Here is a 288,358-nt window from a genome sequence, read left to right as displayed (position 1 = left end):
TAGTATGGCTTAATTCCAGGAGAGGCTATCTGAAGGGGGAGGAAGAAAACTGCTACTAAATTCTGGAGGACCCATTAAATTCTGTTTCTTCTCTGCAAAGCTGTTTCCTGTACTCCTTGACCCACAGCTATATCCCTAATGTCTCTTTCACCAGAAAAGAAAGCAAGATTTGAGCCATTGACAAAATGCATTCTCTTCATTTCTTGAAGAATTAACTTATGGTACATCTTCCTAGTCTCTATTCAATACTAGATGTCTGACTCTCCTCCATAACCTCCATCCTCTTACCCTACACATACCCGTTTGGCAGTGGGACTTTCCCCAAGCTAGACTGATTCAACTGTATACCCCTGGAATTGGAAATATAATCTAAGAAACAGTCTAAGAAGATATTATATAGAAATTGAGGTGGTCCCCGTCTACTAGCCTAAGAAATAGAAGAGTGATACAGAGAGATAGAGCAACTTAGGAGACATAGAGAAAGTTACGGGAACTACTGTTCATGCTTCTAATTGCATCCTAAGGCCTGTAAGCACTCCTGCCTTTGGGCTCCTTTAGACACCCCTGTATAATAAATACTCCTCTTTTTTTAAAGCCAGTTCAAATCTGTTATTAGAAACTAATGAGTTTGGCTCAGTCTGTTAAGAGTTAAGAACATTGTCCTGAAATAACAAGGTTGAGGGCTCAATCCTTCCTCAGGGCACACACAGGAAGGATCCAAGAAATGCATGACTGAGTGGGTCAACAAATGCTTCCCTTCCCCATCCCCTCTCTCTTCCTTCCTCTCTCAAAAATCAATAAAAGTTTAGCGATGGCCAGCTGGATAGCTCTGGAGTGTCATTCCAAAGCACAAAGGTTGCCGGTTCAATTCCCATGCACATACAAGAGCAGCTCAATGTTCCTGTCTCTCTCTCTCTCTCCCTGTCTCTCTCTCTTTCTCTCAAAAAAAAAAAAAATCAACAGTAGTTCTCCTTTGCAAACCTTACCAATTTTAATCCAGGATGTTATACAATTTAAAAAGCCTCCTTTTCATTTCAAAGATGGCTGATTGGAAAACCAAATTTAAGGTGTATCTTGAGAGACTTCATCCCAAATTTAGTTAAATTTTTAAGGAGAAAGTGAGAAAAAAATACAAAATGCTAAATATCTAATTGAAAAATGGACCACCTTATTACAAGCCCTTGTGTTTAGAGCACTGTACAAATAAATGTAGAGCTACCAAATCTCCTGTTTTTTCTTGAGAAGTAAGAAACTGCAGCAAGAGAACAAAATGTTTGAGCCCACCTTCCAACTGGTTCAGCTGAAATATGCAACAAGGGAGTCAGACAAGATTCATTAAATTTAAGGGCATCATCGCAATGGAACCAAAATTTGAGCCGTACCAAAACCTCAATTTGGTTTATTCCATAAAAGCGAGTCCCTGCCTTGGCCATTTTCTGTTGGTCCTCAACCACAAGCCCCACCCCACCATAACTTCAGATTTTTATTTTTAATATCAGTCAACTCTGCTCTTAGTTTTATAATGACTTTAACTGTTCAATATTTAATAAACCAATTAATTAAATAACATTTATTATGCTGTAGAAAAATAGTTCTCATATTTTAATATGAGTCAGAATTACCAGGGGAGCTTGTTAAAAAAACTCCAGGCACCCACCCACCCAGAGACTCTGATTCAGTAAGTCTGATGCATCTGACCTTGGTGATTGCTTAAATACAATTTTGGGACATACATAATCTAGGGCCATAGGATATGAGACTATCTGCTCTGTAGGAAATAAAGAGCACTGGAAATAGAGTACAAAGCCCTGGTCTAGAACTGACTAGCCATGTGATTTGGGACAAGTTAAATGCTCTATGACTCAGTTTTCTTATCTGTAATATAAAAATAATAATATTTGAGTTATAGTGCTGTTGTGGACATTGAGGATGTAGGTAATGTCTATATCTCAATCTAGCCTACCTGGGACTCTTGCTGATTCTAGATACTTGAAGGCCAGGCTCTGTTAAAAGAATCATGGGAAATTCTGGAAAAGCAAATATATATATCCCTGTTCATCTATGTGCTGGGAAAGGACAGTAGTTCGAAGTAAAATAGGTATAACGTGAGATGTGATCCCCCCTCCCAACTCTTCACAGAGAGTTTAAGACAATACTATGTGAAGATAAACAAGGATGATCAAGTCACTACTACTGAAGTGACAGAAACAAATTCCATTAGGACAAATGACACTTTCCCACCTAAAGGGTTCTGCACATGGGTCCCTTTACTATGTGTATACAGATTTTACTATTCCATTTTTAGAAAAAAGTGGGTAGCTGCTGGTCACTGACCTTCGCTGACCCGGGGTGACCACCTTAAATCAAGAGCTTGCTGCAACACAGCTGAGCTTAGCAATTTTAATGAGAAATCTGGTCCTGCTGGATTACTGTGCCTGGGCCACATCTTGTCAGCAATTCCTCAGGAAATTATTCAACCATCCCCAACTGCAAAGAAACAGATGGCGTACGGGGAAAAAAAAATACTCTGAGAAGTGTATGTGTTGGTAAAAAGCAAATTTAAGGACACAAAGGCCAAAGATGACACAAATACTAAAAGTACTTTTTCCCCCAAAAAATGGACCTACAGATATTTTTATTTTCCCTGCCTGTTTAAACTGTGAACTACACCAGTCATCATTACACTCAATGGAGAGATTTGTTTGACTTTTCTGAATCATTTAACAGAGGCAGCTTGTTTTAATAATACAGAATAATACCGATCAAATGCTCTCATGGAAGATCAAGTTTTAAAATTTATATTAATGCCCCGCCACTCTATTATGCCAACTGCCCATGAAGAAATGCTGAATTATTATTAAAAATTATCATGGCACCTGAGAAAATAGCAGTGTAAGCCTCATGAATATTAAATATTTTCATAATGATCAGTGCTATTACCATGAATACTAAATGTTATAAATTAATTGCAAATTCATAATGCTTAGTGTGAGAACTTGGCCTTTAACCAGAAAGTCTGAATTATACTTGGCAAATACTTGAATCAATTTTAGTTATAACAGCAGGAAAGGAAAATGGATAAATTTTTTTACTTTAAGTCTCAGAGGCCAAAGGTTGTTAGGAATCTTGCAAAAGGCAGGCCAGTTCCAATTTTCAAGTAGTCCACGTACATGATTGAATCTTTTTCAGGGTTCCCATTCATGTTTGATTATATCCCGATGAATAAGAGTCAGGGAAGTGTTAGGAATGAGAAACTACCACATCCAGTTATTGACTAAACTGGCTGAATTTGCATGGCATTATTTTTCAGAGATCAGTACTATAGCATATCTTGGGAATGATTCTGACCTAGAATAAATTTATGAAAAATAATCATTACACAACAGAACCCATAGTTATTAGACACTAAGCCAATTTATATTCTTCACATCTCTCACTGACATGGACACCTGCAAGTTTTGCTTTAATAACTGAAAGCCACATCTACACAAAATCAAATATCTGGTGTGCTTGTTATGGTTAACTGATAACAAATCTTTGGTCATCTGTTTTTGTATTTGCCTGACATTCAGGCAAATAAAATGAAATGATTGATTCTCAAGACATTCTAAGAGCAGAGGAACAGACAGAGGTTCAGGGAAATAAATCTTACTGAAAATCTGATGGGAAAGTGGATCTCTCTCAGGCGGGGAGGGGGGTTCTAACTGAAAACCTAGCATATTTTCTGACCATAAGGCTTTAAAATTAGAATTCAACTGAGAAAAGGAAGTAAAGAAACCCACAAAAATGTGGAAATTAAGCAGTGTACTTCTAAAAAAATGACTGGGTCAAAGAAGAAATAAAAGCAGAAATCAAAAGATATATACAAATGAAAATGACAATATGACATATCAAAATTTCTGGAATTCAGTGAAAGCTGTAATAAGAGGGAACTAATAATAAACTGAAAGCCTTCATTTCACAAGCATTCTTTGATAGGGTCATTATAGGAATATTTAACTGAGTGGATCTCCACATTCATGCTGTGTGATCAAAAACCATAGGAACCAGGCTTTAGAGTCGGCATCAAAGCAAAGAAGCTCAAATCATCATTTTCTCCCTGGAAAAATGTGTCTAAATCCACAGATACTTAGCATCCTTCAGAGAGTAAGAGCATGTTCAACACTGAATTTAAGTACTGTAATTTTTCTCTAGTTTTAAGCTCCATCTAAAATTTCCTTAAAAATATCCAAAAATATCCTCACAAATCAGAGGAAGTTCTGATTGATAGACAGATTTAAGCATCTCATAATTTCCTAAAACATTATCTTACAGTCCTCCACAATAATTCTTTAAGGTGATAGAAAATGGGAGACAGATGTTAATTTTGCCTCTGAGAATTTCTATGAAGTTATAGGATGGCACGGAAACTGCAAAACAGCAGGATTTAACTAAACACAACATCAATCAATAAATAACAGCATGGTGTGCCTGGAATCTATTCAGAATGTCCTCAAGGCACATTCCAAAATAATTTTTTCTTCTAAATTTTAAGTCTCATAAGTAATGTCTTACATTTTTTTCAGTAATTTCTTAAGTTACATAATCATGGCCAGTCAAGTGACTCCCAAGAGTTACTCAGCTAATAATCCACCAAAAAGAATTATTGGGCTCTTCATAATAATTACTCTGCATTCTTTCTGAATTCACCCAGATTACTTTAGTGTCCTCTGAATCTCCTTGATTTTAACAGTACAGGATTGCTTCAGAGTTTGAGGATCCCAGATTAGAAATGCAGATAAAAATTATTCATAAGTTCCTAGGGAATCATGCATAACATTTCTAAGTTCAAAAATAGCCCCTATTTATTTATCAAAACTAGCAAACTGTGTAAAATTTTAAAGCAATGCCATGGGGAGGAAAAATTTTCAATATTCTTGTTTAAATGAAGTCAGACAAGAGAATGTGGAAGAATTTTAAAAATGTTAATGATATTGAATCCTGAGTCTTTCATGTAAAGTGAAAGATTACTTAATTTTTCTGAGTCTCTCAGTCTTCATCTGTAAAATGAGGTTAATACCTACATATCTTACAAGATATTTGTAAGAATAAATGAAAGAGATTTTTAAAGCATCTGGCACAGTGACTGGCATCAAAATTTGGCTCAATAAACATTTGTTTTCCCTAGGATTAGCATGTCTCCTCACAAGTATGATTTCTCTGTGTATTTGCAGTCCTTGGGCAGAACCAGCCATATTTGGTAAGTCTCCTATTTATAAAACCCATTTGTTAAATGATAGCTTTTCTTTTTCACCAAAGATTGCAAGCAACAGATGCCCACTAATGGAGGACAACTGGAATGATACCAAGAAAGCTCAAGAACAGGTCTTCTGATGACCCAGGAACTCAGAAGTCATTAGTGTCCAAGGCAGCTACTCTGCTTTTCTCATTCTCTCTCTCTGAAGCCAATAGGCCTTTCTTCCCTGATTCTCTCTGCTTGTCCCTTTCCCTCACCAGCTACCCTTTGAAGGTCAGCTTTCTCCACTTTATTAAAGCACGTGGCTGAAAACATACGCTGCCTCCGTCCTATGGCTTGCTCTGTGATTTCTGCATTCAAGCACGTACCATCGTATGACTACATACCCTATGTCTTTGACTCCAGACTTTCAGAGGTTGAGGCAGGGATGGGAAACAAGAGAGGCAGCTGTATCATGAAGTCCATAGTCCATCCCTTCAGCAAAAGCTATAACTGGGGTCCAAAAGAAGAAATAGTGCACTAGGCAGGCACCCCAAAGCAAACCAACTACTCTGTAAGATGTTACCTTTGTCTTCCTGCTTCTTATTCATCAAGAGCCCAGAAGCATTAGTGAAGCTGCAGCACAGTGCTGTTGGCCAATGACCAAGCATAACTATCACGTTACTTATAGCAACTAGGATCATGAACAACCCAGAAATTCTGGCCCTGGACACCTATAGGAATTCTCTATCACTTCCAGAATTAGAAAATGGTGCCAAGCTTTTTCCCTTTCCAATTTCTTATCCTGCCCATTGTAAAGACCCCTAGTCACTACGATACACAGACTACATACAACCATCCCATTACACAGGACCACTCACAGATCACAGTCCGTCAGCAAGCCTGCTTGTCCTCCCTTACCTGTCACCCTGAAATGCACTTGTTTCTCCTTCCCTTTTTGTTTTCCACCTGCTTTCTTTTATAATACCCTTTCTTCTTTTCCCAGATGTTCAGCTTTCAGTTCCAGAACTAAGTTTGAAAATGTAAAGAATAATCAAATCAAATGGTAATGGTTGAGCTTTATTGATAGGTGTCTAATAGGTATCAATATGCTTGACACTCGGAAGGAAGAAATGTCACCTTATTTTATTTGTTCCAAAACAACTTTACTCTAAGCCCCTCACTAATCAGTGTTTATAAACAGAATCTCAGAAATATTAAAGGAGGCCCTCCCTCTCTCTAGGGGGTCATTCAGTGGTCCCGGGGGTGTACCCAATCCTTAACATTGGGGAAAGAGGCCACTTTTCTTCACCTTTATGACTGACTTTGAGATGCTCAATATCTAAGAGAAAGAGTGAGAAGGAGAGAGAGAGAGATCATCTGAAGACAAGTGCTTCCCCTGACTCTTGCCAAGCTCAGGCACAAGATCTTTTGGCTGGGACCTAGGATATAGATTTTCAGGCATTAAGGCCATTATTCCCTTCTGGAGTACCGCCATCTTGGGATGGTAGTGAGGAAATCCATCTCTCTCCTTTCAGGGTCAGGCCACATCTATTCTTCCAGTCCTTGAAGGCCTCCTCCCTCTCAGATGACTCATCCCTTCAGTGAATCTAGATTTTTAATAACAAAGAACTGTGATTTCCCCCTGAGGGCAAGAAGGGTCCAACATCTGTGTCTCTAAATTCGTTTGCTTTCTGGAAGATAAAAAAGAGAAAAACGCCTCTCATTTATTTTCCAACTCTCCTATAACTGTGAAAACAGGAAAGATATTAATATCGCTTGCTTTAGCAATTCCCTAGAAGTGAAAGTTTTTAAATGACTGCTCAGTGCCTCTTCCCAAGCTGCTGATTCCAGGGTCACTATCTCAGAAGGTGTAAAGGAACATTTTGATCCCCTAGTTGGTTTATAAAGGATCATGGAAAAGAGGTATTTCAGACATTGGTAAAAAGGCCCTGACTAGTGTCCTCAGCCACCTAAAAATACAGCGGTGACTACACAGGCTTCTCAGTCTGACCCTCCATTGCTTTACCCAGTAAGTAGTGAGAACACGTCCCAGAGCTGTTGTGAAGGCTGTAGCAGCAATTGGAAGTGTAGCTCATGCCCTTTGCACTTGAGGTGACCTGAGAGTCACTGCAGGGACTCCTGAAAGCTGTTACACAGGAACTTTTTCATGCTGGATAGTGAGAGAGCCACCTCCAGCTTGGACTCCAAGCAGTCAGTAAGTCTTGCTGCAAAAGAGAGTTTAAGATATCCCTCCTTGAAGAGCAACAGCTTGTGAAGAATGCTAGTCAGAGCAGGAAAACACAAGATTAAGGCAAAAAAAAAAAATGAAGACTTCTTGAGTGAGAGAGATGGATCCCCACAGTTCAACAAGAAAGCCAGCAGCCAGCATTTAGCAAAATATATTATCCATCTGCCCCTCCCACCTGCTTTCTCATCTCTCACCAGAGGCAACAAGGGCTCCAGAGATTGCCCCAGGCCAGATTCTGGAAACCGATGTCATGCATGGAAATATATGATGCTGGAAATAACTAAAGCAAAATGAAACTTTTGTGTGTGTATGTGTGACAGAGACAGAGAGAGGGACAGATAGAGACAGACAGACAAGAAGGGAGAGAGATGAGAAGCATCAATTCTTCATTGTGGCACCTTAGTTGTTCACTGATTGCTTTCTCATATATGCCTTGACCGGAGGCTACAGCAAACCTAGTGACCCCTTGCTTAAGCAGCGATCTTCGGTTCAAGCTGGAGAGCTGTGCTCAAACCAGATGAGCCAGCACTCAAGCTGGCAACCTCGGGGTTTCGAATCTGGGTCTTCTGCTCCCGTTCTGATGCTCTATCCACTGCGCTACTGCCTGGTCAGGCGAAACTTTTCTGTGTAAATATAGGTCTAGAAAGCAAGAAAAAGTCAAAGTTAAGTAAAGTCCCTGGAGTTGTCAGACAAGAACTGAAGGCAAAGAGAGGGTCTACAACACAAAGTATGCCCAGCAAGGCCAGGCAAAGAACATGCACCTAGGAAATGTTTCCTGAGTCAACCTGAGCAACATAAGGGTACCTTTCATAAAAGAGTCCAGAGGTAAGGAGGGCATGGAGAAATCAGGGAGAGTAATGTTACTTAGATTCCAGAGATAAATGCAAACCTTTCGATAACAATAGTAACTCTAAAACTACTGATAAAATATATCTAACATATTGTGTTTTTTATGTACAGGGTGACATTTTAAACATTTTACATACTTCAGTACATTTACTCTTTTAATACCCTATGAAGTAATTTTATTCTGTCTCCATTTCACAGATGCAGAAACTGAGGTGTCAGAACCTGCCGAGATGGCACAGCCAGGAAGTGGCAAAGCTGAAATCCAAATGCAAGAAATCAGACGTCAGAGTACAAACACTCACCTGGTTCTTACAAGATGCCAGTATTCCTTCAGGTATTCTACATATTATAACTCAATACTCACAGCCATCTTATTTCTCAGGTGCCATTATAAATCAATTAGAAATCTATACATATATTAATACAAATACTACACTATTCAAAGACTATACTTAGGTCACATATGTAAGAAAAATCTAACGACATTCATCCCTTAGTTTTAAGAGCCTCAAAGCATGAAACAAAATTCCAGGTCAGAGCATGTGCATGATCTAGGAGATGCAGTGCACCTCTAGAGAGAACGTGGACTCTGGGCCGGCACATGCCCAGGTTGCACCCACTTAGATTAGGCTTTTTAAGGATTATTGCCAAAAACTGGGTGAGGAGGAACATGAGACTCAAATCAGCCCCACAGAAGAGCATTTATTCAGTAGCTTATTATATGTCAGATAAATTGTTAATATATACATGTTATATTTCTGTTATACATGTGTGTTATATGCATACACATACATATATATTTAAGGTAAGTACCTCATCCTTATAGAATTTGTCTGAATTCTGAACATGTTTAAAAAACAACATCAATAATATGGAAGGGCATCCATCATCCCAGCACAAGAAATGTGTTGCAAAGTTATGCTTTGCCCAAAGGGACTGACGACCAGGAGGGCTATATGGTGGTAGATCATGAGAGCCATCAAGTGTCAGTAGGAGACCCGCATGTGGTTCAGACATAACTGGGGTATTCTGGCTGGGCAGGCATGTACAAATTTTCACATTGTCAAGGATGTGCAGAAAGAAAGAAAACCTGAAACCAAAGAAATACAGTGATGCTCAAAAGAATGAAATGGAAGATTAACTCTGCAGCAGAGCAATGATGTACCCTGACAGCTCAAACTTTTGGTTTTCAAACTCAAATTTCAAAAAGATATGGCCAACCTTTCTGTTAGGCTAATGGCAACCACTTACATTCTGTCTATGCTTCTGCTCAGATTAGATGACTTATAAAATATTATGCTGACAGGCAGGTTTCATAGCAATTGTAATTCTATATTTTGATAAAGGATTTCTTTATCACTAGCACTTCAGTGGCTTATCTTTTTTGATGGTATGAATTCTAAGGGGAGGGAAGCTAAGGTTGATATTTATTATTTAACCCACCAGGTAAGCATATAAAGAATACCTTTGGTGGGTCAGTCATAGAAAATTTTTCCTTATCTTTCTTTTGTTAAATAAAGTGAGAGACCTCTTAAGGAGGCAAACGGCTTCCAACAGCTTCTTGTCTGGTGGATTCAGGCAGGATAGTAAAAGAAACTAGGCTCTGTAACCCAAGACATGGAGTTAAATCCATTGTTGAACTAGCATTCATATGAATCCTGACTCCATTACTGACTTAGCATTTATGTCCCTGACAAAGTGCCTAACTTCTCTGGGCCTCTATTTCCTCCTCTGCAAAACAGGTAACATTACATCTTTTTGTAGAGGTTTGGGGAGATTCTAAATCCAAACACATCTAAGTATGGTTTTACTGTTTTTAGCATAGTTGACTGGGGATCACATGACCAAACCTGCTAATAAACATACTTCACATGAAGCCGTGCTTATCAATTCTAATGTGGGCACCAAAAGATGAAAAAAAGAGGCTGCTTTAAGAATAATATTTTTTTTGGAATTTGTTTATTACTTTTTAAAATTTGATCTTATAATCTTTTTTATGTGAGAGGAGAGGAAATAGAGAGTTTGACTCTCACATGCACCCCAACTAAGATCCACCCAGCAACCCCATCTGGGGCTGATGCTCAAATCAACCAAGCTATTGTCAGCACCTGGGGTGACACTCAAACCAATCAAGCTACTGGCTGCAAGACGAGAAGAGAGTCTCTCTTCTTGTGTGCCTTGACCGGGGATCCAACCAGGGACATCTGCATACCAGGCCAGTGCAATGCTCTATCTACTGAAACAACTGGCCAGGGCCTGTTCTAATATTTCTTACAACTTGGAAAGTTATCCTTATTTTGTAAATGATAGACTGCAAAATTTCTATGTAAAAAATCTACACATATGTAAGGCCTCATAGAAAAAGACATTTGACATTTATTGTACCTTATAAACCTTTGTTTCATGCAGATAGCTAGATATTGCTCTGTCAAGAGTTTATTCATTGGATTTAAGTGGTGCATCAGAAAGAATGAGATTGTTAAGTGGATTTACAATAAATTCTATGACTAATAAATATAGAGCATAAATATATTATTAATAAATATTAAAATATATTGAAAAGGAATATGTTATATTAGATACTTAATAACACCTGGAAAGTGTCTTGTACAAGCTGGAGTAAAGTATATGCTCAGAAAATGATGGCTGGCCTTAGTAAATGTAAATGTCTTGTGAAAAATAAGAGTAATCACAATAAACCAAAGAAGTGCCAGTCTGTTCTTTTGGAACATGTCTTGTTTAAATTAAGCAAAAATTGCCTGCCTTTTGTAAACTGTAGCTCTTTGTATTGTAGAAGAAGCCATTTTATTTCTTTATGGGGGTATTTAGTTTTAAAGAGTTATTAGAAGATCCACTACATCAATTGTGCACATTTTGAGTCCATAATTCTCTTGGTTAGAAAACACTGATGTGTTTTAGCAGTTTTAAGTCTCAGTCAGAATATACTAGTGTATTTGCTTGGTAAAAAACAGCTGATTCTCTTATTGAAAGCATCGTTCCACCAATAACTGTCTATTTTTTTCTATAACATACATCACAATTGTCAACTATTGCTTTTCCTAATGTATCAACTGGATAGAATTCATGACTGTGAATTTCTAAATCACAATTCTTCACTTTTCACCTTCAACATATCTCTTGTCTCACTCAATCAAAAATTATATATGTTCTTCTTTCCTTCTAGGGCAATACTTGGAAACCTTATACCATACAAAACCTATGTATCCATTAACTCTTGTTTTGTACTCATCTTACTAGGATATTGATAGCTTTCAGCTTTCTTAACTTAGAGCCCTGAACATGCCTTAATTAAAAGTACAGTGGTGGCTTACATCTCACTATGGAACTTGCATTTCTCTCCTCTCCCTTTTGAGACACCATTATACTGATACTGAAAGAAGAGTTGGATATAAACTCACCATAACAAAGGGAGTACAAGAATACTCATCAATGAGCAAGAGATTTTATAAACTTCCCACATGACCAGAAATGGGCAAACAAATCAGAAGCCTCATAGAAAAAGATGAGGAAAACCACAACTAAGAATACTAAGGAAATGGACTGCAATCAACAAGAGAACATATTCTGAGTCCTCTGGAGGACTCAGAAACAACAGATATGATGGAGGGCATTCAAAGACTAGTCTTGAAAAGAAGATTAATTTAATGTCTACTGATGGAGCAGAAAACATTCTTTTTCTCACTTATTTGCATGCAGAGCACTCTCAAGTGAGATATTTATCCCCTAGAGGAAAAAAGAAAAAGAATATACTCTGGATATGTTGACTAAACTACCTGTGGAGAAGCTTGGCCATCAGCATAGAAATTAGCACCTTCTGAGAAAATCCCTCATCATTCTGGGACTTACGAGTTCTAGTGCACAACCTTTGATTCCTACCCTCTCTCCATATTGATTCCTTTTCCTTCATCAAGTCCCATTCACATACATAAGGCTCATGTCAATTTTTCAATGACACCAATGATGACATTTAAGAAAATCTGAAACATGCAAAATTAAGACAATAGACAAAAAATTTTAAATGAATCTTAGGTAATTCAGGGAGAGAGAATGAGAGAGAGAGAGAAATAAAAATACATCTAATTAATCTACATAGAGAAGATTGGAAAGATATTGTAACCATAACTAAAACAGGATGCTATAAATAAAGTGCAAAGAAAAAAAAACTCAACTCTCAGAAATTCAAAATTTATCAAATCTTGAAAAAAATCAAGATACATCTGATGTGGTGGGGTATAGTGAAAAAAGCATCGAGTTGGAATGCTGAGGTCTCTGGTTCGAAACCCCAGGCTTTCTCACTCAAAGCACATGTGAGAAGCTAATACTAGAAGTTGATGCTTCCCTCTCATGTCCCTCCCCACCTTCTCTCTCTCTCTCAAATAATAAATAAAACTTAAAAATAAAAAGTCAAGATACATTGTAATATTAAATCCAGCAAGTTTCCCAGACAGTAGGGGAAAGACACTGAAATAGAAAATACTGTTATGCCTTGTCTAAATAATATAAATTATCTTTAGGTCCAATTATTAGAATCAATTTGTGGATGCTGTGAAATACTGTACTATAATTAATGAACAGAATGTATATATTCTTATCTTTAGCAGTATAAAAGCAAAGTTGTAACTGACTAAGGATAGAATGGGATTTGAAGTGAGGATAGAGATAGAGGAAAATACAGGAACACTGATGTCACTATGTCCACAGCAGAAAGTCAGTAAATACTATCAATTATGATGCAACAAGCAATGGTGGATTAATATTGTCAGGAGCTGCAGAAAAGATAGTCCCCTTGAAAGAAGTGAGAATGATTTGAGTAGATGTGAAAATGAAAATGTACAGGCCAGTATTATTAAGCTAAATCTTTACATATTATAATAGACAATATCGATAAATTAAGAAAGATAAATTAATAAACAGCAATATGAGTGGCCTGACCTGTGGTGGCGCAGTGGATAAAGCGTCAACCTGGAAATGCTGAGGTCGTCGGTTCGAAACCCTGGGCTTGCCTGGTCAAGGCACATATGGGAGTTGATGCTTCCAGCTCCTCCCCCCTTCTCTCTCTCTGTCTCTCCCTCTCCTCTCTAAAAAAAAAAAAAAAAAAAAAAAAAAAAAAAAAAAAGAATAAATAAACAGCAATATGAGCATTTTATCTGAAAAAAATGTGAATAGATAAAAGCAAAACATAGGTAGTTACTACTTCTGAGGAGAGTAACTGGAGTAAGGAAATAAGCAGAAGCCAAAAAGTATTGATTTTCCTTCTAAATGTTTCTGTACTATTTGACTTTTTAAACCATGAGCATTACACAAAATATACTCATTAGTTTTAATGGAATGTTAAAAAAAAATAGCTCCCATGTACCTTAACCTCAAACCATCTGAGAGGCTGCCTCTGCTTTTGTATTTTTTTTTTTTTTTTGGTAGATGCTCAACATTCTCAGTGTTGTAGTATCTTGGGGGTCATATCCTAGTCATTCCAAAACCTTTAAAAGCCATATTTACCTATTTAATAACAATCTACTTCTAAATTAAAGACAAAGTAGTAGAGATGAATAAAGAAAATAATCTCATCTGACCTCCAGAATAAAATATGCTCAGAATGAATTTCAATGCTTAGACACTGAGAGTATGCTGAGTTTGTTACAAATGAAGTAAACTATCAGTTCTTTAGAATCCAGTATTATGGAACTGTCAACCAGAATTCCTGCTGCTACTACTGCTACTCTTGTTTTGCTGCATCTTACCCCAAAGGAGAAAGGAAACACGCACGCAAACATTCTTCATCTAGTGGAAAGACTAAGTTGCCAAGCATGCCCAGTGTAGACTCTTATCAATACCCCTGCACTCACTGAGGTTCAGAAACGTAACCCTGTAGAACCAGGAGGCATTTCCCCCTCTGTTTTGTACCTTTTAATATATTCTGTTTTTAGCATAATTATAGACATATTATTTTCAGTATAGAAAAAAAAAACTCTCAGCGGTAAAAATCCAAGAATGAGAACTTGAAAGACCTCAATTATCAAAGAAAGGAAGAAACATTTAAATTACATATGATACACTTATGAGGTAAGGAAGAAGATACATACATTTCAGCTTTTATTTGCATAATGGGACAGCTTCCTAAAGGAAGTTTTGATGTAGGAGCTCTATGTCAACCTTCCACTTCATGAACTTAGACACTGCTATAAAATCTCTCTTGCCATAATTTTCATTTTCATTCTCACACAGTTCTATGCCACCAAATTTATTTTCTTATTCATTGTGTGTATTGGGTTTATTTGTTTACACATTATATACATGCTCAACACGGAAATATTGGAAAGTATTGAAAACCAAAAGTGAAAAGGATTCATTATCCTACTGCCTCAAGGCAATCTTTATTATTAACATTTTTGTGAATTTCTTCCAACTTCTTTTAATATGCACATAATCTTATACAAAATATGCTTATTCTGCATATATAATTTTATAAACTGCTTAGCAATTTATTGTGAACATTTTTACTTCAGTAAATATATTTCTTTAATTGTTTATTGGTTCAAAATATTCTATCTGGTGCCTGTTTTATAATTTTAATTATCTTTTATGGTTGAATATTTCAGGTATTTCCCATTTCAGACTATGATTAATAATGCATTGGTGAATATCTTCGTACATATATCTTTGTACATATCTCTGAGAATTTCTTCAGGGTAAATTCTTAAATAAAAAATTACTAGATGGAAGGCCATGCATATTGTTAAGTCTTTTTTAAAATGTATTATTTTAAAAATGTTTTAAGTTTATTAAAATTAGTTTTAATCCACAAAAAAATAGAGAATGAATCTGTATATGCCCATCCTTTCAGGATATTTTTTCTTAAATATAGTATTTTGAGATCTATGCATAGGAAAAAAAGACTGAATACCAAAATGTTTGTATTTGATTGAGTAATAAGATTGCAGATGTGGATGATTTTGTTATGTCTACCCTTTGAAGAATTTCTCAAATTTTCTTCAATGATCACACATTACTTAATTTAAATTTTTCAACATTTAAAATCTAAATTGTCAACACAAATAATGTAGTTTTTAAGATGTCAGTCAGCCTGTCAGGCAGTAGCACAGTGGATAGAGCACTGAACTGGGATGCGGAGGACTGAGGTTCAAAACCCTGAGGTCTCTGGCTTGAGAAAGGGGTCACTCAGTCACTGTAGCAACCATCCATCAAGGCACTATGAGAAAGCAATCAATGAACAACTAAGGTGCCACAATAAAGAATTGATGCTTCTCATCTCTCTCCCTTCCTGTCTGTCTGTCCCTATCTCTTCCTCTGTCTGTCTCTGTCACACACACACACACACACACACACACACACACACACACACACACACACACAAGATGTCAGTCAATCTACTTCCACACCTAAATTCCCCTTTGTCTTAATTTAATCAGCCCACAGACCTTTCAGAGGATTACATCTGGTTCTGCCTCAGCCCACCCAATCCTTCTTTAGCCATTGCTGATTGGACCAGCAGAAGGTTCCTCATCCAAAGGGAACCAACCCATAGGATTGGCTCAACCAGTGAGATTTCTAGACTAAAACATAGAGACTGTCCTTTACTAATCGGTAGAATCTGGAGCTAAAAAGCCATGTAGTATAAGGGCCAAAGTCAGCCCCTCAGCTGACCAAAGCCACGTACATGCCTCAGATGTGTGGCAGCAACAACCAGAAAGGAAATAGACTGTCTGCAGTGAGAAGTGAGGGATGAATCTGGAGAGGCAGGAACACAAGACCATGTATCATCAGAAAAGCACAGAGAGAGATGCTACAATTCCTGGTTTCTGGATCTCAGTCCTGTCTCCAGGAATGCTGGGGCAATTTCTTTTCATGCATCATGTTCATGAGATGGCTAGTTGTATCCTTATGTTAAAAAAAAAGAAAAGAAAAGAAAAATATATATATGCATAGGTTTTGTTCTTTGGAACTGCAGCATGCTTACTTGACTAGCATGTGACAACTGACTTTACACTGAGTTTAACGTGAAAACATTAACATTCTAAACATGAAAGTAGAAAAGGGCAGCCCATGGACTTCATTCCACCACAATCATGCTCAACTTGGCAACATAACGTTATTATCAGTCTGGACAAGCATTTACATATGGGGAAATTCTACATAATTTAAATATTTATCTTCTGCAAATATTTCATGGATCGAGTATCACTGCACCCTATCTTACTGTAAAGCTTAAGTGGGGGCGAGTTGGGCAGCTGCTGACTCCTAGACGTATGTCACCTGCAGTTCACAATCTGCACTGCTCAAAAGGTACCTGCGTAGGCACCTTTCCTGGCCAGCTATGTTCCTTTCCTCTACCATTTAGACCCCCCTAAGAGTTAAAGTTCCTGACCTGTCTTCTAAAAACTCTACTGTGAATTTACTCCCTCTCCATTACTTGCTTCTGTAGTCTGAGTCCTGAGTTCTTCATGTGAGATTACAGATTATCCTCAGTCCATCTCCCGCATTCTCACCGGAGCATCTCTTTTTTACTCAAGTTAATGGCTTGTCATAAAAACGTGATCGTGGTGCCAGATGAACAAGGCATTTCATTTACTTTAGCAGTCCATTTGTGGCAAAAGATAAAAGCTAGAAAAATCAAACACTTCCTCATTTCTCCAGGAAAAACAACAACAAGAAAACCTTCCCTTTTTAAAATTAGAAACATCCATTTTGGAATATCTATTTTTTTTCTGTAGAGTGAATCTTTGAAACCCCACCATTATCCTAAATCCCAAATACAAGCCACAAGAATTGAGATCTGATGAAGGAACTAAGATGAACATTAAAATTATTAAGCTTCAATTAGGAAAAAGCCTGGTCCACAGAACAGTTTACAAAACTGTTCATTTGGGGGTCTTGAAAAACTGTTTTGTTTTGTTTTTGGTTTTTTTTTGCATTTTTCTGAAGCTGGAAACAGGGAGAGACAGTCAGACAGACTCCCGCATGCGCCCGACCGGGATCCACCCGGCACGCCCACCATGGGGCGACGCTCTGCCCACCAGGGGGCGATGCTCTGCCCATCCTGGGCGTCGCCATGTTGCGACCAGAGCCACTCTAGCGCCTGAGGCAGAGGCCACAGAGCCATCCCCAGCGCCCGGGCCATCTTTGCTCCAATGGAGCCTTGGCTGCGGGAGGGGAAGAGAGAGACAGAGAAGAAGGCGCGGCGGAGGGGTGGAGAAGCAAATGGGCGCTTCTCCTGTGTGCCCTGGCCGGGAATCGAACCCGGGTCCTCCGCGCGCTAGGCCGACGCTCTACCGCTGAGCCAACCGACCAGGGCTGAAAAACTGTTTTGAAGAAGCAAACAAGGCATCATGATATATCCCACTTTAGATGGGAACGAATGTGCATTGGCGTTGAGCACTTCCTGGTGCTAGAGCCCTCATTGTCCTTTAATGGAACTTGGAAAAATTAAGAAGACGAATTATTGGGTGTGTCTGCAAAGAAGATAATCTCCAAAATCTTGAAATTCTGAGGTCCTTGGCATCTTCTAGCCAAACCACAAAGGAAATATTTTTGATTAAGAGAGAACGCTTTTGCCCTGGCCAGTTGGCTCAGTGGTAGAGCATCGGCCTGGCATGCAGGAGTCCCAAGTTCGATTCCCAGACAGGGCACACAGGAGAGGTGCCCATCTGCTTCTCCACCCCTACCCCTCTCCTTCCTCTCTGTCTCTCTCTTCCCCTCCCGCAGCCGAGGCTCTATTAGAGGAAAGTTGGCCCGGGCACTGAGGATGGCTCTATGGCCTCTGCCTCAGGCGCTAGAATGGCTCTGGTTGCAACAGAGCGACGCCCCAGATGGGCAGAGCATCGCCCCCTGGTGGGCATGCCGGATGGATCCAGGTCAGGCGCATACGGGAGTCTGTCTGACTACCTCCCTGTTTCCAACTTCAGGAAAAAAAAAAAAAAAGAATGCTTTTGAAGACTCTTTGTAAAGTAGCAAACAGTTTTTTTTTACCCTTAGTTTTGGGGAAGCTATTGACTTTAACCATTAATATCTTTCCAAAGGAGCCCAATCTCTGGTGAACTACTGTATTTCCCCATGTACAAGACGCTCTCATGTATAAGACGCACCTTAATTTGGGGGCCCAAAATTTGAAAAAAAAAGTATTACATAAAGTTATTGGACTCAAGTTTTATTCATCATAAAATTCATACCACTCCTCATCACTGTCAAAACTCCCATCCATTAGTTTGTCCTCATCTGTGTCTGATGACAAATCACTGTCTTCATATATTGCCTCGTCTTCAGTTCTATCTACAGCATTTGAAATGCTACACTTCTTAAATTACTTGACAACCACTGTATAAGACACACCCAGTTTTTAGATCCCAAATTCTTCGAAAAAGGGTGCATCTTATACATGAGGAAGTACAAGGTAACACATTTGGGAGGCTAAAGTCATTGCTCTTAAGATCAGAATGAACTTTTCCAATTTAACACTTTAAGGGTAGGAGATCAAACCTGGAATTAAACTAATTTCAGGCTAACAAAGAATATCCCACCTCTCTACAAGGCCAGGCTTGTAGGAGGCAAGAGGAAAGGTATCAGCTATGCCACTGCCTACCATTAATAAAGATAACTTATTTCTCTGCAGAAATATTAGAAATTATCAATTTCAAACACATTCAAATTAGAGGTCAGCCAAGTTTTCACAGTAGTCAATATTACCTATCCTTTAACAAAATTATTTTAATAGTTTTACAATAACAATAAAATAGAATATATGTATTTATCCAATTTACTACTCTTCCAGCAATGAATAATCACCCTTCAACAAGAATGTTACCATACCTGACTTGAGACTATAATTAAATGCACACTTAAAAGACACCACACAAAAATCTGGATGGATTTAACCCTTTCATTTACAGTAATGTCAGACAGTCTACAGCTGCCTGGACATTACACATTGAATACAAAATGTCTGCTTGTACTCATCACTATAGAGATTTTCAAAGATCTTTAAATTATAACCCCATTTGAGTAACCACAAACTTGTTGCTAAATATTTGTTTCATTTATAGCAAACTTGAAGAAATGAGGGACTTCAGTAGACAAGGATGAAATAATCAGAGCCTGCTGGGATATGACGCTGTGATCTCTGCCAGGTTATGACTTTAGATATCCAAGCAACCTTTTGGCCTCAGCTCATGTCTCCACTGTGATCCAAACCCCAGCACCCTCAGCTTCACATCACAAAGAAACACATTTCTAACCTCAAAAATAAACATTTGTGACAAAATAGTAAGCATGGTGATGAGAAAGTGTCATGAGAAAGTGATTAAACCAGTTCCTGACTTGCTGGTTTACTAGAAAACAATCATAACTGACAAAACAAAAAAATATTTTTTAAATATATGTACCACTGTTTCTTCCTTAGCCATACTCCTTTATATATAAAATATTAGCTCTCAGGAGATTAAGTCACAAAATGCCATACTATCTCATTTAACAGACATAGAGAATAGTAAGTTACCAGTGAATAAATTTTCCAAATAACTAAAATTAACTCCATTAAGCATCAACTTCTTTAAAATACACACACACACACACATATTATATTATATTATATTATATATGGTAAAAGTATATAAATTATAATTTTATAGCATAATATATATATATAAATTAGAAAATTATATGTATTGTAAGTATCTATTTTTTTTTTTTTTTTGCCTTTTGAAACAGAAAATATTGACCTTGGCTGGTTGGCTAAGTGGTAGAGCACTGGCCCAGCATGTGGATGTCCTGGGTTTGATTCCCAGTCGGGGCACACAGGAGAAGCACCCATCTGCTTCTCCACCCCACCCTCTTACTTCTCTCTAACTCTCTCTCTTTTCCTCTCCCGCAGCCATGGCTCAGTTAGAGCGAGACATCCTGGGTATTGAGGATGGCTCTGCAGCCTCTGCCTCAGGCACTGGAATAGCTCAGTTGTTGAGCAACAGAGCACACCCCCAGATAGGCAGAGCATCTCTCACCTTAGGGGGAACTTGCCAGGTGGATCCCGGTAGGGGCATAGGTTGGAGTCTGTCTCTGCCCTCCCATCCTCTCACTAAAAAAAAAGAAGGAGGAGGAGGAGGAGGAGGAGAAGAAAAGGAGGAGAAAGAGGAGGAAAAATAGGAGGAGGAGAAGGCAAAGGTGAAGAAAGAAACAGAAGGTATTGAACATGAGTGCTTCTTGATAACACAGGGTCCTAATCAGGAACATGTATGTATATGGTAATCTCAGTATATTAATATTGCTATGCATTTTGATTTAGTTTCTTATAGAGTTTTAGTCTCCTTTTAATTTTCAACTACTTGGCATCATCTCAGGCTGGTGGTTCTATATTAATCTTTCATAGCTACCCAAATCTTTCTTGTTCTGTTTCCTTAGTGCAAATTTGCTCTGGACAAATAGAGTAGATTTTTAGAAGAGTGAATTGAGTAAGTATGTGTGTGTGTGTATGCCTGTAATATGACTCTAAACCAGCCTATAACGACTCTCCCAAGAGTAAAATGCAGGAGTTTTAGTTACTAAAATCTATAGCCACTCTTTTAACTTCTCAGAGCTTACTTTTCATGTTTCTGAACTAAACTCTCTAATAGTTGATGCACCTGGTTCAGTGACATCCTAATAAATGAGGTATTAATGGACCATGATATTATATAAATTCTTTTCAATTGTAGGTTTAAGGAAGCAATTCAAATTTCAAGACTGACTTATTTCCATCCCCAAATTATGCAACCTTGGTGTTCAATATAAATAAAATATTATTGAATGTAAAGTATAATTTAACACATAGAGCACAGTATTAACTTGGCATCTCATATGTTTGGGGAAAGAAATAAAAAATCAGCATATTAGCAAACACTCTTCTATGACTCTTCAAGGAATTACACCAGTTACACACTTCAACATTTCAGGCGGAGCATGTCCGCAGGTTCAAGCATGCCTGAGGCCCCTGCTGGAGAGTCCGCTTCTGAAGGTTAAGGGAGGGGCACCACCCTATGCTTTAAATTTTTGTTAATTCTAAATCAGGGTTGAAAACTACAAAGAATAAGCCTTCCACATTATTACTCATATCCAGGTACTGCTTTCCCCTTTTCATATTAATATTCTTCTCATTTTTATGCTCTTATCTACACCTCTATTGTTCTCTTCCTCTTTTCTCCTGTCTCTAGCAGGTGTCCTCAAACTGCGGCCCCCTGAGGCCATTTATCCGGCCCCTGCTGCACTTCCGGAAGGGGCACCTCTTTCATTGGTGGTCAGTGAGAGGAGCACTGTATGTGGCGGTCCTCCAATGGTCTGAGGGACAGTGAACTGGCCCCCTGTGTAAAAAGTTTCGGGACCCCTGCAAGCTTAGCAGTGCTATATTCAAGAAGTGTGAGATCATCTGCTTTTGCTAAGGCATTAATTTGTGTTACGAACTTTCTTTGCTCAAAATTAAAATATCCCAACATTCTGTGTTTTCCCATACATGTTGCTGTTTATCAATTATTTCTTCCTGATAGAGGCTTCTGCATGTTCAGGGACCCAAAGATCCAGGACCCACTCACTGTTGCTTCCTAGCTTTGAGCAGGAAATCATTCAAACACAAACCAACATAGAGTTTAAAGTGAAAGTAAGTTTATCAGTGAAGCAGTGAGACAAAGAATGGGCTGTATCGCAGACTGCGCAGCCCCTTCTTTAGCAGGATTTTCTTATTTTACTGAGGTTTATTTAATCATGGGGTAGGATATTCAATGACGGGGGAATATTCAGTACCTTTCCAGGAAAGGAGTGGAGATTTCTTAGAAGTGCTCTATTGGCCATTTTTTTGTCCATTTGGGGGCTTCCATTTCTGATCATGGTGGTACAGGCGATGTCATTTAGCATGCTAATGTCTTACAATGAGCCCATAATGAGGCTAGAGGTTACTGTAAGGTGAAATTAGTCACCATGTTCAATTGAGCTGGTCCCTGCTGGTATTAAGCCATAAATCTAATGGGGGTTGTTCTTACTATCTTCTTGACAGTTCCTGTAGCTTTTATCAGTTGCAGCTGTTCATCACATACCCTATCTTACTCTTGCCTCATGTTATGGTGACTTATTTTTTACTTTCCAATATACCCACTAAATTCTACATTTCTTGAAGACAAGGATTACTTTTTATTCACTTTGACATCTTCCATAATGCCTAGTGAAGACGTAAGCATTAGCTCTATCTACATAGACACATAAATATGTGCGTATCTAACAAATGTGTTATTTATACACAATAATAATAATCTATTACATTTATAGATGTTGTTTCCAAAGAACTTCTATATCTATGATCTTAATTGAAACATACAAAAATTTAATGGTTTAAATGAATGAAAATTAATTGCTTTTTATTTTGCCTACTCAGGATTCATTCATTTCTAATAAAAGCACTCTGATTTTCCCTAATGAAAGATCCCAATACTAGTTTTATTTCAAATAATCCAGGTGGCACTACCTCTAGCCCTAGCTCCATGAGTAGTCATGTGATAGATAACCACCCTGTCATAGCACTGCATTCCCTAGACTTTGGGAATTGAGTCACAGATGAGAATATGACCCAAAAAGGAACAAAAAAGATTAAATTCTGGGAATTCTATAAAATTTATAAAGACACAATAACTCAACTCTGATGTAGTTTATGTCAGTGGTTTTCAACCTTTTTCTACTTGTGGACTGGTGAAAATAGGAGAATTATTTTGGAAACTACTAAGGCACAAATCACCCTGAGCATAAGCAAATTTGACTATGATTATTGCATCTATAATCTTCATACATCATGGTGGTTACCTCTTTCACAAATCAGAACAAAATTCCTGGCACGCCAATCCTCAGGATCCTCAGACCAGTGGTTGAAAAACACTAGTTTCTGTGGCATTAGCATGTAAACTAATTTGGCATTTCAAGAGGAGGACCATTAGAGTGAACAGCAGAACTGAGAAAAAGAAAAAATAAAATTGACCCTTAATCACATCATTTGAAGCCCTGAGCCCTTCAACAGAAGACCTGATAAAGAAGATGTGGCACATATACACTATGGAATACTACTCAGTCATAAGTAATGATGACATCGGATCATTTACAACAAAATGGTGGGATCTTGATAACATTATACGGAGTGAAATAAGTAAATCAGAAAAAACCAAGACTACATGATTCCATACATTGGTGGGACATAAATAAAATCAAGACTAAGACATGGACAAGAGTGTGCTGGTTACAGGGGGGAGGGCATGGGAGGGAAGGAGGAAGAGGGGAAGGAGAGGGGGAGGGGCATAAAGAAAACTAGATAGAGGGTGACGGAGGACAATCTGACTTTGGGTGATGGGTATGCAACATAATTGAATGACAAGATAACCTGGACATGTTTTCTTTGAATATATGTACCCTGATTTATTGATGTCACCCCATTAACATTAATAAAAATTTATTTATATAAAAAAGAAGCCCTAGATTCAACCATATCTAAGACTTACATAGAATATTTTTTGTTATGCAAACCAATAAAAAAATATTTTATACAGCAAAGAAAACAATTGAAAAGATGAAAGGGCAATCACAGATTGGGAGAAAATATTTGCAAGCTATACATATGAAAGATTAATATCCAAAATATATGTATATAAAGAACTCATGTGGACAAGTCCTGCAGGGGGTGAGGACAACAAAGATGTGGAGACCCAAATCTGGGGACCAGGTTCAGTGATGCAGATTCACTTTATTCAGGAAGTAAGCAAGCTTATATAGATAGATTCAGCCAATAGGGTGGCCAAAAGAGGTCAGAGGGCTGCCCGGCTGGCACTGAGTCATTTCCACGCAGCGAGCGAGCTTCCTACCTGGGTGTACCCAGGAGGGTTCCGGGAGCTGGAGTATTCTAACAGCATTGCGTCAGCCACAGCCTCTAGGTAAATGCTCTGTGCTCTACCTACAAACTCATACAAATCAATTGCAAAGAAACGACAACAAATAACCTAATTCAAAAAATTGGCAAACGACCTGAATAAACATTTTTTCAAAGAAGACATGCAAATGGCCAACAGATACATAAAAAGATGTTTAACATCACTAATCAACAGGGAATTGCAAACCAAAACCATAATAAAATATCACCTTGAACTTGTTAGAATGGCTATTATAAAAAGTACAAGAGACAATAAATATTGACAAGGGTGTAGAGAAAAGGGAATTCTTGTACACTATTGGTAGAAGAAATGTGGAGTGATATAATCATTATGGAAAACAGTATGGAGAGTCCCCCAAATATTAAATATAGAACTATCATATATGATCCAGCAGTCCATTTCTAATGGATATCTTCAAAGAAAATAAAATAGAAAATACCAAAGAGATAGCTGCACTCCTATGTTCATTGCATCATTATTCACAATAGTCAAGAGTGTCCTTCTATGGATGAATGAATCAAGAAGACATGCATATATGTATTATTCGGACATAACAAAAGAGTTTCTGCCATTTGTGAGAATATGGATGAAGCTGAGGGACATTATGTTAAGTGAAATAAGCCAGATACAAAAAGACAAATACTGTGTGATCTCACTTACATTTACTATCTAAAAAAGTTGAACTCATAGAGCCAGAAAGTAAAATGGTAGTTGACAGCAACTGTGAGTTTGGAGGATAGATAAGTTAGTTTGAAGATCCAATGTATAGCATGGTAATTATTGTTAATAATACAGTCCTTTAAATTTGCTAAGAGAGTAGATCTTAAGTGTTCTCACCACACACACACAAATGGTAAGTAACTATGTGAGGTGATGGATGTGTTAACTTGACTGTGACAACTATTTCACAATGTGTATGTATAGTAAATCATACATTGCATATGTAAAAATATCATTATAAAACCTAAATATATATAATTTTTATTTATTAGTAATACTTCAATAAACTTAAACCTGGAGATAAAATATATATATATAATTTGAATAAGTTTTTTCTATTTGATAAACAAAAAGTTCTGACTAATCCAAGAACTAATATCACTAAAGATTAAAGTTGTTCTAAGCCCCATCTAAGATTATGTAAGAAGTCTTCCTAGGCCCAAGATCAGCTCTCACCAGGACTTTCTCCAACACTTCTCTCTCATTCATGGAAGTTAAGCTGAAGAAGGTTTGGAGACCATACTAGTTTCCCCTCAACTCCCATTCTCCCCATACTTTATTCTTCCTCAGCACAGCATCATAAAATACCCATATCTCCGTGACAACTCTCAGGTGGAATCAGAAAACAATTTTCAATACAAATTAGTCAGTGGGATTTTAAAAATTACATTGTTCCCACAAATTTATTTTACACAGTTCAAAAAATTTACCAAATATTGATCACTTTTACAATTTTACTTATCTACAATGTGGGTGGATATAAACACCCATGTTCCTCTATACTAGTTTTGCCCTCATGAAAACATACGGTCAGCTCTTTCCTTCCAGAGCCAGGTGAGTCATGTGACAAAAATAAAAATTATTCAAAGATTAGATTTTTTAAATGTCATGAACTACGACAAAGAAATGAAACAGATCAAAACCTGCCTACGTGGCCTGACTAAATATTCAATAGCAGATGGTTCTGCCAATTCAGGCAGCTCTAGTAGTTAGAGTATAAGACTCAGCCCTGGGCAGGAGGGAGGCTTGCTTTAGCTGTTTCAACAATGCCTACCTATTATCAGTCCAGAATATTGGTCACTGTATAGTAATCTGGTTTTGATTATGAAATAGAACCTATGGAAACAAACAAACAAACAAACAAAATATAGCCTGGATGTTCATAAGAAATGATGTCTAATAGCTACCATAACTGATAGTAATAGGACCGGTCCATCCATTTAATAAAAAGTTAAGGTCAAACTTGTCAAATCTCATGCACATGTGAAGTTGAAGAGGTCACTAAGTTATAGGAATTAATTTTATTTTGTTTTTAATTTGTCCATAACACACACACACAAACAAACACATATACACACAATCAATTCTCATTATTTGTAGATCTTGCATTTACAAATTTGCCTACTTGATAACATTTATTGGGTACCCCAAAGTCAGTATCCATGGTGCTGCATGAACAAGCACATACATGCACAGAGCAGGCTAAAACCCCAGCTGCCCACACATGAACAAGGCAATGCTCTGCCTTCCTGTTTCATTTCTCACACTGTAAACAGTACCCTTTTCAGTGTATTTAGTGCCACATTTTCCACACTTTTGTGCTTTTCTTTCATAGTGATTTTACTGCTTAAAATGGCCCCCAAGCACAGTGCTGAAGTGCTGTCTAGTGTTCATAAGTGCAAAAAGGCTATGATGTGCCTTGCAGAGAAAATGTGTGTGATAAGTAAGCTCCCTTCAGATATGAGTTACACTATTGCTGGTTGTGAATTCATCCTCACCTAAAGCCCTAGCATTAGACAAAGATTGACAGTTATGAATCTGTTTATTGGATTGTATTCCATAAAGACTTCTTTCAAATTGTTCCAGGTGCTAAAGAAGAACAGATTTATTGGGCAAATGTCCCCTGAAAATTACAAGGATATAACAGAAAAGATGCACATAGATAGAGAAAGAAGGAGAGCAGGACAGGGTGTTGGGAAGGGGCAGGTAGTTGGGAAACGAGTACAAAAGCTTTATTAGATCCCAGCAATGTTTCATTCAGTGTAAGAGGACATCAAGTGAAACATCTGGTAAAATATTGTGGATTTAACATATGAATTTACTTTAATTCCCTCCCCAAACCTGTTAATACAATAAAGAATTATAAACACACAAGCCTGGAAGTTCACAAGTTTCATTCATGCTCACAGACTTTAAAGCCATTTTAGTTCCTCAGTCCTCACTAAAAAAGAGAAGATCAAACCAGTGTTACCAGAAACATAAGGAAATTTTATAAGATGAACAAGAGCAACTGAAAAAATACATTAAAAATTAAAATGTTGTAAATTATAAAATATTATTGGAAGATAACTTACAAAATTATTGTTATATCAATAGCATCAGAGGTAAGAACAAATGTTGCATCTGTCAAAGAACAGTGTAGCACAAAAGGGAACTCCTGGACATTAAAATTATAATAGCAGGAATTTTTTAAATGCAAATGAGAGGTTGGTAGAAAAAATTGAGACTTCCAAGGAAATAAATAAAAAGACAAGAAGAAAGAAATAAAAAAAGAAAGGATAAGAAAATTAAATAATCAGTCTAGAAGATACAGAAAGAGCACGAAAAAATCAAAAGGGAAAATTATCAAGGTAGTAATATATGCCAAATTCATAAAACTGAAAGATAAAAGTTTCTGGATTTAATGGGCTTAGCTAGTAGTACCCTGTACAATGAATAGGACCCATCAATCAGATGTCTCAACACTAAACTAGAAGCTAAAATCCCCAAAAAGCAATGCTTTCAAGATTCTGGGAGAGTAGTTGCTTCCAAAATTCTATATCTAACCAAATGATCAATTAAATGTGAGAATAAAGACTTTTTAAAAGCATGCAAAACCTTGAGTAATTTACCTGCTATGCCCTCCTACTCTAGGAGGTACGAGATAATGTTCTTCACCAAAATAAAATAAGAAAAAGAAAGTCATGGAAATAAGGTAACTCAGAAGCTCACACACACAATAGAAGGCAAAATGTATCCTCTGATGATGGCAAAGAAGGGAAGTCCAGGAGGATGTGGGCGGGTTCAGAACATACTAATCCAGACTAGAGAAGGAGTAGAAAGAGCTCCCCAGAAGTTTCTTCTCCAAGTAAATTAACTAAAACTGACATATTACCTAATATGTTTCAATGTATTAAGAGTTATTTAAATAAAATCAGACACATACCCACATATACACTCAATGGAATATCATTTAACTGTAATAGAATAAAAAACCTTGACATCTGTGGCAACATGGATGGACCTGGAAGAAATGATACTAGAGTCAAACAAAGAAAGATAAATACTATATAATCTCACATATATGTGGAATCTTAAAAAAAAAACCATATAGATACACAGAACAGACTGATAGTTGCTAGAGGCAGGGGTTGAAAGGTGGACAAAATGGTTAAAGGGGTAAAAAGTTATAAACTTCTGGTTTTACTTTACTTCTGGGATATAATATTCAACATAGTGAGTATAGTTACTAATACTGTTATATATTTGAAAGTTGCTAAGAAAGTAAATTTAGGAAGTTCTCAGCAGGCCCTGGCTGGTTGGCTCAGCAGTAGAGCGTCAGCCAGGCATGTGGAAGTCATGAGTTCAATTTTCAGTCAGGTCACACAGGAGAAGCAACCGTCTTCTTCTCCACCCCTCCCCCTTCTCTCTCTCTTTCTCTCACTCACACTCTCTCTCTCTTCCTCTCCCACAGCAATGGCTTGAATGATTCAAACACATTGGCCCTGGGCACTGAGGATGGCTCCATGGCCTCACCTCAGGCACTAAAGTAGCTCAGTTCCTGAGCAATGAAGCAGCAGCCTCAGATGGGAAGAGCATAGCCTGGGGGCTTTCTTCAGGATCCAGGTCAGAGAGCATGCGGGAGTCTGTCTCTTTGTCTCACTGCCTCTCATTTAATAAAAAATTTAAAAAGTTGTCATCACAGGAAAAAAAATTTGTAAATATGTAGGGTGACAGACATTAACTAGATTTATTGTGGTGATTGTTTCACAATATAAACAAATATCCGATCATTATGTTGTACACCCAAAGTTAAATATGTCAATTGTTCCTCATTTAGAATTTGTGAAGACATATTTAAATTATTATAGTTAATAATACTGTATAATATATTTAAAAGTTACTAAGAGATTTGATTTTAAATGCCCTTACCATGGATGACATCAGAGTAACCGTGGTTTTAGAGATTCTCTTGATCTCTCCCCTTGAAATTTCAACAAATTGAACAACTACAAAGCAGCAAAGTAACCCCAGCTGGGCTCACAGACATGCCTGAAATATCTGCCCACCAAATGGACTAAAGGTGGGACTAGTTTGAAAGAGTAGAGGAAGATAAAAAGCACTCAGGGTCAGCTCCAGACAGGAGACAAAGATGGAGTGACTGTTTGTTTTTTGGGGGGTTTTTTTGTTTGTTTCTTTGTTGTTTTTGTCTCTAGCCAGACTATGGGGAGGAGGAAAGCTTGGGCTGTCTGGGCTTTGTCTGCCAGGTTACAAAGAGGGAAGCCCAGGGTGTCTGGGCCTCCTTCTGCTAGGACAAGTAGAGAGATTGAGGGGCAGAGGGAAAATACTAAACCAAAGTGACCTTAGAATGTCAGGTCACAGCCAGTGTTCCCACTGTCTACCTGCAGCCTGCACTTGGCACAGAGACAGAAAAAAACCAAACTGTGGCCCACAGACTCCCAGATCCCATCTCCTTCACCTCGCAGGTATGGAGAGTGGCAGACAGAACCCACAGCTAACTCTCCAGAGGACTCTGTCCACTAAAGTATGGAGGTGCTCCACATTCAGTTCCCTAGTATGCTGAGACATGGGGAAGAATGTCTGGAGGCCTGAGATCACCACTGCTAAAGCCATAAAGCTATAAAACCCTCACAACATGCCTCACCCACCAATGTAACTGTGGCCCTACCTGCATGATTGCAACAGCAACATCCTAGTGAAGGACAGCCCAGGAAATTCACAGAGCTAAAATTTGTAATACAGAACACCTACCTACTGGAAGAAAACAGTAACTTATCAAAACTAAAGTCTATTACTCTTTTTTTTCTTTTTCTTTTCTTTTTTCACCTTTTCTCTTTCTTAAATTTTATTTTCTTTTCTTTAATTTGTAGATGTTTTATTCTTATTTTGTAGGTATTTTGTTTGTTTTTTTATTATTTTTTGGATTTTGATCTATGTTTTCAGTGGTTTTTCTTTTTTACCTGTCATTTTTTTAAATTTTTATTTTTATTGTTTTTTTTATTTTTAAGTTGTTTAGTTTTTTCTATTTGAGTTCTTAACAATACCATTTTCAAATGCTATCAGAGAAGAAATCAAATATCATGACTACACAAGACACAGACATAGTTCAGAAAGAAAATAAAAAATCTCCAGAAAGAAAAACTCAATCACATGGAAACCTTGGAGATAAACAATAAAAATTTCAAAAATGAAGTTTTAAAAATATTCAACAAGATGCAAGAAAACACCAATAGGCAACTTAATGAGCTCAGAAAACAAAATGAACATCTCAACAAGGAGATTGAAACTTTACAAACATAGATAAAGGACTCAATACATGAATTGAAAGCTGAGGTAGCAAGTTTAGCTAACAGAACAAGCCATATAGAGGAAAGAATCAGTGACATCGAAGACAAGCAACTAAAGATGCTACAGAGAGAAAATTCATAAATTTAAATTTATGAATTTTAAAAAAATGAGAGTTCCACAAGAATTGTTTGACTCCATCAGAATGAGTAATGTAAGAATAATGGGTATATCAGAAGAATAAGAGAGGGAGAAGGGAATGGAGAGCCTATTCAAGTAAATAATTAATGAGAATTCCCCAAGCCTATGGAAATAGTTAGATCCTTGAATCCAAGAAGCAAACAGAATGCCAAATTACCTCAACGCAAACAGACCTACTCCAATGTATACTGTAATAAAATTATCATATACCAATGACAAAGAAAGAATCCTTAAGGCAACTAGGGAAAAGAAGAACATAACATGTAAAGAAAGGCCCATTAGGTTATCATCAGACCTCTCAGCAGAGACTCTACAAGTAGGAAGAGAGTGGACCCAAATATTCAAAGTACTGAAAGAGAGGAATTACCAGCCAAGAAAACTATATCCATCAAATATATGTAGAAAAAATAAAAACTTTTTCAGATATACATAGGCTGAGGGAATTTATCACCAAAAAACCCCCACTATAGGAAATACTCAAAGGAGGTATTTAACCAGAAACAATAAACAAATCAAAACTACAGGTAAAAGGTCCAACAAAGTTACAATAGAAGCAAGGATAATCTGTGACAACTATAACATAAAAATGTAAAGGATAAAGATCTGCAGTAGCAAAGGAGGATGGAGTGCAGAAGTACTCATAAAACAAAGGGGTCTTGTACATATGAACATTTTTCACTTAATAACCTAATGGTAACCACCCACAAAAAAAGCCACTTCTGAAATACACAGCTTAAAAAAAGAGGAAACAGGGGAAAGAAGTATGGAATTCCACCTAACAAAAACAACTAACAGAAACAAAAAAGAGAAGAATAAACTGAGACTGAAAATTATCAAAAAACAAACTATAAAATGGCGATAGTAAATCCTCAAGTGTCAATAATTAGCCTAAACGTAAAGGACTGAACTCACCAATAAAGAGGCAGAAAGTAGCAGATTGGATCAAAAAGCAAAACCCAACAGTATGCTGCCTTCAAGAGACACTTCTAAACTACAAGGACAAAAGTAGACTCAAAGTGAAAGGTTGGAAAAAGATTTTCTAAACAAATAATATCCAAAGAAAAGCAAGTGTAGCCATACTAATCTGACAACACTGACTTTAAGACAACAAAAGTAATCAGAGACAAAGATGGACATTTCATAATGATAAAGGGGACATTAAAACAAGAAGATATAACACTTCTTAATATATATGCACCAAAAAAAGAAAGCACCAAATTATGTAGAACATCTACAAACTGATATAAAAATTGAAAAAGACAAAAACACAATCATACTTTGACATGTCAACACACTGTGGACAGCTTTAGATAGGTCATCCAAAAAGAAAATAGAAAAAGAAACATCAGCCTTAAAGGACACACTAGACCAAATGGACATAATAGACATTTTCAGAACATTTCATCCCAAAACATCAGATTATACATTCTTCTCCAATGAGCATGAATTATTCTCAAGGATAGACCATATGTTGGGCCTCAAAACCAACAGATTGAAATTCGGGAAGATTGAAATATATTTTCTGACTGTAATGCTTTAAAATTAGAGTTCAATTAAAAAGAAGTAAATAAATCCACAAATATGTGAAAATTAAACAATATACTTCTAAAAACTAACAGGCTCAAAGAAGAAATAAAAGCAAAGATCAAAAAATATAGACAGAAAAACAAAAATGACATGATATATCAAAATTTCTGGGTTTCAGCGAAAGCAGTAATAAGAGGGAAGTTTTTATTATTACAGTCTTATAATAAGAAACAAGGGATGCTTGACTAAGCAGGGGTTAGAGCATCAGCCTGGAATGCTGAAGACCCAGGTTCAAAACCCCAAAGTCACCAGTTTGAACGCAGTCTCACAAAGTGGAGTGCAGGGTCACTATCTTGAGCATGGGATCATAAACACAACCCCAAAAGTCACTGTCTTGAGCCCCAAGGTAACTGGTTTGAAGCCCAAGGTTTCTGGCCTGAGCTCAAAATGACTGGCTTGAGCAAGGGGTCATTGGTTCTGCTGGAGCCCCCTGGTCAAGCACATGTGAGAAGCAATCAATAAACAACTAAAGTACCACAATTAAGATTTTATGCTTCTCATCTCTCTTCCTTCCTATCAGTCCTTGTCTGTCTGTCTCAAAAAAGAAGAAGAAGGAGAAGGAGAAGGAGAAGGAGGAGGAGGAGGAGGAGGAGGAGGAGGAGGAGGAGGAGAAGGAGAAGAAGAAGAAGAAGAAGAAGAAGAAGAAGAAGAAGAAGAAGAAGAAGAAGAAGAAGAAGAAGAAGAAGAAGAAGAAGAAGAAGAAGAAGAAGAAGAAGAAGAAGAAGAAGAAGAATTATTCTGTAACACATTTTATGGGGCCAACATAACCCTGAAACAAAATTAAGATAAAAAATCATATGATCCTATCAATAGATGCAGAAAAGGCATTTGATAAGATACAACATCCCTTTATGTTTAAAACACTCAGTAAAATGGGAATAGAAGAAAAGTACATAATAAAGGCCATATATGACAAATCATCAGCTAACATCATACTAAATGGTGAAATAAATGAAGGTTTTTCCTCTAAAATCAGGAACAAGACAAGGCTGCCCACTCTCTCCACTTTTATTCAACATAGTTCTGGAAGTTTTAGCCAGAGCAATCAGGCAAGAGAAAAAAAAATAAAAGGCATCCATATTGGGAAAGAAGTAAATATATCACTCTTTGCATATGTCATAACCTGTATATAGAAAATGCCAAGGACTCCACCAACAAAAACAATTAGAAACAATAACCCAATACAGCAAAGTTGCAAGATACAATTCAATATACAAACGTCTATTGTTTTCCTATATGCCAGCGATGAAACTTGGGAAAATGAACTAAAAAAAATTCCTTTTACAATTGCAACAAAAATAAATTAAAGTACCTAGGGATAAACTTAGCAAAAGATGTGAAAGACCTATATACTGAAAACTACAAAGCATGATTTAAAGAAATTGGAAGAGATACAATAAAATGGAAAAATATTCCATGTTCATGGATTGGAAGAATCAACATAGTCAAAATGGCCATATTACCCAAAGCAATACACAAATTTAATGCAATCCCCATCAAAATCCCAATTTTATTATTTTTAAATGGAACAAAAAAATCACCATGTTTGTATAGAACCATAAAAACCCCAAATAGCAAAAGCAATCATGAGGAAAAAGAATGAAGCCAGAGGTTTCAACTACCTGACTTCAAATTATACTTTAAAGCCATGATAATCAAAATAGCGTGGTATTGGCAGACCAATGGAACAGAATTGAGAGCCCAGAAATAAAGCCACATATTTATGGACAAATCATCTTAGACAAAGGAGCCAAAAATCACTATAGAGAAAAGAAAGCTTCTTCAATAAATGGTTCTGGGAAAATTGAAAAGCTATATGCAAAATAAATGAAACTTGATTACAGTTCGTCCCCCTGCACAAAAAATTAATTCAGAATGGATTAAAGACCTAAATATGATATCTGAAACAATTAATTACATAAGAGAAAACATAGGTATTAAACTCATGGACCTTGGCCATAGAGTATAATTTATGAATTTAACCCCAAAGGCAAGGGAAGTAAAGGCAAAAACAAATAAATGGGACTATATCAAACGAAAAAGCTTCTGCACATCAAAAGAAACTGACAACAAACAAATAGGCAGCCAACTAAATTGGAGATGATATTTGCAAATAAGAGCTCTGATAAGGGGTTAATATCCAAAATATACAAAGAAGTACAAAGATCAGCAACAAACAAGCAAACAATCCAATTAAAAATTGGGTAGAGGACCTGAACAGACACTTTTCCCAAGAAACATACAAAAGGTCAATGGATTATGAAAAGATACTCATTTGCACTAGCTATTTGAGAAATGCAAATCGAAACTACAATGTGATACCACCTCACACCTGTTAGATTGGCTATTTTCAACAAGACAGGGAATAACCAGTGTTGGAGAGTTTGTGGAGAAAAAGGAACCCTCATTTACTGCTGGTAGGAATGCAAATTAGTACAACCATTATAGAAGAAAGTATGGTGCTTCCTCAAAAAATTAAGAATAGAACTACCCTATGACCCAGCAATCCCTCTTCTATAGGGTATCTACCCAAAAATGAAAAAGTATGTAAAGATACATGCACCCTCATGTTCATCACAGCATTATTCACAGTGACCAACATATCAAAACAACCAAAGTGTCCTTCAGTAGAGGATTAGATAAAGAAGATGTGGTATATGTATACAATGGAATACCACTCAGCCAAAAGAAATGATGATGTATTGCCATTTATGACAACATGGATAGACCTTGAGAACATTATACTGAGTGAAATAAGTAAATCAGAAAAAGCCAAGTACTATATGATTTTACACATAGGTGGGATATAAAACTGAGACTCATGGACAAAGATAAAAATGAAGTGTTTACTAGGAGGAGAGAAGTGTGAGGGAGGGGGTGGAGGAAAGGGAGTAAAACGGGACAAATATACAGTGATAGAAAATGATATAACTTTAGATAATGGGTATATAACCTAATTAATGTCCAAATGCTATAGAAATGTTTACCTGCAACTTATGTACTCTTTTGATCAATGTCACATTGTTAAATTTAATTTTCTAAATAAAAATTTTTTAAAATGCCCTTACTACAAAAAAATGATAATGCCCTGGCCGGTTGGCTCAGCGGTAGAGCGTCGACCTGGTGTGCCGGGGACCCGGGTTCGATTCCCAGCCAGGGCACATAGGAGAAGCGCCCATTTGCTTCTCCAACCCCCCCCCCACCTCCTTCCTCTCTGTCTCTCTCTTCCCCTCCCGCAGCCAAGGCTCCATTGGAGCAAAGATGGCCCGGGCACTGGGGATGGCTCCTTGGCCTCTGCCCCAGGCACTAGAGCTGCTCTGGTCGCGGCAGAGCGTCGCCCCTGGTGGGCGTGCCGGGTGGATACCGGTCTGGCGCATGCGGGAGTCTGTCTGACTGTCTCTCCCCGTTTCCAGCTTCAGAAAAATACAAAAAACAAACAAACAAACAAAAAAACCCAAAAAAATGATAATTATATGATATAAAAAGTGTTAGCTAACCATATGGTGGTAATCATTTTGATATATAAATAGATATATAATTAATAAACTGTATACCTTAAATTTATGCAATGTTACAAATTAACTATATCTCAATAACACTAAAAAATTTTAATTTTTTTAAAGAAAATAAAATGTTTAGTTTTGACAAAGTTTGAGAATAATTTTTTCATTCATAAAATACAAAATGGACTAGCAGACCTCTAATTCTTTCTAGCTTAACACACCTATAATCTATAACCTATGACCCCAAATTCTTTAAAGATGAAAATCCATATTTTAGAGCCAAAGTCAAAGATTTATGGTTCATGCACTTAACCAGGAAAAGACTCAAGCAATAATATATAGAGTAACAGTTTTTATATCAGAATTTTAACATTGGCTATTTAGCCAAATATACTGTGCTTCCTCCAGTTAAACCACAAAGCATTTCCCTACCCCCTTTTATGTACAGATTTCTTTGTCATCACATACACTTGCCAGGTTCCTCAGAGAGGGAGCCATAAACTGGTGACAAGAAACATCCTTGTGAATCTGGACAATTAACTCAGTCAGTTAGAACATAGTTCCAAAACACCAGAGTTGCGGGTTTGATTTCCAGTCAGAGCACATACAAGAAGCAACCAATGAATGCACAACTAAGTGGAACAACAAATGAATGCTTCTCTCTCTGTCTGTCCTCTATCTTCCTCTCTCTGTGTTTCTAACTTCAATCAATAAAAAAATTAAAAACAAAGGAAAAAATGCCCTTGCTAACATTGGCATCTCCCTTGGACAGGCGCACTGTCTGTAAACGGAGAGAATTTAGGGATTAAGAAGCCATTTAAGCGTAAGTCTTTCATTAGCCAACTTATCCTTACATTTGCTAATGACTGAAAAGAAGACTTTAATATGTGTGAAGTGTTCTACGTAACTGGGAATTAACCTATATTTCCACAGCAATCATTTTTTCTCTTCAGCCTCCACATGACAATAAGGAACATGGTGGTCATACACTTTTTGTTCAGTAGAAGTAAATTTCCAAACTAAACAGTGATTTATTTTCATTTTTTACTAGTTTCTAGCATCACTTCCAGTCTAATTGTTCCTCTCAGCTGTTATCTTTCCTGTAGAACCTGAAGCCTGATTCTACCTGCCACACTCATTCCAACCTCCCTGTCATGAACAACACCATCTCTGATATGTCTTTTTCCTCAGATATCCCCTACTTCCAGGTTGATTTCCAACCCTACTGCTCCTTACACTAAACCATTGTGAATGTACCAACAATAAATCTTGGGGACAAGGATGCTGGCCAAGGACAGCCTGCTCAGATGTTTCAGGAGATCAGGACAAAAACTGAGAGGTGATTCTGAGTTTTCCCTTGTAATTCATTCAGTATCCTCTCTAAGAAATCCCATGAAACCTGAAGAATCAGGAAGCCTAGGAGCAAAGCAGTCAAAACGTAAATAATGATGACATGTTATTTGGCCTTGGGAGACAGTCATCTGAAGGTGTGTTTGCAAGATGTTGCATTCACATTAGAGCTGTAAATTGTAAAATCTGGCTAAATTGGGATTCTTTTTTTAATATTTTAAGTGTTTTTTTATTGAATTTATTGAGGTGACATTGGTTTACAAAACCATACTGGTTTCAAATTTACAACTCACCAAAACACCATCTGCACTCCATTCTCCAAGCAAAGTGTCTTCGGAAGCACCTACTTCTATGGTGAGCATTTGCTGTGGATTAAGGGACAGCCTAAAAGTGTTCATGCAGACAGGAGAGAACAATTTATTACACTAGAAGAACCTATCCTTCCAGATCAATATATCTCTATACTCAAAGCTTACATCAAGAAATACTTAAAGTCCAGCCCTGGCCGGTTGGCTCAGCGGTAGAGCATTGGCCTGGCGTGCAGGGGACCAGGGTTCGATTCCCGGCCAGGGCACGTGGGAGAAGCACCCATTTGCTTCTCCATCCCCACCCCCTTCCTCTCTGTCTCTCGCTTCCCCTCCCGCAGCCAAGGCTCCATTGGAGCAAAGATGGCCCGGGCGCTGGGGATGGCTCCTTGGCCTCTGCCCCAGGCGCTGGAGTGGCTCTGGTCGCGGCAGGGCGACCCCCCGGAGGGGCAGAGCATTGCCCCCTGGTGGGCAGAGCGTCGCCCCTGATGGGCGTGCTGGGTGGATCCTGGTCGGGCACATGTGGGAGTCTGTCTGACTGTCTCTCCCTGTTTCCAGCTTCAGAAAAAGTACAAAAAAAAAAGAAATACTTAAAGTCCATGGAAAGGATTGCAAATCCACTTGCCTGTAAGAGTCAGGAGGTAGTGTTCATGACTGGCCACATGTTCACAGGTAGTGAGGGGAACTATAAGGACTAGAGTGAGCAGACCCTGTCTGAGGGATAACTGGTACTCAGCTACAGCCAGTGTCACGCAACAATATACACCTATGTCACCTCGTATTTTACTCATGAACTGTAAAATTTCCCAGCTTTTAAAATCCTGGAATGTAAAAAGAAAATCTCTAAATTTATATCACACTTATCTATCACAGTATAGGTAGTCATGCAAAATTTTATCTTTCCCAGTCAAATGGCTCCACAATTTTATCTTTCCCAGTCAAATGGCTCCACAGGAAAAGGGTGGCATGAGGAAGATTTAGATTGGATAACCCTCTGCTAGACATTTCCAAATTTCAAATAGTTCAAGTGTGATGTCTGGCTCTTTGAATGCACTTAGCTCTCATCAACGTCAGTAGGAGTTAAGAATTTATTGGATCAATTATATCAAGATTTTCAAATAAACACCTTCTTTTTCTCTCTCTCCCATACCAAACACATTTATTTCAAAATCTTTTGAAATATGGATTTCCTAAACAAAGAATATTGACTTGTTTCTATTTAAGAAAATATTTGTACTATCTCTATTGGCAAAAAGAGACTTACATGAAATAACAAAAGATCATTTCTCTGTGACATGAATGAAAACGTTCAACATCAAATTAGGTAAAAGTATCAGGAGGTATTCTAAAAAGCCTGACTGCTCAGGAGGTATTTAGGGATATGAATGTGCAGCCAGTACTAAGCCATTACTGGTGTTTTTCTTCAGCAAGTTTGACAGACACTGTTTCCACAGGGTATGATTGTCTAGTCCCTTCTTTTATCTCAAATTTTACATCAAACTAGCATTTTTATTGGGGCATGTGGATTAGAGGAGATCATGAAAACAGAAATGGGTTGGCAAAGATAAAATTCAAACACTAAGCAACATCATAAATTGAATTGCCTTCTAATAACCTAACAAGAAGGTTCTAAAAATTTAAAACGTTTCAGGGCAGAGGCCGATTAAGGTTGGTTGAGGCCCCAGACGCAGAAGAAAATATTGGGCTCCTTAAAAAGAAGAGAGAGACAGGAAAAATAAAAATACATGTTAACCATATGTTAAGTAAATAAAAAATATTACATACCATTAATGTCAAAGTTGCATGTATGAAATCAAACTTGGTGTCATTAGAAGAAAGTGTCAAGTTGGGGGTTTGCAGGGTCCTTCAGAAGTCGGGCCCAACGCATGCGCATGGTGCTCCTGCTGTTAAATCCGCCTCTGTTTCAGGGCTCAAAAGCTCAGAATCACACCGCATATCTAATTAGCAAATTTTAATTTGTAGAAGCTAAACTAAGCTCTCAAGATTAAATCCAGCTGATGTTTTTGACCATTCCACTTAACCAGTCCACCTGACCGAGCCATGGACTCCCTTCCTCCGTAAGGCATCTGGCATTACAGTGGATAATTACCACTAGTAGGTTACTTTCTAGAATGTTAACACATATGTTTTATGTTTACTCTGAGTCCCCTGTGTTTTCCTCAAGTCACTTTATGCTAGCTTTCTTGCTATTGTAATAACAGCAGTTAATTAAATATTACACAAACTGATGAGATATAAATGTGAAACATTTTTGGTTTCTACAAAAAAATTAGTTGAATACTTTAGAAAGAGTTGAGAAAGGCAATCTAAAAAAAAATCATTGTGGATAAGATATCTGTAAAGGAATGGAAAATATTCTTAAAACCCTGGGCAGATTCTGATTTCAGACTGTTTCACAACGTTTTTAACTTCTAGCTCTGCTTCTATCAAATTGAAACTAGTAGAAATAGTAGACAATACATTGTGGGTATGGTGTATGCAAAAAGGGTAGATGTCTGAGCACTCTAATCCATGCAGTTACACTGAAACAATAAAGGCCTTGACTTCCTGTCAAAATACTGGTGAACAGCATGAATACTGAAAATGTGTATATATTGTTTTTATGAATCCCTTTTCAACTTACTGACATTTATTAGCCAATACCAATCACATCAGATAATGGGCCTCCTATTATTGTCATTTCAAATAAACCTTATGTTCAGTATGAACAAGGTAACACTTTGTAATGCCTGTGGCCAAGACCAGACAGGTCCACATTGGATTAGGGCAGACAGTAGAAAAACTGCAGAGCCAGAAAGCATTGGGCCATTCCCATTTAATAAAGGCTCTCAATGGCAGACAAGTAAACAGGCAGGGGAAACCGCTTCTCAGGCAAACAAACAGCAAAATGGCCCCTCACAGTGGCAGGCAGGCAACCCGCCATCCGTAATCCCCAAGGGCAAGCACCTGTAGCCTTACATAGACTATACACACGTGGTGCTGCTATTTACTCACACACTAATCAGGCAAAGTACAGGTGAGCAAGCCTAACACAGCTGTTTTTCCATCACACTTCTACCAAAACTTCTGATGTTTGTAATCTTTGGGTTTGAAACCATTGTCAAGGTAGCAATAATCTCTTCAGACTAATATCCTATCATGGCAATCAATTGCAAAGTTTACATTTCAGTGGGTCAAAATCAGGGTAATACCTATGGTTTTACCTCTACTATGAGGTTGCATTTTTCTCCCTGATCTCATGAATACTTATACTGTAGTTTTGTTTCATAATTATGATTAATAAACTTATCAAATTATTTTATATTATCTAAAAATAAACTAGGCTGTATAAATCTCTGAAACATTTATAATAGCAATATATAAGGTCAAAATTTTGAGAATTAATAATCATTAGTAATTTTATGTGCCAGATACTACTAATAAATATAGACACACCACCTATGTTTATACAGTTATATCACACAGCATTCATTTTGTACATGAGAAAATTAAGTGCCAGTGATAAACAGGTTTCCCACAGTCACTGTCTGTAATATGAGGGGCAGAGCCAGGGATAGGCCTATGGTCTTTTGAGCTCCAAAGCTGGTGCTTGTCATCACGATGCTATCAGGAATCCCATGAAATATGTCACTTTAATGCTACTCAAATAAATGTTCCAAGATTCTTTAGACTATCCAGATTTTATTTTTTAAAGTTGGTTCATATAGATTTTTAAATTATTGGTTATAATATGCAATGATATAATTTAAAAATACTAAATGCTCCTTCACAAAATTCCTCAGAACAGAAAGGTATACATGTATATGACTAACACAAAGTATTTCCAAGGAAGGATATAAAAGAAATATTTCTAGGATTTTTAAGTCATTCATACAAGTATCTATTGTGGGCTTGTACTCAGCACTGAAAATACAAAGGTGACATTATTTCTGTCCTCAAGGATCCCATGGTATGGGTGTAGAAAAGATAATTAAGCAGTTATCACATGATATAATAATAAAACAGCTCCAATAGAGATCTATATCAAATACTGTAGACCTATATAGCAATCTACCCAGAGAATTCACCTGACTAGCTGAATGGAACTCCTATAACTAAGGATGCAAAGAAAAAGTCAGTAGGAGAGGCAGAGGTGTGAAATGGGCTGGTCCCACAGCCACTGTGGTGGTTGAGAATCTTTAAGGATATCTCAGCTGCAGAAGTCCCCACTGAGGAGAGAGGAGTCCCAGCCCCACACCAGGCTCCAGGGCCCAGGGTTCCAGTACTGGGAAGAGAGATCCTGTAATGCTGGCAGCCTAGGCCAGGCAGGTCCATGTTGGATCTGGGCAGACGGTAGAAAAACTGCAGAGTCAGAAAACATTGGGTCATTACCATTTAGTAGAGTCTTGCAATGGTAGGGGAGCATACAAGCAGTGGATGAACCTCTTCTCGCTACAGCAGGTGATTGAACAGCAAAAATTATTGCAATGGTGGGTAGGCAGGCAATTCTCAAACCACCATTCACACTGAGGGCAAGCACTCTTAGCCTTACATAAACTATATACATGCAGCACTGCCACGTTCTCACCCACTAATCATGCAAAATACAAGTGAGGCAAACCTAACACAACTGTTTTTCCAACAGACTCCATGGAAAATGGCAATAAAAATTGGTGGGGATTTTGTCCTGGTGAGACAGAGGGTTGCTGGAAACCCAAGCGTCCATTTAAAGGGCCTGCGTACAAACTCACTTGCTCAAAGGCACTCACCTTAAGCTCCAGCAAAGGGAGAGACATTCAAAAACCCAAGAGACAAACAGAGTAATTACATGGCTTCAGAGCTAGGGCTGACCTCCCTCCATGCAGCCTACAGGGCAGGAGATGTGAAATCTGAATCTGCATTAACTGGGTAAATACTGCTTACCTCATCCTGGTGACTCCCTGAAACCATGCTCCACTCAACTTGAATATTGCTCCTGACTCTTTCAGAAGCTGTGTCTCACAGATAGCCTTAGCTGTGCTGCAGTATTTCTTAGAAACTTCCAGAGGTCTGTAGCCCCAGGAAGGCAGTGGCTGAATTCAGTATGTCCTAAACCTTTTGCTGAGTGGCCCCAGGCCCAGAGTGGATTGCAGTTGGCCTCTGGTTGTAGCATGGCCTCTCTCTCACATGCCTCCATGCCCAGCACAGGCAGCTAGCAACCACAGATTGCACTGTAGCTCTGACAGGTGGCCCTGGGCTGGGCACAGGCAGCAGCTGACCTATCCTGCAACAGAATCCCTCCCAAGAGGCCCCAGAAGTAACACACACAGTGGTCAGCCATAGATCTCAATAAACTACTACCTGAATAACACCACAAATGATACACCCAAAGGGTGGTCTTGGCAGGTACCAGAGCTCTGCTGGGGTGTACACTGCTCTACAAGGTCAACCTCTGATGTGATTATGAATAATCCCCATAGCCAGTCAACCTGAGAGAGTCAACCACAACCACTGATAAAAAAAATAAAAATCAAGGCTCAAGTACAAAAGAAGGGCACACACACTCCAAACAAAATTACTGTTGGAGCACCCAGCTCATGTAACCAGGGAGACTGTGCCACTGTGCCCTATAAGACACCTATTATGTAAGACCACCCTGCCAAGAGTGGGAGACTTAACAGATCTGCCTAATACATAAAAACTAATGAATAAAGGCAGCCAAAAAAAGGGAGACTAAGAAACATGTCCCATGTAAACCAACAAAAGAAAACTTAAAAACAAAACAAAACAAAAACTACATGAAATGGAGGCAAGCAATCTACCAGATACAAAGTTCAAAACATTAGTTATAAGTATGCTCAATTAACTTGGAAAAAGAATAGATGAACTCAGTAAAAACTTCAATAATGAGTTAGTTAGTAAACATAAAGAAAAATTATAGAAAACGTATAAAGGGACCAGACAGAAATGAAAATACACTAAATGATGAGGAATACACTAGAAGGGATCAATAGCAAATTAAATGAAGCAGAAGACTGGATCTTATGCCAAAGGATACAGAGAATCTTAAAAGCAACAAGAGAAAACCAGTTACTTTTCTCTCCCAAAAGGAAGCTTCCATAAGACTATCAGCTGATTCCTCAACAGCAACTCTATAGGCCAGAAGTGACTAGCACAAAATATTGAAAGTGATGAAAAACTAGGATCTACAACCAAGATTATCTACCAATCAAGGTTATTATTTAGATTAAAGGACAGATAAAGAGCTTTCCAGACAACAAAACACTAAAGAAATTCATCACCATCATACCATTATTATAGGAAATGTTAAAAAAAAAGCTCCTTGAACAAGAAAAATAAATAAATACAAATAACAATAACTATGTACCTATCATTAATCATTTTAAATATAAATGTATTAAATGCTCCAATCAAAAAACATAGTATGGCTGGATGAATTAGAAAACAAGACCCATACATGTGCTGTCAATAAGAGACCCATTTCAGATTGAAAGGCACACACAGACTGAAAGTAAAGAGATGAAAAACGATATTTTGTGGAAATTAAATTTTTTAAAAAGCTGTGTTAGTAATATTTACATTAGACAAAATAGACTTTAAAACAAAAACTATAAGAGACAAAGAAAGAAACTGTATAATGGTAAAGTGATTGATTGATCCAATCAGAGGATATAACTCTCATAAACATTTACACATCCAATGTAGAAACAGCTAAATTCATAAAGCCAATATTGATGGATATAAAGGGAGATATCAACAGTAATACAACCTTAGTACAGGACTTTAATATCCAATTGACATCAATGGATAGATCGTCCAGACAGAAAATCAATGTATAAACAGTGATCTTAAATGACATATTAAACCAGATAAATTTAATTAATATTTTTAGAGTATTTCACCCCAAACCAATAGAGTATACATTCTTTTCAAGTGCTCACAGAATATTTTTGAGGGTAGACCACATGCTAGGTCATAAAACAAGTCTACATAAATTTAAAAAGATTAAAGTCATATTAAGCATCTTTTCTGACCACAATATTATGAAACTAGAAATAAATTACAAGAAAAAAACTGAAAAACACATAAAGACTATACAACATGTTTCTAAACAATGAATGGGTTAACAATAAGATGAAGAAAAAACCAAAAGATACTTTGAGACAAATGAAAATAAAAATATGATCAAAGAACTAAATATAAGATCTAAAACAATAAATTACATAGAAGAAAACATAAGTACTAAACTCATGAACCTTGGCCATAAAGACCATTTTATGAATTTGACTCCAAAGGCAAGAAAAGTAAAGGCAAAGATAAATGAATGGGACTACATCAGACTAAGAAGCTTCTGCACAGCAAAAGAAACTGTCAAAAAACAAATAGGCAACCAACTAAATGGGAGATGATATTTTCAAAAAAACAGCTCAGATAAGGGACTAATCCAAAATATATAAAGAACTCACAAAACTCAGCAACAAACAATCCAATAAAAATGTGGGAAGAGGACATGAACAGACATGTTCTCCCAAGAAGAAATACAGATGGCCAACAGATATATTAAAAAATGCTAATCATCCTTAACTATTCGAAAAATGCAAATCAAAACTACAATGAGATACCACGTCACACCTGTTAGATTAGCTACTATCAACAAAACAGGTAATAACAAGTGCTGGAGAGGTTGTGGAGAAAAAGGAACCCTCATTCACTGTTGGTGGGAATGTAAATTAGTGCAACCATTATGGAAGAAAGTATGGTGGTTCCTCAAAAAATTAAGAATAGAATTACCATATGACCCAACAATCCCTCTACTGGGTATATACCCACAAAATTTTGAAAACATGAGTACACAAAGACACATGCACCCCCATGTTTATTGCAGCATTGTTCACAGTGGCCAAGAAATGGAAAGAGCCAAAATGTCCTTCAACAGAAGATTGGATAAAGAAGATGTGGTACATATATACAATGGAATACTACTCAGCCAGAAGAAATGTTGACATAGTATCATTTATGACAACATGGATGGACCTTGAACATTATACTGAGTGAAATAAGTAAATCAGAAAAAGCTAAGAACTGTATGATTCCATACATAGGTGGGACACAAAATTGAAATTCATGGATATAAACAGGGGTGCAGTAGTTACTAGGGGGAAGCAAAGGGTGGAGAGGGAAGGAGATAAGGAAGAGGAGGGGCTTAAAGGAAACAAAATATAGGGTGACAGTAGATGATTTGACTTTGGGTGATGGGTATACAACATAATCAACTGTCCAAAGGATGTGGAGATGTTTTTTCTAAATCTATGTACTCTGATTGACCAATATCACCCTATTAAATTTAATTGTCTAAATAAAAAATAAAATTTTTAAATAAAAATAAATTTTTTTAAAAAAATTTAAGAGTAGCCACTAAAAGAATAGAAATAGACCATATAAGTTTGATGGGGGAAAGGCTGAAAAAATTCATTAATACTATATAAGGGAAGGAAGGGGAAAGGATGATGCCAAGAGAAATCATAATAAATAGGATGTAAAAATAAATCCTAATAGATCAGTAATGACTACAAATGTGATCAGTTTAAATTTATTACTTAATGGACAAACTTATCAGCGGTTTTTTAAATGAGCTCTGTACTTTTTCACGTAGCCACACAAAACATAAGGACAAGAACTTTGAAAGTTTTAAAAAGGATAGAAAATGAGCAAATATCATACTAATAAAAAGTTTTTCTACTAAAAAAAATAAAGAAAATGAAAATATAACAACTCAAAATTTTGGGGACACAACAAAAACAGTCGTAACAGGGAAATTCATAGCAAACAGGCCTACCTCAAGAAAGAAGAAAAATCCCAAGTAAACAATCTCACCTTACTCCTAAACTAGAAAAATAACAACAAAGCCCAGAGTAGAAAGAAGGAAATAATAAAGATCAGAGTGAAAATAAAATAGTATAAAATATACCAAAAAAATTAATAAAACTAAAAGCTGTTTTTTGAAAAGATAAACAAGATTGATAAACATTTTACCAGACTTTTCAAATGAAAAAGAGATAGGATTCAAATAAATAAAATCAGAAATGAAAGAGGAGAAGTAACACTGACACTGCAGTAATACAAAAAATTATAAGAAAATATTAGGAACAACTATATTCCAACAAACTGAATAATATAAAAGAAATGAATAAGTTTCTAGAATCATACAAGCTTCCAACACTGACTGAAGAAGAAATAAGATCTAAACAGACTAATTACAACTAATGAAATTGAAGCAGTAATCAAAATAATTCCAACAAACAAAATTTTGGGACCTAATGACTTCAAGATGAATTTATTAAACATTCAAAAACTTAACATCTATCTTTCTCAAACTATTCCAAAAAATTTAAGAGGATGAAAGACTCCCAAGCTTATAAAATGAGGTCAACATTTTCTTAATTCCAAAAACAAATAAAGAAAGACACTCCAAAGATATTATAGGTCAATACTCTTGATGAACATAGATGCAAAAATTCTCAACAAAATATTGGCAAACTAAAATCAGTCAACACATTAAAAACATCATATGCTATGATCAAGTGGAATTTAATCCTAGAATGCAAAGTTGATTCAGTATCTACAAATCAATTAAGGGATTATACTACATAAACAAAATGAAGGATGTAAATCATGTGATCATGTCAATAAATGCACAAAAGCATTTAGCAAAATCCAGCTCCCATTTATAATAAAAACTTTCAGTGAAGCAGAAATAGAAAGAACATTACTCAACATTGTAAAGGCCATATATGACAAACCCACAGGTAATATCTTACTCAAGGAAAAAAACTAAAAGTATTTCCCTTAAGATCAGGAACATTCTTATTCAACATAATACTGGAAATTCTAGTCATAATAATTAGCTAACAAGAAGAAATAAAAGGCACACAAATTGGAAAGGAAGTAAAACTTTTATTATTTGCAAATGATATGATATTATATAGAAAGAACCTTAAAGACTCCACAAAAGACTATTAAATCTATAAATTCAGTAAAGTAGCAGAATAAAAAGAAATTCAGAAATTAGTTGCACTTTTATACACCAATAATGAATTATCTAAAAGGGAAAACTAAGAAAATGATCCCATTTATTAATTTCATCAAAAAATAAATAAAACACCTAGGAATAAATTTAATCAAGGAAGTAAAAAACTTGTATTCAGAAAATTATAAGACACTGAAGAAAGAAATTAAAAGATACAAACAAAGGGAAGTATACACCATGCTCACAGATAGGAAGAATTACCATCATTAAAATGTCTATACTACCAAAAGTAATCTATAGATTCAATGCACTCCCTATCAAAATACTAATGACATTTTTTACAGAACTAGAACAAATAATCCTAAAATTTATATGAGACTACAAAAGACCTCTATAATGTTTCCCATAGAGGTGAGAATACACTCAATGAATTTGTTATAGAAAAAACATAATCCTCTGGCCAGTTGGCTCAGTAGGCAGAGCATCAGCCCAGCATATGGCTATCTCAGGTTCAATTTCCAGTCAGGACACATAAGAGAAACAACCATCTATTTCTCTCCCCTCCCTCTCCTCTTTCTTTCCTTTTTCCCTCCTGCAGCCAATGGCTGGATTAGTGTGTGTTACCTCAGGTGCTGATGATAACTTGGCTGGTCCCAGTACATCAGCCTCAGGCACTAAAAGTAGCTCAGTTGATTCTAGCATTGGAACAAGATGGAGGTTGCCAGGTGGATCCTGGCCTGGGTACATGCAGAAGTCTGTCTCACTATCTTCCCTCAAAGAAAGAAAGAGAGAAAGAGAGAGAGAGAGAGAGAGAGAGAGAGAGAGAGAGAAAGAAAGAAAGAAAGAAAGAAAGAAAGAAAGAAAGAAAGAAAGAAAGAAAGAAAGAAAGAAAGAAAGAAATATATATATAACCTCAACACAATAAAGGCCATAAGTGACAAGCCTACAGCTAATATCACACTCAACTACAAAAGGTTGAAAGCTTTTTCTCTAGATAATGGACAAGACAGAGATTTCCACTCTTATTCAATAGAGTACTGGAAGTTCTTGTTAGATCAGGCAAATGAAGAAATAAAAGGCATCCAAATCAGAAAAGAAGTAAAATTATCTTTATTTACAGATGATATGATTTTACATATGGAAAATTCTAAGTCTCCACCAAAAAACTGATATAGCTAATTAATGAATTTAGTAAAGTTGCAGGATATAAAATTAACAGACAGAAATCGATTGTGTTTTTAGACACTAACAATAAAATACCTTTTAGAAAAGAAAAGAAAATCCAATTACAAATAGCATCAAAAACAATACAATATTTTGGAATAAATTGAACTAAGGGGGTAAAATATCTGCAAGCTGAAAACGACAAGCTTTGATGAAAAAAAACTGAAGAAAATACAAAAGAAATAAATTCTTTGCTCATGGATCTGAAAAATGAATATTGTTAAGATTTTCATGCTATCCAAAGCCTCTATAGATTCGATGCAATTCCTATCAAGATCCCAATGGCATTTTTCTCATAAGTAGAAAAAAAAAATCTTAATATTTGCATGAAACCACAAAAGACCCCAACTAGCCAAAACAATCCTAAAAAAGAAGAACAAAGTTGAAGGAATTACACTTCCTGATTATAAACTATAATACAATGCTATAGTAGTCAAAACAGTTTGATACCAGCATAAAAAGAGAAACATAGCCCAATGGAACAGCATTGAGAGGCCAGAAATAAACTGCCATATATATGGTCAACTGATTTTTAACAAGAAAGCCAAGATCACTCAATGGAGAAAGGACAGTCTCTTCAATAAAAGGTGGTGGGAAAAATGGATGACCACAGGTAGGAAAATTAATTTGAATCCCCATTTTACACCACTCACAAAAATGAACTCAAAATGCATTAAAGACTTAAACATAAGACCTGTAATTGTAAAACTCCTAAAAGAAAACATAGGAAAAAGGTCCTTGACATAGGTCTCGACAATGACCTTTACAAATATGAAGACAAAAACACAAACAAAGGCAAAAATAAATACATGGTACTACATAAATTAAAAAGGTTTTGTACAGCAAAATAAACAAACAACAAAATAAAAATAAAACCGCCTGACCAGGAGGTGGCGCAGTGGATAGAGCATCAGACTGGGACTCAGAGGACCCAGGTTTGAGACCCTGAGGTTGCCAGCTTAAGTGCGGGCTCATTGGGTTTGAGCAAGGCTCACCAACTTGAGCCCAAAGTCATTGGCTCAAGCAAAGGATCACTCGGTTAGCTGTAGCCCCCCACTTCCCGGTCAAGGCATATATGAGAAATCAATCAATGAACAACTAAAGAACTGCAACGAAGGATTGATGTTTCTCATCTCCCTCCCTTCCTGTGTGTCTGTCTCTATTTGACTCTCTCGGTCTCTGCCACGAAAGAGGAAAGGAAAGGGAAGGGAAAGGGAAAGGGAAAGGGAAAGGGAAAGGGAAAGGGAAAGGGAAAGGGAAAGGGAAAGGAAAGGAAAGGAAAGGAAAGGAAAGGAAAGGAAAGGAAAGGAAAGGAGGAGAGAGAGAAAGAGAGAGAGAGAAAGAAAGAGAGAAAGAGAGAGAGAAAGAGAGAGAGAGAAAGAGAAAGAGAGAGAGAGAAAGAAAGAAAGAAAGAAAGAAAGAAAGAAAGAAAGAAAGAAAGAAAGAAAGAAAGAAAGAAAAAGAAAGAGAAAGAAAGAAAGAAAGAGAGAAAGAGAGAGAGAAAGAAAGAAAGAAAGAAAGAAAGAAAGAAAGAAAGAAAGAAAGAAAGAAAGAAAGAAAGAAAGAAAGAAAGAAAGAAAGAAAATGCAACCTACGGAATGAGAGAAAATATTTGCAAACTTTAAGGGGTTAATATCCAAAATCTGAGAAGGGGTTAATATTATATTATGAAGTAATAAAAACAATAATTCCATTTAAAAATGGGCAGAGGAACTGATATTTTTCCAAAGAAGACATAAAAATGGCCAATAGGTAGATGAAATAATGCTCAACATTACTAATCCTTAGGGAAATATATATCAAAACCACAATGAGATAGCACCTCACACCTGTTAGAATGGCTTTCATCAAAAGACAAAAGATAATAAGTGTTGGTGAGGATGCAGAGAAAAGGAAACCATTTAATACTGTGGATGGGACTGTAAATTCCCACCACTATGGAAAATAGCATAGAGTCTTCTCAAAAAAATTGAAAATGGAATCACCATATGGTCCAGCAATCCTGCTTCTTTGTATATATCCAGAGGAAATGGAAATAGAATATCAAAGAGATATCTGCATTCCTTGTTTATTGCAGCATTAGTCACAAAATATAGAAACAACCTAAGTGTCCAGTTAAAGGAGGTGAGAGATATACATACATACCTACAATGAAGCATTATTCAGCCATGAGAAAAAATGAAATCCTGCCATTTGCAACAAATTAAGTGGAACTTGAGGACACTATGCCAAGTGAAATAAGTCAGATAGAGAAAAACAAATACCATATGATATTACAAATCTGTAGAATCTAAAAAAGCAACCTTGTAGAAACAGAGTTAGAAAGGTGGTTACCAGGAACTGGGAGGTGGGGAAAATGGGGGGCACAAAGAGAGTAGATCTTAAATGTTCTCACCACAAAAAAGAAACAGAAATTGTGTGATGATGATATATGTTTAGAAATATATTCTCTGAATCAACACAATTGTACACCCTAAACTTATTTAATGTTGAATGAGATATGCAATGTTTATTGAGATACTATCTCAATAAAGCTGGGAAGAAAAAAAAAGAAGTGATGAATTTGCAAGGCAGTAAGTGCCCCACAGAAAGTATTATTTTGCCATTGATACTCTTTATAATTGCTGACACATGGTACTAATAACAAACAGATGACTTTTAACCAGTTTCATTTTGTGTTAAACTCTCTACAGACAATGCACTGACTTCTGTCTGCACCCAAGAGGACTATTCTCATTACCTACTCACAGGATTTTGAAGAGTGAAGAATATTATTACATGTGGTGGGCATACAATGCAATATACAGATCGTGTGTCATAGAAATGTACAATTGAAACTTATATGATCCTATTAACCAATGTTACCCTACCAAAAAAACAAAAGAATGTTACTACTAATAATATTGCAAATTTTATGATAGGTATGATATTAATAAGAATGCAATTGTCTATGGTGATAGACAATATTATATAGAAAAGGGTAACGAAACTCTCTATGCTATTTTGTAACTTCTCTTTCAAATCTGAATTTATTTCAAAATAAAAAGTTGAAACAGTTATAAGGGTGTGGATGCACCTGTCATCCAAGTGTGAATATAAATGGCTGTTATCAGCAATGCAATTTGCGAAGAAATGGGACTAATTCAGACTGAGTTTCGATGTTCCCCCGGTGGATTGGAAGACAGCCCAGTGACACACTGACCCCTGGAAGCTCCCTTTTGGCAGCATTCTGAAGTCTGTTCTTGCCAAACATTTCTTTCTTTTCATGTAAGAATGAGAGTAAATAGCCAAATCAAACAGGAACTGTTAGGCTTGTTTTAAAGAAACCTTTAGAAAACTGCTTTTAGTTTCCATTTGTCATTGCCACCAAATCCTGGAGATGTAGGGAGAGAAAACTGCAGTGTCATTCCCCAGCCCAGCTCCAGAAGCATTACTTAAGTGCTTTTCATATGAGATTATGTCCTTGTGGAATTCTTCTTGGAACTCAAATATCCAGCACAAAAAGGGTTGATGAGCATTTTTAACGGAAAATTATATGCCAGACACTGTTCAGCAGCTTCCATTTCCCTTTAAACAGGAGATATTTTGGAAAGAAAAATAAGATTTATGTGTTTGTTCTACATGTTGTGACGATCAGTATAAGCACAGGAAAAATAAAAATATTAACTGGATTGCCTCATTTTTATCTAACCAGAAAAACCACTTTAGTAATGAGGAAACGGAAGTTTAGGAAAATGAGGTAACTTGCTAAGAGTCTCCCTCCTTAGACTCAGCATAGTATATTTAACTACGGAACACTCATTCCTGCCTATCATAATATATAACAAACAGCTATAGGTAGATCTGGGTAGAACTTAAAACAAGAAATAAAAATGCATGAACAGCCATCATGAAAGCATGCTTTCATCCCCATGAAACTACTCTGGGGGAACCTACCCTAAAATTGCCCACCCTCTCCTACCATAGGAAAAATACTGGAAACCTCCGCCAGTGAAGCAGAGCCCCTCCGAGCTCACATAATCACTGCATTGCAATTCTCCTCACATACACACATGTTCAAAGAAAGGGCTTTTGAATGAAGCAAATACTCCATTAAATACTCAATTAAAGCCATTTCCAGAATGTATAAGAATGTGACTTAGGTCATACACATGATGTCAGAACTATGGGTTGAATCTTATTAATGCAATGAAGCAGAAGATTATAAGATTGAAACCAGTTGTTTAGTTTCGTGTAGCTAAAACAACTGCCTAACTAAAATGTTCTCTTTCTAACTGGTTGTCATGGTATTGTGCAGATAGAATCTCAGACTGAGCCTACAGACAACATCAAATTTGTGACATTCTGCCTTGACCTTTATATTGCAATTATATTAGGGGTGTCATTCTGGGGTGACACGGAATCACAATACAGTCTCTTAAAAACCTCAGAAATTTGGGGATGGAAAAGCCAAAGAATCAGTGGAAGACCACATTTTAAATTACTTTTAAGTATGGCTTATTATTTTCAAATATTGTGCACATTACAGACTCAATATATATATGAGTAGTGAAAATAAATTAAGGATGTGAAAAAATGCCAAAAGGCTTGTGTTGCACAGTAATATATCAAAAATATAGAGTTATTTCAGTGCTCAAACATCAGTTGCTTTGCTCTGGGATCAAGGCATTTTTACTAAATGGGAACTGCAACAATGATGATAGTTATTGATGTTTATTGAACATTTAGAACATACCAGAGTTTTACATGTATTTTCTCATTAAACTTTCCTACAACCATTGGAGATAGGATCCCAATCTTACGAATGAAGAAATTGAACTTGGCCAAGATCACACAGTTAGCAAGGAGTGAGGGTGGTCCCTGTCCACAGAATTCCATAGTCTGGAGCCTAATGGCACCCCGAACAGCCTCTGAATGAGCGCTCCCTAAATTGCCTGCTGTACAAAGCTGATTTCTCTTCAGTTATGTTTCTCATCTATCTTCAACCCGTATTTCCAATCTCACTGACACCAGAGGGCTCCTTTCAAATAAAGAATCAATGAACTATGAGGAGTTAATAATTTTCAAATGTTAAAGCAAACCTTGGAATCTAAAGCAATTCATTAAATGTCCAACTCAAAATAAAGACATTTTTAGTTTAGCAATAACATTCAGGATTTTAATCCCTTCCACAATTTAGAGATTTTTTTTCTTGGTTTGATGAAGTTATTTAAATGAAGGCTCCAACAGGTGAGTACTGGAAATATCTGGGAAAGCTGGTGTGGGAGGGGGTGGCGGTTTGTGATTTTCTGACTGCTGTGCCATAAACCTGAAACAAATACAAAATAATATTGAATATAAACTGCAATTGAAAAATAAAATTAAAAATAAATAAATGAAGACTTTAAAACAATAAATAATGACTTTTCTCTAAGCCAAGGAAAATCTCATTCTTAGGAACTATATTCAGTCTGATCCTCTTATTGTGACATGTTTTGGTGAGAACCCTAGAGATGTGCGCAGTGGCTGTGACGGGCTCTGTTCGGTCTCATTCCCCAGTCACTGCACAGGGAAGACGGCAGTGGTGCTCTAGAGATACAACTAGATACCAAAAGAGAATTAATTCAGCAAACACAACGCAGCACAGGGACTCGGCATTATCTGCCCCTAGAGGTTCAAAAGTGGAAGACTGACAGAGTATGCACCATGTCGCAGTCGGTAGAAGTGACAACTCATTATCTTAGAACACAATTCCTAATGTTCATGACTTAAAAATAAAAGGGAAGAAGCAATCAGTTTACATCTGTAATGGGTTAGATAGATCACAGCTCTGATTTTTCCCTCCCCATCGGATTATTAAGTAGAAAGTCAACATGAATATGCAACAGAGTTGTGTCCTACTTCCTTTTTCTGACAAACTGGTCTCTGCTCCTAAGTCCCAGCAGTAGCAATTAACAATGCATACTTTTAATAGAATGCTTGAAAGTACAGGACTGGTGCTGTAAAAATTAATTGTCTTGAGCTGATTTCCTGTAGACGCTGTTAATCAATATTATGCCGTTGCACAAGCAGCTGCTCACCTTCTTGCCAGTGCTTCAGAATAGAGAGGAATATGAATCAGGCCCATGTGCTGTGCAGGTGTGTGACTGACATTTGAATTTTTAACATCTTGGAATGTAAAATCCGGGGAAGAAAATGAATAGTTTTGTTTTTTAAGCTAAAGCTGAAGTTCTTAAGTTTTCAGAGTGAGTTAAATGGTTTAATTAAACAAAGTATGAATACAGATGCCTCATAACAATGGTAGCTAAAATATTTAATGTAGTATATATCACAGAAAGTGGGGATTTTTTTAATCTCTAAATTAGTATTTATTTTGATTAAAATAAAATGAGTTTCAGGCCTGGCTCTGCCACTTTCTTATAAGATGGTGTCTTACCCTGATTAAGACTATGTGGGAACTAACATTTCCCATCTAAAGGTCAAAGTGTCCCCATCTATGATGTGAGGGAGTGCATAAATGATCTCTAATATTCTAGTTCTAAAGTTCCTTAATTTAAAAACAAAGGGCTTGAAGCAAGTCACACAAAAGTGAAAAACCACACATATTCTTCAGCAAATGTTGACAAACTGAGCATGCTAATTCTCCAGGCCGGTAATGTCCAACATTACGTGCAGCCCATAGTGTCCAATAAGATACACATGACTATTGAGGGCTTCAGATGTGCTGTGTCAGGTACATGGCAGCTTATGAAGGTTTAGAATAAAAAAAGAAGGCAAATATCTCAATAATTTTATATTGATATGTGTGAATATGATAGTATTTGAGAATATATTGAGCTAAATAAAATTTATTGTCAAAATTGTTTTTACTTATCATTTTTTAATGTGGCTACAGGAACACTTTTACGTTATGAATGTGGCTTGCACTCTGTTGCTATTAGACAACACTAGTCTAGATCCTGGTTGCTTAGCAGTAAGCAAAACAGACAGTCCGCACTTTTCTTTTTTTTTTTTTTTTTGTATTTTTCTGAAGCTGGAAACGGGGAGAGACAGTCAGACAGACTCCTGCATGTGCCCAACCGGGATCCACCCAGCACGCCCACCAGGGGCGATGCTCTGCCCACCAGGGGGCGATGCTCTGCCCCTCCGGGGCGTCGCTCTGCGACGACCAGAGCCACTCTAGCGCCTGGGGCAGAGGCCAAGGAGCCATCCCCAGCGCCCGGGCCATCTTTGCTCCAATGGAGCCTTGGCTGCGGGAGGGGAAGAGAGAGACAGAGAGGAAGGAGGGGGGGGGGGGTGGAGAAGCAAATGGGCACCTCTCCTATGTGCCCTGGCTGGGAATCGAACCCGGGTCCCCCGTACGCCAGGCCAACGCTCTACCGCTGAGCCAACCGGCCAGGGCCCTTTTTTTTTTTTTTTTTTTTTTTTTTTTGACAGAGATAGAGACAGAGTGAGAGACAGGAACAGGCAGACAGGAAGGGAGAGAGATGAGAAGCATCACCTCTTTGTTGTAGCACCTTATTTGTTCATTGACTCCTTTCTCATATGTGCCTTGAGTGGGGGGTCTACAGCAGAGCGAGTGACCCTTTGCTCAAGCCAATGACCTTGGGCTTCAAGCCAGTGACCATGGGGTCATATCTATGATCCCACGTGTAAGCCAGCAATCCAGCACTCAAGCTGGTGAGCCCATGCTCAAGCCAGATGAGCCCGCGCTCAAGCCGGTGACCTTGGGGTTCTGAACCTGGGTCCTCTGCGTCCCAGTCCAATGCATTATCCAGTGCACCTGGTCAAGTTCATGCTCTTAAGGAAGTCTAATGGAGGCAAGAAAGAGTAAGCAAACAAGTGAAAAATTAATTTTAGACACAGTACTATGAAGATAATAAAATAGAAAACTGTGCCAGAATATTTTTCTTTAAATAGGGTGGGAAGGAAAGATCTTTAAATCAAGGTGCCATTTAAGCTAAGACCTGAATGATGAGACATGCCAACGTGACACAGATCTGAGAGAATAGCCCAGGTCCAGGAGAAGGGAAAAGCAAGCCCCAAAATTCTGAAATGGGAGCAGACTTGGGATGTTTGTGTTTACTGGACACTGAAATACTTGCACTTATAACAGAACATTTACTAGAAGTATTACTTAGGTTCCTTAATGGATTTGCCGGACACCAAGCTTTATTTCACCAACTGTCAAATGCATTACTTCATTTAATCTCAATGACTCCCTCTAAATATATATAAAATTGTGACATAATGTCCATGTACAGAATGAGTAAACTAAAGCTCAGAGGTTTTGAGGGCCCACCCAGGGATGCCTAATGTGTAAGAGAGAGTGAGGACTGAAGCTCCTTTCTTCACATTTCACAACCAGAGTTTGTCCACTATGGCGTCCTCTGTCATCATCACCCAAAGTACAGAGGGTAAGCAAAAAGGATTCCCAGCAGAGATGTGATGTCTTTGCCACCATTTTCTGGGCCGCTCAGGAGCTCACAGAAGGAGTAAGTTCAGAGAAATGCAATCCTTACCATCAAGTATTTGATAAATTGAGGGTACACATTAGCCATTGCAGTAGTTACTGGACAACACTGTTCATTTGTAGAAAGGAAAGAAGAAACTCTTAATCCCTTTCTCCTTCCTCTCTTCCTCTTAATTATGGAACTTACATTTTATTCATTACATTCACTAGATACTTAGCAAGCATTTTTGTTTGTGGCTTAAATGACCTGAGAGAGACAACTGAATGCTATAGATCTGGGAGGCAAAGAGATCTGGGTTTAAATTATCTCAGCCTCACCACATAAAGGCTGCATGACCTTTAACTTTCAACGTTGACACTCTAAGTCTCAGTTTCTTCTTATATGAAAAGGGCATAAAAGTATCCACTGCTAGATTTGCTGTGAGGGTTAGACGACCGAGAGGAAGTGCCCACCACAGAAGCTCATGGCAGCCCCTCAATCAGTGAATGCCGTACAGTTCTAGGTGTGACCACACTTTACAAAGAAGCTGTGTTGCACTCTTGTGTAGATACTGAGGCAAGGGAAGTTTGAAACCTCTAAGCTTTGGGGGCATCCATAGATTAAATGAAGATGATAATTTATTTTTTATTCTGCAACCCACAAGATACGTTTCTATAAACTAAGCATCTCCTTGCCCTGGGTTGCAACAAACTCTATGCTCCATCAGACATCAGTGGGGCGGTGGCAAAATGGGGAACCATTCTTCAGTCACTAAACCCTTTCTTTGTGACTGGAGAATAACTCCTTTTATGAATTGAAGCACAACCATAAAATAAAGCAGATTCTGGAAGTAGAATTCCTGGTTTAGTTAAGATTCCAAAGGGAATGTCTTTCCACCTTCAGATAGTAGTAGCTTCAGGTTTCGGACCACAGCTCTTTTTCCAAAAACAGAGAACACAGCTTGGAAGTCTGCAGTGATGTCCTCTTCAAGGCTGGGATGCCACTGTTCAGTCTGGCTCCTTGGAAACGGCTCACTGCTTAGCAAGAACCTCAACCTAAGCCATTAGAGGAGAGGTGTGTGAACTGTGCAATTCTGAAGGGAAGGTGGGCATGGAAGGGTGTGGAGAGAGAACGTCAAACATGTCTTTATCTGTGTATTAATGAAACACACACAGTATTCCCCAGTCAGCACTGGTTCTGTTTCTGAGGATTTAGACTAGCTATAACAATGAACAACAAAATCCAAATGGGTTCAGAGTAAAAGATGAGAGGTTTCCTCTCTTGTCTAATTGTGAGTTTTTCCAATAAGCAGAGTATACTTGGTTAGTGAAGTGTGTGAACCTCAGGCCCCAAGACACCCATGCCATCCAATATGCCTGATACAACCCTCTATCCACCTACCAAACCACTTTTCTTATTTCTTTTCGAATCTTAGTCATGATCTATCTTATCACCCACAGCTGGCTTTCCGTAACTATTCTAAACTTTCCTGGAAGCACTGAATTGGAATTAGGATTTGGGAGTGAGTAACAGGTATTTTGTTTAATTGCAGTGGATTGGGGGAGGAGGAGTTCAGAAATCCCTTAAAATAAACATCATGAGCAATCAAAGAAGACACTGTGAAAGGAGCCCCACCTTCTCACCACTACAATGCCTTTGTCTTGCAGTATGGGTGCTGAGTTGGGTAGACTGGATGTATGCTTCAAGAAAGCCTTGGTGTCTCCTTCCCCAAGTTGTTGCCCTGCCTCCTTTTATAAATGCCTCAGAATGAGGTTAGAGGGCAATTATCCCTATTCCCCCTTTCTGAAGCTCTGCAAATTCTCCTTTAGAAAACCCTTAAGGATTATCTTAGCTCCTATGCACACATGTAGAAACCCATACATACAAAATATGCTAAAGATTTAGTACTATATCCTGTTATATACCAATATCTCCTTAGTATAAACTCTTCTCATGGAGTGGCAGAGATTACTAGGAGTGTGTTGAAAGAACCATTTGGTTCTCAGTAGAGATCTATTTAGCTTTAAGACGATACAACCCAAGTTCACACAGAATTTAGACTTTATATTGTAAGTGGAATAGTCAGCTTAAAATTGCAGTTTCCAATTCTTGATATCAAAGAGCATTGACCTTCCGTTTGTTCGGAAGGCAAGAGCTCTTTGTTTTTATGGTTACCTTCTTTGTTTTCCTTTTCTTCAAAACCTTAACATAATGGCCCCATGTTGACTGAGAGGTCATTTAGCTACAACCTCCTCTCAGAGTTATCCCCCCAAAAGTGGAAATCTGGGATACATAGGATGTGCTCAATAGATTAATAATTAACTCTGCCAGTATGGCCGCAAGCCATCTGTGAGTTTCTCATCATCTCCCAAATTTATATCCAAGTAAAATAGTTCAAATGATTTTCAAGGAGATCCAGAAGGAAGGGGGCAACAGGCAGTCAATAAGAAATATGATATAATTTTGAACCAGAAAGACTCTGAGAATTCCGGTAGTCCGAGCTCATCACTATCCACTGAAGGAAATGTGGCACTGATTTAGGAGGACCTGTCCAATGACACAGTGCTAAGGCCAAAGCCTGGAAAAATACACCAAGTCTCATGACTTCCAGGCTAATGTTCTTTTCCACTATCCAATTTACCAAACCCAAAAATAGCTCTGACTCTTATCCTAAGACTATCTTCCAGCTGTCCATGACAACAAAATTCTGGAAGACTCAGCATTGTGAACTGAAATGACAACTGCCTTTAATATCAGGCCTAGGGGTCAAGACCAGTTGTGTGTAACTTTCCAGGAAGTTACCAGCAACTTTATCAGTTCTTGTTTTCTTATTGATCAGGTGGGGATAATACGTGTTTTTGATGCTTAGCTGCACTGTTGTGATTTCAAAGGATTTGGGAAATGTGAAATTGCTGTGAGAAGTGTTACTTGTAATGATTCTCAAATACTATTGACCTTAGAGACAGGGCACTGGATGGCTAAAGGGAAGAGACACAACACCTGCTAAAAGTTCCCACATCCTAAAACATAGGGAACTAAAGCAAAACCACTTGCCAGAAGCTCTGAGATCAGAGAACGACCTGGAAGGAAAAGAAAGATGAGAAAAAAATCCTATGATTATAAGATGTTATTAGGGGGACCAACTTCCTAGAGGTTGTCCCTACTTCAGCACTGAAAGTCCCATGTGCTGGGAAACTCCTTATCTCAGCCACACCAGGATAGTTGGTCACCTTCAAATACAATGCTTTTTAAAAATCTAAAATGTGAATCACTAGTACATAGTACGTATTCACTTATAAGAAAATAAAAATATTTCAGTTCAGAAGCCAGCTGTGAACTTTACATTACCCTGTCCTCTGAGGCCAGGAATGTGAGGGAAACCTAGGGAAATGCTTTAAAAAACATTTCCCTACCTCTGAAGGCTGTTGGTTTATTTCCCACCTCATAGAACACTGAATGCAGCAGAAAAACAAGAGTGAGACAAAATGGGCAAGTAAGGAGGCAGGATAAGATCAGAAAACATCAAAAATTCCAATTGTTATAGCCCTTCTGCTCTACCTAGCCAACTAGTGCCTTGCATCCTGGCTGTCTATGTGCAAAGCCTAAGAAGCTTGTCAGAGCTCAGGATTTAATGTATCATTTAATCTTACATTTTGCCCCCATTTTTCTAGAAACTACTTAGAAAAGCAGGCACTGATTCCTGACAAATGCGGACTAGCTCTAACATCTATTGTTTTAAATATGCGCCTTCAAAATGCAAGACACTGAAAGGTATTGTTTCAACTCTATTTATTCCAATTGGCTTTTCCGGTCAAGGCCCTTACAGTGAGTTCTCTTGGCCAAGACTGGAAAGAGTGTCATATTCAATATTCTAAACTATTCATTCTAAATTCTGAATTAGGATCAGGCAGTTTGCCTGAACATACACAAATCCTGAAATCTATTCCAAAGAGAGAATTTTGCAGTGATAAGAATAACTTCTTTAAGATATCAAGAAAAATAAAAGGCTTTGGAAAACTTTTGAGGTACAACCACATTTAGACTTTTCACCAAAACATTCATTCTGGTTCCTCCATCTCTCTAAAACAGATTTCTGAACATATGACTTGAGTACAATTTCTTCCATCTTTCTGTCTCCCTCACCATCTTGTTTTCCAGTTTTGTAAGTCTGAGACATATATGAAAATGACATCTGGTTTATTTTCTTCAAAATATAGGGGAAATTAAAAAATAAAATATACTAGTAAGTTGTACTCACAAAGAACTTATAAAGCCTGGCTGGTGGTGGCACAATGGATAGAGCTTTGACCTGGAGTGCCAAAGTCACCGGTTTAATCCCCAGTCAAGGCACATATGAGAAACAATCAATGAGTGCACAAGTGGAGCAATGAGTTGATGCTTCTCTCTTTCGCTTTCTCTTTCTCTCAAAACAACAAACAAAACAAAAAAGAAAATACTTTATATAAAATTTGCAGTGAGGCCCTGGCCGGTTGGCTCAGTGGTAGAGCGTCGGCCTGGCGTGCAGAAGTCCCGGGTTCGATTCCCAGCCAGGGCACACAGGAGAAGCACCCATCTGCTTCTCCACCCCCCCCTCCTCTCTGTCTCTCTCTTCCCCTCCCGCAGCCAGCCGAGGCTCCATTGGAACAAAGATAGCCCGGGCACTGGGGATGGCTCCTTGGCCTCTGCCCCAGGCGCTAGAGTGGCTCTGGTCTCAACAGAGCGACGCCCGGGAGGGGCAGAGCATCACCCCCTGGTGGGCAGAGTGTCGCCCCTGGTGGGCCTGCCGGGTGATCCCGGTCCGGCGAATGCAGAGGAGTCTGTCTGACTGTCTCTCCCCGTTTCCAGCTTCAGAAAAATACAAAAAAAAAAAACAAAAAAAAACCTTGCAGTGCACTCTATGGCATACAAGCTACAATGTGTCCAAGATTTTTTGCAGCATTGTTCTTTCCACGACCCTTGAAGATCATATAATTATGCCCATGTGGAGCTAAAAATAGTTTTAAATTCTGATGAGGCATAAAAGCAGGATAAAATGACAGGCATGGTACACTTGCTAAAATAATCAATAGTACCTCATATTTCTGTTCTTTCAAATCTCCTTGAGAAAAATGATCTATGTACACCAGCGTGGATTATTGGCTGGGGGAGGATAGAAGAGGGCCCTATTTGCCCATGATGAATTCAAAAGACCATAGAAGACATCACTTGTCTTCAAAAATAAATCGTTAACTTGTTCACTACACATTTCATCATCAGGCATAATTTCATAATGTGCCTTGAAAAAAAGGTGTTCAATCATATTTTATTATTTTTCTTATATCTAAACCGTGGCTTATTTTTAGGTATGAAATTCTATGCATGTTCTTGAACTGTTTGCCTCTCTCTGTGCCACTTCATATTAACAGCACTAATGAGAGTACTTACTATATGCAAAATCCTAAGTACTTTACAAATATATACTTAAAAATCTTATTTTATATTAAGAATAGTAGATACTGTTTTTATCCCCATTATACAGAAGAGGAAACTGAGCACAGAGAGGTTCAGGGACTTTGCCAAGGTCAGAGATTTAGTTCTAAAACCAGGATTCAATCCCAGACAGTTTAGTTATAATGTTCAGCACTGCCTTTCCAAGCCATACCATTTACTGCCTATACTCCAGACAACTATTGTTTTCCAGTCCCTCAGTCCCTCAAAGGTTCTTGCCAGCCTCAGTGCCTTTGCACATATTCTCTTTGCTGGCAGAACTCTTCCCTGTGGTCATCTTCTCATCATTTCCTTCTGAGCCTAACTGCTATATACTTAGAAGGGCTTCCCTGACCCCATCTAAAGTTAAGTGTCTCTTCTATGTCATCCTTTTTTACCTTGCTTCTATCTTTTATAACATTCATCATAATTGGTAATTATTTTATTTCTTGCTTGTTTCTGTCAGACTCCCTGTAAGAACATTCTCCTCACAAAAGCATTGCATATCTGATCACTGCATTGTCCCTTGCTGTAGCACAGTACTTGTCTCATAGAAGTCAATAGACATTTGCTGAATGAATGAATAAATAAATATTAAAGAACTCTTTACATAATCTGGACAAACGCTCTAACTGAAACAACTTTTGGACTAACTTGAAGCTATATCCAGGTATAGATGCAGGAAAAGAGAGTCTACATCAGGATTATTTAAAGAACACACCTGTAGCATATTTTATAAATGTGAGTCCAATCTCAAGGCCTTCTAAACATCTGTCTTCCTGAAAATGGTAAGAGTCATGTCACAGCACTCTACATCAACTGTCAAATGCTGCCTGTACAGGCACCAACCAACTAGGACATCCAAATCTAGAAGTAAAAGACAGGACTAGAAGAAAGCCAATCTTACATCCTCTACACTCTTGTGCAACCTATAGATGTATGTTTCTGCCTTAGATTGTAACTTTTACATAAAACCTATCTAAAAGTTTGATACTTTAGAAGCAATTAAGTCTTAATTATTTCTGTCAATGTCAGCATGATGATGGGGCTAGAAACTCCCACTTTTCAAAGCATTATCACATAATTATCTTATCCAGGCTTTCGAATTGTATAGTCACTAGTCCCGAGTTAAGGTGGCCAAAAATTACTGCTCCCAATTACCAGTGTTACTGGCCTTGTCTGAAATCAGAGGGCCCTTCATTTGGTTTCCATTCCATCTGTCTGATGGGGAGAAGTGTTTAACTTTAAGACCTGTTTGTTCTCAGCATCCTGTAAAGCCATGTCATCACTTTGCCTAGACAAAAGCCAATCTAATTCCAAAATGGTGTTGATCAACTAATGACTATACTAGTCAGGGTCATGGCAAGAAACAGGTGACACACTCAGGCTGAATAATTTAACAAGAATTTAATAAAGGAATTATTTATAAAATATGGGCAGGGTCTAAGGAAACAAAAAAAGGAGGGATAATGCAGCATTCTAGGACTAGCAATAGTGGGGTGTTACCATCCTTAGAACAAGAGAGCCCAGTGGTTTCTAGAGCCATATTTCAAAACAATTTGCAGTGGGGAGTAGGTCATCTGACAAGTAGCATAGCCTTCAGGAGATAATTGCGGACAGCCTGTGACAACCATGGCAAGGAGGAAGACAAGGAATAAATACTCCATCCAATTCCTACTAATATCATCCATGATCCAACCCAACTGAGATCCAAAGTTTCTGAGAAGTTGTGTGATCCAATAATGTTAACAAAATCTCTGACCCAAGTTGCATCTTATAGCATCACACAGAAGTGGTGCTCCACAGAACAGGCTTTGGAAAATGCAGGAGAAGATGATTTCTGTTGTCTCTCTAACATTCTGTGCCTCTGATCAGTAATGAGTAGAAATGCATAGGACATACATAAGTAATAGTATCGTCACCTTGTGTTAACTAACATTATTTACAGAACTACAGCAAGATCCACAATTCAGGATGAGTCCTTGGCCATGAGTTTAACAACTGTGGAGAAAAGAGGAGGAAAAACACCTTTTTTGGGTGAAATAGCATAAATTCATCCCAATTTCTTTTTTTAAATGAGGCTGTAGATTACTGAGAATTCACAAGAACCTATTAATTGCCTTCCCAGAATCATGATTGTGACAAGGGGTTCATACCAGATGCTCCTAAGTATAATGAGACTAATTTATAAATGTTCCCATAATGCACTAATTCAGAAGGCGCTCACTGTCAGGGGAAAGCTTTTCCTGACCTGAGTTAATGACCTCCTTACATCGTAAAGCATAAAGATTGATAGATCTTGTAATTTTATCCCTGTTAATTTAGCTGCATATGCTATTCTTAGGCAACTTGGTGATCACAAGATTTGAAATATTGATAAGTCTATAGAATGGCAGTAAAGAAATAGCAATTCTTAACAGACTGTAAAAGAACTTACAGCTTGTTAAAGAAAACTGGCTGTAGCTCAAAAATGCATGGGAAACTTACAGAGTGGGAAGCATTTAAGATAGAGTCAAGGAAGTAAACCATAAAATTATATTTACGAAGCCAGCAATATCAAAAGAGCAACAGGAATCAATGTTCAATGTGGAAGGGAAGACATATACAGAAACAGAGAAGCAAAAAATATTAGAAAAATAAATGCACATATATACTGTAACATTTCACCAGCTCAACCTTTGTAGCTAAAATCTTCTAAGAATATTCCCAACTAAGAGGCAGCTCTACCTGGGATGATGACAGACAGCCCAGTACCAAAGCTATTCCAGCACATGGGAAAGGTATTGACTGGTGATCTCTACAAGTCCCCTGGACCCTGCTCCCCTTTTCTTCCACCATGCCTGGCTCTTGGCACATCTGTATATCAGAACACCTAGTTGACATGTTAGAAAATTCAACCACACAACCAGCAGGGCTGTGAAAAATAACAGCCTTTATGAGAAATTCTCAGAGTGTAAGAAAATGCATTTTGTGAGGAATATATTTCTTTCAGGCATTGTCAGTTGATGATGTTTAGTTTAAGCTATAACTCACCCCTAATATACAGGAGAATTATGATACCCAGCCATGAGAAAAAGTTGTTGACAATCATCATTTAATTCTTTGCCATTCTACTGAAATATACAGTATTATCTGTATCAGTGATGAAGAAACCAAAACAAAGAGAATTTTAGCAATGAGACCAGCCAGCTAAGCTGTGGGGAGTCCCCTCTATAGCCAAGAGGGAAAGAACCTGAATATTTCCATTACTTCTAAAATATTCACCTTTAGAACTTGAAAAGAACAAAAGTATTATATTAAGCTCTTTTTCACTTCACTTTACTCATTTCTTTTTCTTATTTTTTTTATTTATTTTTGAGTGAGCAAGCAAGAGAGAGAGACAGACAGAAAGGGAGAGAGATGAGAAGCATCAGCTCGCAGTTGCAGCACTTTGGTTGTTCATCGATTGCTTTCTCATATGTGCCTTGACCAGGGGCTACAGCAGAGCCAGTTACCCCTTGCTCAAGCCAGCAACCTTTGGGCTCAAGCCAGCAACCATGAGGTCATGTTTATGATCCTGCACTCAAGCAGGAGACCTTTGGGGTTTCAAACCTGGGCCTTCAGTGTCCCAGGTCCACATTCTATCCATTGCGCTACCACCTGGTCAGGCTCACTTTACTCATTTCTGCCAACTATCCTGGGAAGGAAAGAAGAGAAAAGTAAAGTGAAGAGGACTTAGAAAATAAATGTGGAGGTGAGGGGGAAGAGAAGGTTGGCTTTAAAGTCAAATGGTCAAACTGACTACAGAACCCCAAATATGTTCTGTAAAAAATCCTGTGACCAGAGATCTTTGAAGATATGGTTGACATCTGCTCAGAGTGAAAAAACAGATGGACATCTCCTGAAGTTAGGCACCTGATATACTGTGGTTTAAAAGAAATATATATTTGGTCATTCATCCCAAATTCTTGGTAAGTAATTAAGATATTTTTTGTTATGTGAATGAAGTAACTAACTTTGGAAACACTTACGAAGGTTTTGCCAGGAGACCCAACTTTGTGATTAGGGAGCTGGAACCTCCCATCCTATCCTATCTGTCTCCAGGGAGAAGTGAGGGACTAGAGGTTGAATCAATGGTCAATGGCAAAAAAATGAATCAAATGTGACTATGTAATGAAACCTCCATAAAAACCAGAAAGGACAGTTTGGAGAGCTTCAGGGTTGAACACGTGGCAGTGCTGGGAGAGTGGCCTGTCTAAAAAGGGCATGGGAGCTCCATGCCCCTTCCCACATAACTTACCCTATTATTCATCTGTTTCTTCTGACTGTTCCTGAGTTGTATCCTTTTACAATAAACCAGTGATCAAGTGAGTCACATGTTTCTCTGGGTTCTGCGAACTGCTCTAGCAAATTAATAGAAGGCAAGGTTGTCAGAACCTCTGATTTAGAGTCAGTCAGTCAAAAGTACCAGTGGCCCTGGCTCAATCATTAGAGTGTCTTCCTGAAACTCCAAGGTTGGGCGTTAAATCCCCAATCAGGGCACATACAGGAAGCAACCAATGAGTACACAACTCAATAAAACAACAAATAAAAGTCTTTCTCTCTTTCTCTCCCTTCCTTTCTCTGTCTCTCTAAAAATCAATAAATAAATAATTAAAGGGGGAAAAAAAGAAGTACAGGTAACAACCTAGACTTGTGCTTGACATCCTGAGTTGGAGGGGTCATCAGAATCTCAGTCCTGAAGTACAGTTCATCAGAAGAACAGAAAGCTTGCGCTTGTGACTGGCATCTGAATTGTGGAGTGGAGTTGGGGTGGGGGCACTCTTGTAGAACTAAACCCGTAACCTGTGGAATCTGATGCTATCTCCCAGTAAATAGTATCAAATTGAATTGAATTCTCAGACACCGTGCTGGTGTCTGAGAATTGTTTGTTGGTGTGGATGTACCACCACCACCATCACTATATTGGAATTGGGTCTAGGAACCTAATTTAGCACCATAACACGAAGGCAACAATATTGGACTTCAAGTTTAAGTCCTGTGAGCCTGGATTCTAATCCCAATTCTGCTATACTCAAGGTTCGTGTGTGACCGTGAGCAAACTGCTAAAGTGTCTGTCTGCCTTTTGGATCTGAGTCTGTTTGCCAAAGAATAAAAGTTCCCTCCCACTTCTCTCTCCACCCACTTAAACTATGTTCATAACTGAAATATACTTAAACCAAATGGCCAAGCAGAATTGAGCTTTAGAGAGACTCTCCCTTAAGACAGCTGACAAATCAGTTTTCTATCATTTCTGCATAATAAGGCCACTGGATCTCAACAAATATTTTTTTATTTTTCTAAGCTGTCTGAATACTTGAACTCCTTTGGGGTCACCAGTAGCCTTTAAAGGGCCAAGGGTCAAAGTGCTCACACTTCCTGAAAAATCAAGACCACGATACTACAACACTGACAAATTCTCTGAAATTCAAAACCGTCCACTGCTAGCTACAATGGAGTCCAAGTGCCTACTCCATGGACCAGAACTCACAATAAATGCAGTTGATAGACTATTTTTGTCCATCTGTTTTCTTTAAGTTCTGAATGTCTTCAATTCAATATTAGAGGTTTTCTTTTTTCCCTTGTAAAGACGTTGCTTGACAAGCACAAAGGAAAGTATAGTGACATGTTTTCATAGAACATATCACCAAAGCCTTACTATGAAGCTTGAAGCATTAGGTTTATGAACATATATTTTAAATAAATAGAAAAGTAATGATGGGCTCCCAACAATTGTAAAATTAGAGGTTTTAACATTATTCTAACAGGTGGCATCCAGCTTTGTGTTACCGTGTTCGAGTTAGCAGCAGTCTTCATTATACAGAGATATTCTTCATTGTGTGATCTTCATAATAGGGATTAAGGAAAGGATATAAAAGCAGTAATTTAGCAGATCTTATTGTTAGAAAGTGCTGATTTACTTCTAACTTGCAGCATGACTCTGTTGCTTAAAAAATGTTTTCCCGCTGTAATTTTTTTTTTAAAAGCAGGGAGACTACAACACATTATTTAATGTTAAGGTTGTTGATTCTAACTAGTTTTCATTAGGTATAACAACCCATAAAGAATCAATAAATACTTTGTGTTTTTCTAATGAGCATTCAAGGATGGGTACTGTTAATGTGTTCATTGTGTCCAAACAGTATTAGCCCAAGAGAAATAATGAGGAAAAACATGAATTGAAAATGGAAAATACTCTCTGGTAGTAATTTTTTTCATGCAATAAAGCATTTCAAGTCAATAGCTTGTTTACTACTTACAGGCCAGCACAATATTAAAAAAAAAAAAAAGAATTCTCTCACATAACTGGCCATCCATGTTTAATAGGATTGTTCTTCACAAATAGTATATCATTCCTGATGGAGCTATTAACTGTTCATGGAAACTGTCCATCCTGATCCTACTCTTCTAAGCTAGCCTCACAAAACCCCACACCACAAGGCAAGTAGCCAATTTTTTTTTTAAAAAAAGCTCGTTTTCTTCAACTCTATCTCAACATTGCCTATTGACCCTACAAGGCTTATTACAATGCAATGAACACGTTAGGTGCTCAATAAATGCTTCATGTTTAGAAAGCGATCTCCTCTAATAACTGCCGTTTATTTTCTCAAAATTGCTTGCCTGTATTAAAGCTAGATTCAAAAGGATATTATCTGTGGAAACTAAACTGAGATAATAAATTTATTGCTTCTTATTATTTTTTTATTAATTGAATTTATTGGTATAGCACTGGTTGGCAAACCATACAGGTTTTAAGTTGTACAATTTAACAAAACACCATCTGCACACTGTATCATATGCCCTCTGCCCTAAGCAAAATCTCTCTCTGTCCCCATTTGACCCCTTTGCCCACCTCCACCTAGCTGCCACCCACCCCCCTTCTTTCTGGCTATGGCCACTGTTGTCTGCATATACATGTATGTTTTTAGTTAATCTCTTCATTTTTAAAATATCAGATCCTTTTGAGAAATTGATGAGAGTAATGAACTCTCTCCCCAGAAAAATCCACATGTCCATGTATACATTTGATTTTACATAAAATTTTCTGTGGTTCCATAAACCTTTTAAAGCACATAAACATTTTTTAAATCTTTCAAAAATTCTAGGTTAAGAATCCCTGATATTCAAATAAAATAAAAAGGTCATTGAAATGTTGTTTTAATGTATGACATCAATTTTATTTGAGTAAACAGTGACCAAATTTCTTGTAGTGTTATACAACTCAATTTTTAAGAACATCCATTAAATGCATGCATGCTATGAGGCATTGCCTTTGGGGGTTGATCATTCATTTCTCAAAAGAGTTTTTTTTTTCTTTTTAAGTAGCTTCATTAATCCATAATTTACATATCATAAAATTCACTCATTTTAGAATTACAGTGAGACAAGTTTGAGTAATCTATACAGTTGTACAACCATCCCCAGAATCCAGTTTTAGAATATTCCCATAATTCCAAGGACTTCCTTTGTAGGCAGAGGTGGATTTAATGGCAGACACACCAGGTGCAGGCCCTGGGCCCCGACTTCTTTTTTTTTTTTTTTTTGACAGAGCCAAATCAGGGCTCCGACTTCTGAAGTGGTCCAGAAACCCCCCAACTTTTCTAATGATACCAAGTTTGGTTTCATATATGCAATTTTAACATTAATAGTACAAAAAATTTATATTTATTTTAAAATATGGTTAGCATGTATTTTTATTTTCCCTGTACCTCTCTTTTTTTTTCAGGGGCCCAATATTTTCTTCTGTACCTGGGATCCCAATCAACCTTAATCAGTCTCTGTTTGTAGGCAGTCAATTCTTGTTCCCACCCCCACCCCCCAGCCCCAGACAATCACTGATCTGCTTTCTGTCTCTAGTTCAAAAGAATTTTTCAATCGCCCTGGTTGGGTAGCTCAGTTGGTTTGAGCATTTTCTTGATATGCAATGTTATGGGTTCCATTCTAGGTAAGAGCACATACAAGAATCAACCAATGATGCCTGATCAGGCGGTGGCACAGTAGATAGAGCATCGAACTGGGATGCGGAAGGACCCAGGTTCGAGACCCCGAGGTCACCAGCTTGAGAGCTGGCTCATCTGGTTTGAGCAAAGCTCACCAGCTTGGACCCAAGGTCGCTGGCTCGAGCAAGGGGTTACTCAGTCTGCTGAAGGCCCGTAGTCAAGGCACATATGAGAAAGCAGTCAATGAACAACTAAGGTGTTGCAACAAAAAACTAATGATGATGCTTCTCATCTCTCTTTGTTTCTGTCTGTCAGTCCCTATCTATCCCTTGCTCTGACTCTCTCTCTGTCTCTGTAAAAAAAAAAAAAAAAAAAGAATCAACCAATGAATGCATGCAATGGCAAATTGATGTTTCTCTCTTAAATCAATAAATAAAAAATAAAAAGTAAAATAATTTTTCCATCTACCAAAACATCTTGAATTAAGTGGTCCATGGTCTTTGAATCCATAGTCCCTGCCAAATAGTTGGTAAATGCTCTGTGTGTTAGTCAAATACATGGTTCTCTTGCAATTTCTGTAAATAGCTATGCTTCATTTAAGTGTTAGCATTTAAGTCATTAAATGCTTGCATGGGAGTGCAGAAAGCCTCTGTCAATTGAAGATTACTCAGAAAAGAAGATAAAGTGTATCTCAAATTGTAATGTGAGTCAATGGGAAAAGTGATTTACTTTCCAAAAATGAAATTTACACAAAACTAGTGCATAAATCGAGATCTCCTCTCTCTCATGAATAATTTTAGTCACCTAGTATAATTTATAGCCTTTGTCATGAAACCAATTTAAAACCCTATTCCAGTTTTAGTATATCTTCTGTTGAAGCTAGCACAAATCCTGATGCAAGCAACTTGTCTGAATTGCATAAATTTTTTTCTGGAGTAAGGAATGTGAGTTCTTCAAATGTGGGACAGTTTTTTCCTTTTGTTTGGTTGTTTAGGTCTTTGCTGAGACAAATTTTAAAATTTTCTGTATCACTGTCACAAAGAAGTCTCTTCATGTGAAGGTTATACATAAGTAGTGGCTCAAATTTAAGAAGCAAATAGCATATAGAGGAGAATTACTTCTCTCCTATTCTGAAAATAGAAAATTCCAACCTCCTGTTTGGGGGGAAATATTCATGAGAAAGGATTTTTCTTGCTCCAAGCAAGAATACTTTATAATACAACTCTGTTTACCAATAAGCTTCTCAGCTTTCAGGCATCAAATTGATTATCCAGGAATTTAACTTCCTGCATGTATTAGTCTGCTGGGTCTGCTGAAACAAAATACCACAGATTAAGTGATTTAACAAACAGAAATTTATTTTCTCACCATTCTGGAGACTGGAAACCCAACATCAGGTATCAGTAAATTTAGTTTCTCCTGAGGCCTCTCTTTGGCTTGCTGATGACCATCCTCTTGCTGCCTCTTCAAATAGTTACCATATTTCCCATGTATAAGACGCACCCTTTGTTGAAAAATTTGGGGCCTAAAAACTGGATGCGTCTTATAAGTGTTCATTGATTTTTTTTGCTTGCGTTTCCTGCCTTTTTTTTTTTTTTTTTCTGAAGCTGGAAACGGGGAGAGACAGTCAGACAGACTCCCGCATGAGCCCGACCAGGATCCACCCGGCATGCCCACCAGGGGCGACACTCTGCCCACCAGGGGGCGATGCTCTGCCCCTCCGGGGCGTCGCTCTGCTGTGACCAGAGCCACTCTACCGCCTGGGGCAGAGGCCAAGGAGCCATCCCCAGCGCCCGGGCCATCTTTGCTCCAATGGAGCCTTGGCTGTGGGAGGGGAAGAGAGAGACAGAGAGGAAGGAGGGGGTGGGGGTGGAGAAGCAAATGGGCGCTTCTCCTATGTGCCCTGGCCGGGAATCGAACCCGGGTCCCCCACACGCCAGGCCGACGCTCTACCGCTGAGCCAACTGGCCAGGGCCACGTTTCCTGCTTTTTTAATCTTGTTGTCTTTGTGCTCATGTTTCACACTTGTTACCAATAGGCTACGTTTTGCCATGTTCTACCCAGAAATAGCACAGAAAAAATTTCTGTACAGTGCTGAATTCAAGTTAAAAGTGATCCAGTTTGCAAAAGTGAATGGAAATTGTGCTGCTGATTGTAAGTTTGGTCCTCCTCAACTGAGAAATCAATCTGAGACTGGCTACAGGAAAAAGAAACTCTACTGAAAACGCCATGGCAGAAGAAGTCCATGAGAGGCAAGTCAACAAAATGGCCTGGTTTAGAGAGGGAATTGAAAATATGGATTGAAGAGCAAAGGGCAAATGGAATTCCTGTGTCCACAAAGATGGTTCAGCATGAGGCAAGAAGAATTGCTGATGAAAAAGAAGTTACTGATTTCAAAGGAAGACACAATTGATGCTTCAGGTTTATGAAACAGAATGGATTAAGCATGCGTACATGCACCAGACTTGCCCAAAAGATGCCTGAAAACTATCAGCAAAGGTCCTTGAATTTTATCATTTTGTCATTCAATGTCAAAAGACACATTAGTTTGTGTTGGGACAGATTGCAAATATGGACGAAGTCCCCCTTCAATTTTATGTCCCAAGTAACAGTACTTTGTTGATAAGAAAGGAGTGAAAACTGCAACTGTGAAGACAAATGGATGTGAAAACAGCCATTATACAGTTGTTCTAGCTTGTTGTGCCGACAGAACCAAGCTGTCTCCTATGCTGATTTTCAAATGCAGAATAATGCCAAAAAAAGTCATTCTTCGAGGAATGATTGTCCACATTCATGACAAGAGTTGGATGGATCAGGATGAAATGAAGATCTTTTTTGAGAAAGTTTGGAGACAGAGACCAGGTGAGCTCTTACACAAACCTGCCTTATTGATGCTTGATGAGTTCAGGGCACACATAACAAAAGAACACAAAGAAGACTACCGCAGAGCAAAAAACAAAACTTGCCATCATACCTGGAGGCTTGACATCCCAGCTCCAATCATTTTATTTCAGCATTAACAAACCCTTCAAAGCTGCCATTAGAGACAAATGTAACCAATGGATGAAGTCTTCTGGGGACAATTTGACACCAGCAGGAAGACTGAAGAATCCAACTACAGAAGTTTTGTACCTGGGTGAAAAGATCCTGGAATAATATCAAGATTGAGATCGTTGTCAAGTCATTTAAGAAGTGTAGCATTTCAAATGCCATAGATGGAACTGAGGACCAGGCAATATATAAAGACAGTAATTCATCATCAGACACAGATGAGGACAAGCTAATGGATGGGAGTTTTGACAGTGATGAGGAGTTGTTTGAATTTTATGATGAATAAAGCTTGAGTTCAATAACTTTATGTAATACACTTTTTTTCAAATTTTAGGCCCCCAAATTAAGATGTATCTTATACATGGGAGCATTTTATACATGGGGAAATACACTATCTCTATTCACACACCCCTACTGTCTTTTATATATATATATGAACAGCAACTTTATTGGGTTAAGGCCCCACCCTAATAGCCTCATTTTAACTCAGTCATTTCTTTAAAGACTATATTTCCAAATATTGTTACATTCTGAAGAATGGGGAAATGGGACTTCAACATTAGAATTTGGGACAGGGAACATAAGTCAGCCCTGTGGAATCCAAAAAGTTGACAGCTTGCCTTTTCATTACCTTGTCTTTCCTGATTCCAGGACCCATTGGGTTTCTAAAGCTATTACATAGTAACTATTGCTTACTTCTCTAGTGCTGCTGAAGTAACCAGGGGCCAGAAAGAAAATTCTATGTAGAATTCTGAGTGAGTTGTTTATTTTACTTGACTGTGTGTGTGCGTGCATGCATGCGTGTGTGTGTGTTTACCCTTCTTGAGATAGACACCAAATTTCCTGTCTCTTATTTAAATTTAAGCATTAATAAATCAAGGTCAATAATTCCACTTACATTTGTGTAAAACTCTACACTAAGAGGAGAACTATGGAAGAAAATCTAACAAAAAGAAAACTGGAAAAAGGACAGCCATGCAGAAAGCAAAAGAACTTGAGAGAAGGATCTTAAAAAAAGAAAGGAAATTTGAATCTTGCATAGATGCTTTCAAGGGTATTAACCAATAAAAGTTCACAGAGTGTGGGCCCTGGCCAGTTAGCTCAGTAGCAGAGGATAGGCCAGGCATGTGAAAGTTCCTGAGGTCTCAGGTTTGAAACCCAGAGGTCACCTATTTGAGTTCAGGCTCAGCAGCTTGAGTGCAGGGTCACCAGCTTGAGCATGGGATCATAGACATGACCCCGTGTTCACTGATTTGAACTCAAAGTTCACTGGCTTGAAGCCCAAATTCACTGGCTTGAGTAAGAGGTTACTGGCTCAGCTGGAGCTCCCTGGTCAAGGCATATGTGAGAAACTAAACAATGAACAACTTAGGTGCCACAAAAGTATGAATTGACACTTCTCATATCCCTTCTTGTCTGTCTGTCCCTTTCTATTCCTCTATCCTTCTTTCCTTCTCTCTCTCTTTCTTTTTAATATAAAAAAGAAACAGTTAATCAAAATAGTGAATATTAGGAAGTGTTTTCAAGATACAGAGAGAAGCAAGATAGCAAGTAGCTTGAAGTGTGATCAGGAGAACATAGAGTGCCAAGAAATAAGTTTTTAAGGATAGCAAATGTGCATAAACTTAGGACAAGGAGGAAGTATAAAGAAATTCATTGAGACCTGTATGAATAGCTCGGTTGGTTAAAGCATCATCTCAAAGTGCAAAGTGCAGAGGTTGCTGGTTTGGTCTGTCAGGATCCGTACAGAAACAGACCAAAATTCCTGTCTCTCTCTCCCTTTCACTCTCTAAAATAAAAAAAAAATAAACATTAAAAAAACAATTTGAGAATTAAATTAAGAGAGAATATAACAAATGCAGCAAAGTTTGGAGAGAAGGAAGGTCATCTAAGGGATAAAGCACAGATAAAGACATATCGGGATGTTACACGAAGACTTCCTTCATAGGCACATCAGGAGAGAATAATTGTCAGCATGGCTAAAACCAAAGACACCTAAACTTCTGGTTTGGTAATACCAGACAGTTTTAGTATATTCCATGCAATGCTCATTTGAGATGACATGTTCAGATGGAAGCTGGTAAAAGAAGGCCTTTGGGAACTAGGCTCATCTTCAAAGTTCATTTTTCTGAAAAATCAATTAAGCAAAGTCAATTCACCAAATTTATCATTTATTTGAAATTTTTTCTTTTAACTATTTGTAGATTTACAGTAATTATTACTGAATAAGATTTAACAGATTTTTGAAGATTTGGGGAAAGTTTTGGTTGACTGATTTTCATTTTGTTCTTTATACAACCATTTAAGAAATATTTAATCTGTCAAAAGCAAAGTATTGTGGAATATTTTAATCTAATTATGAACATATATAATATTCAAAAAGTAGTTAAATGCCAGTGATCAAAAAATTTAGTGTTTTCTATAGGGTTTCAAGTTTTACTGATTCTAATATATTTTACTCATTTTTTTTTGCCTTGCCCACTTTTCTGCCCTACTTAAGACACTTTTGTCTATATATCAAGTACAACATTCCATTTATGTTACTATTATAGCAATTAGTAGAAAAAATTTAATGTGGTAGAGTTGCTCTTCTTATTACTTCAGTTACTTTCCACCAAAAAAGCACAGTATATCCAAGATTCAAGGAGTCAATGAAACTGTCCACTATTGAGTAAAACTCTTCACAGAGAATTTTCCAATTTCATGTTTAAAAGCTCTGTTGTTGGCTGCAAAAAGCTATAATATATATATATGGTCTCTTACTTTAGCCTTTCTTTTTAAGTTTATTTTGATTGATATAAGTATTGCCCCAGCTTTCTTTACATTTCCATCTTCATGGAATATCTTTTTCCATTCCTTTATTTTTAATCTATGTGTATCTTTTGTTCTGAGGTAGGTCTCTTGTAGACAGCATATATATGAGTATTGCTTTCTGGTTCATTCAGCTACCTTATGTCTTTTGATTGGAGCATTTAAGCCACTTACATTTAAAGTCATTATTGATAGGTATGTATTTATTGTTATTTTATTCTTTTAACTATATTTCTCTGTTTGTTTTTCTCTTTTCTTCTTCTTAAAACAGGCTCTTAACATTTCTTCTAACACTCTTTTGGTGGTAACAAATTTCTTCAGTTTTTCCTTGTCTGGGAAGCTCTCTCTATGTCTCCTTGAATTTTAAATGATCAACTGCTGGGTAAAGTAGTCTTAGTTGTACATCCTTGCTTGTCATCACTTTGAATATTTCATGTCAATCTTTTCTGGCCAGAAATGTTTCTGTGAGAAAGTTGACAGTCTTACAGAAGCTCTCCTGTAATTAACTAACTACATTTCTCTTGCTTCTTTTAAGATTATCTCTTTGTCTTAAACCTTTGCTATTTTCATTCTGATGTGTATTGTTGTGGACCTCTTTGGGTCTATCTTGTTTGAAACTCTTTTTACTTCCTGTACTTGTGTGTATTTTTGCTTCATCAGATTAAGAAAATTTTCAGTCATTATTTCTTCAAATAGGTTCTCAATTCCTTGCTCTCTATTCTCCTCCTGGTACTTCTATGATACAGATGTTGTTATGCTTCATGTTGTCCCAAAGATCCTTTAAACTATCCTCATTCTATTAACTTTGTTTTATTTTTGCTGCCCTGATTGGGTGTTTTTATTATACCTAGGAATAAATTTAACCAAGGATGTAAAAGACCTGTTATCAGAAAATTATAAGACACTGAGGAAAGAAACTGAAGAAGATACAAACAAGTAGAAGCATACATATATCATGTTCATGGATAAGAAGAATTAACATCATTAACATGTCCATATTACCCAAAGCAATTCATCACAGTTTTTATCAAGATACCAACAGTGTATTTTACAGACCTAGAACAAATACTCTAAAAAATTTATATTGAATCACAAAAACCCCAAATAACCACAACAATCTTGGAAAGAAATACAAAGTTGGAGGAATCACGCTACCTGATATCAAACTATACTATAAGTCCGTAGTAATAAAAACAGCTTGGTACTTATATAAAAACAGACATATAGATCAAAGGAACAGAATAGAGAGCCCAGAAATCAACCCACACCTAGATGCTCAATTAATACTTGACAAAGAAAAGAAAAACATACAGTGGGGTAAAGACAGTCTAGTCAACAAATGGTGTTGGGAAAATTAGACAGATAGATGCAAAAAAATGAAACTAAACCACCTTCTTACACCATACACAAGAATAAACTCAGAATGGATTAAAGACATATATATATGTCTAGACACAAAACCAAAAAATGAAGCCTCATTTATTGCTGGTGGAAATAAAATCTGGTACAGCCATTATGGAAGAAAGTATGGTGGTTCCTCAAAAAATTAAGAATAGAGCTACCATATGGCCCAGCAATCTCTCCACTGGGTATATACCCAAAAAACTCAGAAGCATTGGTACATAAAGATATATGCCACCCCCATGTTCATTGCAGCATTATTCACAGTGGCCAAGACATGGAAACAACCAATGTGTCCTTTGATAGAGGATTGGATAAAGAACATGTGATACATATATACAATGGAATACTCATCAGCCATAAGAAATGATGTCAGAGTGCCATTTATGACAACATGGATGGACCTTAAGAATGTTATACTAAGTGAAATAGGTAAATAAAAAAAAATCTAAGAACCACTGGTGGGATTCAGCCAGTTTGCACTGGTTCGGCAAAACCGATGCTTAATTTTTTGTTGAGTTTGGTGAACTGGTTGTTAAAATTGCACTTGTGATCAGGGTGTAAAAGGTAGGTGCCTAGGCAGCCACCCAATGTGGAAATCACAAATTTATATTCCTTACTTTTTTTTAACATCCATTTATGCAACAGTGTATTCTAAGTGCCCTATAGTAATGTTCATTCCTTACATAGGTGAAAAAAATTGTAAGTGAGGACACCAATCAAGAAGCAATATGGAAATACTGTATCTTAAATAACAGTTTTATTGTTTTCTATCAGGTAATATTTAATTTTTTCATTAATATTTTAAAAATATTTCTTATAACATAATCTAGTTTTGTGTACCTCTTTTATTATTCTTATTTAAATATTAAATGCATAAAATAATAAACTACTTTTCAATATATCATTTTTTATACTTAAAATGGTCATTAGGGCAGAGAAACAGTTGTTAAATTATTTGAATCCCATCACTGCTAAAAGCTATATAATTTCACACATAAATTAGATATAAAAATGAGACTCATGAACATAGATAAAAGTGAAGTAGTTGCCAATGAAAGGGGGTGTTGTGGGGAAGGGGTATGGGGAGGAGGGAAGTAAAGAGGGACAAATATACAGTAATGGAGAATGACTTGACCTTGAGTGATGGACATGCAATACAATCAGCAGCTTAAATATCATAAAGACGTTTACCTGGAAACTATGTACTCTTATTGATCAGTGACACCCCATTAAATTTAATTTTCTAAATAAAATTTTTAAAAATAACCATGAAATCCTGGAAGAAAACACAGGCAGTAAAATCTCAGACATTTTTTGTAGTAATATATATATGATATATATAACTTCTCTTGCAAGGGAAACAAAACAAAAAAATAAACAAATGGGACTACATCAAACTAAAATGTTTTTACACAGCAAAGGAAACCATCAACAAAATGAAGAGACAACCCACTGCAGGGGAGAACATATTCACTGATACTTCTAATAAGGGATTAATATTTAAAACTTATAAAGAACTTTTAAAACTCAACACCAACCCCTCAAAAAAATCTAATTTAAAAAATGGGTAAATGACTTTAATAGACACTTCTCCAAAGAGGACCGATACATATGGCCAATAAACATAAAAATATGCTCAATGTCAATAATCACTAGATAAATGCAAATTAAAACCACAGTGAGATATCACCACATACCTGTCAGAATGGCTATCATCAATAAATAAATAAATAAAAGTGTTGACAAGGGTGTGGAGAAAAGGGAACCTTCATGCACTGTTGGTGGAAATGCAGATTGGTGCAACCAACTATGAAAAGCAGTGTGAAGTTACCTCAAAAAATTAAAAATGGAACTGCCTTAGGGCCCAGCAATTTTACTTCTGAGAATTTATATGAAGAAACTCAAAACATTAATTTTAAAGAATATATGCACACCTATGTTCATTGCTGTGTTATTTACAGTAGCCAAGATTTAGAAGCAGCCCAAATGTCCATCAGCAGATGATTGGATAAAAAGGTTGTGGTACATTTACATAATGGATACTATGTGACCATAAAAAAAGGAGTAAGTCTTGACTGGCCTGTGGTGGTGCAATGGAGAAAGCATTTGATCTGGAATGCTGAGGTCGCTGGTTAGAAACACCAGGCTTGCTTAGTCAAAGCACATATGAGGAGCAAGTACTATGAGTTGATGCTTCCTATTCCTCAAACTGCCTTCTCTCTCTCTCTCTAAAACCAAACAATAAAAAAACTTTTTTTTTTCCTGAAGTTGGAATCGGGGAGGCAGTCAGACTCCCACATGCGCCCCACCGGGATCAACCCGGCACGCCCACCAGGGGTTGATGCTCTGCCCATCTGGGGCGTCACTCTGTTGCAACCAGAGCCATTCCAGCGCCTGAGGCAGAGGCCACAGAGCCATCCTCAGCACCCGGGCAAACTTTGCTCCAATGGAGCCTTGGCTGCGGGAGGGGAAGAGAGAGACAGAGAGGAAGGAGAGGGGGAGGGGTGGAGGAGCAGATGGGCGCTTCTCCTCTGTGCCCTGACCGGGAATCGAACCCGGGACTCCTGCAAGCCAGGCCAACGCTCTACCACTGAGCCAACCGGCCAGGGAAAAAAACTTTTTTTAAAAAGAAGGAAATCTTAACTTTCATGACTTCATGGATGGACCTGGACAGCATTATGCTAAGTGAAATAAGCCAGCCAGAGGAACACAAGTACCATATGATTTCACTCATGTGGATACTCATGAACAAAATGAACTAACAAACAAACCAGAGACAGACTCATAGATAGAATGCAGGTTGATAGTTGTCAGGGGTAAAGGGTAGGAGCTGGATAAGGGAGTGAAGGAATTGAGCAAAAGGAGAATAAAAAAGAGAGAGAATATTCATGAATATGAACAACAGTGTGATGATTTCCAGTGAGGGGGGCAGGGGGAAGAGTTGGAGCAGAATATAAGGGGATAACTGATGATAGACAAAGACTCAACAAGCCCTGGTCAGTAGGCTCAGTGGTAGCATGTTGGCCCCACATGGGGATGTCCTGGGTACAATTCTCAGTCAGGAGAAGCAACCATCTGCTTCTCCATTGCCCCTCCCCCTTCTTGCTCTCTCTCTCTCTTCCCTTCCCCCAGCCATGGCTTGATTCATTTGAGCACATTGGCTGGATGCTGAGAATGGTTCCATGGAAGCTCTGCCTCAGGAGATAAAAATAACTCAGTTGCAAGCGTAGCCCCAGATGGGCAGAGCATCAGCCCCAGAGGGGTATTGCTGGGTGAATCCCAGTCCAGGCACATGCAGGAGTCTATCTCTCTTCCTCTCATTTGGAAAAAAAGAAAAAAAAAACTTAACTTGGGGAGTGAATACATAATACATTGTATAGGATGTACTGTAAAAACCTATATAATTTTGTTAACCAATGTCACCCTAAAAAAATGAATTAAAATTATATATGTATGTATATTCATCACTTAGTACATAGTTATATTATCTGAGCTCTTTATGCCTGCTAGAAGAGGCAAGTTCATGATATATTGCCAAGGGTATTGGGGACCTAGAGCAGCATCAGCCACAAGGTCACAGGGGACCTATAATTTCAAGACCAGGATCTGTAATCAGATCTACAGAAAATGGGAATGCTAGCATTTATAAGCTCAAAGAAGAACTGAATAGGAGTGACCACCTGGGGGAGGGGAGTTTAACTAATATATTATTTGATACTTTCATCACAATTTTGTATTTAGATTTAATGTAGTTCAAATTGAAGTCCTAATTACAGGGCTTTTCTAACAATCCCATATAAGCAGTTCATTTTCTTTACCTTCTTTGAATGGCTCCAACCTTTCTTTTTTCTGCAACTTTCAACAAGTCTACGACTCTGGATGCTTTACATAGCAGCATACACACTCAGTTCTTAAAAGACAGTATGGAATGTATGAGTGCCAAGATACATTTATTTGGGCCAAAAATCTATTTCTTGTTAATGAGAGAATAACAAATTGGATTATATGAGCATATAGAGTGTGTTGGAGATGGAAGAGGGTATCTCCTGATCCATCCATTTTGGCCTGGTATTTGTTGCTGGTACTTGGTCTCATAAGGAATCTGGGGCACAGCCCAGAGTCAGATAGCTGGGCCATACTCATGAGGTCAGCTGCAAAGAATGTAGATAAGACAGCTCTCCACAGCAGTTAAAAAGTAGAACCAGGTTTCTCAGTTTAAATTCTGATCAGTAATAAGTTCGGATCACTTATTACATAATATTTGGAAAGTTATCCAAGTTCTTTGTGCCTTTGTTTGTAAATATCTATATACACACATAACACATATGTGTAAACTCATCCAATTTTCACCTAGTTTCATATATACACATACACATGTTTGGCATATAACATGCAATAAATGTGAGCTGTTTTGTACACAATGGGAAAGACCATAAATCACAACTTTGGGTTACATACTTCACTTTGTAAGTTCTTCCTTTCTTCCTTTTTCACAGGGCAAGCCTAAAAAGATTAACTTAAATAAATACTATAGGCTCTGCCCAGTTTGCTCAGTGGTGGAGCGTCAGCCCAGTGTGTGAAAGTCCCAAGTTTGATTCCTAGTAAGGGTGCATAAGAAAAGCTACCATCTGCTTCATCACCTTTCCTCCCATCTCTCTTTCTCTCTTCTCCTTCCACAGTCATAGCTCAAATGGAGCAAAGTTGGCCCCAGGTGCTGAGGATGTCTCTATGGCCTTGCCTCAGGTGCTAAAGTAACTCAGTTGCTAATCAACAGAGCAGCAGCCCCAGGCAGGCAGAGCATCACCTGGTAGGGGCCTTGCGGTATAGATCCCAGTCAGGGCCCATGCACGAGTCATTCTCTGCCATCTCCCTTCTCACTTAATAAAAAAATATTGAATGCTTATAATGGTTTCAATTGGAATTGCTGTTAAGCAATAATAGAGGTATTTTATACCTTTCTTCACTAAAGGACATCCTCATAGAAATTAATCATGTCCAGAGTTAGACTCCTTTAATATACTTTTGTTTCCTGTAAATGTTGAGGTTAACTGTAGCAAGATTCACCTTATCTCACCAGAGACAGTCACCTACTAAGCAATAAAATCTTTCCCTATAAGAAATATCCAAAAGGAAAAAGAAGTAGATACTATGTCGTGAAAGAGAGAAAAATGAGAGGGTAGAAAATACTCCACCTGACTCCTCTCCATGTTTAATCTTTTCAGTGCTGGAGTGACATTTCTCTGCTATGTTTGCATTGTCATAGGAGCTAGGGAAGCTGAAAAGTGCACTCCACAGAGTCTTGGGTGGCTCCACGTCATTAAACCCTTTCACCATGACTTTGCAGAACTAACGTATCAGGGGAAGCATCAAGCCCTTGGACATAGTTTTAACAAGCTTGTTCATGCTTAACTAATACAGATGTGCATTAATAGTACTGGTGACCAACTGTCTTGGATTGTCTGGACTAAGAGTTCACGGGATATGAGACTTTCGATGCTAAAATTGAGATATTGCCAAAGCAACCAGGACAGCTGGCCATCCTAATAGCAGGGAAGTCTCACAAAGGCAGATATCTACTTTAAATTCTGGAGTATAATAAGTGTAGGGCTCCTTAGTGTAGTTATGGGGTATGATGGTTAAAGACAATGTGTCTTCAAATCCATCTTCCACTTACAAACTGTGCAACCTCACACATTTTACCCTTCTTCTTGGAGTCTTAACTTTGTCATTTTCAAAATAGTGATATGTTTCACAGGTTGTTTTCAGAATTAAATAAAATAATGGACTCAAAACTTTCTGCACACCTCTTGACATACTGTCAGAACACTGTTTGTGTTATTAAATTTAGTAAGCCCTCAACAAATATTTGCTGAATGAACAAATAATTGTAAATATTTTTGACAGTTATATCATGTTTCTGACAGTTACAAATGGTTTTCCTCTGGACAATTGAAGACAGAACAATAGACAGACCTGAAGATGGCAGCGGAGTAGGCAGACGCACAGACTCCCAGCTCACACCACCGAACTGGATTATAAAATAATTTATGAACAATCAGCATGAAAAACCAAATCTGGACTACAAGAACAGCTTTCAAAAATCAAGGAGCAAAGAAGAAGCCACAACAAACCTGGTAGAGAGCGCCTGAATTGCCCTTGCTTACAGGAATGGGGGGGGGCGGTGAGGCTGGGCTCTCAATTCCAAGGATAAAGAGCAGTAAATATTGCTCACAGCCACTTATCTGGCGACCAGGGAACAAGGAGTGTTGAAAGGGCCCACTTGTCTTCCAAAAAGAAAGGAGAAAGAGAGAGACGGATGGTGAGGGAGAGAAGACTATAGATGATGACATAAAAAGCTGACTCATTCAGTGCTGGAGGTGGCCATAACTGGGGGAGGGGCTGATCCTTCCACAAAGCAAAATACAAAAGTACTTTCAGGTCACAGAGATACAGACATCTCTCCAGCTCCAATCAGCGCAACAAGACACAGCTGAAAACAAGAAGTGGGGAGGAGGGGCAGTAAATCAGGTCTCCTTGGAGATCTGAGATACACCTCCCCTACTGAAGCTAAGAAAGCAACCCACCCCCAGAGAGATTAACTGGCAGAAGAGGATTTCAAAGCCTCAGGTCACACCCACTGCATTCCTGGATACAGTTTCAAATAAGCCCCCTGCTGAGATCAGCAAACAAGACAATCACATATTAAGAAAACAAACAAATCAAGACTTCAAAGCGGCCCAAATCCTAAAGTGGATTACAAATAATAGCTGAAGCCAACCCAAGAAGACTTAGAAACAACACAAGTAAAAACTAGAAACAGACAACACCAAGTCTCAACCAGCTCTACAAAGAAAACACCCAGATACCCAAGCACAATGAGAAGACAAAGAAGTGCAATCCAAATGAAGCCACAAGAGAGACCTTCAGGAGATGAACTGAGTGATATGGAAATAATCAAACTTCCGGATGCGGAGTTTAAAATAATGATTGTAAGGATGCTTAGGGATCTTAGAACAACAATGGATGGTCATCACGAACACCTAAATAAAGAAATAGCAAGTATAAAAAAGGATATTGAAATATTAAAAAAGAATCAGTCGGAGATGACAAATACAATATCAGAAATGAAGACCACAATGGAAGGAATTAAAAACAGGATGGATACAGCTGAGGATCGAATCAGCAAGTTGGAAGACAACTGGAATGAAGGCATGAAAGCAGAGAAAAAAAGAGAAAAGAGAATCAAAAAGTCAGAGGAAACTCTTAGAGAGCTCTGTGACAACATGAAGAGAAATAACATCTGCATCATAGGGGTTACTGAAGAAGAAGAAAAAGAACAAGGGATAGAGACTTTGTTCCATCATATCATAGCTGAAAACTTCCCTAAATTAATGCAAGAGAAACTCTCACAAGTCCAAGAAGCACAGAGGACTCCATTAAAGAGAAACCCAAAGAAACCTACACTAAGACACATCATAATTAAAATACCAAAGCTAAGCGATAAAGAGAAAATATTAAAAGCTGCAAGAGAAAAAAAAGTTATCACCTACAAAGGAGCCCCCATAAGGATGATATCCGACTTCTCAACAGAAACACTTGAGGCCAGAAGGGAATGGCAAGAAATATTCAAAGTAATGCAGAACAAGAACCTACAACCAAGACTACTTTATCCAGCAAGGCTATCATTTAAAATTTAAGGAGAAATAAAAAGTTTCCCAGACAAAAAACAACTCAAGGAATTCATTACAATCAAACCAATGCTGCAGTAAATGTTAAGGGGCATGGTGTAAACATACCAAAGTGGGAAAAGAATATAGCAAAAAGAAATACAGCTTTAAAGAATAAAATAGCAATAAACAATTACGTGTCAATAATAACCCTAAATGTAAATGGATTAAATGATCCAATCAAAAGACATAGGGTAGCTGCATGGATAAGAAAACAGGACCCGTACATATGCTGTCTACAAGAGACACACTTTAAAACAAAAGATGCACATAGGTTGAAGGTAAAAGGATGGAAAAAAACATTTCATGCAAATGGAAATGAAAAAAAAAGCTGGGGTAACAATACTTATATCAGACAAAATGGACTTTAAAACAAAGAACATAGTAAGAGATAAAGAAGGCCACTACATAATGATAAAGGGAGCAATCCAACAGGAAGATATAACTATTATAAATATCTACGTACCTAATATAGGAGCACCTAAATATATAAAGCAGACTTTGATGGATATAAATAGCGAGATCAACAGCAACACTATAATAGTAGGGGAATTTAATACCCCACTAACATCACTAGATAGATCCTCAAGAAAGAAAATTAACAAAGAAACAGCAGACTTAAAGGACACACTAGATCAACTCAATTTAATAGATATCTACAGAACCTTTCAACCTAAAGCAGCAGAATATACATTTTTTTCAAGTGCTCATGGTACATTTTCTAAGATAGACCACATGTTAGGGCACAAAAGTGGTCTCAACAAATTTAAGAAGATGGAAATCATATCAAACACTTTCTCTGATCACAATGGCATGAAACTAGTAATCAACCACAACAGAAAAGCTCAAAAATTCTCAAACACATGGAAACTAAATAGCAGGTTGTTAAATAATGAATGGATTAAGAATGAGATCAAAGAAGAAATAAAAAAATTTCTAGAAACGAATGATAACGAGCATACAACAACTCAAAATTTATGGGACACAGCAAAAGCAGTACTGAGAGGGAAGTCCATAGCACTACAGGCACACTTTAAGAAGCTAGAAAAAGCTCAAATAAACAACTTAACCCTGCATCAAAAGAACTAGAAAAAGAACAGCAAGTAAAGCCTAAATGTAGTAGAAGGAAGGAAATAATAAAGATCAGAGCAGAAATAAATGACATAGAGACAAAAGAAACAATACAGAGGATCAATGAAACTAGGAGCTGGTTTTTTGAGAACGTAAACAAGATTGATGAACCTTTAACTAGACTCACCAAGAAAAAGAGAGAGAGGACTCAAATAAATATAATTAGAAATGAGAGGGGAGAAATAACAACTGACACAACAGAAATCCAAAGATTGTAAGAAAATACTAGGAAGAACTGTATGCCAAAAAACTAGACAACCTAGATGAAATGGACAAATTCCTTGAAACATACAATCTTCCAAAGATTAGTCTGGAAGAATCAGAAAACCTAAACAGACTGATTACACCAAATGAGATCAAAACAGTTATCAAAAAACTCCCAACAAAGAAAAGTCCTGGGCCAGATGGCTTCACAAGTGAATTCTACCAACTATTCAAAGAAGAACTAACTCCTATCCTTCTCAAGCTATTTCAAAAAATTCAAGAGGAAGGAAGACTTCCAAGCTCCTTTTATGAGGCGAGCATAATTCTGATTCCAAAACCAGGCAAAGACAACACAAAGAAAGAAAATTATAGGTCAATATCCCTGATGAATATAGATGCTAAAATCCTCAACAAAATATTAGCAAACTGGATCCAACAATATATGGAAAATATCATACACCATGATCAAGTGGGATTTATTCTGGGGAGGCAAGGCTGGTACAATATTCGCAAATCTATTAATGTTATTCATCACATAAATGAAAGGAAGGAGAAAAGCCACATGATAATTTCAATAGATGCAGAAAAAGCATTTGATAAAATCCAGCACCCATTCATGATCAAAACTCTCAGCAAAGTGGGAATACAGGGAACATACCTCAACATGATAAAAGCCATCTATGAGAAACCCACAGCCAACATCATACTCAATGGGAAAAAATTAAAAGCAATCCCCTTAAGATCAGCAACAAGGCAGGGGTGCCCCCTTTCACCTCTCTTATTCAACATAGTCATGGAAGTCCTAGCCACAGCAATCAGACAAGAAGAAGAAATACAAGGCATTCAAGTTGGAAAAGAAGAAGTAAAGCTATCATTATTTGCAGATGATATGATATTGTATATAGAAAATCCTAAAGACTCAGTCAAAAAACTACTGGACATGATAAATGAATTCATCAAGGTGGCAGGATATAAAATTAATACTCAGAAATCAGAGGCATTTTTATATACCAACAATGAATAATCAGAAAGAGAAATTAAGGAAACAATCCCCTTCACTATTGCAACCAAAAAAATAAAGTACCTAGGAGTACATTTAACCAAGGAGACTAAAGACTTGTACTCGGAAAATTATAAAACATTGATAAAAGAAATCAAGGAAGATACAAACAAGTGGAAGCATATACCATGCTCATGGTTAGGAAAAATAAACATCATTAAAATGTCTATATTACCCAAAGTAATTTATAAATTCAATGCAATATCAATTAAAATACCAGTGACATACTTTAAAGATATAGATCACATATTCCAAAAATTTATATGGAACCAAAAGAGAACATGAATAACCTCAGCAATCTTAAAAAAGAAGAATAAATGGGGAGGTATTATACTTCCTGATATCAAGCTATACTACAGGGCCATTGTACTCAAAATAGCCTGGTACTGGCATAAGAACAGGCACATAGATCAATGGAACAGAACAGAGAACCCAGAAATAAACCCACAGCTCTATGGACAACTGATATTTGACAAAGGAGGTAAGGAAGTACAATGGAGTAAAGACAGCCTCTTCAACAAATGGTGTTGGGAAAATTGGACAACAACCTGCAAAAAAATGAAACTAGACCACCAACTTATACCATTCACAAAAATAAACTCAAAATGGATAAAAGACTTAAATGTAAGGCGTGAAACCATAAGCATCCTAGAAGAAAACATAGGCAGTAAGCTCTCTGACATCTCTCGCAGCGATATATTTGCTGATTTATCTCCATGGGCAAGTGAAATAAAAGTCAGGATAAACAAATGGGACTATATCAAATTAAAAAGCTTTTGCATGGCCAAAGACATTAAGAACAGAATAAAAAGACAAACTACACAATGGGAGAACATATTGGACAGTATGTCTGATAAGGGGTTAATAACCAAAATTTATAAAGAACTTGTAAATCTCAACACCAGAAAGACAAACAATCCAATCAAAAAATGGGCAAAAAAATGAATAGACACTTCTCCAAAGAGGATATACAGATGGCCAATAGGCATATGAAAAAATGCTCAACATCATTAATCATTAGAGAAATGCAAATTAAAACCACAATGAGATATCACCTCACACTGGTTAGAATGGCGCTCATCAACAAAACAACACAGAATAAGTGCTGGTGAGGATGTGGAGAAAAGGGAACCCTCCTGCATTGCTGGTGGGAATGCAGACTGGTGCAGCCTCTGTGGAAAACAGTATGGAGATTCCTCAAAAAATTGAAAATCGAACTGCCTTTTGACCCAGCCATCCCACTTTTAGGAATATACCCCAAGGACACCATAGAATGGTTCCAGAAGGAGAAATGCACCCCCATGTTTATAGCAGCATTGTTCATAATAGCGAAGATCTGGAAACAGCCCAAGTGTCCGTCAGAGGACGAGTGGATTAAAAAGCTTTGGTACATATATACTATGGAATACTACTCAGCCATAAGAAATGATGACATCGGATCATTTACAATAACATGGATGGACCTTGATAACATTATACGGAGTGAAATAAGTAAATTAGAAAAAAACTAAGAACTATATGAACCAATGCATAGATGGGACATAAAAATGAGACTTAGAGACATGGACAAGAATGTGATGGTAACAGGGCATGGGGTGGAGGGGTGCGGAAGGGGCAAGGAAGGAGAGGGAGGGAGTAGGGGAGGGGAGGGGCACAAAGAAAACCAGATAGAAAGTGACGGAGGACGATTTGACTTTGAGTGAGGGGTATGCAGCATAATCAAAGGTCAAAATAATCTGGAGATGTGTTCTCGGAACATATGTACCCTGATTTATCAATGTCACTGCATTAAAATTAATAAAAATAAGATTTTAAAAAAAAGACAGAACAATAAATATGACGCCCTATTGCTCACAATCCTTATTCCTGACCAACCCACACCACAGCTCTGCTTACATCTTTATACACTTCTTTAGATCAAGTCATATTTCTTTAGAGTCTCTATATCCCACCAACATATGTCTTGAACAAAAGGACATTTCACTGTCCTAGCAATGGGTAGAGTCACATTCTCTCCATCTTCCCTACCCTCAGCTAACCTCCTCAGGAAGATCTGGCACCTTTTCATCATTACTACATGGGAAATACTTGTTTGATTGAGCTTACATCCAAGGAGTAAGCAGTAAGAGAAGACGGGATAGAACCATGTTGTGTTTATTCAAGGGTGTGGGGAGATAAACAGCAGAAAACATGTCAAATCTAATCTACCAAGAGAGAGAGGTTATGTTTCATCCAGCAGCAGATTGGCTTTGAACTAAACCAAAAATGATCAATATGCCAAAGGGTTGGCTGTATAAATGAAGCAACCAACATGTATTATAGAAAGATAAATCTAATGAGGAAGCATTCTAGCTTCCAAAGTAAAAGATTCTTAGATTCCCAGGGAAAGATATAAGACATATAAATGGAAAGATTTAGAAAAAGTTCAGGAAATACATTAATACTAACCATGACTCTCAAAAAATTGGAGACTTCTTTTTGGCACATTGTAAAACTATACTCAGTAATTACACCAAAACTCTGATATACAGCCTTTGAAATCTCATGCGCGCACACACACACACACACACACACACACACACCCAAACACCATGGAAGTCACTGGTGTTGCGATCCATGAGTATACATAGAAATATGTTTCATATATCAGGAGTGATGTTAGTGGGAAAGCAAGACTAAGAACCCATGGTTGGTGGATAGAGCACTGGGCTAGAAAACCAGAAATCTTCATTTCCATTCAATCCTTTCGTGAATGTGGAAAGTCATCTACTTCTTTATTCTTTAGCTGTTCCAAATGCAAAAGGATCACAGACATTTTTGTTCATTTCTCCTGCATAAGGTACTTGTGAAGAGGAATAAGATCACATGCATGGAGACCTCTTTAGAAAAGGAGAATATATGCATACTTTATATTATTAATAGGAAAAATTGGATTCAAACATTCTGCCAAGAAACATTTGTCACAAGGCCAGGAAAGTGTACTTCCTCTGTAATAATAACAGGCCTTTGTATTACCTAGGCTTTGGATATATGAAGATATTTTTAAGCAACAGGAGGTTACTATATAATCACATACTACTAAATATTTTCAAGGGTCTTATTCAAGCTAGTTTTAACTTTATTTAAATAACAAGTCAAAGCTTTAAAATAGATATTAATTAAAGAAATTCTTTTCAATAGTAGATACAAATGTAAGCTTATTCTTCCTTTATAAAGCATTCGGTTCATATTGAGAGAAACAAGTGCTTTCTGATTATAAAGCATACCAAAAAATACAACCATCATCAGATAGTGTGTGTCAGATAAATAACACTCAATCATATGAGTCAGCCAACTACTGTGGATACAAATATATTTTTTCAGTCATGCTGGTTATTAATCAGTGGTAACACAAATGAACAGAATAAAAAATTTCATTCCAAGCTGACTATTGAAGTGCTGCATATAATATTGCCCATTCATTCTCCATATAATTAGTCACATTGCTAGCTTTAATAAGAGGGCTTGTTTTCTTTTTTTGTTTCTTGCTTCTTGGGTACTTAACAGTGTTCTATAAAGAAACTTGAAACTTTCTGTGATTTGAAGCCTTGCTCACATGAAAGTCATACCTAAAATTAATAGGTGGAGCCTTACTCTGAGTCTTTTATAAGCATTTCAATCGAGCTATATCAAGTAAACATTGTCATCAATTAAAAGAAAACATTGTTTTCTGAATCACTGTGCCTAATGGCATTCTTTCTGAAAATGTCAACATCATGGGGTCAATATCTGGATCTTACAGAACAAGAGCCAAATTTACCACCTGATTATGCTACTTAGACTTACTACCTATTCATGTCCAAGTTCCTGAATGGTTTCCTTTCTTGAATGTTAAAGACCAGACAGAATCAACAATCAATCAGCAATTATTGACAGAGCATCCTTTTCATAAGCTGAGTACCAAGTTAGTCTACATGGAATTTGATTTGGCTCCTCTCCAAGACAAGATACGTTTTCTACTCTTGTGAAGATTATGGTCTAGTGGAGAAGTCAAAACATATATTTGGAAAACTAAATAACCATACAAAATGTAATAAGGTGGCTTAAGTATAAGCAACTTAAACACACACACACACAAACACACACACACACACACACACACCAGTAACTGATTCAATGCTAAATGAATGATACTGAGACCAGTGGGTTGCAAACTGCACTCCAGGTAACCCCAGGTGTTCATCTGGAGGAAGCTCACAGGGGTGCAGCAGAAGAGAAGCCTCGTAAGAGTGGAGCTTCAGCCAAGTCTACATCCTGGCTTCCACCTCCACTCTTGGATTTTAGTTTTGGTTTTCGAAGCTTTTTACTTTCTAAATAAATGACCTTCACATACAATTTCACACCAAGAAAGGGCCTCAGATGTATTTTTTAGAAACCACTGATATATTTTTAAATACTATAAATTTCAAAATCACAAAGTGTAATCACTATGACCTGATGTGGTATGAGAAGATTTCTTGTGGAGGAAGACTAAAGACTTACCAAATATAAACAACTTGGATAGTTAGAAATTTTCCAGATTAATAGTTTATATAAAAACACTAAGAAGCCTGAATAAGTGGCAGTCCAGTTGCCATGCCATGGTTAGGGTGTGGTATCCTGCCATCTATAATAGATTAGGTAAAGGAGACAATGCCACTTGCAATAAGCTGTCGAGCAAAGGTGACCTAAGATGCGTCATCTTGGAGGGAAACCATATCAATATCCATACAATCATCATTTCATAGAAAGAACCTAGGTACATAGGTGCAAGACAGACATCAGAAAAACACAGCATAGAACAAGAAGTTTCCCAGTAAATATGCAGAGCTTAACTTGCCTAACAGCAAGTCCATGTGGGTGCAGTTCCTGGACCAGCTAAGGCAAATATCCAAGCTAGATCACTTTTGGAAACAGAGAGTGGGAGTCCTGGTTTGCTAAAAAAACAAAAAACAAAACAAGACAAAAACAAAACAAAACACTGGACTGGCAAAACATGAGAACTGGGACCTCTTCTCCCAAAGATCCATTACTCTGAATTGAGTAGGCAGCCTCTATACAGACAGATAAGCAGAGAGCTCTAGAAGATGTCTTGATACCATTTCACTCTTCAGCTGACCTTTGGACCTAGAAACCAGGATATCAATTCTGCTGTTATTGTCTGAGAGCTAAAGTTATAAGAAATCAAATGCATTCTTCATAGCTTCTGCAGTTAATAACAACAACAAAATTGATGTGTAATTTATGAGCATAGGTATTGTACTTTTCTAGATTATACAAATAGATAAATATACAAACACATTCTTGGGCTACAAGCACAAAAAATAGATAATTTAAGCATTAGAAAAGTTACTAGAATACATGAGTTTGTTATAAAACTAAAGATAATGAACAAACAAATCTCAGAAGAGAGAAAAACAGGGCTGAGTTTTAAGGAATCTCAGCAGCAGAAGCATGAGGATGCCCTCTCAGGAAGTTGTCTTTAAAAATTCCAATTGCATGTATCCAAGCACATCTTTTCAAATTCTCAGGAAATAAGAGTATGCTTGGCTGTTTTCAAGGGGTTTCAGTCCTCAATATAATGAAGTATGGCAAGGAGAAAGGGTAAGTAGAACTAGGAGAACTTTGTGAACTAGGAAACCTTGACAGTCTGTGACTATTGCACATACCTATTCACTGGTCTAGGAGTCACGGAAGAAGACATCTAAGATAACCTGGAATATGGTGAACTAGGTAGGTCAGCTAAATATACGTAGTGCTCTTTTTTTTTTTTTTTTTTTTTTCATTTTTCTGAAGCTGGAAACAGGGAGAGACAGTCAGACAGACTCCCGCATGCGCCCGACTGGGATCCACCCGGCATGCCCACCAGGAGCGACGCTCTGCCCACCAGGGGGCGATGCTCTGCCCATCCTGGGCGTCGCCATGTTGTGACCAGAGCCACTCTAGCGCCTGGGGCAGAGGCCACAGAGCCATCCCCAGCGCCCGGGCCATCTTTGCTCCAATGGAGCCTTGGCTGCGGGAGGGGAAGAGAGAGACAGAGAGGGAAAGCGCGGCGGAGGGGTGGAGAAGCAAATGGGCGCTTCTCCTGTGTGCCCTGGCCGGAATCGAACCCGGGTCCTCCGCACGCTAGGCCGACACTCTACCGCTGAGCCAACCGGCCAGGGCGACGTAGTGCTCTTGATGACAGACAGATTTTGAAAAATGGAAACAAAGCAAGATTCTCTGCTTTCAGTTTGGTAGAGCCTAATAATGAGATGAGGGCTTCTTCAACATGCTCTTATAACACGATCATGCTTACCTCAGTATTGTATATACTATTTTAATTACCTAGTTACCCTTTTTTAGTCCCTAGACTGACTGGAAGCATCTCAAGGATTGGGACTGTTTCTTGTTCACTTTCGTATCTCTAATTACTACAGTTAGATGATTAATAAATATTTCTTGCATATTGAATGAAAAACATACTTGTCAGGTTCAGGATGGACTTAGCCATTGGTCAGACTATGGAAAGGGGTGTGTTCTCCAGTCAAAGGGTTTGAGCAGAATAACAGGAGAATAGGGGGAGATGGGACCCTTAATCCAGGATTCAGGCCACTAAAGTGGTTTGGAGAATAATTCCGTATTCCCCTATGTATAAGAAGCACCTTAATTTGGGGGCCCAAAATATGAAAAAATATATAAAAAACATAAAGTTATTGAATTCAAGTTTTATTCATCATAAAATTCATACAGCTCCTCATCACTGTCAAAACTCCCATCCATTAGCTCAGTGGTTCTCAAACTTTTTGAAGTCGGGGAGCATTTAAAACCCTACAAATAATTGTAGGCACACTATAAAATTTCTGAGAAATATGTTATAATAATTAAGTCAAATATTAAATATATATATATAAAGTCTAAGCATGCTTTTATGGTAATTAAATAAAATAAATATGACAATATTAAATTTATTCTGACATTAAAAAACATTTTTATGTTATATTTTTTGTTATGCTTTTTAGAATTCATAAAAAGAGGGGTTAAAAATTTTTTAAATGACAAAAAAGTTATCTTTTTATATATATAGATACATTCTTAGTAAGATTTAGTAAATTCAGCAGGTCCCAGAATGAATATGTTAAGTTTTTTTATTTTTGTGTTTATGAGAAACATGAGCCTGATGTGTCCTAGTGATTTCTTCAATGTTTGGGCATATATTTGAAAGGCACATTCTCATTTCCTCATCAATACATTGAAGAATTCCTCTCTTTTTACTCTTAATTGTGTTGAGGGTAGAAAATCCTAATTCACATAAATAGGATGTTGAAAATCGTAGTAAAATGTTCAAAGCTTTTTTACATATTGCCACATATTCTTCTTTCATAGAAATCCAAAAGGCTTCAAGAGACAATTCCTCATGTTTAATCATCAATGCAATATCCCCACTATACATATCATCTTAACTTTATATCAAACAAAGGATAGAAGAAACTTGCCTCCAGTCTTTCTGGGGAACATGGGGGTAGTGTAAACAATCCAGCACCACAGTTTAACAGCTTTTTGCAACCTAATCAGGCAAGTGAGGTGGGGGGTTGGGCAGACTGTCAGCTTACAGCCAATTCCCCACACTTCTGTCCCCCAAAAATCTAAACTCCAAAACCCCTATTGGTTTTTTGGTCCCCAACAGGCACATATTTCTCTGGAATACCATAGGGTGCACCTGAAAATCTTTTAATCTAGGGCACACCACTGTGCCCTGGCGCACACTTTGAGAACCACTGCATTAGTTTGTCCTCATCTGTGTCTGATGATGAATCACTGTCCTTAACAATAAACACAAAACAAGCACAAAAAAGCAGGAAATGCAAGTAAAAAAAAAATCTACAACTACTGTATAAGACACACCCAGTTTTTAGACCTCCAAATTGTTTTTAAAAGGTGCGTCTTATACATGGAAGAATACGGTAGAAATAAATCACTCAGTAAGCTCATGGAAAGCAGATCTCCACAGCACAGGCTAAAGCAAATGCATTCTGTGAGGTGGTCCTGATCTATAACTATCTTGGCCCCTAAGGCAAAGCCCAGCTGATTTTTTTAAAGGTTGAGGTTATTATCTCCAAACAGATTCTAAAAATTGAGATGCTGGGTCCTCTTCTAAACACTTGTGCTAAAATGGGAGGAGTAAATAAAAAGATATGGGTGTGTGGCTTCCCTTGAACCTTATCCCCTGCACAAAGAGAAATGGCTAATATTTCACTTTATGAATAACCCATTCATAAACTCTTTATATAACACCTGATTTCCAGACAATTTTCTGTATCTTCTAACCCCCAGGGGGAGATTTCTTTAACTATAAAGGTAAGGAGCTTTTCTATGTGGGTCATACACCCCACCTAAAGAATTCAAAATTACCTCCAATTTAGTTACCCCTGAGGCCTACTGGAAAACTTGTTTTATTTTTTCGTTGCGACACCTTAGTTGTTCATTGATTGCTTTCTCATATGTGCCTTCACTGTGGGGCTACAGCAGACTGAGTAACCTCTTGCTCAAGCCAGCGACCCTGGGTCCAAGCTGGTGAGCTTCATTCAAACCAGATGAGCCCACGCTCAAACTGGCGACCTCGGGATCTCGAACCTGGGTCCTCCACATCCCAGTCTGACACTCTATCCACTGTGCCACTACCTGGTCAGGCACATTGTTTATTTTTTGTTCATTTGTTTATTTATTTTAGAGAGAGAGTAAGGGAGAGAGTAAGAAAGAGAAAGGAACATTGATTTGTTGTTCCACTTATTTATGCATTCACTGGTTGATTCTTGTATGTACATGACCTGGCATGAAACCCACAACCTTGACATCAAAACAATGCTTTAACCAACTGAACTACTCGGTCACAGCCAAAACATTGTTTCTTTGAATAATGTTGCCAATATAGCTGACGACGCAAATACTGCAAAAAATTCAGGTCATCTATGATTATACTTAGAGTTAACCGATTATGTTTTCTTGTGTATCACACTCATCTACTCAGAATTTTTAAGGTATAATTTCTATAACATAAACATTAATAGAACTGACGATGAGCTCTTCCTTTGTGACTTCTTAGCCATATTGTTCATGGTAATTAATTGCCCGATCTTTGGGATATGATCAAAGCCAAAGCCCCCTTGTGGCCAGGGTGAAGACACACATCTGATAGAGCAAACAGACTAGCACTCAGAAGAAGAAATTTCGTCTGTTCTGCCAGGGAAACACAAAGGGGGAATCTGAGTCAGGAGGCAGATAGCTTCTACAGTAACTTTAGTATAAAATAAAAGGATGAGAATATCAGCAAATATAGAATAAATATATAAAATGTAACAATATTTGAAACCAAATAGCAGCCCTGTCCTTTAATAAAACATTATATTGCCTTCTTGTGAAGAATATATCTAAAATTATAATAATAATTCAGATTGCTTTAGGTTCCACTCAGAAACATTTTTAAAAGGTTGCCTTACATCATATTTGAAAAACATAAGCAGACTTTTACCAAATTTAGACACAAGAATCATAAACTGAAAATAGAAACCAGAAGACAGGCTCAGTGGAAACTGAGGGAATAGTGATGTTGTATTACACTTGGCAGTGAAGAAATAGAAATCTATAGTGATTTACTACCTTTACATAAGAATAAAGAATTATACAAAAAAATATTTAAACTATCAGAAATAGTAAGACACTTTTTGGCAATAAGTAAGGAAGATGATTTATTTAACTCTGGAGAAGGTTAATAGAACAGGACTAAAATGAGAAACAATAATATCGCATATTAACTTTGTTCTTAAACATCGACATTTAATGTATCAACTTTGGCTGTTGTTATATGCCTTGGCAACTCAATAAAATTACTGAAATGGAAAATTGAAAATTTTTATTGTGATATTTCCAATTTCCCCACTAGTGGAATAGTTTAATAATAAGCCATTACATATGCTTTCAGCATTCTCATTAAAATGAGTAAGCTATCATTTTTCCTTCTATTCCTAATTATCAGCAACTTTATTTACCAGTGCGTATTAAGTGGAACACAAAGCTCAGCTAACCATTGTGGTTGCACTTTCTGAATAAGCAAGTATTATCTATTGTAAAGATGTAGAATTTTAAAGCTGAAAGGAATCCTAAGTGGTTTCATTTCCATATCTCATTGAATCAATGAGGAAAGTGAGGCTCAGAAAGGTTAAGTAACTTGTCTTACCTAAATCAAAAACTAGTCAATGGTAGAAATGTCATGCTTCTAGAATGTTCTAATATAGCAGACTACCCTAAAGTACAAATATTATTTTAGTAGTGGTTGTTGAACCTTGGATTACACATTCTGTCTGGCAAAAAAAAAAGTAATAATAATAATAATCATAATAATGGCCAGAGAGGAACCTTAATTTATTGAAAGCCTACTTCAGCTTTATCAGAAGAAATACCCCATTGCAAAGGATTCAGATCCCTTTTATATTCACCATACTTGAGAATAAGCATTTTCCTCTTGGCTTTTATGAATCTGTCCCTATCTTTTACATGGTTTAAGTGTCTATAAAATGTCTCTCTGCATTCACATAAGAGTCACGTGGAATATCAAAGACTCCCTAATTTGTAAAGTGATATCTTCATGAAGCTGCCTTAATGCTTTTGTTGGTCTTTGCAGAGTAAATGTACTTCTAATCTGGTACCTGCCATTAAGCTGCTCATATCATTAATTTATTTCCTTTTTAAACAGCAATTTGTGCATGTTTTCTTTGGCTTAGGGTCTGCATAAAATATTTATATTAACTATTAACCTCCTGAGGCAGTGGGCTTGATGGGAAGAGCAGCAGATTGGAGCTCAAAGAACCAGGAGTGGATCCAACTCTCAGGTTCAGTTGCCAGGAAGCCATGTGACAGTGAGCAAATCATATATAGCCTCTGAACCTTTCTTCACGTGCAAAAGATAGGACATCAATTTTATGACCCCAAAGATCTAAAACTCTGCATTTCTAAATTGCTCATTTTTAAGCCAACCTTATTAATAACTATTATGCTTTTATTTTAAACTTCCATCCCAATTACACCTATATACCTGGCATGTGTTTCAATACTAGCACTGAGACAAGTAAATAAACTGCAATAAAATGTGATGTCTCCCTCACCACACTATGAACTCCAGAAAAGACTAATTCATTTTTATAGACTCAGTGCCTGGCAGAGTTGACATTCTATAAATGTTTGATATATGTATGGATGGATGGATGATTACCACAGCAAAATAGGAAGAAGAGCTGAAGTGTACAAGTTTACTTATATCTGTAAATAGCCCAGAGATCATTATCCTAAACTTTATCAGAAGAGCTTGCATTTACATATAATTTTACCTGTTTATAGCCTAATGGACTACACAGTACATCTCTTACAGCTTAATCTGTTGCCTCATCTTTTATATTCGTGTGTGTGTGTGTGTGTGTGTGTGTGTGTGTGTGTGTGATGCTAGGGAGCAAACCTGGGGCCTCATACATGTGAATAATTTATACTCTTAACCTTCATTCTTTAACATAAGCTTTCTGAGAGCAAGATGTGTGCCTGATTCATCCTGTCATTCTGTAACTATTCACTGCACTTGCGGGATCTTCCATCAATTTTAATATAAATTAAATGAATGTAAAAGAGAGTAGTTTCAACATAATAGTGGCCATATAAAGTAAATGATACATTTTATAACGAAGTAATTTCTCAGCAAAAAAGGTTTAGAACAGGTTATCTTTAATGGTAAAATTCTGACTTTTTTTTCTTTTACCTGTTATAAATTTCAAAATCTCACTACTATTTAAAAAAAATTACTTGTTCTTAGTCACTTTATTTTCCTTCCTATATTGTTAGTTTTTAATTAATGCAACATAGTTAGGTCTAATGGAATCTAAAAAATCTCATGAGGAAAAGAAGCATGAACTTCAGTTGCAGTTCCGAAAACAAAAGTAACAGTAGAGTTGTAGTATTTGCCTGGTTTCAGTTTATATAAAATCCAGTGGCATGACAAAAGCATCCCCCTTGTCTTGTATGCAGATCCTCTGTATATTGCTTCAGTAGACTATTTGTCAAATGTTAATAGTCCACTGCTCTAAGTAATATAGGATAGCATTAAAATATTGAGCTATGGTGGAATGTCCTGCCCTCTTGATTTATTATCATGTGATTTCAATGTATTTACTTTAGAAAGTTGTCCTTTTGTCCTCAGGTATATACATTTCTCTGGTTGATGGATGCTTTCCCTATATGCAGTTTTGTTTTTCAGGTAACAAATATCTCAATTGCTATCTCATAAATTTCACACATCCACAATTCCATATTGGCATAAACAATCTATAGTAACACATACATAATGGTACTATTTCCCAACTCAATTTTTAAATAGTCATCATAATTCTAAATAAGCTATTTATCCATTGTAATTATACTTATTATTATTACAAATATGATTTGGTCATCATTATAATAAGCAGTGTTTTATATAACTGTTATAAATGTTACGAATAAACCACAATTGTTAGAATGCTATTATTGTATTTACTATTCATTTTCTCAGGTCTCACATTATCAACATGGACATATTTATGTCTGTATGAACTTCAAGAGAATCAAATTATCCCTTATTTCTAAAAAATTGCTGTCATATTAATACAAATAGTAGTTGAGATTTATTGAGCACTTGCCATGCACCACTTACTGGGTTAGTACAAAATGTATTAACATAGATCATGTCATTAATGTTCCAAAGGATCAGCTTTAATTAACCCCATTTTATAAATAAGAAAACTAAGGTTTAGACAGGTTAAATAATTACCCAAATGTTTATAGCTAATAAATGATGCAGCTGCAACTGGAATTCAGACAATTTCACTACAGATTCTTGTATTTTAGGGAAGAGGATGAACCTGTTCATTTTGGAAGATACCATAATTCTTGTGTTTATATAATTATTTCTCTCAACTCAATTTTGCATATCATTTTAAAATTCTATCTTAAAATCAAAAGCGCATAAAGAGTACAAATTTAAATATTGGCAATAAGAATTATAGACTATCAAAAAGATAATGAATCATTACTACAAAATAGAGTACAGCAAAGTAAGAACATAATGAAAGTATATCATTTCAGCAGTTTTCTAACTGTGAATTTGTTAGTGTTGACTGATTAATTTTATACTTAAATTTATTAACTGTATGCCTTAGCTGTTTTTTTTTTCTTTTTAGTGTGTAAAGGTTTAAAGTGTAATTGCTTTTCACAAAGATTAAACAAAGATTCTCTAGCCGCCAAAGATAATAAAGCAAAAATGATTAAAAGTAAATTTAACCACGAAGATTTTGATAGTACCACCTTACAATAGATCCATATGTAAATTGATTTTTATAAAAAAGAAAATATGTAAAATCTGATGTTCATTGTTTTCTTTATTATTTCCATTTACTGTAGTACAATTAAACTCACATTCATAAGGATTATGTTCATAAGATATGAAACCACATTCACTCTGAAAGTTTAAAGAATCTATGAGTCTTTTAGAAAATATGCCTAACATATTATCTTAATAAAGATAGCTTAATCAGAAATATTTCCTGGCTTTATGATCTGAACCCAAAATTATATGAAACTTAAGAGTCAAATATGCCTTGCTTTTAAAACCATGAAACCTAAAAAGTTTAAATATTTATACTGGAAGCAAATAAATACTTTGAGAATATAAGAATTCACCAATGTAGCCTTTAGAACAAAGCAATGCACTGTGATTCATTTCAAAGCCGCTGCTGTATTTACACATCAAAAACTTATTGAGGGTTTGTCATAGTCAAAACCCTATGAGTCAGGACTCTGGGGACAGGCTGCCGAAGTTAGTGTCTTCTGAAGGTCTGTGAGTCTTTCTGTTTGTTAGTTACTCTCGCATCTTCCGAGTCCCATTCCCTCTAGCTACAGGTGGGCAGCAGCCTCTAGTTGGCTCTCAACTTTGGGAGTTTTAAGCAGAAGCCGATAAAGAACAGACCTAAGGTCCTAGAGGTGCCATGTGAGAAAACAGGGAAACGTTGATAACTGCTTCCCACACGTAAGAAGAAAGAGGACAAAAGTGTAAACAGTCCACCTAAAGCCACCCAGCTCTGTGTGCCAGACCTGTTGCCAACGGAACAAAATAAAATTCATTTGGATCACGAAGATGGCAGCAGAGTAGGCAAATGCACAGATTGCCACCTCCCAGGATCAAACTGGATTACAAGTTAATTTAAGAGCAATCATCTTGAAAAACAACTTTGGACTAAAAGAACAGGACTCAAAACCCAAGGAGCACAGAAAAAACCACACCAAGCCTGGTAGGAAAATTAAAACTTTTAAGGCTGCAACTTCTTTGCCAGCCATTTCCCAAAGACAGAACTCCTGCTCTTCTCCCCACTCAATGCTGTCAGGCTTTCCCCTCCAGTCCCTGGGTTTCTAGGCTGGGGCTCTGATGCTGGGACTGAGGACCCTCTGCCCCTCAGGGTCTTTCTCCATGCTATGAGAAACCCTCTGGACCCTCAGATAAAGACCTGGGGGAGAAGCCACATTACATAAACCAACCTCAGACCCACAACACTAACAAGTTTGCAAACTGCACACAGAAAAAAGTAGGAAGACAGAGGAATGTAATCCATATGAATCAACAAGAGAAACCCCCAGAAAAAGAACTGAATGAGATGGAAGTAACCAATTTACCGAATGCAAAGTTTAAAATGATGATTTTTAGGGTGCTTAAGGATCTCAGAGCTACAATGAATGGACTTAATGAGCGCCTAAACAAAGAAATTGCAAGCATCAAAAAGGACACTGAAATCATAAAAAAGAATTAGCCTGACCAGGGGGTGGCGCAGTGGACAAAGCATCGGACTGGAATGTCAAGGACCTAGGTTCAAGACTCCGAGGTCGCCAGCTTAGGTATGGGTTCATTTGGTTTGAGCAAGGCTCACCAGCTTGAGCCCAAAGTTGCTGGCTCGAGCAAGGGGTCATTTCGTCTACTATAGCCCCCCTGGTCAAGGCACATATGAGAAATCAATCAATGAACAACTAAGGAAATGCAATGAAGAATTGATGTTTCTCATTTTTCTCCCTTCCTCTCTGTCTGTCCCTATCTGTTCCTCTCTCTGACTCTCTCTGTCTCTGCCACACACAAAAAAAAGAATCAGTCAGAAATGGCAATTACAATATTAGAAATGAAGACTACACTAGAAGGAATTAAAAGCAAGCTTGATGAAGCAGATGACCGAATCAGCAAATTAGAATACAAGATAAATAAAAGCACAGAAACAGAGCAGCAAAAAGAAAAGAGGCTCAAAAAGTCTGAGGAAACTATAACAGAGCTCTGTGACAATATAAAGAGAAAAACCATCTGCATCATAGGGGTTTCTGAAGGAAAAGAGAGACAACGAGGGATAGAGAACCTGTTTGAAGAAATTATAGAGTGACGTCACGGAAATGGCACCGTGAGCAGCGCGTCCGACAGATCTCCCCAAAATCACAACAAATTTATCAACTAGAAACAGAAAAATTTATCCTCGGAGCATTCCGGAGTTCCACACAAACTGAAAGCGAAAGGACTGTTATCACTTGAATCTGAGAGACGAGGGTGTGGAGGAAGCTAACTACCGCAAGAACGTTCATTCAAGCCGCGGAGGGAGTGCGCCTGTGGTGAGTCGGCCCACACTCGGGAGTGGCAAGCAGCCGCCGGCGCGCGCCCGGTCCGGTTGCAGAGCGAGCACCACTAACGTTCCCAGCGGCCCGCGCACTGCGAGTGAGAGTCCCCAGCCACCGGTGCCTGGAGCACCCCATTCGCGCACGTGCCCTACTGGCCCGCACACCCAGGGTGCCCCATTATCCTGCTCCCGGTGCGCCCTACTGGCCCGCACACCCAGGGTGCCCCATTATCCTGCGCACAGTGCGCCCCAGCCGCCAGCGGCAGGGCGAGCGGGAGAGGCGCTAGGGCGGTCTTCCCTACTTGGGAGATTCTCTCTGCGGGCGGGGCACCTCACCCAGCCATTCAAGCTAACAATCAAGCGTTGGGGGTGGGGCGCGCAGGCAGCCTGAAATACCTTCGGGAGCACAGCTGCAGACCCAATCACTGAAATTAGCTTAACCCATGAAATCTGCGCACCCACGGGCTCTAATTGATAAGATCTCTCTCAGTTCAGCGATACAAGACAAGAGGCATGATATTTCTTAGTACCTCTCGCTAAAGGGGCGGGGGCAACTTCTGATTGATAGAGCCTCCATATTCAGGGATAAACGCTAACAAGAGGGACTTGGCAGATAATAATATCTTTACTACACTAGTCGCAAGCAGAGACTAGTGCCTCTTCTTCCCAGCCAAAACAGGCTACAAAGTGTGGAAAGCCTGGGTTGAGTGGTCCAACTGAATGCTAGGCGCTGAACAGTCACCTTGACAACAATTGACTCCCACCCCCGCCTGATTACACTGGAGGCTCTGACTGCCAGAGCCTTTCCCAAAGCCTTGCGCTGAGTGGGGATAGAGTGGGGATTTCCTAGCTCTTTGAGCCTCTTACTCCCCAGGCAGAAGCAGTAGCAGCCTTATAGCTGGATCACCAGGCTGCTAATTCAGGAAGGGGGGACTAGGAGAGAGACTCCAGGAAAGCAAACTCTCTCATCGTTGGACCCTGCAAACGCCAACAAGCCTTGACTACCAGCAAGACTAAAGCCAATTATATGACATTGCCATAGAATCCCATCAACTGCAAATCCCTACCTAAGTGTGACACAGGGGCAGAGCCTGGGGTAAGAGTCACCGACCAGGAAGAGGGAGAGAAAAGAAAAAGGAAGAAGTTAACCTCTCAAAATCAAGAAAAATCCACAGACTTTACAACTTGTTCCACTAATTTTTTTTTTTTTTGCTGTTGTTTGTTTCTTCTATCTTATTGCCTTTATTATTATTATTTCTATTTCCTCCACCTCGGTCCTTCTATTCTCTGCCCATCTTATGCTTCCGTTTTCTTGAACTACACTACCCATGAGTGTTACATTTTATTTCTTATCTTCATCCTCACCTTCCTTTAAGGTTATACTCCAAAACACTTAACTCTCACTCTCTCCTCTTTTGTTTTTTTTTTGTTTTGTTTTGCTTTATTTTGTTTTTTTCTCTTCCTTTTTTTTTTTCTTCCTTCGTTTTTCTCTTTTTCTTATTTTTTCCTTTCTATTCGTTTTTTCTTTTCTTGTTTTACTTTTCCTCCCATTTAATCCTCAATCACGAACAAATTAGTTAATTTGGGACTCAAGGGGTTTTTTTGGTTTTATTTTTCTTTTTCATTTTTGTTTTTGTTTGTTTTTTTGTTTGTTTATTTTTGTGGCATTTTGGATACTTTTTACGTTGCTTTTTAACTCACTAGAATTCCTCCCAACCCAAGGTCTCCATTGTATTTAGTCTTCGCTCCACTTAATACTACAGATTTTTACTTATTATTTTTATTTTTTTCTTTATTATTCTTTTATTTTTCTCTCCTTTTTTCTGGTTCCCTCTTATCCCTCTCATTATATCTCTTAGTCGACCATCACTTACAAGCAAATCATCTTATGCTTGTCTAAGATTTTCTTCCTTTTTTTTTTTTTTTTTTTTTTTTGCATTTAGTAGGTCCCTACTCCCTTTTTTTGCCCCTTGAACACTTCACCCCAAATCAGGACCTCCATTATAGGCAGTTTTTGTTCCATTTAGCATAATATAATTCACAGGTCATCACGATATTTCCCTGAGGAGGGGAGAGGAGGGAAAGAGAAGAAAGAAAAAAGGGGGAAATAATAAATTATTACTGTTATTTTTTGTGGGGTGTTTTACCTTTTTTTTTCTTTTTATTCTTTATTAATTCTAATTAGTGCTATCAACAAGACCACCCTCACATGCCAATAAGAAAGAGGAAATCGAATATTATGGATACAAAAGAAAGAGAGGTAACACAAATAGATGTGGAAAAATCTATGGAGAAAAGACTTAACATATTGGAAGCCTTGGAGCTAAATGACAGAATTTAAAATAGTAATCTTAAAAATACTCAGAGATATACAAGAAAACACAGAAAGGCAATTTAGGGAGATCAGAAAACAACTCAATGAACACAAAGAATATATTACCAAGGAAATTGAAACTATAAAAACAAATCAAACAGAAATGAAAAACTAAATTCACGAGCTGAAAAACGAGGTAACAAGCTTAGCTAACAGAACAGCCCAGATAGAAGATAGGATTAGTGAAATAGAAGACAAACAACTTGAGGCACAACAGAGAGAAGAAGAAAGAGACTCAAAAATAATAAAAAGCAAGAAAGCCCTACAGGAATTGTCTGACTCCATCAGAAAGAATAACATAAGAATAATAGGTATATCAGAGGGAGAAGAGAAAGAAAATGGAATGCAGAATATACTCAAACAAATAATAGATGAGAACTTCCCAAGCCTGTGGAAAGAACTAAAGCCTCAAATTCAAGAAGCAAACAGAACACCAAGTTTTCTTAACCCCAACAAACCCACTCCAAGGCACATCATAATAAAGATGACACAAACCAATGACAAAGAAAAAATTCTCAAGGCAGCCAGGGAAAAGAAGAGTACAACATATAAAGGAAGGCCTATTAGATTATCATCAGATTTCTCAGCAGAAACTCTACAAGCTAGAAGAGAGTGGACCCCAATATTTAAAGCCCTGAAAGAGAGGAACTTTCAGCCAAATATACTATACCCATCAAAGCTATCCTTCAAGTACGAAGGAGATATAAAAACATTCACAAATACAGAAAAGATGAGAGAATTTATCAGCAGAAAGCCCCCACTCCAGGAAATACTAAAGGAGGTTAGCCAACCAGATTCAAAGAACAAAAGAAAACAACACCACAAGTAACAGCTCCACCAAGAACACAATAAAACCAAACATAAACTGTGACAACAAAGGAAAAAAGGGGGGGAGAGGATGGAGATTAACAGTAGCAAAGGACGATGAAGTGCAGAAATTCTCATAAGATAGGGTACTACAATGAATATGGTAGGTACCCTTTTCATTACTTAATGATAACCACCCTTGAAAAAACCACCACAAAAACACTTGACTTAAAAAAGGTAACAACTGAGGAAAGAAGTATGGAACACAAACAAACAAAAACAAATGATAGAAAAACAAAAGAGAAGAATCAAACAAGATACAAAACTAACAGAAAGGAATTTATAAAATGGCAGTAGGGAACCCACAAGTGTCAATAATTACACTAAATGTAAATGGATTAAACTTACCAATAAAAAGACACAGAGTAGCAGAATGGATTAAAAAAGAAAATCCAACTATATGCTGCCTACAAGAAACACATTTAAGCAACAAGGATAAAAACAAATTCAAAGTGAAAGGCTGGAAAACAATACTCCAAGCAAACAACACCCAAAAAAAAGCAGGTGTAGCAATACTCATATCTAATAATGCTGACTACAAGACAGAAAAAGTACTGAGACAAAAATGGTCATTTCATAATGATTAAGGGGAAGTTGAATCAAGAAGACATAACAATCCTTAATATATATGCACCAAACCAAGGAGCACCAAAATATATAAGACAGCTACTTATTGACCTTAAAACAAAAATTAACAAAAATACAATCATACTTGGAGACCTCAATACACCGCTGACGGCTCTAGATCGGTCATCCAAACAGAGAATCAATAAAGATATAGTGGCCTTAAACGAAATACTAGAACACCTGGATATGATAGACATCTACAGGACACTTCATCCCAAAGCGACAGAGTATACATTTTTCTCTAGTGTACATGGAACATTCTCAAGAATTGACCATATGTTGGGCCACAAAGACAATATCAGCAAATTTAGAAAAATTGAAATTGTACCAAGCATATTTTCTGATCATAAAGCCTTGAAAGTAGAATTCAACTGCAAAAAAGAGGGGGAAAAGCCCACAGAAATGTGGAAACTAAACAACATACTTCTAAAAAATGAATGGGTCAAAGAAGAAATAAGCGCAGAGATCAAAAGATATATACAGACAAATGAAAATGAAAATATGACATATCAGAATCTCTGGGATGCAGCAAAAGCAGTAATAAGAGGAAAGTTCATATCACTTCAGGCCTATATGAACAAACAAGAGAGAGCCCAAGTAAACCACTTAACTTCACACCTTAAGGAACTAGAAAAAGAAGAACAAAGACAACCCAAAACCAGCTGAAGAAAGGAGATAATAAAAATCAGAGCAGAAATAAATGAAATAGAGAACAGAAAAACTATAGAAAAAATCAATAAAACAAGGAGCTGGTTCTTTGAAAAGATCAACAAAATTGACAAACCCTTGGCAAGACTCACCAAGGAAAAAAGGCACAGGACTCAAATAAATAAAATCCAAAATGAAAGAGGAGAGATCACCACAGACATCATAGATATACAAAGAATTATTGTAGAATACTATGAAAAATTATATGCCACCAAATACAACAATCTAGAAGAAATGGATCAATTCCTAGAACAATACAACCTTCCTAGACTGAGTCATGAAGAAGCAGAAAGCCTAAACAGACCAATCAGCAGGGAGGAAATAGAAAAAACTATTAAAAACTTCCCCAAAAATAAAAGTCCAGGCCCAGACGGTTATACTAGTGAATTCTATCAAACATTCAAAGAAGACTTGGTTCCTATTCTACTCAAAGTCTTCCAAAAAATTGAAGAAGAAGCAATACTTCCAAACACATTTCATGAGGCCAACATAACCCTCATACCAAAACCTGGCAAGGATGGCACAAAGAAAGAAAACTACAGACCAATATCTCTAATGAATACAGATGCTAAAATACTAAACAAAATACTGGCAAACCAAATACAACAACATATTAAAAAAATAATACATCATGATCAAGTGGGATTCATCCCAGAATCTCAAGGATGGTTCAACATATGCAAAACGGTTAACGTAATACACCATATCAACAAAACAAAGAACAAAAACCACATGATCTTATCAATAGATGCAGAAAAGGCTTTTGATAAAATACAACACAATTTTATGTTTAAGACTCTCATCAAAATGGGTATAGAAGGAAAATATCTCAACATGATAAAGGCCATATATGATAAACCATCAGCCAACATCATATTAAACGGCATAAAACTGAGGACTTTCTACCTTAAATCAGGAACAAGACAGGGTTGTCCACTCTCTCCACTCTTATTTAACATGGTGCTAGAAGTTCTGGCCAGAGCAATCAGACAAGACAAAGAAATAAAAGGCATCCATATCGGAAAAGAAGAAGTAAAGGTATCACTTTTTGCTGATGATATGATCCTATACATCGAAAACCCGAAGGACTCCACAAAAAGATTATTAGAAACAATAAACCAATACAGTAAGGTCGCAGGATACAAAATTAACATACAAAAGTCCATAGCCTTTCTATATGCCAACAATGAAATATTAGAAAACAAACTCAAAAAAATAATCCCCTTCACGATTGCAACAAAAAAAATAAAATACCTAGGAATAAACATAACAAAGAATGTAAAGGACCTATATAACGAAAACTACAAGGCATTATTAAGAGAAATAGAAAAAGACACAATGAGATGGAAAAATATTCCTTGTTTTTGGATAGGAAGAATAAATATAATTAAAATGGCCATATTACCCAAAGCAATATATAAATTTAATGCAATTCCCATCAAAATTCCTATGAAATTTTTTAAAGAAATGGAACAAAAAATCATCAGATTTATATGGAACTATAAAAAACCCCGAATAGCCAAAACAATCCTAAGGAAAAAGAATGAAGCTGGGGGCATTACAATACCTGACTTTAAACTATATTATAGGGCCACGATAATCAAAACAGCATGGTATTGGCAGAAAAATAGACACTCGGACCAATGGAACAGAATAGAAAGCCCAGAAATAAAACCACATATATATGGTCAAATAATCTTTGATAAGGGGCCAACAACACACAATGGAGAAAAGAAAGCCTCTTCAACAAATGGTGTTGGGAAAACTGGAAAGCCACATGCAAAAGAATGAAACTCGACTACAGCCTGTCCCCGTGTACTAAAATTAATTCAAAATGGATCAAAGACCTAAATATAAGACCTGAAACAATAAAGTACATAGAAGAAGACATAGGTACTAAAATCATGGACCTGGGTTTTAAAGATTATTTTATGAACTTGACTCCAATGGCAAGAGAAGTGAAGGCAAAGACAAATGAATGGGACTACATCAGAATAAAAAGTTTTTGCTCAGCAAGAGAAACTGATATCAAAATAAACAGACAGCCAACTAAATGGGAAATTATATTTTCAAACAACAGCTCAGATAAGGGCCTAATTTCCAAAATTTACAAAGAACTCATAAAACTCAACAACAAACAAACAAACAATCCAATAAAAAAATGGGAAGAGGACATGAACAGACACTTCTCCCAGGAAGAAATACAAATGGCCAACAGATATATGAAAAGATGCTCAGCTTCATTAGTTATTAGAGAAATGCAAATCAAAACTACAATGAGATACCACCTCACCCCTGTTAGATTAGCTATTATCAACAAGATGGGTAATAGCAAATGTTGGAGAGGCTGCGGAGAAAAGGGAACTCTCATCCACTGTTGGTGGGACTGTAAAGTAGTACAACCATTATGGAGGAAAGTATGGTGGTTCCTCAAAAAACTGCAAATAGAACTACCTTCTGACCCAGCAATCCCTCTACTGGGTATATACCCCAAAACCTCAGAAACATTGATACGTGAAGACACATGTAGCCCCATGTTCATTGCAGCACTGTTCACAGTGGCCAAGACATGGAAACAACCAAAAAGCCCTTAAATAGACGACTGGATAAAGAAGATGTGGCACATATACACTATGGAATACTACTCAGCCATAAGAAATGATGACATCAGATCATTTACAGCAAAATGGTGGGATCTTGATAACATTATACGGAGTGAAATAAGTAAATCAGAAAAAAACAAGAACTACATGATTCCGTACATTGGTGGAACATAAAAACAAGACTAAGAGACATGGACAAGAGTGTGGTGGTTACCAGGGGTGGGGGGAGGGAGGACATGGGAGGGAGGGAGGGAGAGAGTTAGGGGGATGGGGAGGGGCACTGAGAACTAGATAGAGGGAGGCGGAGGACAATCTGACTTTGGGCGAGGGGTATGCAACATAATTTATTGACAAAATAACCTAGACATGTTTTCTTTGAATATATGTACCCTGATTTATTAATGTCATCCCATTATCGTTAATAAAAATTTATTAAAAAAAAAAAAAAAGAACACATAGGAGCCCTCTTAACGAAAAAAAAAAAAAAAAAAATTATAGCTGAAAACTTTCTTAAATTGATGAAGGAAAAAGTTATAGGAGTTCAAGAAGCACAGAGAGTACCAGTAAAGAGAAACCCAAAGAGGCCTACATCAAGACACATCATAATTAAAATGCCAAAGTTAAGAGATTAAAAAAAACTAAAAGCAACAAGAAAAAGAAGTCAATTACCTAAAGAGGAGTCCCCCAAAGGATGCCATCTGACTTTTCAACAGAAACACTTAAGGCCAGAAAAGAATGGCAAATAATACTCAAAGTAATGCAAAACAAGAGCCTAAAATGAAGACTTCTTTATCCAGAAAGATTATCATTTAAAATTGAAGGAGAAATAAAAAGCTTCACAGACAAAAAAAAAAAAAAACTCAAGGAATTCATTACAAACAAACCAGTACGGCAGAAAATGTTAAAGGGCTTGCTGTAAAAAGTGCAAAAGAAAAAAGAAATCAAGAAAAAGAGAATTATAGATTTAAAGAATAAAATGGCAATAAATATCTACATATCAATAATAACTTTAAATATAAATGGATTGAATGCTCCAATCAAAAGACATAAGGTAGCTACATGAATAAGAAAGCAGGACCCATACATATGCTGTCTATGAAAGACTCACCTCAGAACAAAAGATACACATAGACTGATAGTAAAAGGATAGAAAAAATATTTCACACAAACAGAAAGGAAAAAAAAGCTGGGGTAGCAATACTAATATCTGACAAAATAAACTTTAAAACAAGGCTATAGTAACAGATAAAGAAGGTCACTACATAATGATAAAAGGAGCATTACAACAGGAACATATAAATATTATAAATATATATGTGCATAATATAGGAGCACCTAAATATCTAAAACAGATTTTGATGGACAAAAAGGGCAAGATCAACAGCAATACCATAATAGAAGGGGATTTTAATACCCCATTAACATCAATGCATACAACCACCAGACAGAAAATTAACAAAGAAACAGTGGCCTTAAATGACACACTAGATCCTTGGTCGGCAAACTACGGCTTGCGAGCCACATGCACCTCTTTGGCCCCTTGAGTGTGGCTCTTCCACAAAATACCATGTGCGGACACTACCTAGATAAGAAATGTACCTATCTATATAGTTTAAGTATAAAAAATTTGGCTCTCAAAAGAATTTTCAATAGTTGTACTGTTGATATTTGGCTCTGTTGACTAATAAGTTTGCCAACAACTGCACTAGATCAATGGGATTTAATAGAATTCTTCAGAACCCTTCACCCCAAAGGAGCAGAATACACATTCTTTTTAAGTGTTCATGGTACATTCTCAAAGATAGACCACATCTTAGGATACAAAACAAGTCTTAGTAAATTTAAGAAGATTGAAATCACATCAAGCACCTTCTCTGATCACAACAGAATGAAACTAGAAATCAACTACTATAGAAAAACTGAAAAACATTCAAACACTTGGAGACTAAATAGCATGCTATTAAATAATGAATGGGTTAACAATGAGGTTAAGGAAGAAATCAAAAACTTCCTCAAAACAAATGAAAATGAACATACAACAACTCAAAATTTATGGAACACAGCAAAAGCAGTCCTGGGAGAGAAGTTAATAGCATTACAGCCACAACTTAAGAAACAAGAAAAAGTTCAAATTAACAACTTAAACCCTGCACCTAGAAGAACTAGAAAAAGAACATCAAGTAAAGCCCAGAGGAAGTAGAAGGAAGAAAATAATAAAGATTAGAGCTGAAATAAATGACATAGAGGCAAAAGAAACAGTGCAGAAGATCAATGAAGCCAAGAGCTGGTTCTTTGAAAAGCTAACAAAATTGATGAACCTTTAGCCAGACTCACCAAGAAAAAAAGAGAAAGGGCTCAAATAAGTAAAATTAGAAATAAGAGTGGAGTACTAACAACTGACACTGCAGAAATACAAAAGATTGTAAGAAAATACTCTGAAGAACTGTATGCCTAAAAATTGGACAACCTAAATGAATGGACAAATTCCTTGAAAAATATAATCTTTCAAAAATAATCTGGAAGAATCAGAAAACCTAAACAGACTAATTACAACAAAAGAGATTGAAACAGTTATCAAAAAAACTCCCAACAAACAAAAGTCCTGGGCCTGATGGCTTCACAGGTGAATTTGACTAAATATTCAAAGAAGAACTAACTCCTATCCTTCTCAAGCTATTTTTAAAAATTCAAGAGGAAGGAAAACTTCCAAACTCCTTTTATGAGGTGAACATAATCCTCATTCCAAAACCAGGCAAAGACAATACAAAGAAAGAAAACTATAGGCCAATATCCCTGATGAACTTAGATGCTAAAATTCTCAACAAAATATTAGCAAATTGGATCCAACAATACATGAAAAAACCATACATCATGATCAAGTGGGATTTATCCCGGGAGGCAAGGATGGTACAATATTCGCAAATCAATCAATGTGATTCATCACATAAACAAAAAGAAGGATAAAAATCCACATGATAATATTAATAGATGCAGGAAAAAGCATTTGATAAAATCCAGCACCCATTTATGATTAAAACTCTCAGCAAAGTGGAAATACAGGGAACATACTTCAACATGATAAAGGCCATCTATGACAAACCACAGCCAACGTCATACTCAATTGGCAAAAGTTAAAAGCAATCCCCTTAAGAACAGGAACAAAGCAGGGGTGCTCCCTTTTACCACTCTTATTCAACACCATTCTGGAAGTCCTAGCTATAGCAATCAGACAAGAAGAAGAAATAAAAGGCATCCAAATTTGAAAAGAAGAAATAAAACTTTCATTATTTGCTGATGACTTGATACTGTACATAAAATACCCTAAAGTCTCAGTCAAAAAATTACTGGAACTGATAAATAAATTCAACAAGGTGGCAGGATATAAGAAATGAATTCAGTAAGGTGGCAGGATATAAAATCAATATTCAGAAATCAGTGGCATTTATATAACCAAAAATGAACTAACAGAAAGAGAAATTAGGAGACAACCAAAAAAAAAAATTAAGTACTTAGAAGTAAATTTATCCAAGGAGGTTAAAGACTTATACTCAGAAAATTATAAAACATTAATAAAAGAAATCAAGGAAGATACAAACAAGTGAAAGCACATACCAAGTTCATGTATAGGTAGAATAAATAAAATGTCTATACACCCCAAAACAATATATAAATTCAGTGCAATTCCTATTAAAATACCAATGTCATACTTCAAAGATATTGAACAAATATTCCAAAAATTTATGTGGGACCAAAAAAGAACACTAATAGTCTCAGAAATCTTGAAAAAGAAGAATAAAGTGGGAGGTATCACACTTCCTGATATCAAGTTATACTACAAGTCCTCTATACTCAAAACAGCTTGGTACTGCCATAAGAACATGCATACAGATAAATGAAACAGAACAGAGAACCCGGAAAGAAACCCACATCTGTATGGTCAAGTGATATTTGACAAAGGAGGTAAGAACATACAATGGAGTAAAGACAGTCTGTTTAACAAATAGTGCTTGCAAAATTGGACAAATACATGCAAAAAAAATGAAACTAGACCACCAACTTACACCATTCACAAAAATAAACTCAAAATGGATAAAAGACTTGAATGTAAGTGGTGAAACCATGATCATCTTAGAAGAAAACATAGGCAGTAAGCTCTCCAACATCTCTTGCAGTAATATATTCGCTGATTTATCTCCACAGGCAAGTGAAATAAAGGACAGAATGGAACAAATGAAACTATATCAAACTAAAATGTTTTGCACAGCAAAAGACAACATGAACAAAATAAAAAGACAACCCACACAATGAGAGAACATATTTGCCCACATGTCTGATAAGGGGTTAATAACCAAAATCTACAAAGAACTTGTTAAACGCAACACCAGCAAAGTAAACAATCCAATCAAAAATTGGGCAAAAAACTGAATAGACACTTCTCCAAAGAGGACATACAGATGGCCAATGGGTATATGAAAAATTGTTCAACATCACTAATCATTAGAGAAATGCAAATTAAAACCACAATGAGATATCACCTCACACCAGTCAGAATGGCGCTCATTAACAAAACAACACAGAATAAGTGCTGGAGAGGACGTGGAGAAATGGAAAGCTTCCTGCACTACTGGTAGCAATGTATACTGGTGAAGCCACTGTGGAAAACAGTATGCTGATTCCTCAATAACTTAAAAATCAAACTGCCTTTTGACCCAGCTATCCCACTTTTAGGAATATATCCTAAGAATACCAAATAACTGATTCAAAACAAGAAATGCACCCCCATGTTTATTGCAGCATTGTTTACAATAGCCAAGATCTGGAAACAGCCCAAGTGTCCATCAGTAGAAAAGTGGATTAAAAAGCTGTGGTACATATACACAATGGAATACTATGCAAACATGAAAAAGAAAGAAATCTTACCTTTTGCGACAACATGGATGGACCTGTAGTCTATTATGCTAAGCGAAATAAGCCAGGCAGAGAAAGAAAAATATCATATGACCTCACTCATATGAGAAATCCAATGAACAATGTGAACTAAGGAATGGAAGAGAGGCAGAGAAGGGGTCTAAGAGTCCAGAGGGAAAGTGGGCAGAGGGAAAGGGGATGAGAGGAGGGGATTAAAGAAAGGAAAGACATTAGTGAAAGTATATACACATAACACAGAGAGATAGAGGGCAGGTTAGTAAATCATGGAGGGAATGGGGGAAGGCGGTGGGGGGAGGGGGCAAAGGGGGTATCAAGGAGAGCACGGTGGGGAGAGAGCAAAATATTTATATATTCAGGGGTACACTTGTAACTATGTAAACACAACAAATTAAAATCAATAAAAAATTAAATTTAATTTTAAAAAATACAATACTCTATGAATCATAGTCAATGGAATATGCCCTCAAAGAGTTTATCTTCTGAACTGTTTTGTTTATTTTGCCTATTCTTAATTATGAAAATAATAAAAACAGACACCTGTTTCACACCTAGATTTTTAAAAAGGTTAAGTATTTTATGTATTTCTTAGCCTATTTTTATTACATAAAAATCCAGGTAGATATATCAAAACCAATAACTCAGTTTTTCACAGAATTCCTCATACTCAGATCTCCTGAATTTTATGGTAGTTTTAGTTTGCAAAACCAGTCTACTAAAATTTCCCTTCAGTTGAAATAGAATGATACTTAGGTACCAAGGATATTTTACATGAGTATATTTTATGAGTATATTGCCATATTGTTTTTAAAAAGAAACTGAAGAAGACAGAGAGCACAAGTAACATGGTAAGTAGCTATGAACTTGGTGTCTCTAAGAGGCAGAATCAGATTCCAATACTGATTTTGCCACCTACAAGATACACACCTTTGAGTAAGAGATTTAATTTTATTAATCCTAAATTTTCCTCATCCATAAAATACACATAATTATGGTATGTCCCTAAAAGAGTTGTTGTGAGGATTAAGTGATATAAGGACTTACCATAATTTTGGCAACAAGTTATCTATTCAGTAAATGGTAGTCATAAGCATAATTAGAAGAAGTAAACTGGGGAGAAAAGGTAATACAGTTTGTCATTTTTTTTTTCAGGAATGTTGCAACAGCAAAAATAACAAAAAGAATTTAGATGACAATTTGTACTTACCTGGTATATTATTTCAAAGCAATTAAATTTTGGTTGAAGTAAAGAATGAATGCAATTATCTTATATCAGTAAAAGCCATGCAGTTAAGAGATGTGCAATGACTATTTGACCTAAGTAAGAACCACATGCTTAAGAGGAAATTGTGGATAATTAACTTGTTAAATAATTCTCTAAAATTAACCACTTGTCATGTTGTGAATCACTTGGTCATGATCAAAGAAACTGTGTAAAAACAATGGCACTTACAATTCAAACTTCTATGTTCAAAATTTCTTTCTTGAAATGAACTCAAAGGTTCTATTAGAAGACCAAAATTAGAGTTACACAAAGTCAAACATGTAAAATAAGGGAAATGTTGATGTCCTACTTATTAATTTTAAGGTTGAAACATATACATCTGCTTTTATAAGTTTAAAAAAAGTGATGAAATATAACTAATTTCAGAACATTTAACTCAATTGTCTGGAGTTTTTATGACATACTGTATTCTGAATTCAGGGTAGCATTGCAAGTCTACCACAGCAGACCAGACTAGCCTACATCTCCCACTCTTCTCAGAATCATGGCAAAAGTGGGAGCTTAGACAAAATAACATACACAGGACAAATTTTCTAAAGTAAGTTAGAGAACATAAGTAAGATGACATTATGAAAATAGACTTTGTTATATCACATCTGCTGTAAGAATGTTTTTAGTGCAATCCTTGAATAATTGTTGAGTCACCAATTATCCTTGATTAGCCAATAATCCAATTTTACCAATTATAAATTTACAATTATAAATTTTAAGCTCCGAGTTAAATACTTTGCTTTAAAAACATGTTCAGCTTCAGGGGAAAATATACATAACTAGTCCACACTAATATCAGCTGACTCACTCCTTTCCGGGTCCATAGAAACCTCACTTGCCAAGACACTTACAGTGAGGTGGGAACACGTGAATAGCTCTGGCAAGTGAAATGTAAGCAGGAAAAATGAGTATCACTTGTCAGTGCTGAAGAAAGAAAAAGGACCCTATGGTTTCCCTGTCTGCACTACAACACTCAAGGAGCTCTTCAAACAAGATTGCAGAGCCACACAATCAAAGAGCCTGGACTGTCAAGGTGAGTCATGGAGGACAAATCCCAGGAAGAATCACTCAAAACCACTGGCTCTTTGTGTGAGCACAAAATGAATTTCTATTGTGTTAAGGCATTGAGAGCTTGGGTTGTTTGTTACCCTCGAATAACCTACCCAGGGGACGGGAACCTATGGCTCGCAAGCCAGATGTGGCTCTTTTGATGGCTGCATCTGGCTCGCAGACAAATCTTTAATGGAAAAAAAAAATAACGTTAAAAATATAAAACATTCTCATGTATTAATATTACAATCCATTTATTTCCTACCGCTCATGTTCATGGTTGCAGGTGGCTGGAGCCAATCACAGCTGTCTTCGGGACAACACAAAATTTTTATTGGATAATGTGTGACGCACAGAGGTTATAGTATGGCTCTCACAGAATTACATTTTAAAATATGTACAGCAAAATGGTGGAATCTTGATAACATTATACGAAGCAAAATAAGTAAATCAGAAAAAAACAGGAACTGCATTATTCCATACGTAGGTGGGACATAAAAGTGAAACTAAGAGACATTGATAAGAGTGTGGTGGTTACGGGGGGAGGGGGGAAAGGGAGAGGGAAAGGGGGAGGGGGAGGGGCACAAAGAAAACTAGATAGAAGGTGACAGAGGACAATCTGACTTTGGGTGATGGGTATGCAACATAATTGAATGACAAGATAACCTGGACTTGTTATTTTTGAATATATGTATCCTGATTTATTGATGTCACCCCATTAAAAAAAATAAAATAATTAAAAAAAAATAATATGTGGCATTCATGGCTCTCTCAGCCAAAAAGTTTCCCGACCCCTGACCTAACCCAATCTATCCTAACTACTATTATCTTTAGAAACAACTGATTATCCTTCAGATCATCTGCTTAATAGATTACTATTCAGCTATAAAAAAAAATGCATAGAAAAAAATATTGAATACTCTCAATTTGCAGTGCTTAATAAAATTATTTTGTTATCTGATATCAGAAATTAGAATATTCTTTTTTTGTTTGTTTTAATTCTGCACATTTTCTCTACTTTAGAGATTTTTTTAAAAAATTTAAAACTCATAATATTCCCCTTACTGCCACTACACGTATGCCTTCCAAAAAAGGATTTGGTTGTGTGGTTTTCGGTTTGGGTTTTATTTGGTTTGTTTTAAAGAAAGAGTTATTTAGGGTTTGAGGTAAAAAATTAGAAACTGGATCTAAAATATGAAACCTAAAATCCTCAATCCTGTTTTCTAAAACATGTCTAAAGAAGATTAGAGGCCCAAGCACTGAATAAACTTTATTTGGTCCTGATACCTCTACCCATAAGTAATTCAACATGGAAAAGCAAAGTCATAAATATATGTAAGGAATTCTAATAAAGTTCTTACATTTTACATTTTTTTGCAAGACTACTACACTGTCCCTTCATGCTCTTGTTTATTTTTAACCATCATAGATTAAACTGTTTTCAACAGAGCTTTGTCTGCCCACTATTTACTAGTGCCTAAGCACTATTCCTATATTAAGTTAGAACCAATTACCATCAACTAACTAGATTTATTTGGCCTTCAAGTTTCTGAATAAAATTGGAAGCATAATACATTTAAAAGAGGATAGTTTAGCCTGACCAGGTGCTGGTGAAGTGGATAGAGCGTACCCAGGTTGGAAACGCCCAGGTCGCCAGTTTGAGCACAGGCTCATCTGGCTTGAGCTCGAGCTCACCAGCTTGAGTGCAGGGTCGCTAGCTTGAGCATGAGATCATAGACACAACCCCATGCTCTCTGGCTTGAGCCCAGAGGTTGCTGGCTTGAGCAAGGGGTCACTCCCTCTGCTGTAGCCCCTCAGTTGAGGCACATATGAGAAAGCAGTTGATAAACAACTAAGATGCTGAAATGAAGAACTGATGCTTCTCATCTCTCTCCCTTCCTGTCTGTCTGTCCCTATCTCTCCCTCTCTCTGACTCTCTCTCTCTGTCTCTGCCACAAAAAATAAATAATAAATAAATAAATGAGGATAGCTTACAAAATAATCAAACATGGCTTTTTAAAAATTATTTAGAATGAAATACATATAATATCCAAAAATATTAAAATATAACTAACAAAGTAATATAAGTTTCAGCTATAAAACGACCAGTTTCTAGGCTTCCTCGGGGCACTCTGATCCCATTGGTAGCAATTGTCTTAAGCCTTCTGCCTTTGTTTTTTTTTTCACTACTTGTACTCACCTGCTCTACCCGAATTGTGAACTTTGAATGTTTGCACTTTTGAAGTTGACCAAAGAATCTGCGTCCTGGCTTTTGACCCCTGGCATATCCCCAGGATTCAGTGTGTACTTGGCCTCCCGCCCATCCTGTTCCTTTCTATTCTTAAAGAAAAAGTATCATAGATAACAGTGAGCAGTTGCCATGTGTTAGGCATATGCTATGCACTTCGCATGCATCACATCAACTTATACCCACAATAGACCTAACTGATAAATATTTCATCCCCTTATTGATTAAAGCAACCAAAGAACTCAAGAAAGGTTAAATGGCAAGAGGCCAAGATTTAATCACTGACCTCAATCTATGCTTTCAATTATTGCTTTTGCTATTCCTGAGTTCATTTTTTTATTAAAAATAAATATTTAGCCCTGGCCAGCGTGCTCAGTAGATAGAGCATCGGCCCAGCGTGTAGACATCCCAGGTATGATTCCTGGTCAGGGCACATGTGAAAAGCAACCAGATGCTTCTCTTTCCCTCCCCCTCCCCCTCCCCCCTTCTCTCTTTCTTCTCTTGCAGCCAGTGGCTCTATTAGTTCAAACATTGGCCTTAGGCACTGAGGATAGCTAGGTTGATTTGAGCATTGGTCCCAGATGGCGGTTGCTGGGTAGATCCCAACTGGGATGCATGCAGGAGCCTATCACCCCTCCTCTTACTTAAAAATAAGTAAATTAAATAAAATAAAGAAATATTTACTGACCACCTACGATGTTCCACATTCTGTGCTAAATATTGGTTATATAGGAAGTGAACAACAAACACAAGGGTCCCTAATTTCATAGCAATTATATTCCAATGGAGATCATGTCATACAGTTGTAAATAAACAATACTGTTTCAGAAAGTGACAAATGCTATGAAGAAACAATAGGTTAAAGAGGACTGGAGGGGTACTCGGCAACATTAGAAGGCTGGTGAAGAAAAAACATTGGAAAGGAGCTGCTCATTTGGAAATCTGGGCTATGAACATTCCGGAGTGAGAAACTACAAGTTTACAGGTGCAATGTTAGTAATGAGTGTGTTGTCCTCAAGAAACAAAAAGTTGTCTAATGTCACTGAGCTTACAGACCCAGGGTAAGATTTGTAGAAGAGATGAAAAAGGTAGGCAGAGACAAGTCCTACAGGGCCTCGTTGCCTATGCTAAGAATTACAGCTTAATTCTAGGTGCAGTGAGTACCACATTTTGAGGAGGAAAGTGCTATGATGACAAAATTTTTTAAGGCACAGAAATTGCATCTTTTTTTTTTACAGAGACAGATAGGGACAGACAGACAGACAGGAAAGAAGAGAGATGAATTCTTCATTGCAGCACCTTAGTTGTTCATTGATTGCTTTCTCATATGGCATTTTACCATCCAATGTTTTCTTTTATAATAAAACCCAGAAGGTACAGTACTGTACAAATGTGAACATCACAAATTCTGAGACTTTGTTAATAAGAAAATTCAATAAAATCTTGCATATTTATAAGGACTACAGATAAACTTCCAAATTCCTCTCAGAAATATTCAACCCTATTGCAGCTTTCAAAGTTCAGGGAAGGGGAAACACCAAAGTTAGGGAAATAAGATTATAATCAAATCTTTGCAATTTTTTTCCTTAAACTCATGCCATAAAATCTAATATTAACTAGTTTAGCTGGAATATCAAGAGAAATATGACTAACAAGTTTAAAATCTGGAGTGTAGAGCCAGAAATTTAAATGTAGGGAAAAAACACAGGAACTAAGGTGCATTCCAGAATAAATATGAATGTCCTAGAGGTAACAAAGGAAAAATAGTGAGTGTATTTTAACAACTGAACTGCAGGGTAACTTCATGCCCCTGGAAAAAAGAAAAATCTTTATTTTTCTCATAAAGGAATAAAGAACACACACTTTTTTTTTTTTTTTTCCTGAAGCTGGAAACGGGGGGAGACAGTCAGACAGACTCCCGCATGCGCCCGACCGGGATCCACCTGGCACGCCCCCTGGGCGAGGCTCTGCCCCTCCGGGGCCTCGCTCTGTTGCGACCAGAGCCACTCCAGCACCTGGGGCAGAGGCCAAGGAGCCATCCCCAGCGCCCGGGCCATCCTTGCTCCAATGGAGCCTCGCCACGGGAGGGGAAGAGAGAGACAGAGAGGAAGGAGAGGGGGAGGGCTGGAGAGGCAGATGGGCGCCTCTCCTGTGTGCCCTGGCCGGGAATCGAACCCGGGACTTCCGCACGCCAGGCCGACACTCTACCACTGAGCCAACGGGCCAGGGCCAAGAACACACACATTTGAGAACCATAAAAGTTGTAACCAAGGAAAGGGAATCTGGGCAACTAGATTATCTGCACAATACATTCTTCACTATTTCATTTGGTCCTATTTATGTACCTCAGAAAATTAGGTTTCCCTCACTTTCCTTGAAAATTTTCTGCCAAACTATTAGATATTACTGCTAAGTTAACCAATAATCCTCACCAAGTAGTTTAAAGCACTCACCTGCTTCTTACTGATATTCTTATTACTATTTTTTCATTAGGACTGTTTTACCAAAATATGCTGCTCACAAAAATTAGGAAATATTTCAAAATAAATATGAAGCAATAAAAAAAGAAGGATCTGATTTTTTATTATTATTATTAAACAAGAACATCAGAAAAGCAAATGACAAGTCAAAGAAAGTTGTGCAAATGAGATGCAAAAACAACTTTTATTGCATTGGTGAAAATGCACTGTACAAAAGGCTCAAAGTACTGGAGTATCTGCACGTTCCCTGATCCTCTGATTTTTGTGAGCAGTGTATTTTTTGTGTGAAGGTTAAAGTTCAAATTTGGAAAATGGTAGCTGGCAGGGGTTTATGGTAAGTTAAATTCTGAGACACCCCCTTCAAGAAGAAAAATAAAATAATATATAAGGCCTCCTCTCACCATTTATTACTTGCAAAATAAACATCTCTAAGAGAGAATGAACCATTGTTCTTCATGGGTACCCATTAAGGTAAGATTCTTTGGGGATTCCAAACATTCCTTGCTTCCTGACACACTTATATATGGATAAAATGGGGCATTGCCAAAAGTGTCCCACTGTCTCTAATTCATACTTGCAACGAAAAACAACATTCTCTCCAAACTCACTGTGGTAGCATAATACAGTGGCAAGCACACAGAATGAGAAGTCAGAGATTTGGAGCCTACCCTCAGCTCTTCCAGGATACCATGGTTTGAGTGCAGGCAAGCCCTCTAGTGTGCTGTGCTCCAGCCAGTTCATTCACACAGTGAACTGTGTCTCCCTTCACCCAGCAAATGCTATGGTGTGATTATATTCATCTAAGATAATAAAATTAAACAGTCCTTCTACTAAAGATATGTTGGTATCAATGGCTATCCAACATGGGTGGCAGAATAATAACGAATGCGTAAATTCACCCTGAAGAGAAATATATTAAGTTTTAGAGTGGGGACTGGAAGCTGAAGACTCAAAAAAAAAAAAAAAAATAGAGCAAACCTTTCTTATGTTTGAGCAGTGAGAAGAGTTTCACCATATTTTAATATTACTACTTCAATTCCAGGTTCTACAGTTACATTCTATTATAAAAAAAATAACTAATTTAAGGATGATGAGTATAAAGTCATACTATTATGATCTGTAATAAATCAAGACTAGAATAGCAAGGTAACTAGTACCCCAAAGTAGACCCCAAACATTTTTTAGGGTAAGTTTGATCTCCTCTGCTAAATATTAAAATTGTGGAATTATCAAAACAGAAAAGAAATATATAAAAAGGTACTGGATAATCCATAACCTGAATAGGTATTTGCTGATTAAGAAGTTGGTTTTATCTGTTCTTATTTTTCAAGACCAGAATTTGGGGTTCTAATAAATTATTTTACCCCTGGTTATGTAAATCAGTTCTTCCAAACTTTTCTGATAGGACATTTGATCAGTTAAAACTGTTCAGTTTATATTCCCCATATTTATTCTTTTATTAATCTATTAATTAGATCATTTATTATACATACCATTATACATTATAAAATATGCACATAAATAAAATTGTTAAAAATAATTTAATGTTGAAATAGATCATCTTTATTTTCTTGCTAGCCACAATGTTTCATATTATCATTCCCCTATATCTCAAAATACAATATATCCTTAAAGCAAGGCTCATTGTTAATAAAAGTAGATATACATCTACGTATCATATATCTTTTTTATTTCAAAGGGGGGGAACCCGACTTCTTGTAAAATTGAACTAAATAGATCAACATTATTAACCTCTCATTAAGGCAGGGGTCAGGAACCTTTTTGGCTGAGAGAGCCATGAATGCCACATATTTTAAAATGTAATTCCATGAGAGCCATACAATGACCCATGTACATTATGCATTATCCAATAAAAATTTGATGTTGTCCCAGAGGACAGCTGTGATTGGCTCCAGCCACCTGCAACCGTAAACATGAGCAGTAGGAAATGAATGGATTGTAATACATGAGAATGTTTTATATTTTTAACGTTATTATTATTATTATTATTATTTGTATTTTTCTGAAGCTGGAAACGGGGAGGCAGTCAGACAGACTCCCGCATGCTCCCGACCAGGATCCACCCGGCACGCCCACCAAGGGGCGATGCTCTGCCCATCCAGGACGTCGCTCTGTTGCGACCAGAGCCACTCTAGCGCCTGAGGCAGAGGCCACAGAGCCATCCTTAGTGCCCGGGCCATCTTTGCTCCAATGGAGCTTCGGCTGCGGGAGGGGAAGAGAGAGACAGAGAGGAAGGAAAGGGGGAGGGGTGGAGAAGCAGATGGGCGCTTCTCCTGTGTGCCCTGGCCGGGAATCGAACCTGGGACTCCTACACGCCAGGCCGATGCTCTACCACTGAGCCAACTGAACAGGGCCTGATATAATTTTTTTTATTAAAGATTTGTCTGTGAACCAGATGCAGCCATCAAAAGAGCCACATCTGGCTCTCGAGTCATAGGTTCCCAACGCCTGCATTAAGGCTAAGAATTGTTACTGTGTAGCAAAAGCTTCAATTCCACCTATTTCCTGTTATTTGCTTATGCCTGTGTATTAGTATTATCTTGTTTACAGAAATCCTTTCAATCTACCTTCTTATTTTGTGACTGCTAGTTTGGTCAAAATAGGATAATAGAATCTTTAATTCTTTAATGAACATACATAAAATCAAATAGACACAATGAAAATTTTTAAAAGTTTATTTTTAATCCAATTAACTACATGTTAGTGCCTCCATGGAGTGGGTCACCCAGTATTTCCTCAACACACTTCTGCAAGAAACGACAGGAGACCAACTGACCTATGGGCAAATGAGCGTGCCAGTAACCATCTGTATATTACATACCTGCAAGAGCTTAGGGTTCTTTTTTATACAAAACAGAAATGGAAATTCTGTTTACTCCTCAGAGCCTACTTTGGAAATCAAGAGTACAAACAGTTGTAGAAAACTGAGCCTGTTATCTGAAGCATTTGATGCTTTGCTTGAATATCAATGGACCGGGATTATGTTCTAGGCATACATCAACATATGAGTCCTTCAACTTTAAAAGGGAGGAAAGAAAAGGAATTTTTATGGAGTTTAGAGGTTGAGCTCTCTTGTAACAGCATTTTTCACCATAGCGACTGGATCTCTCTCCCCTAAGCTTCAATCATTAAGAAGTCAGAATAAATAACAACAAAAATGTTGACAAAGACATTAGTTTATCTTGAATATTCATTTTATTCTCAGGCCCAGAAAAGATTAATCTTCAAGCCCAATTATTCTCGAAGGGGTTGCCAAGTTTGTTCATTGGTTAAAGATCACAGCATCATACCATCCTGTGCATTAATAATCTTGAAATGATTAGCCATATACTGTATCTGTGTAGACTGCACTTAAATTCTTTCTTTTATAGTCTTTGTATTAGTCAGCTGGGGCTGCCATGAAATACCAAAGATGGGATGACTTAAACAACAGAAATTTAAGTCTCACAGTTCTAGAAGTTGGGAAGTTCAAGATCAAGGTACCAGCCGATATGGTTTCGGGTGAGAGCTCTCTCCCTGGCTTACAAACAGCTGTGTCTTTTCACTGAGTACTCTCATGGTCTTTCCTCAGTACTGAAGTGAACCTGCTGGTGTCTCTTCTTTTGAGGACATTAATCCTATCAGATTGGAGCCCTAAGCTTTTAATTTCTTTTAACTTTAATTACATCCATAAAGACTCTATTTTTAAATACAGGTCACAATGGTGGTTAGAGTTTCATCACATGAATTCTGGGAAAACAAACATTCAGCCCATAACATAATTTATATGTTTTCTTTCAAGAAATACTTATTGAATGCTTTCTATGTGCCTGGGACTATAACCAAGTTGCTGTTCTCATTCTAGAGGGGAGACAGCAGACAATAACTTTGTGTTGTCCATACACACATATATTAAAAAGAAAGACTTAAGTAGATTAAAGAGACAGAGAATAAGAAGGTCAGAGAGGGGCTAATTTAGAAAAAGTGGTCAAGGACTGCCTTTCTGAAGAGGATGAGGGAGTAATATCTGATGTAACAGCAGAGCAAGCCCCTAAATATTTAAAGCAAGAGAGTCCAGGCTCAAAAGCTAAGAGGCAGTAGCATGATGTTTAAAAGAACAGCAGAAAGGCCAGAAGAACCAAAGAGGCTGTGACAGGGTGTGGGAAGAGGCAGTAATAGAGAAGGAAATAAGAGGTGAGGTGGCAGGAAGTAGAACTTGGTGACTAGGATCAACTTTGTACTGCAATGGGAAGCCACGGGGTGTTTTCTGAGCAGAAGATTGACATGAGCTAACACCTATACTTTCAAAGGGTCACCTAAGTTCTACATGGATAATAAACCATAGAGGCAAGTTTGAGAACAGGAAGACAAGTTTGGAGGCTTGTTCACAAATCCAAATTGGTGATGCTAGTTTGAAAGAGTGGTAGTGGAAGAGGTTAGATTTAAAACAACTAAAGGTGGATCCCGACCTGTGGTGGTGCAGTGGATAAAACATCGACCTGGAACACTGAGGTCGCTGGTTCAAAACTCTTGTCTTGCCTGGTTAAGGCACATACAGGAAGCAACAACTATGAGTTGATGCTTCTTGCCCCTTTCTCTTTCTTTCTCCCTCTCTCTCTCCTCTCTCTAAAAATTAATAAGTTTAAAAAAAAAAAAAAAAAAGACATCCAAAGGTGGAACTATCTGGATTACCTGATGGACTAGGTTGAGATATGAAAGAAAAGATTGAAAAAAATAAAAAAACTTTTGCAGCATCAACAGTAAAGTTTGGCGACTTTTACAGAGTTCAAAACAAACGAGCAGTCTAAAGGTCACACAGCTTGGAGGCTGCCTTCTCCTAGCACTCCATACTTCCACATACAACTTCCAGGAGCAATGAATTGTTTGCACTTGTGTGGTTAGCAGCATTCTCTCCTCCATTAGAATATGAAATCCTAGAAGGTTCAGCTGATATCCGTCTGTCTGGTTCATTCTTGTATCAACAGTACCAAGCTCAATGCCAGGCACTTTTTGAGCTTTGAGAATGAACAAATGTCCAAAGCTTTGAGTAATCTTGAAATTATATCTTACTAGAAAGAGTTGAAGGAAATACAGATGCTGAAAGGGGAATATTTTTATTAGATGACAGATAAGACTATAAAGATTCTCTATATTTCTTTTACTTAATTTTTATATTATTAAACCTAGAGACAACCAGTTTTACTTCTCCAAAGAAATGTTGTGTCTCTGGACACGTTGATTTGTAAAGTTTTACCCTGATTGGACATCATAACCATATTATATATTTAAACTATTTTATAATTCTTAGAAAAGTATTATTTCAGCTAAAAATAATAGTTATCACTATCCCTCCATTATTTAAACTCAAGCAAAATAGTAAAAACAGAACTATTTTTACTAGTTATCTGAGGTCTACAGATAATTTTGAATCTTATTTTTAGTGATAGCAGACTGCCTCTTTCATAAACTTTTATACCAGCTGTTAAAAGCTCTTCAAATTGATTTTGTTGCATTTTCTTTTCACCCCTCATTCATATCCCTGGGGAAATGATGATTGATTCTAAAGATATGGAGGTACAAGGTAGTGACTGGCCTAGGTAATAACTCTGCCCTAAATATGATCACCTCTGAGTAATCCTGATCACTAGATTATACAGAGGTGATCATATTTAGGACAGAGCTAATTGTTTTCTAGCATTTTTTATTTTAAAAAATAATAGTAAGTTCCTTTAACTCTTTCTGCATTGTCACTTGGGAAAGGCTTTGAAAGGTCAAGCACAAAAGACCGCAGTACCTGACAAGAGTCTTTGTGTAAACCGTACAACATGACACTGAGTGATGTGTGGTTTGTGATGTCAGCGGAACTCGCAGATAGAATCGCTGTGTCGGTCTCTTGGCTAGAAATGTTCCTACGAGAAAAGGCTGACCCTAGACACCGCCAGCAACTTTGTCCAGACTTGGCCTCCATTTGGAGAAGCAACCAGCCCCTCCTGACGCTCCGCCAGTCCCAGAGGTGGGTCTTGGAGACACCGATACTGGCGCACGGTCCCTCTGGCCCAGCATGGAGAGGGCGGGGTGACTTGGGTCAGCACAGGCTGGGGGTCCCCAGAAAGAGGCCAGCGCAAGTGGGGTGACAGCTCCGGGGGTCTGGGAGGCAACAAGTGCCCCGCCCGAATGACTCCTGAACAGGCCGAGGGAGGGGAAGGGACGCACAGCCTCTGCCCTCAGGGCGGCCGCCAGCGGGAGTGAGGTGGCCAAAGAGATTGCGGGAAGGGGAGCGGGCGCGTGGAAGGTCCGAGGACGGGGGAGGCGAGGCGGGTGAGGGGGTTGACCCGGTGAGGCTGGCGGGCGGGGTTGTCCGCTCTCCCCGGTGGCTTTACAAAACCCGCACCACACCAGCCCTGCAGCTAGGTGGACTGCAAGCCGCTGCCGAGCCGCCAGGGTCCCCAGGTAGCGTCTGCGTGGTGTAGGGATCGCGCGGCCTGGGTGGGGTCAGGGACCGCCTAGGTGGGTGGGACGATGGGGTGGGAGGTAAATATGCGCACCTCCACCCCCACTTCTATATTCACAGACTCAAGAGACGCTGGGGCATAGAGAATCCTAACAGGGAAGTGACCTGGTTACCTTACAGTGGCCTCCAGACAGCTGCCCAGCTACTCTGAGAAAGCACAGGGCCCGGCGGGGCTTTATTCTGAAATACTTTGGATGTTTCCTGTACCCTTCTACTCTAACTGGCCTGAATATACACATTCATTCATTCTCTTTTTGTTTTCTCTCTCTCTCCTCTCTCTCTGTCTCTCTCTCTGTGTCTCCTTTTCCCTCTCTCTCTGTCTCTCTCTCTGTCTCTCTGTCTCTCTGTCTCTCTGTCTCTCTCTCTCTCTCTCTCTCTCTCTCTCACACACACACACACACACACACACACACACACACACACACACACATACACACCACCCCCTCTACAGCTTTGCAGCAGGTAGAGGAGGGGCCTAAGGGATCAGAAGGATATAGTAACTGTCAATCAGAGGAGATTAGAATCTGGGCAGAAGGGTCTAGGTTGGAGTCTTCAGAAAGTAGACGCAGCATTTGCAGCTCTTCCTGTCCAGCCCCCAGGTGATATGTAATTGATTTTTCTTGCTTTGTATAAAAGCCACCGTCTGTAAAAAGGTTTAGGTCAAGCGTGATTCTTTGATCCATACAGGCTTTCTTTGCTCTCGCTCCAATACCTTCTGGCGCCTGGAAGAGGGGTAGATTGGAAGATTCTAAAGAGTTGGAAATGAGTGTTCAAAGGAACTTAGTCTTTAAAACTTGTGAGTTTTTAAAAGGGGGTGGGGATTCAAACTTAGTTTGAATTAAGTTTTATTTTTTTAATACACATGCATGCATTTTAAGTAAATAATTAGTGATATCATTAGATAATGAATCCAATAGGTATGGCATCATTAGAATTTAAAACTAAGTTTTCTGTGTAATTTTAGAAAAACTGACTGCTTCCTTATGTGCTTTTGAGGGGGTTGTATTCCTAAGATGTATCTGTGTTGGGAATCCTGTCACATTATCTGGGTGTCTTGTGAGGTTTCCGCTGGTGAGACCACCTAACCTAGGACAGAGTCCACCAGCGGTGGGATTCAGCCAGTTCACACCAGCAGAACCAATACCTAATTTTTTGCTGAGTTCAGCGAACCTGTTGCTAAAATGGCATTTGGCACCAGGGAGGTGGGCGCCTGGGCAGCCACCCAATGTGGAAATCACAAATTTACATTCCTTACTCCTTTTTAATGTTCATCTGTGCAACAGTGTATTCTAAGAACCTGTAGTAATGTTCATTCCATCCATAAGTGAAAAAAATTGCAAGTAAGGATGCCAATCAAGAAGCAACATGGAAATACCTTTAAAAGTTTTATTGTTTTCTGTCAGGTATTATTTAATATTTTTTCATTAATATTTTAAAACTCATAACATAATCTAGTTTTGTATACCTCTTTTATTCTTATTAAGAAATTGAATGCATAAAATAATAAACTACCTTTTGGTATATCTTTTCTTATACTTAAAGCAGTCATTAGACTAGAGAACTGGTTGTTATATTATTTGAATCCCACCACTGTAGTCCACTATACTGTATTCCCTTTTTATTACAAGTGTTTTATGTAGGTGTGACCCACTCCCCAGACCTCTAGCCTTATTGTGAGAGAAAAAACGATATCTGAAATGTGCTCTAGGCAAGTATGGGAGCAAGGAGGGAGGATATAGATTTTTCCCCCACTAAACTTTTCACATATTGGCAATTTAAAACCAAAAGAATTGTTTACCACCTGTCAGACTCAGTTGGAAGTATAAGGATGAACTAATAAAAGATTTGTAAAATGTTTCCCAAATACAAAATTCCATAAATATGCTAAATAGTAATAATCCACCCATTGTTAAATTTATGTAGCTGCTTCTGCCATGCATACAAGATGATTTATAATGCCTGTTTCCTGTCAATTAAACAATGAGTTTGGAGTAAAATAATGAGTTCAATTCGCATCCTGTGAAACTTTGAAATAAAATTTCTCCCATAAGACACCATCAGCAGAGAATCATAAAATAAGCAACATTTCAAAAAGCTATGTATGGAATGGCATTTACCTTATGGTTGGGGGAAAAGGGACCCAGTAAACTTCTAAAACTAAAAAATAGTCCTCATTTTTGTGTGCCTGAACCACAAATATTCCCTTATGTTTTAGGTTAGACTACAGGAAGGGCAAACAGCTTTTGTGGAATAGCCTTATAGCTGTCCAGTTTAACCCATGAAGACACCTCCTGGTATTTTGAGGCAGAAGTTCAACCTATGGTTTTGTTCACAGACAATGACGAAAATTCTCATAGTTACTTAGATTAATTATTCATTCTTCCAATACCATGGGCTTGGTTTTTAAGCATCTTTAATACCAGCAATCATTTTAATATCCTACAGACAATTGAATTAGTTTGTTCCTAGTGGATTGCGTGACATACTAACATCACATTTTTTTCTTCGTAGGTATTAAGTGTGTCATTCTTTTGTTTACTGGTTCTCTAGAGTAAAACCTGTTTCTTATATGATAAGGTAACCATAAATATTGTTATGACTGGTCTTTTCTGTTTTATGAGAACAACTTTACATTCACCACTAGCTGATTAAGCAGTGAACAAAAGCATGAAGTTGGGGATACTTTCCTTAACAACTTCCCACTTTCAGTGGCCTTTTCTTCTCGTTTCCTCCAAGAAGCACTCTCAGAGGATAGCTGTCAAATAGGCTCCGGCCTCATATTCCAAAACTTCCTCTCTGCCATCACTTTATCCAAATAACTATACCTCTACCTTACTCATTTTTCAACAGCTTGGTACGGGTGAAGATGTATTGGGTGAAAAATCAAAAAAGCTTGCATTTATTAGGCAGCTGATAAATCAGATACTGTGCCACATTATCTCATTAAATCCCTGTAACAATCTAATGCAGTAGATATCATGGGTTTCAAAGAGGAAACTGAGTCTCAAAGAAGCTTTACTGGCCAGGGACAAGTAATTTGTGAGTCAACGAGCCAGGATTTGAACTGAAAGCATTCTGGCGCTTCCTGCTGCATTGTGATCCCTAAGAAGGATTCACATTCCGGGCTAAAGTGTGGAAGCATTCTATCATTAACTACAAGCCATTTGACCAGGGATAAGCCCCTTAAACCTCTGGGCCCCTTATTTCCTTTCTGTAGTTTTGCATGAAACTGTAAGCTGAAACTATTTCAGGGTTTTGATTACCAAGCACATCAACTGCTCCTCCCACAGGCTTTCAGAATATACTCCCCTTTGCCCTTTCCTACAACCCCTTTCCTTATCTCCCTTTATGTCCAAGTGAATATTACCTCCTCCAAAAGGCTTTTCCCAAACACCTTTCAGGTTTCTGTTATTTTCTACCCCGGCCCTTAGTGATCCCTTATTACACTGATTACAAGCTGCAGTTATTTTACTTATCTGTCAGTTTACATGGGGTTGTTGTTCAGTCTTCTCCCCTGTATCTCCCCCTATCAGATTATAAGCAGAATGAGGCCACAACTTTTTTCATTATTGTATTCCCAGGGCCTACCACCGAGATAAGTATCACATAGTATATGATCAATAGTATATGCTGAATGAATAATCCTCTCTTATAAGGACATGTGGCAATATATTATCCTTTACTTGGAATAAGCTAAATGAGGTATCATGGATCTTCAATGGAGAGAGGGAGTCTAAATTATGAATGGGGATCCAAGTATATTAATGGAGACAAAGGGGCTACCCTCGGACACAAAGGACAAATGGACACACTGCACATTGTCCAACATCTGTATTTTACAGCAGAGAAAACTGACCTCAAAACAAGAAAAACTTGGGTTTGGAAGACACTATAGAGACCAGTTAGTGATATAAACCATTGTTTTATTGACCAGGAGACCGAAGCTCAGAAAAATGTAGAACTTCTGCCTCCTGACTTTCAGACCATCCAGAATCAAAAATTTGGGGACCACATAATAAATAAGAGTAGTGAGCTTTGGGCAATATTTTCCTTCAGAAATTCCAAAAAGCCTTGAGTTTCCCAGAGCAATGTTGACTAGCAGCAATAGTATTTTTGTTCTTGGTTGTTGTTTTTTTGTATTTTTCCGAAGCTGGAAATGGGGAGGCAGTAAGACAGACTCCCACATGCGCCTGACCAGGATCCACCCAGCATGCCCACCAGAGGGCGATGCTCTGCCCATCTTGGGGCGTTGCTCTGCCGCAATCAGAGCCATTAGCACCTGAGGCAGAGGCCACAGAGCCATCCTCAGCGCCCGGGCAAACTTTGCTCCAGTGGAGCCTTGGCTGCGGAAGGGGAAAAGAGAGAGAGGAAGGAGAGGGGGAGGGATGGAGAAGCAGATGGGCACTTCTCCTGTGTGCCCTGGCTGAGAATCGAACCCAGGACTCCTGCACACCAGGCTGACGCTCTACCACTGAGCCAACTGGCCAGGGCCAGCAGCAATAGTATATAGCAGAACATCCTACATCAGATAGTTTTAAATTTTATATGGCCTCTATAAATTTTGGCATCCTATTTACTATTTTAATGATCTATCAGGCAGCCTTTTAATACCTATCATTAGTTTACCAATTATGTTTAAATGCTCAGAAGCTCCAAACGGAAAATCTATGGTGCTGAGCACTTAATACTAGTGTGATAGATTCAAGGTACATATAAGAGCTAATTGATATTTGAACTCCAAATAATGATGGTTTGTTTTTAAGGAGCAAAATAACTTCTCTTCTTACATTTAGAGAGCACTCTTTGCTAAAGTATTATATCCCATTAAAAAAAAGTTCTTAAACTTTAGAGGGCATAAAAACCATCTGAAGGCTCTTTTTGAAAACCCAGATTGCTTGTAGTCATTCTTCACAGTTCTGAATTAATAGTTCTGAGATTAGACTCAAACAACTGCATTTTAAATGAACACCTTTGGTATTTCTCAGTCAAATGGTCTGAAGACCTCACGTTGAGGTCCAATGACAATTTTATTATGTTTTAAATTTTCTCAGATTCCTTCTAAGAGGATTTCTTTTAATAAAATGTGTTGGAGTAACATTGGTTAATAACATTATATAACTTTCAGGTGTACAATTTGATAATCCATCATTTGTATATTGCATTGTGTGCTCACTACCCAAAGTCTAATCTCCTTCCCTAACCAGATATTTGACTACCTTTACCTTCTTCATCTTCGTCCTACCCCCCTTTCACCTCTGATAACCACAATATTGTGTCTGTTATTTGTTTTGTTTCTTTTGTTCATTTGTTGTTTTCTGTTTATATCCCACATATGAGTGAAATCATATGATTCTTGTTCTTTTCCATCTGACTTATTTCACTTAGCATGATACTCAAGATCCATCCATGTTGTTGAAAATGGCAACATTACATCCTTTCTGTGGCCAAGTAGTATCCCATTGTATATTTGTACCATATCTTCTTTATCCAATCATCCAAGGACACTTAGGTTGTTTCCATGTCTTGGCTACCGTAAATTATGTTGCAATGAACACAAGGGTACATATATCTTTATGAATAAATATTTTTAAATTTTTTCATGTGGATACCCAGAAGAAGAATTGCTAGGTCATGTGGTAGTAGGTCAATGCCTAATTTTGTGAGGAACCCCCATACTGTTTCTCATAGTAGCTATACAAATTTACATTCCCACCAGTAGTATAAGAGGATTCGTTTTTCTTTTTTTTTTTTCAAAATTTTTAAAAAATTGTTTTTTATCCATTTTAGAGAGGAGAGGGAGAGAAAGATATATATAGAGAGAGAGGAGAGACAGAGAGAGAGAAGGGGGGGAGGAGCTGGAAGCATCAACTCCCATATGTGCCTTGACCAGGCAAGCCCAGGGTTTCGAACCGGCGACCTCAGCATTTCCAGGTCGATGCTTTATCCACTGCGCCACCACAGGTCAGGCCAGATTCGTTTTTCTTAAGAGGATTAAAAAAAAAGATATTTGAGAAAATGTTAAATATGTTTAAATCTAGCAAATAGCAAAATGATCAAAATTGGTTTACTAGGTATGATGGGCATCTGTGTCCTTGTAGCAAAAGCCATATACGCAATCATAATAGAAAACTTGTATTATTCCTTGGATTCCAAGCTGCCTGAGCTCTTGGGGACACTAGAGTCATCTGCAGTGGTAGACAGAAGAGGCTGGCTCTTCAAGCTACTTTGGGCTGAAGGGTACATAATGTTACATATATGGCAGTTACGTTTTATTTAGTCTGTGCTGAATACCTTGAGGGCATTTCTCACAGTTTCTTAAAGATGATACATTCATATATTTATTGAATTAATTTAATGGATAATAAAATACATCAGGTTCTTTCCCTGAGGATACCTTTCCTTCACATTAGGAAATATAACTTCAAAAACAAGAAAGAAAATGAAAACAAAGAAAGGTATCTAACTTTCATGCAAAATACCATTTGTCAGATATTTCTAGACTGAAGTATTAAAAATAAACTTGAAAAGTGGATTTGAAGATCTACCATTTATATTTTCTAGGAGAGCAATGGATTATAACAAACTTGTATGTCCATTAGGGTCTTTGCAATTAACTGGTCCTTCTCTGGAATGTTCTTTGCTCCAATTCTGCTTGGCCCAGAGAAAATGACACCTCCTCAGAGATCTTTAAGCACCCAATCTCATTCACTTTTCTCTTTTGTTATATATATAACCATGCAATTACTTTATTTTTATTTTCTGTCTACCCTCTTCTCTACTGAATTAGAAGTGCCTTGAAATTAGAGGTAAACTCTATGTTTACTGCAGTTTTGTGGGTATCTGTACAGTGCCAGGCACTTCACAGGTAATTAATAAATATTCTGTCAATTAGTTGAATATAAATAAACAAGATCTTCTTTTCTGGGATGATTCCACTACAAATTAGTAGTAATTTTAAATATTTGGGGTCAAATTCATCTTTCATAATTGATTTACAATCATGAAACTCCTCCTTAATATAAATTTGCATGCACAAAATTTCACATATAAATTGAGAGTCCACAGACCACAGGCTAAGAAACCTAGCCATAAAAGTGTATGTATAAATAGTTAAAACAAATGAACAAACAAAACCTAACTAAAATACTGAGCTAAATATCACCAAAAAAATTAATTACTATAAATGCCAGTGTCTTAATGTTCATACATTTATGATAATAAATTATATGATGCCTTGGGAAATTTTGCAACCATCCAAAGGAAAAAAAGACTATCTGTAAATGTTATATATTTTATTTATATACTGGAAATTATTTTGGCTTATAGAAAAAATTTAATAAAAATATGCTGTAGCCCTGGCTGGTTGGCTCAGCAGTAGAGCATCAGTCTGGTCTGTTGATGTCCTGGGTTCAATTCCTAGTCAAGGCACACAGGAGAAGTGAGCATCTGCTTCTCCACCTCTCCTCCGCTCTCTCTTCCCCTCCTGCAGCCATGGCTCGAATGGTTTGAGGGAAGTTGGTCTTGGATACTGAGGATGACTCCATGGCCTCACCTGCTGAGCAACTGAGCAGTGGCCCAGATGGGCAGAGCCTCGCTTAGGTGGGGGTCTGTCAGGTGGACCCCGGTTGGGGAGCATGAGGGAGTCTGTCTCTGCCTCCCCACCTCTCACTTCATAAAAATATATATATATATATTTCAAAAAGGTAATGAAAAATGAGTCAAAGTCAAAATTAAGGCTAAGAACATAAGATGGGGCCAGGAAAGAGATTCATACTCAAAATTCATGTCACGAAATTCAACACTATTGCTAAAAGATAGTAACAAATTTTGTTCTAGGTTTTTTAGCAGCCAGCGTGAAAGAGAAATAATCCATTATGTTTTATAAAAAGTCATATTTCATATATAATTATATATGAATATAAGTACAGTACATATATGTAATAGCAAATTGCTTCTTAAAACAAAGAAGCTTGAGTATAGTGAAAAGGAATACAGATTCTATTTCTAATGCTTGTTTTTGGAAAGCACCCTTGTACCTAATCCTGAAATAATGCACAATAAAATGTTTTAAAAAACAAATAGCACTTTAGATATTTATAATTAAGATTGCATGGCTCTAAATTTTGTTTAGCAGCAGGCCTTACAGAAAGAGGCCTCATTATGTTGGTAAGACCCTCCAAGAACTCAGGGGAGGAGGGTTGGGGGACAGACAGGGAAAGCAAAGCTTTTTCTCCATTTTTTCACACTCCCCTCAATCCCTACAATATTTCAGTTTTTCTGTTGTTACACAGTATTTAAATGAAATGCCTGAAGCTCTCACTCTCCCCACTCAGGGGTATGCACCTAGGACGTTGACTAATGCAAGTTATTCTAGCTAACCTTAGTTTCCTTGGATAGAAGTCCGTTGGGGACTTCTCTGCCTTCTCTCTTTGAAAGAGCAAATACAATAACTAGCTTCTCAGAACATTATGTGGATTTGAGGCATTCTCTGAGGAGCTATAAATGGATCACATTGACAGCTTTATTTGTCATTCTAAAAGGGAATGTGTTTTTCCCCCTTTGTGTTAAATCAAAATCAGATGGCATTTCTTATTTCAATGTAAAATGTTTTTACTCTCATAATTGCAAGAGTACATTTATAACTGATACATTCTAATTTACAAAATTTGTGCTTCATTATTGGGAGGTCTGTCTTTGTCATTTAACTGAGAGAAAACAAGTTAAGCAACATTTTCATTTTCTCTATTTGTTGAGATCCTAATACAATTGCTAGAATTCTGTCACCATATGGAAGAAGAGACAATAATATTTCATGTAATGACATGAATTTCAGAATCAAGTATACAAAAAGCACACCCACCCAGCAGAATAGACAGATTCTAGAGACTTAAACATTTTTAAAATTCTTCTCTCCTTTGCCTCTCTACCATGTCTCTGGTCCTAATCCTGGCCTCCTATTCTCGTAATGGCTCTTGTTCAATATATGCAGTGGCAAAAATGGCAAGAATAGAATTGGAAAGTACAACTTTCAAATCTTAGCATATTTCTTATATGCTAAAACCAGTTGCTTCAGCACAGGTGAAATTTTTATTTTGGAAAAACTCCTTATTATTTCCAATTGTGTACTACTGAATCTGGTTGATAAGAAATTCCTCCTATTTTAATTTCTTAAATCCATCAAAATGCTGTGCTCATATTCAGCATTATTAAACAGTAGGCTAAGGGTACATTTTTCTCACTGAATTTATATGTTTATTTTCACATTCATTTTATACACTCATGCTTTCAATAAAGTCATCTTTATGAGTATTCACAATGTGCCAGACATTGTTAGGATGCACTGAATTGCACCAGGTACTCACTGTTCTTGTTTGGCCCTACATGCTGATGTGGAAAAATGACAGTAAAAGAATGGCACAAATAGGTATGAAACTAAAACAGTTCTAAATGCTACAAAGGAGAAATACAAGGTTCTAGAAAATGAGATGTCAATAACATTGAGGAACTAAACAAGGAGAATAGGCAGAAGTCATGATGTATGGGAAAGCTATAATGTACAGAAAGCAGAAGAGAGCAGAGGCAATATGAGAGACAGGGAAAGCCAAGGGCCTGGAGTACAGAGAGCAGGGGTGAACATCTAGAATCTAAAGATGCAATCTGGAGCCATCACCATGAAAGGCCATATACAGGAATTTGCCTTGATTCTAGGCCCAATGAGAAGGATGAGGTGTTTGTTCTTGTTTTTGTTTGTTTGTTTGTTTGTTTGTTTGTTTTGGAAGGGGAATTGTAGTTAGTTACATCATCAATTTTATATTTACCAAAAAAATATTTTCTTGCTATAATGAAGATTATAGGTTGGCAAGGGGTTAAAATTATGTAGACCAGTTGAACTTTTTCAGCAGAGATATACTGATAGCTTTCTCTAGGGGAAGAAGGGTGGAATGTTGGTGATTTCTAAAAAGTCAATAGGTTCAAGAGATACATACATAGGAGATAAAACTGATGAGCCATCTTCTGAGAAAGTGTCATGGAACACTGGAAAAAGAGCAAGTGTGCAAAAGTAAATGCTAAATTTGGTGCCAAACATGTTGAGTTTAAGAAGTCTTAGAGACATCACAGGACAGAGCAAGCAGTCGTTTGATTACGGGTGTGGAGCTTGTCAGAGAGCTCTAGGGTTTGGATGTAAACTTATGAGTCATGTTCACATTCATAGGTCTGGGTATGATTGATATGATCCACAGGTGAACATGATTGCCTGGAGAAAGGTTATAAAGTGAATCCATCCAGAGGAAGTCTCAACACAGTGAGCAATGTGATGAGGCATAGGGTGAACTGACCGGTGGTGTGTGCTGCAAACAAGAGGTAAGAAAATAAAGACGAGCCCTAGTAATTATGTGCCATAAAAATATAGCCAATAGTTGGTCTGTTAAAAGGAAGAGATTGAGGGGCACAGCTGGGAGAGAGATAAGTGGATGAGTAAGCACTTATTCATACAACAAATATAATATTAAACTATCTCATATGTGCCAGGTACTAGAATAGCCATCAGGAAGACATTTTTTATTCCTAATGGGAGATCCGCTAGAAGAGATATTTCATGTGATAATCTCAAATGCATAATAACTAAATATTTTGTGTTTTAATTCATTAAAACAGATGTGACATTTTCCTCCAGTATAAATACTTAATTTGTATAGAATCATTAAACAAATATATGTTGAAATAAGAGAGAAAAACAACACATCCATCTATACTTGGTTTTTTCTCATCCTCTCCCCTTCTATTCCTTTTGTGTTTCAGATGTGAACAGTCTTGCTATTATCACTTATTTAGAAAACACTTTTTTAGAATGAGGTCCCCAGAATCGTCTAATCTGTTACTTAGAGTATGAACAATATTTGAGAATTTATTATTCTAGGGAAGTCAAAAATTTAAATAGAGCAATTTCTCTACTAGATTAAAAGCATCTTTTTTTCATATTTAAACTTTATTTAGAAAATTAACTTTAACAGGTGACATTGATCAATAAGAGTACATGAGTTTCAAATGAATATTTCTATAGTGTTTGAATGGTTGATTATGTTGTATACCCATCACCCAACGTCAAATCATTTTCTGTCATCTTATATTTGTCTCTTTTTATACAATCTCCCCTCTCCTTCCCCTTCCTCATTCACTAAAGTTCCCTTCCCCCTCCCCACATTCCCTTCTCCCTGCTATTCACCTCACTTTTACCTGTGTCTGTAAGTTTCAGTTTTATATCCCACCTATGTGTGAAAGCATACAGTTCTTAGCTTTTTCTAATTTACTTATTTCACTCAGTATAATGTTCTCAAGGTCCATACATGTTGTCATAAATGTCACTATGTCATCTTGAGAGCTTTTGGCATTGCTATGAATAACTATATAGAGGAAGGCCAGAGTTCTATAAATGAGATTTTTGTAGTAGGGGTAAAGTTAAGAGTCCTTAAGTATATACAGGAGGGTACAGTGAATTTTTACTTAGGAAATCCAGAAGATCCTAAAGAGGGGGTATTTGAACTGGGGGTTAAAAGATGAACATTTAAGACAGCAGAAAGCTATTAACCAAAGTCATGGAAGCAGAAGACAGTTATTGGAAGGAGAAGAGACAGCAAGGAAAAAATAGTTTAGTATTACAAAGGTTATGTGGAAAGTGAAAAATGTTTTGATCTCAGATCTTAGAAAGTTCTTCTGAGAAGTTTTAGACTTTATCCTATAAGGATCATAAAGTTATTAGAATTTTTCAAACAAGTGAAGAAGTATGAGGAAGAAACGATCAAGAAATCTGGGAAATAATGAAGATTAGAAGCAAGAGAGTACAGGAGATGAGAGGCCATTGTCTTGATGGTAGATGGTGGATGATGAATTTCTGATATGACAATGGCCTTAAGCATGTAAAAGAGAAATTGAGCTTTGTGTGAGCAAAGGAGCCATAATCAGTTGGATATATGTGCTGTGGTGAGGTGCAGTGATGGAGAGGGAGAATTAAGATGGCATCAGGCATTCAAATCAGGGAGATTTTACATATAGAAATAAAAGCAAACTCAGGAGAGAAGGGATGAGGATCTAGCCTGAAAAAATATTTTTTAAAAATTATAATTAAGCCATGGGTATGAATAAAATTGTTGCCAAGTGGCGAACCTTGAGTAAGGGTGGGGGTAAAAAAAAAAATAAGAGGAGAATTGACAGGCATTTCCTGGAAGATTGGACTTGAAATTGCAAGGAAACCAAGAAAAGCATGTAGATTTCAAGAAAGAGGCCTCTTGCTGTGGTTTGTTGCATTTATATAATCATTTGGTTGTGTGTGTTCTTTTTTCCTTTCTCCTCCTTTCCCTTTTGGAATGTGCCCCCCAATTGGGCTTTGCAGCTGTCAGTACCAGATTACATACCAGTACTGTATCCATCAATAGAGTGCCTCATCAGTACTGTATCCATCAGTAGTGTTCCTCATCTCTACTGTGTCACATCAATAGAGTGCCTCATCAGTACTGTGTCATCAATACTGTTCCTCATCAGTATTGTGTCACATCAGCAGCATATCTCATCAGTACTGTCACATCAGTAGTGTACCTCATCAGTACTGTGTCACATCAGTAGTGTACCTCATCAGTACTGTATCACATCTATAGTTACCTCATCAGTACTGTGTCACATCTATAGTTACCTCATCAGTACTGTCACATCAGTAGTTCACCTCATCAGTACTGTGTTACATCAGTAGAGTGCCTCATCAGTATTGTGTTATATCAGTAGAGTGCCTCATCAGCACTGTGTCACATCCATAGTGTACCACATCAGTACTGTGTCACATCCATAGTGTACCACATCAGTACTATATCCATCAATATTGTACCACACCAGTACTGTGCCACATCAGTAGTGTGCTTCCTCAGTACTATACCACATCAGCACACCACTTTTATAGCTCTAGCCCCTATTTATTAGGAGCAACAATCAGTGACTTAGCTCAGAAACTAACTACTCTTCTATTGAGAGCATGACTTAAATAAAAAAGCTCCTCATGTGTTTGTTAGAAAGGCATAACAAGGGAAGAGAGCTGGATGATTTGTTAATCGGGTGTTAGTGGGTTTATATTTAGGATTTCCTTAATTTAAGCTTCAGGTTTGTCTTGAGGAGAAATACAAGTTTTATAGCAATAATAACCATCTCCAAGCAAAACTACTGTTTTGTCCTTCAGTTTTCATAGTAGGTACTCAGTCCTACTCTAGTTAAATAAAATTGTTCAATTGTTCACTTTATCTCAATGTCTCTCTATCATGTTTTACAAGAAATTTTTTTTCTATGAATTTCATGTCAAAAGACAAAATACTTGGTTTCTTTAGAGGGAGTAATGTATTTTCTCCTTTCTAATTATAGGAGTTATAGAAGAAATTGTTTTCCTTTTACCTATATTACCAAGAAATTCAAATCCAAATTATAAATTCAATCAGTTCCACTACTGACCAACACAGGTAGTACATATACCTCCTTCTTTTTTCCTCTCAACCCTATTTTCTTATTTTTATACACATTTCATTATTTTCCTTTTTAGAAGCCAGCTCAAATTCTTAACATAAAGAGTAAAAGCATAAGTAAATACTTTTACTGTTAACCAAAAGTGTTTCCCCACATCATCTCGTTTCATCATCAGAACAGTCCATTGAATAGCTGGTATTACTACTCTCACCTGATAAGCAAACTAAACCTCAGACTTAAAGTTTACTCAGACAAATACTGAGTGGGATTCGACCCTAAGACTTTTTTTCTCTAATAACAATAGTCATTTTAGTCTTTCTTGCTCAAACTTTGTGGGCAGTCAGTTGATTTGTAAATAGCATATGGCTGACTGAGATAACTCTCATTCAGTTGAGAAATAATAAGAAACGACTATTGTTTGAGCAGTTTTCTTCTTGATAATACAAGATCCTGTGCTTGTATCTCCTTGCCAGGTTTTGTAACAATCAAGAAGCCTCTTTCATCAAGTATTCCTGATTCAGTTATGAAAATGGAATTGAAGTTTCTTTTTCCTCTTTCTATGGTAAGTAACTAAGTAACTACTGATTTGAGTGGCAGAATTGACTTCCCCCTCTATCTGATTTTCTCACAATATTTACAGAAGAAATGGAAATGCTTCTGGTGTGAAGATGGTTTATGAATAATATTCAAATTTGTCTTCAAAATGTTTCATTAAATAGGGAATATTCCATTTTTCAGTTCAGTTGTGCTTTTTATAAATTCTAGTTTAATATGTTTTATCTGGTTAGAATTTGAATCATTTTGACCTACATATGGGTTTTTACTATTAAAAATAACATAACATCTACCCATGTTATACACACTTCTAAAATTCTTTACTGAATAATGTCCTTAAAAAATGAAACAACCAGTTATTTTACTAGCAAATGGATTAATTTGGGAATAGCAGGAAATTACCATTAGGGACAAGCATGCTACAGCAAAAACTAGGCAAGCCCAACTAAAAAAGGAGATGAACATTATAGGGGAAAAAAACATAGAAGGAGAAATTTGGGAGGGGGTGTTTTGAAAGACCACTGACAGATAGCGAAAGTTCAGGAATGACAGTTTCTTATTGGGTGAGTTGCTGGGGAAGGAAGGAAATCTTCCTCCTGCTGGAGTTGTAAGTAGTACGGATTTGCAAGGTATCTCTTCCTGTTGAAGCATAATTGACAATTTTTTCTGTTCGTGTCTGCGATTGACATGGAGTAGTAGTAGTAAGTGATGACTCCCTCTTCTGGTCTCATGACTCCATTTTAAATGAGGTTTCTCTTCATTAATTTTCACAATAGCATTTGTGCAGAAAATAGACATGTGGACTCTTTAAAAGTCATGGCAATATACAAGAATGATTTAGAAATGCCGGAGTACTGAATGGTGGCATTTCTCTTCTCCTATATTCTGTAGTTTGGAACATTCATGCCTTTTGGCCTGGACACTGATTGCCTTTAATAGGGAAAATTTACTATCATTTTTCAGGTGATTAGAACAGAGTCATCTCAAATAAACAAAATCATCTTTTGAAGAAAGGCCGCACTATTGAGTTCTTTCACCAGAGTATTGTGCCAAAAGGACTTACAATGTTTTGAGACAGTTTATCTTCTTTGTTTACCCACAAAACATTTATTTTTAGTCTTCATTGTATTTATTTTTCTTTATATGTTCCAATGCATATTTAAAGAAAATTTCTCTCCATATATGTAACACTGAATATTGCAAGTTTTTCATTTATTCTAACAAATTAGGAAGGTGGGTATATCTAAATTTGTGGTAAAGCTGAATTATAGATAATTTTTAAACAAATGTGGCTTTTATTACTTTAAACTGCATATAGTAATTTTAACAAAACATTACAAAGTAGAAATCCTTAAGGAGACTTGTTATAATAAATCATATGAACATTTTGTTATTAGCATATAGATTAGATGTATGTAGGAGCTTGTAAAGTGCCTGAGGTTCATTGAAAATAGTTTATTCTGTGTTTAAAATGTGTACCTAAGATTGAAAATAAATGTTTAAAACACCATATATTATCTAGCTATAAAAAAATGTATTTTTGCAAAGCAACGGTAAATGTCAGCCCAGCTCATGAACAAACTATCAAAAGATTTTTAAATTTAATGGAGCCCTAAATTAATGAGATATTACCATGTGTGCATAAATAACTTAAAGGACAAAATTTGCTGATCCTTCTCTCATATGGGTATTTGTGCCAATGTATCATGATCCTATTTACACTATTAGTTCCCAAAGTAATTGCTTATTTAAAGAAGTTCTGTCTTATGGGTTTTCAGTTAATTGAATCCATTTGCATTTTAGGCACACATTTTAAATTCTCAAGTCCTATTTTTCATAAGCCAGATTCAAATAGGTTTATGTAATAATACTTTTCATTAAGACACTGGCCTTTCATTTTTAAAAGAACTCTCAGAATAGCCATATGCATGAAATGCTTAGAAATCCAATCAATAGCTTAGAAAAGCCAACTCATTAAATGTTATTTTGTAGTTTAAATTTTCCTATTTCCAGTGGTGATTACTATGCTGAACGTATCATCAATTTCTAATTTTTTCACTAGCTTAATTTATTCAATAATTTTTGGCTTTGACAGTTTTTAACCTCTAATAATGCCATTAGAATTTCAAGCAACATTTTTCTAAAGAGTAGCTTTTTCAAGGTATGTGCATATTAACTGAATGATCTGGCCAACTCAATTGGGAAATCTCTGAAATATGGAGCAAAACATGTCTAATACTGAGGAACATAGTATAATAATTAACAAAGTTAGGGATATTATAAAAGGTATAGTTTTCAAACATTTGAGAAGTTGGGAATTAAAGTACATAAGTGATAAAAAAAAATTGCAAATGTTTTCATTAAATCCAAGATATAGAAATCTTTCATTGCCACCCTAGCTTGGAAGATTGAAAATATCACTGAAGCTAGGAGAGTAGAAACAGAATAACAGGTTAAATGGGGGAGGGGGAGAGCCATTAAGATGCATGCAGTGGACCTAGCGTCTAAAATCAGAGAACACAGCAAGCAAGACCAGATGCATGAAACGCACACAAGGGCACAATTTGGCTAGCAGATCTGAAATCCAGTATTGAAATCATGCTTAACTGAACTATTTATAGGTAGTTATTAGATGTTTATTTACTTTAGTTTATCTAAACGTATTAGTTCCTCTTTGCAAAGGAGTCATAAAATGCAGAGTCTAGATACATTTAGGTTCAAATTCCAGCCTAAGATCATCTTTGAATAATAATAATAATAATAATAATAATAATAATAATAATGTAGAGTACTAACTGGAAAAAAGAAAGAAATAGAAATGGAGGGAGAAATAATATCCAAAAATCAGGATTATGACAGTTATTTTGTCCTTTTTAGCAGTATTGGACAACAATGTACTTTTATTGTCATCTTAACATGAGATACAGGTATAAAATGAAAAACAATTTTTGATATGCTGAAAGCTCATACACTTTATAAAAAAATAAACAAATTTCATTCAATTAAATTGTGCTGATTCATTTAAGCAATGATCTATGGAAAGCATTATATCAATAGTCTCCAAAGAAGATAACATTTTCTTTGTAGCCGGAATCGCCCTAAGGAAGCATTTCTTCTCATTTAAAGAAAGTAGGAATAAAGCACTTGCATTACCATTTGTATAAATTTTTAATATAGAATAAAATATTAGTGTTTAGTGTAATATTGATTCTCAACATAATACTCCTACATAATGGCATGCTAATTGGTTAAAATTAAATCAGACATTCTAAAACCCGAAAAACAGACTATATAATACTTGTAATTTTTTTTCATTAGTTTCCAGCATCCCAATTAAAGCAGAATTAATCTGTTGAATAAAAGACTGTGGTAGAAAAAAGTTCTGTGCACTATGTCCTATGCACCCCCCCTTCCTTCCCACTGCTCTGCCACTATGATATCATGTCGGAGTGAAGAGGGTGGGAAGAAGGGCAGATCTTCTCTTGTGTGTTTCAACCATAATAAGAGCATTTTAAGAAGGAGGCAACATATGCACATTCTGGCTCAGTAATTTACTAACTGTGAGACTGCTGGCATTTTACTTAAACCTCGCATTGCCACAGTTTCCTCATCAGTAATATAATTAATCTAATAGTACCAAACTCCTAGCGTTATTAAGAAAATAAAACAGAAGTTCTCAACTGGGAGTGATTTTGACCACCAGGAGTCATTTGTTCATGTCTGAAGATAGTTTGGGCTATTGCAGCTGAAGGGGGTGGGTGTGTTATTGGCATCTAGGAGTAGAGGCTAGAAATATTGCTAATCTTCTTAAGATACACAGGACAGTCCCCAACAACAAAGAGTCATCTGGTCCAACAAATCAATAGTATCAAGACTGAGAAACCCTAGAGTAAAGTCATATATGTAATGAGCACAGTGTCTGATTCACAGTAAGCCCTCAAAAAAATATTAAAATAACTACATTGTTATTATTGTCATTATTGATTTCAGAAGGAACTCCAAATCACCCTTATGGTGTCAGAAGTAAGTACTATAAGCAATTCCATAAGCCTACCCTAGCATACTCAGTCATGCCCATACGCCAAGGCACCTACTTGGGGTGGCCAATTTTTAAGTGCTTCAGGAATGAAATGACCCATTTAATACTTGACTAGTCTAGCAGACTCATAGGTAGAATTGTAACTTACAGTTCCAGGTGACTATTACTTTTTGACTTCTGATGTTAGTGATGGCTCAGGCATCTCCTAATGACCACCTACTTTATAAAATAAACTGATGTCTGGACACATGGCTAGAAAATATGGTTTGGTTAATATCATATAAGATCTTGATGACTATTTATATGGTGCATGAATATTGTCAATTTTAAAACCAGTTCAATGCAACAATATAGTTTTAACTTAATGCTAAAACATTTTAAGAATGAATAACTTGTTTAAAGCAAAATTTTTGAGGAGACCTGAGTTTGAATTTTAGCATTTTATCTTTGTTGTGTGACCTTGAATAATTTGCCTGACTTCTCTAAGCTCAGTTTCTTCATCTATTTAATAGACATAAAATTTCCTCATATGGTGATTGAGAGCACTAAATGAGACATACTGGAGATGGGGGCAAAAGTAGATTTATAGTTGTTTGCATAGATAATAACACAATAATTAATAAACAATAGTACAAGATGTTGAGTGTATTTGCCACTATAAACCTACTTTTGCCACACCTTGTATATTAGCAGTAATTAAATGGTAACAGTTATTATTTTCATTATTAGTATTATTTCTTCTGGGGAACTTACATTGCCTTAGGCTTATTATCATGGCCATAAGTTCTCATTGTAAAGAATAATTACAATGTATATGTACTTTATTAGCAGAGGAAGCTAAAATTATTTCTCTTAACCTCATTAAAAAAATCTTAGACTCACATCAATAAAATTGATTTAAGAAGAAAAAACAAAATGTATATGTTATACATAGAATTTCCCAGTGAGAATTTTTTTAAGGAAATGGTGGATTTCTTAAGTTAAAAATTGAATGATGTGCACAACTGTCTGGCATATTTTAATATAGCTGATAATCCACTGTTTAATTAGCCACCTAATTATAAATCAATAGAAATTTCCCTAGGTGACTGTAGAACCTACTTCAGAGAGAGAAATAGTGTTCTGAGTGGGCACTCCTACTGTGAATTTTGACACTTTTTCAAGTTCAATTTGTTCTAAACCTAAATGGCCCAGGAAAAAAGGCAGAGCTCTGTTTCATAACATAACTGCCAAAATAAGGCTAACTTCACCTCTTGTTGGTATTTTTATTTTTTCATTTTCTTTGCTCCCTGAAGAATACCCAATTATTTTTTTTAATCTTCTCATCATTGAAACTTTTATATTTGATAGTAACATTTATGATTAATCTGAACTGTGGCTTCCTTCATTTTTCTTGATGGTTTGCTTTCTTCTTAACTCAAGTTTCCTCAGCTTCCAACTCCTGAGAAGCAAAGAACTAAAAGGTACCTAAGGAGACCATCTCAGCATCATAAGAGGCAAAACTTAGACCCGTGGTGGCGAGCCTTTTTATAAAAACTGCCCACTTTTGCAGTGCTGGTCAACCTGGTCCCTCCTGCCCACCAGTGGGTGGTAGCGGAGCAACCAAACAGCGCCGCGATTGGCACACCCTGAAAACTGGACTGCCCACTAATGGGCGGGAGGGACCAGGTTGACTAGCACTGCAAAAGTGGGCCGTTTTTATAAAAAAGTTTGCCATCTCGGACCTAGACCATGTTACAAAGGGAGATTTTCACCTATTCCTTAGCAATAGATATTCAAAGTTCCCAAAACTTAATAGGTTTCTTTTAAATCACTGGTTGTTTATGTCCTTAGTTTACAATGTTTTCTAACTTACCATTTGGTCCTGTAGAAATGAAATTGATTGCTTTATTGAATTCTCTCTTCCAACCAAATTTAGCTTTATGTCATTAAAATTTCATTGTGTTTGCATATAATTTTAAACTATTATCTCTCATTAATGTCTGGCTCATAGTCATTAAACTTATGCAGAGAGAAGAGTTGAACTTTTTATTTTAAATAATCTCCATTTTTCCACCCTTGCCCTCTACAGCCTAGCTTCAATCAAGTGTAGGTCAAATCAGTTTGCTTCTTGACTCAAAATTCTCCTCCAGTGGCTCCCGGTGTGAATTCGAGTATAGACTACAGCCCAACAATGGTCCTCAAGGGCATAAATTGTTCAGCCACATTGACCACCACATCTACCTGCACCCCCACATTCACTTCACCTCAATCACTCTAACTTCCTTCCAGTTCTGCCAGCACACCAGGCTTGTTCCAAAGTCAGGGCCTTTGCATCTTCTATTTCCTGTTTGGGACACTCTTCCCCATGGAATCCACGACATGCTTCTCTCTGATCTCCTTCAAATCTTTGCTCAAATGTCAACTCCTCAATAAGATCTTCGCTGACCACGCTTCCAAAAATGCAACACCTCCACACCATTCCTGTTATCCTTCCCTAATTTACTTCTGTCAATGATATTTACCTTCCTCTAATCAACTATGCAATTCATTCAGTTATTGTCTGTCTCTTTCAACTAGAATATAAGCTCCGTGAAGAGAGTGATTTTTGTTAATTTTGACAAGTGTATCCCTAGCATCTACTCCAGTGTCTGGTATCCAGCAGACACCCGATAGATATTGGTAAACTAGATTGATTTATGTAGAATTGCATCCTCAAAGCTGTAATTTTCCTTCTGTTAGTTTTATCTTCTAGTGTTCTGCCACTATCATAGTTCCCTTACACAAACTTTGATTCTCCCTATTGGATTTAGAAGATGAAGGAAACAACTTTACTATACTTCTTTTGATCACTGATGAACTTTAACTGAGATAAGACTGCATTTTAGCCATATTGCTTTCCTATTACTTGTCCTATCTGACAACAAGACTGTTATCACCAAAATGTTGAACTAACTAGGGTAAATTAGATTCTTGATCAGAACACTCCTGGATGAATCCTAATGAAAAAATAAATAAATAAATAAAGATTGATACAAATGGAAATACCAAGCTCTGTAAATAGTTAAATGAGAGAAAATGGGAGGATTGTTTTCCTTTGGACCTATGCATACTTTTTTTTAGCAAACATGTTCTAATAATAAATATAGAGCCTTAAACTTGATTCGAGAAAATACTTACCTCCTGATGACAAGAAAGCCATAAATATAGTTCATGACCAAAGTTTAGTCCCTGTTTATTATTGCTGGCGACACATGATACATAGGAGAGATTTGGCAATATTTCAGACATCTCCAGCCAGTCATTTATCATTTCACAGTGGAAGATGAGGAGGTATTTCTATACTAACGGCCCCTATAAAATGGAGTGGAGAAATGTCTGATGTGCTATATCATTGAGAGTCAAAGGGACATTGACAATGTTAAATATGTGCTGAGTGGATACAGGTTTTGTACAAGTTGGTGTGCTAAATATAGAGTCCACTTTTCAAGAAGGAGTAGAAGAATAAAGGAACTATGTTCTATGTCACTGATTTCTCCCTTGTGCCCTTGAATGAAGTTTCTGGACTTGAGCTGAGAAACTGAAGCTTGATTTATCTTTAAAGCCTTTAACATTCGGAGCAGCAGGATGGCCTTGAGAACCTGCTGCTTCAGGGCACGCTGCTGTCCCAACAAAGAAGATTTACACCACAGACCAGTTTGATACAATATGCAGACACCCAGAGCACCCCCTTCAATTTAATATTATTTCTTTTTTTCAATCTATAATTTAGAATAAAGCAAAGCATGAAGCATGTTAAGATTAACTTCTGCCTGATTGAAATATTCCAACCCATCTTCCCTTCATAACTACTTTGTCTATACAAGTGAAATACATAAAGCCTTTGGGAGCAGACTTTAAAATGGGATTGGGGATGGGAACAGCGAAGAACTTTGTCTTAGAAATGATGACCGTGAGCCACTGAAAAGTTTTTAAAATTATATAACCAATAACTTATGTGATGCTTTGCAGAATTCTAAAGATACCATTAAAATTAAATAAAAAGCCTCAGCTTGGTTTTGTATATGCTTCAATAAACAGAAAGATATATTTAATGCACCGGGTGTTGAATCTGAATTAGTACAAATATTATTAATTTAATGTTCATACTGCGTTTTACGGTTTATAAACTGCTAGCTATAATTTTATATATTTTCCCTCACAGCAACACAGTAAAATAGATCAGCATTTTATTTTTCCCATGTTATAGATGAGGCAACCTTTAATAAGTGATCCATTTCTTTCCTGTGCATATTGGTTAACTGGTAAATGATTAATTTATGTCTACATGAACTTCATCATGCAGAATATTTATTTTAGTGCAAGTTGGTATTTATTTTACCAGCAAAGTATTACAGTATCCAATTATATATGCATGTTTTAAAGGCAGTAAAGCATCCACCAGTAGTTAATGCAGCATTAAGTCAGGGATTTTAAATCACAGTAAATTCTTAGTTAGGGTATTTAAATCAACCCTCTTTCTCACCACTTTGCTTCATGTGGGTGAGAAGTGGTCCTTCTATTAAACGACCACGTGGCACCTGTCCAGAGCACAGAAAAGATGTGTTGAGATTTTCAGAGTTTAAAAACTGGAAAATAAAAGAACCAAAAGGTTTACAATTACATTTGGCTAGCGTGGGAGGGTAAATAAACGTGACCATTAATTAATATCGGACCATGAAGTAACTTGCGACTGTGGGGCTTTTTACCTCACCTGCTTTCCTCTTTCTTCTTTTTCTGCCTTCATTTCTTTCTTTGTTTTCTTTATCAATTTTTGCATCAGTGAGATAGTTGTTGTGTCTGCTTGGATGAAGAAGTATAACTAACTGGCACACATAAGTGATATTTTAAGATTAAATACAAAGGGCAGCATCGTTTGTATTACTATTCTTTGCATTATTTCTCCATATGCTCTCTATTGAAATATTAGTAAAACTGCTTCTCTCACTGTGTAGCACGTAAAGTCTAAGGTTCTCAATATACTTCTAATATACCTCTAATATCATTTTACTACTTTAATCCTGTCATTTAAAGAAAATATCACCAAAAAGTTTAGTTATCTTAAAAGTATAATTTTAATTAGTAATTATTTTTATATTAGCCAATATTTATTGAGCACTTAATATGAGTCAAGAACCTTTCTTTTTTTTAATTGATTTTAATTTATTGTGTTTATATAGATTCTAGTGTTGCCTCGAATGCATCCCCCCTCCCCCATATTCCCCTCAACATCTCCATTGCCCCCCTCCCCTCCCCATAGCACCCTCCCCCCTTCCCTTCAGGTTTATCCCATCCTATCATCCCCCTTCCCTCTGTCCTCCCTTCCTCTGATTGCTTTGATCTCTCCTGTGTCTCAATTCTGTTCCTCAGTTCACATTGTTCATTGGATTCCTCAAATGAGTGAAGTCATATGATATTTTTATTTTTCTGCCTGGCTTATTCACTTAACATAATAATTTCCAGGTCCATCCATGTTGTCACAAAAGGTAAGATTTACTTCTTTTTGATGGCCCTATAGTATTCCATTGTATATATGTGCCACAGCTTTTTAATCCACTCATCCACTGACAGACACTTGAGCTGTTTCCAGATCTTTTCTATTGTGAACAATGCTGCCATAAACATGGAAGTGCATTTCTCCTTTTGAATCAGTGACATGGTGTTCTTGGGATATATTCCTAAAAGTGGGATGGCTGGGTCAAAAGGCAGTTCCATTCTTAATTTTTTGAGGAATCTCTATACTGTTTTCCACAGTGGCTCCACCAGTCTGCATTCCCACCAGCAGTGCAGGAGATTAAAGACTTGTACTTGGAAAATTATAAAACATTGACAAAAGAAATCAAGGAAGATACAAACAAGTGGAAGCATATTCCGTGTTCATGGATAGGGAGAATAAACATCAATAAAATATTAAACCAAGCAATTTATAAATTCAATGCAATACCAATTAAAATACCAATGACATAATTCAAAGATATAGAACACATAAAGTGGGAGGTATCACACTTTCTGGTATCAAGTTATACTACAAGGCCATTGTACTCAAAACAGCTTGGTACTGGCATAAGAACAGGCATATAGATCAATGGAACAGAACAGAGAACCCAGAAATAAACTCACACCTTTATGAACAATGGATATTTAACAAAAGAGGTAAGAGCAAGACAGCCTCTTTAACAAATGCTGTTTGGGAAACTGGGACAGCTATCTGCAAAAAAAAAAAATGAAACTAGACCACCAACTTACACCATTCACAAAAATAAACTCAAAATGGATAAAAGACTTAAATATAACCTGTGAAACCATAAGCATCTTAGAAGAAAACATAGGCAGTAAGCTCTCTGACATCTCTTGCAGCAATATATTTGCTGATTTATCTCCATGGGCAAGTGAAATAATTAGTAATTAGAAACATGCTTTCATTTGATAATGATGTATTATATATAATTCTCCTTTGATTATTGATTGCAAGACATTTAAATTTGGCCAATAAAACTAATATCTTATAACTTTGTTGCAATGACTTTCTGCCTTAATTTCATATGCAAAAATTTTTTATAAAGTCTAAATATTGGTATGTTCGCTCTCAAAGACAGGTGATTTAAAGCACATTGTGCATTTTAGGTACTTAACTCTTCCAGAATCCAAAATTGTCTCTTTCAAAATTAAAATGTATTTTTGAAACCAGGAAAGTACTTGTAGATCCAGGAAGTGCTATGACAAGAATTTTTTCTTTAAGATTTTACTTATTTATTTTAAAGAGGAGAGAGAGGAGAGACGGAGAGAGAGAAGGTGGGGAGGAGCTGGAAACATCAACTCCCATATGTGCCTTGACCAGGCAAGCCCAGGATTTTGAGCCAGTGGCCTCAGCATTCCAGGTTGACACTTTATGCATTGCACCACCAAGGCCAGGAACAAGAATTTTATGAAAATAATTTTATCATAGAAAACTTGGGACCTGGACAGTTTGCTCAGTGGTAGAGCATTGGCCCAGCATTCAATTCCCAGTCAAGGCACACAGGAGAAGCAACCATCTACTTCTCTACCCCTACCTCCTCCTTTCTCTCTTACTATCTTCCTCTGCCCCTTCCTCTGCCATGGCTCTGTTGGAGCAAGTTGGCCCTGGGAGCTGAGGATGGCTCTATGGCCTCTCCTCAGGCCTAAAATAGCTCTTTTCCAATCAATGGAGCAACAGGCAGCAGATGGGCTGAGTATCACTCTGTAGTAGGCTTACCAGGTGGATCCCAGTCAGGGAGTGTGCGGGAGTCTGTCTCTCTGTCTCCCCACTTCTCACTTAAGAAAAACAAAAGTTAGTACATACTAAAGTATAAACTGCACTATATCAGATCTAACAATAAAACAAGATCTTATAAAATAAAATATTTTTAATTTGTGTGACCTACTACAAGATCTATTGTACAGTATATACTTAATGAGGACATAGTAGTTTTGAAAAAAATACAAGGAGCATTACTGTAAGGTATTTTCCACCAAGGAAGAAAGAAGGACGTAGCCACCAAGTGCGGACAAGCAAAAGCTTTATTTAGAGCTCTCCCAGGAGAGGTTCACTAGTCCGCAAGACAGGGGCCAGGGAAGTCGTGCAGCTTCTCCCGCCCGGTGGGTAATTTATAGTGTTGGTAGGGTGGTGGTGGATGGTGAAATTTCATTGGCTGACAGACAGTTGTTCTTTTTCAAAATGCTCCTGGGCCATTTCTTTTGGTGGTCATGGGTGTGGGTGGTTCCTCATGTGATCTTCCCTCATTGCCAACCTACCTCACATTCTGACCTTTTATGTTAGATAGGGGCGCCGCTATTTCTCTGGCTACTTCTTGCTGGTTAAGGGCGTCGTGGGAAAGGGAGGTCAGAACATGGTGGCTCTGAGGGGAGTCGCATATATGGGTGTAGGAGCATCTGGTTGACCATGACTCGAGAAACCTCATGGATGCAGCCGTGTAAGAATCTAAGAAAAAGAGGAGCAAACATGAGTTATATCAGGGGTCCCCAAACTATGGCCCGCGGGCCACATGTGGCCCCCTGAGGCCATTTATCCGGCCCCCGCTGCACTTCCGGAAGGGGCACCTCTTTCATTGGTGGTCAGTGACAGGAGCATAGTTCCCATTGAAATACTGGTCAGCTTGTTGATTTAAATTTACTTGTCTTTATTTTAAATATTGTATTTGTTCCCATTTTGTTTTCTTACTTTAAAATAAGATATGTGCAGTGTGCATAAGGATTTGTTCATAGTTTTTTTATAGTCTGGCCCTCCAATGGTCTGAGGGACAGTGAACTGGCCCCCTGTGTAAAAAGTTTGGGGACCCCTGAGTTATATGCTGATAATTAGAAGAGGACCTAGGACAGGGGCAACCCAGGTGAGGATGGATGGCTGCCACCAGGAGTTAAGCAGATTGTAGGAAGACAGGTTCTTGCACAGTTTCTCTTGTGGACGGTTGAGGACATTGATGTTTTCTTCCATCAGGCAAGTCTCATTGATATAGTAACAGCATTGCTCCCTGCTTTAATTCATTCTGGCAGCAGGTTCCTGGTGGTAGGGACAAGAGTACCAGGAGTATCTGCAGGACCCAAATTTTGGGTGAGCCAAAGGCAGGTGGAGCCCAGTAGTTCCGACTGCCAGCGGTCCTGCATGGGGGCAAGCTTGAGGCGAGGAACATGGTTCCAAGGTGTTTGCCCTAAGAGCTTGGCTGTGGTAGGAGTAGTCAATATTACTGTATGGGGTCCCATCCACCTGGGCTGTAGGGAGCCGGGCTGGAGCTCCCTCAGAAACACCCTGTCTCCTGGCTGGAGGGGAACCACTGGGTGTGCTTCATCTGGACCCCCTATGGGAGGAAGGGTCCAGTCCACATGTTCCCTGAGAAGATGGTGGAGTAAGGATAGAAAGGGGAGGTATGTTACAAGAGGAGGGGTGTTAACAGGTAAGTTGTGATTGATTAGGAATGGTCTACATAAACCAGCTCAAAGGGGCTGAGTCCAGTGGGGTTTCGCAGAGTTGCTCTGATTCAGAGTTGCCAGGGGGAGGAGGTTTGGGCAAGAGCATCTGGTCTTGATGGAAAGTTTGGTTAGCTGACCCTTCAGGATGCCATTAGCCCTCTCCACCTTACCCGACGATTGAGGGTGATAGGGTATGTGGAGTCTCCAGGTAATGTTGAGAGAGGTGGCAACCTGCTGGACTATTTGGGAAGTGAAGTCTGGGCCGTTGTCTGACTGGATAGTAATCGGCAGTCCAAATTGTGGGATGATACGTTCAACGAGAATGGAGGCAATGGTGTCTGCCATTTCTTGAAAAGTGGGAAAGGCTTCTACTCACCCTGAAAAGGTATCGACAAAAGTTAAGAGATAACGGTGTTTTCTGTGAGGGGCATGTGAGTGAAGTTGATTTGCCAATCTTGGCCCGGTAAGTGCCCTCTCAGCTGATGAGTAGGTAAGTGCTGTCGGAGTCCACCTTGCGTAGAGGTTTTGGAACAGATAGTGCATGCTGTGTGCACCTTTTCAATAGTTTGCTGTAGGTCTGGGAAGAAAAAGAGTGGTTGCAAGAACCAATAGAGAGCTTTGGCCCTATGTGTAAGGAAAAGTGGATATCAGAAAGGAAAGTTTCAGCCTGTCTTTTTGGTAAGGCAATTCTATCTCTGAGAAATATCCATCCCTGGTTGCACACGTCTCCACCCTTTCTGAGGAGGGCCTGTTCTTCCTCAGGGGTGTAAGAAGGTTTCAAGGAGGTGGAGAGAAACATGGGAGGAATGGGGGAGGTCCCCGTGGTGAAGTTTTGAGCCACCGCGTTGGCCTGAGAATTTCCCAAGGCCACCAGGTCCTGAGAGGTTTGGTGGCCCCTACAATGTACCACAGCCACCTCAGCGGATAGCTGTAAGCCTGCAAAAGTTTAGAAATGAGGGTAGCATTGATTATGGGGGAGCCCTTGGTAGTGAGGAAGCCCTTTCTTTCCAGAGGCAGAGTGGCTGTGGGTGATAAGGAAAGCATATTTAGAGTCAGTATATATGGTTATGTGTTTTCCCTGGGCCAGAGTGAGTGCCCGTGTGAAGATAATTAGCTCTGTTTTCTGGGAGGTGGTGCCCTCTGGCAGCTGTTGGGGTTCTAGGGTGGAGGAGGTGGTGACCACCGCATAGGCCACCCATCATCGTCCGTCGGGTCCCTGTACAGAGCTCCCATCTACAAAGAGTATTAGATCTGGATCTTTTAAAGGAGAATCTGATAATCCATCTTGGGGTCCGTTGAGGAAATCTATTAGCTCTGTGCAAGAGTGGGGGGGTTCCAGAAGTGTCCTTGGTGCTGGCAGTAGAGTGGCTAGGTTGAGTCAGGGAGAGGGCAAAAGAGTGACTGAAGGGTTTTCGATGAACAAGAGATGAAATTCTTGTAAGCAGGAAGGACCTAACAGAGAGAGAGAGACTTATGTGAAAGGAAGTCAGTGAGCCTGTGGGAGGAGAAGACAGTGATGAGTTGGGAAAGGGTGAGTTTAATAGCCTCCTTGGTGAGTTCAGCTGCCGTGCCCAGTGCCCAGAAGCAGGGCTGCCAGCCTTTGATGGTGGTGTCTAATTCTTTAGAGAGATATGCTGTGGAAGGTATGTAGGCCCCACAGGTTGAGTCAATATTCCAACAGCATTACCGTGTTTTTTGTCAGTAAAAAGGTGGAAGGGGAGTCTGGGGTCCAGTAAAGCGAGAGGGGGAGAGGAGATGAGGGCATCTCGAAGGGTAGAGAAAGCCCTTTAGATGGCATTAGGGGATGTGAGAGTTCCTGTGAGAGTCTTTTTTTGCAGCCTCATAGAGGGGTTTAGCCAAAAGAGCAAAACTGGGAATCCAGTGTCTAAAGAACCCCATCAGACTGAGGAAAGAAAGAATCTGATCAGTGGGGGTAAGTGGCTGGAGACTGCAGAGGGTCTGAGTTGGATCTAAAGTGAGGCCTCAGGTGGTGGGGGTTAAGGCGAGGCCCAGATAGACTACGGACTGAGAGTGAAGTTGGGCCTTAGTAGAGGAGACATGATATCCCTTCATGGCGAGAAAGTAAAGAAGGGTGGCGGTGTGTTTCCTTGAGGCGGACAGGGAGGGGCTGCAGAGGAGTAGGTCCTCTGCATATTGTAAGAGAGTACTAGTCTCGAGATCACATACAGCCAGATACCAAGCTAGCGCCTGCCCAAACAGGTGTGCGCTGTCCCTGAACCCCTGGGTTAGGACACTCCACGTAAGCTGTTAGGCTGCATTAGTGTCCAGGTCAGTCCAAGTAAAGGCAAACAGAAAGTAAGAGGGTGTAGAGGGATGGTAAAGAAGACATCCTTGAGATCCAGGACCGTGAAGTGAGTGGTGTCTGAAGGAATGTGTGACAGTCATGTGTAGGGATTAGGATCTACTGGATGGAGGGAACTACCACCTCATTGATTAGGTGTAAGTCTTGTATGAGGTGATAAGCCCCTGAAGGTTTTCAAACAGGAAGGATAGGGGTATTGCAGGGAGAGTCTGTGGGGATGAGTAAGCCTTGGTTCAAGATGCAGGTAATTATTGGTTTAAGGCCCTGGCGGTGACTTGCTGAAATAGGGAATTAGGGCCTAGTTAGGAATCGAGAGGGATCCTTCAAGCGGATGTGTTCAGGTGGGTGGTGGGTCGCTACCACTGGGGTAGAAGTGTCCCGAATTTGGGGGTTGACAACGTCTGGTGGAATAGGGGGTGTGATCGGGTTAGGGTGATCTGTGGTAGTGGGAAAGCCTCCAGCCAGGAGTGGCAGGAGTAGGTGAGAAGATGCTGTCGGGGATGCTGTCAGTTGGATAGTGGCTCCGAGACTTTGTAGAATGTCTCGATCCAGGAGGGGTACAGGGCACGATGGCATGACTAAGATGGAGTGCAAAAAGGGGAGTCTGTCCAACTGCATGTCAGCAGTGGTATCTGAAGAGGAAAAGAAGGGGTACCATCAACTCCCATAACCGAGACCTGTGAGGGAACTAAAGGTCCAGAATGTGATGGCAAAACAGAGAAGGTAGTCCCTGTGTCCACAGGAAATGAGATGGACTTACCCGTTATCTGCAGCATTACCCTGGGCTCGGTGCGGGTGATGAGGGTCTTCGAGTCCAGGCCGCGTGAGTCATCCATGAGACCAAGAAGTTTGAGCCATGGGCCTGCCTGGCTGACCTGGCCTCCCATTTGGGTGGCTCGTCCTCTGCGTGGAGGTGCCGAGGAAGAGCCTGTTACCCAAAGGGGGCAATTCCTTCACCAGTGGCCAGGCTGCTTGCAGTCAGGGCAGAGCTTAGTGGGTGGCCTCAGGCAGGGGTACGGCCGGGCCCAGTGACCCTCTTTGCCACATTAAAGCAAGCTCCTGGTGGTGTTCCTCTGTGCGGCCCGCACTTGGGTCGGGCGCCTCCTATATCTTGCCCCTGTTGATCTGCCGGCCTCAGGGCTGCCACAAGAGCCTGGGTTTGGAGCATTACAAAGCTGCACGCGGGCCTGGTGAGCAGCCTCGGCCTTTTCCTCCCGACCATTAAAAACTTTAAATGCCATGTTCATCAGGTATCAGATAGGGGTTTGGGGGCCCTCTTCGGCCTTTTTAAGTTTCTTCCAAGTGTCCGGGGCCAATTGGGAAATAAAGTGAGTAGCTAATACAGTGGCCCCGGCATTGGAGGCAGGGTCTAGATGGGTATGGAGGACCATAGCGTCAGTGAGGCAGTTTTCCTCAGGTCTTGAGTAATTTCCCTTAATTTATCATAGTTAACTACCTTTTGTGCTGTACTCTGCATGCCAGCTATGAGACAGTCAGTCATTTGGTCTCGTTGTCTCCCAGTTGGGGTCCATGTCGGGGACCGCCTGTACCCCAACTAACATTTGGTCATCTGTGAGGTGACCCTGATCGGCATGAGTCTGTGCTGTCATCTGGATCCTGTCCCGTTCATCGGGGGTAAGGGTAGAAGACATAATAACATAAAGATCATGCCAAGTGAGGTCATATGCCAGAGTGAGATACTGAAATTCCTTGGTATAGGCGGTAGGGTTAGAAGAGTAGGAGCCTAAATGGTTTCCGACTGCAGACAGATCAGAGAGGGAAAAAGAATCATGAACTCAAACAATTCCTTCCGCTCCGGCCACCTCGCGGAGAGGGCAGAAAAGGTTGTCTCCCTCTGGTGGCTCGGGGTGAGATCTGGTGTGAGCACTGACAGGGGAGGAGAGAGAGGGATGGGTATCTGCAGGCAGATGAGAAACAGGATCCAGCAAAGGGAGAGGAGGACCCTGATAGGACAGAGGGGGTCGTGCAGGAGGGGGAGAGAGTTCCTCAAGGGGGTTGGCAAAAAAGGAAAGATCAGGAGTGGAGGGTTTAGCTGAGGTTTCTCTGGCTAAATGAACCTGTACCATTGAGCAGGCGGTACAGAGATTAGGACTAGAGTGCAAATACCAGAAGCCCTGAATGTAAGGGATCTCTGACCATTTCCCAGTTCTCTGGCAATAGTTCCATAAATTGGTGAGGGTGTTAAAGTTGAAAGTCCCTTCAGGAGCCACCTGGTCTGGTTATCCAGTGGGTATCATGGCCAAGCCACAGTGGAGAAGAAGCTCAGTTTCTTCTTCTTTAGGGAGGGACCTATGTTTGAGAGATTCCGGATAAAGCACCCGAGGGGTGTTTTTGAGCCAGGTTTAGATTCCTGTGCCCCCATGGCCGCCCTCAGCCTTGGGGTGGTCAGAGATGAGAATTGGTGTCCCGCAACTCAATCTCTGGCCACTGGACAGTCAGGCAGAGTGGGAGTGTCTGGGACGTCTCCACGGGTACACAAGCTCTCGGAAAGGGTAGGAGGTCCCTGACGCAGCTGCGATTATGGACAGGGAGTCTCAGAGTTGGAAAGAACTGAGGGGAGGCTGGAAGCAGGGAACTTACCGCACCGTGTGCCGAAGTAGGTGGGAGGTCGGAGGTCCTGGTCTTCCTCGGAAGGGAAGCGGAGAGGAGTGGCCCTTGCAGACTCAAGCTCCTCTCAGGTTTCAGCACCAAATAAGGTATTTTCCACCAAGGAAGAAAGAAGGACATAGCCACCAAGTGTTGACAAGCAAAACCTTTATTTAGAGCGCTCCCAGGCGAGGTTCACTGGTCCACAAGACAGGGGCCAGGGAAGTCACGCAACTTCTGGGGGGGGGGGTTAATTTATAGCGTTGATAGGGTGGTGCTGGGTGGTGAAATTTCATTGGCTGACAGACAGTAGTTCTTTTTCAAAATGCTCCTGGGCCGTTTCTTTTGGTGGGCATGGGTGTGGCCATTTCTTTTGGCGGTCATGGGTGTGGGTGGTTCCTCATATGACCTTCCCCCATTGCTAACCAACCTCACAATTACTGCAGAGTAATATCATTGATATATACTCCTCAGGATTCTTGCTTAGAGATCAGTTATAAAAAGAATCAGTACTTCGGTGCACAGTTTTCTAACTCAGAGTTATATATGCTTTACCCTTAAATAGGTACTGTGGATTATTTTCATATAATTTAGATGTACATATCTTAAATATAAATTGGGAGATTTTATACATAGTATTCTCTGTTACAGAAGTAGAAAAATACACATATAATCAAAAGACACATTTCAAATATTAGAGTGTAAATTTAATATGAGTATAAAATAAATATAGAGTATACAATTAATAAATATCCAAATAAAATGCTATTATTGCTTTTCTTATTGCCATTGTTTCAATATCTAATATCCCAGGGCTTTTCCCAGTCCAGACATTTTCGACAGCATTTATTATTCCCATTTACATTTATTTGACCCATATTGCAGTTTCTAAATTAAGTATATCATTTTTCCCTGAGAACTCTATGTCCTTACATAGCCTTATAGGAGAACTTTGAATTTATATCACTTTCTGGTGTAACAATGAACTAAATGGGCAGAGAACCAGATAAGACTCTCTTACACTTCCTCATTTTCCACCACCCCTCATAGAACATGAGATACAGTGAGCATCTCATTATTGTAAATGTTGAACTGGGCTTGATTCCCAGGTTCTCAGTCTTGTAATCCTAGAATCCATTATTATGGTGTTTCGGTTTTCGATGATTGTCATCTTTTTATGTAGTTCTGTTAGCCTTTGCCAAAATGAAACATTTCAAGGAGAGTTTCTTACACGAAAAAACTGAAAAAATAATGTTCATGCTAAGTAAAAACACTGTATTCTTTAAAAGAAAAACTTACATGAAATCAAGTATTCCTGATTTTTCAAAACTGTATATAGAGAAGTTGCAGAAACTCAATCTTGCTTCCAGACAAAGTCAATACAGCATTTACACAATTATTACCTAGCATTTCCAGGCTAACTAATAAAACAGTATTTCAGCTTAAAATTTTAGTTTTTAGTCTACCTGTAACTTCTAAACTCTTACAAGTAAAACCTCTTACAAGTAAGCATTCTTGTTCATCAGAAGTGGTACAGAAAAGGGAAACTCAAAGGGGCAAGTATAGACCATGCCTGTTCAGCTGTGATAAGGTAAGAAGATCTGGGCCCCAAAACAGAAATCTCTAGGCCATGTAGCAAATGTAACCCTGAGAGAAAAGACTTCATTAGGTTGCCATGGTTTTGAAACATCAGCCATTTATATTTTCCAACTTATTCCCATGGTTCTGAACCCAGGATCACTTGCTATTCAGTTCATTGATTATAAGTCTCCTTCCCATATGCTTATATTTATATTTATATATCTACACTTACAGGGAGAAAATATAGCAGTCACGTAACTCATTAGCTTGATGGATGTATTTCTTATTGTAAAGTAACATGTTGGCATTCTGCTATAAGGAAGCTTTTTAATTAATATAAATATTGTCAGTGAGTTTTATTTTTTCTGGGTTTATTTATTTAGTGGAGTATTTTTTTTTTATTTTTTTTTTTGCAGAGGGAGAGAGATGAGAAGCATCCACTTGTAGTTGCATCATTTTTAGTTGTTCATTGATTGGTTCTCATATGTGCCTTGACCACAAGGCTCGGGCCGAGCCAGTGACCCTTTGCTCAAGCCAGTGACCTTGGGTTTTAAGCCAATGACCTTTGGGCTTAAGCCAGCAACCTCAGGGTTTCAAACATGGAATCTCAGTGTTCCAGGTCAACACTCTATCCACTGTGCCACCAACAGTCAGGCATGTCAGTGAAATAATTTTAAAGTCATATAACTCTCAGCCACACATACAGAGGTAGAAAGTTCCATTTCTGGAACATAAGACTAGAAATATTTATTTCTCATTTGTATTTTCTTATAAAATACAGCCACTACCATCCATATTATCACAAAGCTTCCTCTACCCCACAGAAAAGGGAACTAATGTTTGCCAGAAATTATGGTAGTCTTACACTGTCTTCAGAGAAATAAAGTTACTTGTACATACTCACTCAGCCAGTAAGTAATAGAGATGAGATCATTCAGGTCTGACAGATGCCCTTTCAAATAAACTTGTGTCTTTACTTTGAATCTACTACTAGCAACAGGCCCTAACTAGGAGAAGCAGATAAAAATTCTCTTGCTACTAAAGAATAAACACCAGTCCTATTGGCTGTTTCTTCTAAACAAGTCTAAACCCAAATCTCACTCCTAAGAAATGGGTGTTCTATAACTGGCACTTTTGTCTTCATGGACAGGGGAAGAAACTTTGATAATTTAACCATAAGTATTTTTGGAATCCGTTTTTCAAATGAATGCAACACAAAAATATTTGTTCATAGTGAACTTAAGAATTCAATGTATACTACTTATCAGACATTGGGAAAGCAGGGGAAAAAATGTTATTTCATCAAGCAGTTTCACAGTTGTCTTTTATTACATATCTATATCTCTTTATTTGATCTGGCTATATAATTAATTATGAGCCTATTTCTCATTATTACACTTGAAATGTAGTTTTAATTGTTTCCAAGTATACTTTATATTATTAACTAAAACTAATCTGAGAAAGTCTTAAATCTATTCAATTGGACTGTTTGGGATAGAGACAAGGTTACTTCTAATTAACTATAAGCTTAGTGATGCATAGATGAACTATTTTGAATTTTGACTATCCATGCTAGGTATTTTAGTAATACATTTCATGTTATGGAAATATAAGTGAGAGGTGGGGAAGCAGAGAGACAGACTTCCACATGCGCCCAGACTAGGATCCACCAGCAAACCCCCATGGGGTGATGCTCTGCCCATCTGGGGCCATTTCTCTGTTGCTCAGCAACTGAGCTATTTTAGCACCTGAGGTGAGACCATGGTGCCATCCTCAACAACCAGGGCCAATTGTTAGAATGAGGCATGGCTGCAGGAAAGGGAGAAAGAGAGAGAATGAGGGGGGAGAGTGGAGAAGCAGATGGGTGCTTCTTCTGTGTGCCCTGACCGGGAATTGAGCCCAGGACTTCTACACACTGACTGATGCTCTACCGCTGATCCAACTGGTCAGGGCCTGATGATTGTTTTTTTCATCTTAAAGAATTATAAGAATAGCCTGACCTGTGGTGGCGCAGTGGATAAAGCATCGACCTGGAATGCTGAGGTCGCCAGTTCAAAACCCTGGGCTTGCCTGGTCAAGGCACATATGGGAGTTGATGCTTCCTGAAAGAGGAGGACCTCTTTCTCTCTCTCTCTCTCTCTCTCTCTCTCTCTCTCTCTCTCTCTCTTTCTTGTCTAAAATTAATAAATAAAGTCTTTAAAAAAAAGAATTATAAGGATAGAGTAGATTTAAAAGCTGTGGTACATATACACAATGGAATACTATGGGACCATGAAATGAAGGAAATATTATTTTTTGCAACTACATGGATGGACCTGGAAACTATTATGTTAAGTGAAATAAGCCAGGCAGAGAAAAAAAATATCATATGACCTCATTCATTTGAGGAATCCAGTGAACAATGTGAACTGAGGAATGGAATAGAAGCAGAGGCGGGATCAAAGGGACCAGAGGGAAAAGGGATGAGAGGATGGGATCAGAGAAGGGAAAGAAATTGGTGAAATTATATATACATAACACAGCTTTATAGAGAGCAGAAAAGCAAATCTTGGAGGGAAGGGGGAGGGCATTGGGTGAAGGGGACAAGGGGATATTGAGGGGAACATGGGGGTGGGGAGGATGTATTCAGTAGGCCACTTGAATCTATGTAAACACAATAAATTAAAATCAATAAAAAATAATTATAAGGATAAAACAACATTTATTAAGATGTTTAGATTTAACTTAATGAGGTGATCCTTCCATCATCCAGTAAACTATTTTATCTAAAGTAGTTCAAACATAACAATATTTTCTTTTATTAAAAAATTTATTTAGGAAATTAAATTTAAAAGAATGATATTGATCAATAAGAATACATAGGTTTCAGGTAAACATTTCTATAGCATTTGAACTTTTGATTATGTTGTATATCCATCACCCAAAGTCAAATAATTTTCTGTCACCTTATATTTGTCCCCCTTTATTCCCTTCCTCCGATACCCTCCCCCATACCTCCCTCTCTCTGGTAACTATTTCACTTGCTATAATGTTCTCAGGGTTCATCCATGTTGTTGTAAATGGCAATATGTCATCATTTCTTATGGCTGAGTAGTATTCCATTGTATATATGTACCATATCATTTAAGAAAAGATTATCAGTGAAGGTCTCCATTGTATAGGAATTCATTTCCATATTTAGCACACTATCTCATTTTGAACAAATTCCTTCTAATGCAATCTAACTAAAATCTATTCCAAAATGCCCCCATATCTTCTCCTCTGAAAGTAATGTAATACCAAACATTTTCCTTATTTTTTAATAAAATTATTTTTAATTAATTTTAATGGGGTGACATTTATAAATCAAGATACATATGTTCAGAGAAAGCATCTCTAGGTTATTTTGACTTTTGATTATGCTGCATTCCCATGGCCCAAAGTCCAATTGTCTTCCATCACCTTCTATCTGGTTTTCTTTGTGCCCCTCCCCTACTCCAACCCCCTCCCTTTCCCCCCCACCCTGTAACCCCCACACTCTTGTCCATGTCTCTGAGACTCATTTTTATGTCCCACCTATGTATGGAATCATATAGTTCTTACTTTTTTTCTGATTTACTTATTCCGCTCAGTATAATGTTATCAAGGTCAATCCATGTTGTTGTAAATGATCCGATGTCATCATTTCTTATGGCTGAGTAGTATTCCATAGTATAAATGTACCAAAGATTTTTAACCCACTCATTCACTGACAGACACTTGGGCTATTTCCAGATCTTCGCTATTGTGAACAATGCTGCCATAAACATGGGGGTGCATTTCTTCTTTTCAAACAGTGCTATGGTGTTCTTGGGGTATATTCCTAAAAGTGGTATAGCTGGGTCAAAAGGCAGTTTGATTTTTAATTTTTTGAGGAATCTCCATACTGTTTTCCACAGTGGCTGCACCAGTCTGCATTCCTACCAACAGTGCAGGAGGGTTCCCTTTTCTCCACATCCTCGCCAGCACTTATTCTGTGTTGTTTTGTTGATGAGCGCCATTCTGACTGGTGTGAGATGATATCTCATTGTGGTTTTAATTTGCATTTCTCTAATGATTAGTGATGTTGAGCATTTTTTCATATCCCTATTGGCCATCTGTATGTCCTCTTTGGAGAAGTGTCTATTCATTTCTTTCACCCATTTTTTGATTGGATTGTTTGTCTTCCTGGTATTGAGTTTTACAAGTTCTTTATAAATTTTGGTTATTAACCCCTTATCAGATGTATTGTCAAATATATTCTCTCGGCCCTGGCCAGTTGGCTCAGCGGTAGAGCGTCGGCCTAGCGTGCGGAGGACCCAGGTTCGATTCCCAGCCAGGGCACACAGGAGAAGCGCCCATTTGCTTCTCCACCCCTCCGCCGCGCTTTCCTCTCTGTCTCTCTCTTCCCCTCCCGCAGCCAAGGCTCCCATTGGAGCAAAGATGGCCCGGGCGCTGGGGATGGCTCTGTGGCCTCTGCCTCAGGCGCTAGAGTGGCTCTGGTCGCAACATAGCGACACCCAGGATGGGCAGAGCATCGCCCCCTGGTGGGCAGAGCATCGCCCCATGGTGGGCGTGCCGGGTGGATCCCGGTAGGGCGCATGCGGGAGTCTGTCTGACTGTCTCTCCCTGTTTCCAGCTTCAGAAAAATGAAAAAAATATATATATATATATATTCTCTCATTGTGTAGTTTGTCTTTTTATTCTGTTCTTATTGTCTTTAGCTGTGCAGAAGCTTTTTAGTTTGATATAGTCCCATTTGTTTAAACTGTCTTTTATTTCACTTGCCCATGGAGATAAATTGGCAAATATATTGCTACGAGAGATGTCAGAGAGCTTACTGCCTATTTTTCTTCTAAGATGCTTATGGTTTTACGGCTTACATTTAAGTCTTTTTCAGTTTATTTTTGTGAATGGTGTAAGTTGGTGGTTTAATTTCATTTTTTTGCAGGTAGCTGTCCAATTTTCCCAACACCATTTGTTGAAGAGGCTGTCTTTACTCCAATGTATGCTCTTACCTCTTTTGTCAAATATCAGTTGTCCATAAAAGTGTGGGTTTATTTCAGGGTTCTCAGTTCTGTTCCATTGATCTATATGCCTGTTCTTATGCCACTACCAGGCTGTTTGAGTACAATGGCCTTGTAGTATAACTTGATATCCAGAAGTGTGATATCTCCCACTTTATGCTTCCTTTTCAAGATTGCTGAGGCTATTTGTGTTCTCTTTTGGTTTCATATAAATTTTTGGAATATGTGTTCTATATCTTTGAAGTATGTCACTGGCATTTTAATTGGTATTGCATTGAATTTATAAATTGCTTTGGGTAATATAGACATTTTAATAATGTTTATTCTTCCTAACCATGAGCACAGTATATGATTCCATTTGTTTGTATCTTCCCTTATTTCTTTTATCACTGTTTTATAATTTTCCGAGTACAAGTCTTTAATCTCCCTGGTTAAATTTATTCCTAGGTACTTTATTTTTTTGGTTGCAATGGTGAAGGAAATTGCTCCCTTAATTTCTCTTTCTGACAGTTCATTGTTAGTATATAAAAATGCCTCATACTTTTTAAAATTAATTTTATATCCTGCCACCTTGCTGAATTCATTTATCAGGTCCAGTAGTTTTTTGACTGAGACTTTAGGGTTTTCTATATACATTATCATATCATCTGCAAATAATGATAGTTTTACTTCTTCTTTTCCAATTTGGATGCCTTTTATTTCTTTTTCTTGTCTGATAGCTGTGGCTAGGACTTCCAGAACTATGTTGAATAAGAGTGGTGAAAGAGGGCACCCCCCCCTTATTCCTAATCTTAAGGGGATTGCTTCTAACTTTTGTCCATTTAGTATGATGTTGGCTGTGGGTTTGTCATAGATGGCCTTTATCATGTGGAGGTATGTTCCCTGTATTCCCACTTTGCTGACAGTTTTGATCATGAATGGGTGCTGGATTTTATCAAATGCTTTTTCTGCATCTATTGAAGTTTATCATGTGGTTTTTCTCCTTCCTTTTGTTTATGTGATGAATCACATTAATTGATTTGTGAATATTGTACCAGCCTTGCCTCCCAAGAATAAATCCCATTTGATCATGGTGTATGATTTTTTTCATATATTGCTGGATTCGGTTTACTAATATTTTGTTGAGGATTTTAGCATCTAAATTCATCAAGGATATTGGCCTATAATTTTCTTTCTTTGTGTTGTCTTTGCCTGGTTTTGGAATCAGAATTATGCTCGCCTCATAAAAAAAGCTTGGAAGTCTTCCTTCTTCTTGAATTTTTTGAAGTAGTTTGAGAAGGATAGGAGTTCTTTGAATATTTGGTAGAATTCACTTCTGAAGCCATCAGTCCCAGGACTTTTCTTTTTTGGGAGTTTTTTGATAACTGTTTCAATCTCATTTGTTGTAATCAGTCTGTTTAGGTTTTCTGATTCTTCCAGATTAATTTTTGGAAGATTATATGTTTCAAAGAATTTGTCCATTTCATCTAGGTTGTCTAGTTTGTAGCATACAGGTCTTCATACTATTTTCTTACAATATTATTTATTTCTGTTGTGTCAGTTTTTATTTCTCCACTCTTGTTTCTAATTTTATTTATTTGAGTCCTCTCTCTTTTTTTGTTGGTGAGTCTGGTTAAAGGTTCATTGATCTTGTTTACCTTTTCACAGAACCAGCTCTTGGTTTTATTGATCCTCTGTATTGTTTCTTTAGCCTCCATGTCATTTACTTCTGCTCTGATCTTTATTATTTCCTTCCTTCTACTAGCTCTGGGCTTTACTTGCTGTTCTTTCTCTAGTTCTTTTAGATGAAGGGTCAAGTTGTTTATTTGAGCATTTTCTAGCTTCTTAAGGTATGCCTGTAATGCTATGAACTTCCCTCTCAGGATTGCTTTTGCTGTGTCCCATAAATTTTGAGTTGATGTATGCTCATTATTGTTCATTTCTAGGAATTTTTTAATTTGTTCTTTGATCTCATTGTTAACCCATTCGTTATTTAATAACATGCTATTTAGTTTCCAAGTCTTTGGGTATTTTTCAGTTTTTCTGTTGTGGTTGATTTCTAGTTTCGTGCCATTGTGATCAGAGAAAGTGCTCGATAGGATTTCAATCTTCTTAAATTTGTTGAGACTGCTTTTGTGCCCTAACATGTGGTCTATCCTAGAAAATGTACCATAAGCACTTGAAAAGAATGTATATTCTGCTGCTTTAGGGTGAAAGGTTCTGAAGATATCTATTAAATCAAGTTGATCTAGTATGTACTTTAAGTCTGCTGTTTCTTTGTTAATTTTCTTTCCTGAGGATCTGTCTAGTAATGTTAATGGGGTATTGAAATCCCCTACTATTATAGTATTGCTGTTGATCTCGCCCTTTATATCTACCAAAGTCTGCTTTATATATTTAGGTGCTCCTATATTAGGTGCATAGATATTTATAACAGTAATATCTTCCTGTTGGATTGTTCCCTTTATCATTATGTAGTTACCTTCTTTATCTCTTACTATAGTCTTTGTTTTAAAGTCCATTTTGTCTGATATAAGTATTGCTACCCTAGCTTTTTTTTTCATTTCCATTTGCACGAAATATTTTTTTCCATCCTTTTATCTTTAGTCTATGTGTATCTTTTGTTTTAAGGTGTGTCTCTTGTAGACAGCATATGTATGGGTCTTGTTTTCTTATCCACACAGCTACTCTATGTCTTTTGTGGATAAGACATTTAGATCATTTAATCCATTTACATTTAAGGTTATTATTGATATGTAGTTGTTTATTGCCATTTTATTCTTTAGCACTGTATTCCTCTTTTGCTATATTCTTTTTCTCCTTTGATCTGTTTACAACAGGCCCCTTAGCATTTCTTGCAGCATTCATTTGGTTGTAGTGAATTCCTTGAGTTGTTTTTTTTTTTGTCTGGAAAGTTTTTATTTCTCCTTCAATTTTAAACAATAGCCTTGCTGGATAAAGTAGTCTTGGTTGTAGGCACTTGTTCTGCATTACTTTGAATATTTCCTGCCATTCCCTTCTGGCCTGTTTCTGTTGAGAAGTCAGAAGTCATCCTTATGGGGGCTCCTTTGTAGGTGATAGTATTTTTTTCTCTAGCAGCTTTTAATATTTTCTCTTTATCACTTCATTTTGATATTTTAATTATGATGTGTTTGGTGTAGATTTCTTTGGGTTTCTCTTTAATGGAGTTCTCTGTGCTTCTTGAACTTGTGAGATGTTTTCCTGCCTTAATTGAGGGAAGTTTTCAGCTATGATATGTTTGAACAAAGGCTCTATGCCTTGTTCTTTCTCTTCTTCTTCAGGAACCCCGATGATGTGGATGTTATTTCTCTTCACGTTGTCACAGAGCTCTCTCAGAGTTTCCTCAGACTTTTTGAGTCTCTTTTCTTTTTCCTGCTCTGCTTCCATGCCTTCATTTATCTTGTCCTCTAACTCACTGATTCAATTCTCAGCTTCATCCATCTTGCTTTTAATTTCTTCCATTGTGTTCTTCATTTCTGATATTGTGTTTGTCATTTCTGACTGATTCTTTTTTATTATTTCAATGTCCTTTTTTATATATGCTATCTCTTTATTTAGGTGTTCGTGATGACCACCCATTGTTGTTCTAATATCTTTGAGCATCCTGACAATTGTTATTTTAAACTCTGCATCTGGTAATTTGGTTATATCTGACTCATTCGGGTCCTTTTCTGGGGATTTCTCTTGATTCATTTGTGTAGCATTTCTCTGCCTTCTCATTTTGTCTGTTTAAAAGAAGGTTTTGGCCACTGGAGTCCACTGGGTGTGGCCTCTGTGTTCCCTAGGTGTGGTCTGTCTGCAGGCCCACCACCCCCTCTGCTGTTGCTGCCTAGGGCGTTTGGGTATGGGTGTTGCTGATGTCTGCCCACTGGGGCTGTTGCTGTGGTTTCTGCCTCTCCTTCACAGAAGTGGCTGTGATCACGTGCTCAGGTGTGGCTTTGGCCTTCGCTCCACCCCTGTGGGTGGTGTTATGCTTGGCCCTGAGGGCAGGGGTGAGCACCTTTGCTCAGCTGTGAGTATCCACCTGATTCCGGGCTTTTGCCCTGCCCCTGCAGGAGGAGCCCATTTGTGGGATGGCGGCAAGCCTTGGCTCCACAGGCTGGGCGGGACTGCATGCCATGCTCAGTAGTAGCAGGACTCCACCTGTTCTGGGCTTTTGGCTCCATCCCCGCAGGAGGAGCCGGCTCCCAACTCAGGCCACAAGCCTCGGTTCCACGGATGGGGCAAGGCTGTGCTCCTGTGCCCTTGCTCAAGGGTGGGTCTCCACCCCTTCTGGGGCTCCTGCCCTTCTTCAGCAGGCTGGATTGCAGGCAGCCCGCAGCTGGGCTTGACCACTTTTGCACATCCCCTCCTCCTCAGCCGGGCAAGTCTGAACTCACACCTGGGCCTCAGTGGTGGCCAGCCAGCTTCCGCCCTTGCTGACAGAACTGCGCTTCCATGTTCCACTGCCACCTGCCCTCCAGCAAGCCCTCAGCTGTGTGGTTGGGGGCACTGCAGCTCAGACCCTAAGACTCACTACCATAGTCCCGAAAGCTCCCTCCTTCTAAGAGACTCTGCTCTGAGTGCTGGGGGAGAGCTTGTTTGGCTGGTGTCCTGCTTCCCTTTGCTAGTATTACTGTTTCCAGGGGAAATATTCACTTCAGATTTGGGGAGGGACTCGTCCAGGAGGTTAGGGTGGCTGTCTCTCAAAATGTTTCTCCCTGTGCCTCCTAGATTATACTCTCTTCCTGCTACTCTGGTCCTCTCCTCACTCCCTGTCCCCCGGAGCCCTGGGTGAGTGGTTGTGAGAGAGGTTTTCTGTGCAGTCCCTTTAAGAAGAATCCTGGGTTTGAGAAATCAGTCTCTTCTCACAAACAGTATCCTGTCTTGTTTCCAGCTAAATACTGTCCATACGCCTCTTCTAGGCTCTGGGGCTGCAGACTAGGGCTTTGTTCCTGGGACTCAGGACCTTCCCCTCTCTGCTAAACTCACTTCCCACCACGTGAGTCTCTCCCAGCTGCCGTTCGTTCCAGAGAGCTGGGCAGCCCTCTCCGCATTTCCGCTTTTCCTACCAGTCTTGGTGTGGCTTCTTCAGTGTTCCTTGGTTGAAGAGTCCTCTTAGTTTAGTCCAAAGTTAATTTTTCCAGATAATGGTTCTTAAAATTAGTTTGTAATCCACTTTGGTTCTGGGAGGTGGAAGTTGGTATGTCTGCCTACTCCGTTGCCATCTTGTCTTCCTCTTATTCTTGATTTCTCATTCTTTAATGCTGAATTTATATTCTTTTTTTGTTGTCTCAGGCCTCCAGGTATCTTCTAGGCTGGTGTTTCTTAATGTGCCTTACCTATTTGCAGGTGTCAGAGTTGTATCTTTGTCCCTCTGCACAAAAATTAATTCAAAATGGATTAAAGAACTAAATATAAAATCTTAAACAATAAATTAAAGAAAACAAGGTACTAAACTCATGGATCTTGGTTGTAGAGAACAATTTATGAATTTGACTCCAAAGGCAAGGGAAGTAAAAGCAAAAATAAATGAATGAAACTATATCAAATGAAAAAGCTTCTGCACAGCAAAGGGAACTTACAACAAAACAAATAGGCAGCCAACCAAATGGGAGATGATATTTCCAATCAACAGCTCCAATAATGGGTTAATATCCAAAATACATAAAGAACTCACAAAGCTCAGCAACAAACAAGCAAACAATACAATTAAAAAATGGGGAAGGACTTGACCTTTGGTGGCACAGTGGATAAAGCATTGACCTAGAATGCTAAGGTCGCAGGTTAGAAACCCTGGGCTTGCCTGGTCAAGGCACATGTGGAAGTTGATACTTCCTCCTCCTCCCCCCCTTCTCTCTCTCTCTTTTTCTTATCTAAAATAAATAAATAAAATCTTTGCCAAAAAAAATTTTTTTGATGGGGAGAGGACCTAAACAGACACTTCTCCCAAGAGGATATACAAAATGACCAACAGATACCTAAAAAAATGTTCATCTTCACTAGTTATTTGAGAAATGCAAATCAAAACAACAATGAGATATCATCACATCTGTTAGATTGGTTATTGTCAACAAGACTGGTAATAACAAATGTTGGAGATGCTGTGGAGAAAAAGGAACCCTCATTCACTGCTGGTGAGAATGCAAATTAGTACAACCATTATGGAAGAAAGTATGGTGGTTCCTCAAACAATTAAGAATAGAACTACCATATGACCCAACAATCCCTCTACTGGGTATCTACCTCAAAAATTCAAAAACAGCCTGACGAGGAGTTTGCACAGTGGATAGACCATCAGACTGGGATGTGGAGGACCCAGCTTTGAAACCTCAAGGTCACAGACTTGAGCTCAGGCTCACCCAGCTTGAGTGCAAGCTCTCCATTGAGCATGGGATCACAGACATGACCCCATTGTTGCTGGCTTGATCCCAAAGTTCACTGGCTTGAAGTCCAAGGTCACTGGCTTGAGCAAGGGGCCACTCACTCTCCTCTAGCTCCCCCAGTCAAAGCACATATGAGAAAGCAGTCAATGAACACCTCAGGTGCCACAACGAAGAATTGATACTTCTCATCTCTCTCCCTTCCTGTCTGTCTTTCTCTATCTGTCCCTCTCTCTGTCTCTCTTGCTGTCTGTCACAAAAAAACAAAAAAAAAACTCAAAAACATTGGTATGTAAAGACACATGCACTCCCACATTCATTGCAGCATTGTTCACAGTGACCAACACATGGACACAACCAAAGTGTCTATCAGTAGAGGATTGGATAAAGATGTGGTCCATATAAACAATGGAATATTACTGAGCCATAAGAAATAATGACATAGTGACATTTACAATAACATGGATGGAACTTGAGAACATTAAACTGAGTGAAATAAGTAAAGCAGAAAAATCTAAGAACTGTATGATCACACGTAGGTGGGATATAAAACTGAGACTCATGGACATAGATAAAAGTGAAGTGGTTACCAGGGGGAGGGGAATGTCGGGGAGAGTGATGAGAGGAGGGGGTGGGGGAAGGGTGTAAGAGGGACTAATATACAGTGAAGGAAAATGATTTGACTTTGGGTGATGGGCACACAACATAAACAACAGTTCAAATGCTATAGAAATGTTTACCTGAAACCTATGTAGATTTATTAATCAATGTCACCCTGTTAAAGTTAATTTTCTAAATAAAATTAAATAAATAAATAAATAAATATGGTCCCCCAAAAAAGAAAACCCAAAGGACCTCACCCTCCTCACTGCAGCTCTGATGTTACTATTAATAACCTCAAATAATTTTTTTAAATTCCCTCAGAAATGAAGTACTTGTTAAAACCAACTATGAAACAAAAAAAAACAAAAAGGAATGCCTCATATAAAGCTCAAATGAAGTTTATGCTGAAAAATTTCAAAAAGAGGATGAAGTTTTTTCTCTTGGATGCTATTTTGAATGGACATAGAAAGAGGAACTAAATGATCTTTTTTTTTTAATGTTTATTTTTTATTGATTTTAGAAAGAGGAAGGGAGAGAGGGAGAGAGGGAGAGAGAGACAGCAACATCAATCTGTTCCTATACGTGCCCTGACTGGGGATCAAACTGGCAACCTCTGAACTTCAGGACGATACTCTAACTAAGAGTTATTCAACCAGGGCACTAAATGACCTTTTGATGATTCCCCTAGCCCTGTGATTTTGTGATAATCTTAGCTTCCACCATTTCATTTTCTCTAAACACTAAAATCTAATCTGCTCCAAGATATGAGAGTGTTTAACAGATAAAAACCTTTTAATGGAGGGAAGATTCTGATTGTTTTCCTCTAAGTAATTTCTTAACAATTGCTTACATTTCTATTTGAGGTAGCCCACACTGAATCACTAAATCCAAAGAAAATCATTAGAGAAAAATTCACATACATACTATGTAATTATCTGCAATTTATTTCTTGACTTGCCTTTGTTGCTCTGCATTAGAAACATTTACTCCTACAGGTGTGGTTACAGGACTCATGAACTCTTCTTTCTTAAACCGAAAATCATTCTTGCTTTCTATAGATTTAAAAAGGAGAGCTTTGTTAACATCAGTGGACATTTTACTTCCAAATGAGGCTACCTTCTGAGCAGGGTTGCCATAGAGCAAATTACATCAGACAAGGCTGTCTGATGAAGATTAGCACTAGTTAGACTAAGCAGTCTTTGATTCTGTCATGTAATCCACCACTGCTGATTTAGTGTAGTAAACAAATGAAGATACTTGAAGGTACAAAAATTGGGTTATTAGTTTTCATTACTTTTTATTTTTTATTTTTTACAGAGACAGAGTCAGAGAGAGGGATAGACAGAGACAGACAGACAGGAACGGAGAGATGAGAAGCATCAATCATTAGTTTTTCGTTGCGTATTGTGACACCTTAGTTGTTCATTGATTGCTTTCTCATATGTGCCTTGACTGTGGGGCTACCGCAGATGGAGTAACCTCTTGCTTGAGCCAGCGACCTTGGGTCCAAGCTGGTGAACTTTTGCTCAAACCAGATGAGCCCACGCTCGAGCTGGTGACCTTGGGGTCTCGAACCTGGGTCTTTCCACATCCCAGTGCAATGCTCTATCCATTGCACTACCACATGGTCAGGCTTCATTACTTTTTAATCAGCTATTTTTGAACCAATAGAAAACTGTAGATAAAAAGTAAAAAGCAGAAGACCTCTCATATATCAAATGGATGATCTGCTTGACTCTAGATTAAAGTGCTAATATTATTTTAATTACATTATTACTGTTAATAATGGCAATAATAAAAATGTTCCTTAAAAACTAGCTACATTGAGCTAATCCCTTGCAGAGCTTTACATATATTTATTTTGAATCATTACAACAGTTCTCTGAAGTTTTGCCAAAATAAAAATGGTGAGTTACTCATATAGTCTGGGGCATGTACTCTGTTATTGAATTTGAGTGTCCATGAATATTTTTATTAATTATTCAGTATTTGGTTATTTTTTGTTGTTGCTTGGTCCAAGTGCAGTTTGTATGATATAGAATGAACACAGAAAACCATAGCATTAATCTTGAACTGTAAAAGCCCTATTTGTATTGTGACATAAATATAAATGTAAAGCAAGCAGAAAAAATGCTATGTAAGCTCTTTTCTGAGCTTAGTATTGTTAGAAAAAATCTAACCCCTATGTTGTTTGGTAGCTTTTTTATTGTGTGTCATGTAAGTGCATAAAGAATTATGTTAGGATTAAAAATGATTCTGAAGTTTCATAGTGAACTATTTTTATCAAAAATGTATTAGTTCATCAAGTAAATGTGCCCCACCGAACTCAAGAAAATTACCAAGAACCATGAGATATAAAGTTAATATTCAAAACAGATCTGAATCATATTGATCAATACAAAGAAAAAAAGCATGTTGTTAATTATGTTCTGTGTCTCCCAAACGTGTGTGTTATGGTTGAAATAATGGATTTATTAATGTACAGAGGGTAGCATTTTATTGTGCTAAAATATAAACTGTGTCTATCACTCACATCACCTCAGCTCCACTGTATTAAAAACTAGGAAGTATTTTTTATGCAATGGAATAATAAGTATCGTCAACAACCACAACCTCTGCTTTTGTTAGAGCCCTGAGAGAAATACTGATACTATTATAGGGAAATGATCACTGATCACAATGGCATTCTGCTAAATGACAGACAGCACAGATAGCAAGTTATAGCATGGAATGATTCCTCTACCAGACAGAACGAAGACCACTGCAAATGCATCCGAGTGATGATTCTAACCAGTTGGCCCAGTTGGCCTACTCTTTCCTTGCTGACATCAGAACTGAGAGGGGTAAATAGGAGGTGCTATATATAGTCTGCTCTCTAGGGTCCTCACATTGTAACAGAGGGAGAGATGAAAAGGTCTCTATTACTCTATTTCCACAATTTCTAAAAGTACAGCCTAATGGTGACCCCAAAATGTAAATACAGGCAGTCCCCAGGTTATGAATGAGATAGGTTCTGTAGGTTTGTTCTTAAGTTGAGAATATAAGTTGGAACAGGTACAGTTACCTATTAAATGCAACTTAGATGTTTGTCTTAACATAGTGTTTATTTTTACCTTTCTATGCATATAAATACTTACACATTTTCAAACCTACGGAACCTATCTCGTTTGTAACCCGGGGACCTCCTGTAAGTGTCAATGTACAATAACTGATTAGTAAACAACTCCAGAACTGAAGACTCCCAAAGTTGGAAGGGGACTTGAAAGGTCAGGAATGATGACCCTACTGACATTCTTCTGATGACTGCAGTGATACTGAAACACCACTGGTGATAGGAACCTCATGACCTCCCAACATCAGACTTCTCCAGTTGATATAAAATCCTTAAATCAAACTATAATATGTCTCTGTAAATTCCACTTACTGGTCCTAGATGCAAACTTTTGGACTAGTGTTTACTTCTTCTTTGATAATAGCAAGCTCTTTTGCAATACTTCCTTATTCTCCCTGCTTTCCTTCTTCAACGCCCTAATGACTTTCCTCTGAACATGCTTCAATTTTTAACATTTGCAAACTCAGAGTATAATCTGACCTGCACAGGATAAAACACAATTAACAATAGCCTAATTCCAAGCACTGTCTTTCTCGTAACACTGAATTTGCTTTTGTTGCAAATATATCAGAGTGACACTTGAAATTCCTAAATACTTATTAGATATCCAAGCCAAATAAATGTACCTCATCCTGTATGTGTGTATGTTGGCTGTTTATCTTTTTGTTTTGAACCTCCATAGACTTCATGTTTATTTCCATTAGTTACCTCATTAAATGTGTTCCATTCCAGCCTCTTTTTTTATTTCAGAGTGGGGACTGTATTCTAATTCTGTCAGCTCACTTCATAAAATCCTAATTTATGATATTGGTAAATCTGACCAGAATACTTTCTATTTATCCTAATGCCTGATTTTTTTTAATGTTGACAACAGGACTGAGTCACCATGAGAAATGTCCTTCCAGAAAACCATTGATCATTTATTGCCATCCTCTGGATGTGGATATTCAACAACTTGCTAACACCCTTGATTCCTGTCATATTTCTTCATCTTAGCCACTAGGATACTATGTATCACTTTGGCAAATATTGTGTAGAAGCACAAGTATATTAATTGCCCCCATTGGTTAGACCAATAACCCTTTCAGAGAAGGAAATGATGTTCCTACATCGATGGTAGTCAACCTGGTCCCTACCACCCACTAGTGGGCATTCCAGCTTTTATGGTGGGCGTTAGCGGAGCAACCAAACTATTAATAAAAAGACATTTAACTATAGTAAGTTGTTTTATAAAGATTATGCCAAACAATGAAAATCCAACATAAAGTACTTGGTAAGTAATGATTATTTTATGCTTTAACTTGCTATAACTCTACTTTATAAATTTTATAAAGTAAAGTTACTTCCCTACTTTATAAATCACCATTACTGTGGAACCGGTGGGCGGTTAGAAAATTTTACTACTAACAGAGATACAAAAGTGGGCGGTAGGTATGAAAGGGTTGACTACTCCTGATCTATATGATCTGTTCCCTGGTGAATCACAACTTCGGAACCCAGTTGTGAGCTTTATCATGCTTGATAAACCACTAATATGTACGTTTTCAGAAACTGCCTCCCTCCCTCCTTTTAAAATCACATCCACTTTCGCCAATCCTGTGCTGTGTACACCTCCCCTGCTTCCCACAGTTCCTCCAAGGTGTTTGGTGTGGGTTCGGGTGTTTTCATTTGCAGCAGGGTCTTCATCTGACTCATGAACCCTAGAATGTAGAACAATATCTAAGACATTAGAGGTATCCTCCTATTTATAAGAATTAAAACACACAAGATTTGATATTTTGGTGGTTATGTTCATGTTTTTAAATTCTGAAATAGGAATTATATGTATCTGGAAGACAAAATCCGTTTGTACACTACATTAGATATTTGAATTAGGCAAAGAAACACTCCCACATCTGTCCATATGCCACACCTGTTTAACAGCGTTCCCAGTTATCTTCCTGTGGTTGTAAATGACATTCCCCAGGTTTCTAGAAAGATAATTTGCATACACCCAGATGCACCATTTTTCCAGATGAGGCTCAGATGGAACCATATTTGAATTGTTGGGTATAAGAAGGAGGAAGAGGGCCCTGGCCAGTTGGCTCAGTGGTAGAGTGTTGGCCTAGCGTGCGGAAGTTCCGGGTTCGATTTCCTACCAGGGCACACAGGAGAGGCGCCCATCTGCTTCTCCACCTCTCCCCCTCTCCTTCCTCTCTGTCTCTCTCTTCCCCTCCTACAGCCGAGACTCCATTGGAGCAAAAGATGGCCCGGGCACTGGGGATGGCTCCTTGGCCTCTGCCCCAGGCGCTAGAATGGCTCTGGTCGTGACAGAGTGACGCCCCGGATGGGCAAAGCATCGCCCCCTGGTGGGCGTGCCGGGTGGATCCCCTTCGGGCGCATGCGGGAGTCTGTCTGACTGCCTCCCCGTTTCCAGCTTCAGAAAAATCCAAAAAAAAAAAAAAAGAAGAAGAAGAAGAAGAAAGAGAAAAGTATGGATGGCATTAAAGAACTTGAGAGGAGGAATAGAAAGGGGCAAGATTTCCAGTCCAGTCCCTTGAAGCCTCAGTCCTTGCTACATCTAGGAACTGGAGTCCCTCTGCTCCCTCTTTTCTCCACCAGGGCCAATTTCTTTTAGGACCTGACTGCTCTCCCCCTAGCATAATATACTCTAACCTCTCCTTCCATCAGTCTCCTTAAGAATATTTAAGCCAGAAAGACAGGAGAATTTCAAGTAGAAGAGTTTCTAAAGATAACAAGTAGAAGATGGTGAGGACCAAATCTCACTTTTCAGTAAATCTTGGTAATTAACTACGTTTACTCAAAATAATTATAAAAACACCAACACTGTCGCCTGACCAGGAAGTGGCGCAGTGGATAAAGCGTCGAACTGGGATGCGGAGGACCCAGGTTCAAGACCCGAGGTCGCCCGCCAGCTTGAGCACGGGATCATCTGGTTTGAGCAAAGCTCACCAGCTTGAACCCAGGGTTGCTGGCTCAAGCAAGGGGTCACTCGGTCTGCTAAAGGCCCACGGTCAAGGCACATATGAGAAATCAATCAATGAACAACTAAGGAGCCACAATGAAGAATTGATGTTTCTCATCTCTCTCCCTTCCTGTCTGTCTGTCTGTCCCTATCTGTCCCTCTCTCTGACTCTCTGTCTCTGCCACAAAAAAACAAAAAAAAACAAAAAAAAAAAACACCAACACTGTCCCTTGGCCCTATGGTTGCAATCATTTCTAAGCAATGAAAACATGAACGCCCAGGGACACAGCTCCCACCCACCAGAATTCTTGAAGGCGTCTAGAGTGTAGACATCCTTTTACACTCTCTTTATTCACCTCTTCTTCCCTCTTAGCAATCGTGGTCTGTCATTTTCATTCCAAAGATCCTTCTCTCCTTGACATAGACAAAGAAAATAGAAATCTCACAATTCTGTTCTTTTTCTCATCCATCAATGTTATCATCATTTTTAAGCTGACCCATTTATTGGATCATTGTGCTTCTTGAACTTAAAAGGCAGACAAACAAAAACATGTATTCTGAGATTTTTTTTTTAATTGGTCCCAGATCATATGGAGGCCGTCCTTTGTATTTGTTATTTCCTTGTCAGAATAGCTCCTCAGCAGGATCTTCCCACCACGAATTCATAGCACTGAAGCCTCTGATAAATGGAGTTGCTGCTTTTTCAAACAGGACTCTGAGACCAACTGTCTGAAGCAGGGGTCCCCAAACTTTTTACATAGGGGGCTAGTTCTCTGTCCCTCAGACCGTTGGAGGGCCGGACTATAATAAAAACTATGAACAAATCCCTATGCATACTGCACATATCTTATTTTTAAGTAAAAAAACAAAACGGGAACAAATACAATATTTAAAATAAAGAACAAGTAAATTTAAATCAACAAACTGACCAGTATTTCAATGGGAACTATGCTCCTCTCACTGACCACCAATGAAACAGGTGCCCCTTCCAGAAGTGCGGTGGGGACCGGATAAATGGCCTCAGGGGGCCACATGTGGCCCGCGGGCCGTAGTTTGGGGACCCCTGGTCTGAAGCAACCATCCACACTGCTGCCTCTCCTCTTACCCTACTTTATTTTTTTCTTAAAAGCACCACTACTGCCTGGAATTAAAGATATGCTTTAATTGTTTACTCTCTTTCTCCCCTACTACAATATAAGCCCTCTAGTAACAAGGACTTTGTCTTGTTCACATCGGTGTCCTCAGTGCTTGAGACAGAACTGCTACAAAGTTTCTCAATAAACATATACTCAATGAATGAAGCAATAAATGAATTATTTAAAGCAGAGAGGCACAGAAACTGGAAAGAAGGTTACATGAAAACCACCACAGTGGTTTCTTCTTTATAGTTTCCAACTTTCACATCAGAAGTATGTGCAACTACATGATAGAAATTGCTGGGTTTACGGTAACCTTTAATTTTTTATATTATGATATAATCAGAATTGCTTTGATAACCTGAAAAACGCTTTAGAGACAAGTTAAAAATATAGAGAAGTAAAATTTAAAAGAAATTACTCATAATTCTAATATCAGAGGAAACTGATATTAAGAGGTTTGGGGTATAGTTAGAATTTTTCCAAGGCATTTTTCCTTTCAAATTTTCATGGTATAGAATTCTTCTCATCTGTTCCCTGAATTTTTAAAAAATCTGTTCTCATAAATTTGCTATATTTGATATTTTTCAGTCCCCCATGCCATCACAGTGTTTAAAACTATATTTTTATTATTCTATAAAATTCCCATTACTTTCACATGGTCAACCAGTTCCCCCTTGTTAAAATTTGATTTTTTTTTCAATATCAGTTCCCCTATTTTCTTCCACAAATTTTTGGATAATGGAATTCCAACAAGGCAGGTGTCCTGAATTTAGATGAAAATGAATTTCAGGACAGTTGGTTAGAGACTACCATCAATACTGTATCTCAGAAGACACTTGTTTAGTTTAGTATTAAGACTTTATTCTACCGTTATTGATATACCATAAGAATTAAGGTAATAAGGCTCTGGCCGGTTAGCTCAGTGGTAGAGCGTCGGCCTGGCGTGCAGAAGTCCCAGGTTCGATTCCCGGCCAGGGCACACAGGAGAAGCGCCCATCTGCTTCTCCACCCCTCCTCCTCTCCTTCCTCTCTGTCTCTTCCCCTCCCGCAGCGAGGCTCCATTGAGGCAAAGATGGACCGGGCGCTGGGGATGGCTCCTTGGCCTCTGTCCCAGGCGCTGAGTGGCTCTGGTCGCAACAGAGCGATGCCCCGGAGGGGCAGAGCATTGCCCCCTGGTGGGCGTGCCGGGTGGATCCCGGTCGGGTGCATGCAGGAGTCTGTCTGACTGTCTCTCCCCGTTTCCAGCTTCAGAAAAATACCAAAAAAAAAAAAAAAGAATTAAGGTAATAAAAAATACTCAAAAGAGACCTCTTTTAAAAACCTACATTTACTTAACAATTAATTATTGAGGACCTATTATGTACCAAATATAATAGTTTGAAGTACTTGAGATACCAAAATTAAAGCAAATAATACACTACTTAGAAAAAGCACACCAATTAATCCTTTTGCAAATATATATTAAACATCTATTATGTGCCAGGCACTATGCTATGTACATAAGCATAGATACAGACACACTTGGTTTTAAATCTCTACTACTGTTAGCTTATAAATTGTTAAATAATTTATTTTTTCTTCAAACTGAGTTATTTTAGGACTACTATTAGACATGAGAAATTAAATTATCCAAAATACTGGTGATATAAAGATGAGCAAAATAAATTCCCTATTTTCAGGATACTCAAAGTATAATATATAATAAAAATTTCAATAATACTTATTGAAGAAAATTAAATATAATATAGGGCAAAATGTCATACTGAATACTAATTATCTTCTCTACTGACTGGTAAGTTTCTTTGAACACCTTTAACCCCTAATATAGTATATAATGAGTAATAGAATACTCAACAAATGTTAAACTGATGGACAAATAGACATTTTATGAGTAATTATTTCCCAATATCACCCTGAAGTCATGAATTTTCTCTTAAGGCAGAATATTTACTTCCAAAAAACTTCATTTTAGTATTTAAATTCTCCTTTAAGGTTTTGGAAATGAAAAAGCAAATTAATTTCTGCCTATAAAATAAGGTTGCAATAGATATAATCACTAATTTTCAAGTTTTATATACAAAAAAAAAAAGATTGAATGACCTGAGGGTATTTTAAATTGGATCTATCATATAAAATTTGCAAGTTGATCTTTCTTCTTCACTTTGAATTAGTGAAGCTTCTTTGTTCAGGAATAAATAACAATTTGGCAACTTTGGAAATGTTTACATATTTCCCTCTGTACAAATTAATTATAAAGAAATACTGAAGAGGCTGGGGTTTCTGGTTACTGGAGCATTGAAAGCTAAAAGCTTAAAGTATAAACAGTGACTACCTTATTAGTCATAGTGAACAGCTGTTCCTTAATAGGACAAGAAATAGCATGTTAAAAACACTGGAGGAAAATTAGGATAGACAAACTAAAGAACTTTTTACCTTCTAAGAGTGACTCTAAATTAGGTGACCCTAGAAAACTATGCAATGTAAAACTTTTTAGGATTATACAGCTACCCTTGAAGCAATTTTAATTAGTTTTTAATTGCCTTTCTTAATAAAATTTGGATTGAGCAGATAATTTTCCAGTCTTTTCAAATTTCTTGAAATTTAAGAGACTGTGCTTATTTTCCATGTGTCCACCAGAGGGCAGTGGTGACCCAAAACACAGGAAAGGATTTTCTGTCAGTCCTGTGTCCCCCCTGGCAAGAACCTTCACGCCAGACCCCTTACAGTTCCTCACAGACGTGTCTTCTGTAAGCAGGTTGGCAGTGGTATGTTTATTTCTGAGTACCAAATAACGATATCACAAAATACTAAAAAAGGACACTGGATGAAGTACATTGTCAGAGACTGAAAGAAAAGAACATTACATGAAGATTATATTTTGTTTGTGTGTATCACCTAATACACATGCACACTAGTTGGTTCTTTTTATTTATCATGCATTCTGAAGTAGAAAAGTATGTGAGACAGTTGTGTCAAGACAAAGAAATCAATGTTTCCTTTCATTAGTTGGTTTAAAACAATCTATAGAATTATTGAATGCCTATTAATTCATTCCCTTATTTATTCAGAAGTTATTTGTTGTATAAGTGCTCACATTAGAAGCTACATTTGCTAATGTGAGGAACAAAGAAACTACTGCAGGGAGCTTATAACTAAGACATTGATACTAAATTGCAGGATACAGGGAAGGATGACACAGGAATACACTCCACTAGTTGTTAATTTTGGTAGCAATGTAACAAAATCTTTGCTCCTTTTATAGCTGTTTTGGATTTCTTTTGGAGACTCACAGGTCCACAAACCTTGTCCCAGTCCCACAGAACACATAACTTTATATTTAATTTTTTAATTTTTTTTAATCTTTCTGAAGTTGAAAATGGGGAGGCAGTCAGACAGACTCCCGCATGCACCTGACCAGGATCCACCCGGCATGCCCACCAGGGAGCGATGCTCTGCTCATCTGGGGCATTGCTCTGTTGCAACCAGAGCCATTCTAGCACCTGAGGCGAAGGCCATTGAGCCATCCTCAGCGCCTGGGGCCAACTTTGCTCCAGTGGAGCCTTGGCTGAGGGAGGGGAAGAGAGAGACAGAGAGGAAGGAGAGGGGGAGGGGTGGAGAAGCAGATGGGCGCTTCTCCTGTGTGCCCTGGGATGGGATCGAACCTGGGACTCCTGCACGCCAGGCCGACGTTCTACCACTGAGCCAACCGGCCAGGGCAGAACATATAACTTTATATTTAAAAGGTGATGATGAACCATAGGAAGCTTCTGAATAGGAAGGGAGAGCCTGAGTATGCACTTTTCTAATGCTGAGGCTTTCAATTTTAGTTAATGTTGTTATTTAAATATTTTATTCTGCTCACAGACATTTTTATGCAAAGGGTGCAACTTTCAAAAGAGTCTTTTTGCAAGGCTGCCCTAAAAGCTTCTTATAATATCTGTGAATTTATCTTCTGGGATCTCTTTTATTGTATTTGGGTTATTTGCTGATTAAACTTCTTTACTCATTTTTTTATCTTGTGAAATTGAGAGCAAGATGCAAACCTCAAGTATGTGAAGAAAAAAATTAATGGTGTCAGAATTATAATTCAGTCAATATTTACTGAGCCGTTTGGGTTTTCTGTAGGAGGCAGACAGTAATAATATCTGTCTACCTGTATAGCAGCGAGAAGCTCTGAGAACATTCCTGCCATAACTTTTGGTCAAATCAAATGGTGTGGTTTGTTTATGTGATTGCTTATTTAGGCAGATGGATTTGGCTGGAAATTATACATATTTGCAATACTTCCTGGGAGAATTTCGCCATCACATCTGTAGTGTGGTCTGCATTACAATCAAGACATTACTAAGTTGTTAGAAAAAGGACTTTCAGTCCTAACAATATAAGTGATAATCATTTATGATGGTCTAACTTTAGATTACGAATGACCTATTTATCTAAATATCTTTAAAATGGTGGATATTTGAAGTGACATTGTGTTAAAGAGGTAAAGTAGCAGAATCAGTATTGTCAGTGTACAGGTTAATGTTTATGAAGCCAGGACCAATCCAGGAAGGAGACAAACTGTTACAACTAGATTTTTAAACTAGAGTTTATTTCTATTTTCCCAGATAGGATTAAGCCCACTGTTATTTCCAGGGCTGCAGTAAATCATCTTAAGGACATATAAGCTTCTAAGTACTTGTCAAGTGGAAAACGTCTTTAGAAGAAAACAGAAAATTATAACTGTTTGAAAAAGATCTAGACATTTACACAAAACAATCTATGAGAGGAAGAAAAAAACACTACATAATTTGCTTCTTCCTGAATGTATAGAAATTTCCCCTAAAAAGGCACAAAAAAAATGTTTGTAGAAAAAGTAAATACAAGAGCCAATTTGGACTCCTAACTTTATTTTGCATGTGCAGTTTGAGATGAGTTTATAAAATGACTACTATTAGACATTAATCATTCCTTTCTCCTGCTACTTCTGCTGGCTTAAATTTAAAAGGAAAATATAACAGTTGAATATATTTTGATATATTATTTGTAAAAAAAAGAGTCTCTTTTTTTCTGTTGGAAAGAGTTCTATTGAAAGTCACAGATAGCCAGATGATTTTAATGTCAGTTCCAACAAAGAACAACAATCCACTAACTACCTATAAACTTTATAATTAGCAGACATTTATTATCATGTCGTTCATTTTGAAAGTTTCCACTCATAACAGTCCTACCAATGGATCTGAAGGGACAGGAAAATGGTTAATTTCTTTTTTTTATTTTATTTTATTTATTTATTTATTTATTTATTTATTTATTTACAGAGACAGAGAAAGAGTCAGAGAGAGGGATACATAGGGACAGACAGACAGGAATGGAGAGAGATGAGAAACATCAATCATCAGTTTTTCATTGCGACACCTTAGTTGTTCATTGATTGCTTTCTCATATGTGCCTTGACCGTGGGCCTTCAGCAGACTGAGGAACCCCTTGCTGGAGCCAGCGACCTTGGGTCCAAGCTGGTGAGCTTTGCTCAAACCAGATGAGCCCGCGCTCAAGCTGGCGACCTCGGGGTCTCGAACCTGGGTCCTCCGCATCCCAGTCTGACACTCTATCCACTGCGCCACCGCCTGGTCAGGCATGATCAATTTCTTCAAAAATAATTATAAACAATTATTCATTACATATGTTGCAATAACATATCCACACAATAATAATCTCTCTTGCTTCAAATGTATAGCTTGTAAAAGCATTTTCACACACAGCAATGCTGATCCTAGGTGAGTTAGTTAAGCCCATTCTAGACATTTCTAAGAAATAGAGAGCCTGGGGGAGTTTCCCAAGGTCACATAGCTTGAAAATTGCAAAAAAAAAATGCTTCCCAGACTTGGTCTATTCACTCTGAGTTTAGATAGAAGTGACATTCTAGTGAGGCTGTATTTACTACCTCATTGCATTCATTTATTATACAAGGCAGCTTCTTACATGTTGATGAAGCATATGCAGAATGGTGCTATTACTATGTGCCAGGCAGTGTACTCAGTGCACAGGTCTCCTCTTTTGAGTTTATTGTGGTGACATTGGTTAACAAAATTATACAGGTTTCCGGTGCACAGTTCCAACACACACTATGGACACTGCATTGGTTGTTCACCACACCATGTCAAGTCTCCTTCCATCACCATTTATCTCCCTGCACCCTGCTCCGCCTCCCCCTCCCCGCCCCACCCACACACTGAGGAAAACAGAGGCCCAGTGAGGTTAAATAATGCCTCTGGAATCACACAGCCAGTGAGCAGTGGGGCCAGGTCTCTCATCCAGAGGTGTCCAGCTGCACAGCCACACTGCCTGCCAGAAATGAACTTTCCTTACAGTACACATCCAGACTGGGCTTTCACTACCCTAATTGTTCTATTTTAAAATTGTCACACACTTCTGTGCTGACTTTTGCTTTACTGTTGTTTGTTTTCATTCAATACAAGGTATTCTACATGCTTTTCAATGCTGCTGGTGCGAGCTCTCTGGCATGAGTGTTATTTGCACGGCATGGCACAGTCTTTTTTGAACACCAATAGAGGACCAACTGAAGTAATCTGGGATGCCAGCACCAGGGCCCTGTGACAACGAGGGCCAGCTCATCCCTCTGCCGTTGGTTGGTTGAATGGTAGACGGCAATAAGGCCTGAGTAAAGCATACTCGATTCTCTGAGTACAGGGCAGTTATGACTCCCTGACCCACAAATCCAACCCCAAGTCAATAAATATTAAGGAAGAGCTACAGAATGAAGTTTGAAAAAGATCCCACAATCCTGCTTTCCCCACATTATAGTGACAAGGCATCTTCCTCAAGTGTTAATGACAAGTTCACAGGTATTGGAGGAGGTAAGCAATGGAGTAGCAGCCAAGGACACCAAGGGGTGCAGGCCAGGGGGGTCGCCATCTAGCCAGTCCCACCTTAAAGTCCACCGAAATGCAACCCAACTGCAGTTTATTACAAGTTCTTCATAACGTGGGCCATGATTGCCAGGAAATAAGAAAGTGTCAGGTGGTGGGGACATGATACAAAAAGTAAAATTATTTAAACCTCTGTCATGAATATTGCCAGTTTAAATACTTGGTCCAACCAAATAGTTCAAAGTCTCAGATACTATAAATATTACTTTGGGAAAAAGTAGTTATTTATTTGATACAATACATTATGTTATAAATGCAGATGATAAAATTTCCAGTTCTCTAAGGGAGTACTTTTTTCTTGTGAGCAGTTTATTTACAACTGGCAAAAACCACATGTCTGCTTGTGGACATCAGACTCTCTTGGATTCCTTAGATAAACATACTATTTGATTAAATTAACCAGTGTCATCAAGAGGGGGTTCTGGTTGTCATGTTAATTGTGTTCTATGGAAATTCTATGGATGCATCATTTAATTAAAATTTTCACTTAGTACTTATCAGAGTATAAGAAATGTCATCATAGTTTTTTTACACTTTGTAATCAAATCATTTGTACATCACCAAGATTAAATCATGAAAAACATCAACCCTTCTGTTTTCCTTCCTGCTACAATGATCAGGCTTCTTACAGTACCACCTGTGATGACAGGCAGGCTATCTAGAATTTCAAGCTTTCCATCATATTTCCATGTCAGAGTTAGTATTTCCAGTCTACAATTCATCATTATAGCACTTAGGAGACTTGTAGCTAATTCTTTTTTTTTTTTTTTTTTTTTTTTTTTTTTTTTTTTTTTTGTATTTTTCTGAAGCTGGAAACGGGGAGAGACAGTCAGACAGACTCCCGCATGCGCCCGACCGGGATCCACCCGGCGTGCCCACCAGGGGCGAAGCTCTGCCCACCAGGGGGCGATGCTCTGCCCCTCTGGGGCGTCGCTCTGCCGCGACCAGAGCCACTCTAGCACCTGGGGCAGAGGCCAAGGAGCCATCCCCAGCGCCCGGGCCATCTTTGCTCCAATGGAGCCTTGGCTGCGGGAGGGGAAGAGAGAGACAGAGAGGAAGGAGGGGGGGTGGAGAAGCAAATGGGCGCTTCTCCTGTGTGCCCTGGCCGGAAATCGAACCCGGGTCCCCCACACGCCAGGCCAACGCTCTACCGCTGAGCCAACCGGCCAGGGCCTGTAGCTAATTCTTAAAAACATTAATAACATCTACCTTTATTGAATGTTTGATATGTGCAGTGAATGGATTAAGCATTCCACTTATCTTACTTAAGCTCACAGAAACACTTTGATGTTTCTTTCCATTATACAGATGCAGAAAGTGAGGCACAGGTCAAATAGAATAGATAATAAAGGCTAGATCCAGTATTAATAGCCAGATCTGACTTGTTCTAAGTTCCTTCTAATCTAATTCATTTATTTCATATATACAGAAACGGCCCAGAGAGGTAACCTGTCTTTTCAAAGAGCACATAGCTGGTTAGTGGCAGACAAAACAAGGGCTGGGGTTTTCACCAGTTGTCTTATTGCCATGAGCCGTCTAGGCCTAAGCTATTCAGCTTTTTATCTTGTTGCATTTCTGTTGCAGCATAAAGCAGCCAGAGACTTGTAAGTAATATCCTTTATCACTGCTGCCTGTGATGTATAGAGCAATCACATTTTTTTAATGGACCGTCTGAGTAGTCCGTGCTTGTCGGCTTAGCTCTTAAAGAGTCTGGAGCAAATCTATTGCTCACTTAGTGGCACTCAGCGTTTGGCATAGTTCCTCAAATGGCAGAGTTGGATTTCCCTTCTCCCTTATCCCTGTAAACTTCTCTAAGAGAATGTCGTACTATACTTCCCTATTCCAAAACTGAGCAATGAGAACATTTCATAAAGACTCTTCTGTTTTAAAAAGCCCTAATCTGCTCATGCCTTTCCCTTGCTTGTTTCTCTTCCCAGATAAAAATTTGGTGTTGTTTTTTTTTTAAGTCATAAATGGGTGTTGAATTTTATCAATCACTTTATCTGTATCTATTGACATAATTATATGGTTTTCCATTCTACTAACATAGTGATTTACATTATTGATTTTTAAATATTAAACCAACCTTGCATTCCTGGCAACTTGGTCTTGATATACAGTATTATCCTTTGTTACATTGCTGGATTTGCTAATATTATTTTTATTTACTAATGTTTTATTCAGGATAGTGTGCCTATGCTAATGATGTCCTTGTCAGCTTTGTCATGAGTGCTGACCTCATCTTGGTTCAGGTGATGGTGACATATATATATATTAAAAGTCATTGAGCCTGATCTCTGGTGGCGCAGTGGATAAAGTGTCAACACTGAGGTTGCTGGTTCAAAACCTTGCACTTGCCTGGTCAAGGCATATATGGGAGTTGATGCTTCCTGCTCCTCCCCCCTTTCTCTCTCTCTCTCTCTCTCTCTCTCTCTCTCTCTCTCTCTCTCCCTCCCTCCCTCCTCTCTAAAAATGAATAAATAAAAAAATTTTTTTTAAAAAGTCATTGAGCTTGACCAGGCAGTGGCACAATGAAAAGAGCCTTGGCCTGGGACACAGAGGACCCAGGTTTGAAACCCCACAGTCAACAGCTTGAGCACAGGCTCACCAGTACAGAGTCACTGGCTTGAGCATAAGATCATAGATCTGACCCCATGGTTGAACCCAAGGTTGCTGGCTTGAGCAAGGGGACTCAACTGGAGCCCCCTAATCAAGGCACATGTGAGAAAGCAATCAACTAAGGAGCAACAAGAAAGAATTGATGTTTCTCATTTCTCTCCCTTCCTGTCTGTCCCTATCTGTCCCTCTCTCTGTCTCTCTCACTAAAAAAAGAAAGAAAAAAACATCATTGAACTTAAGATGCTAGACATTTTACTGTATGTAAATTACACTTGATTTAAGTACAAATCTGCCTCCCTGCCTTAAAAATGAGGGGAAAAAAAGAATGGCCATCCCAGAGTAGTCCAACTTCTTACACAGCAGGTGGCTTCCACTGGAGTGCACAACAGAGGCTGCCGGCCTCCTTACGACTTGGGCCCAGAACTGGCCCAGCTTCTCTTCAACCGTGTTCCACTGGGAAAGGCAGGTCACAGGACCAGCCCAACCTAGGAAGGCCTGCCCACAGGCAGGAGTACTACAGGGTGGTTCATTAGGGGCCACCAAAGTAACATTTTATCACAGTGATGAAATTACCATATTAAGTGTAAAAATAAAGTTGTTTTTTTTTTTTTTAATTCAAACTCCCATTCTCTCCTCTCTGTTGAAGATGTATTTTATGGTTGATATTTTGTCAGATTTTTCAAAAACAAAAGTATTTGGAAATTCATATCTGCACAATGTTTTAATTCTAAATTTTGCCTTACAGATCCTGTTATGCTTACTCATCTGATAAATAGATAAAAGAATAGCTCCTGTGACCTACGCAATATCAAGGTCCCAAACCCTTTTAAAACAAAAACTTGTTTGGTTTCTTTCACCAGAGAGCTGGCTCAGAAACTTTGGTTTCTAAAAAAAAAAAAAGAGTTTAACATTTTTTATACTGGAAATTTTTTCAGAAATGTTACTGCTCCAGTATCATTATTTTTTTTTTTCCTTTTTTTTCTGTATTTTTCTGAAGCTGGAAACGGGGAGAGACAGTCAGACAGACTCCCGCATGCGCCCGACCGGGATCCACCTGGCACGCCCACCAGGGGCAACGCTCTGCCCACCAGGGGGCGATGCTCTGCCCCTCCGGGGCGTTGCTCTGCCGCGACCAGAGCCACTATAGCACCTGGGGCAGAGGCCAAGGAGCCATCCCCAGCGCCCGGGCCATCTTTGCACCAATGGAGCCTTGGCTGCGGGAGGGGAAGAGAGAGACAGAGAGGAAGGAGGGTGGGGGTGGAGAAGCAAATGGGCACCTCTCCTATGTGCCCTGGCCGGGAATCGAACCCCGGTCCCCCGCACGCCAGGCCGACACTCTACCGCTGAGCCAACCGGCCAGGGCCCAGTATTATTCTTTATAGCACACTGGGCTCAAAACTAAATGTTTTCAGGTTTTAAACTTATGCATATAAATATGGAGTCAAGTTTCCTGAGTCTTATTCCTGTAGAGGTATGTGACTTTTCTACTCCCTTTAGCTTACCATTAGCCTTTTCGTTATCTGTACCGGATCTCTTCACCACATGTAGTAAAGACCTGATTACTGACTTTCCAAGTCCGTGAACAGTGGGATCTGTGTCTGTGTAATGGAAAGCACAGAAAGTACACTCACAAGTGGTGCTGCTCACAGTAAGCCCTTCTACTGAGCAGCTGTGCTGTACGGTTATCATGAATTTGGGTTTGAGTTTAGACTCGGAATGATAATCCTTGAACTCCTGTTTCTAAGAATGTAATCTTGCACAGTGGCCTAACCTTTCTACACCTCTGCTTCCCCCTCGATACAGTGGAGAGAAGAACTGTGCCTTCTGGGTCTGCCACGCCAATATAGCGAGATAAGGCATGCGAACTGCCAAATGGGGTGCCCTGTCCACCAAAGAGCAAGAATTCAGGCCCTGGCCGGTTGGCTCAGCGGTAGAGCGTCGGTATGGTGTGCAGGAGTCCCGGGTTCGATTCCCGGCCAGGGCACACAGGAGAAGTGCCCATCTGCTTCTCCACCTCTCCCCCTCTCCTTCCTCTCTGTCTCTCTCTTCTCCTCCCGCAGCCAAGGCTCCATTGGAGCAAAGTTGGCCCGGGCGCTGAGGATGGCTCCATGGCCTCTGCCTCAGGTGCTAGAGTGGCTCTGGATACAACAGAGCGACACCCCAGAGGGGCAGAACATCGCCCCCTGGTGGGCATGCCGGGTGGATCCCGGTCGGGCGCATGCGGGAGTCTGTCTGACTGCCTCCCCGTTTCCAGCTTCAGAAAAATGAAAAAAAAAAAAGAGCAAGAATTCAGCACATATTGTTATTGTTATTAGCAATGGAAAAATTATTAAGACTACTTGTTCAGTTGTTCAGAGGTAGATTACTAAATTTTCAATTATTCCACAACCTTGGGTCCACCCCTCCCTCCACTCACTTACTCACTTAGACCTGCCTTTTCATTCTCTATCTATTAGCATCTGATTCAGGTTGGTTTTAAGGATGGGAGAAAGAAGGAATTTGAGTTGACACCTAAGACTTGATGGTTATACCACAGCACCAAATAGTTTGGGACAAGCTGAAGCAAATCAGAAGAGTATTGCCAGCTTACTAAGACATAAGGCCCAGCTGTCAAACTTCTACAGAATCCCACATGATAGTAGTTCATTACTGTTCATGTTTCAAAGAACAAATAAGCTTGGTGCGTATGTGAGTTCTTGTTTCCTCTGCGTCAAACACTGGACCCTTCTGAGTATCTATCACTGACAAATTATAAACCACCCACTTAATACTGGGTCACTGCTTCTATACTACCCTAATTACAGTGCTTTATAATCAGCCTTGCTGGTATGTACTGGACTGGCTATGTAAGTGAATATATTTGTGCTATGTAACGATAGCTGGCAATTATCTGTGGTTTGGGATAACCCAGGACAGCTCCTCCTTAAGTAACTGACCATGATGACCCACATGACTGCCCAATCAGAATGAGGCCTCCAGGTTAAGTTGTTTGAATGACTGATCTCTCGGTACACTGGTTTTGTATTATTTACTCTGATGTTTACTGAGTGTGTTCAGTGGAACACTGTGGATTATTGATCACACACACACACACACACACACACACACACACACACACACAAAGGTTACTTAGTCAAATAAGTATTGACAGCCCAAAACAAATTTTTTTTTTCCTTAGGCATAATTTCCTTTCACATATAAATGCCCTGATAAGTCTTCCAGTAAGAAGTATCATTTCATTTAAGAAGATAAAATATAAAGTATTTCCAAACTTATTTGACCAATTTATAAATAAATAAAGGATTATTCTCCTGTATTAACACAGTTCCACACAGGGCTGGTCTAACAGAATATACTTTGGGAAATGCTATTTGACTAATCTATTGTATCTTTCTATTTACTATCTCATTCACTATTAGATAATTCCAAAAATGCTTTTCTACTTTTCTTTCATCCAGTATTTCTCCCCTGACCTCACCCCTTCTGACGAGGTTGCCAGATTTAGCAAATAAAAATATAGGATACACAGTTACATTTGAATTTCAGGCAAATTGTTAATACTTTTTAACATAAGTCTGTTTGAATGAATTAGGTGTCTTGTATTTTTATCTAGCAACCTGAATCCCAAACCAAATGAGAGCCATCCTTGAGTAATTAATGAAACCCAGGTTAATTCAGTTATAAGTACATGGAAGCAATTCATTCAATGCATGTTGAAACTTTTTTTTGAATCTTTCATAATAACAGAAGTGTGAAGCACTTTTTGAGATCATTGTATCTTTGGTCTTTTTATAATAATTTTAACATGAATAGTGTAATCACTCTGGAACTCTAGAGTGAAATAAACTTTTTCAGTCTAGAAATGAGCTCTTTCATTTTACAGAAGAGGAAACTGAGTCCTGAAAGGAGTGACTTGACTCACCAAGGAAATTATCCCACAGGGACTTGATAACGGCCAGTCTTGCATTCTCATTACCTAATTCTCAAACTGATGGTCTAGACTCCCTGACTAGCCTATCTTTATTGTTGTTCACTGTATTTGTTAGGGCCAAAAAACGCAATTCCCCTCGCAGCCAAAAAAAAGTGATAAATTGGTGCTTAAAATGATAGAGTTAGCTAAGTTTATTATTTTCATTGATACAGTCATAATAAAATAAATTTAAAGCTTAAATGATACTGGATATGTTCACGTTTCCTTTATCCTTCAGAAGGCGCTGCCGTATGTCCCAGTGTCTCGATACAGTATGCAAGAGTACAAATTAAAGACAATTCCAGACTGTCTTTGTGTGACTATGTGTTTCTATTTATAAACTATTGTTCAGGATATATATGCTTTTCTTCCATCCATTAGCCACCTCAAATGTGTTATTGAAAAGAAACATCAAGTCCAGCAATAATCACACAGAACAAGCAGTAATGCTCATAAGATCAACAGTTTTCACAGGTTCCTTTTTATAGAAAGCAGAAGGACTATTTATATTCATGGCAGATCTTATATCACCTTTACTATTTAGAAAAAAAAAAGTACTGTTTGGATCAGAGTATTGAAAACTGCTAAGGAGGCCCTGGCTGGTTGGCTCAGTGGTAGAGTGTCAGCCTGACGTGCAGGAGTCCTAGGTTCGATTCCCAGACAGGGCACACAGGAGAAGCGCCCATCTGCTTTTCCACCCCTCCCCCTCTCCTTCCTCTCTGTCTCTCTCTTCCCCTCCCGCAGCCAAGGCTACATTGGAGCAAAGTTTGCCCGGGCGCTGGGGATGGCTCTGTGGCCTCTGCCTCAGGCGCTAGAGTGGCTCTGGTTGCAACAGAGCAACGCCCCAGATGGGCAGAGCATCACTTCCTGGTGGGCATGCCAGGTGGATCCCGGTCGGGCGCATGCGGGAGTCTGTCTGACTGCCTCCCCGTTTCCAGCTTCAGAAAAATACAAAAATACAAAAAATAAATAAAAAGAAAAAAAGAAAACTTCTAAGGAAAAAAATCACTTAGGTGTTTCTTTTTGTTTTCTGTCAGTGTCATATTTAGTACCCATCTCACACAAATGCCATTGTCCCCTCAGGTGCCATGTAACTTAGGGAAATGAATGAGAGACCTAGGGTCTTCAACAAAGACTCTGAGTTGGCCAAAAATTAAGAAAGAAGCATTTCTTTTGAACTAATGAGTTTTTCTGCGTCTAGCTTATTCCTCCTCTAGAGATGTGGATATTTAAGCATTAAGGGATAGTCTTTACTTGAGTCATTGGGAATGGTACACTTACTGGTAGCCTAAGTCCCTGCCTTAACCATACTGCCCATGTATTTAAATCAAACTTCATAATCACATCATCTGTTAAAACGGGCTGTGTTTTTTCTGCATAACCTTCCCTCTTATCTCATCTACCTGACATTGCTGGCACAAGGCAGAACCATTGTATTATCCCATGTGTTTCATTAGGAAGTGGAGCAATGATTTAATTTCTTAAGAAAATATCAAGGACTGAGTTAGAGATTGTATTGTATATTTTTCTATAAATTACTAGTTTTCTGTGACATTGTGGTAGTGAGGTGGTATCACTCACAGACAAATGCCCTCAGGTGTTAGCCAGTTTGTCAAGGACCCTGCCAGTTCTTAAGTTGTCACCTTGTGAAGGTGAACTCTCTCCAACTCTACTTGACCTTTAACCTACTTGAGGTTTCTGAAATATAAAGTATTAAGGTAATTTAACTGAGTTTGATATCAGAATTCAAGAGGCGCTATAGCCCATTAGTCTTCTAATTACACAATGTGAAACGCATTGTAATCAGCATTACTTTGACAGCATGAATAAGGAATGGTAAATACAAAGTGCTAATTACATGAAGATAACTTTTTTCCCCTATGAGGAGTTTCTACTTTAAGATGAATAATAGTTAAATAGGTATTTGAGCTCTGGCAAGTGACTTGACCTTTCTAGTTCTCAGTTTCCTCATCTATAATGTGATGGTGATAGAATACGTTCTTCATAAAGTCACTGTGAAAAGTTAATGTGAGTGTGTAAGTAGTTAGCACACTGCCCAACACATTGTGGGTGCTTACTAAAATATAACTAGTATAATTGCAGATTAAAAAGGTGGTGATCTTGGTGTTTATTATTATTATTCATGCACAGAAGGTACCTTAGCTGTTTATTACATTTTATTCTTTGCCAAACATTTTTATGATCTCCAAGTGTCTTTTCATGGATTATCAATGTAATGCTGGCAGTGATTACAGTAGAAAAAATAAAAACATGAAGCACAGTTTTCCTTTAAAATTGCAACTTTGTCATAAGTCGCATAGATGACCTGTATATATTCTAGAAAAAGTTATAACCAAGGTGTCTTATAAAAGTTTTATCACTTACCATTATTAAAAGCCACTCACTAAGGGCTTCCTTGCTGTTCAAGGCACTGTGAAGATGAAAACACAGTGACACTCCCATGTCTTTCACCAAAACTTCAGTTTCCTCTAAGACTGGTGCTGTGATGGGAAGACTGCGTGCCTGACCCCAGGGGTCATCAGTTTATGTTTACAAGCTAAGGGATTATGGTCCTTCAATATTGATCTGACGTGTTTAACTGCTTACGTCACTCACTTGCAATGCAGTTAACTACTTGTCCATAAAGGGGAGTTGACTAAGTGGTAAGTTAGAGGTCACATGAAATATTAAGGTAAATATAAATATTTACAGAGCTAAAGAGAGACTGCAGTTCCGCGCATTGCATCAGATGTTCTTGAGTCAGGTCCTCTGTGCTTTTAGATAAGGAACCCTTATGAAAGGAGGAGTGATGCCAATTAGGGAAAAGCCTCACAATTCAGCTCCCCCCCCCCCCCGGGGACTGACTGGTATGTCTCCTTCCAGATCATTGGAGTTTCTATAATATCTGTCTCCCTTTAAAGTGGTACTTATACATAAGTTAGTGTAGCATGCACTAATTACTTCAGAATATTTACTTCCACGTGATCAGAAGATCAGGGTTAGAATTCTGGATGAAGTAGACTTTTCATTTCCCCTCTGCTAAGCAAGTCACTTACCCTTTAGGAAGCTTTATTTTCCCACCTCCCATATTTGAGATAATAAGTCTCAAGGCTGTCGTGACGATAAAGTCACGTGTATATCAGAAATGTTTGGTAAGCAGAAAAATGTGATCTGAACATAGGTGGAATTATTTTTCTGAAATGACCTCTGTGTGTGTATGTGTGCTCACACACACGCAGTGCATTTATTTTTCTAGTTTCTGCATGTAGTTTAGCTCACTTCTATAAACAGGGGGGAGGGAGCAGCAATTGCAGTCATTGGCACAGCAAAATCTCAAATATCATATTAAATTTTCTACTTCGTTGAGAGAATATAACAGAAGGTACTATATATGATGTTTACAGTCAGCATTTGGGGACAGTTGTGGGAATGATATAGTGTCTATATGATTGATCTTGGGTACTCCCAAATCAAATGACAACTTGTACTGCACACTATTTTTAAATGGCCTCATAATAAGTCCAATTTTGATTTTACCAGTGTGTACAGAGTTTCACATTTTACAAGATATTTTCCACAAACATTATTTCATTTAGTCCTTTTACAACCTTTTCAGAGAGTTATTATTCTTATCTGCATTTCTTATATGGAACTTTGAGTTACTATGTATTAAGGAACTAGCACAGAATTACACCGCTAGTTAGTGGGATAGCCAAAATACAATCCGATTTTTCTGCACTTTCAACTACCCTGTGCTCCCTTAATGTGCGTTTCGGGATTTTTTTTTCACTTGTTTCATGAAGAGAAACAAAGTTTTATATTTTCTATATTAAACAGTTGGTCAGGCAAGAAAGCCTTAAACATGCTATGACTCATAAATCTTTTTATTTGTTTTTAATTAGGTAAAGTTGAAGTCTAGCATTAACACCTTTAACAAATACTAGGAATGTAGCTTATTCTTGAAACAAATGTTCCTTTCACATGCAGATTTTTTCCAGTACAGAATCATCATTTTACTTTAAAGAAAAAATCAAAGATACACATTGTGTGTTAACTGTTGTTTTTCTTCTTTATAGAGGTGTGACATACATGTTTTCCAATTAGTAATGCTATATTAAACAAACCCAGACAGATGACCAGAAAAGCTGTTTGCTCCCTCCTTACACATACTGAGCTAGACCAATAGAATGCCACCATCTTGGCAGGATAGTCTGACAGAAAGAAGATTTTTGTTAGAATCATAGAGCTTGCAAAGTCACATTTTTACCAAACTTACACCACCCCAACAGAAAGCCTAATGAATATATCCATACAGAAAGGATTTTATATAAACCTGCACAAACACATTTAACATGCTATAAAAAAAGGGTACCTTTCGCCTGACCAGGTGGTGGCGCAGTGGATAGAGCATTGGACTGGGATGCAGAGGACCCAGGTTCGAGACCCCGAGGTCGCCAGCTTGAGCGCAGGCTCATCTGGTTTAAGCAAAGCTCACCAGCTTGGACCGAAGGTCGCTGGCTTGAGCAAGGGGTTAGTCTGCTGAAGACCTTTGGTCAAGGCACATAAGAGAAAGCAATCAATGAACAACTAAGGTGTCGCAACAAAAAACTGATGATCGATGCTTCTCATCTCCATTCCTGTCTGTCTATCCCTCTCTCTGACTCTCTGTCTCTGTAAAAAAAAAGGGGGGGGGAGGTACCTTTCTATCAATTTCTCCCTCATAGCCTATATACACTGAGCCCAGTAAAACAGAAACTCTAATGTAGAAAGCATTTTTTCCTTAATAGAACTAGCAACTAAAAAAGAACACTATTTCATGTTTCAACCTTTAAATGGGTAATCATGGAAATTCCAGGATTGGATCCATTAGATTAGCTTGAGTATTCATGTATTCATCTATAAATATATATAAGCACCATTTAAATATAATATTTTTAAGATAAATTCTTTTAAATATTTTTAAAGCTTTAAAAAAAAACAGAATAAGAAAGTTTCTCCTAGAAACCACACCAGGACTGACAGTGATAACTGGACTAAATAGCCAAGACTGGGGAGTTCATTCCCACCTGTAGTTTTTAAGTAAAGAACTTCTCTTTCAGTTGATTCCCACAGCCAAGGATAACTCAAGTTACCAGAAAGCAGTGGACAGAAAACAGGATCTTCAGAAACCTCATGAGCTGGCTTGAGTAACGACTGAGATAAAATCCCAACTAGTCAAAACCCCACAGAGCTGAGCCCCTTGGGCTGGAGGGTTTTCACACTTTCCCAAGTGAAAGCCCTATTAACATAGATTCACTCAAGGCCTGCCTGTGGTATTTGGAACAGAAAGGATTCATGGTGGTCGGTTATCCGGTTATCCGTCCTGTTGCTGTGTCAACCACATGCAAGCCGGCATCCCCTGGCCCCAGAGCACTCTGACAGCTGAGAGATAATATACGCTAGCAGAAATGCTACACTGCAAACTGTAGTCCCATCCTCCCAGCTGTGTTGTGCTGTAACTGCGTGGCGGCACGTTGGAGGCTGGACGGGGTGTCTGCGCCTGCGCCTGCGCCAGATCCTGCTAAGAAGCCAGGACTCGACTGCTGGGGCCGCCGTCACATGTTAGCTGCGATCTAGGTATCTGTTGCCAACCACTGAAACGCAGGTTCATTAAATAACACCGGGAAGGCCCTGTCAGAGTTTTATATAAGTACTTGAGTAGGCTTTACATAACTACCTAAGAATATTCTATATAAAACAGATGGCAGTAGAACAATAGTGACTGAATTGAAAAGGTATCTTGAGGTAGTATTTTATCTGCAATTTGAAAAATCTTATGATCTGAGAATATTTACTTTTTAAAAACTTTCAAATCCTGGCCAGTTCGATCAGCGGGTAGAGCATTGGGCCCGGCATGTGGAAGTCCCGGGTTCGATTCCCCACCATCTACCTCTCCACCCTTCCCCCTCTCCTAGCTCTTTCTCTCTCACTTCTCCTCCCACAGCCAAGGCTCCATTGGAGCAAACTTGGCCCTGGGCGCCAAGGATGGCTCCATGGCCTCCCCCTCAGGCGCTGTAATGGGGCAACGGCCCGATGGGCAGAGCATCGCCCCCTGGTGGGCATGCTGGGTGGATCCCTGTCAGGCGCATGCAAGGAGTCTGTCTCTCTGCCTCCCTGCATTCTCACTTCAGAAAAAAAACAAAAACAAAAGAAACCCACTTTCAAAACTCAACAGTAAAAAATAAACAATCCAGTTATAAAATAAAACAAAGACACAATGTTTTAGCAAAGAGATATGGAAGGCAAATAGGCAAATAAGCACATGAAAAGATTTTCAACGTTATCAGTCATTAGACCGATGCAAATTAAAACCACAATGAATTGTCCGTACAAAACTATTGAACAACTGAAATTTTAAAAAGTATAATGATAATACCAAATGCCAATAAGAATGTGAAGTAACTAAATCTCTCCTACCTGACTGGTGGGAATGTAAAAATGGTAGTCACTGGGAACATAGGTTGACAGTTTCTTAGCTTATGACCCAACTATTGCATTCTTGGGCATTCATTCATCTCAAAGAAATAAAAACTTATGCTCAAACAAATACCTATATACAAGTGTTTATAGAAGTATTACTCATAATAGCAAAATACTAGAATCTACTCAAACATCTTTCACTAGGTAAATGGATGAACATACTCTGGGATAATAGCAATTTACTTAGCAATAAAAAGAACTGATACACCCTGGATGAACCTCAAGGGCATTATCCTTAGGGGAAAAAAAAATCCATCTCAGAACATTATATATTGTATGCTCCCATTAATGTACAATTGCAAAATGACAAAATTCTAGAAATGGAGGACAGACGAATGGCCGGGGGTGGGCGGGGCCGGGGATCAAATACAGAGGTAGCAGCACAATGAAGTGCTTTTGTGATCATGAAGCAGGTCTCCATCTTGATTGTGGGGATTCTTTTAATCCTACAGCTTTGGTAAATATTTACTATAAAAGCTAGTCAAAACTTTTTGCACCCACTTTTGCACAGTGTAATCCTGACAGTAAATAAACAAATGTTGGTTTAATTATGCTTAAATATCCATTTTTATATTTATTAAAAGTAAACTACTGATTTTACTAGCAAACAGCAATTTTAGTATACAATTGTAGATTATTTGTGGTAATAACAAAAACAGGGATAAATTCATGACAGTGATTGTTCCTTTTCTCTCCTTTCTTATTGTCAAAATAGAGTCTGTACTCCATACTGAAGTTTCTCCAACTTTTCCAGAATTTGGGGTTTCATGTGTAAAGTTTGGGAACTACATAGAATAATTATGGCAACCTCTTTCTCAGATCACTGTCCTAGTTTGGAAAGACTTTCTAGAATAGTGAATTTTCTTCTGTCATGTTTTAACACTATTTACTCTAATTTATTTTCCTGAAAGTTTTTCTGGTCAGTTTCCCTCAGATTTAAGCATTCATCTGAGCAATTTCATGATGACTATTTGTTTTCTACCCTTAGAGAAGAAGCATCCTTTGGAAGGCCTAGCTGAGCCCCAGTGCCTCCTGAGAGTGGAAGGCAACAGCGGCATGGTAGCCTGCTAGCTGGAGTCTTCTCACAGGTGTCTTTCTGGTCCTAGCACCTAGCACCTTCCTTGCTTAACCATGCCACTTAACTTTTTTTTTGTTTTGCTTTGTTTTGTTTTTTGTATTTTTCTGAAGCTGGAAACAGGGAGGCAGGCAGTCAGAATGACTCCTGCATGCGCCCGACCGGGATCCACCCGGCACGCCCACCAGGGGGCGATGCTCTGCCCCTCTGGGACGTCGCTATGTCACGACCAGAGCCACTCTAGCGCCTGAGGCAGAGGCCACAGAGCCATCCCCAGCGCCCGGGCCATCTTTTGCTCCAATGGAGCCTCGGCTGCGGGAGGGGAAGAGAGAGACAGAGAGGAAGGAGAGGGGGAGGGGTGGAGAAGCAGATGGGCGCCTCTCCTGTGTGCCCTGGCCAGTAATCGAACCCGGGACTTCCGCACGCCAGGCCGACTCTCTACCACTGAGCCAACCGGCCAGGGCTTTAACTTTTTTTTTATTGAATTTGTTGGGGTGACATTGGTTGATAAAATTATACAGGTTTCAGGTGCACAGTTTCTACAACACATCATCTGTATATTGCACTGTGTGTTCACCACCCCAAATCAGGTCTCCCTCCATCATCATCTATCTTCCAATGAAAGAAACAGGACAGGTAGGTAGGTAGGTCAAAAAGCAAGTTAGTGGTAAAAGTAAGACCTTGGCACAGGCTGACCAAAATGCAAATGCAACTGTCAAATCTCAGAAAACTACTTCTGCATGCCTCAGTCGACTCATCTATAAAATGCTTATTATATTAATCGCATCCACCTCCTCAGTTGTGAGAATTAATTGAAGAAATATTTTAAATCTCCTAGCCCATTGCTTACCACATATGATGGCTGCAACACATGTTGACTCCCATTCGAATTTCTAACCTATTTCTTAGCCTCCAAGGCCCTTTGAAAAGATTCGAGTCCGATAACTCCATTTCCAAAGACACTTCAATGAGGATGACCGAAGCTTCAATACCTTTCCTTGTAAAAACATTGAATTTCACTATATTCTGGAGTCTCTGGGATAGTCAAAGAGCACCAGGCAAGCCTTTGTCTCTGAAGGAAATATAAACTAATGGGGAAGGGTAGGAATACTAAGGGACTAAAATCATCTGGGAAGGGAGAGTAAGTATCCATCTGGGAAACTGAAGGTGGTTTCCTGGAAGAAACTGAAGGGACAAGGGGGTTTGTTTGCTTTTAGTATTTTTCCCTATGTTCTGTTGGGGAGGAGGGTATATAATAACAAAGCAATAGCCCTTGCAATAAAATATGGCTCCCTTTTTCCCAGCCCTCAATGCTTTACCCGAGAACTCCTTGAGGACTAAAGACACATTGTTGCCATCTTTGCATACCCAGGCCTTGGTACACACCTTTTCCATAAAGGTTTATTAAATCCCTTAAGATAGCTGAACATATCAATACCATTGTTCTCCAGGCTGGGAGTGAGGAGGTTTAAGGCACATTCATTTTATTTTTATTTTATTTTATTTATTTTTTTTTTTTCTGAAGCTGGAAACAGGGAGAGACAGTCAGACAGACTCCCGCATGCGCCCGACTGGGATCCACCGGGCACGCCCACCAGGGGTGACGCTCTGCCCACCAGGGGGCGATGCTCTGCCCCTCTGGGGCGTCGCTTTGCTGTGACCAGAACCATTCCAGCGCCTGGGGCAGAGGCCAAGGAGCCATCCCCAGCGCCCGGGCCATCTTTGCTCCAATGGAGCCTTGGCTGCGGGAGGGGAAGAGAGAGACAGAGAGAAAGGAGGGGGTGGGGGGTGGAGAAGCAAATGGGCGCTTCTTCTATGTGCCCTGGCCGGGAATCAAACCCTGGTCCCCCGCACGCCAGGCCGACGCTCTACCGCTGAGCCAACCGGCCAGGGCCAAGGCACATTCATTTTAGAAGGCCATCTCAAAGCTCCTTAAGAGCCCAGAGCAGTTTGTGTTCATTGTCACCTCCTTAGAACTTGACAGAGTACCTGACATACTGTAGGCACTCTAAGTATGATTATACAAATCATGAAGAAAAAAAAAAAAATGCCCCTAGTCCTGTCCTCCGAGGTAATCATCAGCCTGGAAGAGTGAGAAGAGGTCACGAGGAGAGATAGACTAGACTGGGTTACCAAGGATTCTGACAATCCATGAAGGGCCAGAAGTCAATTTCATTTCCTCACTCAGCCATCTGTTGGAGGTTGTAAATCGCCTTCTTACTCAGGTCGAGGGCAGCTGTTGCTTCCTTAAGCCCCCTGCGGGGATCCTGAGAGCCAAGTCACCGCGGAAGGTAACCCAGAGGGGGGAGCTCGCCAGCACGTGCAGCCGCCCAGGGGAGGAGGAGGCTGGGCTAACGCAGCCCTTAGTCAGCAGCTGGGCTCGGTTTTGAAACAAAAGCCAATGTCCTCCCTCGGAGTCCGCGGCCGGTCAGCTGCTGGGGGAAAGAAAGCCATGCTGCCCAGCCGGTTAGTGGCCCAACTTACTTTTCCAGAGCCTGGGACAAAGGGCCAGCAGTTGTACGGAATGGGTGGGATGTTAGGGATGGGAACGGGGGCACAAATCGCATTGACCCGCCCCTTCCAGCGCTCTGGGAGAAGGGCCGGGGTCTCCCATGTTTTGCGTCTGTTTGTCCTGGGCAATACGCCTCCGAGCCCGGCTCCGGTCTTCCCAAAGCTGAGGCACCTTTGCCACCAGCGCCCCAGCTCACAGACATACCAGGCCCTGGTTTCATGAATGAAATCCAATCGTGTGGATATAAATAGCCGTGAAGGCTGCTAACGTCACAGTGCGAGCCGCTGCCGCCACCGCGGCTGAGCTCGGTGCCGGGAGCTCCATTCCGCCGAGCTGGCCCGCCAGGGAGCGGGGTGGGGGCAGGAGAAGAAGGGGAGGGCTTGGGGTGGAAAGGGGCGAACCCCTCTCTTCCCGGACAGGGAAGAGCGGCCGCAGCGCTGGGCGAGCTCACAAAACGAGGCGAGGCAGTGCCATGCTGCCTTTGTGCAAAGTTGGGAGGTGGGCGGCACGCCGCGCGCAGGGTACCCGCACACCCGCGACCGCGCGCAGTCGTGGCTGCTGCTGAGTGGCGGGGGACCCCTGCTCCCCCCAGCCCTTGAAGGCGGAGAGAGCTCGCGTCTCGCTTCGGCTTCAGGGTAGGTTCTGTGTCGTGAGTGCTCTATGGTATGAAACTTCTCGGAGCAGCCGCCGCGGAGCCCCCACCGCCCCGGCCCCAGCGGGTGGCAGGCGGGGGCCCCGGGCTGCACCACGAGGCAAGCAGCGTCCCGAGAGAGAGTTGTGGAACCGAGCTGCCGTAGGAGCCACCCTCGCCTCTCCGCGAGGCCGGGCTCCCTCACATCACAGGCAAACAGAAGAGGTTTCGAGGAGCGCCCGCACAGCCGCACCCCTAACTTGGAGATGAGAAAATGAACAACAGGCACCCTTAGCAGGAGGGCTGCGCCAGGGAGGGGGTGGCGCCGCGCCGACAGGAGGGCTCTTTTCCTTGCAAGGACAGGGTCTGGGAGCCGGAGGTCCTGAGAGGGGGGATACGCTCGCCCCTTTGGGGCTTGCACCCCCATGAGAGTCGACTGGTCAGCCCACAGTTTGGCGCTCCCCACCTCCAACCCCGTGCCTATGGAATGTGTTGTGAGTTGCTGTGACAACAGTTAGGAGCTGCCGTGAGGGGCTTGCAAAACCTCTACCTTGTCTGGTTGAGCTCAGCTTTCTGGGAGAACAATGGGGGATGGGTGTGTGCGCGCGCGCGCGCGCGTGCAGACAAGGAAATCCAGTTTCCTTTCCAAAAAAAGAAGTGAGAGGAAGGCACAACTATGTAAAAATATATCATTAGATCCTACTGTTAGCTGTGCCGTTTCTATCCTCAGCAGTATCAAACATCTCAACTGAAGAGCAATGTCAATATTTAGACTTGGGCAAGCCAGAAAGTTAGAAGGGAGCGCCAAACACAGGGTTTTGACTTGGCCTTGCGCGTCAGCACACAAGCTGTGCCTTTCAAGCTGACTGTACACATTTGCTGGGGGGTGGGGGAGATGTATAAAGGTTGATATATACACACCGGCACCCAGACCTTCCTAGGAAGACGGAAAGAGTCGCCTTGACCCAGAACTTCCCCCAGCATACATTGTTCGTGCAGCTTTGTTAGACCCCAGCCGGATATTCAACTTGAGGTTTCTCTAAGAGAGTTTGGGGCTCTCCCACTCCCAACTGGGCCATGCTACATATTCTACACTGAACTGTGTATCCCCTCTAAACTACAAAAATACTGTTATCAGTAGTTTTCATCTTTATATACCTTCTCTTACTATTGGCTGATATAAATAGCCACTAGTCTGTGTTTGGTCTCCCAAGCTCTAGGCTTTTTCAAACATACGGCTAAGTTTGTTTACAAACACTCTTTAGAAATTTGGTATTATATTTTGTTTCCACTAACTTCATGGATGCCTAGGAGAGTCTCTGGTTGCTAGAAAATAAACACAAGGTCTTTTCAGTGTAAATAATGTCTGCATAGTACTCTGCAGGTGGAGTGGAGAGGAAATTATATATTACATTAAACAAGGTTTCCTCTATGATTCCTGAATCATATTTGGACATGTTAGTGGGAGAGAGGTTTAACCAGTTCCATCTAATGTAGAAGACTGAAAAATAATTAGGAAGCAACAAAATCATAGTCCGTATTCTTCTAAACTTGCCCCTTGATTGTTATGTTCTGAAATCTTGAAGGTAGTGTAAACTGAAGTACAAAGGCTGTGTATGATCAAGAGGTGAAAATACAAACACAGGTGGTTTGATGTCAGTGGCTCAAAAACACAACTTATTGACTATTCAAATATAATTTAATAGAAAAAAAAGAATCATTTGGACTTTTTTGTTTATGATAATATTGCCTTAAAATGTCATTTTGGAGGAAAAACACGTCCACTTCTGTGACTTCTGTATTGTTAAATACCAGAAAGATTGTCCTTGTTTCTATCTTTGAGTTTGTGGCCAAATGCCTTTTCTGTAACATTCCCAAATGCTTAGAAATACATTTTCACAATTGCTACAAAGTGTTACCTTTGCTAATCAGGATGTATTTGACCCAAAGAAATGTTACTTTAACACTGGCACCCAGCGAAAGTAAAGTAAACTCTGCCTCTTGGGGGGAGAGGGGTGGTGCAGTGTATGTTGAAAACTTTAGTGGCTTCCCATATGCTCCTGCTAAGCAGTAGGATTTATAAAGTGTTTCTCTCTTTTACATAGGTAAGTCCAGCTGTGAGCAGAGTGTTCTGTTCTTCACTTCCAGCAAGCCAGGTTAGTGTCTCTGTACAAACCGGTGACCACAGATTACATCTTGTGTCTAATTCTGAGCATGCATTTTAGAACAGGTTTCTTGGTTTGTCTTACAACAATTTGTCTTTATCATTTTTTAATGAAATCATTTGTGAACATCATAAGTGAATGATTGTTAAAAATTATTCTATTTACTCTGTCAGTAAAATGGTACTAAAATGAACCTTGAATCAGTTTGTCCTTTTTAAGAGTTATTGGGGGGGGGGATAAAAGTAGTGCCTAAATAGCTGAGGTTACTGGAAATCTGGGTGCTTGATAATTAAGGTTTTACTTCTATCCTAATCTTAGCACAATGGAGCTAAAAGAAACTTGATATAATAGTTGACATTTTTGAACATGAAGCAATGTTCAGGTAATGTGCCTCATTCTTTACATTTATGTTCTCACTCTGCTTCTAAAAATAAATCCCTCTGATGTGAAATCACTCCCTTGATCCTCAAACAACAGGTGAGGAATTGAAAGTTCAGAGAGGTTAGATAATATGTTCAATTCCTAGTTCTAGTAAATAGAAGAAGTAGGACTTTATATGTTAAAAAAAAAAAAAAAGTTCTATCTTACTCTAAAATGTAAACTCTCTAGTTGAAAATTTCTTCTCCACTAGGGAAACTGGATCTAGGAAAGGCTAAGGGATTTGCCTAATATATTATATATAACTTGGTAATTACAGCTCATATCATACAACTGTTACAAAAAATAAATTTTATTTTCTAACGTAAAACAGTGAAATAAGTATACTTTCTAGCGTGGAACTGTCAAAGATTTAAGAAAGGTTTTTTTTTTCATGGGATCTCTCATCTTAAAGAACTGACAAACAGATTTAAAAGGCAAGATTGTACACATATGTGTATGAAAAATTAGAGAATAAATCAAGATCATACATACCAAAAGGCCGAATGGAAGGTCATTGGTACTTTATGTATGAGAAGTTCAGCATTTTCCACTTGTGGGATTACTTTGTCATTGAAAAAAAAAGAATTCTAGTACATATTTTATCTGGATAGATGATAAATGGCTAAGAGTTTAGGAAAAGACAGAATGTAGAATTTCAACCGAACCAGGAGAGACTTTGCAGTCATCTAGAACTACTAAATTATAATATCTCAAACTCAAAGGTGTTATTGCTTCAAAAGCATTGTAACAAAATTGTGAGCTGTTTGCCTCTGTATAGCATCTTTGAGAAAGCATTATTAGAATACAGCATGTTGCTTAAAAGTACTATATTCCTTTTGGAACCTTAATTTGTCTGAAATGTGCCATCTAATAGATGTGGATACAATAGATAAATCCCAACTAAAGTACTGAAAATGGCCAATATTTAAAGATTAAATAAGAGAGTTTCAGTTTCTGCTTGGGTTGATAGCCTTCTTTTCCCCCTCTTCCCTACTTTTTGTAAAATTATTTGAAACAGTTATTAATCCTTCTTAGAGAGTATTACATAAAGGGATAATAAAAAAAGAAATGGGAACAGATTACTAAAGAAAACCTTAATGTATCATCTTTTTTTAATGTACTGAAACTGCTAACTCAAGTTAATAGCCCTAAAAGCTTAATTAGTTAAGATATACTTTTAAGCATTTAAGTGGTGGTTATAAGGTGTCCTGCCAACCACATGGTTCTGTAGAAGTTGTTATATGGTGTATCATTACACAATAGACAAGAGCACTATTATACTGAGAAGATTCCATTATAGGTTGAGACCTCAGCATCAACTGATATTTGATCATGAATATATCAGTATAGCAACTATAAACCTATAATTACTTAAAGGATAAAGTTATACTCTAAATCATAAATCTTAGAATTTGTGTGGTATCTTTAATTACACTTAATTAGCAATCATTTCTTTGCTACTTTAGAGCTTCAGAAAGCTTTAGTTAATCTGCTGATATCTCAAAACATGACTGGAAACATTTGAAATTTTACTGTTCTTTTGCTCAGGAAATTTACTTGTGTAAAACAGAAGAATTTTTTTTAACTCTTTCTGTTAGTCTTCATTTTAGAAAATAGGCAGTTCGATCCAGTGGTGGGATTCAAATAATTTAACAACTGGTTCTCGGTCCTGATGACCATTTTAAGTATAAAAAAAGATATACTGCCCTGGCCGGTTGGCTCAGCAGTAGAGCATCGGCCTAGCGTGCGGAGGACCCGGGTTCGATTCCCGGCCAGGGCACACAAAAGAAGCACCCATTTGCTTCTCCACCCCTCCGCTGCGCCTTCCTCTCTGTCTCTCTCTCTTCCCCTCCCGCAGCCAAGGCTCCATTGGAGCAAAGATGGCCCGGGCGCTGGGGATGGCTCTGTGGCCTCTGCCCCAGGCGCTAGAGTGGCTCTGGTCGCAACATGGCGACGCCCAGGATGGGCAGAGCATCGCCCCCTGGTGGCCAGAGCTTCGCCCCATGGTGGGCGTGCCAGGTAGATCCCGGTCGGGCGCATGCGGGAGTCTGTCTGACTGTCTCTCCCTGTTTCCAGCTTCAGAAAAAGTGCAAAAAAAAAAAAAAAAAAAAAAAAAAAAAGATATACTGAAAGGTAGTTTATTATTTCATGCATTTAGTACTTAAATTAAGAACAATAAAAGAGATACACAAAACTAGATTTTAAGTTTTAAAATATTAATGGAAAAATGTTAAATAATACCTGACAAAAAATAAATAAAACTGTTATTTAAGATATTTCCACAGTGCTTCCTGATTGGCGTCCTCCCTTGCAATAATTTTCACCTATGGACGGAATGAACATTACAATGGGTGCTTAGAATATGCAATTAGCGCAGGTGAACATTAAAAAAGAATAAGGAATGTAAATTTGTGATTTCCACATTGGGCAGCTGCCCAGGTGCCCACCTTAGACAGAACCCTGATGACAAGTGCCATTTTAACAACCAGTTTGCCAAACTCAACAAAAAAAATAGGTATCAGTTTTGCCGAACCGGGGCAAACCAGCTGAATCCCCCCGTTGGTTCAATCTCATTATTTGGGTTTCATGTAACAGGATTGGTTCAAAGAGTTCAGGTCATTTGAATCTGATTCTAGTGTTCATCATCTTTGTTCCACCCAAGCTTTGACCAACCTCACCACACCAAACTTGGAGAAAGAAGAAAAAAAGGTCACAGGAAGTAGTGTATATATAGAAAGGGCAGGAAGTGGCAGAGTGTGTGATTAGTGGGAGAGGAGTGGAGGAAAGGGAAAGCTTGATGGGGAGGGCAAGAGGCTGTCACTCAAATGGGTGGAATGTGTGTGGATTGGTTACTTATATATATGTCAGCGTCAGAGTTGTTTGGTTTTATATTATATAAACAAAGTGAGTCCCCTCCTCCTCTTCCTAGAATTTTTTGTTCCTGTGCACATAGGTCAGAAGTTGAGCAATTGGCACTAAAATAAGACACTGAAATGAAACGTAGGTATGACAGCCATTCTTTCAAAATAGGCAAGGACTCTGGTCTTCAAATACTTTGATAAGATTTTATCCACTAAAAGGTGAGTTAGAAAGGTTGAAAGAAAAGGAAGAGAGGGAGGGAGGGAGGGAGGGAGGGAGGGAGGGAGGGAGGAAGGAAGGAAGGAAGGAAGGAAGGAAGGAAGGAAGGAAGGAAGGAAGGAAGGAAGGAAGGAAGGAAGGAAGGAAGGAAGGAAGGAAGGAAGGAAGGAAGGAAAATCCAAAAGCAATTACAGTTCTCCATTCTGTACCTGAGTTTATTTATTGCACAGACACAGTTTATGACAAGTTCCCACATCTAATGAAGATGCCATCTCAGATTCACTTCCTCTGAAAAAATTTCCTTTGAATTGTTACCACACCAGAGTTCCAACCCCTAATGACCACTGGAATAACAATAACCAACTATTATTATGCTCCTACTAGATGCCAGACACTTTACTTCATTACAGCTCAAGTTCGTTATCAATTTTAATCCTATAGGAGCAAAAACTGAAACTCATATATGTTAAGTCAAAGAGCTAATAGGAGGTAGAGCTTGGATGTGCACCCAGGTCTAAGAAATTGAATATATATTTTATTTAAAGGAATGCCTAGAAGTGAAAACAACACTTTAAAACATTTTATTATAGATTACTCTTGCAGGTGGTAGAGTATAGGAGTTACATAATTATTCCTAGGGTTTATAAAAGAAAGTTTTTAAACGTAACTTGAACTCTACACAAAAATTAGGAGATATTTCAAAATATCTCCTAATTTCTGTGAATAGTGTATATGGCAGGCTTGCCTCAAAAAGTTTGTTAACCTTCAGGTCATTTTAATATATTTTGATAAAAGTCTATCTTAAACAGTTGAGTCATAGAAGAGTGAATCATGGATCTAGAAAAGTTCTTAAGGATACTTAAGTAATCCAACCTCACGTAGGTTAAAAAAAACTGCCACCTAGAGAAATGGTACAACTTACTCTCATAGTTAATAAATGACACATCTGGAATGAAACCCAGGTTTCCAAGTCCCAGCCCAATGTTTAATTCTATTACATAACACTGGCAAAAAAAAGAAGAAGAATAAGAAGAAGCAGCCAAGTCTTTGCCCTAGACCATTGGCTCAGTGGTAGAGCATCAGCCTAGCGTGTGGATATCCCATCAGGACACACAGAAGAAGAGACCATCTGATTCTCAACCCCTCCCCTACCCCTTCTCTCTTTCACTCTCTTCTCCTCCCGCAGCCATGGTTCGATTGATTGATTCAAACAAGTTGGCCCCTGGGTGCTGAAATACATATGAAACCTAAGATACATGGAGAAATGGGTGGTAAGGGGATCCAGCAGTGTAAAGATATGTTAGGTCTAAGAGAACTCTCACTTATCTTCATTGATATTGATATAGAACAACCTTTTCCTTTTATTCAAAACATAGCCTCAAACCCTGATCCCTGCCAGAACAATCTGGTTTTTTGTTGTTGTTGTTTTTTGGGTTTTGTTTTTTTTTTTACAGAGACAGAGAGAGAGTCAGAGAGAGGGATAGACAGGGACAGACAGACAGGAACGGAGAGATGAGAAGCATCAATCATTAGTTTTTCATTGTGCATTGCAACACCTTAATTGTTCATTGATTGCTTTCTCATATGTGCCTTGACCACGGGCCTTCAGCAGAAGGCCAAGTAACCCCTTGCTCAAGCCAGCGACCTTGGGCTCAAGCTGGTGAGCTTTTGCTCAAACCAGATGAGCCTTCACTCAAGCTGGAGACCTCGGGGTCTTGAACCTGGGTCTTCCGCATCCCAGTCCGATGCTCTATCCACTGCGCCACAGCCCAGTTAGGCTAGAACAATCTGTTTTAATCAAGTAAGGACCTTTTTTATTTTGTCTGTGGAGCTCCAGATTTTTATTAACTATGTGACATGGCTGAAATACTTCCTTGGACCTCATTTTCCTAATCTGTACAATGGAGACAATATCACCTCCCCCAAAGAATTATATGAAGTCACACATGTCAAGCACATAGTAGGTGCTCAATAAGAGTTAGTTCTCAACCTTCCTAGATTATTTCAAGGGAAAATGTTATAACATATTAGGGCAGTGATAGCATTTTATCCCTAAATGTACTAGAGTCATTTTAGTTCTAATATCACAGGGGATGTTTATAGTAACCTTTTCTCTTAGCTAAAAGGTGCAGCGGTCTCTCTGCGTACCAGTGTCCCAGTCACAGTTACATTTGATTTGTTTTCTGCACATTCTAGGGTTGCCAGAGTTTACTTGAATTGTTTCACTGTTCCAGTTTCTGCCACAGCTAACACCAAGCTCCTCTTGAAGATGTGTGGCTCTCATTTTTTTCCAGACACTGTTTAAGTATCTAACGCATTTTCCACATGGACCTTTGCGTCTCAAAGCAACTACAATATTTTCTACCAAGTAACTAAGAAATATCTCTAGAGGATATTATCGCCAGTAGAACATTTCTGCTTTCAATTTCAGAATATGTGACACTTCCCTACCATCATTTTAATTAGCTCAAGCATTGAGTATTTTCTGCGTGCCGGCCCTGTCTTTTTGTCCTGGGTTGCTGACTGGTATATTGACAGGAAAAGCATAAGCGCTACAATTTCCCCCTTTCGCCCTCAGCACTTGATAACTATGTTGGCCTAAATTACATCCCTGGGAAGTGTTTCATCAGACTCCTCTCCCCAGTTGCCACACATTGTCATGTAGCACTTGCTACCCTGCTTTGAATTTTCAGAACCAAGTCTTTGGCAACATGTCCTGTTCATCATGTACCTGGAAGAAAGCTACTGTTGTGATTTTTTTCATTCTTGTACATTTTTTTTTCCTTTTTAAATTCATGATCTAAATAGCTTAGAATAACCTTTATTTTCCTAGTGGCACAGTTTCCCTCTCAATATTTGACAAATATATATTGCGTGATGACGTCCTTTTCTTCAGGTTTAGGGGTAGCAATGATGTATTTTCCCCAGTGCTGTGAAGTGACTACACTGGTTTGAGATGCTTAAAGATCACCAGTTGCTAGATTGTCCCTACCCATATTACTAATCCCAAATTGGTTGTATAAGTTTCAGTTCATACCAAGAAGTTTATTTTTAAAACAGTGCTTCTCAAAGTTTAGTGTGCATACAAATCACCTGGGCATCATCATAAAATGCAGATGCTGATTCAGGAGTTCTGGGGCAAAACCCGACACTATGTGTTTCTCACAGACTTCCCGTTGATGCCTGGCTGCTGGTCTGAGAGCCACATTTTGAGTAGTGAGATTGTAAAGTATACTCATTACTATATTTTATGGTAAAAGTCATGCCTTATAGGCCCTAAGACTTCCACCTTATTTTGTTTGCTTTTTTCTTAAATCATAGTAGAGAGTCATGGAATCTTAAACATGGGAGGAATGTCTACAGGGGTGTGCTGGTAAATCAACCTGCTCTCTGGGGGGGGGGGGAATGCATTTATATGCATACATAAGCTGATTATAAATTTTACTGACATAAAGAATGTGTAGCATACAATTTACAAATAATAACAAAATATGCAATATTTTTTATTGTAAATTCCATATAGCCCATTGGGTTGCACAGACTGTTGATTTTTGCAGAACTCTGCTATGCAGAGCCTACCTGTGATTCAATTAATGTAGAGGTGTAATTCCCAAAGAAGTGTTGGCTGATAGTTTCCTTTATGTTAATGAGTAAGATAAAGGTAAAGCAACAAAGACATATGCCAGAACTGTATACATTCATTAAAAATATGCACAACCTCTTTGCTGAACCAGACAATAGCTTTAAATACTGTAAGGATATTTCCTTAGATGTATTAATCACAACTTAGCAGCTACACATGTAACATACTTTTAAGTTTAATATGCATTAGTAACATTTTAAAATCATTTTCTTAAGACAATTAATTCTGATATTGAGGCCCATATGAGAGAAGAAATTTGCCAACAACTGAAAAGCTTGCTGGAATCAATTCTGCATAGTGAACAATGCTGTCAGTTCATAGGAGTTAATGTACCCGGTAGCATGTCAGCTGTTACCTAGAGGGTGTCAGCAACATACGACCGCCTTACCTCCCGCCTCCTTGGGAGTCTCCCTGGGCACTTCCTTCCTTTACAGTCCCCTTTCGTGTACATCTGACTCTATTACTCAAAGCCTTTCTCTTCAAGGGCTCCTCATCGAAACGCAGAACATAAAAATGAGTGGTATGACTAATTTCTCACTTTTTGCAAGGATGGTACACAGCTGGCCCCATTGCCAATGCCCAACAGAGAAGCCACATGATGATATTTAAGGGGTACCCTGGAATTAGGGCTTCATTCCTGCTGTCACCTCAGTGCTTCCCAGAGGACAGTATATACATGTGACCTTGCCTTCTACCCTAGAGATAAATAAACTTTGTAAAATTTAATTTTTTAATACTGACCCTATTTTAAGAGGCTTGCAAAAATCCTAAAAATGTAATAACTGGTTCTCATAGGCTAATAGGGACTGGCTCCAGCATACCACTAGATGTAGGTCATCTGGTCCAGTGGTTCTCAGCCCTTGCTATGTATTGGAATACCCCAGGAAATATATAACCTACAGTCTTAGTAGATCTGCATTAAGGCCAAGGAATCTGAATATAAAACATTTTATTGAGATGTATTTTATTTAAAGAAAAATGCACAGATCATAAGCATATAACTCAAAGAATTTTCACAGTCTGAACACACCTGCATAACCAGCATTTACATAAAGAAACAGAATATCACCACCCAGAAGGCCTCCTCAAACCCCTATCCAGTCACTACCCAACCAAGGTGATACCATCTTGATTTCTGATACCATATTTAGTTTAGCTTGATTTTGAACTTTTATGGAAACGAAATCACTTCTGTGCCAGGCTTTTCTTCCTCAATCTTATATTTCTGAGATGTGGCAGTAGTTCACCTATTTTTATTTTCCTGGGTGAGAGGAGGGGAGATAGTGAGGCAGACTACCACATGCACCCCTACCAGGATTCACCCAGCAACCCCATCTGGAGCTCTTGCTCAAGTACCAAGCTATTTTTAGCACCCGAGGCTGTTGGGCTCCTCAGAGCTACCCTCAGCACCCAGGGCCACACTTGAATCAATCTAGACACTAGCTGTGGGAAGGGAAGAGGGAGAGAAGGGGGTAAAGGGAGAGGGATAGAAGCAGATGGTCGCTTCTCCTGTCTGCCCTGACCAGAATCGAACCTGGGACATCCATACATCAGGCAGAAGCTTTCTTCATTGACCCACCAGCCAGGTCCAGTTTATCTATTTTTAGTACTGTGTAGTACTTCATTGTATAAATAGACCTCGATTTATTATTTATTTACTCCACTGTGGATGAGTTGTTCCCAGTTGTTTGCCATTATGAATAATGCTGCCAAGAACATTCTTGTACAGACAGCAGCATCTTTTTTTAATTCCCCCAGTGCTTCTAATGAGCAGCCAATCTCTTCACTGCCTTCTCTACACCCCCTCTCCTCTCTTTTTAGTTCTCTCATACTATGACCAAGGCCACTGATTATTTTGTGTAACAATGCTCTTTTAGTACCCTAAGCCATGACGCTATACTTCCTTTCAGTACAGTGTGTTCTCCTGGCTCTTTTCATATAGGTTTGTCAACTCCCCCTCTCATCAAGACATCTGCTCTTATGTATTCTAAATGAGGATGAGATTTGGCCTCACATCAATAGCAAGGAAGAGTAATAGACATTGTGGAGATATGGCAAAGGTTAAATATGGCAGCTGATCATTAAGGCTCCTAGCAAGAGGCTTCCAGGAAGGGAAATTAACCCTGAAGCCTTAGAATATTTCAGATTCTAATATTTTTTAACATCTGCTTATTTAAAGTAGATGAGGGACTCTCTCCTGAAAGCGAATTGGAATCTCTCAAAGTCTAATGACTTAATCTGAAAAGATTAGAGAATGAGGTTATCCCAATGTCTTCTTCCTACCCCTAGAGTTCGCAGGTGTATCCTTGCTGCCTTGTTCTAGGTCTAGTGGCTGTGTGGTTTTCTTTTTTGGGCCGATTGAGATATTAGATTCTTCTTTGACATCAGTCAAGAGAGCTGAATGACCCCGAGCTCCAAAATGATACTGATGATGAGTGGTACGTCTGCTCAGAATTGAAGGAAAGTTTCCAGGAGCAGCAAGATTGGTTCCTACTCTAAGAAAGGCCCTCCACACAAAGCTCTCCGAGTTATGCAGCGAGAAGGTCTAGGGTAGACATTAATTCCACATAAGGAAAGAATATTCTAGTCCCTAGTTTCCCTACTTTCCAAATGTTTCTGTGTATATTTAGGCAAATAATTTTTAAGGAATGGTGTTACTCAGTAACTATTTTTATAATTTTTTTAAAGATTTCTCATGAGTGTCAAACTTTGACAATAAATGTACTCTTATAGCACAGTTTTATACACTCTTCATTATATGGACATTTATTGTGTTTTTTTTAAACCAATCCACTATAGTTCTATATCTGAAATTGTTTCCAATATTTTGTGTCCACAAACAGTGATATGATGAACACTCCTTTAATGGAATCTTTTTGAATACCCTAATTACTTTTCTGAAAATAAACTTTCACAACTGATAAAAGTTACGGACATTTTAATCTTTTGAGTGCCAGTTCCCCTCTTGAACAATGGTATCATTGTTCAGTCTCACAAATAGTGCCTCATTCTGCTTTTTAAAAATGTAAAATCTTTCGTGTAATAACATCTACCAAGAGTCGGAAGGTATAGGAACATGTTTCAAAAATCCAACTGATAGAGCGTCGGCCTAGCGTGCAGAAGTCCTGGGTTCGATTCCCGGCCAGGGCACACAGGAGAAGCGCCCATTTGCTTCTCCACCCCTCCCCCTCTCCTTCTTCTCTGTCTCTCTCTTCCCCTCCCGCAGCCAAGGCTCCATTGGAGCAAAGATGGCCCAGGCGCTGGGGATGGCTCCTTGGCCTCTGCCTCAGGCGCTAGAGTGGCTCTGGTCGCAACATGGCGACACCCAGGATGGGCAGAGCATCGCCCCCTGGTGGGCAGAGCGTCGCCCCTGGTGGGCGTGCCGGGTGGATCCCCGTCGGGCACATGCGGGAGTCTGTCTGTCTCTCCCTGTTTCCAGCTTCAGAAAAATGAAAAAAAAAAAAAAAGATCCAACTGAAATCTATACATTGATGTCAGTCAATAACCTTAAATAAAATACGAGGATTTAAGGAGTCTGATTTTTGTTGACCAGCACTTTTGCATTTATGCGCTAACTTTGCTAGGAAATTCTAGGGGGAATTAAACCGTCCTCTTCATTTGCCTCAATCAGAGCATAACCTAATTCTAGCTGTCATATTACAGTCTCATAAATGATTAAATGCAATTGTTTGATTGTCATCGTATCTGAAGGTTTCACAGCAAGTGGTCTCGCTGGTACTGCAGAAGCTGACCCCGTGACATCTTTAGTGGATGCTTTCAGAGAGCAAGTTGCTATGAAACACTCTAGAGACTTTTCTTCATAAAGATAGATTTTTAAACACATCCATTCTACAGATTTGATGTTAGCTTTTTTCAAACAAGCACTTACATCTTTGACTGTTTAAAGACTTTGCCAATATTTTATTAATCCTTGACAAAGCTTCCAGGTTCAGCCCTTAGCAAGGGCTCACCCACATGAGGACTACAAGCCTTCCAAAATCAATGTGTAGGATCTTTTGTTGCTATTTTAACTCTACCAAAAAATATTGAAGTATAACATACATAGTAAAATGTGTAAAGATCACAAGTGTCCAGTTTGATGATTTTTGCAAATGAATCCTACCTATGTCATGAGCACCTAGATCAGGGGTTGGGAACCTATGGCTCGTGAGCCAGATATGGCTCTTTTGATGGCTGTACCTGGCTCGCAGACAAATCTTTAATAAAAAAAAAAGTTAAAAATATAAAACATTCTCATGTATTACAATCCATTCATTTCCTACTGCTCATGTTCATGATTGCGGGTGGCTGAAGCCAATCACAGCTATCCTTCAGGACAACATTAAATTTTTATTGGATAATGCTTAACGTACATGGGTCATTGTATGGCTCTCACGGAATTACATTTTAAAATATGTGGCGTTCATGTCTCTCTCAGCCAAAAAGGTTCCCGCGACCCCTGACCTAGATCAAGAACACCACAAGCATTCTGCTTCTGTTCACCACTGCACTGCACTCTCCGTGTGTTTGAAATGCTTCATATTTTATGTCCAAAGTATGTCATTTATTTATAGAATTTGATATGTCATTGAACCTTTACTTTATATGAGCTAGCTACAGTCAGCTTTGCTTGAGCTATCTCCCTTATCACTGAAAATATTTAGGATTTGCCTTTGCAAGTAAAGATTACAAAATAAATTTGTATGCTGAGTATGTACCAGTATGTGTTTGTGATTTGCAGGTACACAAATACATATATAATGTGCATACAAGTAAGTTAGGAACTTCATTCTTTTTAATGAATGTAAAGTTAGATTAATACTATATTCTTCTACTCTTAAAATATTTTATTTGATTTCCATAGAATACTTCATGTGCTATATTTCCAAACAATTTCTTTAAATTGCTCATTTTAGTACACTAAGTGTTCTTTATGAACATTCAAAATTTTAAAGTCAGGAATTTTTCATCTTCTGTTTGAGATAGAACTGTTTGTATGGGTCCTATCTCTTTATATCGTTCAGTTTTTGTCTGATACTAAGCAAGATGTCATTTAGATTCCTGATTTATTGATTCATTGATTGATTGATTGACAGAGACAGAGTCAGAGAGAGGGACGGACAGACAGGAAGGGAGAGAGATGAGAACATCAGTTCTTCATTGAGGTACCTTAGTTGTTCATTGATTACTTTCTCATATGTGCCTTGACTGGGGGGCTACGGCAAACCAAGTGACCCCTTGCTCAAGCCAGCGACCTTGGGCTCAAGCTGGTGAGTCTTGCTCAAACCAGATGAGCCCGTGCTCAAGCTGGTGACCTCGAGGTCTCGAACCTGGGTCCTCCACATCCCAGTACGAAGCTCTATCCACTGTGCCACCGCCTGGTCAGGCTCCTTATTTATTTTTAATTGAGAGTTGAGCCTGAAAAAAAAAAGCAGGTTTAACAGGCTTACTGTGCTTTATAAATATATGGTTTTGAAAAACAACTTTTGCATCATTAAAAATTACTTATTATTTGAATGTATCAGAGTACCCTTATTAGAATTACCAATCAAGGGTTATACTTATGTAACCCTTATTATTACTTTTTTAAAAGCTAAAATATTTTTCACATTATAAAAGTAATATGTCTAAAAATATTATTCATCCATAAAAAGTAATGAAGTACTAATACATGCTATAACACAGATAAACTTGAAAACATGCTAAATAGAAGACAGGCATCAAAGTCCACATATTAAGTGATTCTATTTATATGGAATGTCCAGAATATGTAAATTCATAGAGATAGACAGTAAATCAGTGGTTTCCAGAGCTGGGAAGAGGGGAAATGGGAATGACTACTCATGGTCACATTTGAGATAATGAAAATGTTCTAGAATTAAATAGTGGGAATTGTTTTACAATTTTGTGAATATAATAAAACACCCTGCATTGTACACTAAAAAAGGGTGAGTTTCATCGCATGTGAATTTGATCTCAATTTACCAAAGAAAGGTAATATATTCTCACTGAAAAAAATGTGGAAACTGAAGGAAAGTAGGAAACTGGCACCAAGTCATAGTCCCATAATCCAACAGCGATCACTCTTATCCGTGTGCTGTCTCCCCTCTAAGGCTTTTCTCCATGGATTGTTGTTGCAGGAGGAAGAGGTTGGTGTTGCTTCTCTTTAGATGACAGAGATGCAATTATTAAATTATAAGAATTCACATATTAATGCTCATCCATTCCCCCCAAAGAGGTAGGTCCCAAGAAAGATCCATTTAGTTGGCAGAGGAAAATAATGGATGGAATTGCCATTAAGAGAAGAGAGAGACCCTGCCTGCTTGGCTCAGTGGTAAATCATCAGCCCTGGCGTGTAGATGTCCCGGGTTCAATTCCCGGCCAAGGCATACAGGAGAAGCGACCATCTGCTTCTCCACCCCTCCCCCTCTCCTTCTCTCTTTTTCTCTCTCTCCCTTCCCACAGCCATGGCTCAATTGGTTCAAGCATATTGGTCTCAAGTGCTGAAGATGGCTCCATGGAGCCTCCAGCTCAGGTGCTAAAAAAGCTCAGTTGCGAGCATCGACCCCAGATGGGCAGAGCATTGGCCCCAAACAGGGGTCTCCAGGTGAATGCCTTTCCATGCACGTGTATGAATCTGTAGCTCTATCTCCCCTCCTCTCACATGAAAAAGAAGAAGAAAAAACAAAGAGAAGGGAGAGAGCAGTAAGGGGGGTAAAGAAACACCTAAAGGGAAAGATCTGGGGTCCCTCCTGAGAGTCAGTAGGACAGATTTGAGCAGTTGTATTCAAGTACTTCAAGCAGTTGTATTCAATGGTACTTCAAGTGAAAGAATGAGGAAGATGTCCCAATTTTATTCAACTTACACAAATTTGTTTATTTTATTGATATATAGTTTTCATCAACTATATTTCAGATAACTATTCTGTACTTTCCCTTAAAAAAGAATAAATTAGCATTTCTCTATATTATTGCAAGCTCAACATGAATATAATATTAAATGACAATCTTAATAGATAAAACTTATTTAGCCTTCTCTTGAGGGCAGGCACAGAGATTAAAATATTTTACAAGCATTATCTCATATTATTTTCATAACATCCCAAGGTAGTAGGTAGTTATCACCAGTTTACAAATAAGGAAATAGAGGCTTAGAGAGAATATGTAATTTGCCTACTTATAGCCTCATCTGCTGTTGGTTTATATTCTTGCATTATCTTCTTTTGCTTAATCAAGTACATGCATCAGATTTTTAAAAAATTTTTCTTCTATTGTTTCTTTTTTTTTTTTTTTTTTTTTTTTTTTGTATTTTTCTGAAGCTGGAAACGGGGAGAGACAGTCAGACAGACTCCCGCATGCGCCCGACCGGGTTCCACCCGGCACGCCCACCAGGGGCGATGATGCTCTGCCCCTCCGGGGTGTCGCTCTGCCGCAACCAGAGCCACTCTAGCGCCTGGGGCAGAGGCCAAGGAGCCATCCCCAGCGCCCGGGCCATCTTTGCTCCAATGGAGCCTTGGCTGCAGGAGGGGAAGAGAGAGACAGAGAGGAAGGAGGGGGTGGGGGGGTGGAGAAGCAAATGGGCGCTTCTCCTATGTGCCCTGGCCGGGAATCGAACCCGGGTCCCCCGCACGCCAGGCCGACGCTCTACCGCTGAGCCAACCGGCCAGGGCTCTATTGTTTCTTAAAGCATATCTACTTCAGTAGACCTTTCCCCTATATCTTTATCTACTTGCTTGTCCTTTTCTGTGTGTGTCAGAGTACTTAATAGACCATAAGTTGAATGGTCTCTGTTCATTCACTTCCTATAAGAAAGGATTTATGCTGGCCAAAGATCAAAGTATATTACAAATACTTCAATAACCTTAGGCTCTGTCAGAGACCCAAGTAGGGCTCTACAGGGACCGAGGAACCCACCCCGTTCTGGAGTACACAAGCAAAGCTATTCAGTATGCTAATGGGTTGAGAGAACTTTTGCAGGTGAGATAAGGACAATAGTGAGTCATGTCATCACTGAAGATATACCAGTGTTCAGTCTTAGAGATTGCACCCGTCTCAACCCACTTCCTCTCCCATTAACGTCACAAGATCAACCACTCCTGTTGCAATGTCAAAACTGAAACAGCCTGGTTGAGCAGGCTGGAGGAAGCAAAAACAAAGTCTTTTCCATGCTCAGTGCTGTCCATCTGGTCCATTCTAAGTAAGGGACAATCACTGGGACCACTCCTTGCCCACAGCAGCATACCAGTTTCCTAACGGCTCTCCAATGGCTCCCTAACCTATCCTGCACACCCTTGACCCAAGTCAGACCAGCTCTCATTATTGCATGTCATGGGCCTCTAGGTCAAAAAGCATCCTGCTTACCATCCAGGCAAACTCTGTTTCTTGTGGAAATGGGCAGTGTGCTGATCTCCAGTGACTTTCTCACTTGGCTCCACAGAAATGAATTTGGCATAAACCTTTTGAACTTGTGGTTTACGGTTACTCCTTATCCTTAGCTTCTAGTACTGTCGTGAAGTCTGCTATCTGTGTAGAATAAGGTTAAGTTTAATGAGGCATGGGGAGAGGGGGATCTAATACATCTGTTCTTTCAATGCTATCTTGCCTTGAAGTTCAGCTAGTTGCCTCTTGTGATGTGGCTCGTTTAAGCAAAAATGAACTCCCCCATTCACGACTCACTTTAATTTTAATTATAAATTGTTCTCCATAGTACATACATGTGCCTCTCTTTTCCTGTTTTTATTCAGCCAAGCAGTGGCTCACTAAAAAAAAGGATTAGAAATTTCTTAAATTAGGATGTTAAAGTCTAAAGGTGGATGAGAACTTTATGAGACCCTTATATGTAAACGCTATTGAGATTCATAAATTGGCTCTAGGCCCTAGAGTACAATAGATGATCACATTACTTTTTCTTTTTTTTCTAAGTCAGATCTGGCCCTAAAGCACTCTTGCCAGCCTATATCAGGGCTCTCCCCTGCCCCCACCTTTCTGTTTGGTGAAGGGGCCTGGTCCTTGGTCCCTGGTGGTTTCCATGGTTACTGATGCTTTTCCTGATGGGGAGCCATGGCTGGTGTGATGCCATCTGTCAAACACCGCTCTCATGATGAGTCACACAGATGTCCCTCAAGGTGTTCCTTTCACCGACTGCAGGCTTAGCCACATGCTGCTGCTGTCGAGGCCCCAGGCCTGATGATCATTTATCAGAGTTAGCCTGTGCAAGTTCTCTGCCAGCCCCAGGTGGAAGTTTTCCTAAGGAGGGTGAGGTGGTTATGTTTTTATATTCTATTGAACTAATATTTATTGAAAGCCACATATGGTCAAGGCACCGAGAAAAGATTTGAGGATTTAACGATGAATAACAGTTTCTGTTGTCAAAAATTTATAATCCTGGTTGTGTGAAAGCAAAACACATGTAAACACAACTGTCAATACTACAAACCAGAATTTGACAAATACAGTACAAAGGAGATGTGTTTGAAGTGCGTCTTCTTTCAAAATGTTACTTGTGTCTGTCCACTTTTCTCCATCTCTGCTGACCCACCGTGGTCCCAGCCGCCATGCCCTCCCTTCCGGAGAGTCTCAGAGCTTCGTGGTCCTTCTGCCACGCTCACATTCCCACTGCATGGTCCAAGTGATATCAGAGATATTTTAAAAAGCAAATCAGAACCTGTTACTCCTCTGCCTACAGCACAGCAGTGAAGTGGCTTCTCACTGATGTGAGAATAAATCCAATTATTTAATTCCATCTAATTCTCATTTAGACTAAAATCCAAACTCCTGACTGTGGCCTAAAAGGCCGGGTCCTGACCTGGCCCCGCCTGCCTTTCTAACCTTCCCCTCAACAATTTTCCTTGTTCTGGCTTTTCTGGGCCTGCTTCCCTTCCCATCTCAATACTGGGCCCTTCTCAATCTTTCAATAGCAGGAAAACGAGGCTTCCTCGGAGAGGCTGCCCTTGGCTTCCCTGTAAGCTCCCACCCATTATTTTCTCTCAAAACACCCTTTTATTTTCCTCCAAGGAACTTATCAAGTGTATGATTACATCGACCAGTTTAGATGTCTCTCCCCACCTGACTACGAGACCCATGAGGGCAAAAACGACACCTGGCTTGTTCCCTACGATACTCCTGTAGGCCTGGCACCCACTGAGTGCTCAGTCTGTCTGTCTTTTATTAGGTAAGGCTGCTTGTGTCCTAAAGTTCCAGAATCAGAGGCATGAGAAAGGGGATCGGAGCAGAAATAGTAGCAAAAGTCAAGTCATCAAAGGAGAGGTTCTATGGTATATTTGAGGAGGAAAGTAGACACACCAGTGTGTTTAGAATGTAGCACACAGTTTACTTAATGGTAGTTTTGAAACCCATCCTGGAGTTTTTATGTATCTGTTAAGCTAATATTTTGGTCTGTTCTTTATTTTTCAGTTGGGGCAGCATTTATTAAGTTATAATGGACAGACAAAAAATTTTATTTCTAATCCTGACTCACTTCTCCCCACTCCCAATGAATTTATGAAAACAAACAAATAAACAAGAAAGAAACTAGAGAGAACAGGCTCTTGTGTAGGTCTCCATTTTCACAGGTCTCCGCAAGATAATGAGTGGATGTTTTTTAAAAAAGCGCCTCTGTAGAACTTGCATTCCTGGACTTCTATGCCGCGTCCTTTCTGTTACTTAATCTCTTCTCTTTCTGTTTTAATCAACACTTTCAATTGAAAAAAAAAAAAAAGTGTTGAGTTGAACAGTGAAAGGCAATTTTACCCTAGAGCTCGCTTTCCATGAAGTTTTGATTTCGGGCAGCCCAGCCCAGCCCTGCTGCCTGTCTCTCTCCCAGCCTGGACCCCTCTCCATTCCAGCTGAGATGTTTCTATTATTCATGAAGCAGCTCCTGCCTGCCTGGAACTGGTGATTAAGAGCTCAGAATAATGAAATCAGCACAGTTGAAACTTGGCTGTTGGCTATAGTTATTATGCAACTCTTAACATTTCCCTTTTGTTTCTGTCAATAATATGAAATTCTCAGTCTTTCTTTTAGAGAGAATTCTTCAAATACACTTCAATTTTGTTCCGCTAGTATTTTTTAATGATTGAATTAAAGTACTTTTTAATGTTCAGATTATATGCTTTTCTAAAGGACAGGAAAATGTAGTGGTTGTGCACTAGCATTATTCAAACTGTCTACGTGAACAGCTTCGTGGAGCTAAAAGCATGAAGGCCAATCTGTGGGCCTTAGACTTTTGTCTTTAAGCAGATTGCTCATCACGCTTTGATTAAAATAGCAAATATAACAAGTAACACAGTAAAAGTGATGGTGAGAGGTGGCAATTCTGATGGTAGGGTGATTCGGAGCAATTAGGAGATGCTTAATAAGATGTCTTAGACAAATGATAAACATATTTCTGCCCACCATCCCTAGTATCTAAATTTCTACTGTCAGAAGAAAGTCACACCTCACCCAAATTCAAATGGTGGCCCTGTCCTGAGGTGCACCTCTCTGCAGCAAGCAAGAACATCCTGAGTGTCATCAGCCATAGTGCCCCTGAATTACTGAATTATGGGGACAGGACTCTTTGATGGTCATCTAGCAGGAGTAAAATTGAGGGAGTAAATGTGTTACATTTCCCAAGAGCCTGTTTTCTAAGAAAGAAACAGGACATCATGAAGACCATCATTTCAAGGACTGACGGTAAGGATGGGTACCACCATGGGAAGGGAAATGATTTGAGGAAGAGACCGGGGCAGCTAAGGTCACATCTGACTGGGAGACAATCACAAACTGGGGAACCCAGGGACAAGACTGGACCATCAAAGAAAGCTTTACAGAAGAGGGACATTGCATACTCATATATTCCAAGCACTTCAGCACACACTAGCATGGTTTATTAAGTGCATGAGATGGGCACTTTGAAGGTGTAACCCAGGAAAAATAAAAAGTTTATAACCTCCCTTCCATAATTTGCTAATGTAGGAAAAAATGAATGTGTGTGTGTGTGTGTGTGTGTGTGTGTGTGTGTGTGTTTATCTTTGTCATTACTTCTCCTAGAACCACTTGTTGGTACAGAGGAGAAAGTAAACCAGTCCACATGGCGGCAGAGCAGTTAGGAAAGGTTTTTTAGAGGAACTAATATTTGAATAAGTTTTTAAGGAATGAACAGAATTTGCCAGGCAGACAAGGAATGGTAAAGTGTTAGCAGAAGGAATAATATGTGTAAAGGCACTGAGGTAGCAAACATTTATAATTTGGGAAGCCATTTTGAGTAGCTAAATCATGCTACATCCTATTCCTGCTGTAAAAAAAATGCCCAAAATTTAATGGATTAAAACATTTATTATCTTCTAGTTCTGGATGTCAGAAATCTGAAACAGGCCCAATTTGGCAAAATCAAGGGGTTAGAAGGCTCCGTTCCTTCCTGAGGCTCTAGGGGAGAAGGTGTTTCCTCGTCTTTTCTGGCTTCTAGAGGCCATCTGCATTCCTTGACTTATGGTCCCTTCCTCCATCTTCAGAGCCAGCAGTGCAGCATCTTCTTATTTCTCTCTCTGGCCCCAACTTTCTGCCTCCTTCTTCCACATCCACATGTAAAGGGTCCTTGTGACTATATTGGGCCTTTCCCAGTAATTCAAGATAATCTCCTTAAAGTAAGCTCAGCTGATTAGCAACCTTAATTTCATCTGCTACTGTAATTCCCCCGTGCTATGTAATAGAACATATTCACAGGTCCCAGAAATTAGAACGTGGACAACTTTGAAGGATCGTTATTCTGCCTACCACACAGGCAGTACAAGGTATTGAAGGTGATAGTGAAGAGAGAAGTTGGCATGATCCATCAACCCTTGGTGGAAAATATCATCCATCAATATCAGGTCCCAGTATCGGCGGTCTATAACCTGATTTTTTTTTAATGGAGGAGTCAATGTGCTGGAGTTTATTTGTGCATATGTTTCGTTAACTATTGCAGGTCACTCAAAACTTAATGGCTTAAAACCACCACCTATTCTCATGAGTCTGTGAGATTTGGCTATGTGATTCCTGGGCTGGTTTTACCTGGGCTCCGTCAAAAGCTATATTCAGCTGAGAACTGTCTGGGCTAAAAGATCCAAGGTGGCCTCACACTATATGGCATTTTGTGAGGCTGCCTCGGTTGTTCTCTCTGTGAATTCCCACCTCTGCTCAGCTAGGCCAGCTTCCTTAGATTATGACCTCAGGACAGCATTCAGCAGCATGAAGGTGAAGGTGCAGGGACTCTGGACCCACACAGCATCACCACCCTGTTCTTTTGGGTTTGGCCAGCAGTCACAAGGTGAACACAAATTCAAGAGGAGGGGAAATAAACTCCATCTCCTGATGGGAGTTGCTGCAGTGACCATATTTCATCCAGTACACGCTGTGAAGATAGGAGTTTTTGCTCTGAGAATAGGATTTTAAAATTTGAGATTTCAGAATTGTGGAAATGTTTCCGGATGACAACAATATCCAGCATGTGACCAAAAGTTTAAATGGCCCAAGTAGAGTGTGCCACATATCATTGGTGCTGAAGAGGTAAAGAAACAGTGAGGCCAGGGTGTGGGCTGTGTCACGCTGTGGAGACCAGGTGGTGAATGTGGAGGAGGGACCTGAAGTCCAGGAGATGACAGCAACAATGGCATGGACAGGCATGGGACGATCAAGCTACATGGGTTAATCTGGGAGCCAGAAGAGCTCTGCCCCATGTTCTAAGTCAGCCTTGTGGGTGGCAGGCGCTAGCACCCAGAGCAGCACCACCTGCACCGCCGCACGAGTCCTCCACTTGCCATCGTCCACATTGTCTTGTTCACGTGTCAGTCTTCAAATAAACTTACCACTTCTGATTTCCAGAGTGTACAGGTAGACTATTCGGTTAGTTTCACTGCAGCATCTATGTACTGAGGATTCAGTGAAAGTATGGCATGAGATTCAATGTCCAAAGTATGACCGGTAACCAATGTCAGTACTCCTAGGTTTTCTTTTCCTTTTATACTTTCCTTCTCTCCTCAGATATGTATCTAAAGGCAAAAGAGTATCTGCATAGATCTGCAGGATTTATGGTGGTGACATTTATTAATAGTGCTAAATGAATAAATATTTATTCCTCTCATTCTAGGTAAATGGAGATCAGAAAACGGATAGTCATTATCCAGATGGTCTCAAAAGCTCATTCAGCCATCAGAGTGCCAGATATGAATAAGCTAGAGCCCATAACAAGAAAACTAAAATGGCATATTTTCATAATTACTAACATAATTTAATGTTCATTTGTTTATGTGTAACAGATGAGCAGTCACTTTATGATACATGTGTAGCATGAGTTTACATTCTTGGCTTTGACTTCATGCTTTTAAATTGCTTTTTAGATTATGACAAAATTAATTTCTATGCAAAAGTAAAGATTTTCAGGATTGGAAAATCCAGAAAACCATTCCTGAAAATTTCATGACTGTAATGAATGATCGGGGCTATAAGCATTTCATTCTGCCTGGCCTTTTATTTCCCTTTCATTCTGTCCCCTCTGCACAACATTTAGCACCTTGGCAGTCACTTTGGTTTTGAGCAGATTGCAAGAGATTAGAGGACTCACAGGTGTTACTCTCACCTTTGACACAGAAATTCTTTTAGGACTGTGCATGAGCTATGTCTATAAATAAGTGATGATATCTGTGTAATCATAGCTTTAATATAAAACTAGGAGAGCTTTGGTCCCCTCAAAATAGTCTCCTGTAAAAGCTACACAGCTATTCCACTAAAGCTGCCATGATTCAAAATATGGGGGGTTTCCTTTTTGAGGGCTGCTATTAGAGCTAGTTTGCAAGCCAACAAGAAAACCAAGTCTATATATTTTTAGTGTCATATCTCAATTTTGACTACATTCAAGTATCCCCCAAGTTTTAGGCATTGGCTCTCTATGACTTTGAATTATCTAAAAAATATAAAATTTACTCTCAAAAGAGTGACATTTCCACCACTTAGGGCATTCAGAATAATGTATCTCAGTTTCTGAAGTGTAAGCCTTCAAATGGAACCTGTTTTTCTAACATGGGCTACCCCATGCTAATATCACCAGAAACTCACCAAAGATGGTTAAGAAATATTGCCATTTTCACTCTAGAATCTATAAATGCCTCCTAAAAATATTCTTAAGCTATCTTTCTAACTCTAATATCTTTTAGTTAACTATATCCACCTCCCCACTGAGAACTTTTTCTGCCTTCTTTGCTTAAGGTCATCTACACCATCTTGTATTTATGTTCTTTGTTTTTCAATGACTTACCCTCTAAAAGCTCTAATAAAATATATCTCTTTTATAGATCTTTGTGATTATTAAGTGTATGTTGGTGCATCTAATTCTGGTATTCCACCTGACTTAATTTTGTTGTCATCTAAAGGCATTGGTCTTCAGTTTTAGATTATAATCTTTGAAGTCATTCGTGTGTTGGGTATGGCCCAGGGACTGAAAACATCAGTTCCCCTAATCCTCACGACAACTCTAGATTTCCACTTCACCAACAAGGAAACTGTGGCTCACAAAGGGCAAATAACCGGCCAACTCAAATGACTGGAAAGTGGGGACTGAGATTCAAGCTCACATCCATCTCAGGCAGGGATTTCTCAACCTCAGCACTACGACATTTGGGCACAACACTATGACATTTGCTTGTGGGGGCTGCACTGTGCCTTCTACTGTGTTGAGCAGCATTTCTGGCCTCTGCCCACTAGAAGCCAGTAGCACACCCCCAACCCCTTTGTGACAACCAAAAACGTCTCTAGTCATTGCTAAATGTTCTCTGGTGGATACTTAGACCAACTGCTCTAATGCCAAAGTCATGCTTTTGCCATATTATACTGTTAAATAGGGAACCAGTAAAACCATAGAATGTTAAGGCTATTAAGGCTAGACTTTAAAGAAATAAATATTAGGAGTTACCACACCTGGCTGATCCTCAGAATTGGAAATTTGTTCAAGATTCTTTTCCTACCCGAATCTTCAGAACAGCACCTGCCAGGTGAGGGGGCAGGTATCTCTCTGTTTTTAAACCTCTCCACTGTGTGAGAACTAGAGATCAGATCCTAACCTCATCACACATCTGTTCCTTGAAGCACTCCAATCCCATCAAATAGTCCTCCAGCTGCTGGTTTATCACTTCCTGTGATGATGTTACAGGAGACAATCTCATGGTCAGATGGTCCTATCCATGAAACAGCATCTTCTTAATATTCTTCCCTCTGTAATCTTAATTTCATATTATGCAAATGATCATTTTTTTCTCAAATCAGTTGAATTACACACTTATTGAGTCCCCCATTATGTATTAAGTCACCCTGTTTCTTTATCATTATGGCCATTAAAACCATTACTGACTCCTAAAATATGACCATCTAACCAATTTTCTCAGCTTAACAATAGATTTCCTCACAAGGGCAATTACACTACATCAAAATCTTAGATCTTCAAATCTTAAAATGATTGGCCACCCATCCAGGCGCTTCCAGAAAGCAATCTGCTCCGCATTCGTGAAGATTCCTGTCATGGAAACAGAGGGGAGAGCAGCTTTTTCTCTTCCTTTCGACTCAGCAACTCTCTTTAAACCTTTTTTTTTTTATGATTTTATGAAGATTCCAAAGTAGTACCTCATCCTGGTAAAAATCATTCTTTATCAGATGTTCCAGATTTCTTGATGTAAACACAGAAAGGAGAAGAATTAAAAAAGAATTAAAAAAATATATTGCTTAATAGTACCCCTCTTAGGAATATATTTTTATAAATTTTTTTTTAATTCAGAGAGAGGAGGGGAGGCAGAGACAGACTCCTGCATATGCCCCAACCTGGATCCTCCTGGCAAACCCACTAGCAGTGATGCTCTGCCCATCTGGGGTGTTGCTCCATTGCTCAGCAACCAAGCACTTCTTAGTACCTGAGGCAGAGGCCATGGAGCCATCCTCAGAGCTGGGGGGTAGGGGCTGGCCACCTCAGTCCAAGACAGGAAGAGAGAGAGAGAGAGAGAGAGAGAGAAGTGTGGGGGGGAGTGGTGGAGAAGCAGATGGGCGCTTCTCCTGTGTGCCCTGACCAGGAATCAAATCCAGGACATCGACACACCGATGCTCTACCACTGAGCCAACTGGCCAGGGCCTATTTTTATAAATTTGATTAATAAAAATAAATGGATAAATAGAAATATGTTAATTTTATTAATGTATCAAAATTCAGTCTTATGTTGGGTAGTGCTTTCTTGCTTGCACTTTTGAGTCTCCTCTAAGTCACCAAGATAGTTGAGAACCTATAGAAAACTGCTTTTCAATGGGAGATGTTGGATCATTGGAAGACTGTGATGATACGGACACTAGTATTGCCCAGGCAGCTTACACCCTGATGTCTAAGGTGAAACCTGAAGGTGATGAGTCCCTTTAGCAGGTCCACATGAGTAGCTGGTGAGCTCTGAATGTGTTCCAGCAGTCCTGGCTTGTCTAGATGGATCTCCAATGGGCAGGCTGTTATTTAGAGAAAAACCAAGGAGAAAATTACATGTTAACTGGAATAAACCATTTGGGGTCAAAATAACAATCTGGTGTTTTTGTACTTGTGTAAGATATAAAAAGAAAACTCGAGTTTCACTTAGGTTGAATGCAAACTTCCAAACTTCTTGCTTATGTTTCGGCACCTCCAAAGCTGTCCCGGAACAGAAAGAAAACTGCCTGAACTCCTCATGTCTTTGATGGTTCGGGAAAGCCTGAGTGTCTTCAAAGTGGTATCTACTCTCTTCTTACAGAGTTTTATAAATGGACATTGACATGGACTACGAAAGACCCAATGTTGAAACCATCAAGTGTGTGGTCGTGGGCGACAATGCCGTGGGGAAGACGCGCTTGATCTGTGCCAGAGCATGTAATACAACACTAACACAGTATCAGCTGCTGGCCACCCATGTGCCAACTGTGTGGGCAATTGACCAGTACCGGGTCTGCCAGGAGGTAAGATGTTCAGAGTTTCTTGAGAATCTTCAGGGCACATCATTGCTACTGCCGGTCTGATTTTAAAAGTGCGGGGGGAGGGGCAATTTGTGCATTTGAAATAAAACTAATATTTTTGGTGCCACAAGAGAAAACAAAATGCAAACTTGGGCATATGGCTATGGTATTCTGAATGAGGTGGATGTGAATCATGTGATTCCAGAAAGAAAATTAGGCTTAGCTTAAGTCCTGTTGGGTGGAATAAAAAAGCTAAATTCAAGTGAGTCGGCATTGAGGGGTGCTGACCCAGACTTCCTTCTCCAGGAGCCTTTGAATGGCACTGAGCAGGGCTGTCCTCTCTCCCCTTTGGATGGCACTGAGCAGGGCTGTCCTCTCTCCCCTTTGGATGGCACTGAGCAGGGCTGTCCTCTCTCCCCTTTGAATGGCACTGAGCAGGGCTGTTCTCTCTCCCCGGCAGGTCTTGGAACGCTCCCGGGATGTTGTTGATGAAGTGAGTGTCTCTCTCAGGCTTTGGGATACTTTTGGCGATCATCACAAAGACAGGCGTTTTGCATATGGCAGGTAAACCAGGACCAGTGCCGTGTGGTTGAGCTTGAATACAATTTCCTTGCCAAAACCCACAGCTGCTTTCTAAATCAACAGAAACCACATCGTATGGCCTTGAAATGTGTTGGGTTCTGCACTGTGTCTAAGAAAAGAAAAAACAAAAACAAAAAACCCCAAAATGACATTGTTTCCTGTTGTCAAGAAAAGCAGTCGGCCTCGCCACTCCGTTCCTCCCAGGAAGTACTTGACTAAAAACAGCCCGAGTTCTAGTTAAACGGGGTTGTTTGCCAGAGGGAAGAATCTTCCGTGCTCTCAGCCTTGGACTGCTTCAGTTGCCGTTTTCCTGAACAAGGCTTTATTTGCCTTCTGTTAAAATGTTTTAAGTTTTCTTAGCACATGGCCACCCCACTTCTGAAAGTCCCTTTTGTCTTTACACAACCATATGTGCAGTCCGATGTTATTTGTTTTGGGCTTTGTTATCTGAAAAGCCTATTACTTTTCTGTGAAGGTCATTTTTAGAGAAAAAAAAAGAAAAATTTCTCTGAAGTCCTTCACAAGGCACATTTCCAAAATGAACTGAAGCATTAATATCTATTTTTCATTAAAAAAAAAAAGAACAAGAAGAAGGGAAAGTCCAGTAAAGGGAAGATTAATCTGGAAGGACAGCAATATAAGTAAGAACATGGTCAAATGCCTTCAAGTATTTCAAAACTTCTTGTTACCATAACTGCCAGAGTCTTTGTGACTTTAACTTTCTTAAAGTCTGTCTTAGGGAATGTGGTATAGCTATCAAAATCCAGATAAGATTTTCTTATCCCTTAATTGTAAATGAACAAATTTCACTTTAAGTGTACACTTTAGGTCTAGTGGATCAGTTGTACCTTGTTAACATCCAACATGATGTTACCTCACAGGACTGAATTATTCGGATACTCCAAACACATGAGTTACTCAGTGCTGTTGAGTTAAGCATTTCTGATAGTTAACTATTTCTTCAAGCCAGTAGTGCTCGGCAAGCCTCTAAGCACACTTTCCTTGACATTTATCCAAGTGGTCTCAAATATTGAATAACCCTCTGGAAGTGGTTGCCCTATTCTTGAGAAGTTGTTCAAAAGAATCTGTGATTTAGACAGGTTTATTCAAAGGGACTCAACAAGAGGCATATGGAAGTAAAACAGTTTTAATGTAACAAAAATTTTTGGCAACCAGGATTTCATTTTCCAATGGTAACAAGGACTTTTGAACTTAATATTTAGCATCAAAGATACTTTTCTTCTCTTTAATTTCTTGTTTTGTTTTGTTTTTTCTTGCCATGTTATTCTTGATTTTTATCTTAGTTGCCCTGTTAGCTTTTTTCTTTTGTCCAATTATTTTACACACACAAACACACACACACACACACAAAGGATGAACCTGGTATAAGCACTATGCAATCACATTTCTAGTACGTATGGTTTTAAAGAAGCATAATAAAATGATGACTTTATGCAAAGTAAGGATAGACCTGGTCAGTTTCAAAGAACTTTTCATATGATCCCACTTCTAAAAATGTGCTATGAAAATGATGGGCCTATCCTGACCAGGCAGTGGTGCAGTGGATAGAGCGTCGGACTGGGACACAGAGGAACCAGGTTCGAAACCCCAAGGTCGCCAGCTTGAGCGTGGGCTCATCTGGTTTGATCACAGCTCACCAGCTTCACTCACTCTGCTGGAGGCCCCCCATCCCCTGTCAAGGAACATATGAGAAAGCAATCAGTGAACAACTAAGGTGCAACAAAGATTTGATGCTTCTCATCTCTCTCCCTTCCTGTATGTCTGTCCCTATCTGTCCCTCTCTCTGTCTCTCTCTGTCTCTGTCACACAAAAAAAAAAAAAGAAAAAAAAAGAAAAAAAAATGAAGGGCCTAAATATGAGCTAATATACTGGATTTTGCTTCTATAATCTGGTTCAACACCTCAGTGATTTGTTGCTACTAGAAATTTATGCTTTTGAAACAATGCATTTTAGCTTGGGTCTACAATGTAAAAGTTGTGGTAGTATAAGGGCTGCTTTGTTATCGTGTGAGATTCCTGCTTGGGATGAATTTAATGGCACAATAACCTTCATTGAGCTAATATTGACAGCCTCACCCGGCTCCCTGATGTATCTGGAGTCATTTTACAACTTGTCATGCCTTTGTTTATCCACCAACAAAAAAGAACTACCCTTTCATGTGACTCCATCAGTTCAAAGTGCATTGTTCTGCTCCTTTGTCCGCAGTGTTTGGTTCTATCCACTGCAGCCAGTTCCCCCTTTAATGGAAACAGGACGTGCCTTCCAAGCCACGTTTGATTGTCAGACGACACACAGGGCTTCAGGAAGCAGTCTGGTATTTCTGGCTGAGCTGTCCCCGGGCCTCACCGTCGGCGCATGTTTGTTCCTTGTACTTCCTCTGCCTTTTTCAATTCTCCGCAGCCTCCAGGTGTCCTGCCACAGAGCCACCACTGGTAAAGAACAGAAACGAGACCTGCCCTGGTTTGCAGTCCAGGCGTTCTGTAAATGCTAGAAATGTAATACCATCTTGATGTAGCACCCAAAAGTTACATTGTGTGGAAAAGTCTGATAGTAGGAAGAGTTTCTGCTATTCCCTATCAGGCTCTAACCACTGCATTCCATTTGCTGTATGAAAGCTGTTAAATGTCTTTACAACTTTTATTTTTAGCTTCATATCATTTGTGAGGAAGAAATATCCTAATTACAGCTCCTGACAATCCGTTTGGTTTGCAAACCTGTTTTTTGACTGATGTTTTTTACTATACTTGGTGTGAATTACAAGTCAGTGAGATGTGATATATTCCCTCTACCTGGAAATATATTTGAAACCTTTTTGAAATAATTCACCTGATCTTTGTGACAGTGAGAGAAACCAGATTCCTACCAAGATGCCTTAGACTTCACCTTCAGTTTTTTCTGCTTCATAGCACCAACCAGTTAATAATTTGCCCCTTCAGACATTCTTTGGCATGGACAAGCTCATAGTTTGCAGAATGGGTCTTGTGGGCCAACGGGGTATCCGTCTACTAACTTGAATTTGCGATGTTCCCAGCACAGTATAACTATAATCAGAATGTCATTGTTCTTTTTATGGTCATCAACTATTCAACCCATTTTTTTTTTAGCCTTCTAGATAATAGCTCCAGTTTATCCAAGGCCAATAATGTGCCAGTCAAAATATTTGGTGCTTTGCCAACATTAGTTTAGTTCATCCTTTTAGGAACCCTAGGAGGGCAAAGATTATTTCCACGCTATCATTGCATAGAGTTGCGTTCTTCTATTACCATAACTTGCCCAATAGTGAGTTTCAGAGGTAGATTTAAACCTGCCTAACTCCTGCCTCCCACTCTCTCTTCCTACTCTACCAGACTACATCAAATTCATTTTAAACAGGATGCAACTGAAAACCACTCCACATTGAGATAGGTGGTCTGTTTGCTGTTTCGTATTCATGCAAAGACTTAAAACTAGAAGAGATCTCAAAAAGTCATCTGGTTAACATCTTTTCTTCAGAAAGGAAAATCATCCATCCATGAACAAGTATTGACAGGAGTCCTTTTGTTCACTGGAGATGAAAGGTAGCAGGGTAGCGATAGCATTCTAACACTTAACGCATTTGAAATCCGTCAGACCCTCTCCTCCGGAGCGAATGACTACGACTCTCTTGTAGCCTGTCTTCCCACCACCTACTTTCTATCCACTTTTGGATGAACTTTTAAAGCTCTTTTCTGGATCTTTTAAAATGTCAAGAACAAAACTGTGCATAGTAACCATGACTGTGATCAGCTGCTCTTTTTTTGGCAAGAAAAGAGTTGCTTTTTAAAGGGATATCACTTAACTCAAAGTTTTTTTCCTGGAACTATGACAAGAATGAAATGTTCACGCTCGGGTACCTGGTGCTGAAAATGTAGAAAAATAGGATGGGCTCCACTTTCAACAGGACATCTGGACACACTCCACATGTAGATAATTACAATTGTGTTGTTTCCTTTCCTTGGAAATCTCCATCATTCATTTATCTCAGGGTCAGATAACCTTCGAACACTTAACAAAGCCTATGGTCCTGGAGGTGGTGGTGATAACAGCAGCTACGATTTAATTAGGGACCCCCGTGAGCCAGGCCCATGATAGGTGCTCTACAAACCTTGTCCCACTTCATTCCTGCGGTGACCCTTCAAAGCAGACTCTCTTCATAGGTGAGCAAACAGGCACAGAAAGGGGCCAAGGTCAGAGAGCTAGGAAGGAGTGAAACGGAACTATCCCTGTTTGTTTTGTCTGCCTCCAAAGCCTGTGTCTTCCCTTTCTACCATGCTGTTGTGGCTGGCTGACCTTTCATCACAAACTGACTGTAAATGAATTACTGGTGCAGTCTAATTCTTGTGTTGTTTTATGTGAACACTGAAGACCAGCATTCACCATCTGTCCCCAGCTCTAATATCCCATTGTTCCTCTTAAGTTTTCATACATAGCAAATACCTTAATTTTTTATGTGCATCCATAAGCTAAATCAATAAAATGACACAGTCAAGTGAACTTTCTGAGAGTGAGTAGGAAATGGGGACAGCTGCCCCTTCATTTCTGCAGGTTCCACATCCACAAATTCTACCAAGGACAGGATTGAAAATACTCGGAAAAGTACACAGTACAGTGTAACAACTATTTACAAGTATTTACATTCTATTAGGTATTATATAAATAATCCAGAGATGATTTAAAGTGTACAGGAGCATATACATAGGTTACATGCAAATACTAAGCCATTTTACAGAAGAGACCTGAACATCCTCAGACCGTGGTATTCACAGAGGGTCCTGGGACCAGTCCTCCACGGATGCTGAGGGGTGGCTGCACTTTATAGGCATATTCTCCCCGAAATTTAAATTAAGCATGCAGAACCACTGGTACTTGCCCTTATACTCAACAGTTTCTGGATGTATTTTCATTCCAGTTGGAATCTATTTATTATATTAATTACTCCTACATCCTGATTTTTCTCAAAAGGTATTGCTCCTATGTAAAATACAACACGTCTTTTTTGTTTGTTTGTTTTTGTATTTTTCTGAAGCTGGAAACGGGGAGGCAGTCAGACAGACTCCTGCATGTGCCCGACCGGGATCCACCGGCACGCCCACCAGGGGGTGATGCTCTGCCCACCAGGGCGTCGCTCTGTCGCGACCAGAGCCACTCTAGCGCCTGGGGCAGAGGCCAAAGAGCCATCCCCAGCGCCCGGGCCATCTTTTGCTCCAATGGAGCCACGTGGCTGGCGGGGAGTGAGACAGAGAGGACAGGAGAGGGGGTGTGGGGCGGAGTAAGAAGACGGGCACTTCTCCTATGTGCCCTGGCCAGGAATTGAACCTGAGACTCCTGCACGCCAGGCCGATGCTCTACCACTGAGCCAACCGGCCAGGGACACAACACGTTTTAAATGGTAACATTAATTAGAGCCGTGGTTTTTGCATGTCTATTTAGATAAGATGAGTCCAATCTCACACTGAAGGTGTATGTAATCAGATTCGGCATCAGTACATCCCATGTTGAGTGGTTGGTTGAGGCCCTTTAAAAAATTCAGATCTATGGGTGACCAGGGTTTATGTCTTTGGGATTGGCTGTATTTACAGTTAATGGTGAGGGGAAAGGTCAGAAACAACTAATGGGTCTAGATAGAGGATTTTGAAGTAGCTCTTACTGTTCATGGCACATTCTAACCACTGAGCCAGAGTAACATTCTCATGCTGATGTCAGGGTGGCAAAAAGCCTGTTTGACAAAGAACTATATTACAGGGAGAGTGACCAGGACCCAGACTAGAGTGATGTAAGTTTATGCCACTTTGGGCCTAACTATAAATAATAGTTTCTAAGAGATAAGATCACTATTACTGTTGTTGTTTTTCATTTCTGCTTCAGGCTCAGTATGACACTGTTACTGATCTTGACTTTATTTAAAATTTTGGTATTTTGATCATCATGGATTTCTTTTTTCCTTTAATTTTTTTTAAAGATATATTTTCACCCTGGCCATTTTGCTCAGTGGATAGAGTGTCAACCCAGCTTATGAATGTCTCAGGTTCAATTCCCAGTCAGGGCACACATGAGAAGCGACCATCTGCTTCTCTCCCTCTCCCTCTCCCTCTCCCCCTTCTCTCTCTCTTCCCCTCTCGCAGCCAGTGGCTCGATTGGTTCGAGCATCAGCTTCAGGTGCTGAGGATAGTTTGGTTGATTCAAGCATAGTCCCCAGACAGGGGTTGCCGGGTGGATCCCAGTCAGGGTGATTATAGGAGTCTGTCTCACTATCTCTCCTCCTCTCACTTAAAATAAATAAAATAAAAAAGATGTTTTATCTGGATTACTGAAGTTTTTTGGCACCTCTATAAATTTTGCACTTGAGGCACATGCTGAACTCTTCAGCTAGGACCTGGCCCTGATGGTGGACTTTATAAATTGATAGCAAGGTAGCAAAGGGAGAGAAGTTAGCAATGAGTACACCTTATGAGTAATCAAAATCACATTTCTAAATGTGTGATGTGAAGGGATCTAGGAAAATTCTTGTAATTTATGGAAGATGTATAGTTCTGTATACTGCTGTGGCATAAAGGACTGAGACCTGCATGGGTTATAGAAAACAGTAGAAAGACATAAGAAAAGCAGCCAGCTGGACCAGGGGACAGGAATAGTTGTTCCCTAAGAGGGTAGACTGGAACTGCTAGTTCTCATACTTGAGTTTGCCCAGGCACACTGGTCATTCTGATTCCAGCATTCTGGGGAGAGGCAAATCAGCACATTTTAACTAATACCTGGATGATGGTAAAGCAGGTGGTCCTCAGGCCGTGCTTTGGTAAACACTGGCATGGAATTTTTATGATGCTTTTTATTGAACCTTAGCCAAAAGGAATCTCGTGAACACATACTGTGTGATTCCATTTCTATAAAATTTTAGCAAGTGCAATCTAATGTATAGTGACAGAAATATCACTGGTTGCTTGGAAAGCAGGATGGAGGGAAGAATAAGTTACAAAGGGGCACAAAAAAACTTTTTGTTATCTTGATTGGGAATGATAGTATCAGAGGTGCATACTTATATCAAAACTAATCAAGTTGAACACTAGGTATGCAAAGTTTAGTGTATTTCTATTGTATCTCAACTTTTTTTTTTAAAAAATAGACATTTTATGGGCAATAATAGTAGTCTATGTTATGTGACAAAATTTGCATGGTAGATAATATATGTTTTAATTAGTTACAGAACTTAAAGTTAGTTCTTACTGAACATATAAATCATTTGTGTAAATCTAGGGGGTGATGGAGAATGGGACCAGATATTTAATAGCAGAGTATGAGAAATGGGATGGTTTTAGAATCTCAAAACTAATGATGGACTATCAACCTGTCCCAAAATCATGCTGTTTCCCTTTTCCAAGAGATAGAGCCCTCAGATATGGGAATTATAGCCTGACCAAGTAGCCTATGTCTTTGGCTATGGTTATGTTTGTATCTTTTTCAAAGAGAAAATAAATTTGACCAGGTAACTTGTGATGGCCAAATAGAAAACACCATGTCCCATGAAAGTTTTCCATGTCTCCATGAAATCATAACAATTTTTTCCTAGTGGGTTCATTTTGGTACTGAACAATGCACTGGTAACCTCTAGGAGTGTACAAATAACCTTCTTCATTTGGTACTCAGTGGTTCTGGCTGGGAATCAGGTACAAAGTAGGGTGATCAGGATTGTCCTCTCACTGGGTTAAGTAGCTAAGTAAAGGTGTAAGACTCCATTCTGGTTAGTTTCTCTGGGTGAGTCCCATTCTGTCTCATCTCTTGATCCAGGCATAAAAAGGTATTTCTAGTTCTTGGTCCTCTGTTGCCTCAACTATGCTTTGCATCCACATAGAAAAATTATATCCCTACCCCATCTTTTCTTTTTTTTTAATATTTTTTATTTATTCATTTTAGAGAGGAGAGAGAGACAGACAGACAGACAGACAGACAGAAAGGAGGAGCAGGAAGCATCAACTCCCATATGTGCCTTGACCAGGCAAGCCCAGGGTTTTCAACCGGCGACCTCAGTGTTTCTAGGTCGACACTTTATCCACTGCGCCACCACAGGTCAGGCTCCCCATCTTTTCTTTACCTATTTAATTATCACTAATATTTTTACAATTTAGAACAGGGTCCACAAACTCTCAGAAGTTGTCGTCATCCCTGTGACTTTCAGAATCCAGGTGAAGCATCTCCCCTTCATGTTCCCATACAAATAATTTTGAAAATCTCTGTCGCAGCCATGATCGCATTGTTTGTAAATTGCTCCTTATTCTTCTCCCATTCCCCTTTATCTACGATTCCTCGTATCTTTAGAACTGAGATTTCGTCTTTCTACTCTATGTCCTCAATGTCTCCCCCTGGTACAGAGTAGGAGCTTAACAAATGTTCGTTGAAGGAGGGCATGAATCTATTGATGTATCTTATACAAGCCAGGATCTTCTAAGACACTTACAAAAAAATATCATTATAACAAACTCCAAATTATTTCACTAGGGTTAACTTTCTATTTGCACTTTTAAAGTAAAAAAATCAAATCATGCCCCAACCTGATGGTAATGAAGATGGGAAATGCTGGTGCTGAGCCAGCCTTGGATGAATTAGCAAATGAAAAGCTAAGTGTGAAGCCAGGAGAAAAATGAGGAGGCACCGTCAGCCTCAACCCAGAAACTGCCCTTTCACCTCAAATATTTAGATTTGTAAATGTTTTTTAGACTGACTTGTTAGAATGAGTATTATTATACAGAGAAATTATTTGTATTAATATTAATACTTTCCTATATTACCCAAAGCAATTTATAAATTCAATGCAATACCGATTAAAATACCAATGACTTACTTCAAAGATATAGAACACACATTCTATAACTTTATATGGAACCAAAAGAGAACACGAATAGCCTCAGCAATCTTGAAAAGGAAGAATAAAGTGAGAGGTATCACACTTCCAGATATCAAGTTATACTACAAGGCCATTGTACTCAAAACAGCCTAGTACTGGCTTAAGAACAGGCATATAGATCAATGGAACAGAATAGAGAACCCAGAAATAAACCCACAGCTCTATGGACAACTGATATTTGACAAAGGAGGTAAGAGCATACAATGGAGTAAAGACAGCCTCTTTAATAAATGATGTTGGGAAAATTGGACAGCTACCTGCAAAAAAATGAAACTAGACCACCAACTTACACCATTCACAAAAATAAACTCAAAATGGATAAAAGATTTAAATGTAAGCCGTGAAACCATAAGCATCTTAGAAGAAAAATAGGCAGTAAGCTCTCTGACATCTCTCGCAGCAATATATTTGCCAATTTAACTCCACGGGGAAGTGAAATAAAAGACAGGTAAACAAATGGGATTATATCAAACTAAAAAGCTTCTGCACAGCTAAAGACAATAAGAACAGAATAAAAAGACAAACTACACAATGGAAGAATATATTCGACAATATGTCTGATAAGGGGTTAATAACCAAAATTTATAAAGAACTTGTAAAACTCAATACCAGGAAGGCAAACAATCCAATCAAAAAATGGGCGAAAGAAATGAATAGACACTTCTCCAAAGAGGACATACAGATGGCCAATAGGCATATGAAAAAATGCTCAACATCACTAATCATTAGAGAAATGCAAATTAAAACCACAATGAGATATCACCTCACACCAGTCAGAATGGCGCTCATCAACAAAACAACAGAGTAAGTGCTGGCGAGGATGTGGAGAAAAGGGAACCCTCCTGCACTGCTGGTGGGAATGCAGACTGGTGGAGCCACTGTGGAAAACAGTGTGGAGATTCCTCAAGAAATTAAAAATTGAACTGCCTTTTGACCCAGCTATACCACTTTTAGGAATATACCCCAAGAACACCAAAGCACTGTTTGAAAAGAAGAAATGCACCTGCACCCCCATGTTTATGGCGGCATTGTTCACAATAGCGAAGATCTGGAAACAGCCCAAGTGTCCGTCAGTGGACAAGTGGATTCAAAAGCTTTGGTACATATATACTATGGAATACTACTCAGCCATAAGAAATGATGACATCGGATCATTTACAACAACATGAATGGACCTTGATAACATTATACTGAGCGAAATAAGTAAATCAGAGAAAAACTAAGAACCATATGATTCCATACATAGGTGGGACATAAAAATGAGACTCAGAGACATGGACAAGAGTCCGGGGGTTACAGGGTTGGGAGGAGGAGAGGATGGGGGTTGGGGAGGGGAGGGGCACAAAGAAAACCAGTTAGAAGGTGACGGAAGACAATTGGACTTTGGGTTATGGGAATGCAGCATAATCAAATGTTAAAATAACCTAGAGATGTTTTCTCTGAACATATTTACTCTGATTTAGCAATGTCACCCCATTAAAATTAATTTTAAAAAATATTAATACTTTCCCAGCTATAGGTTGTTTCTTTTCTGGGTATCATTTCCAAGGTCATTATAAGAATCATTTTTAAAAATAACTATATATATACATACATATATATATATATATGTATATATATATATATATTACATTTGCCCAAAGATGAGGCATTAAATAGGACAATTAAAGATGCATTGTTACTCCTTTGTGTTCATCCAAAACAAAAATACATTAAACTAAGTGCATACAAATAATTCAAAAACTTAACAGTGATGGAAATTTGTAGATCATATATTAAAGCATAAGATCGCAATGATGCCAAATCATCTGGAGTGCAGAAAATACGTCTGTGCAGTGTCTGTACCACCCTCCTAGCTGCCCCACACTGTCCTTCCTGCTCTGAACCAGTACATCTTGTGTTGTAACCAGAAGACAAAACATCCCACGAGCCAGATTTCCGGGCCAGACCTGCCCTATCCCAGGATGAACTTGTCCTTGGGAAGAAGCAGTGCCAAGTGAGATAGCAACAGGGCATGATCGATGACTGGGGTCACTTGTGTTCTAAGACCTAGAAAGATGCTGGCTGCTCCCCAAATACTGGTCATGGCTGAGAAAGAGGGTCCTTTGTGGTTCAACCCAAAAGATGCCACAGAAATATGAATAATAAAGCCACTAGATGGGTAAAAAGAATAAGGAACATATGCATTGTTCAAAGCATTAAGCTCTATGTTCTGCCTTCTTTTTTATCTTTTTTCTATTACTATTTAATAACGACAAGTTTTCAGCTTGGGTCACTTCTACCTAAATGTGTTGACTTTTCTTCATGGAAAAAGAGAAAACATTAGTTTGTGATGTTTCTATACTGGAATCTTCTGATGAAGTAATATATTTCAGTCTGTACAGTTTTCCCTTTTAAATTAGGTGATAAGAAGAAGGAGAGTGTTGAGTAATTGTACAGTGTCTTCAGAGGAAATTCTATTACCGTCTTGCAGCAATTCCATATCAATAAAAGACATGAGCTAGTAAGCCAAAAGGAAATGATCTCTTGCCATTTGTGTTAGCTGTGATATACCAGCTATGTCCCTGGTGACTTTTGAACCCATAATCATATTTGTTTGACAATAATTGGTACTTTACAATTTATAGAACACTTCCACAAATATTTTTCTCAGCAAATCTTAACAATAATCTATCAGTAACTTGAATGTTGTTCATTCATTAGAGTTCCATAATTATTCCACCTCTCTGTTCTCTCCCCAGAACTCCTCTGCCCCCGGCATGTAGTATATAGAGCACAGTCAAAAGGACAAAGTACTGAATTCCAGAAAGATAAAGCAAATTAGCAAATTCTCTTTTAAACTCATGACCTTGGATATCTTTTTATTTCAGTGGTTTTTTAAACATTGGTTATTGGCTTTTTTTTTAATGATGGTCTGTGAAATAGAAGGTGTTTCCTTAAGCTTTAATTCTGTTTAACTAACCCAGAATTAATTCTGAAAGCAACCTGCCTATTTCTTTTCATTTCCTTTGCTTCTGGAGATAATCTAATTTCTGGAAGAGATCATTAATCCATTATTATTCTGGTGTTATGAAAGTATCCAATTATATTAGGTAAATGGATTTTTTAGATGAATTCAAATAATTTAAAATATATATTATCTGGTTAATCTCTGCTACATGCCAGAGATATTATACTGCTGTCTTTCAACAATAATTATCTAAAGAAATACATTAGCTCACATACTATTGTTATCTTTATTACAACTCTAATGTATCCCCTATTTTTTTTTTAGACCTGAATTTGTTTCTTTTAGACTTTGAGTCTGCAAACATATTGGCATCTGTCATCTGTATTTTTTATCTTCCAATATTATTTTTTTTAAGTGAGAAGAGTGGAGATAGACAGACTTTTGCATGTACCCCAACTGGGATCCACCCAGCAACCCCCATCTGGGGCCGATACTTGAATCAATCAAACTATCCTCAGCACCTGGGGCCAATGCTCAAACCAATCAAGTCACTGGCTGCAAGAGAGGAAGAAAGAGAAAAAGGGAGAGGAGGGGAAGAGAAGCAGATGGTCTCCTCTCATGTGTGCCTGACTGGGGATTGAACTCAGAACTTCTGTAACCTGGGCCAATGCTCTATCCACTGAGCCACAGGGCCCATTATCCTCCAATATCTCTGTAAGGCTTTTTATTTGATAAACAGTAATTGAAGGGCTCGTTTGTTACAAATGTTGTGTTGTGTACAATGGAAGAAAAACTAATAGAAACAGAACAGAATCTCTAAAAATGAAACTCATAGTATGTGGGAAAGACAGCGCATAAATAACTACAATTCAGTGTTAGAAATGCTGTGCTAAAAATGTCAGTACAACAAACAGGGAAGAAAGAATTGCTCAGAAAGAACATTCAAGCATCATTCTCAACTACTCTTGTTCAGCCTGACCAGGCAGTGGCGCCATGGATAGAGCATCAGACAGGAACGCAGAGGACCCAGGTTCAAAACCCCAAGATTGTCGGCTTGAGCGCAGGTTCAACAGCTTGAGCACAGGGTCGCTGGCTTGAACATGGGATCATAGACATGACCCCGTGGTTACTGGCTTGAAGCCCTAGGTCGCTGGCTGGAGCCCAAGGTCGCTAGCTTTAGCAAGGGGTCACTCGCTCTGCTGAACTCCCCCCCCCCCCAATCAAGGCACATATGAGAAAGCAATCAATGAACAGCTAATGTGCTGCAACAAAGAACTGATCTTTGTCCTTTCCTGTCTGTTCCTATCTATCCCTCTTTCTGACTCTCTCTCTCTGTCAGAAAAAACAACAACAAAAAAACTCCTCTTGTTCATATCCCACATCTGGTCCCTCAGCAAACTGTTAGCTCTACCTTCCATATAGATATATAATGCAGCCCCTTCCGACCATCTGCTCCCAGGCCAAAGTCACCATCATCTTCTATTGGGTTATTATCTCATAACTGGTCCCTTCCTTCTACCTCATCTATCCTGACAACCCTCCCCCCCACCACCATATAGTCATTTCTCATTGTAGCAGTAGGATTATCCTTTTATAACATAAATTAAATTATGTCATTCTACTCTAAAACTCCTAATAGCCTATCAGCTCACTGGAAGTAAGAGCCATACAACCCTGAGGCCCTCCCTACCTCTGCCCAGCATTGCAGTCTCTGAGTTCAGCTCCTGCTGTGTTCCCCCTGGCCCTCAGGGAAACATCCCAGGCATGCTTCTGCCTAGCGGCCTTTGCACAAGCTGTTTCCTCTTCCACTGTCTTCTCCCCCAAGATATCAGCAAGTTAGCTCCCTCACTTCTTTTAGGTCTTCACTGAAATGTTGCCTTCTCTATAAGGCCTTCCACATTTCAACAACAATTTCTCTCCCTAATACCTCTGTCCCCATTTGCTACTTTATTTCCTGTTTAGCACTTGTCGCTACCTAGCATACTGCATATTTTACTTATTTATTTGTTTGTTTGTTTGTTTGCTTATTGTTTTTGTTTTCCACTGGAATATAGATAGCATAATGAGGATAGGTACAATGCAGGTGGCAATTTGTGTTTTTAACTAATTGCTCTATCCCCAATGTCTTGAAGATTGCCTGGAACACAGCAGGTTATTAGTTAATATTGCTGAAAGGAATATTTGAATGATTGCTTATTGATATGGATATGTGACATACCAAATCCTTGTACCTTTGTCCATTCAAAGAGGATTGCTGAGAGGCCTGGGTTAAACTCCCTCTCTTATTTGATAAAATGATGTTGCAGGTTTGTTTCAGAAGAGTCAGGGAGGTTAACCCCAGAGACCTCCCACCTGATATTCTAGTTGACACAGCAGCCTTCTTTTATTTAAAGCTAGTCTTGCTCTCAGGAGAAAGCATTAACGGGGTAGGAAGACAGTTCCTCAGTCATTTAGCTTTAGGGAAAGCCAAAGAGAAATGAGAATGACAGATGGAATAGGGAGGAAATTTATTACCACAGTTTCACCTTCTCCTGTGAAGCAAGTCTTCTTTATCTCAATGTTTCTTGCTTCCGTTGACCAGCAGTTAAATGAGATTGCTTAAGCTATTTCTTCTAACAATTACATGTGGTCCACCCAATTTCACATGCGTTCAACTTTTTCTGATGCTTGTGTGAGGTGTAAGAATATACTAGAGAGAGCATAGATTGCTAAGTATAGAAAATAGAATATCAAGAGAAAAATAGGCAGTTTCGATTGGACGATGACCAACATCCTTCTTGGGTAGGGCCATTGCCCGCTGTAATATGTGTACTGTGATAATAGAGCTAACTATTTTTAAGACTTTAGTATCAATTATCTTAGGATTTGGTGGCCGTGGTGGGGTGTAGCTTTGGCTTTCCTACTTAAGAGTGGACATTGCTTTGGTCCCATTTTTAGAGGGTGGGGGAAGACTGATTTTAAAATGTTGCTTTCTACTAAGCATGCAGTTACGGGCTTGGAAGAAATAGTTGCGCATGCTAATCATTCCCAAATCTGGATATATTTCAGGGTGTTTTCACAGTTTTCCCCACATAACATCTGTAATTAAGAAGCCTCACTGCTATTGGTAAAGTATGGACTTGATTTTTCTGCTCACGCCCAGGGCGCTGCATGGTGCTGCCCTGCCAGCGCTCCCCGCAGGCCTCTCCATCTTCTGTGAGTGTGAGCTTACACAGCCATTCATCTCCCGGGGGTCATGTTCACCATCACTGACAATCCCTCCGCATCTCATACACACTGGGCTGCTCCCCTACTAAACTCTTCCAAAGCCACGTGTTACGTATTTCTTTTCTCTGCCATGCTCCCAGCTGTTTTGTGCTGTTTTGATCTGTGTTTGCATAGTGCTGCCAAACTGTATGCATGAAAGATGCATTGTCAACATGAATGGTTTTGAAAATGTTTCTGTAAAGAGCCGACCTCAATTCTTGGAGGGGGGGAGGGAGTGGAAGTAATGGAAGGAGAGGAAGTTCAAAGCGCCAAAAGTGGAGGTCAGAGACTCCTACTGAATCTTTGCAAAAAAGGGGACAAAGAAAAAAACCCATCATAATGTGATCCTGATCTCTACCCATATAAAGGATATGGGAATCTCTACTAAAAATAGAAATAATAATAGGCAGTAATGGCACATAAAGTGGTGGGATCTTACCATCGAAAGGGCTTAAAAATGTTTCTTCAAAAGGAGATGCTTCCAGGCAAGACGCAGGTTAATATCATTATTAGCTTTCTTTTAGTCACCAAGAACAAGAAACCCTACCGGAACCGGTACCCTGGGGAAAAGCAGTGGGGCTGTCTCACTCACAGCTCTCTGAAATGCTGCATGGAATCCACTGTCCTTCACATTGCCCCTCACGCTGGCCTGCTATTAGGCTCCTAGATAAAGGACAATTTCGGGATCCTTTTTCACTAACCCGATTGGAAAACCCAAGGCCTACAGCTCTTTAGCTGGACAGTGGTGGTAAAGTAGATGGGACTAGAAAAGGGAAGACAAACTAAGAAGATAGAAGCACTTTTGTGATAGAAAAGAACTTAGAAAGTTCACTCCAAGAACCTATTTTTGACATTGATTATCTGCCCTTGTGAACCACTTCTTCAAAGGATGACTTTGGTTTTTCAGGTCGGAAAAGCAGCTCAGCTTCTCGTTGCCTCTCTGATCTTTTGCCACCAAGTTTGCTATAGGCGATTGTAGATATTATAAAGACAGGCCTTGAGAACATGTGGGGCATTTGCTGTTTTAAGTCTAGCGCAGGCCAAGATATGTAGATAAGATGCACTTTTTCAGATTTGTTTCCTTTAATCCTCCCACAAAGATTGGTACCAACTTTTCATGCACTCCTTATGTTATCCCAATATATCATTGCCAATCTTTTCACATGCTATTTTTGGCCAGTGTTCTCCTTGAGAGATCACTTTTAAAATATGCGTTCTTCGTTTGTTTAATATCTGAAAAAGAAAACACAAACTGATACCACTGAGGTCGGCTTGATCAGCTCAAGTATCTTTTGAATGACTGGATCTCTTTTTGATCCCCTCCTCACCTCCTACTTCTCCATGAAACTGGAGATTCATGGTGTTGCAGCACATGAATTTGCTTTGGATTGTGTTTTACATATCTAATCAAAACATTATTTTGTGGACATTATTTGATAGGTCAGTACCTTAGTGAAACTTTTATATTGATATTTCCCCTTAGGAACAAAAGAAATCACATTTTCTCCAAAAATAAAAATCCATAGGCAAGCAACTGAGACTGTACACTCTTAAACCCTTTGTAACTCTAGCTGTTTTCAATATAGTTACTTAGCCCAGTCTCTCTCTCTCTCTCTCTCTCTCTCTCTCTCTCTCTCTCTCACACACACACACATGCACACATGCGCGCACGCACATACACACACACACACACACACACACGTATACACAAACACTTCCTAGGGCTTCTCTCATTATTCAAGTTCTGGAGTTTAGAGTTTGGTCTACTTTGTCGTGCTTTGCCTCTGCATTTTCAAATTCTTGTGCTTTCTACTCCAAATACCTGTAAGTCTCCATGTAAATTCTATCAGTTTTGTGTTTTTTTATAGCTGAAATAGGAACCCTGAGGTCATTTCTAAGGCACCCTACTTACTGCCTATTATGTAAGAATGTCCTCCTCACACCTCCCCCTCCCAATTATTTTTAAAGTTATCTCTTTAAAATTAAATAAAAGTAACAGAGCCATAGAAGTCAAAATGCTAGAAGTTGCCTTTTTCTTTTTTATCTTTTGTAAAAATGAAATTTTTAAACATGAGGCTGTGTCAGACATTAAACAATTCCTCACATGGGAGTGAACGTTTTGATTAAAAGTTACTTAATATCTCTAGTTCTTTGGAATTCTGCCTAAAGCTTAAGACACTCTTTGCTGCAGGTTTTGTGCCTTCTTTGACTAGATAGAAAAATGGCTCAAAATCTGAAGGGATGGCATTCTTAAAATAGTTACTTGATTGTATAGGTGTGTATGTCACAGAGGATATTGATGGGTTGAGAATCAGAAGTTAGAAAAGAATGTTGAGATAAGGAGCAATGTGTTAAGACAGAGCCTTTCTATGGCCCTATCACTACCTCCACTGACTCAGCCTTTTGGTTAAAATCAGGTTTCGAGTACTGCGTTCATATGACAGGCCTATGGAATAGGGTAATCTGCATGCAATGTTTTCTTAATTTGCATCTATTTAGATCAATAAGGGTTAAACCAAAGATATTTAAGTAAATATGATATTTTTAATTGCTTTCAATATAAAACTATGGGGACAGATTCTCAGAGATGTGCATTTAAAAAAGGAAAAAGAATATATTCCAAGGATACAAATAGAATTTTGACTCAGTAAGTTATTTTAGCTTCAGAGATGGTGTTGCTTTCAGTACAATTTCTTCTCTTTAACTATCTTTCTTTGGAGGCAAAATATTTACAGAGTGCTGAATTATTTTTCTAGCTTTCCAACAGCATTTCATACATTGAGATATTGATGCGACATGGTTAGAAGTCGGGCCCTCTGGAGCTGTATTGTGTGATGGCATTGTGCTGCTATCATCAGGAGATTCCATTTTCCAGCCCCCAAGGTCCTGTCTGTACTTGTTTACAGGTCATCTGGAGAGTGGTATGTGTTCAGTGGCATGAGTGTTATCACGGTAACCTTGACAACCGAGCGAGCTCTGATTTCAAAACATCACATGCTGTATTGTAAAATTAGATAACAGAATTGATGTTTGGCTACATGTCTCTCATATAAATTAAGCTCTGAAAATGATTTCCTTTATAGCCATACACCTTAATATGGAAATAGAAGGCACTAATTAGAACAATTTTACACAAATGCATACTATTCCACTTTTAGGTGCTGAATACATTTCCTCAGTTCTTTTCCTATAATATGGAACCTCAGATATTTACTTAAATGTCTTTTATTTAACCCTTGATGGTGTAAATAAATGAAATTAAAAAAACATTGCATATAGATTACCCTATTCCATAGGCCTGTCATATGAACGCAGTACTTGAAATCTAATTTTAACCAAAAGGCTGAGTCAGTGGAGGTAGTGATAGGGCCATAGAAAGGCTCTGTCTTAACACATTGCTCCTTATCTCAACATTCTTTTCTAACTTCTGATTCTCAACCCATCAGTATCCTCTGTGACATGGAACCTCATTCAGCCATATTATTCTCACTGTGTCAAAATTCATGGTGGCTTTATTTTATGATCAGGTTGTAGCTTAAAGCAGAACTACATCAGATATCTTATATAAATAGGATTATGAATAATAGAAAACTCAGCTCCTAAAAAAATGTAAAATTCAAAGCATTCTTGGCTTTACTAGGTCCTATTATTTATGCTGGTTAAAGAAGTAAGACTGTGCACAGAGTAGTCTACTGAATCAGAACCCCAAAGATGACACGTGCTTCCCTTACATTTATATATTTATGAATATGTTTACACATATTACATTTTCCAGTATCCAAGAATCTTTGATAATACTTTTATTTTAAGGACATTCTAGACATGCAGATTAATTCCTTCATCTACTTTTGAGTCCTAGGTCCTCTTTTATGACTTGTAAATACTTTTAATCTTTCGGTTTTTCCCCATATTTGCTGTGGTCTATTGTAGACTTAACTTGTGAATTACATTTAATGTAGCTCCCTGCAGTTTTCTGCATTGCAAATGATTATTTTTATAAATCTAAAAATTTTATGGTTGCCTGGATATATTTGTTTGCCTTCATTGATATGTAAGGGGGAAAGCTTATTAATGATTTCAAAGAAGGTATTTAAGGCCCTGGCCGGTTTGCTCAGTGGTAGAGCATCAGCCTGGCATGCAGGAGTCCTGGGTTCGATTCCCGGCCAGGGCACACAGGAGAAGGACCCATCTGCTTCTCCACCCCTCCCCCTCTCCTTCGTCTCTGTCTCTCTCTTCCCCTCCCACAGCCAAGGCTCCATTGGAGCAAAGTTGGCCCGGGCGCTGAGAATGGCTCTATGGCCTCTGCCTCAGGCGCTAGAATGGCTCTGGTTACAACAGAGCGATGCCCCAGATGGACAGAGCATCGCCCTCTGGTGGGCGTGCCAGGTGGATCCCGGTTGGGCACATGTGGGAGTCTGTCTGACTGCCTCCCCATTTCCAACTTCAGAAAAATACAAAAAATAAAAAATAAATAAAAGAAGGTATTTAATTAAATTTATTTCTAGGTATTTTATTTTTTGAAAGAGTTGTGAATGGGATTGTTTTTGTAGTTTTCCTTTTTGATAGTTTATTATTGGTATATAAAATACAACTGATTTCTGGATATTTATTTTGTGTCCTGCTACTGTACTGATTTTGAACCCTGAATCTCTGGCTCAGGTGGCGAATGTTAGGGGCCGGCTTTCAGTATATGTTCCTGGTCCCTATGAAACTTTAGCTCTTCCTCTTAAAATTACTTCCTTTCTAGTTTCCAACATATATAAATTTTCCTTTGTTCATTTTGAGCTCAATAAATAAATAAATGAATAAATAAATAAAAGTAGATGTTTTGATTTATCAACTTGATTCTTCTCATTATATAAACAACAAAAGCAATAAATTAACATCCAACAGAATTGTATGAGTTTATTTCTGAATTTAGCAGCAAGATAGTCTTGAATCTTTGGGAATAATTTTCTTATTCCTTCTATTCTTCTGCTTCAGTGTTCTCAAAGTTATCATTCAGCCTATTTTAACATAGAATGGGAGTTTATAATTTCTATTAAAGATACCTTATAGCAACTATCTGTCTAACACCATAATTGAAAGCTGCTTTGTAAAACAGTTCTTTGACTTCTGGAATGGTAAGTTGTTTTATAAAAAATGGAAGATCTTTATGTCAAAAATGACTATAAAGCAATTCTTCTTTTCCCCACATACCTGCTCCGTGCCATAAATAACATTTGAGAACTCTGCTTCCAACATTTTTTCATCTTAATAGCCATCCATCTAACTCTTGCTAGTTTTATGTTATATGTTACCCTCTTACCTTATGCCTAGTAAAAAATCAAAATTCCAGCAAATTAAGAAACAGATAAGTGGTTGTGCTCTCTACATGTGTGTTTAGGTGGGAAGAAGGGTAGAAATCCTTCTATACATTTGCTGACCTTGAACAGCAAATGCCTGTTACATTTTCAGTAACATTTAAACTGTGCTTTATCTCATTGGATTGAGTCATCATCGCCTTTATGTTTCCACTGATACAAAGTAGTTTGTATTATTTTATTTTATCTTGAAACTATTTCTTGTGATGAACAGAAATAGTTCAGCATGTTGTGGGTCCAGGACTGAGTCAAGTTTGGGTCCCCATCTATCCTGTAAAATAATATTACTGGAAGCTTCAGCGCATAGGCATTCTGCAGTCCAGTATGGAAATGAACTCAAGCTGTGTTGGTGCTGGACTGTGGGGGCTCATCAGGTGGTATGCATGACTCTGAGATGTATTATAATATCTAGTCTTTTTTTTTTAATTGTGACATGATAATTGGCATTAGATGGATAGGAGTGAGGAGGAAACATAATGATAAAAAAATTAAAAGGCTATACATATTTTTTTGTGATTTCCTTTTAGGTCTGATGTTGTAGTCCTCTGTTTTTCGATCGCTAATCCCAATTCCCTAAATCATGTGAAAACCATGTGGTATCAAGAAATCAAGCACTTTTGTCCCCGCACACCTGTGGTCCTTGTTGGCTGCCAGCTAGATCTCCGCTATGCTGATCTTGAAGCTGTCAATCGAGCCAGACGCCCTCTAGCAAGGTAAGCCAAGGGACTTAAGGTTTTACTGTGCTAGCCAAATTAAAATGTAGAGGTAGCAGATGTCTCTGTAGCCAACAGTTCTGTTCTGTAATGGTCCTGGGACCCCATCCACCAGCCATAGCTTTCAGTTAGCTTATTCATCATGAGGGGGGGGGGTGTCCTGGCCCTTCTCATTCTCGCCATCACCACTTAGGTGGGAACCCATTTTTCTAAATGGTTGGCCAGTGCTTGAAGAGAATTTTCTAATCATGACATGTTATGTAGAAGTATTAAACAAAATGTTAGCTACTCATAATGTCATTCCTGAAATTATGATTATTATAATTAAATAATGTAGTGATCAGCCACAACTGTTAGCCCCAGGAACATCAAGTTCATACACATACACATATACAAGAGTTTTAATCTTCTCATTTTCCTCAATCTAACCTCAGAGAGTATTTAATTCCCAAGATGACAGTGTCCGGTTTTGAAAATCATGTGGAACTATAGCTACGAAACAACAACACTTTTTAAAATGCTGTGAGTGGTTATATATATATATATATATATTTGTATTTTTCTGAAGCTGGAAACGGGGAGGCAGTCAGACAGACTCCCGCATGTGCCCGACCGGGATCCACCCGGCACGCCCACCGGGAGGGATGCTCTGCCCATCCCGGGCTTCGCTCTGTTGCGACCAGAGCCACTCAAGCACCTGGGGCAGAGGCCAAGGAGCCATCCCCAGCGCCCGGACCATCTTTTGCTCCAATGGAGCCTTGGCTGCGGGAGGGGAAGAGAGAAACAGAGAGGAAAGAGAGGGGGAGGGGTGGAGAAGCAGATGGGCGCCTCTCCTGTGTGCCCTGGCCGGGAATCGAACCTGGGACTTCCACACGCCAGGCTGACGCTCTACCACTGAGCCAACCGGCCAGGGCCAGTGGTTATATTTTTAATGTGTTAAAAATCTAAAAATCAATTCAAAGGAAGATTTTCTTCACTTATTTAAAATGTGGATGCCAATTGGGGGGGGGGGCAATAAGAGTTTTTAAAAACCTGTGCTCCTTCATTATTCCCTTTTTAAAAAATAATTTTATATGTTTTATGTTAAACTACATTTTTTTTTCTGGGGAGCATAGCTTTTCCTAAATGGTAATATTACTACCTTCCTTTAATGTTTGCTAATGTGCTTGTTTCCAAATTTTATATGGCTACAATTGTTCATGCTCTCACAGCAAAAGCACATGCATGGCACTTTGTTTAGACAATTTCTGATAGGCTGGGTACATTTTGGATAAATTTTCTGAAAACATTGCTTATTAAGTTTTCACAATCCATCCATTCTTAAATACATGGACTAGGAATTGAATATTAGAAGCCACATAGAGGAAAAGAGAACTCATGGTGAATAAGAGACTGCCCCAGCCTCCGGACTTTCTGTAGAAGAGGGTAGATTAAGACGGTCAGGCCTCTCAACCGTGGACATATGGCGGGGAGAGTTAAGAGCTCTGGAGGGCAGTGGAGGGGATAGGCCCTTCTACAGAGCAGTTCTTGCATAAAGGAGGTGATACTTAACTTTTACCTTGAAAAGTGTCATCAGTTAGTGATCTTCCAGTCAGTCCCAGAAACAAGGAGCACAAAATGCCCAGAGGAACAAACCTTGACGTGACATTTTCTTCCTTATACTTGCCTTTCGCTTTTGCAACACCCTACACTTTTTCCTTTTTTCAGTCCAGGTCTTACGTGCTAGCCCAAAGGATATAGACTTTAATTCGTGGGCTTTGTGGAACCAGAGGAAAAATTTTTAAAAGGATTACAGCAAAGTCACACGTATGTTATGTAAGGATTTTTCATGCAGGAGTGAGAACTGAGGGCTAAAATGTGGAGAGTCTGAAGAAACACCAGTTAAGAGCCTGATGAACTCATCTAAGCAAAAGATGATGAGGTCCTGACTAAAGAGAGTGGAAGAAAAAGGAAGGGGAAAGATATGAAAGAAAATCACAAATATAATTACAGAAAACATAATGTTCTGTTATAAGTGGACCATTTAACTAGTCTAGAACCAGGAAGTCCCAGACTAATTGCTTAGTAGAGGTCTCTCAGCAACTTGCAAATGTGGCCTTAGGTAAACCTTTTAAACTCTCTGCCTCAGTTTCTCCAGAATGTAGAATGAAAATAACACCCTTAGGGTTATCTTGAGGCTCAAATCAGAAAATGAATATAGATTAATTTTAAAATTATAAAGCAAAATTTAAGCGTATGGTGATGATGATGAAGACGATGGTGGTGGTTAGGATAACAGCTAACATTCATCAAGCTAGTGGACCAAGGACTGTGCTAAGCATATTATCTCATGTAAACCTTTCAACAGTCCTTGGAGATATAGGAAGTCATTATTATTATTATTATTATTATACAGATAAAAGAACCAAGGCTTAAAGAGATTAAGCAAGTTTCCCAGGATCAAATAGCTAGTAAATGGCTGTTACTTCATTTATTGTGATCACTGCTGAAAGCATTTTTCATCTGTAATCATAAGTCCTTTATAATTGAAAGACACGAGGTTGGCAGTAGATTTTTCAAGAGCCTATTAAAAGCCTGAGTTGGGCTTTAAATGTATAATTCAATTAGGTCCTTAGATAGACCCTGATTACTACAATTTTTTCCTAAAACACAGCTGATAATAATCTTTTTTTAATATTCTGTTTCAGGCCCATAAAGAGAGGTGATATTTTGCCCCCTGAGAAAGGCCGAGAAGTGGCAAAGGAGCTGGGCATACCGTACTATGAAACAAGCGTTTTTGACCAGTTTGGAATCAAGGACGTGTTTGACAATGCAATTCGAGCAGCGCTGATCTCTCGCCGGCACCTGCAGTTCTGGAAATCCCACTTAAAGAAAGTTCAGAAACCTTTACTTCAGGCACCATTCCTACCTCCAAAAGCCCCTCCGCCGGTCATCAAAGTTCCAGAATGTCCCTCCATGGGGGCGAACGAAGCTGCCTGTTTACTGGACAATCCTCTGTGTGCCGACGTCCTGTTTGTCCTTCAGGACCAGGAGCACATCTTTGCACACCGAATTTACCTTGCTACCTCCTCTTCCAAATTTTATGATCTTTTTTTAATGGAATGTGAAGAAACTCCAAATCTGAGCGAAGTTGCTGATGAGAACGAGGGGCAGAGCAGTGACATCCAGGCGCAGGCTTTGAGTGCTGATCCAGATGAGGAAAAGGAAGAGGGAACCCCCAGGACACCACAGGCTTACAAAGAGTCCTCCAGGCAGAACCGGTCCCAACAGGAGGCTCTGAAGCTGGAAGCGGAGGGCTCGATCCCAGAGACACAGACTTTGGCAGGCTGGAGTAAGGGGTTTATTGAAATGCACAGGGAGATGCAAGTCAATCCCATTTCAAAGCGGATGGTCCCTATGACTGTGGTCAGGATGGACGCATCGGTCCAGCTAGGCCCTTTCCGGACCCTGCTCCGGTTTCTTTATACGGGCCAACTGGATGAAAAGGAAAAGGATCTGGTGGGCCTGGCTCAGATCGCTGAGATCCTGGAGATGTTTGATTTGAGGATGATGGTAGAAAACATCATGAACAAAGAAGCCTTCATGAACCAGGAGATTACAAAAGCGTTTCACGTCAGGAAGGCCAATCGGATAAAAGAATGTCTCAGCAAGGGGACGTTCTCAGGTGAGCGTGTCCAATGGCCAAGTCACAGATATCTTTGATTGTGTTTTATCAAACATTAGCCAGACATGAGCAGGGGAAAAGATAACTAACACGTATGAGTACTTATTTTTCCCTACATGCCTACTTTGCATATACTTACTTATTAAATTCTCATCAGACTCATGGACTAAATATTATTATCTCTAGTTTTCAGATGGGGAAACTGAGGGACAGAAAGAGTTAGGTAACTTGTCTAACTAAGGTAGGTAGAGTCAGGACAATGGTAGAGTCAGGATTTGAACCCACGCTCTCCCCTAAAGTGCCATGTTCTCACGATGCTTCCAAGGATCGGGCAGGTTACCCCTGAGCCTGAGACAGTCAGCTTGGTGCTTACAGTTCCCCTTCAGGATTCCTTCCTGACCTTATCTGTTCTCCACCGACCCTTCAGCACTTACCCATGACAGCTATGAATGACCTCTCGTCCTGAGGCAATTTTGGTGACCCTCTGCATTCCCATCAGGGGTTCCTCGTCTCTTTTCATACCCTCTTCCTTTTTGTTCCCATCCTCTTTTCTTGTTCCTTCTTTGTCTTTGATAACTATGAGGATCTGCCCACAGCGTCCTTACATGCTTGAACATACTGATGGCCTGTATCCAAGATGGGTTACATACCCATGCTTGTACTACCTTACACACTTGTACTATTTTTATTCTGAAGTCATCCTCTGTGTGTGTGTGTGTGTGTGTGTGATTACTGAAACTTCACTTCCTGACTTCTACTTATATCTATACTTGATTTGTATCTTTATCTCTCATAATGTCTCTCATGATAGTATACATCTAGTAAGTGGTTACTAAGTCTGTTCATAAATTTTAAAGCTTATGAGTAATATTTACTCCAAACATTGACCATCATGGTATAGAAACATTCTTGAAAGTGAATGAAGGAAAAATGTTCAAACCTGCATCAAGTTAAAACAGTGGACCTTGTGGACCTTAAGTAAAGTTGATGATATCACACTCTCCTTTACTGCTGAAGCATAATGACCAAATACAGTGTGGAAGCTTTAATTGAATTCTGTTTAAGAAAAAACAACTATAAAATACAGTTTAGGGATAATTGGAAAAATTTTAATGTGAACTAGATAGTGGATGATATTAGGGAATTATTTTTAATTTTCTTAGAAATCATAATGGTATGGTTATCTAGGAGAATGTTCTTATTTTTAGAAACTTTTGATCAAGTAGTTAGGAATGAAGTGTAATACCTTTAAAAATGTCTATACATGTATAAACATATATATATATATACACACATATGCTAAAGTAAACATGGCAAAATATTAACAATGTGATAAATGAATTGTATTATTCTTTCCACTATTGTATGATATATGTTTGCAGTTGTTCATAATGGGGAGAAAAAATATTCCTCTCATTTACGTTTCTTCATGTGTCAGAGAATTCGTGTTGTAACACTGTGGAAATACTTGCTCCTTGATTCTTGGAGACCATGGAGGGTACTGGGCCCCATGGGTGGGAGTGGACACGAGAGCCATGACATAGAGAGTACAGGAGATAGAGATTGATGACTGTAGGTGGAATGCTCAGCAAGGCTGGCTCATAGTGGTGTTTCCTCAATCTTTGGGCAGATGTAACATTTAAATTGGATGATGGAGCCATCAGTGCCCACAAACCACTGCTGATCTGTAGCTGCCAGTGGATGGCTGCCATGTTCGGGGGGTCGTTTGTGGAGAGCGCCAACAGTGAGGTATGTGCCTTCTGAAAAGCGTACGTGGCGTCTTCATGAATGTGCATGTGTATTTGTGTCAAGGGTTTTATTAGCCAGATGACTTTGATCCCTTAACTATATACTTCCAGGGAATATTTCCTAGCAGGGCTTGAGTGTCAGGTCACCTTCTTAATTCTGCAGTTACGAGGAGCTTCTGTGTATTATTCACTTGTTATATGTGAGCACCTAAAGCAGGGGTCCCCACACTTTTTACACAGGGGTCCAGTTCACTGTCCCTCAGACCATTGGAGGGCCTGACTGTAAAAAAAAAAAACTATGAACAAATCCCTATGCACACTGCACATATCTTATTTTAAAGTAAAAAAAACAAAACAGGAACTAACACAATATTTAAAATAAAGAACAAGTAAATTTAAATCAACAAACTACCAGTATTTCAATGGGAACTATGCTCCTCTCACTGACCACCAATGAAAGTGGTGCCCCTTCTGGAAGTGCAGCGGGGGCCGGATTAATGGCCTCAGGGGGCTGCATGCGGCCCGTGGGCCGTAGTTTGGGGACCCCTGACCTAAAGACTTTACCTATATATTCTCTCATCTATACAGCCCTCCTCTTCTCTGAAAACATAATCAGCTATACTTTGTAACAAATGTCTCCAGACAAGATACTACCAAAAGCATATACAAGAGGGGCAAAGCCTGCTTCCCGAAGTTCAGGACAGTGAAATGTTTCTTCAGTAACATCTGTCTTAGGCTCAGCTCTGGTCCTAACCAGATGGGGTTCTCCAAGAAGCCACCTTGTGCCTTAGTCTCCATCTGCAAGATGAGTGATGCACTAAATTGCTCCTGAGGTCTCCTTGAACTATGACATTCCCTGAGGCTCTGCCCTGACTTGCCTTCTCTGAGGGTTGGTCTACAGCAGGGAAACAGTAACAAAGTAAATGGTGACTCTTCTGAACACATCTCTCAAAGTGCTTAGGTCCAGTGGGAAGGCCCTGAATTGCTTGTCCGACGCCGGACTTATCTCCATAAGAGGGACATTCTTAGAACAGAACAAGCTGTATCTTGGAGACCCTGTATATTGATCTTTTTATAAACTCTGTTAGGGAAAAAAAAGAAAAAAATTATTCAAACACTTCTAACTTAATCTAGAGGTAAGCAAGCATTTTTGTTGAGTTCTGCAAATATTTTTTGACCATCTTTATGAAAAAACATGGGGAACCCCATCAAGTTTATTGTCCTAAGGGGCTAGTTTTACTTATCTCAGCACGTCTCCAAACGTTTAAAAGAAATACAGAAAACAATGGCTAACTTTTCAAAAGAAATGCTCATACCAGAAATCAGAGCACTCCCATGGTGACCCAGGAGCCTGCATTTGCATCCCCAAGCAGGGAAACAGAATCCTGGAATCAAAAGGGGGGTGGCAGGGGCTGAGGAGGCCAGTGGGCCACCTCCTGTTTCCAGAACAAGCTACAGCTCTTCCTAAACCAGCCCCCAGCAATAAAGCCTGTATGCTGTTTGGAGAAAGAAAACGTTAGAATAATTCTAATGATCTCTCCTGGTGTTTTTCAGCCATTTAAAATCAGGAGCCATCCCCTGTAAATAAATGAAAACTTTCCAGGCTGTCAGAGGTGTTTTGGAGAGTTGTTACTGAGACTACTCTGGTAGATGGAGGCCACCCAGAGAAGGCGCCAAGAGGCTCAAATCCCAGCTCCTCTGTGTACAAGCTATGTGCCCTTGGGCAAGTGATCACCTTTCTGAGCTCTAGTCTCCCTATCTGGAAAACACAGCAGTAACCCACAGTGTGTTTGTGAGGTGTTGAATGAATACTTGCATCTCATAAACATTACATAGATGGTAACTCTCATTAGTCTTATTTTGATGTCAGCAGTGTTGGTGCTATTTTTGCTATTTTTGCCTTTTACTCCCCCCTCCCAAAAAAAATGTAAGGAAGCCACTGATTACTAAAACTTCATCCAAATGGCATTTCACTGACTTCAATAATCTCTAAAGATAAAGAGCCCAGAGGCTTGCTTCCCTTATTTTTCCAGTTTACTGAAATGTGTGCTGACGGTGCTGTGGACAGCCTGCGATTACCCAGCAGAAAGAAGTTGATCAAGGTCAGGAACCCAGGCACAGAGCGACAGTGTCAGCTGACCTCACAAATGCTAATCTCCTTTATCCCTTCCCAGAATGGACTGTAATTGTCTCCAGATTAAAATGAGCAAGAGAGGCGACCAAAACAAAAACTTGGCAGTGAATGTGAATGCACACATACGTAGGTGACTGTTGACTTGCTGGTCCTGGAGGTGGCCACCTGTTGTGCACTCCCGCAGAAAGAGAAGGGCACTCACCACTTAGAGCTGTAGCTAAGGCTAAAATAGGTTGGTAGAGATTCAACCTAGCCCATCAAACTCATAAAACGAAGACCCTGGAACTAAGCAAAGACCCTGGGCTATGCCAAAATTCCTCTAGCTAATAGATAAAGAATGCCAGGAGCAGTTGGCTTTCCTGCCCTTTCCTACTCCTTCTCCTTATTTCCGGTATAGGTTACAATAGTGATGCATTTTTTAACTCCATTCTCAGCTTGACCTTTGGCAAGCCACTGGCCCTCTCTAAACCTGTGTCCTCATCTATAAAATGGGGCTAATGAGAAAACCTTCTTCAAAGGGTGGACAAGGCATGAGAGTACATGTGTAAGCATCAAATTTGGTGCCTAGAACATAAAAATGCTCAAGAATTATTCATGACTATTTTCCTAGAGGTTACTTGTTAAATGCTGTCCAGTGAAGAGTAGTCTTTGCCCCCCTGAAAACCCTAAGTTAAAGCACCCAGTTCCTGTCCTGATAGAGACAGTTACCTGATAGAGGGTAAAGAAAAGCACTCAAATGCCCAATAAATGCTCCCGGGTTGGTTTGGGCCAATATTTGCATTTGGGATTTGGCTTTTCTAGGCCAGCTTTTAACTCTGTGTTTTGTCTTGTGAAACTCTGACTTCTCCTGAAAAATTCAACCTGTTTTGTTTTGGTTTTTTGCATTAATGGAATTCACATGCATATTCAGAAAAGAATAAAGTATACTCATTGATGTTACTTTCACTTTTTTTGTCATTTAATATTTTAAAAGATGCTTTTTTTTGCTTATATTTTCTCATTACTTTTAATATAGCTAGTGAGCGTAATTCTCTCCCCAGAGGTATGCAGCAAGTGGCTTATTAAAAATGCATGCCTGGGTTGTAGTAAGCAATACTCTGGATCTACAGTACTTTCTCATTCTCTGGGAGACTGTCTCTAATTATAAGCCAAATAGTCTGAGCTGATCTTTGCAATTAAAATTTTAAACCAACTAAACTGGGATATGGAATGTTGTTAAGGGTAGCACTATATACTCTTTTATTACTCTCTTTTTTTCAAGCTACATCAAGCAAGTAGAATGTAATGTTCTTACTTTCATTTCTTATGTAGCTTTATTTATGTTATTTTTAAAAGTTCTACAAAATAGTCTCTCCATAGTTATATAGCTCATTAGAAATGTTGAAATTACAGAAACAGGCTTTAAAAAAATCAACCATGAGGGAAAAAAATGTGTCCTCAGGAAGTGTTTTTAGTTTATTCTTATTTGCCAGTTTCTTCCATAAGTTCCTAACATTATTTGCCAAAAAGAATCACTACTTTAAAAACATATTAACATCATTAGCAAGAAGGAAACGGAAGGTCACAGATGACTACAAAGTCAGAACACTCCAAAGGCATTGAGAGTATTGGAGCAAGGCTGCTTGTTGGAATCTGTCATCTCCAGAAATATATATATATATTTTTATTATTTAGAATGTCCATTTGCCATTACTTAGAACACACTCTTACAAAACAAGATAATAAAGTAATCTAAATATCATCAAAATCTATGATCTCAGTGAAGAAAAAATTTCAGATATCACTTATTCCAAATTTCCCCCATGTAGCAGATGAGGCAACTGAGAGTCATAAAAGGCGAGTGGCTTGTCAAATGTCGTACAGCCTTGTAGTGACATCCCTGAGCCTGCCCCAGCCTTGTCCTTCCAGCACTTATTTTTAGAAGCAGCAGATAGATATCCTTAACTCGGGGAGAGCAGGGTTCATAGGCAGCTCTGGGACTTGTTCTATTTACAATCACTAACGTTTTATAGCACTTAGCACTTAACTACCTTTCAGTTATCTAAAACATTGTACTACTCCAAACACCATTGTAGAGAAATAAAATTTAGCCAGTTATTCATACATACAGAAAGAAACAAGTGGGTGTTAATAAATAAATTCATGTCTGTATAAGATAAATTTATGTGTACATAAACATTTCCATGTAAGCATATTCACAAGTACAATCAGTGTTAGATTCAGTGGAATAACAATTAATTACAATACAATGGCATCTTTATTTTTAAATGATATTAGAAATTGTTTCTACTTGCCAAGTACTAACTATTGCAGAGTGTGTGCTAGAAACTTGAAATGGTCACACTTTTTCAACCATTGGTGATAATAAACCACACATCTTATTTATGAAATTATAATTGTTTTCATTGACTATATCTGAAGGAGGGAGATAATTTCCTAAATATTTCTAGAAATTTTTCTGGGTCTTTTTTGATATGTTAAGGGGAAGTTCTGTCTGAAAGGATAGTCCCTCTCTGAAGATAGCTGGTGGTTTTGCAGGAGAATAATATAGAAAGTTGCTATCACTTAAACAATTCTGAAACCACACCACTAGAATGCATTGGACATGAGCCGTGTGTGTGTGTGTGTGTGTGTGTGTGTGTGTGTGTGTAAACACACATATACATACATACATATACACAATGACATATAAAGAGAGGAAAGAGAGAGCAAAATTATATATATAATATGGCTGTAATTATATATAATTATAGATGTATATCTTTATATGTTTCGTAGAGGTTTATTAAGTACCAGAATTAAGCAGCTTATTACTGCTCATCCTTTTGAACTTAGAAATCTAATTCTTAAAAACTATTAATGAGAGATGTTGTACCGTAACCCAAACCTTTCCTTTCTTGCCACGAAGGGTCTCTAGTACTGCACAGCAGTTATTAACATAGACTTCAGAATTATTATACTCCTTGGGTTCAAATCGCAATTACCACTTAAGCTCTGTGACCTTGGATATGGAACTTAACCTCCCTAAACCTCTATATCCTTGTCTATAAAGTGATAAAAATAATCTCTTCCTCTAAGGATCAAATTAGATAATGCGTGTGAAAAGCTTAACACAATATCTTGTGCATAGGAGGCCTTCAGTTAAGGTTAATTTTTATAATTATCATCATTCCAGTAGTAAACACCAGGGCCCGTTTCAGGCAGTTAGAGACCCACAGTGCAGAGGAGCTGCTGTTCTGTGTGAACATCTCCATTGATCCACACCCAGCCCTCCAGGACTCCTGCACTCTCTAGCAAACTACAGCATGTACTGGGCAACGACTACAGGTACTCAGTAGGGAGATTAGGGGAATGCTACAGGGGAGAGTTCTCCATACCAACCAACTATTCCCTCAGAAGTCCCAGGTGAGAACTTCTCTGGATTCTCTCAATCTATTCATACCTGATAATGTTTCCGTAGTTCTGAGTCTATGTGGTTGGCCATAGGAAAAATAATTAAATGTGTATATTGTATTAGCATATATTGATAGAATGTTGGAATCAAGCCAGTTACTGTGGCAACCCAAGTGGTAGGGTCGCCTCTGTTTTGACATATTGGAGAACTGGGCTCTATCGTGTGTCGGCAATAGCGTGGTTTGCAGCTCCCCTCACACCTGTCATGTTACTAGGAGATTTCTTTCCCCACAATGGAGTATTATAAAGTACTTGGCAAGAAGGGCTCATAATGTCATCATACATTTACGGCCCATTTGTCTGATTTATAAGATCAAATAGCCATTTAAAAATTCCAAATCAGGCTTCGTCAGGCAGCCCCACTCTTTTTGTCATCCACAAATCAGACTGTTATGTTTAAAGCCATAAATAGTGAATGACTTCTATGCACAGGCTCAAAGCAGGTGTTCCGGTCTCACCAATATCGAATCACACAGTTTGGATATTTATAAGCAGTATCGTCTAAAAATGTGCCCGCTGCTTTTTCATCAGAACTTGACTTTTCAAATAACATTTCAGGTGTATCTCCCGAACATAAACAAGATGTCAATGCAGGCAGTACTGGATTATCTCTACACCAAGCAGTTGTCACCTAACTTGGACCTGGACCCACTGGAACTAATTGCCTTGGCAAACAGGTTCTGCCTGCCACACTTGGTAGCACTTGCAGGTAAGGCTGCTGACACAGGGCTGTGCGGTGTCTGACTGTCAGATTTATCAAAATCACTTAAACAAAAATAGGATTTCCAGGGAATAAAAATCAATTTTTTATCACCCAGTATAGGACAGTCTTGTACAGGATGATGTGAACTGATCAAATGTATCAGACAGCTCAATTCCATTCAACCAATATTTTTTAAGCACCTCTTCTGTGGTAGGTCCTGTTAGGTGGTACAGATATAAAAAGATAAGCAATGCATGGCCCCTCCCCTCATGGCCCATGCTCAATGCACTCTGCCTCATCTGTGGACCACAGAATTTAAAATAACACTAATATGCCCATAGTATCTTTATAATGTGTGTCAGACACAGTCTTTAAGGAAGGAGCAGTAGCAGAGAGTGGTTGAGAGCACATTCTACACAACCAGATTCCTTGGGTTCAAATTTTGACTCCAGCATTTACTGACTTCATATTTGACTTAATTCTTGTATCAGTTTTCACTCTCTTTAAAATGGGGATAATAGTTTTCTACTGTAGAGCTCTTGTGATGATTAAGGAATTAAGATAGTAAGATGTATACATATAAAGTCCTTAGAACAGTGTCTGGTACCTAGTCAACATTATGTAAGTGTTTTTCTTAAAGCTATTTTAGAAAATGTTCTGACATTGTCAAGATCATTTTGGGAGAAACTGAAAAAAAGGGAGACTTGGCTTCACTTCATAAAGTCTTATGTGTCGTTTCTAGATCTGTTCAGTCAGTGAGCTGAAGCAAGTTTAAACAGGATATATGCATTCAAATACTTTTTACTTGAATTTAAACTTCCAGCTTTATTCACCAGCAGTGTCAGTTAGCAATCTGGGTGTTTATCGCTACATTTAGTTGACACCTGTTAGCTCTGAAAGCAGAGACTGTGCCTGTTTTGCTTACTGGTCGGTCCTGTGCACACAGAAAAGTGCCTGAGAATGTTAGGTTCTCAATAAATATTTGTTGAATCATTAAATGAACGAAAATGAATGTGTGAGCAAACCAACCAGTCGTATCTGTGCTTAATTTTCTGGCAATGTCTTAGAAAAAAAGGCTTATTTGTCTACTCAGCCAACAGGAAACCAGAGTCCTCCCCTCACCTTCCTTCTTCCTCAATGAGATAGCAAGAGATAGTTGAAGCACGGCTATCAATTTTTTTTTAAGTGAAAGTTGGGGAGCTAGAGAGACAGACCCCCGCATGTCCTCCAACAGGGATCTACCTGGCAACCTCGGCCTGGGGCTGATGCTTGAATCAACTGAGCTATTTTTAGCAGCTGAGGTTGACACACTGGCTGACTAAGCTATCCTTAGTGCCAGGGGCCAGCTCTAACCAATTGAGCCACTGGCTTGGGAGGGAAGGGAGGGGGAGAGAAGCAGATGGTCACTTCTCTTGTGTGCCCTGACTGGGGATCAAACCTGGGATGTCCATATACTGGGCCAACAGTCTATCCACTGAGCAAACCAGCTAGGGCCTTGAATTTTTTAAAAAGCTGTTCTTAACCAATATATCTGAAGTCATAGATCTAAATAAATATACACTACTTTTTAAATAGTAACTCCAACAAGGTACAATGGACAATTTTAGAAATATGAGCTCCAAACCATTTGATTCTTCATAGTTTTTACAATTATTTGTCCTTTGAGGATAAATTTAAGTTTTTTAAAACTATCAAAAGCAATTTGAAGGCAAATTTGTTGAATACATTTTAGTGCTATTTTTGGTGATTACAAGAGAGAAAGAGGGGTGGGGGAGGTAGAAGAGGGTGCATGGGGGTAAATGGTGACAGGAGGAGACTGCACTGGGGTGGTGAGCAACTGTTATTGTAATATTGTATGAAGATGATGTATCATAGAATTGTACATCTGAAACCTATTAATTTTATTGACCAATGTTACCCCAACAAATTCAATTTTAAAAAGTAGTATCTTTTTGCTGAAATATAAGGTCTACCGGAAAGTTCTGTCCATTTCCATCACATCAAGTTTCGACACATAAGCACATGTTTATTTGGTGCATGTGTGCCTCTCTATTTTTATCACTTAATGTATACATACTGATGTAGTAAATTAACTAAAACAAAGTTGATTCACGTTACTCTTATGTGTAAAGCGATAGTGTACCCATGGCTACTGATAAAGTTCATTTACGCCACTGTAATTTTTTTTTTTTTTTTTTTTTTTTTGTTTTTGTTTTTGTTTTTGTTTTTGTTTTTTTTTCCTTTTTCTGAAGCTGGAAACAGGGAGAGACAGTCAGACAGACTCCCGCATGCGCCCTACCGGGATCCACCCGGCACGCCCACCATGGGGTGACGCTCTGCCCACCAGGGGGCGATGCTCTGCCCCTCCGGGGCGTCGCTCTGTCGCGACCAGAGCCACTCTAGCGCCTGGGGCAGAGGCCAAGGAGCCAACCCCAGCGCCCGGGCCATCTTTGCTCCAATGGAGCCTTGGCTGCGGGAGGGGAAGAGAGAGACAGAGAGGAAAGCGCGGCGGAGGGGTGGAGAAGCAAATGGGCGCTTCTCCTGTGTGCCCTGGCCGGGAATCGAACCCGGGTCCTCCGCACGCTAGGCCGACGCTCTACCGCTGAGCCAACCGGCCAGGGCCTAATTTTTATGAATTTCAACAAGGAAGAAATGCTACAGAAGCATGTCTGTCACATCCACCATATTCCCCGGACTTAGCACCCTCCGACTATCACTTGTTTTTGTCCTTACAAAAGTTTTTGAAGGGCAAAAAATTCAAAAATGAAGAAGATATCAAACAAGCACTGGTTTAATTTTTCGCATCAAAAGATAAAACGTTTTTCTTTCTTTTTTTTTTTAATTTTTTATTTATTCATTTTAGAGAGGAGAGGGAGAGACAGAGAGAGATAGGAGAGACAGAGAGAGAGAAGGGGGGAGGAGCTGGAAGCATCAACTCCCATATGTGTCTTGACCAGGCAAGCCCAGGGTTTCGAACCGGCGACCTCAGCATTTCCAGGTCGACGCTTTATCCACTGCACCACCACAGGTCAGGCTATAAAACATTTTTCAAAAATGGGATATACAAAATGTAAGTTCAGTGGATAATGGGGGATGGTCACGTGGGGAACTCAGACCCGTGAACTTTGGCTAGGACTGCCCACAACCAAGCGCACCAAAAGAGGCTTCGAAGGAACGTTTGGAAAAAAGCGACCGTCCACCAGCCAGTGAGATTTCACCACGCCATGTTAGCTCAACTTCCCTAGAGGGACCCCTTTAAATATCTCCCACGCAGTTTAATCCGTGCAACTTCCCTGGCCTCCATCTTACCTCGGGGCCAGGGAACCTTGCCGGGCGGGATGCGAGCTCTATACTGAATAAAGCCTTTTGTTATTCCACATTTTGTGGCTCGGAGCCCTGTTCCTTCCTTCTCAGCGGGGAAAAATACCTTACACAAATTGCCCTCACGCTGACAAGAAATCGTTAATAATAATGGCAATTATATTATTTAATAAAGTTTATTGACGGTAAGAAAAATTTGTATTGTTTTATTCCAAAAACGGACAGAACTTTCCAGTAGACCTTATATTAAATTTGGTGATGAAAACATGGGACAGATTTCTCCATGAAAGAAACTGATCCAAAGTCACCCTTTCCTGTGAACTATAGACTTCTCTATATGTTTACTTTTGTTAGTAAATGCTATTACTGTAATAATTATTTAATATATGGCTTCCAAAGATGATTTCTTTAATCATTTATACTGTTTGGTTTATACTGTTTAGTAAAAGTATAGAGTATTTAGAATAGTGTTTAAAAAACAGTTTCTGGGTTGAAAACACTTTGCAGGACAAGTGCTGAATGAATATCAAGAAATGTTGCTCAATTAATTAAAAAGCTCAATGAGTTCTCTGAGAAATTTAGTTCCAAATATCTCTTTGGTTATCAATCTGTCTGAGAAAGGGTGTGCCAAGGAAACCTTTGAAATCAAGATAACCTTATTGATCAGAGCCGTATTGATTAACAAGAATGCAGAGCCAGACCAGAAAGTAAGCATCATTTGGCAGTGGGCTGGATTAGAGGAACAGATGCAATGAGAGCGATGAAAAACATACAGCAACACTAAGGAAGTAGACATGTGGGGCCCAGACTCCCCACTCCTGTCACTCCTGGAAGCAGGTGACAGCGAATCAGAGGTTCAGTCTCAGAACCACAATTTCCATTCAGCTTACAAGCCTTAGACACAGCCTCAGACACAGCTCCCAGGAAGAAATGGCTCTCCCAACTGCATTGTTGTTCCTTCCGGCTGCCGGTCTCCCCGGTCGTTAGTACCTAAGAGATTGAACAATATGTCACCCATCTGCAGCCGTTGAGACGGACATGTGCATTCCCATTTTTAATTCCTCATATGAACTCATTCTTGTTAGTCCCTCCACTGTCAGAAAGTGTTGAGATGTGGAATAAGGTGAGTGGGGAAGCTGTCAAATAGGAAGATACTAGAAAATCTAGAGGATTCTAGGAAGGTGCTGGACTCTCTAGAGTAGCACTGCCCAATAGAACTTCCTGCAGCAATGGGATCGTTGCCTTGACCAATACACATGCGGCTATTGAGCACATAAAGATGACTAGTTGTGGCACAGGACCTGAAGTTTTTATTTTATGTAAGTTTAAATTAATTGAAATTTAAATTAATTGAAATTTAGTCTCATGGCTGGTAGTTACCATACTGGACAATGACTGGAGGACTCTGGCCATTTCAGAAGTGTTAACAAATGTCCCCAGAGTCATCAGTGCAATGGCTGCAGACTAAAACTCTAGGTCCAGAAAGACCACTGCTCAGAATGGGCTTTAGATTTGGTTAGGATGGCTGCCAGCGCTGTGTTCCACACTGCCTCCACTCCTAGGGGGCCTCCGACCAGACCCTTCGGGCAAGATGTCTGGCTTGCAGAGGGTGGTTTAACGTCTCCTGTTCCCTCCCTTCCCCAGAGCAGCACGCCACTCAGGAGCTGACCAAGGCTGCAGTGAGCGGTGTGGGCATTGACGGGGAAGTGCTCTCTTATTTGGAGTTGGCCCAGGTTTGTAACAATTTGCTTTTCACCTTTTAAGTGTGTTCGACCAGTCCATTTAATGCTGATCAAACATTCCACTGTTGCATCTGTCTAAATAAAGATGTCACCATTGAGTCACAGAGGCCCCCTGTGTACACTGAGAAGATCTGAGAGTTTTACGTTTCCTGCATCATTCACCCTGCTGGGCTTCCTTTGAAAAAACAAGGACCTCACTGCCACACCAGCCCCATTGTCCCCTGAGGCACCAACCTCACATGGGGGAGAACAACCGGAGGCGTGCTGGAGGAAGGCTTTGTCTCTCCTTTTTAAAATTCCTGGACATGTATTATTGGCCAAGATCAGTTTCCAGGATTCCACGAGGTCCCACATCTCCCTGCAGCTCTCCAGGGTTTTTGACAATCGGTATTTGTTAATATTGAAATTGTGATTCTGTAATCCCAGTAACGCTTGTACTCTTCTTCCAGAGAGGGTCCAGATCAGCTTCAGCCTTGTCACTGAATACCTTAAGGCACAGAGCTAAACTGCACCTCTGTTTCTTTAGCTGTAAAAAGTGAGGATGGTAATCCACACCCTATTAACCTTGCAGATTATTTTGAGGATCAAGTAGGAGAGAAAGTTCAAGAAAGATTTTTTTTTAATTTTATTTTATTCATTTTAGAGAAGAGAAAGAAAGGGAGAGGCAGAGAGACAGAGAGAGAAGGTGGGGAGGAACTGGAAGCATCAACTCCCATATGTGCCTAGACCAGGCAAGCCCAGGGTTTTGAACCGGCGACCCCAGCATTTCCATGTCGACACTTTATCCACTGCGCCACCACAGGTCAGGCAAGAAAGATTTTTAAAGAGGGGAAGCCCTCTTATGATGCAAGGCATATACGAGGGATTATCTAGTCCCTGGCATAGATTTACTGACCATGAGTTTACACTCTTAAGGGACGAAGAATAAATTTGTCAGTCTTCTTCTTCAGCCTATGGGGTTTGGCTTTCTCTGTTCCATCTCTCAGGGTGGTAGTTTACTAAGTCTTAGGTCAGGCAATTTAAACCCCTATTTCTCAATCAAGGGAAAGGAAGTAGTTTCAGGGAGAGGAGGGAGGGGCATAGCAGGTGTTACTCAGGCCGCTCCAACTGTGGCCATAGGAGATGGCTCAGATTCAATAGGGGAAAAGGTGGAACAGAACTTTACAGCAATCTGTTCAGTCTGACTTCACATTCAGCAAGTATTTGTTATTTTCTCCCACGTACCAGGCATCCCCCTGCCACAAGAAGACATGTAGACTTAAACGGTATTCTCTGCCCTTGCAGCAATTATAAGCATTGAGAGAAATAGACAGAAGCACCAATTAGTAAAATGCAATGTGAAAAACAACCAAATAGAGGTTACATAAAAATTGAGAATAGGCCCTGGCCGGTTGGCTCAGCGGTAGAGCGTCGACCTGGCATGTGGGGGACTGGGTTCGATTCCCAGCCAGGGCACATAGGAGAAGCGCCCATTTGCTTCTCCACACCCCACCCCTCCTTCCTCTGTCTCTCTCTTCCCCTCCCGCAGCCAAGGCTCCGTTGGAGCAAAGATGGCCCGAGTGCTGGGGATGGCTCCTTGGCCTCTGCCCCAGGTGCTAGAGTGGCTCTGGTCGCCGCAGAGCGATGCCCTGGAGGGGCAGAGCATCGCCCCCTGGTGGGCAGAGCGTCGCCCCTGGTGGGTGTGCCGGGTGGATCCCGGTCGGCCGCATGCGGGAGTCTGTCTGACTGTCTCTCCCCGTTTCCAGCTTCAGAAAAATACAAAAAAAAAAAAAAAAATTGAGAATAGACATCAGTAGCCATAGGATCAGCAAGCCCCCATTTGTTGTCCAAATTTGGATTTGGGGTCTTTTGAAACAGGCCTGGAAGATAGTTTGTGACATGTGCTCTGTCCAATAAGTATTCCTCTTAGAGAAGATAAAATGACCCACAATTTCATGTAGGGCCAGTCTTCTCAAAGTAATGATGGCTAGTTGTGTCTCTCTGTTTGCTTTGTGTTCCTGCCCTGTCCCCTCCCCCACCCTGCCCACACATACACCCTGCAAGGAAATAATGATTCATGCTAAGCTCTGACAAGCATTGAGAGGAAGAATTTAAGACGGAATCTCCCATGTCTTAACTCATTTGTTAGACCCTAACCCAGTGGTGTGCGGTTAAGTATTTAACTATCGGCTCAGGGATAGGTGAGTGGAACCCTGATCTGTTGCATTTTCTAATTCCCCTGGTGTAAATTTGCCATCTGGCCACTTTTAACAACTTGAAGTCACCAAAGTCAGAGTAGGGAAGAAATACCCACAGTTGACTCTCCTGAGCAGCTACAAGCCAACTCCAGTACACCACCGTCTTAATCCTACTTTATGAAAGAAGGTGCGTATTAGAGAAGTTGAAAGCACCAACTAAAATCATCTATGCTGTTGGGGTTGTGACTTTCAGAGTTTCCTGAGTTAGTTTCTGAAGACTTGAGCTTTTCTCTTGGCCTTTATTCAGGGTCACGTGGGTACCAGAGGAAATCAGGTTGTAGGTTTCAGTGTCTAATCCAAGAAACTTCCAGAGCAACAAACAACAGAGTGGATGTCTGAAAAGGGTATGGACAAAAAGAGTTAGGATGTAAGAAGACCGGCCACACTTGGGGAAGGAATGAGGAGTTGGTTGTCGATTTTTGAGCACCGAGTCTTTTTCAGTCACAGCTACCCCAATGCCACTTCCCCAAGCACCTGCTCACGGAGGAGGGGGTGGAGTGCTCAGATCCCTCCCAGCAAGCCCATACCACCTGCTTTTCTTATGTAACCAAAGGACAGGTATAGGACAGTCACACATTCCACAGTCTCCTGTTTCAGGTCTTTGGCCCCAGCAAGCTGAGCTCTGACACGCGACACGGCCTATTGCGTTGCCCAGGCTTCCTGAAACAGAGATGACACCGCTGTTTTCTGCTGCTCGCCGGTCCTTCCAGAGGCCACAGCCACTGAGCACACTAGAGGGCCAGGGGGCGGGGGAGGGCGGGAGGACAAGGCATACTTTAAACTCCTGATCTGATACAGTGATTATTTTGGGAGTACCAATCGCAGAGCATAGGGGAGAGGTGTGTCAAAGGCTATACTTGGCTGGAATAAGAAGCACAGGCAAAGTCAAAACAAGGTGTTGACTGGATTAGTATATGGACCTTTATTTCTCTCACCCCTACCAGGACTTCCTATTTATTTGTAGTCCTACTTTTTAAAAAAAGGTGTCTTACCCGCTTTTGGTCACTTCCCTGCAGTTTCACAATGCCCACCAGTTGGCTGCCTGGTGTCTACACCACATCTGCACCAACTACAACAGTGTTTGTTCCAAGTTCCGCAAGGAAATCAAATCGAAATCTGCAGGTGAGATTTTGGGGTTCCCCTTCATCCAATTCTTACCACCTTTGACAGAATTGATACCCCTTGCCCTTGAGAAGGAACATAGGCAGTAGGTGGCCCATGGAGAAATCCTGGTGATTGGCCACATATCCATATGACATGCCACAGGGATTATAAATTGGAAATTCTCTTTAGAGGACTTTATGTTTGGGGGGGAAGGGGTTGGGTGGACTAGGGGCTCACAGGGCCCTGCTGCAGAGCAGGCTAAGGCTGCTATCTCAGCCTTGTCAAGGAAGCAGGCTTAGGAGCAAGCTTACATTCTACACCAAGTGGTCCTGTGTTCAGGTTCTTTGTGTGCAGCTACATGACTTTAGGCCAAATGATCCTACCGCTCAGTGTCACAATCTGCAAATGGTCCCAATCATTGTTGCAACATATTAGATTGTGGAGGGGATTTATGAGATGATTTTATATGTGAGGCATTAAACAGAGAACCTAGCACATAGAAGCAATTGAGCAATAAATGAATGAATAACAGGGATGACCACAGTGTGGGATTCAAATAATTTAACAACTAGTTCTCTGCCCTAATGACCATTTTAAGTATAAAAAAAGATATACCAAAAGGTAGTTTTTTATTTCATGCATTTAATACTTAAATAAGAACAATAAAAGAAGTACACAAAACTAAATTATAAGAAAAAGTTTTACAATATTAATGAAAAAATGTTACATAATATGTGACAAAAAACAATAAAACTGTTATTTAAGATCTTTCCAATGACAGCTTGTCACCTCCTGGTTGTTTGGCACGTTTTCTCTTTATGTTATACATTTGTTTACTGAAGTAACAAACGCAAGGGAATGAAGTGTAGTATTTCAGCAAAGGTATAATGAGTTTTATGAAAGGAATAAATAAATATTACAAGCATAGTTCCATCAAATTTTTTTCACCTATGGACAGAATGCAAGCGCTTAGAATATGATGTTGCACAGATGAATGTTAAAAAAGAATAAGGAATGTAAATTTGTGATTTCCACATTGGGTGGCTGCCCTGTCACCCACCTTAGAGAGAACCCTGGTTACAAGTGCCATTTTAACAACCGGTTCACTGAACTCAACAAAAAATTAGGCATTGGTTTTGCCAAATCAGTATGAACCGGCTGAATCTCACCACTGGGTTTGACTGTCCACCCGTTTCCTTCACCAGCCAACCAGGAATACTTTGAGCGTCACCGCTGGCCCCCCGTGTGGTACCTGAAGGAGGAAGACCACTACCAGCGTGTGAAAAGAGAACGAGAGAAGGAAGATATTGCACTAAATAAACATCACTCAAGACGAAAGTGGTGCTTTTGGAATTCATCTCCAGCAGTCGCCTGAAGTGGAAGAGGGAAAAAGTCAGTAATCCAACACACCACTTTTAAAGGCACTACTGTAAAATTAGTCTTATTATTAGTGATAAGATGTAGTTCAGGTTTCAGGCACTGATCTTCCTCCACTTTTGTGCATTTATCTTGGTTGGGATCAAAGCACAAGCTCACCATCAATGAGCCTGGACAAAAAAGGGAAGTTAACAATGCTCACTGCATTCCTTAAACTTACATGTATACTTTTTTGTTAGAAGGGTTAAGAAACCTTAGTCCATTGTTTCATTTCTTTTTATACAAAGGGAAAAAACCAGCTTTCATGTTTCAAATTCCAAATTGGAAGATATTTTTATATGGTCTCTTGTATTTTGTTGAAATGAAAATACTGTGTATTACTTTATTTTACAGGCCACAAATTAACCACGAAGTCGCCCTGTGATTCTCTGTGCCCACATGATCACGGAGCGCTATCACATAATTAGACAGTTATCCTTTTGTTGTGAAGTAAAGGATTGGATTGAAATTCCCCGAAGTGCAAGTTTAAGAGTGTTTAATCTTTGTTCTGCTGAATAACACTGGTATAATTACCAAGTCAACTCCAAGAATGTTTATTTACAATATTTGCCGTGTAAGTGCTAGTAATTATATGGTTATATGTGCCATGTAAAATAGAGTGATATCAAATCTTCTGTTGTTTCAAATGTCTACATTCAAGAGGATAATCTTTATAATCATTAGAAGGGCTTATTAAATCCCAGCATTATTCAGGGCAAACTCACTGGTGGACCTGAATACAAAAGATACTACAGAGCGTTGGTGTTCGGATTGCTGTGTTAGGGTTTAATGTCTCTCAGTATTCCTTGATCTTGCCATGCTTCTGCATGCAGATTCTTTACTGACTTGAATCTAGTTGGGTAAGGGCAAGGGTCCCTGAACTCTGTCCCACTCTGCAGGCTCATTAACTCTCACCACCAGAAACAAACTTCCTCAGGTCTCTCACCTGCGGCCAACTTCATTTGTAAGACACGTATTTTTTAACTCTTCCCAGGGAAAATCCATGTTGCTGCAGAAATAGGCTAAGGCAGACCACCCACCCCTTCTGAAACTCAGTAGGGCTTGTGAGGGTGCAAAGCTGGAGGCTGAGTCGTCTGGGGTCCCTGCGTTCTCTGATGCAGACAGGAGTCTAAGAAATGGTGCTATTGTGAGTTCGTTCTGACCCTTTGTCATTCTGAGTTTTCAGTGTTAAAATACAGACTACTGAGCAGGGGAGATCTCAAGAAGTAGTCATCGCTTCTCTGTAAATTAAAATGTTACAGCACTCAAACAGAGCATTTTAGGGCCACAGCTACCATGGGATATTGTGTGGTGAAAGCTTGGGCTTATGCTGTTGGGAGGGCAACTTATTGAAGCTAAAGGTTGTGGATTTGTTTGTGTTTTTGGTTTTTTTCTTGCTTTCAGAACTTGGAAAAGAGACAGTTGAATCCAAAGTTGACAGTCATATGCATTTGAAAATCAATTCAGATTACATATGGGCATTTATTACCAACAGTGGAAACACACCAGATACAATAGTTTGGAGAGGCCCAGAAATGCATCACCCTTTCACGACAGGTGAGAGGGGCAATAGAGTACAGATGAATGGTTGTAAATGCATCTGCTTTAATTTTTCTTCAGTAGAGTTGTAAATCATTAATGGAAGGAGAGAGGAGACAGAATGAGAGAATAAATAAATGTCAAGACTCCACAAGAATCGGCATATATCCTGTCATTAAATGGTAGAGGCTGAGTATTCATTGTATAGTCAGAGTTGGATTTACACAACCAAAGTTCCCATTTGATTGTAATCTTGCCAAAAACATAATGGACGTATAAATGAACCTGGGGTGTAAGCAATAATATCCACTAGTGTTTGTTATCAGCTACTCTGACCAAGTGGCTGGTTCATTTGGTTGATGCTGACTATGGCCTTTAACCATGGTGGTTTGTTTGTGGTTTTTATTTCACAAAAAGCCAATAAAAATGTTTAGCTATAAAATGGCTCCAGTTTTTTTTTTAAGGACTACAATCATTATCACGAGTGTAACATTAATAACTTAAAAAAAAAACTATCAAAACTTTAAAGGTGCTGGGTCATGGGGGTTTGTGTATGCCCCAGTAAGAAGGCAGCCTGAATGACTATCATCTTTGGGTTAGGTGTTACCGGCCATGATGTCTATGAGGGTCCGATTCACTGTTCTTGGCTAATTTGGTTGTGTCACTAGACGTGGCACAGCATTGGAAAAAACAAGTGATGTCTCTACTCTAATGAACTTACTATAGCATGGGTTTGAGCCATGTTCAGCAATTAAGTGAAAGTTGGCATTGGTGGGCTCATGGAAAGCAGTCTTTCCAGAAGCATGTCTGGGAAAGCCTTTAGAAAAGTGTGTAAACAACTTCTGTGTTTCTAGGTGGTGTAATGTTTACCCACGCTCAGAGGGAAGAAGAGTCTCCAATTAGATCCCAGAGGGGGGACTTTTCTGAGTGGCAAATTTATAAAACTCAATGGAAAGTTGACAACTAAAAAAATAACTGCAGAAAGAAGGCAATGAGATTTCCTACACGTTCTTATACCTTTAAGAGGTGGGTGGTCCATATCATGGCACCTTTCATATAATGCATACTAATGGAGTCTTACCTATAGAAAGTCTTAGTCTAAGTTTCTCCTAGGGCAAAATGTGGCAAATCACCAAGAATTTCAATAGCCCCGTATTGGCACTCTAGGAACCACAAATCCCACTGGTTTAGAGATCGCAAGTATTTTCATTATGGACATTCAAGAGCAAGATGAGTACAATGTTTCTAAATTTTATTATTTTACATATTTTCTATTGTATGATATATCCCAAGGACACCATATCACCAACTAAAAAAAAAGAAATGCACCTCCATGTTTATGGCAGCATTGTTCACAATAGTGACGATCTGGAAACAGCCCAAGTGTCCGTCAGTGGACAAGTGGATTAAAAAACTGTGGTACATATATACAATGGAATACTATGGGGCTATGAAAAAGAAGGAAATATTACCCTTTGTGACAACATGAATGGACCTGGAAACTATTATGTTAAGTGAAATAAGCCAGGCAGAAAAAGAAAAATATCATATAACCTCACTCATTTGAGGAATCCAATGAACAATGTGAACTGAGGAACAGAATTGAGACACAGGAGAGATCAAAGTGACAGAGGAAAAGAGGACAGAGGGAAGGGGGATGATAGGATGGGATAAACCTGAAGGGAAGGGGGGAGGGTGTTGTAGGGAGGGGGTCAAGGGAGATGTTGAGGGGAATATGGGGGAGGGGGAATGCATCCGGGGTGACCCTAGAATCTATGTAAACACAACTAATTAAATTTTAAAAATTAGTAAGCCCATTTCTGTAAGAGTTAGAGATTTCAGATATTTGGTCATTTACTATGACTACTTATTTTCAAAGAAATCTCTCAGATATATGGCCATGATGGCAATAAAGTCCAAGAATCTCAATGGGGTAAAGCTGGGAGAAAAATCCCAGTGGTCTGAACACCTTCCACTTAAATGAATTAGATGGTGTTGCTCTGTGCCTTACCACCCAGAGCAGGGTACTAAGAAAGGAAAGTTTTCTATTCATGTTGCTATGATTTTACAGAATTCAAGGGTCATAAAAAATCTGAAAGACTCAGTTTAAACAATCTATAGACTATGTACTGGAAACTTACTTTTTCTTTAGACTTCATATGTGAAATAACAGAATTAGAAAGCAACATTTAATAAGTGTGCATAAGTTCCCTAAGGATTTTTTTAAGGTAGAAAACTAAGAATCTTAGTATTCAAGAGGCCATTGAGAAGCCATCTTATCCTCTCACCTTTCATGAGGGTCAGATGACACAAAATACCAAGACCCGTCTATGGCCATACCACCCTGAACGCGCCCGATCTCGTCTGATCTCGGAAGCTAAGCAGGGTCAAGGCCTGGTTAGTACTTGGATGGGAAATACCAAGACCGGATGTGATTGACTAATTCATTCTAATATCTAACAATTTCCACCGTCAGTAAAGTCTCTTCAAATATCTAAGGTAGCAGGGAGTTAAAATCAGTTTCTCCTCTTTTTGGCCAGAGCCTTTCAAATTCTTTATGACTCTTAAATTCTGCAGAATCATAGCAACTCAGTGAAGGCTGCAGGGAAGGATTCCATCACGAAATCCAATCACCAATGGGTTCCCATGCATGTCCATCACCTTTGGACACTTTGATGTTGTACCTTAGGAGCAGGACCTGGAATCTGTTTTGAGATCTTCACCACAGGGCATGTACATGGTTCACTGTAGTGCCAGGGAGTGGGCTAGTGGTTTTTATCACCAGTGCAATGGTAAAGTGTGGGAGCAGTCTAAAGAACACCAGGCAGCCCAGGGAAAAAGAAAGGACAGGATGCACATATTGTCAATGGCTATGCTTTCAAATTCAGTGTGGACTATGAAAAGCAGAGAGAATGAAATTTATTATGTAACACCATTTATGTAATGGCCACAAACACAAAACAACACGGGACAGAAGAATGCTCGCATATGTAAAGACATACATTAAAAATATGATGGCAGGAAAATCTTATGGAAGAAGGAAATAATAAAAAAGAAAGTCCTTTGTACTGAGTAAAGATAACAGTGCTGAGCAGGGAGGAGCATAGGAGAATTTGGTTAAACTGGACTGTGCATGTAATCTTCAAGACAATAAGACAAAAAACGACTGGGAGCAATAAAAAAGGTGCTCCCAAGTGAGTCAGAGGTTCCACCAAGGTTGGCCTTGGGGTGGCCCAGCCCCGTTCTACAGAGACAGTGGAGGCCCAGTGAGGGGGACTCTCCTCTTGGAAAGTGCCAAACTGCTCTATCCTCCCCCAATCCACCTGCCTCTTCAGTCCAGCCTAATTTTTTTTTCCTTTACTTTCCCATACTTCTTATTTTCTCATTTTTAATCAGTTATAAGCATTAAGCAGCAGGGTTGGTGTTTGGTTTAAGAGAATGTCAGGAAAATACCATATGGCCCTATTGTGCAACATGCAGCGTGTCCTCTCCCTTCGATTTCTTGCCCTGGTAGTCAGCATGCTTAGTTCACAGGTTCATTTACTGAATGCTGACTACATGCCAGGCATTGTGCTTTGCCTAAATCATCTCATTTAATTGACACTGAAAACCCAGTGACACCTGTTGCTAGTTTTTAGGTGACTAAAAGTTAAAGAAGTGTATCTTTTCACACAATGTTTAAAATTAACATTCCATGGGTGTTATCACTCCAGTTGAGACTACTGTGAATCATCAAACCAAAAGGATGTTTCTTTTATCAGATTGGGAGAAAATAAGAAAAATGCCAAAACTTTGGCTAGCATCCAAGCAGAAAGATTTAAATCAAGTCCTTTTTTTTACAGAATGCCTGCAGAATATAACCAGTCTCTTTAGAATTGAAAGTCTATTCAAAATCAAATAAAGTAAATATTCCTTCCCTAGACCACCTTTGGGTATTACCCACTTCATCTACATTTTATTGGAAATCCACTTCACGAAATGTTCTGTTTCTAGAGAAATGGTGAGTTGCTGACAAGTCACTTCATGTTTCCTAATGTTGTTTCAAACACTTTCATGTCTGTGCATGTGTGACTATGTGAGTGATTGACTTCTACCCGGGAGTTATCTACTCCTAAATGATTTTCATATTTTGTAGACTATAATCTGTAAATACATAACTGATGAGGCACCTGCCCGTGAACCCAGTGAAAAACCATGCATCTAAATGGCTTAAGTAAAAATACCCAACTTAAAGGTACTATATCAGCAGAGGGTGGAATTTTCAAATGCAGTCAAAGGGAATGGCATTTCTTCTGAAGCACCGCTTTGACAGGAGGTCATCGATGTTGCCACACCAGTGCCTTTTCATGTTGCATACATCACCTGCCTAATTGGAAATTCAAGAGAACAAAGTCTGCATCGGAAAATAAATTAAGTCACGAGATATAGAGTAATCTCATAAATTAGCATTTTAAAAGAAAGAGTGTACATCTGTGGCTCAGAGTGCTTAATTCTACTTTCTTGGTTTCTGCCAGTGCCCTTCTTCCTCTTTTTATTTTTTAAAATGTTTCTTAGCCTTTTTTTTTCCATTATGCTGCTTCTTGCACATACACATGCACATACAACAAACACATTCTCCCTGGCTACCTTCATGTCTTTTATGCAATAGTCACATTCTTCTAGGAAAAAAAAATTATTGCTACTAACCCAGTGCAAGAAAAACCTAGTCAATCTTCAGTTTGCAGGAAAGCATTCATTTTAGAAATGTTGAATGCATAAAATAGTTTCCAAACTTGGGATCTAGACCTGACTCTGGGCTTTAATAAACAGCATTCCTCTAAATGTCCAAAAGCTAAGTAACCCTTGTAGCTGCAGCCACAAGGCAGTATCTCCCCTTGGATAATTTTTCTGGTCTTATTCAGATGATTTTGTGTGTGTGGGGGGGATAGTTTTATTGATTCATATTTCTTCTTGCAACTTGCTGAGGGAGGAGGAGGAGAAAATATCTCAGTGAGGTATCTTTTGGTTTTCTTTTCATAGTTTGGGTTGTTTCTAAGTGATGGATATATTGATAATAGGGGAGAATGATGTTTCTATGTCTGATAATAATCTTTGCTGAAACTAGTTCTTTCCAAAAATAGCATTCATCTCTATTTCAATGGGGATGTTCTTCTTGACTATGCACATCCTAAAGCAGAAATGATTGCATTCAAAATCAATTAGGATATATCTGTCCTTTTGTAAAAAACATTTATTATAAACAAGGTCCTCAAATGACAGCCATGATCACATGCTTTTATTGAGAGGTCTTGACCCAAAAACTAGGCAGGAAGTCAGGACCTTCCAGGTTGAAGATAATTCCAGATTTCATTTCTCTAAAACAGACCACCGATTGCCAGCAAATTTTGATAACAAGTTCACTTTGATCTTCAAGTCTGGAGGAGTGCATTGCAGCTGTCTCATTTCCATTCCACCCTCTCCCTCACCTTCAACCTGAGCCCTGCTTCTAGGCACAGCCCTGGAGAAATTCCATTTGAACAACATCATAGCATATGTAAGTATACGATGCAAATGAAAGTCTGGGATGCTTTGTGGTCGGACGGGTAGAAAAGGTCCACTTTTCACATCCTACAGAGGTTCATACTGAACATCTTATAACCCCAAATTTCTGGCATCAGAACTAACTTCCTCATCTGCTACATTTTGTCTCATCTTCTAAAACTTTGGGATCATATGTTGATTTAGTCTTCCTTCTATCTTGCCAATGGGTTGATCTGAAGATTATCACCAGTCATTTCAATTCATCTAAAACTCTGAATTTCTAGTATGTGCCAAAAATAGTATGAGACCCTGGGCTAGGGCCTCAGAGAATATCCAGTATTTAGTTGGACACGCCCAAATAATAACAACAACAAGACAATAAGTGAACATGCCAAAATTAATGTTATAGATCAGGTATGGAAAACAGCTTTCATTTCATCTGCTAACTCAGATCAGTAATGCATGATTGTGTTGTGAGTTATTCTGAGCGTAATCTAGGCTCCAGGGCAAAGAGTGATGGTGTTGCTTAATGGTGTCTGACATGGCTGTGGGAGAGTGAACTAACATCGTACTTGTCAAGTTTGATTCACTCCACAGATATTGACTGCACAGATACCTAATATGTGCAGGTAGTTTTCTGCATATCAATGTTTCAATCATTATGGAGTTTATATGCCATTGTGGGAGGCAGGCAATGAAAACCAGCAAACAAATATGTATGTTTATTAGATAAAGGAAAAGAAGGAAGCAGAAAGAAAATAAACAAGAATATTATTTTAGGGCAAAATGGCAAATGTGGTCAAAAGGAACAAACTTCCAGTTATAAAATAAATAAATCTGGATATATGAAGTACAGCCTGGTGACTATAGTTAATAATGCTGTATCATATATTTGAAAGTTGCTAAGAGAGTAGATCTTAAAAGTTCTCAGCACAAGAAAAAACTATTAAACTATGTGTGGAGATGAATGTTAACTAGATTTACTGTGGTGATTATTTAGCAATATACACAAATATTGAATCATTATGTTGTACAGCTGAAACGAATATAATTGTTTTATGTCAATTATATCTCAATTTTTTAAAAAAAAAATACCATTTCAGTCAAAAGTGGTCAGGAAGGTCCTCTTCAAGTAGGTATTTGTTATGTGAGAAGAGACCTGAAGTGAGTGAGTCAGTCAGAAATGTGGAGATGACACAGCAGGTTAGTGTGTCTCTAATTCACAATATTTGGTTATTTAAGACTTGGAGGCCAGGGGCAACTCAATGGCTAGGGGCTGGAATCATCTGGAGATATCTACAGTTGTGTATTTGGTTTATGCCAGCTCTTGGCTGAGACCTCAGCAGGGCTGTTGACTAGAATGCCTGCAAAGGATTTCTCTATGGGGTCTCTCTGCTGGTGCTGGTTTAGTCCTTCTTAAATGGCAGCTTGGTTCCAAGAGTGAGTGTCCCCAAAGAAGAAGGTAGAAGTATATGAAATATTTTTGATTTAGCCTTGGGAGTTACATGGTGTCACTTCTACCATACTCTATTTCTTGAGGCAGTCAAAAAGTCCATCCAAGTTCAAGAAAAGAGGACACAGACTCCACCACTCAAAGGGAGGCATGTCAAGGTCAACATGTAAGAACATGTAGAATGGGAGATAGTGTTGCTGCCATCTGCCACAATATCTTAGAGTTGGGTGCTTTAAAATGACATGGAGAGGCAATGAAGGATATTGGTCAAAAGGAACAAACTTCCAGTTATAAAATAAATAAATCTGGATATATGAAGTACAGCCTATGCCCCAAAGAAGAAGAGGTAGACTCAAGACTCAGAGCAAGGAAGAAAAGCTCTGTCACCACTCATTCTATTGTTTGACATCTTTCACATGCAAAGCTACTGCCAGGACTGCTCTTTGATTTTTCTGGCCCAGTTTCCTGCATGAACCCATGCTCACTTAGGCACTCTACCCACTTCACCTGAGCTTTTGGTCACTGAAATGGTCACATCTACAAATGGGCAGCCACCATGCTTCAGCAGCTTCCACTGTCTGAAGATCATTAACCCCGATGAGGCTCTACTGTTTTCCTATTGGCTCTCCCAATTAAAAAAAACAATCTCTTTTAGAGCCATGCCCTCTCATTTTCCTCACGCAGACTCTCCAGAGAGGATCTGAACTTTTTGAACTAATTGCTTTTGGCTCAGTAAAAGTTTAAAGAACAAATACTTCTTCATAAGCAACAACAGCAGCATCAACAAAAAATTTTTTTTTCAGTGGAGGAACTAGAAAGCCTAAGAGTCCATTTAATATACTGAAGAGGTGGTGGCCAGATATCTGTGTTTTTAAGGTGTATGGGTGATTCTAATGTGTGTGAACATTGAGAACTCTCCTATCTGATCTGTCCTGCCTTCCTTCCTGCCTGCTCCCCCTACCCCTCCTTCCCTTGCTTAAGTGCCCCAGCCCCACTGGTCTTCTTGGCCAGCCTTTAATAGACTAAGTGTGTTCTTGTCTTCTTCTTGCGGTCTCTGCACATGCTGTCCCCTCAGCCATCAGATACTATTTCTCTGGTTATCTGTTTGACTTATTGCACCAGGACCACAAAGTTCAAGAAACAGCCCTCTTTCTCCTTGGATGTTCCACCGCATAGGCTCCTTTGAGTTTCTATCCATTTATTATAGCCATCTTCAAGGAGGCCAAGTGGGTTCACATTATACCTAGAAGTCACTATCTCAGCTTAGAGTTGGAAAAGAAGTCAGCCTTGAAGTTCTGTAATTACACATACCATGCTCACTTGTCTGTTTCTACCATCAGAGCCAAGAAGCAGTGACTCGGCCTCCCACATGGCTCCTTGTCTGAAAATTGTCTCTGCATGGTTTCTAGGTAAACTCATTGTTCTACCTTCTACCCAGCCCCCAACCTGGCTGCATGTCCAAGCACTGTCTGGCTTCTCTTTCTCTCTCTCTCTCTCTCTCTCTCTCTCTCTCTCTCTCTCTCTCTCTGATTCTAAGGAGCTGCGTGTGTGAGCAGGGATGGAATGGGAAGAAACAGCCAGCAGAGATAGCAGTTTGGAGGCCCCAAAGTAGTGATAAGAGCCAGAGGAGGGTAGTGTTGGGGAGAAAAAATGTCCTCTTTCTCCCAGGGTACCTTTCCAAAATCAGGCATCCTGTCTCTTTTTATCAGAATCACTAATTCATATGTATTCTTGGGCATCATCTGGCACTATAAAGTTCCAGATGTTCTGCCCTTGGCTTTCATAAACTTCACCAGGAACTGATACTCAGATCACCCAAGGTGAATGGAAACGCGGCAGATTATATCTGAGGCAGGTGATGGAAAGGGCGTTCATCCAATAGGTTTCCTGGAGCCATCCAATTGCCGAACCTGGAGCCCAAAGCTCTTCACAATAGTATAATTGGCATTTTCATCACCACAGACACAACAATTTTAGAAGGTACTCTCAACCCCCTTGTCCATGTTTCCGTAGTTTTCGCACCCCTCTTTATGATGGTGGAGTCTTGGGCAACAGTTCCAGAAGCTCCTTCTACCCGTCAGTTCCCCTGCTGCAGAGCAGGGGCCGACCTGGTTGGTGGGAGTGCCACTCACTGGACAGGGTTGCGGTCTCTCTTTTTCCCGCCTTGAGGAAGTGCGGGAAGGGCCAGTACTCTGAGATTCCCTGCTCAACAGAAAGAATCTATGGGTCAGGACTTCAAGAGGCTATCTGGAGGCCACCATCCTCTCAGGGACCTTTCTTTCTGTGCCAGCAATGGAGGTGGGAACAGACAGCACACTGTCCCTAAAGCCATTTGGGCTTCCTCCACCCACAACTTCCCATAGATAGGGGCTAAGGCTAGGGTTTGTGAAGCAGCAGCAGGCCCTCACCTGGCCAAGGCCCCAGCTAATCTCCCTAATCAGCTGTATCAGGAAACTCATATATTAGGATTCTTGGGCACTTGATGCCATAGTATAGCTGAGACTTTTAAATATATATATATTGACTTTATTGGGGTGATGTTGATTAATAAAATTTTATAGGTTTCAGGTGTTCAATTCCATAATACATCATCTTTCTATTGTACTGTGTGTTCACCATCCTAAGTCAAGACTTTGAATACCTTCTGACCACTTATATCTTCTTACTACCAATTAAAACCCGAAAGCAGGAAAAGAAGACTAAATGATCCCCAAGCACACAACTACTAACTTTTTTTTTCTCCACTCATTATGAGCCTGGTGCTGTCCTCACTCGATTTTATTATGCCAGCCCTAATGCAGACCCTATGTTAAAGTGGGGGCCAGAGGCTCAGGGAGGATGCTGCCAAGGTAGGAATAGGAA

At 39.0% G+C, this 288,358-nt stretch overlaps 1 protein-coding gene across 9 annotated transcripts; it reads left to right on the top strand.

Moving 5' to 3' along the window:
- Nucleotides 1-129,285: 129,285 nt before the first annotated feature.
- On the top strand, nt 129,286-278,965 carry RHOBTB1 (Rho related BTB domain containing 1). 9 transcript variants are annotated; one of them, XM_066348390.1, is made up of 13 exons: nt 129,286-129,316; nt 139,619-139,739; nt 143,348-143,436; nt 208,512-208,562; nt 233,475-233,676; nt 234,134-234,237; nt 255,277-255,462; nt 258,150-259,126; nt 260,757-260,875; nt 267,020-267,170; nt 272,130-272,218; nt 275,481-275,586; nt 276,774-278,965. In XM_066348390.1, the coding sequence occupies exons 5-13, from the start codon at nt 233,485-233,487 to the stop codon at nt 276,941-276,943; spliced, it is 2,094 nt and encodes a 697-aa protein (XP_066204487.1). In that variant the 5' UTR covers nt 129,286-129,316; nt 139,619-139,739; nt 143,348-143,436; nt 208,512-208,562; nt 233,475-233,484; the 3' UTR covers nt 276,944-278,965. The 9 variants fall into 9 exon arrangements, with proteins under 9 accessions (XP_066204487.1, XP_066204489.1, XP_066204491.1 ...); XM_066348394.1 differs by lacking the exons at nt 129,286-129,316; nt 139,619-139,739; nt 143,348-143,436 and adding exons at nt 205,596-205,729; nt 221,853-221,950; XM_066348389.1 differs by lacking the exons at nt 129,286-129,316; nt 139,619-139,739; nt 143,348-143,436 and adding an exon at nt 206,136-206,410 and having other exon boundaries at nt 276,774-276,960; nt 277,339-278,965.
- The last annotated feature ends 9,393 nt before the right edge of the window (nt 278,966-288,358 follow it).

Source organism: Saccopteryx leptura, chromosome 9 (assembly GCF_036850995.1).
Source record: "Saccopteryx leptura isolate mSacLep1 chromosome 9, mSacLep1_pri_phased_curated, whole genome shotgun sequence".
NCBI classification, from domain to species: domain Eukaryota; kingdom Metazoa; phylum Chordata; class Mammalia; order Chiroptera; family Emballonuridae; genus Saccopteryx; species Saccopteryx leptura.
The sequence above is the reverse complement of the archived record's forward strand: the minus strand, read 5'-3'. Positions and strand labels throughout refer to the sequence as shown.

Coding starts and splice junctions, on each gene's coding strand:
- RHOBTB1 (XM_066348390.1), top strand. CDS start 233,485: ATGGACATTGACATGGACTACGAAAGACCCAATGTTGAAACCATCAAG. Junction 233,677..234,133: donor AGTACCGGGTCTGCCAGGAG/GTAAGATGTTCA, acceptor TCTCCCCGGCAG/GTCTTGGAACGCTCCCGGGA. Junction 272,219..275,480: donor CTTATTTGGAGTTGGCCCAG/GTTTGTAACAAT, acceptor ACTTCCCTGCAG/TTTCACAATGCCCACCAGTT.